General features: G+C 43.5%; 1 protein-coding gene and 1 pseudogene across 1 annotated transcript; both read right to left on the bottom strand.

The window, feature by feature from the left end:
• Window positions 1–148436: 148436 nt before the first annotated feature.
• Window positions 148437–167922, bottom strand: LOC135227728 (heat shock protein HSP 90-alpha-like; annotated as a pseudogene).
• A 675-nt stretch (window positions 167923–168597) lies between these two features.
• TMPRSS5 (transmembrane serine protease 5) lies at window positions 168598–277899 on the bottom strand. Its single transcript, XM_064268334.1, is given in 10 exon segments — window positions 168598–168918; window positions 168921–169106; window positions 169109–169159; window positions 169162–169470; window positions 169473–169617; window positions 260801–260977; window positions 268396–268548; window positions 268845–268983; window positions 269066–269202; window positions 277759–277899. Coding segments are annotated over 10 exon segments (1581 nt in total). The 3' UTR covers window positions 168598–168775.
• Between the last annotated feature and the right edge of the window lie 10459 nt (window positions 277900–288358).

Below are 288358 nucleotides of genomic sequence, written 5' to 3'. Positions count from 1 at the left end.
GTGCTTACACAGAATCTCAAAGCCAGACCTCAGCATTCTCCCACAGCTACAAGATGCCCTATGTAGGAAAGGGGCAACAAATGGTAATTGGGGTTCAGCTAAATAACAGGTCACTAGGGGAAACCCTGGTGGTGTAGCTGTTAGGAGCTATGGATGCTAACCAAAAGGTCAGTAGTTCGAATCCACCAGGCACTCCTTCGAAACTCTATGGGGCAGTTCTACTCTGTCCTATAGGGTCACCGTAAGTCGGAATCCAATTGATGGCAATGGGTTTTTTTTTTTTTCTTCTTTTTAATAGGGAAGGATGCCTTCTGAGATGCTAAACCAAGCTGAGCCCTTCCTGCTGTCTGTGGTTTCCCAGTATCTCCTATATGCAGGATACTCCTCTGCTAAGCAGAGTTCAGGTAGGATGGAGAAGATGTGGTTGCTGAATCCAATCCTAGTGCCCTGGAACTAGAAAGCTGACACTGGCTCCCTAGAACTAAGAAGCTTATATCACTCCTTTTTGGAAGAACATTCATAACAGGAGACTACCATATTTTGGAACTAAGGGAACAGTTGTTCTGTTTGGGGCCAAGGACATCTGAGATGACCACTGAGGTGCCCAGGTAATCCAAAGATCTGAAATTTTATAAATTATGTCCCAGGGGAAATGCAGTTGACTGGGCAGCCAGTCTATTAAGACCTCAGATCTAAGTTGCTGTGGCCTGCTCATATACAACCCGATTCTGAAAATATTGCAAATATGGTTTAGGGTCCTGGCATTGTAAAATGTCAACTTTGATTCTCCTCTCCCTTCCTAGGTGCTGAAGCACCCTCACTACTGGAAATTCATAGGTATTAAGCCACAAGGGAGGAAGAAATGAGGGGTGGCAGTTCAGAAAAATGTGAGTCACTGGAAAGGATAGGGTTGGTTTAAGGAGTTTTCATCATCCAAAAAAAAAACCAAACCCACTGCCACTGAGTTGATTCTGACTCATAGCGACCCTATAGGACAGAGTAGAACTGCCCCATAGAGTTTCCAAGGAGCCCCTGGCAGATTTGAACTAACAACCTCTTGGTTAGCAGCTGTAGCACTTAACCACTGCGCCACCAGGGTTGTTTTTCATCATAGCCTCCCACACACACGTGCGCGTGCAGACACACACACACACACACTGATACCTTCACAGTCACCCTTTTCCTCAACACCAAAATGCAACTTTCACTTGCAGGTGAGATAGAGACAACTCTTCATGCCTAAAGTCCACCTGCCTCTCTCCCTGGTACTTGTTTACCCAGGGAATGGTGACCTCAGACCAGTCCGTCTTCAGCAGGTCAATCCCAGGAGTACATGAAGTCATAGTTCTGATGAGACCTTGATCTCCCCTTTCATTCTCATGGTATAGGGTGAGGAACAGAAGGGTTCATCTCAAGTTCAGGTTCTCCTCCATCATTCTCAACATGGTAATTACATGTTCCAGAAAGAAATAACCCAGCCTTACAGGCGAGGGTAGAAGATTGACTAGCCCACAAGCAATATCACTGGCCTGTTCATCCCTACAAACTTCCTAGCTCATAGAAAGCACAAGAACCAAATCAATACAGTCAATATGTCACTGCTAGCAGGGCACGAGTGGCGATTGGCCTGGGGGAACGTGACTTGCTACCAGGCTGAACTAATCACTCCTTAGCATTTCAGGAGCACTTGGGTTAGCAGATCACAGCACATGCATAATGAAAGACAATAATTCAGAAGGGAAAGGTAGAAGGAACACACTGGGTTGGTGTCCAAAGAGGGGACAATTAGTATTTACACAAGTCAACCTGAAGCCATGTTGGTGATTCTTAAAGAGCCCTCTCCGCCCGCCCCCAAAAAAGTCTGTTTTTGAAAGACGAAAAAATCCAGGAGGATCTTGGGGGAGAGAAAGGATTGGGTTGCATCCTCCATTACACCAAAGGGATTGAATCGGGTGGTGGTCCTTCCGTCAACAGTTCCACACCTGAAGAATCTAACATGTAGAGCTGTGGGAGGCAAGGAGTCCATCAAAGCCCTTAATCATGCTCTCTGTGGGCTAAGAGTCTGAACTTTAAAAAGATTTGATTATTTAGATTCTTTAACCCACTGTACATATGAATCACCCAGAAATCTTGTTGAAATATAAATTCCTGGGTCTCAGCTTGAGATTCACATCCAATGCGTTTGGACAATACCCCAAAATATACATCTTAACAAGCTTCCCAGGTGATTCAGATTCAGAGAGTTCATAGGAAATAAAACAAAAACCCTTAGAGATCTCTTCAATAAATCAGAATGCCCCCATTTTCCAGGCAACTTTAATCCCCAGACTGTGCAAGGAAGGTAGAAAGAACTCAGAATGTTCTTCAAGAGAACAAAGCTGTAGTTACCATGTCCCCGCTTGGCTCTAGGTCTAACCTTCCCAGATCTCTCCCCAGTCAGAAGCCCAAGTTCAGAGAGAGCATGAAAATCTCCTGCAAACCAACATGCCAGGTATGTTGAACGCTAAGCAAAGTCAAAGGCAGGGGGCTGACTGCAAACCAGCTTACTGATTGTCTTGAAATTGGTCACACTCACCACCACCTGTCTATCTGCCCACCCTCATCAAACAGCATTAACAGAGGGCTAGATGAGAAGAATTAATTTTTTCAAGTGGTTCTAGTGCTGCAGGTTGAATCAGGGATAAGTGCTAGTATTTGCATCCAAAGGAGGGGTGGATCACTGAGTATCTAGCTCCTTGGAAAGAACAAGGATTAGTCTGAAACGTTTATAGCCCAGTAAAAATCCAAAAATTATAGAATTTGGAATTGGATCTGGAGAGGGGCCCACAAAGTGCCTTGCACTTCACCCAACCTCAGGAGCCCCCAGAGCTACAAGTAGTGGGGTATCAGGTGGAGTGAGAGTGACTCACTCAGACAGCTTCCCTGATGGTGAGAGCAACGGCCTGTCCCTATGGAGCTGCAGTACTGTGACCTCTGTCCATAGCGAAGCATGTTGTCTAGACACACACGCACCCTCTTACCTCTTGAAGAGGAACTGCTCACAGACTGCCCGCACAGACAGGGTGGGGGACGCACTCTGTCTGGCGCTTAGAGCTGCCGCTTGTCTCCACAGGCCACCCAATTCGGGCTCTTGATATATTTTAAGAGCTGGAAGGTGACCCTCTACTACTGCCCCCATCGTCACCCCCAGCCGCAGGACTAACGGTGCTGAAACTCAGCCTCCCTCTCCGACTGGATCTCATTGGTGAGGCGGGTAACAACAGCAAAATATCAGGACCAAGGACAGCTGACGAGCAAGGGAGCGGGAGCGTGGAGCTAGAACCGGCCGTTCCCCATCCTTGGCTTCTGCCCTTAGAAACTGAGAAGTCTCTGGTCGCACAAAATGCGGAGTTAACAAGAACAATTCTTCCTCCTCCAGGGCGGTCGGAAACTCTGGCCTCGCGCCCTGGGGTCCCGGGCTCGGGTACTGGACGGTAAGTGCCCTCCCTCCTAGATGATTGGGAGCTGAGGCTCGGCGGAGCTCGCGCCCCGTGCTCTGCTGTCCCGGCTGCGCCCGCTGGTTCCCGGGGCGAGGGTTCCCGCCAGGCAGCGTAAAGGACTGCGCGAAGGAGGGAGAGGTGACGGCAGCCGCCGGGGTCAGGCTCCCCCGGGAAGCGGCCCGACGGAGAGTCCGTGGAAAGTCCGTGGAGGGGCGCTTCCGGGCAGACGGCACCGGAGTGACCGGACAAACTTCTGGTCCCGGCCGCGTACCCTCGGAGCTCCATCCTTCTCTCCCTGCCGACCCTGCCCCGGCCCCGGGCCGCCTCTCGCTCCCATCCCGCCGGCCCTTACCTTCAAGCCATAAGGCGCCTGGGGGCAGAGACCGCACCGGCTGCTCGAAGCTTCCAGCTCCCGCCGCATCCACGCGCGGCCGCCCCTCCGGCAGCAGTCCGGGGCCGCCGCTCTCCTCGGCGGGTCGCTGGCTCCGGGCCCCAAGCGCCTGGCCCCGCCGCGCTGCTCAGAGCCCCGGCGGCAGCCGCTCGGCCAGCTCCGGCCCGCGGGGCGCAGTGGACCGGCTGCGGCGGGGCAGGGCGGGGCGGGCTGGGCGCGGGGCTGCGCGGGGCTGCGCGGGGCTGCGCGGGCGGGCGGGCGGGCGGGCGGCGCCGGGCTGGGGCGCGGGGGCGGCGAGGTGCGCGCGGCCGGCGGCTGACTCCCGCACTGAGGCTGGACAGCTCCGCGGCGCCGAGAGTGCGGGGAGCGCCGGGACGGGGCGGAGCCGCCGGGCCAAGAGGTGCCCCCGAGGCCCCACCCCTGGGGCCAGGCCCCGCCCCACCGCGCGCGCGTTTGAGGCTCCCTCTGAGCCCCCGACCAGGAGTGAGCGTCCAGGACCCCGTCATCCCTGAGTTCGGGGCAAGTCGGGGCCGAGCCTGAACTAAGCCCTGGACTGCTCACTCCGCTTCCCCCACACCCCACCCCACACACACTCAAGGAAAAACACTGTATACGCACGGCACCCTTGGTCTAGCGACCTCACTCTCCTGCTTGTCTGTTGTTACCATTGAGGAGTCAGAGGACAAAGGCGGGGGAGGCGCTGTCCATCCAAGGAGTCCACCCAGGTTGTGAGAAGGAGGAGGCGGAATTGAAGGGGAGAGCCGGAGAGGTTCAGGACCGTTTTCCGGCCTGTGACCTTGCAATCGCTGTGGCCAGTTCTGTTGCTTGACTCTTCGAGAAGAAAAACCTGCTTGGAGTTGACCGGGGATGGAGATTCAGACGGCAGCCGCCAGGGTTCCAGCTCACCTCTGACGCCACATAGAGGTGTGTGGGTGAGAGGGGGCGATGAGGGTGGTTCCTCTGCCGTTCTCCACTTGGGGTTCATATGGGCTGCAGAGAAACGATCCTCCCTCTGCCCTTCCCCGCTTCTCTCCCTTGCTTTTTCTTCTGCAACAATTAGTTATGGACTGTCCTGACTGCCCTCCCCTTGTTGGGCTTTATGTCAGATTCAGAGAACATAGCTGGTGCCAGCCACCTTACGGTCCAACTCACAGTGACCTCGTGTGTGTCGCAGTAGGACTCGTTTTTCAACGCCTGAAGTAGATCACCAGGCCTTTCTTTTGAGGCACCTCTGGGTGGACGCAAACTTCCAACCTTTCTGTCAGCAGCCAAGCATGTTAACTCTTTGCACCACCCAGGGATTCCTTGGGGAACACAGAGCTGGCTGCAACCATGCTCCTGTTCTAGGTTCTGCCCATCCAGAGTGGAGATCTGTAGGGAAGAATACCTGTAAGAGATCACAGCACCTGTGCCTTAAATAAGTGTGGAGTGCAAAAACAAAGGAGATGTTTCCCGGTTCACACTATTCCAGGCAGAGAGAACAGCATGAACAAAGGCCTGACCACGCATAGCAAAGAGTCAGTCCAGCCACTCTGGGCCACAGAGATTTAATTTGTCTCTGCATTTCCTCCAGTAACACACACATTTACAGAAAATTAGAGTTGGAAAGACCCTTAGCATTCATCTAAGCACCACCCACCGTCGTTGCTTCAGAGGGGGAAACTGATGCCAGAAGAGGTGGAGTACCCGCCATATCCCACAGAGAGTCAGCCTTGGCTCCTGAGGCAGAGGCAGGCACTTCTGTCAAGTGCAGCCATCTCTGGAGGTGCTCCCAACAGGAGGAGAAGCTGTGAGTGGGCACAGCATGCCTCTTCCCCTGCTCCCTGCCTTTGGCTCTGTCTTACGGATTCTGGCCTGTTACAATAACCAGGAGTCCTAACATTTTGTCATACTTGCTTTTAAAGTAATAAAACATTACAGATGTGGTTGAAAACCCAGTGTTGCCCTCGTATACCCTTCGGCCATTCTTTTCGTGGTTTAATCTGTTAAAAGTGAGACTTGGTGCCTCCCAGCTCGGTGCCCCTGCTTTGGTTCAGGGACAGGGTGGATAGGTTACCCCTTTGCTGACTAATCAGGTGACCTGGTGCCCTGTCTCTGTCACCTACCAGTTCTGTGACCTTTTCTACATTGTTTAATCACTCTGAGCCGCAGTTTCCCCATCTTTAAATTGAGGCTAATAATACCTATTTCTCTGCGTGGCACTGAGTATAATAAATGTGGGATAATAGATGCAGACAAGTTAGACAAACTGTAATATGCGCGACCCCAGGCTGCTCTGAGGTGGGGAGGGTAGTCTTGCTCAGTCAGGAGGCAGAAGGGGAAGCAAGATGACCTCCCTGGGGATGCACCAACTCAAGGACGGTGTAGCTCTGCGCTGCCTCCTTTACCCTGAGCTTGCATGGCTGAGTGGGTTCCATGCTGGCTGTAAGTGAAACGGAGGGATCTTTTAGTTTTCAATTAGCAAACGCCTCGCTCTTTAAACCAGCAGCCCAGCAAACAGATGCACCAAGTGATTGATGACAGGGGACACCTGAGGCCAAGTGGTGGCTGCTCTGGAGGCTTCCAGCTTCCCAGGCTGCCAGGGCCCTCTGGAGGTCGTTCGGTGCCTTCCCAGCCTGCAGGCAGAACTGTACCCAGTCCAAGTAGGCCTGGTGGGAGCAGGGTGTCCCTTTCCTGTATGGCTTCCTGGAAAAGCGGCCACAACAGCCTCCCTGAGTTCCTCATGTGTAAGTTCCAGAGCCTCAGAGTCAGGAAGTTCTTCCTGATATCTTACCTGTATCTTTAATTTGTGCTCACCCTTTACATCCTTAAAGATGGTAAGCAAATGCACAGTAATGGGTACTAGGGGTAGAAGATGGGTTTAGGGGCCACTGGGGGTTTTGTTGAGCCATATAATGAGGAAAGAAAGGACTGAGCGAACAGGGAATGTTTTCGTTAGGTGCCGTCAAGTCGACTCCAACTCACAGTGAGCCCATGCTGACAGAGTAGAACTGCCCCACAGGGTTTTCTTGTCTGCAGTCTTTATGGAAGCAGATCACCAGCTCTTTCTCCCGTGGAGCAGCTGGTGGGTTTGAACCGCCGACCTTTCAGGTAGCAGCTGAGCACTTAATCATTTGTGCCACCAGGGTTCCAAACAGGGAATAAGGAAGGGGAATTACATGTTCTGCCTCTGCTGCAAGGACTGCCATCCAGGTGGACAATGAGGGATGACTGGGGCATGGAAGGGAAGGTCTCCTCTCTGGTCTTCATCAAGCCATCTATAGGGAGACACAGACTGTCACAGCCCCATCTCTGAAAATTATTCCACAGAATACAGGGGAAATGCCCTCATCCGAGGAGTCAGAAGGCAGAGCAGGGTGGTGGAAGCAGCACTGTTGGAATCACACGGGACTTTGCTCAGGTACCTGTTCCATGGCCTTGGGGAGGTTCTGAATGTCTCTGAGCCTCAGTTTTCTCAAGTGTAAAACGAGGATAGAGATCCATGTTGCAGCGCTATCGTAGCAAAGATTAATGGGGAATTACAACTGACACATATTGGTGTTCAATATGTTTTACCTGGTTCCCTTCTTACAGGAAGCTTCACCTAGAGAAGCACTGAAGGAAATGCAGAGCCCTCTATGTGGTGTCTAACTCGGGATTTCCTAACCTACTTTGCGGATCAAAACTGAGCCCCCTATTTTCAAGCTCTGGGTATCTTTCTTTCTCATTCTCCTCTCTGTTTGGTCATTTCTTTCCTTCCCATTTGCAGACGATTCTGGGAACGCCAGGGCGGGGACCCATGGGGATCAGAGGAAGTATAGGACAAAAGGAAAAGAACTTTTCCTTTTATACTATTATGACTTCTTTCAAAGTGCAGAAAACCTTAGCAAGGTGCAGATTTCTTGGTATTGCTGAGAAAGCCACAGTCCCATGCCAGAGTAATCTGGTGAAGGGACCAAAGATAGGCTAGGATGGCAGCCCTGAAGAGGGGGGTGGGGAGGATGCGATCCTTTTCAAAGGACAAAGGTGCAGAGTGCTCTCTCTGACTAACGCATGAGAGCAGAGAGGGTTACCTGAGAGTTTTGACATTTGCATGTATAATTTGCCCTTAGGGAATGATTTTCTCACCAATAGAATGTAGTGGGCTTTCTCACATCAGTGTGAAATGGATATTTGTAATTTGGAAGAACAGAGGCAGGTGTGACCCACTTTAAGAAACTCTATTATTATAATTCTTCGGAGTTACAAAACAGATAAATCAGAGTGGAATTCTTCATATTACAAATTTACATAATTCCTTGATGGGAAGTTGTTGTTAGGTGCCATCCAGTCAGTTCTGGCTCATAGAGACCTTATGTACAACAGAGAGAAGAAACACTACCTGGTCCTGTGCCATCCTCACAATACTTGCCATGCTTGAGCCCATTGTTGCAGCCATTTCGTCAATCCATCTCATTGGGGGCCTTCCTTTTTTTGCTGATCCTCTACTTTACCAAGCATGATGTCCCTCTCCAAGTACTGGTCCTTCCAGATAACATGTCCAAAGTACTTGAGACCAAATCTCACCATCCTTGCTTCTGAGGAGCATTCTGGCTGTACTTATTCCACTGCAGATTTGTTTATTCTTCTGGCAGTCCATGGTATATTCAATATCCTTCGCCAACAGCATTATTCAAAGGTGTCAATTCTTCTTTGGTCTTACTTATTCATTGTCCAGCTTTCACATGCATGTAAGATGACTGAAAATACCATGGCTTGGGTCAGGCACACCTTAGTCCTCAAACTGACATCTTTGCTCTTTAACACTTAAAAGAGGTCTTTTGCAGCAGATTTGCCCAGTGAAATATGTCGTTTCATTTCCTGATTGCTGCTTCCATGGGTGTTGATTGTGGATCCAAGAAAAATGAAATCGTAGACAACTTCAGTCTTTTCTCCGTTTATCATGAAGTTGCTTATTGGTCCTGTTGTGAGGATTTTTGTTTTCTTTATATTGAGCTGTAATCCATACTGAACACTGTAGTCTTTGATCTTCATCAGTGAGCACTTCAAGCCCTCTTCGCTTTCAGTGAGCAAGGTTATATCATCTGAATAACGCATGTTGTTAATGAGTCTTCCTCCAATCCTGATGCTGCATTCTTTTTCATATAGTCCAACTTCTTGGATTATTTGCTCAGCATACAGATTGAATAAGTGTGGTGAAAGGATACAACCTTGACCGACATCTTTCCTTATTTTAAACTATGTGGTATCTCCTTGTTCTGTTTGAACCACTGCCTCCTGGTCTATGTACAGGTTCCTCATAAGCACGATTAAGTGCTCCGGAGTTTCCATTCTTTGCAATGTTATCCATAATTTGTTATGGTCCACACAGTCGAATGCTTTTGCATAGTCAATAAAACACAGGTAGACATCTTTCTGGTATTTTCAGCCAAGATCCATCTGACATCAGCAATGATATCCCTGGTTCCATGCCCTCTTCTGATTCTGGCTTGAATTTCTGGCAGTTCCTTGTTGATGATCTTCAGCAAGCTTTTATTTTTTTGTGATATTAATGATAGCGTTTGATAATTTCCACATTCTGTTGGAGCACCTTTTGTTAGAAGGGGCACAAATATGTATCTCTTCCAATCAGTGGCCAAGTAGCTGCCTTCCAAAGCTCTTGGCATAGACAAGTGAGCGCTTCCAGTGCTGCATGCATTTGTTTAAACATCTCAATTGGTATTCTAGCAATTCCTGGAGCCTTGTTTTTCGCCAATGTCTTCAGTGCAGCTTGGACCTCTTCCTTCAGTACGATTGGTTCTTGATCATATGCTACCTCCTGAAATGACTGAATGTCAACCAATTCTTTTTGGTACAGTGACTCTGTGAATTCCTTCCATCTTCTTTTGATGCTTCCTGGGTCGTTCAATATTTTGCCCATAGAATCCTTCCGTGTTGGAACTCGAGGCTTGTATTTTTTCTTCAGTTCTTTTCTTCCCCCCACGGGAAGTGATCATAGAAATATATACTTTGTGCTTCAGTGGCCACTGCAGTTGCCAATATATATGAAAACAAAACAAAACACCTTGGAAATACCAAGTACGTAGGTGGGAAAGTGATTGAATTTAGAAAGAATCAATTTATGACTTCTTCAGATGTGTTTAGGGAAAGAAAATGAGTGCTGCCATCTATTTCTATAACTAATAGAATCCCTACGTGGTGCAAATGTTTAATGCACTCAGCTGCTAACCAAAGGGTGGAGGTTTGGGTCCACCCAGAGGCACCTCAGAGAAAAGGCCTGGAGTTGTACTCCTGAAAAATCAGCCACTGAAAACCCTACGGAGCATAGTTCTACTCTGACATGTATGAGGTTGCCATGAGTCAGAATCGACTGGTTTGGTTTTTTGTTTCCATAGATAAAAAAGCACTTTCTCTCATCTGCAATCTCATTTACCTTCCAATAGCTGTGTGATGTCAAGAATGTCACTAATTCGGGAGAACGCTGGGAAGGTTACTAAAGGGTTTCCCCTTCCAGAGGCTGGGAATAGGCAATGAAACTAGGATTAAAGTTTTCAAGTTGTCTGCAGATGGTAGGACCATTCGACCACGCTCAGCTCCTAGATGGAGTTGAGCACTTCAGAGAAAGCTCTCAGTTGTGACATTCTCAATCTAAATGTTCTTTATCTAGGATGAGCCAATAAAGAACAGAGGTGATTTTTTTTTTCTGTAAAATCACAAGTAGAATTGGGGATTTTTTTTCCCCTCCCAACCTGCTCCTCTGCACATGTTTCTCATCTCTAAGGACTACACCACTCAGCTGCTCAAGTTTCTACTTTCTCCAACACAATCAGTGTATTAGCAGGGAACACGGATGTAAGAAACAGAAACAACTCTGGGCAGCTGAAACAGAAAGGGTATTCATTGAAAGTAGTGTGGTAGCTCACGGAATCTCATGGAAGATTAGAGAACCGAGCTTGTAAAACAGGCAGAAACAAAAGTACCAGGCGCTATTAGGTTTTCAACTCAAATCAAGCCCAATCATCTGTTCAGTGAGAGCTCAGGTCTTGTGGCTATACACAAGGCATCAGATGGCATCTCCACTACTACTGGCATTAGATGCTGGCATCTGCCTGGCACTCCGTTATGCTGCACCTGGAACTGGAAGTCACTGCTACTCGTGCTGCCTCTAGAATGGATTTTCCACTGTCTCTGAGTCACCAGCTCCTAAGGCAAAATCTGGGGCAACTGCCTCTGATTGGCTGAGCTTGGATCATGAAGTACATCCTTCAGTGGGATGAGGATTCTGGCTGCAACCAAGAACCACACAGTGAAGGGTTCTCCAGCATAGGAGGGAACACAGGAAGCTGGGGAGCCAAACAACAACAACGAATAGCCACTGTTTCCCAGATCCCAAAGAAATCACCTAGTCCTATCCATTCTACGTTCTGAAGGCCACACCTATCCATCCCGTCTCTTCACCCTCACTGCCACCTCTCCCATTCTGGGCATCATCCTTTTTATGTAGATTATTAACAAAGCCTTCTAGCTGGTCTCCACCTCCAGCCCATCTTCCACACTGCTTAAGAATGCTGTCTCTAAAACATAAATCTGATCATGTCACCCCCTGCTTAAAACCCTTCAAAGTCTCTCCACTGCCTTCAGGATAAACTCTAATCTTGTTAAAATGGATTAAAAGTCTGTCACATCTCTTCCCTGCCTCTCTCCAGCCTCATCTCTGGTACTTATCCTGCTGAGTGAATTAATCAATGAATGAATAAATGAGTTTTGAAAAGAGTCCAGAGATGATCTACTCCAGAGTTTCCTAAATGTCAGTCCTTAGATTAGATGCAGTAGAAACACCTGAGAAACTAAGAGTAAAATACAATTTTGGAGGTCCAACCCAGAGCTGTTGTTATTAGCTGCTGTCGAGTCGACTTCAACTCATGGCAGCCCCATGGACAATGACGTCTCCCAGGCCTATGCCATCTTCATGATCATTGTTATGCTCAAGTCTATTTTGATGGCCAGTGTGTATTTTGAGTGACTTCTAACTCAGGGAGCTCATCTTCCAGCACTGTATCAGACATTATTCTGTCATCTGCCATGTGGTTTTCATTAGGTAATTTTTGAGAGTAGATGACTAGACCTTTCTTCCTAGTCTGCCTTAGTCTGGGAGCCCCAGTGAAACCTGTCCACCATGAATGACCCTGATGATATTTGAAATACTGGTGGCGTAGCTTCCAGCATCACAGCAATATGCAAGCCACCACAGTATGACAAACTGATAGATACATGGTGGACCCCAGATCTACTAGATCAGGATTTATGGATCTGGGGTTAGTGCTCTGTATTTCTAAAAGCCAACCAGTGATTCTGAGGACCATCCAGGTGGAGTAAGCACTAATCTAACCCCACTTCTCATTTTATGTATGAGGGGGCTGAGGCCCAGAGAGGGTAAATATTCAATGTAAATGAATTAAATTTGGTGTTGTAATGAAGCAAAAACTTTGGGAGAAGTTAATCTGATACATTTAGTGCCACATGGTAATTAGGTATAAATAGTAGGTAAGCTATTCAGAAGGAGGACTATTATCATAGTTATAGAAACCAAGTTTTTGGAAGGCCAGTCTGAGAGGAGGGAAAAGGGCCATTGGGAAAGATTGGGGTGCTGCTCCAAGGCCTCAGAGAGGGCTCCCAAATCTGTCACCTAGGATGTGACACGTATGACGACAGGTGGGTCTGCCCCCAGATTTGAAGAGTCAGGTAGGAGGCTATTGCAGGGAGGTAGCTCAAGGAAGCCCTCAGAGAAGATTATGGCAACACAAAACAGCATCTGGCCCCTTCTTCCAGTGAAAGAAGTAGGAAAAGAGTTGTAGAGCTCGAGTCTTTATTCTCTGTGAGAATAAACTGACGGACGAGGTTCGAAGAAGTCCCTTTCTCTGCCTACTTTCAGGCAGAAACATCTTTCTGACACATTGGAATTTTTTGTTGTTGTCTGGATACATGTTCCACACTGTCCCATCTCCAGGCCTTTACCCACAGTGTTCTCTTTGTCTGAAATGCCTCACATCCCCTTCCCCCAATATCTATATGTCTGATCCCTACTGGTCCTTCCAGGCCCAACTCAAATAAGTGTGTTCCATAAGGCATTTCCTGATCTCTCACACCCCATCCAGACATAATGCCTCCTCCCCATTCTCAATAAAAACGGATACCTCTTTGTGCCATTTACAGCATTACTTGTGTTCCTGTCTTGCTTCTTGACTAAAGAGTAAGATCCTCTGACTCATCTACATCCCTCATTGTCCCCAGAACAGAACTTGTCACATGGTAGATTCGCAACACATGTTTATTGAAAGAAATTGCCCCGATTAATAATCCATTTGGCTCAACGTACAAACATCTCAGGGTAAGTTATCTGTTAATACACACCTCTGTGTGGATGGGTTTATTTAGATTGCTTTCTGACATCCTAGGTGAGAGTTTTGATGGGGATAGGAATGGGAAGAATTGGAGGCAGGAATGGGGAGACTTAGAAGCAGGGCAGGAGAGATGCTTTTGCTCAGAAGCTGTATGGACAGGATGGATCCAGTTGTGGGGGCATCTGAAAGCAGCTGGATGTTGTCAGATGTCTTGATACTAAGGCCCCAGGAAAAGAAAGAGAGACAGAAGGAGGAAGAGGAGGAGGAGAGAGAGGGAGAGAGAGAGAAAGAGGAAGGAAGAGGAAAGAGAAGGAGGAGAAGAAGAAGGAGAGAGAGAGGGATAGGGAAGAAGAGGAGGGAAGGAAGAGAAGTAGGAAAAGGTGGAAGAGAGAAAGAAAGGGAGAATGAAAAAGACACAAGGAGAAGGAGGAGGTAGTGATGGACCAAAGGCATAACTGGCCCTTGTCATCCATTGACACACTTTTGTTTTGGGCACAGCCCCTTCTCTTTCTCAAAGTGATAGGAGAGAAAGGAGCCCAGCCCTGTCTGAGCTTTCGGTCAGCTTGAATAAAGGAGGAGGAGCAGAAACGCCCTGCCCATGTTTCCGACCTTCCCTCAGAGCTAGGGGACTGGCTTTCCCATTGAATCCATCCTCCCCAAGATCTATAGCATACTTGCTACGGGGACCTGTGCTAGGATGACCAAGCCCATGGACGGCTCTGCCTAGCTTTGTTGATCTTGAACACTTTGCTTAACTAAGTCTCAGTTACCTTGTCTGTAAAAAAATGATAATAGGCTATTTTAAAAAGTTGTTACGAGAATTAAATATGATCCTGTATATGAGAGCACCTTGAGAGAGAATGCTTGGCCCATAGGAAGTACTCTGTAACTAGGGTTGCTATTTTTAGTAATGTGCTTGACCTGCTAGGCAGGCCATTTGGTGGAACTATGGAGTAAGTCCACCTGCTTCCATGGGCCAAGGAGAACTTCCTTCTCTTGCAGGGGAACATGTGAGGCTCCCCAGCTGGGAAGATGGTGTCTTAGTCATCTAGTTCTGCTGTAACAGAAATACCACAAGTGGATGGCTTTAACAAAGAGAAATTTATTCTCTCACAGTCTAGTGGGCTACAAGTCCAAATTCAGGGTGCTGGCTCCAGGGGAAGGCTTTCTCTCTCTGTCAGCTCTGGAGGAAAGTCCTTGTCATCAGTCTTTCCTTGGTCTGGAAGCATCTCAGAGCAGGATCCTCAGGTCCAAAGGATGCACTCTGCTCCTGGCACTGCTTTCTTAGTGGTATGAAGCCCCCATATCTCTCTGTTCGCTTCTCTCTTTCATATCTCAAAAGAGATTGGCTTAAGATACTATCCAATCTTGTAGATCTCATCAATATAAATGTCGCTAATCTATCTTATTACATCATAGTGATAGGATTTGCAACACAGGGAAATCATATCAGATGATAAAATGGTAGACAGTCATACAACACTGGGAATCATGACCTGGCCAAGTTGACAGATTTGGGGGGGGGGGGGACACAATTCAATCCATGACAGACAGCCATCCTTCCTCATCCTTCTCCACCCTGCCCAACTCCCTGCGGTATTCAGTGAGCCCTTCCAGACAGCCCTTGCTTATCTCCTTGCAACTCAGGCTGGAAACCTGAGAACTACCTGGATCTCCTTGAGTTCGTTAGGCAATCTTATAATCACCTATGGGCAATAACATTTGCTTAAAACCATGACAGTTCAGGGTAGGTTACTACTCAGCAGCAATACACTCAGCCTTTTCCAGGGAGGGTTCTCAACATGATGTCAGGGGTGGTGGGAGCAGGGACCAGGAGCTCTGAGCACAGCTGCTCCCCTGTTGGACTCCAGGCCACTGCTGCATTCCTCATCCCCACATCTAGAACCCTAGGCTTTGCCTCAGATTCCACAGGTTATATTGCGGGACCAGTTGTAGCCTTGGACATGGGGCATTAAGGAGCAGGAAGCTAGAATTACTGCCTAGCTTGGATCCTCATGATCTCCCATCTGGACTACTGCAGTTGCATCCTCACTGCTCTCTCTGTTTCCAGCTTTACCCCTTACCTCCAACTTCTGCCCAGCCTCCAGAGAGGGCCATCTAAATGCAGACTGATCTTTTCCTTAGATGCCTCAGGGCGTGCCCACTGGCCACGACACGAAGTGTTCTCCCCTTTGTCTGCTCTTCAGCAAGGGCATCAAAGGTCTGCCATGACCTGTCTCCACCCACATCTCCAGCCCCATTTCTGCCACTGCTCACTTCCCATTTGACTCTGCAGCAATATCTGTCCATGCTGTGAACCTCCTCACACCCATAGGCCTTTGCTTGTGCCATTGCCTCCAACTGGAATGTTCTTCCCTGTTTTCTTGGCCTGACTCTCATTCATCCTGCTGGAGGGGCCCAGGCATCATCCTCTCCAGCAAGCCTTAGATGGGAGCACCCAGAGCACCTTTGGGCACACTTCTATCTATTCACACTCCACATTACATTGGCTGGTTTCTGCTTCCCCAGTGTTCTGAATTGAATTGTGTTCACCCAAAATATGTGCTGAAGTTCTAACCCCTATACCTGTGGATGTAATCTCATTTGGAAATTTGGTCCTCTTTGTTATGTTAACGAAGCCATATCAGTGTAGGATGTGTCCTAAATCTAATCACTTCTGAGTTATAAGGAGCAGCAGACACACAGAGACAAGCAAGCCCAAAGGAGGAAGATAGATGCAGCATGAGGATCACCAAGGAACTAAGGAACAAAAGCTGAAAGAGACAAGGATCTTCTCCCAGCGCCTACAGAGGGAGAGCCTTGAATTTGGACTTCCAGCTTTCTGAACTATGTGAAAATAAGTTCACCTTCTTTAAAGCCACCCACTTGTGGTATTTCTGTTATAGCAGCACTAGCAAACTAAGAGACCAAGGTAGAACGGAAGTTCCTCAGTGGAAAAAGATTGTCTTATCCATCTTTAGTCTCCTAGTGTTTATTAGCACAGTTCCAGAAATAGAGATTACTCAGTGGATGTTGAGCTGAATATATCTGCTGAGGTTTCTGAATCCTGCCTGCTCTGAGTATCCTCCTGGCTGTGCCCAAGCAACTAGCTGACTGTAAATGTTCCTCCACGGTGGCCCTCCCTGTGCCCGGGATTGCACCACTGCCTGCTGTGTGTGCCCAGTCCTCCAGACATCAACTTCTGCCTGCCAGACTAGCCAGCCCTCCTTTTCCCCAACTCTGTGTCCCATAGGGCCTGCTCCCTCAACATCAAGTCATCTCTGCTGTTACTTGGCTTCCAGCTCCTCTTCCTGGCTCTGTACCAGCGTGAGCGTGGATTAGCAAACTTCAAACCAGAGGGTGCAGGTAACAGTAGAATAATGGGATTCGAGACCATTGCCAAGGAGAAAAGGCCCTGTGTTGGAGATCTTGTATTTGTCCCTCTAGATTTACCCTATACCCTTCTCCAGCCTGATGTGTGGCCTGGGAGCTTGACCTATATGGACTGCATTAAGGCCCCCTTGCCCTCTGCCTTCCTGTTGTGTTGGGCCATTGGAAGAAATCAGGAGGAGGGAGGAGAATGAGAGTGAGGCCAGGGTCAACCCACAGAAAACTCCTGGGGCCTGGGTGCACCGTCAATTGTAGGTCACTGCTCTGCTAAGCAGCCTTCTCTCCTCTCCTCCCCTCCTCTTCTCTCCCCCGACCCCCATCTCTCTGTGCCTCTCTTTCTCTCTGTGCCTCCCTCTCTCTCAGTAACAGCACCCTCCTTGGCCCCTTCAGACCCTACAAGAGGTGATGGAACCCCATTGTCGCTATCCTGGAATACAGTATTGTCTATCTGGTTTCCCAACACTCTGTTTACCCACTTGTAAACAGTCTTTTTTACTAAGGTCTTCTTGAATTATCGCATTTGAGGGTGCCATCTGTTTCCTGCTGGGGCCCAGACTGATAGAATGTCCAAAGTAAAATGTCAGGTATCAGGGCCAGGGCTGCTGAGAACACGGTGGAGTAAATGAACCAAGTCATAGTTACGAATAAGAACCAAGGGCAGGACCCCAGAGGACCAAAGGAAGCCACAAGCATTGGAATGCTGAGTAGAATGCAAAGCAGTTCAAGTGAATTCAAGTGAAGAATTTTTAGGTAGTAGTGGAATTTGGCTTTATTTTCAGCTGTCTACCATCCAATCCCCCTTCGTATTTGGCGAGAACCCTCCACTAGGATTACCTTTGGTGGGGCTGACTGTCCTGCCCTCCACTCCATAGGCTGAAGAAGGGGCCTTTCCTTTCTCCATCGCATGGTAGGCAGGGCATGAGCATGTGACTTGGGATCAGACAATTGGATGTTCTCCTCTCAACTTCAGTCTGGATCTGAAGACCCTACGGTGAGAGGTCATGAGGCATCTTTCACCAGGAGGCTGTGATGCCCTGCAGCAGCTGTGGGAATGCCCTGGACAGGCTGTTTCTGCTAAAATATACTTGTGCCTCCTTTCTCTCACTCCCCACAGCTCCCTTGGCAACTGTCCGTCTCTAAGGCAAGGTCTTTGTTCTGTGAGCCCACTATGCCCTTCTGCTAATTTTCCTCACTTGTTTAAGCTAGCTAGGATCCATTCCTGTAGCCTGCAACCGAGAACCCTGACACTGGTACAGAGCTCCCTGAAAGGGCTCAGAGGAGACGTCCTGGGCTGAGCCAAGGGTGATTTCAAAGGGGCTTCTCAGGTTCCAACACCGCCCAAGCTCATCTGCAGCCTAAAGCACTGCACCGTTCGGCTCATGCCTGGTAGGTCCACTCAGATTGCTTTCTTCTGTTGCATTAACCTCCTGAGCCCAATGGTGTCATGATGTAACAATCACCTATCTCACCCTCTCAGAGAACAGGGCCTTTGCGGGAAATGGGTGGACAATCTGGAGGCCTGGGGCCATTCAGGTTTGGACTGAGCACTGTTCAGTGTCCTTACCTTGCTCTTTGGAAGCTTCCAATCTGGACAGAGATAAGACACAGACCAGATGTTCAACTGAAAGGCAACATAATACAATATGGAGGAAAAAATTTTCTGCCTAACTAATACCAGTTACCAGCTGACGTCTGTAAAAATGGCTTGGCAGCAGCTTCATTGTCTGACAGCTTCATCTAACTCCACAAGGGGGAAGAATCAAGAGCATTAGTCCATGCTATGAAGTGGAGGTCAAGCATACCTCCTCTTTCCAAGCTTTTTACCAATTCTGACACTAGCCGTCCCTCTCACTGCACTCTCTACTTCTCTGCGTTGATAATTCTTTGCAATGACTACACAGATTTCACAGACAATATTCATGATTATGGGGTTTACTAGGAAAGTAACAGGTTAAAATTCAGGATCAGGAATGACTCAGGATACAGTCCTTTGGTCAGGATAACTTCTTGGCCCTGCCCACAGGCAGGGCTCTCCCAGGTCCTCAGCCTCTCAACACTGGGCACATCGGCCCCTTGGCCCTTTGGGCCTCTTGGACCTCTTGGGTTCGCCTGGCCTCTTCCCTACTCGGGCAGGTGTTACAGAGTTCTTTAGCTCCACTGATAAGTCTCCAGAGGCACCCAACTCTGTCAATAAGCCTCAGCCTGAAGGCCCTTAGCTCTCTCACTCCGTGGGTTGGCACACCTACTGTAACCACCTTGCTCTGTGGGCTGGGAAGCCTACTGTGCTGTGTTTCACACTCGTCTCCTGGGTCTTCTGGCTTTGCCACTTCTTGCCATTTTGCACCATCTCCAGTACTATAGCTTTCTCTCTCTGTCTCCTGGGTCTAGGAGGTTCTCAGCACAGGGAGCCCAGGGCCAAAGAATGGGCTCTGCTACCATCTCTTCTGCTGGGTGGTAGTGGGGTCCCCCCTCTGCTCTGAGATTGGCTCTCTTTTAAGCCTAGTGGATGGCAAAACTAACCAATCCCTTCCTTAGGGTTCCATACATCTTATTTGCATTGCCCCACCCCCACAAGGGTGCCATGCACATTATTTGCCTTATTAGCAAGCTGTTCAATCCTGTCGGTGGACCACAAGCATCTTATGTGCATAGTCTTACCCAATCATTTGGTCGGAGTTACAAGACCATGGCTAAAAAGGCCATATAAGAGCAATCCATTGTACCACACCGTCAAGTTGACTCCAACTCATGGCAACACAATGCATGTCAGTGAAGAACTGTGCTCCGTAAGGTTTTCAGTGGCTGATTTTTGGAAGTGGATCTCTAGGCCTTTCTTCCAGGCATCTCTGGGTGGACTTGAATCACCAGCGTTTCAGTTGCCAGCCGAGAACATTAATCGTTTGCACTACCCAAGGACTCCACCTAACTAATGGCTCTAAGATATTATTTGGAGCTCTTACACGAGGAAAAGTCCCTCCTACCTCTGTGCAAGATGAAGTTTGTTAAGATGCCATCCCGTGGCACCCCGGCTCTGTACCTAGATACCTAGTGACGGATAAAGACCAGAGTTGACATGGGCTGATTCGTGCTACCTGATTCTACTTGCATCCCAGTCTCTGCTTCTTTCCCTTCCCTCTCCAAACATGGGGCCATTTGACCCCCACCATTAGACTCAGTGGAAACACTAGTGGCATAGTGTTTAAGTGCTATCGCTGCTAACCAAAAGGTCATCAGTTCAAATCCACCAGGCACTCCTTGGAAACCCTATGGAGCAGTTCAACTCTGTCCTATAGGGTCACTATGAGTCTGAATCAACTTGACAGCAACAGGTTTGGTTTTGGTTTATTAAACTCAGCTCCCCCCCGAATCCTTAGGACCATCCCTGACAGACATAGTAAGGAGTAACAGATTCTCAGGCCAGAGCACTGGCCAGTGTCCAGGCCTGGTCCTTTTTGACTTTCAATCTGGACAAGGGTCAGACAGAGCAGGTGCACAGTTAAAAACAATCACATGCTGCCTCTCCCTCAGTTCCTTTAATGGGAAACTGCTCCTCTTATAGTTGGACAGCTCAGGGCAGCCAATCCATGAGGTGGTCTGGTTTGAAAATTTCTTTCTCAGCCATGACCATTACGGTTAGCCAGATCAATTAGATTTTCTCTATTTCAAATTCCTTTTCGAACTATGAGACTCTCAAGAGAGAATTGTTCAGTTGGCACTGGGAGGAGAAATGGTACAGAGAGAGGTCAGGAAGAAGCATAAGGCATGAGCAACCATGAGTAAGTTATATTTACGAGTAATCTGGGACTTTAAGTAAGCCAATGACATGAGCAGGGTAAGGGGGTTGGTCCACTGCCTGAGAAGTAGATACACACAAAGCAGACATAAAGAGTGTAAAATACTTCAGTGAAGATGAAAACTGCTGTGAGTGATGATCTGTCCTAACCCCTAGATCTGCTTTTGAGTTGACACAATCTTCCAGTTCCCATCTCTGTGAAATCCAGCAGGACTCCAGGTCCTGTTCCTTTTTTTTTTGGTAAATATGTTTGTAACATGGATTATACTTCAACACAAAGAAAACAAAAATCCTTACAACTGGGCCAATAAACATCATGATAAACAGATAAAAGACTGAAGTTGTCAAGGATTTCATTTTACTTGGATCTACAATTTACGCCCCTGAAAGCAGCAGTCAAGGAATCATATGATGCGTCACACTGGGCAAATCTGCTGGAAAAAACCTCTTTAAAGTGTTAAAAAGCAAAGATGTCATTTTGAAGACTAAGGTGTGCCGGACCCAAGCCATGGTGTTTTCAATCACTTCATATGCATGTGAAAGCTGGAAAATGAATAAGGAAGACTGAAGAAGAATTGAAGCCTTTGAATAATGGTGTCGGCGAAGAACACTGAATAGACCACGGACTGCCAAAAGAATGAACAAATCATCTCGGAAGAAGTACAACCAAAATGCTCCTTAGAAGCAAGGATGGTGAGACTTGGTCTCACATACTTTGGACATGTTATCAGGACAGATCAGTTCCTGGAGAAGGACATCATGCTTGGTAAAGTGGAGGGTCAGCAAAAAAGAGGAAGACCCTCAACGAGAAGGACTGACACAGTGTCTGCAACAATGGGCTCAAGCATAACAATTGTAAGGATGGTGCGGAACCGGGCAGTGTTTCGTTCTGTTGTACATACAGTCGGAGCCGATTCTATGGCACCTAACAATAACTGCAATGCTTGTAACAGAGCATTTGCCATTTCAACAATCTTCACACGTGCAGTTTGGTGCCATTATATTTATCATGTTGTACAACCATTACCGTTATCTGTTTCCAACTTTTTCTGTCACCAGGAAGAGAAGCTCATTGTCTCCTAAGCAGTGAGTTCCCTTATCCCTCTCCCTCCCGCCCAACTCTGGTAACCACTAGCAACCTTAGGTCTGTATACATTTGTGTGTTCTAGATATTTCATATAAGTGGGATTAAACACTAGTTGTCCTTTTGTTACTGACTTATCTCACTTAGCAACAGTGACATCTCTAGGGTTGGTGTCACCCAGTGTGGTAACTCATGATGTCAACCCACCCCACACACATAGACCTCCTCCTGTAACAGACCATACAGAATCTTTGGTAATGTTTATCATCAATTTTAATCAGAGAATAACATGTGATAAATATAGCTGAACATTGCTTAAATGTAATATTTCTTAGATTATATGAATACTAACAATTGTAAAATCTTTCTACTTTGAATTACAACATTATTAATAACTGAGCAGAAGCCTCTTTTTATTTTTCTCCTTTTTCTTTAATTACTACCTCATTCTCAAAAAAGTTATTGATATATGTTCATAAATACCAATTATCACAATATTGTAGCTAAAACACCAGAAAATTTGAAAAAATCAGTGACTGTAAAAACACGGGCAGCAACGGAAACAACCGTGTGTGCTTGTGCTGAGGATGGAAGAAACCACGTGACTCGACACGGCATTGTAATGGGGTGATAACGACAGCTCTGAGCAGAGTGCGTTAGAAGGTTCCAAAAGGAACATAGCATGGAGGTTTAGCCTTGTATATATATTGATACACGTAAGGAGGGATTATGAAAAATGTTTTTGTTTTTCTAACTAACTAAAGGGATATTTTTATAAAAAATACTACATTTCTGCTGAAACACTGCACAAAAACTTTATAGACATCATTTTGGTGTCACCCTCTCACAGTGTCACCCAGTGTGGTCTGCACCCCCCAGCACCCCTCTGTGATGCCACTGCGCAGCATAAGGTTTTCAAGGTTCATCCGAGCTGTAGCATGTACAACTCCATTTCTCTCTTCGTAGCTGAGCAATATTCCATTGCATATATATCCCACATTTTGTTTATGCATTCATGTGCTGATGGGCATTTAGGTTTCCACCTTTTGGCTGTTCTAGGTAGTGCTGCAGTGAACATTGGTGTACAAGCATCTGTTTGAATCCCTACTTTTGCTTCTTTTGGATATATACCTAGGAAAGGAATTGCTGGATCGTTTGGTAATCCTATGTTTAACGTTTTGAGGACCCACCAGACTGTTTGTCACAGTTCCTGTTCTTATTGCATACTTGGTTGCTAAACCCTTCCTGGGTACCCATGAGGCCCCACCATGTGGCTGAGATTTCAAATTATCTTATTTCCCAAATCTTCCCCACAACACTCCTTCCCTCATCCGAAACATACACTTACCTGAGGTGACTCAGGTAAGCCTCTAGTCCTTCCCACCAACAGAGCCTAACACACCCACCCTAAACTTCCTTCTTCCTAAAACCCAGGACCTACCCTGGTACCCCAGATGTGTTGCTCTGAGCTGAGTTCCCTGACCTCATCTGTTACAGTTGAGGTGTGAAATCTGACCCCTGTACCTGTGAATGTGACCTTGTCTGGGGAAATAGGGTCTTCCCTTTGATATTATCAGTTAAGCCATACCACAGTAGGGTGGGTCCTAGTCCCAATCCCTTCTGAGTGGTGTTTTATAAAAGGGGAAAACAGAGAATCACATAAAGGGGAAAGACATCATGTGAAGATATATCTACAAGGAGCAAAGGAACACCAAGCAGATGGTAGGAGAGAGGCATGCGATAGCTACTCTCTCAGAGCCCTCGGAGGAAACCACCATGACCATACTCTGATTTGGACTTCTAGCTTCAAGAACCTTGCAATAGATTTCTGTTCTTTAAAGCCACCCTCTTTGTGGCATTTTGTTATGGCATCCCCAGGCAGCTAAGACATCATCCACTAGGGGCTCTTTCTAGACCTCCCCTACCTCCATCTACTAAAAGTCAAGACTTTGAAGGGGTAAATGAGATGGCAGGACACTAGGACTCAAGAGGGACATGCAGTGGTCTACATAAATCTGACAGAAGGACACTGAGTCAAAAGCAGGAGAAGACCACTAACTGCTTCCTGGTCTCATCCCCTCCAGGTCCCTGAGGTGTCCTTTCTTTCCTTGTCCAGCTCCACGGCTCCTCCCTATTCTTCCCAGAGATGACCATTGCCCTCAGAACTCTTGGCATCCAGGCCACTCAGAAAAGTCGTCTTCCTTCTTTGGTGTGAAAATTTCCCTTCTCTCCTTCCATGAAGAAAAATTTTGTACTTTTCAAGCTTGGAAAACCAAGCATAGCCCAAATGGAGAAAAATGAAAAGACCCAGACACATCCCATCTGTCTAGTCCACATTCTTGATCCCAGGGTTACTGAAGCTTCACCTGGCTCACCTTGGCTGGTGGAGGTTTCCATTCGTATCAAGGTTAGGTCTGGCCCAGGGATTCTCCATCCCTGCCAATACTAGCTTCCTTGCTTCTCTATTCCTGGGTGCCTCCTTCCAAATCTCATGGGGTTGCTCTTTTGCACATCAGTCACCCTGGTTGTTGCAGGTTCTTGCCCCTGGACCTAAGAATTCTCCGTGCATTCCCTGGGATTCAGGGTATTCTGTCACTGCCTTTCTCTACCAGGGAGGTTTGAGAAACCTACCCTGCCCCTGATCCAACTCTGAATGTGCTGGTCACCATTGGTGAAAGAAGGAAGCAAACATTTTCCTGGGACTTACACTGCAATAACACCTTAGCAGACGTTACTCCATTTAATCCTCATAGTCCTTCTGATTTCACAGATGATGAAACAGGTTCAGGAAATTATTTGAAAACAGGTTTAAAAATTATTTGAAAAGGGAGAACCAGGATTCAAACCTGGTTCCCTCAAATGCCAAGCTCAGTGCTTTTGCCACTAATGTTTTCATGGAGTATCTAAGCCAAGGGTGGCGAAGAGGTTTCATCTCACGTGTCAGCTCTGATTGACTGAGTGACTGCCTGGAGTGCTGTGGTGCAGAAGATTATGAGGTCACATCTGTGCTCAGTGGGAGAGAGCTTCACAGTGAGGGAGAGCTGGCTGGCATGGGGATAGCTGGCGGGAGTGACAGGCAGTACACGTGCCGTGGATTTTCCACCCCGGGTCCCAGCCGTTTTTGTGGCAGCCCCGTGGTCTCAGTGGCAGGCACCGTTACTCCCAGAGCTGCTCTGCTTGCCATGAGCTCTCCGCCCCACGGGGGAGCATGCTTCTGCACAACCAAGGGTCTAGTCCCAGCTTTGCTCCTTACGAGACATAGAGTCTTAGGCCAGTCAGTCAGTCTTTTTGAGCCTCAGTTGGTTCATCAATAAAACACTCCAACTGTCATCGAACTGACTCCAACGCACGGTGACCCCATGTGTGTCAGAGCAAAACTGCTCCATGGGATAGGCGATGGCTGAGTTGTCAGAAGTAGCTCACCACACCTTTCTTCTGAGGCACCTCTGGGTGGGATTCAAACCTCCAACCTTTGCACCACCCAGAGACTCAGTAGAACATGTTGTTGTTGTGTGCTCTTGAGTCAATTTGCATTCAAAGAAACCCTGTAGGACAGAATAGAACTGCCCCACAGCGTTTTCTAGGCTTCACAAGGGCAGATCACCAGGTCTTTTCTTCTGTGGAGTGGCTGGTGAGTTCCGACTGCAATGTTTTGGTTACAAGCTGAGCCCTTAACTGTTGCACTACCAGGGCTCCTCCAATGAAATACAGATAAGTACAATATATCATAAGATTTCAGAATGAATTGACATAATGCTTATTAAGCATCTGATACAATGCCTTACACACTGTAAAAAAATATATTAATTGTTGCTTTTGTTGTTGTTGTTAGCCATTATTCTATCAGAGCCTAAGCCCACACTGATATGTGCACAAGATTACTATGTTTATGACCTGCCAACGTAAAAAGTATTCATCTTCCCAGCTGTCCCATTCTTTTCTTCAAATGCCATTGGATCTGGACTGCCAAGACTGGGTCTGTGTTTACCACGAAGTCCCCTTGCTCATCATTCCACTGATAGACATTCAGATCATCCCTACAGGATTCCCTCTTGTTAATGTAATTACATATCCTGATTGTTTCATTAAGCTCTTTTTCATAGAGTGGTTGCTAAATACCTGATAGAACGTGGAAGCTAATTATCATCCTAATTAGAGAAGATGACCTGGTAAATGATATGTGTAATTTAATTATCAGGGTAAACCTCATAAAGGTTAAAGAAAAAGTAAAACCCACAACCTAAGGTTTTGGAATTCCTGGGCAGGTACTTCCAGAGCATGGGAAGCAATAGGGCTCACGTTACTGCTGCTGACTCTTTCCCTTGCTGCCATCCCATTTTCCAATATAGGAGAAGGTGACCTGTAGGTCCAGTATTTTATTTGGACATTTATTCATTTTATGAAGCATACCTTAAGGGCATTGTACTTTTCAAGTGAGTGAGGGCTACCTCATTCTCCAAAAATTTCCATTGCTTTCTGCACGTGGTGAGAGACTTAGGAATTAACTAAATATATTGACAGTATTCTTCTTTCAATACTGTTGGTTCTTAATCATATGCTACCTGCTGAAATGGCTGAACCTTGACCATCTCTTTTTGGTACAGTGACTCTGTATTCAAAACGTTCACCGAAGAATCCTTCAATATCCCAGCTCGGGGCTTGAATAATTTTTTCTTCAGTCTTTCAGCTTGGGAATTGCCTATAGTGTTCTTCCCTTTTGGTTTTCTAATTCCAGGTCCTTACACATTTCATTATAATGCTTTACTTCATCTTCTCAAGCTGCCCATTGAAATCTTCTGTTCATCTCTTTTACTTTATCATTTCTGCAGTTCGTTTTAGCTACTCTGTGTTCAAGAGCAAGTTTCAGAGTCTCTTCTGACATCCATCTTGGTCTTTTCTTTCTTTCCTGTCTTCTTAATGACCTTTTGCCTTCTTCATGTATGACATCATCCCACAACTCATCTTGTCTTTTGTCATTAACTTTCTGTGTGTTAAATCTATCCTTGAGATGGTCTCTAAATTCAGGTACAATGTACTGAAGGTCATGTTTTGGCTCTTGTAGGCTTGTTTTAATTTTCTTCAGCTTCAACTTGAACTTGCATATGAGCTGCTGATGGTCTGTTCCACAGTCTGCCCCAGCCTTGTTCTGACTGATGACACTGAGCTTCTCCATTGTTTCTTTCCACATATGTAGTCGATTTGATTCCTGTGTATTCCATCCAGTGAGGTCCATGTGTATAAACACCCATTTATGTTGTTGAAAAAAGGTATTGCAGTGAATAAGTTGTTGGTCTTGCAAAATTCTATCACACAATCTCTGGCATCTTTTCTATCACCAAGGCCATATTTTCAACTATTGATCCTTCTTCTTTGTTTCCAATGTTTGCATTCCATTCACCAGTAATTATCAACACATCTTGATTGCATGTTTGATCAATTTCAGACTGCAGAAGTTGGTAAAAATCTTCAATTTCCTCATCTTTGGTATTAGTGGTTGGTGGGTAAATTTCAATAATAGTGGTATTAACTGGTCTTCCTTGTAGGCATATGGATATTATCCTATCACTGACAGTGTTGTGCTGAAGGCATTGGTGAAAAACAAGGCTCCAGGAGTTAATGGAATGCCAATTGAGATGTTTCAACGAACAAATGAAACATTGGAAGTGTTCATTCATCTATGCCAAGAAATTTGGAAGACAGCTACCTGACTGGAAGAGATTCATGTTTGTGCCCATTCCAAAGAAAAGTGATCCAACAGAATGCAGAAATTATCAAATATTAATGTTTATATCACACACAAGTAAAATTTTACCAAAGATAACTCAAAAACAGTTGCAGCAGTACATTGACAGGGAACTGGCAGAAATTCAAGCCAGATACGCAAGAAGACGTGGAATGAGGGATATCGTTCGTGATGTCAGATGGATCTTGGCTGAAAGCAGAGAATACTACAAAGATGTTTATCTATGTTTTATTGATTGTGTAAAGCCATTCAACTCTGTGGATCATAACAAATTATGAATAACATTGTGAAGAATGGGAATTCCAGAACACTTAATTGTGCTCATGAGAAACCTGTACTTAGACCAAGAGGGGATACTGGGTGATTTAAAATCAGCAAAGGTATGCATCTGGGTTGTATCATTTTACCACACTTATTCAATTTGTCGGAAACCCTGGTGGGCTAGTAGTTAACAGCTGCGGCTGCTGACCAAAAGGTCGGCCATTCGAATCCATCAGGTGTTCCTTGGCAACTCTGTGAGGCAGTTATACTCTGTCCTATAGGGTCGCTATGAGTAAGAATCAACTCGACAGAAACGGGTTTGGTTTTTTTGGTTTTGATATTCAATCTGTACACTGAGCAGATAATCCAGAAAACTGGACTATATGAAGAAGAACATGGCATCAGGGTTGGAGAAAGACTCATTAACAACCTGTGATTTGCAGACGACACAACCTGTGATATGCAGACGACACAACCTTGCTTGCTGAAAGTGAAGAGGACTTGAAGCACTCACTGATGAAGATCAAAGACTACAGCCTTCGGTATGGATTACAGCACAATATAAAGAAAACAAAAATCCTCACAACTGGACCAGTAAGGAACATCATGATAAATGGAGAAAAGATTGAAGTTGTCAAGGATTTCATTTTACTTGGATCCACAATCACCGCCCATGGAAGCAGCAGTCAAGAAATCAAAAAACATATTGCACTGGGTAAATCTGCTGCAAAACACTAGAGCGTTAAAAAGCAAAGATGTCACTGGTAGGACTAAAGTGTGCCTGACCTAAGCCATGATATTTTCAATTGCCTCATATGCATGCAAAACTGGCTAATGGATAAGGAAGACTGAAGAAGAATTGATGCCTTTGAGCTATGGTGTTGGTGAAGAATATTGAATATATCATGAATTGCCAGAAGCACGAACAAATCTGTCCTGGAAGAATTACAGCCAGGATGCTCCTTAAAAGTGAGGATGGTAAGACTTTGTCTCACGTACTTTGGACATGTTATCAGGAGGGACTGATACCTGGAGAAGGACATCATGCTTGGTAAAGTACCTTTACTTAAAGGTAAAAGAGATGAAGACCCTCAGCGAGACAGATTAACACAGTGGCTTCAAGGATGAGCTCAAGCATAGCAAGGAATGTGAGGATGGTGCGGGACTGGGCAGTGTTTTGTTCTGTTGTATACAGGGTCCCTATGAGTCAGAACTGACTCAATGGCACCTAGCAACAACAACATTGCCAATATGCAGTCCTGACCTGAGATTCCCTCTTTCCAGAAAGACCTGGGACCCCTTATTTCCAGACTGACCCAGCCACACCTCAATCCATGCTGTCTTTCCCTCTCTGGTCATTTCTCCTCTCCTCCTGCTTTGGGCTTCTCCATTGCAAACTGAGATCCCACAGTTTCCTTTAGAACCATCTTTGTGGTAAAACAACAACAACAACAACAAAAAACAACTTCACATTTCCTCAGACTCTTCAACTGAATGGATTCTTCTTTTCCCAGCTTAACTGAAACTTGGCTCTTTCTCAAGGATGGTTCCTCCGCAGGCTTCTCAAGTAGGAACTGCTCTTTTTCTCACAATCCAAAAACTCTGTTGGGAGTTGGGGACAACATCTTCCACGTTCCCCAGTGCTGCCTTCAGAACATGTTACCTCTACTATCATGTCAGGCATTGCCTCTCTGCGGCTCATGTGCCACCTCGTCCCTGTTTTTTCCACATCCCCCAGCAAAATCCTCTCATTCACTAGGGACTCCGGTCAGGCAATGCAGTCTCCTTTTCCACCCCCAGACCTGATGTTGCCCTTGGTGATTTACTATCTGTGTGGACCACCCATCTAACATCTAGGCCTCTCAGTTCCTTAATCGCCTTAGCTCTTGTTATTTTTGCCTCCTCTCTGCTTCACCTACTCACAGGCACAGCCTGAGTCTGGTCAGAACCATGAACCGCTCCACTTCAGGAGTCTTAAACTCAACTGTTTCACTCTCTGATTTCAACCCCCTTATCAAACCATCCTTTTACTCAGTTACTTCTTCTCCATCTCATCTTCAGCCTCATCAATACCTCCTGTTCCCTGTATTCACTCATATCTTATCTATCAGCCTCCTTTTTCTTTTTATTCTTCTCTATGTAGGTTTATCATTTGAGCTATATTTGAACAATATTTCCCTCTTCTGCCCTCCCCAATCCTCACGTTACCTATCTTATCAATTATTACCCCTCTAGTATTAGCTCACAATTCTTCCTTCTTCCTTATCTGTGCCATGGTTCACTGTGGGCTGAGTATTCTCCCCTTCCCTGTTAATGTTGACATTGAGTTTGCCGTGTGACTTATTTCGGACAGTAGAATGTGAGCAGAAGTGATAACGTGCCAGTTTTAAGCCTGAACCTTAAAGAGATCTTGCATGATTCTGATCCCCCCTTTCTTGCCAGCGCCATAAGAAGAAAATGTTCTGGCTAACTTACCAGTCCAAGGAAGATGGAAGACATGTGGAACAGATGCAGATCCAGAGACCTGCAACATGATGCAGAGATGCCCAGCCAATCTGCAGACACATGAGAGAATAGAATAAATGTTTGTTGTTACTGTAAGCCACTGAGATTTGGAGGTTTATATTATGCAGCATTATTGCAGCAATGCCTGACTAATACAGACTTCTATATCTTAATCCTCTTCCTTTCATTAATATTTAAACATGCGTAAGTCGTTCCCATCTTACAAAACAAAACTCTCCATCTCCCACTTGCCCTCCTTAGCAATTGTTCTTCTCATTCACGCTCTTAGGTAAGATTCTTGAAAGAAGTGTCTGTTCTCACTGTCTCCAGGTCTCACCTCTCATTCTGGCCTCTTCTTTCTACAATCATCCTTTGATCCCATTTCCTTCTTTTTTTTAATTTTTATTGTGTTTTAAGTGAAAGTTTACAAATCAAGTCAGTCTCTCACACAAAAACTTATAAACACCTTGCTAAACCCAAAACCCAGTGCCCTCGTACTCCCAATTGCTCTCCCCCTAATGAGACAGCCCACTCTCTCCCTCCACTCTCTCTTTTTGTGTCCATTTCACCAGCTTCTAACAGGAGATAACAACATAGTCTCAAGTGTCCACCTGATCCAAGAAGCTCAATCCTCACCCACATCCCTCTCCAACCCATTGTCCAGTCTAATCCATGTCTGAAGAGTTGGCTTTGGAAATGGCTCCTGTCCTGGGTCCACAGAAGGTCTGGGGGCCATGACTACTGGGGTCCTTCTAGTCTCAGTCAGACCATTAAGTCTGGTCTTTTTATGAGAATTTGGGGTCTGCATCCCACTGCTCTCCTGTTCCCTGTCAGAGCAGTCATCAGTTGTAGCCGGGAACCATCTAGCTCTTCTGGTCTCAGGCTGATGTAGTCTCTGGTTTATGTGGCCCTTTCTGTCTCTTGGGCTCATAATTACCTTGTGTCCTTGGTGTTCTTCATTCTCCTTTGCTCCAGGTGGATTGAAACCAATTGATGCATCTTAGATGGCCACTTGCTAGCGTTTAAGACCCCAGATGCCTCTCTCCAAGGTGGTAATCCCATTTCTTCTCTTGCCAGGGTCACCTTTTATTCAGCCAATTTTTTTTTTTCCAATTTTACTTTATTTATTTTTTTAAGAACATTTTTTTTTTTTAATTGTGCTTTAAGTGAAAGTTTACAAATCAGGTCAGTCTCTCATATAAAAATTTGTGTACACCTTGCTAGGTACTCCTATCCTAGTTGCTCTCCCCATAATGAGACAGCACTCTCTTTCTCTCCACCTTGTATTCCCTGTGTCCATTCAGCCAGCTTTTGTCCCCCTCTGCCCTCTCATCTTCCCTCCAGACAGGAGCTGCCCACATAGTCTCATGTGTCTACTTAAGCCAAGAAACTCATTCCTCACCAGTATCATTTTCTATCTTATAGTCCAGTCCAATCCCTGTCTGAAGCGTTGGCTTTGAGAATGGTTCCAGTCTTGGGCTAACAGAAGGTCAGGGGATCATGACCTTCGGGATCCCTCCAGTCTCAGTCAGACCATTAAGTCTGGTCTTTTTACAAGAATTTGAGGTCTGTATCCTACTGCTCTCCTGCTCCTACTGCTCTCCTGCTCCTTTCTCTGTTGTGTTCCCTGCCAGGGCAGTCATCAGTTGAAGCTGGGCACCATCTAATTCTTCTGGTTTCAGGCTGATGTAGTCTCTGATTTATGTGTCCCTTTCTGTCTCTTGGGCTCATAATTACCTTGTGTCTTTGGTGGTCTTCGTTCTCCTTTGCTCCAAATGGGTTGAGACCAATTGAAACATCTTAGATGGCCGCTTGCTAGCGGTTTTAAGACCCCAGACACCACTCACCAAAGTGGGGTGAAGAATATTTTCTTAATAGATTTTATTAAGCCAATTGACCTAGATGTCCCTGGAAACCATGGTCCCCTACCCTTGCCCCTGCTACTCTGGCCCTCAAAGCATTTGGTTTATTCAGGAAACTTCTTTGCTTTTGGTTTAGTCCAGTTGTGCTGACCTCGCCTGTATTGTGTACTATCTTTCCCTTCATCTAAAAAAGTTCTTGTCTACTATCTAATTAGTGAATACCTCTCTCCCTCCCTCCCTCCCCACCTTCATAACCATCAAAGAATTTAATTGTACTTTAGATGAAGGTTTATAGAACAAACTAGTTTCTCATTAAACAGTTAGTACACATATTGTTTTATGACATTGCTTAACAACCTCACAGCATGTCAACACTCTCTCTTCTCGACCTTGGATTCTCTATTATCAGCTTTCCTGTCCCCTCCTGCCTTCTAGTCCTTGCCCCAGGGCTGGTGTGCCACATTAGTTTTTTTTTGTTTTATGGGCCTGTCCAATCTTTGGCTGAAGAGTGAACCTCAGGAGTGACCTCATTACTGAGCTAAAAGGGTGTCTGGGGGCAATACTCTCAGGGTTTCTCCTGTCTCTGTCAGGCAAGTAAGTCTGGTCTTTTTTGTGAGTTAGAATTTTGTTCTGCATTTTTCTCCAGTTCTGTCCAGGACACTCTATTGTGATCCCTGTCAAAGCAGTCAGTGGTGGTAGCCAGGCACCATTTCACTGTACTAGATTTCATCTGGTGGAGGCTGTGGTAGATGTGGTCCATTAGTCCAGCGTAGAAGAAGAATTCCTGGTGAGGAGACCAATAGGGACACAGGAATGGGAAATGGGACAACAGTCTTCATTCAAGGGGAAGAGATCTTTGGACTAATCTTTCCCTTGTATCTTCAGTTTTCTTCCTTCTCCCTTGCTTCTGAAGGGGTGAGACCAGTGGAGTATCTTAGATGGTTGCTCACAGGCTTTTAAGACCCTAGACGCCACTCACCAAAGTAGAGCATAGAACACTTTCTTTATAAATTACGTTATGCCAGCTGAGCTAAATGTTCCCCGAGACCACGGTCCCCACAGCCCTCAGCCCAGCAATTTGTATTCACCCAATTTTTACTGAGCTCTGTGCTGTGGTAGACACTGAGGATGCAAATATGAAAAGACATGCATGATCTTTGTCTTCATGGAGCTCATGGTCTAGGGGATATAGACAAGTAACGTTCAGAAGTTTCCTTTTATATCCATGAAGTTACAGGAGAGGAGGTTCTTGTTCACCATCTTATCCTCACTAGGCTCATAATAGGTTTTTTTTTTTTAATAATATTTTATTGTGTTTTCAGTGAAGATTTACATAGCAGTTTAGGTTCCCATTCAACAATTTCTACACAAGTTGTTCATTGACATTAGTTACATTCTTCACAATGCATGAACACTTTCATTATTTCTGTTCTGGTTGTTTCATTTCCATTGATCTGGTTTCCCTGCTCCCTTACATTCTCATCATTATTTTAAAGTAATTGTCTATGGTTTGGTCGGATATAGGTGATTTTTTTTTTTAAAGAACCACCATACTTACAGGTGATACTATTTTTTTTAGCCAATTTGTTATTTAGCTATGAGATGACCTCAGGGGTCAGTTTCAGTTCAAGGTTGGAAGAGCATCTCAGGGCAATAGTCTCGGGGAGTCTCATCCAATCCAATGGGTCTGGTGTTTCTTTGTTTGGAAATGTGAGGTTCATAATAATAATAATAAAAAAACCAAACCCTTTGCCATAAAGTCGATTCCTACTCATAGCTACCCTGTAAGACAGAGTGGAACTGCCCCCTAGGGTTTCCAAGGCTGTAAATATTTATGGAACCACACTGCCACGTCTTTCTCCCACAGAGTGGCTGGTGGATTCAGTCTGCCTACTTTTCGGTTAACCACCGACCTTTTGGTTAGTAGCGGAGCACTATAACCACTGTGCCACCAGGGATTCTGAGATTCATAATTTGAATTTGATAAATATTTGGGAACACAAAGAATTAACATACTAAGTACAAAAGGATTAATAAAACATTCACAGATGAGACATAAAACAATCTTATTTGCCAAATTCCCTGGAAAGCTATTATTACCAAGTGTTATAACAAAACTAATATTTGTATAAAGTGTAGCACAGTGTCTGTTGCATAGTTTGTGCTTAAAAAATGTTTATTGAATACACATAGTATTTGGTAATCTAAAGCACTTAAATTTTACGATGTCCTGTAATCCTCACAACATCTAAGTGAAAAAAAACTTAAGTTCTTAAAGATCAAGGGAATTTGCCAAGATCATCCAGCTAGTAAGCCGTGAAGTGATAACTGAATCTTAGGTCTTCCAGTGGCAGAACTTATGCTCCTGGAGTCCCTCCCCCCAAAACAAACAAATAAATAAGCAAGTTGCTGTGGGGTCGATTCCAACTCACAGTAGCCTCATGTGTGTCAAAGCAGAACTGTGCTCGGTGGGGTTTTCAATGGCTAATTTCTCCAGAGTAGGTCTCCAGGGCTTTCCTCTGATGCACCCCTGGTTAACAGCTGAGCATGTTAACTGTTTGCACCACCCAGGACTCCCATGGAGAGTTGATTCGGACTCACAGCAACCCTATAGGACAGAGTAGAACTGCCCCCATAGGGTTTCCAAGGAGGGGTTTGAACTATCAACCTTTATGGTTAGTAGCTGGGTTCTTCACCAATGCACCACCCAGGCTCTACGTAGAGTCCAGATACCTGTAAATTGTAGCATTGGGAAAGATTTCACACAGTTGAAACTTTAAGTGGGCTATGACGGGTCAATAGTATTCTGATAGACCAAAAGCAGTGCAGAAAAAGAATTCCTGGTGAGAAGACCAGTATTAACACAGGAATGGGAAATGGGACAACAGTCTTCATTCAAGGGGTAGAGATCTCCTGACTGATCTGCTTTAAGCACACAGTCCACATGGCTACAGATGCTTCGTATCCTAGGATCAGATTGAGTTTAAAGTGCTGAATCTCCCACCAGCTGCCCTGGCAGTGATCATAACAGAGGGTCCTGGACAGAACAAGAGAAAAACGTACAACAAGATTCAAACTCACACACACACACGCTTCCTGGTCTGACAGAGACTGGAGAAACCCCAAGAGTATGGGCCCCAGATACCCTTTTAACTCAGTGCTGAAGTCACTTCTGAGGTTCACCCTTCAGCCAAAGATTAGACAGATCTATAGGGCCAACAATAACACACATGAGGGTTGTGCTTTATAGCTCAATCATGTGTACAAGGCTAAAGGGCACACCAGCCCAAAAACAAAGACAGGAAGGCAGGAAGGGACAAGAAAACTGAATGAATGGGAACAGGAAAACAGGGGTGGAGAAGAGGAGAGTGTTGACACATCGCTGGGCTGGCAACCAATGTCACAAAACAATTTGTGTATTAACTGTTTAATGAGAAACTAATTTGCTCTGTAAAATTTCACCTAAAAGACAATAAAAAAATAATAATAAAATAAAGTGCTGAATCTGAATAGTACCTCTTTCACTATAAAAATTGAGAACCAAATTGATTCTGATTACAGGCATCCAAGGCAAAAAGGAAACATGATACGTAACACAAGCGTTGTTATCAGAGAGGAGAAATTACATCATCATCTTCTCTACTTTCCACTGTAGAAGCCTCTGTAGGACAATGGTGTATACTCATAATACTAGATGTGTGTGTCCAAGTCCCAAATAGGCCACACTAGTAAGTCCAGCAGAAGGTGTCTACTTCTTAGAGACAAAGCTGAGCCCACTCTGATTCACTGGAATTCATACGACCTTGAATAGAACTTAATGTAAAGTTATCAGATTACCTACCTGCGATTCCTAATGGGCTAAGAACCACCTGAGATAAAGCCAGAGAATGTAGCTTTATTATACAAAGATCAAGAGGGAGGTGGATGCAGAATTCTCCTGGTACCTGGGGCTCAGCCACTCCTGCATGTGACTTGGAATGGTAACATGTGTGGGGTGGACACGGTCTGAATGAACATGCAGAGTTTGTTGAAGCTCACAAACCTTACAATTGATATTCTGTGTCAGTTGCATTTACATCAACTTCCCCTTCTCAGTTTGAATGATTTCCTCTTGCTCAACAGAGAGACCAAGATTTCCCTGGCAGTAAATTTTTTAAGCTTACATTTCAGTGATTTTATGTCTTTAATTTCCCCTTCTTCTTTATTACCTAAGGAGTAATCGCACACAGATAAGCTATGGGAGAAATTGCAGTTGAGCAAAAAAAAGAGAGAGAATGAAAATCACAATCCCAGCACCCAGAATAACTATTGTTAACTTGATTGGTGTGCATTTTCCCAGAATCTTTGTATAATTTTCTTAAAACGAAATAAGATCATACTGTACATACTGTTTCCTATCCTAATTTTTATTTGACAGTATAGCATTGAACATCTTCTTATATCAATGAATGTTCTTCCACAGCATCATCTTTATAGCTGGTTGTGTTCTCCTGTATAGGCATCACCAGTGACCTGTTGTGGACAGGTTTCCAAGCTTCAGGTATCATAATCATGAATAAGGCTTTGGTAAGTCTTTGTACTCATCCTGAATAATTTTCTAAGGATCTATTGTTTCCCTTTCCAGCCTCCCCAACTGTCATCCCCTCACTCTTGCTCCTCTTTTTAGCTGTCTTAGTCATCTAGTGTTGCTATAACAGAAATACCAAAGAGAAGTTTATTCTCTCACAGTCCAGTAGGCTAGAAGTCCGAATTCAGTGTACAGGCTCCAAGGAAAGGCTTTCTCTTTCTGTCTGCCTCAGAGGAAGGTCCATTTCATCAGTCTTCCCTTGGTCTGGGAGCATCTCAACTCAGGAACCTCAGGTCCAAAGGGCGAGCTCTGCTCCTTGCACTGCTTTCTTGGTGGTATAAAGTCCCCATGTCTCTCTGCTTGCTTCTCTTTTATATCTCAAAAGAGATTGGCTTAAGACACTACCTAATCTTGTAGCTCTCATCAATATAACTGCCACTAACCTATCTCATTACATCACAGTGAGAGGATTTACAACATACAGGGAAATCACATCAGATGACAAAATGGTGGACAATCATACAATACTAGGAATCATGACTTAGCCAAGTTGACAGATATTCTGGGGGACACAATTCAAGCCATGACACTAGCCAAACAAATTCTTCTGATTCCTTAGACATGCCACGCTCCCTCTGCTGCTGTGCTTTTGTACTACTCTTCCCACTGCCTGGAACATTCTTCTTCCACCTACAATCTCTTGCCTAGCTAAGTCCTATCCCCCTTTCAGGTCTCAGCTGAGACATCACTTCCTCAGATCACCTCCTCTGACATACCACCACCACCACAGACTGGTCCAAGTGTCCCTGTTATGTCAGGCGACAGTCACCTGCTCTTCATTCTGTTAGAGCAGGATCAGGCTGTACTGTAACATCCTGCTTACCTGTATCTCCCTCAATAAGTTGTAAGGTTCTTAAGGTTAGGAACTGTCTTAGTTATCCAGTGCTGCTATAACAGAAATACCACAAGTGGATGGCTTTAACAAAACAAAATTTATTCTCTCACGGTCTAGAAGGTTACAAGTCCAAATTCAGGGTGCCAGCTTGCTGGCTCTGGAGGAAGGTCCTTGTCCTCAATCTTCCCCTGGTCTAGGAACTTCTTAGGCGCAGGGACCCTAGGTCCAAAGGACGCACTCTGCTCTGGGTGCAGCTTTTTTGGTGGTATGAGGTTCCCCAACTCTCTGCTTGCTTCTCTTTCCTTTTATCTCTTGAGAGATAAAAGGTGGTGCAAGCCGCACCCTGGGGAAACTCCCTTTACATTGGATCAGGGATGAGTCCTACCCATATCCTCTTTAACATAAAAACTACAATCACAAAATGGAGGACAACCACAGAATACTGGGAATCATGGCCTAACCAAGTTGATACACACATTTTTGGGGGGACATAATTAAATCCACGACAGGGACAATGTCTGTCATGGTGAACACACCTAGCACAATGCCTAGCATGTAACTGGTACAAATTGATATCACAAATAAAAATCTGTTGAACAATAAATACATAAATTCCTAGGAGTAATGGTGCTGGGTCACAGGTATGTACATTCAAAGGCTTATGATACATATTGCCAAACTGCTCCCTACGAAAGGCCCACAAATTTACCTTTACTGTCATAGTGTGTGAGGGTGCTCATCGCCCCATGTCGCTGGATAGTCTTGCAGGAAATTCTGAAGATAATTTCTTTCCATGGGCTTTATTCAGGGAGCATTGACTGGAATGATGTGCAGTGGATTATTCAGGGGTCTCAACTCAGTGGGGTATAAACACGAAAGTTAATTTTTTCCAGTCACTGCTTTCTGCTGTGTTCTGCTGAATCTCCTTTCCCCATCAGTTAATGATATTTTGGGCAGAAAGAGAATGTTCCTGTCACTTTCAGTTATTAAAGACTCAGTCCAGTCAGTTTAAAACTCCACATTTGTATGTGATTCAAATATTTTCCTTTCCTCAGCCCCAGGAAGACGGTGGCTCTAGGGATCTGGAGGCAGAAGGAGCAGTGTGGTCTGTTTTTTTTACTTCTCCTCCTCCTCTCTCTTCTGGGTCTAACTGTTCTAGGCTTAGGGGCAGGAAGGAGGGATGGGGAGGCAGGAGCCATGGTGAGGGGGTGATGGTGGAGGTGTCTCCAGTCTTGTTTGGGTTCAGCCCTTTTCTGTGCAAGGCTAGTGGTCTCTATTGAGGTGGCAGTCACTACATGGTTTTTTGGAGCAATGTTCTACTTAATCCCAGACTCCTTCCATGCAAGGATGCATTCAGAGATGAGCTGGTAATGACTGTCTTCAGCTGAGGTAGCAAACTATGCCCCCAATCCAACTCTGGCTTGAGACATTCTTCATTTGTTCTGGCAACTATCTGGGGAGCCCCACATCTCTGCCCATCCCAATTCTGTGCCCTTTACATAGAGCCACAGGAAAGACTATGGACTTCCTCTGTGTTCTCCAAGGGCTGAAGGGAACTGGAATGGGGTGCCCTCATTCCTTCTTTTGCAGACTCTCTACAGCCCCTTCTCCCTTGGCTGGCATGGGCCACCTCCATTGGTCTCTCACAGAAATCTCTAAACCAAAAGTGCGAGTGGTCTCTGTGATCACTTAGATTTTTCATTGGACGTAAAGGGAACTGCCTCTCACCACAAACAGTGTAAGATGGACAGTTCTGATGCCGTCTTTCCATGCTACTTCCCTGTTCTCTCCTTATATCAATGGGAGTGAGGAAACAGGGGTCAAGGATGGGGTTTGAGTTGAACATGGCAGGTTGGTTCTGCAGCCTGTGGTATACAGACCACCTTGCCACATCACCAGGGTGCACAGGTTGTGAACCTGGACAGTTCTCTTTAGACTGCAGTGTTCCTCATTGCCTCTTGTCCTTTGCTTTGGCTTGGGCCTTAGTCACAAGGAAAATCCCCCTTATCATCTTGTTGTACAGGTACCAGTCATGGTTCTCAACAGTATTTTTATGATTGCAGAAATAGATTGTACTTGGCTATTATAGCAGCACTGGATAAAAGCAGAGGACTAGCTCAGGCATTTTGGAACTAAAGGAAATATAGCAACATAAAACAAAAGAGACAGAGCCAGAGCACAGGCCTTTGCAGTGGAAATGGAGGAAGGTGAAGAGTGGAAGATGAGAATAGGCGCTCTTTTGCCTCCAGGGGACTTTCGGGTCAGGAGACCCATCTGTCCAGTCTCATTGTCAGGGATAACTGGACATTTCATGCATAGCAGAGGGGAAGAAAGGAATCCAGTGAAACCCTCTCACCCTGCCTTAGTCTTCCAAATGCAAATGTCACATCCAATTGGGCTGATGCTCTGACTAAAACCCCACCCTCCACACTGGTGCTGGCCATAACAGTCCATATGGTTGCTTTCCAGAGTGACTGGCCTGATCTATTATAGGCTGATTGGGCAGATGCAGAGGTGGCCATGGGATGGCAAGAGATTGCCAGGAATCTTTCCAGGCCCTAGAATCTGCTACAAAAGGAAGCTCGGGTAGGGTGTCAATGAATAAATCACAGGAGAAGGACCCTCTTCCCTCCCAGCTCTCTGGCATGGTCTTTTGAAATAAAATCCTCACTGTTGAAATTACAGTCAGAGTGTTGGGAGCTGTGGGATTCATTAGCTTTGACTTTAGTGGCATTGATTTCTTGTTTAGTAATTAGCTTACCAGTGCCCCCAATGGCATAATCTCTCCATTTACATAATTAAGTCATAAATCTTGAGCCTGGATAGTAGCCAGGGCACTAGGGACTGGACACTACGGGCAGCAGGTGTTTGACAGCTTGTAACCCAAGTACCACATTCTCACCAGCTGATCCCATTTGCCTGACTGAGAACTTCTAGTTAGAAACATATTTTTGAAGGCTCATGACAGAGATCTATCCACTTAAACTAGGCTTACAGAAAGACCGTGATGGTTTTAAAATGTGCTCACAATTTCTTTGACATTTGTTCCTTCAAAAGGTGGAATCTAATTCCCCTTCAATGTGGGCCATAGTCAGTGACTTACTCTAAAGAATGGAATGTGCTAGAAGTGACAGTGTGTGATTTCCAAAACTAGTTCACAAAGGCATTGCTGCTTCCATTTCTCTCTCCCTCCTCCTCCCCTCTCTGTTTCTCTCTCTCTCTTTCTTTCTTGCTCTGGAGAAGCCAGTTGCCATACTGTGATGATACTCAAGCAGACTGTGGAGAGGCCATGTGGGGGAGAAGCTGAGGCTTCCTAGCAACAACCAACACCAACTAGCTGGCCACACAAGTGAGCCCCATTAAAAGTGGATCCTCCAGTCTCAGTTAAGCTTTCAGATAACTAGTCCAGGTTGATATCTTGGCTATCACCTCATGAGATTTCTGAAGTTGGAACTGCCCGGCTAAGCCACTCCCAAATTTCTGACCCACAGAAACTGTAAGGATAATAAATGTTTATTGTTGTTTTCAACCACTAAGTTTTGAGGTAATTTGTAACACAACAATACATAACTAATATGGAAGGCATTTCTGTTATTCAGGAAAGAAATGATAGGGTATCAAGACCAAGACAACTTCAAAACTATTCATACTTCTTGACCCAGTGTCTTAGTTAGCTAGGACCGCCATGACAGAAATGCCACAAGTGGATGGCTTTAAAGAACAGGAATTTATTTCCTCACAGTTCTGGAGGCTAAAACTCCAAATCAGTGTCCCATTATTGTCAATTCCTTCCTTATCAGTAGCCCCAGGCATCTCTTGGTTCCTTGGCAATCCGCACATAGCATCTGCTTTCCTCTGTGTGTGCTTATATCTGGGTCTAATCTGCTCTTTTTATAACTCAGGAGTGATTAGATTTAGAACCCTCTCTACCTGGTTATGGTCTAATTAATATAACAAAGAAAACCTTATTTCCAAACAGGATTACATCCACAAGTACAAGGGCCAGGAATTCAACAAGTATTTTGGGGGAACACAATTCAATTTGTAACACCCATCAATTCCTCTTGTAAGAATATCTATTAAGACGATATTAAAAAGGTAAACACAACTTTGCAAAGATAGTTATATAAATGTGTTCCTTGCAGCAGCCTTTGTAATCATGAAAACTGAAAGAGCTTTACATTTCCATCAATAGCACTCAATTAAGCATATTATGGAGAAAAGTGGAATAATTCTATGTGACTCATTAAACTTGTTGCCGTTGAGTCGATTCCGACTCATAGCGACCCTAAAGGACAGAGTAGAACTGCCCCATAGAGTTTCCAAGGAGTGCCTGGTGGATTCAAACTGCCGACCTTTTGGTTAGCAGCCGCAGCACTTAACCACTATGCCACCAGGGTTTCCAATTCTGTGTAAGCATTAAAGAAATGGAATTAGTGGTAAAACACACTCCTGTATGTAAAACTGCAGGACAGATGTCTTCACCAGTGAGTGTGCCAGCAATTTATGGAAGAAACATTAAAATCTTTATACAAAAATCACAGGAAACAGAAAATGAGAGAACACTTCATAACTTCAGCTTTAATACCAAAAACCTGACAGAAACATTAAAGAAAAGAAAATTATAAGCAATTCTCGCTCATGAACATAGATGAAAAAATCTTAAATAAGATTTTAGAAACCAAGTCATACACTTTACAAGAAAAAATATACATCATTAATAAACTGGGTTTAATGAAGGAATGTAAGGCTGATTTAACTTTATTAATAAAAAAAAAAGAAAAAAATTTTTTTTTTTCTTTTTAGGGTAAGGAAAAAAATCATATGATTATCACAACAGATGCAGAGAAAATCATTTGATAAAATACACCAAGCATCTATACATTTAAAAAAGAATTGTTTAGCTGAATAGAAAAAGAAGAGTGCTTTCTTAGTGTGGTGGAGTGTTGATAAAATGGTGAACGAGACACGGTTGTCTGATACGACCGCTGCAGTCCAGCACTGGCCTGGAGATGCTCTCCAGTGCATTAAGGCAAGAAAAGTAGATAGCAGGTATAAAAATTGAAAGGAAGAAATGGAACTGCCACTATTCGCTGGTGACATTATTGTGTACGTAGAACATCTGAAAAAATCTACAATTAAGCAATCGTTATTAAGAGAGCTTAGTAAGTTCACTGGGTACAAACTTAACGTCTTTTTTAAAAACAATTGTATTTTTGTGTATTGGCCACTAACAGGAAATGAAATTTATGAAAGTTACCTCTTATAATAGTATCAAAAATTATCAAGCACCTTGGAATGTAGTTGTCTTCTATTAAGCCAGACATTAAAGAGTTTTGCAAAAATGTAAAACAATGTCAGCAATCCCTGTGCATTAAATCTACAAGTCAAATTTGGGAGAATGAACATCTTTAGAATACTGGATCTTCTAATCTATGAACATGGTAGATCTTTCCATTTATTTGCCCTTCTATGAAGTTGAAGAGTTTTCCTTTAAGAAGTCTTATCCTTCTTAGATATTTCCTAGGTACTTGATATTTTTTGATGCTACATAGAATATTAAAAAGACAAGTATTTAAGGGTCAAGGTTTAATAAAATTAATCAGTTTTCCTGCTATTCAGGACATTCTTAAGTGAAACTGAGGTTTTTGTTTTTTTTTTTTTAAGTCTGGTGCACCGTGGTGACTAACACAATGGCCTCAGTGCCGTCTGGGGCCGCTGCCTTCACTCACCCCAAGGTACATAGAATATTAAAAAGACAGGTGTTTAAGCGTCAAGGTTTAGACTCCAGTGCAGTGTGGTGACTAACACAATGACCCTCAGTGCCGTCTGGGGCCGCTGCCTTCACTCACCCCCAGGTACATAGCATATTAAAAAGACAGGTGTTTAAGGGTCAAGGTTTAGACTCTGGTGCACTGTGGCGACTAACACAATGGCCTCAGTGCCGTCTGGGGCCGCTGCCTTCCCTCACCCCAAGGTACCAGCAGTTTTAGCACCGCTGACTTTTATCAACAATGCAATCGATAATTCAGTGAAAAAAAAGGAAATAATGTCTGTGATGTTTATGTCTTAACTTTTTTTTTTTTTTTTTACTATAACAGAAATACCACAAATGGATGGCTTTAACAAATAGAAATGTATTCTCTTAGAGTCTAGGAGGCTAGAAGTCCAAATTCAGGGTGCCAGCTTCAGGGGAAGTACTTCTCTCTTGGCTCTGGGGGAAGGTCCTTGTCATCAATCTTCCCCTGGTCTAGGAGCTTCTCAGCACAGGGACCCCAGGTCCAAAGGATACGCTCCGCTCCTGGTTCTTCATTCTTCTTGGCATGAGGGCCCCCTTCTCTCTGCTCAATTCTCTCTTTTATATCTCAAAAGAGAATTGACTCAAGATTCAATCTAAACCTGTAGATTGAGTTCTGCCTCATTAACATGACTGCCTCTAATCCTGCCTCATTAACATCATATAGGTAGGAGTCACAACATATAGGATAATCACATCAGATCACAGAATGGTGGACAACCGCACAATACTGAGAATCATGGCCTAGCAAGCTGACATACATTTTGGGGGGACATAATTCAATCCACAACAGATAGATGGATGGATAGATTGATTGATAGATATCTCATTGCTTTGGTTTCTCTAAAGAACTCTGAATAATAAATGGTTTATGAAAGATTCTGACCTCATGCACCCCTGAAAGTGTTTTAGGAATCCTTAGAGGTAACAGACTAGATCTAAAGAAGTGCATGTCCCTGGGCACAAGAAACATCTATAAGAACATTTGTAGAGCATTGCTCATAATAGCCCCAAACTGAAAATAACCCAAAATTAAACTGTAAAATGAATAAATTATAGAATATCCATTAATGGAATACTATATAGAAGGAAAATTAAATGGTTTACAGCTTCATGAAACATATGAAATAATACCACACCAGACAGCCAAGCTGGTGGCATCTAGAGGGTACAGCTGAGGCCTCAGATGTTCCACAGGATTGCAAGGAGAAAGAACAAGCTTTATTCTGTTTAGATCCAGGCAAAAGCAAAGAAGACTAGGCTTTCCTCTCCTTGGAACTGGGGAAAAGAGGATTTTTTTTTGTGGTTTTCGGAGAGTGGAGGGCTTAGCTAGCAGAAGACTGTGAACTGCTTGGAGAGGGGCTGTACCTGCTTATTTCACGTGGCTCTAGAAAGGAGGATCTACTTGATCCTGCTGCTCCTGGTCGTCCACTGCGTTGGTCAAATTTCTCAAAGTGCCTTCTATTGGTAGATCTAGGAGCAGGGAGATATCCTCTTCAAATCTCAACAGACGAGTAACGGCTTGCCAGTTCAGTGACTTCTGATCCAAAAAAGCAGAAATCATTGTGTGTTCTACCCCTTGCTGCTGTACAAAAATAATAATAATCATATAAATATGAGAAGAGACAATATTGTCTTTATCTGAAATTGCTGTGCTTTTAACATACAAACATAACAATTATTGTGAGGATGGCATAGGACCAGGCAGTTCTATTGTACATAGGGTTGCTATGAGTTAGTACTGACTTGACAGCTCCTAACAACAACAACAATGCTTTTAATGCTAGAAAGTTCAAGGAACTCAGTTTTTTTAAATATTAAAACCTTCTATAATTGACGAGATAACTTGGTATGATGGCTAGATAAAAGATAAAAATATAAAGCTCATTTTCTTTTCTTTGTACACAACAATAATCAGTTAGAAATGGAAATGGAAACAAAGGTCCCACTCCCAAAAGGGACAAAACTGTAAAATACTAAGGAATACAATTTACAAGAAAAGTACAGAATCATTATAAAGAAAATACTAAAAGCATACTGAAAGGCATATATCAAAATCTAAACAAAACATACATGGAAATGTCATACATTACAAAAATGCCCTAGGAAAAGGATAGTTTGTTTAGGAAATAATTCTACACAAAATTCACTAACTGTCTGGAAAGAAAACAAAGTTAGTTACCTTACTTGTGATTTCAGATTAATTAAAAATTAAAATAGAAAAATAAAGCAATAAATGTTAAACAAAAATGTAAGATTATACCTTCTCTTCACTTATCGACTATCTCGTTATCTGACATTTTGCATTTATGACCATAGTAAAAAATCTACTATCAACTATTTTGCACATTAATGGTGTATATCTGGTAGTAACAAATACTGAGGTGCATGGTGAGAGTAACACTGGCTGGAATGGTCAAGGTTACATGTCAGTGGTTCGGCAGTTATGTTAATGATATAATTTGGCAGTCATGTAATGATGTAGTCATCCTCCGTTTTGTGATCTGACCTGGTCATCCTCCATTTTCACCCAATACTGATTTCACATAATGACCTGGTTTTTGGAACCTAACCATGTCAATATGTGAGGAGAGGGTGTATAAACTTGGAGTAAAGGAAAACTTCCTAAGCAATCAGGAAACCCAGTGGTCATATATGGAAGTAGGAAAAGACAGACATATTTACTTACATAGTTTTTTTTTTAAGTTTATGACCAAAGATACCATTAAAAAAGTGAAAAGAAAAACAATGATACAGGAAAAATATATAGAGCCTATTTGTTAAAGGGAAACCCTGGTGGCGTAGTGGTTAAGTGCTATGGCGGCTAACCAAGAGGTCAGCAGTTCAAATCCGCCAGGTGCTCCTTGGAAACTCTATGGGGCAGTTCTACTCTGTCCATAGGGTCGCTATGAGTCGGAATCGACTCGACGGCAGTGGGTTTGGTTGGTTTTATTTGTTAAAGAGACTATAACCTCAATGTACAAAGATTGATAAGACAGGTCAACAGCTCGATGTGAAAACGGGTAACTGATTGTTGTTATGTGAAATGCCCCATACGATTTTCAAGGCTGTAATTTTTCTGGAAACAGACTGTCACATCCTTCTCCTGCAAAGTAGCTGGTGGGTTGGAATTGTTGCTCTTTTGGTTAGCAGCTAAGCACTTAACTACTGCACCACAGGGCTCCTTGGGCAAATGATGCCCAAAAAACCCAAATGATAAAAAAAAAGAGAAAATTCAAATGAACATTAAACTTTCAATCCCCTTATGTCACGGAAATGTAAATTACAGTAGGTAAGTGATACTATTTCCGAGCATTAGATTGCAGATATGCATGTGTATTTTTTTTAATTTTTGCATCTACTGTATGATACTTATTTCCCCATTTTGTTTCCTTAAGCATCCACAGATAGCCATTTTGAGCTTGTCATATAAATCAAATAGGCAACAACATATAAGATTCAATCATTAAAAATAGCACTTCAAATGTTTTCATAATTTATTTTGAATTAATTCAGTATTTCCTGAAAAGTTGCAGGAGCAGTACAAAGAACTTCCGAATCCACTTAGAGGCCCCAGTTGTTAACATTTTGTCACGTTGTTACCCCTTTATCTCTATAGATATAGGTATACACACCCTGTTATCAACCCATTATCATTATTCTTTCGCTGAGCCATTTGAGAGCAAGTTGCGGCCATAATTTGTGTGTATTTTTCAATAATGTTGATTCTGACACAAACAGCCTGGGTTCAAAGCTCAAGTAATAAGCTGTGTAATCTTGGGCAAGTTACTTAGCCTTTCTGTGTCTAGGTATGCTTGTCTGTAAAATGAGGGTAATGGTCATACCTACTTCACGTAATTGCTGTGAGAAATAAATGACCTAGAACCTTTAAAGTGTGGGGGCACTGGAGGCTCAGGGGTCGAATTCTCCTTCCACGCTGGAGGCCTAGTTTCAATTCCTGGCCAACGCACCTCACTCACAGCCACCATCCATCTCTCAGTGGTGGTTTGTGCGTTCCTATGATGCTGAACAGGTTTCCACGGCGCTTCCAGACTAAGATTTACTAGGAATAAAGGCCTGGTGGTCTAATTCCAAAAATTAGCCAATGAAAACCCTATGATCATAGGATGGTAGCGTTTTGTTCCATTGCGCTGAGCCCCCGTGAGACAAGGGCAAACTCCACGACAACTAACGACACCACTTACGGTGCTGACAGTGAGGGGCACAGAATAAACCAGCTGCCTTCAGGTCAACTCCAACTCATGGCGACCAGCCCCACGTGTGTCAGAGTGAAGCCGTGCTCTGTAGAATTTTTAAGGGCTGATTTTTGTGGAAATAGATCACCAGGCCTTTCTTTCAAGGCTCCACTAGATGAACTCGAACCTCCAATCTGTCAATTAGCAGCCAACCACGTTAAAATTTTGCACCATCCAGGGACTCCTTTGCACAGAATAAAACCAGAAAACCAAACTCGTTGCAGTCAAGTGGGTTCCAACTCACAGTGACCCTATAGGACAGAGTAGAAATGCTCCATAGGGTTTCCGAGGCTGTTGTCTTTATGGAAGTAGACCACCACATCTGTCTCCCACAGGATGATCGGTGGGCTACAACTGCCAAACTTCCCGGTAGCAGCAAGTGCTTAACCACTGAGCCACCAGGGCTCCTTGCACGGAATAAACCAAAACAAACGAACCCGTTGCATTCGAGTCGATTTCAACTCGTAGTGACCCTATAGGACAGAGGGTTTCCAAGGCTGGAAATCTTTACAGAAGCTGACTGCCGTATTTTTCTCCTGTGGAGCCGCGGGTGGGTTGGAACCGCGGACCTTCTGATTAGCAACTGAACATTTAACCACTGTGCCACTAGACCTCCGTTTGCACAGAATAGATAGTAATAAGTGTTAGCTCTCGTTCTTACTAATAATGAGTGGAGAAGTGGAATAATGAGCATTCTCATTCGTTACTGGTGGGCTATAACTTTCTGCCAGCATTTTAGAAAATCAACTGGAAATACCTATTAAAAGTTTAAAATGCATTTACATGGGGAATAAGGGCAGAGATTACCTGGGAAGGGGCATGAGGGAACTTTCTGGAATGATGGTAATGTTCTAAATCTTGATCGAAATTTGCTTTACACCAGTATTTGTATTTGTCAAAATTTCCAACATTTATTTAAAGTTTGAACATATTGTTGTATGTAAATTACATACCAAAGGCAAAAAAAAAAAAAACTGTAAACAAATATGGAACTCTACTTAATGATGTGCTTACTGAAGTATTTACGGTGACATATACTGATGTTGGAGACTCTGGTGGTGTAGTGGTTCAGAGCTACGGCTGCTAACCAAAAGGTCAGCAATTCAAATCCACCAGGTGCTCCCTGGAAACTCTATGGGGCAGTTCTACTCTGTCCTATAGGGTCGCTATGAATCAGAATCGATTCGATGGCAACAGGTTTTGTTTTTTATATATATATACTGATGTCTGAAACTGACTTCGAAATTTATCAAAAAATGAATTGATGAATGGTTGGAGGATTGGATAGATGGACAGATATGTAGTAATGAAGTATAAGCAAAATGTTAATGATTGGTACAATCAAGGAGGTGGGTATGTGCGTGTTCACTGAATAATTCTTTCAACTTCGTTGTATGTTTGAAATTTTTTTAATGCTGGGGGAAAGGAGAGTATTACAAAAATGTTCTCTTAGGACAAAGAAAAGCCAACTCTGGTACAAATAATTTTTCCATTCCTAGAAAAAATTTTTCCATTCCTAGAAATTCCATGACTAGATAATGCCACAGAAAAGGCCAAATTGCTGCAAATGACCAACTACCACAATAACAAACTAATAACAAGGGCATTTAAAACACACACATAGCTAGACATCCTATGCCCGCACGTTGACTCAGAAGTTTCACTTTGGGGGATCTCTCTTATACAAGTAGAAACACCACTATATATGTTTAAAGAAAAACCCTTTGCTGTCAGTTCGGATCCAACTAGAGTAGAACTGTCCTATAGGGTTTCCAAGGAGATGACCTTTTGGTTAGCACCGAGGCCCTAACCGCTACACCACCAGCGCTCCACACTTTCGTATATATTTGCTTATTTCATTACTCCTTGTAGTGATAAGAAAAAAACCTGGAAACTGCCTGACTGTTCATCAGTAGTCAGTTCAGTAATTGATTAAACTGTGATTTGTCTATGGAATACTATGTTGCTGTTAATTAAATGAGTAAAATCTGCGTGATTTGACCTGCACACTTAACCACTGCTCTAGGCTGTGTCGCTACAAAGCCTGTATTTCAAAGAGTATATTTACTTTTATTACAAAGAACTAATAAGGATATAGTTCTAAAAGGTGAAACAAACAAGCAGTCCCTCTGCTCAGACAGTTCCTGTGGACAATTTCACCTGCAACCCCAGCTGTTTAGGGGAGGGAGGGTGGCATCCCAGGCTACCCAGAGCTGGTTGCCCTGAAGTCAGATGGCTGAAGCAAGAAGGGGCCCTGGAGTCAGGCCAGGAGGACAAGCCATGGGGAGGAAATGAGTTTATCAGCTCCTCCTGACAGCTCAACAATGGCTGGAATGGCGACAGGGCTGAGGTTCGGGTCTGGGTAAAGAAACTGGGATTTGTGCATTGAAAATCCAGGACGTAGAGGACCAGCAGAAGAAGGAGCCACAAGTGGTTAGGAACACAGGAAGATGTCTGGAGCCAGAATCACCTGGGTTTGGAGATTCTGACTCTTCTGCTACCTGTGAGGCTGAACAGATGCCTCAACCTATTTTTAAAATGGGAATAATGACATTTACCTTCTTGGTTTGTTGAGGAATAACAGCAGTGATACAGGTAAAATATACACCAGTAACAGTGATAGCTCTCATTTTCGGTAGCTCTGTGTGTGTACCCGTGCGTGTACCCACGGTAACAGGTGCTCAGCAACGGTGGTAACAGGTGCTCAGCAACGGTGACCGTTGTCGTCAGCATCGCAGGGCTTTCCTGGCTTTTCCTGGAGACAAAAAGAGAGAGAAACTTTCTTCTGCGCTCCTTGCTTCCTACTCCCCAATCCAGGAACCCCTGTCTGTCTTCTCTTTTTTATCTCTGGATGCAGCTGAGCAATGTAGCCTTAAACAGCTCAAACGGCAGGCAGCCAAGGGATGAACCCATCACAACAGTGTCCTGGTAATAACTGGCCTTTGTTTACTGATGCACATGAATTGTGTGTGTGCTAAGCCAATGAAGACGTCGGAATTTGGGGACCAGGTTTAGGTATCTGGTCCAGGGCTAGGTTCTGACTGTCTGATTGCTCTCTCTCTCTCTGTGTATGCGTGTTTGTGTGTAAAGGAGAGAGAAAAACAAGAGGAAGGAGGGCTAAAACCTGGCTTGTTTGACATACTAGAGCACAGTGAAGAGGGAGCCAATATCATGGTGTTGGAAGTATTATTTATGAAAATCAGCAAGTGATTACCCTGATGTTCAGAAGATCAGCCCTGGAGGTATTTAAATAGAATATGATCTGCTCTGACAAGCTATATGGATGATAAGTCACCCAACTCTAGTATATAGGCTAAATCTGTTGGATAAGTTCAGCATCCAGGGAGGTAGAAGATCTATAGGCAGATCATAAAAATGTAGAATCCGTGCATTAGAGTGGTTACTTGCCCAAACCCTCACACATAGGGCAAGACACACCTAACCATCTCAGGCAGAAACACCCTTGAAACTCCTTCCATTCTGCTGCCACCATGTCTCTTTTATTTTTTTAAAAAGAAACCACCCAACTTTCTTGCTCACATTTAATAGACCTCAAAATCAAGTAAAATGCTCTACAATGGTTAAGTGTTCAGCTATCAACTGAAATGTCAGTGGTTCAAACCCACCCAGTGGCTTTGTGGGGGAAACACCTGGAGATCTGCTCCCATAAAGGTTCCCAACCAAACCAAACCCACTGCCAATCAAATTGGTTTGGACTCACAGCGATCCCATAGGGTTTCCAAGGCTGTAAATCTCTACGGAAGCAGACTGAAACATCTTTCTCCCGTGGAGCCGCTGGTGGTTTTGAACCGCTGACCTTTTGCTTAGCAGTTGGTCATTTTAACCACTGCACCACCAGGGCTCCTTTCACAAAGATTACTCCTACAAAACTCTGTGGGGCAGTTCTACTCTGTCACATGGGGTCACTATGAGTCGGAATCGACTTGAGGCACCCAATATCAACAACATGTCAGGAAACTTCCCCTGAATTCCACTTGCAATTTTACTGCCAAGGTTAAACCCTCTTTCCTTGAAAACAGGAGATCAACTTCTTTAAATAAAGCACTCCTCATAGAATGTATTTTCTGTCTTCCACAAAAAATATCACAACTCTGCCCTAATCGTGAACAAGCCACTTCATCCTGTACCCCCGTCCTCCACCACCCTGCACTTCGACTAATACCGCAGAGATGATAAAGGACGGTGGAGAACAGGCAGTTTCTGCTGCAGGGTTCGAATTTTGGTTGGCATCTCCTGTTCTCTGATACCACAAGCTCTGGCTCTCCTTCTGATATCCACACAGGTCTTGGCCTTTGAGACTTATGTGTTTCTTTTATCTTAACTGGCTTCAGAACATCCTTTTTGCCTGCCTATCACCCACCTTTCCTTGACAGTTCTGTAATCTTATCACCTATGACGCTCACATCTGTGTTACTAGCCACAATGGTCCTAGCGTGCAGTGGTGATTGAAAACATCTCTCTCCTTGGAGGCTGGCCAGCACTTTAGGCTTAGCCACTTTCTCCCCCTCCCCCCTCCCCGCCCCATTACCTAAGATAGGGTCGCTATGAGTCGGATCGACTCGACAGCACTGGGTTTTGGGTTTGGGAGCAGGAATTAGTTTGGTTTGATCTCCCTTGGCTAAATTGTAGCTCCTGCTCCACAATTCAAGGCTGCTGCCCTGGGTTGGCCCTTCCGGTTACATCTATTGCATAACGAGCGCCTTTGTTTCTGGCTGAGTATCAGTTTTACTTGAATGTAACAATACTCTTTTTATTCTAGTCCTCCCAGCACATCGGCATCAGCCGTTCCACCCCACATCACTGTGAAAACCAAATCATCAGAAGCCCACTGGAAATCGATGCAAGATGGCTGAGAGACTCACTGGCTCTGGATGCTGAAGAGATGCCCATTACTGGCACCTTCTCTCAACTGCCCCCAAATTGCTTGGGGGCCCTACTGCTTTGTCAGTCACAGAGAGTAATGAGCTGAGTGTGGTCATTTCTAGACTCAACTAAGTTTCCCTAGAGGTATAGATGCCAAAGCAAGGCAGTGACCTGAAGAGGTCATTGGGCCCAGCCTCCAGCCTCCGGCAAATCCAACCTCCTACCCACTGCCAGAGGGTTGTCTAACAGTCTCTTCAATCCACATAAGATGCCCAATGAAGGAGGGATTCTATTCCCATTTCACAGATGAGCAAAATGGAGCTTGGAGGTGACACAAGGCTAGTAAGTGGTAGCACTGGCCACCTACACAGTCTTAGGGCTTGCTTTGCTTCTGAAGTCAGTTCATATCACCATCCGCTCCCCTGTTTCTCAGCTTCCCCTGACAAAGAGGAATGAGACTTGGGGAGGGAGCCCTGGTCCCAGAGGTAATTAAGTACCAAGTCTTAACTCTCTGAAGCAGAGTTCTTTGTAGGAAGGGACATCAGAGGGTGGACAGCAGCCAAGCATGACTGAATTGAGTGAGCAGCAAGTCCCCAAGTCTTTGCTGAGAGGACAGCTCCAGTAAGCCAGGGCTTTTCTCTCAATATCCCAGTATGAGGGAAGGAGAATAGACACATGGAAAATGCAAACAAGTCTCCAGCCCAAGCTGCAGCTACTTATTGAGTCTTTCAGACAGAGGCAGCTGAGATGAGAAGGCTGGAATTGCAGGCAGAAGATCAGGGATCCCTCGCTGAAACTAGGTCTTACAGTTAAAGTGCTTGGCTGCTAACTGAAATGTTGGTGGTTTGAATCTACCCAGAGATGCCTTGGAAGAAAGGCCTAGTGATCTGCTTCCGAAAAATCAGCCCCTGAAAACCCTATGGAGCATATTTCTACTCTAACGTACATGGAGTGTTATGGTTTGAATTGTGTCCCCCCAAAATTTGTGCCAACTTGACGGGGCCATGATTCCCAGTACTGTGTACTTGTTCGTCATTTTGTCATCTGATCTGATTTTCCAATGTGTTGTCAATCTGACGTTTATGATGTTAATGAGGCAGAATGAGAGGCAGTTACGTTAATGGGGCAGGACTCAATCCATATTGTATTTTGAGTCAATCTCTTTTGAGATATAAAAGAGGGAAATGAGCAGAGGGTTGGGGGACCTCATGCCACCAAGAATAAAGAACCACGAGCGGAGCTTGTCCTTTGGACCCGGGGTCCCAGCTCTGAGAAGTTCCTCGACTGGAGAAGAATGATGACAAGAACCTTCCCCCAGAACCAACAGAGAGAGAAATCATTCCCCTGGAGCTAGCACCCTGAATTTGGACTTCTAGCCTCTTAGACTGTGAGAGAATACATTTTTGCGTGTTAAAGTCATCCACTTGTGGTAGTTCTGTGACAGCAGCACTAGCTAACTAAGACATGGGGTCACCATGAGTTGAATCGACTCAAAGGCAACTGAGTTTTTTTGTTTTTTACTGAAGTTGCTGGAATCCTGCAAGTGCGGAGCCCTCCCTAACCTACCTCTCCTTGTGAAACGAGGCTCCCTGAGTTTGGGAAGCAGGCTCCACTCCCTGACCTGGAAGGCAGGGGTGTCTCCTCCCCCATTCTGATCCTCAACTCCCAAACGTCACTGCTGATGCCTTTGTGGAGTATTTGGGTTTGGGAACTGGTTTGGCTAGAAGGATTTTGCTTTCCTTTTTCGTTTTCTATTAGCAACAAGAGCTGCTCCTGTAGCCAGGCTCTCTCCCTGTGCATTTGAAGAGGTAACATAGGAAAAGCATGGGAGGCAGTGCCTCCAGCCCCCCCAGCCTCTCCCCCCACTCCCACCTTCACCAAAAAAAAAAAAAGTGCTGACTTATTCCGTGCATTGGGAAGAGCAGAAAACCAAAGGTCTGCCAGGGCTGCCCTGATTCAAGTAAGAGAGGGGATAAACCAAAACAACCAAACCAGTTCCCATTGAGCTGACTCCGACTCATGGTGACCCATGTGTGTTAGAGTAGAGCTGTGCTCTATAGGGTTTCAGGGGCTGATTTTTCTGAGGTATATTGCTAGGCCTTTCTTTCCAGGTACCTCTGGGTGGACTCAAACTGTCAATCTTCTGGTGAGTGGCTGAGTGCTTAACTGTTTGTGCCACCTAGGGACTCCAGAGAGAGGATAGGCAAGAGTGGAAAGGGGAGTGAGTATATAGGAACAGGGCAGTGGGAGAGAGGAAGGACGCAGACAGAGAAGGGGTAAAAGTGGAAAAAGAGCATTAGAGGAAAGAGTGGGAAGGAGGGAAAAAGGGAAAAGAGAGGCGAGGGGATGATCGAGCTAGGAAGAAATAGAAGAGGCAAGAAGGACAGGGCAATAATGAGGCGTGCTGCCTATATGAATCTCATTTGTTTAGGGCCAAATTGTGTGAGCTTCTGGTCCACGGCTCACTCAGGCCTGGCTGAAGCTGACAATGGTTTTCCTGGGGGGTGATTCGGGCTAAGCAGCAGAAAACAGAAGCTGTTCTAATAGTAATGATAATATTAATAAATAAAGCAGCTAGTGTTGAGGGTAATTAGGGTCGAAAGAAAAGCTCATTGCAATGAGAGAGAATCCATTCGACTCCCCATTTGACTTCAATCGGCATCTAGTGGGAGAATTATAAATGCCTCAGAAGCACAATATTTTAAAGCCAGGAGGAACCTTGGTCATCTCAGGGGATGTTTAACCCTCTCGTTTTACAGATAAAGCTCAGAGAAATTAAGCAATTTTTCTCAACACCACTCGGGAGTCTCAACTCCCAAGTCAGGAGGCAACTTTCTATGGCTGAGAGCCTGGGGCTTTGAAGCTAGGCAGCTCTGAGTTTGAATCCCAGCTCTGCCCCTCTGGTCCCGGAAAAGAAGGCTCATTTGTTTAGTCTTCTCTATGGGAAGAATTTTGAGAAGTGTTGAAGTGAATTTTGAGAAGTGTTGAGAAAAATTTTGAGAAGCGGAAAAACAGAATCATTCCTCTTTCTATTTTTGCTATTGTTAGGTGCCGTCGAGTCGGTTCTATCTCATAGCTACCCTATGTACAACAGAACGGAACACTGCCTGATCCTGGGCCATCCTCACAATCATTGCTATGCAGGAGCCCGTTGTTGCAGCCGCTGTGTCATTCCATCTCGTTGAGGGTCCTCCTCTTTTTCACTGACTCTCTACTTTACCAAGCATGATACAATGAGCCTTGGTCAAAAATGTATTCCCCTGACTGCATCAGGATTCAGCCATTGCCTCCCCTCATGGTGTTGGAGGCATAATGAGGATAAGAATTCTCTACATTAGTCCAAGGTCCCAGGAAGTCACAGTTGAAAGGAGCATCCTGGCTCTCACAACAAGGGAATATTTTTTATAAGTGTTCTACTCCACACCACTGGGACTTGAGGTTTTCACCCAAGTTTTATGCAACTGTATCAGTGTTTTCCTTTTCCTACCCTACCCCAGGGTCATCCTCCTTTTTCTCACGACATATACTCCTGCCAGTATAAAGCTGTGCTGTCTAATACGGTAGCTACTAGTTACCTGTAGCAATCGAGTCAGTTCCAACTCATAGCAAACCCATGTGTGTCAGAGTAGAACTGTGCTCCACAGGGTTTTCAATGACTGGTTTTTTGGAAGTAGATCACCAGGCCTTTCTTCCAAGGTGCCTATGGATGAATTCAAACTCTTATCCTTTCAGTTAGTAGCTGAGCACTTAACAGTTTGTACCACCAAGGACTCCCAATTTGGTAGCTAGCCACTAGCTACCATGGGTATTTAAATTTAAATTCATTAAAACTAATGAAATTCAAGATTCAGTTTCCTGTACTAGTCACACTTCAAGTGCTTGGTCGTCACATATGGCTACCATATTGGACAGCACATTATAGAATATTTGCATCATCACAGAAAATAATATTAGAGGTTGCTGGTATAAACCCATTTCTGTAGTTTTGTTGTTTCTTGTAGGTTTATCTTGTTGTTTTCACTAAAATTGCTGTCAGCCCAGCAGTTGGTTGCTTGGCAGATCCCTGGGCTTGGGGATTGCTTCAACTCACGTCTCTGCTTTGTTTCTCCCTAACTGGCTTTTGAGGGTTCAGCCCTCCGAGGACAGGGTGTGCGTCCACCGAGCTAGCCATGTGCCTCCTTCCAGAGTAGCACGTGAATAGGAAGGAATCGCTCCACACTGCCTGCAGCTTGTGGACTTGCTGCTTTCTTCCTTTCTTCATCCTCATCCCTGACTTTTACTGTTACTCCTTACTGTCCCTGGTGCCTAGAGTTTAAATGACTTGAACAGCTCTTCCAGTTCCTGGGTCCTGTGGGTTAAGCTAACTATGGGGAATTAGTCATCAAATTCTGAATTGATTCATGCCTCCTCCCCCTTGTCTTTTTTCCCCGTATTCATCATGACCTCAATTTCCACCCCAATACAGACAGTCCCCCGGTTATAAATATCTGATTTATGTATACCCCGTAGTTATTAACCAACCCCTGTAAAGCCTATTATATTAAAAATTTGAGGTATATACAGTGGTTTGTAACAACAAACGAGCACTACTTTGTGATGTACATCAAAACATTATTATTATTACTGTATTATTATGTTAAAGACATATTAGTATACCTGGAAGTGTTTCCTTGATGTTTTTTATGCCTAGAAAAGTACACTATAAACCACACACTAAGACAGTTTGACTAACTGACATTAGATAGAAACCACACCTAATTGTTCCTACCTACGCACACATTCGACTTAAAGACAGACTTAGGAACAGAACTCATTTGTAATCCAGGGACTGCCTGTGTGTGTGCCAACAGCAACGCAGCAACCACTGCACCCTGCAAACTGGAATCTAAAGCGAAAGGCCAGACTCACATTTCCGGGAATTACTGGCTTCTCCTAAAAAAGAAGGGGAAGGAGGGACAGAGCAGAAGAACTACTTCTTGCTTCTCCAGCAAGCGCTATTTATTTTGCCAACTGAGCTAAAGGAAATAAGACCAGTGGAAGGTCAGGTCCACAAATTTCCTAAAGCACTTAGAATGCTCATCTGTCTTTGCTTCTTCAGTTTCTTGGTCACAACTAAAATGCCTTCTATTAGCTCAGATGTCTCATTCATTCATTCACTCACTCTCATTTTTTTTTTTTGAAGATGCTAATGTTTGTTTATTTTGTTGTTTTGTTTCTTTATTATTGTACTTTAGATGAAGGTTTACAGAACAAACTAGTTTCCCATTAAACAGTGAGTACACATATTGTTTTATGACATTGGTTACCAACCCCAGAACATGTCAACACTCTCCCTTCTTGACCTTGGGTTCCCTATTACCAGTGTTCTTATCCCCTCCAGCCTTCTAGTTCTTGCCCCTGGGCTGGTGTGCCCCTTTAGTCTCATTTTGTTTACGGGCCTGTCCAATCTTTGGCTGAAGGGTGAACCTCAGGAGTGACCTCATTACTGAGCTGAAAGAGTGTCCGGGGGCCATACTCTCAGGGTTTCTCCAGTCTCTGTCAGGCCAGCAAGTCTGGTCTTTCTTTTTGACCCTTAAGTAGATTTGCACATCAGAATCACCTGCAAAGTTTTTTTACAAAGTACACAGAACCAAACTGTAGTCCAGATGTATTGACTAAAAATTAGTGGAGGATGGAAAGGGAGATTGGGGGGGTGTGGAGAATGGAAGGGAAAATGGACTTAAATATTCTGCATAACATTACCTTGTTATTCAGCTGCTTACTCTTGGCTAGGAAGCCTTGTATTCATTCATTCATTCAACATTCATTCATTCAACAAACATTCCTCGAACACCAGGGACTATGTTGGGTGATGGGCAGACAAGGGAGCTTATGATCTAAGGCGGAGGTTCACAGGATTGACTGCACATTAGGAACACCTGGAGAACTTCTGAAAATCCTGACGCCCAGGCCGTGTTCCAGAGCAATTAAATCAGAATCTCTTGAGGAGGGACCCAGGCATCAGAATTTTTTAGTGTACCAAGTGATTTCAATATTGCGACTTGGGGTAAAACAATTCTAGGAAAGCATGTGAGGGTGTGAGTGGGTTCTCTTTTAGCCTTGCTGGGGGATCAACAAAGACTTCCTAGAGATGGACACAATCCCAGTGGCATCCTAGCCAGTTTAATGCCCTGAGTATCCTTCATCAGGCAGTGAATAGGGCAGACAAGAGGGAGGGGACTGGCCCAGTCCCAAGGACATAGGTCTCAGTGCTGCCCCCCAAAGGAAGATGCCTACTCAGCCCCTCGATTTGGTCAGATCACCAAAGGAACTCGAATGGCCTGCCCCATTAACAATGTGAAATCTCTTTTGAGCCATGGTGCTCCTGGCTTATGGAGATGCCATCATTTCTAGGGGGAATGGCCATGAGACAGGGGCAGGGGCAGCCATCTTTCACCACTTTCCACTAGTTTTAGTCATTTTTCCCAGGATTCATTCATCAACACTTTTTGATCAACTACTAGGAGTCAGGCACTGAACCAGACACTGGAAACTTAAGAATGAAAAAGACATAGTCCCAACCCTCAGGGAACTCCTGGTCTTGGGCAAGGAACAGACAGGGAGGCAGAAATGGAGTGCAGTGAAGTAAGAGTGAATTAGCTTCCTAGGGCTGCCACAACAAAGTACCACAAATAGGGTGGCTTATATGAACAGAGGAAACCCTAGTAGCATAGTGGTTAAGAGCTACTGCTGCTAACCAAAAGCTTGGCAGTTCAAATTCACCAGGTGCTCCTTGGAAACTCTATGGGCAGTTCTACTGTGTGCTATAGTGTCTCTGTGAGTCGGAATTGACTTGACGGCAATGGGTTTAACGGGTTTATATGAACAGAAATTTATTGTCTCACAGTTTTGGAGGCTGGGAGTCTGAATTCAGGTTGTCGGCAGAGCCATGCTCTCTAAAGACACTAGAGGAAGACCCTCCCTTGTCTTTTCCAGCTTCTGGTAGCCCCAGGTGTTTCTTGGCACTCCTTGCCTTGTAGATATGTCTTCACAAGGCTGTCTTCCCCCGTGTGTCTCTCTGTCTCTTCTCCTTTCTTATAAGGACACCTCTCAGACTGGATTAGGACTCACCCTATACAGTATGACCTCATGTTAACTTAACAGATAACATCTTCAAAGACTGAATTTCCCCACAAACTCACATTCACAGGTACAATTCAATCCATAACAAAGAGCTACTGTGCAAGTCTATATTAGACACCAAGGGCAGGGTTAGACAAGAAAAGAAAAACAAATATGTTCTTGAGGGAAGGTATAAGGGATTCCCGGAAAACAGGAACCATTCATCAGTTCACCTAAAACTGAGTGTTCGCTGCTTGGGAAGCACTGTGCTGAGTGCTAAGGACACAGAAGTTAAGAGCAGGTTGTTAACTCCAGGCAGAGAGAAGAGCAGAAGCAAATGCACGGAGACAGAAATACTACGTTGCTTTCTCCAGTAATTCTACTTCCTCTGGCCTCCTGCCCTCAAAGGCTATTCCCATCCCACTCCCAACAAACACAGGGCACAAAACAAACCCGTCATGGCCACCAAGCAGCCATGGGTTGTGCCTTTTCCTCTCTCGGGGCCTCAGTTTCTGAGGTTCTAAAACACATGCATCTATGAGATTCAGATGGGGTTAAAAAGGGAAGATGCTCTTTGCCTCCTAAGCTTACTTGTTCAGGTGGCTGGTAAATAATGAACACATTTTTGTGGTGGTGTGAGGCTGACGCACGTGTCCACTTCTGAAAATCAAAGTCAATCCAAATTGCATGTCCACAACCAGGAATCTCTAATGAGAAGTGTGGGTGCCGCCAAGGCCAGGGTAGGTGTGGCTAGACCCCAGCCTCTCCACGTTTACTCTTCAGGGTCTCCCTCTAGTCTGCCCTATCTCAAGGACAACATTATATTAGCACCTATGCTTACCTGGCGATTGCCCCTTGCATTTGTATTTAGGGAATTGTTTGTGTCATTCCTGTTGTTGTTCCAAGCCCCAGATCCAGCCAGTTTGCTTCTGCTTGGCAATGCTTATACACGGTTCCTGCTCAGGAAATTGTCACCAGGTCACAGCATTCTTAGAGCAGGAAAAGGGCCTTCCAAAGATGAAGGAGAAGGAGAGTGGAGTTTATGTTCTATTCGGCATGCCACCAATTCCCTTCCATTTTACCATACGATTTCAAAATGCTGCAAAATGAAGGCTACTGTAGAGTAGGGAAAGCAGTAATTTAGGAATTATGTAAGGGCTGTGTTCAGTCACAAATGGACAAATATATAATCTCACTTTAATGAAATAGGCAAATGTAGAGAGACCAAAGTTTACTAGTGGTTACCAGGAGTAGGAGGAGGGGGAAGAGGGAAGTCTTAGCTTAGGCGGCACTGAGTTTCTGTTAATGGTGATGGAATAATTTAGAAAACTTTAGCAGTTATATGATGATGATGATGTACAATAGGGTGAACATAATCAATGTGTTGGATTGTACCTGTAAAAAATGATGAATTGGCAAATGTTTCGTTATATGTATTTTTACTACAATAAAACAATAAAAAAAGATCGAATTGGTTCAATCCTGACTACTTTACTGGTTGAGCTGTATAAAACTTAGAACGTTTTCCCATTTTTTAATTCACAAAAGTGGCAATTTCATATGATTCAACCCAATATGGCCTTAGATAAATTAATGCCTTCATGTCTCAGTTTCTTCATTTGTAAAATGGGGGTAACGTTACCTATTTGGAACGATTGTTGCGAAGATCAGATGAGATGGGTGTATAGTAATGTGCCTAGACAGCTCCTGGACATAGTCCTTCATGTAAAAACCGAGTATTCAGCCTCTACTCAATGCCAGGCCACTGACTCAAAAAAAGGTAGCCATCCTTATCGTCCTAAGTTACTTGATAACAACCTGGTTACGCCTCCGTGTCATAAGCCCCAGGCCCCTGCAGAGCCCATGCCACATCAAGAGAGGAGTGGGAAGTGATGTGGTGAAGAGTTTGGGCTCAGACAGACTCAGCCCTCAAGTTCAACCTATGCCCTTTCCTTCTTCGGGGCTGGGGCAAATCATGCCTTTCTAAGACCCTCAATTTCCCTTCTGTGAAAAGACCGTGGTCACTCTTACTCGAAAGCTGATTTTGAGAATGAAAGGAGAATTATTTAAAGTGCTTGGCACAGAGTTACCAGTTACCAGTTGCTGTCAAATCAATACCAACTTGTGGCGACCCCATGTGTGAAGAGTAGAATTGCACTCCACAGGTTCTCAAGATTGTGACCTTTTGGAAGCAGATCATCAGACCTTTCTTCTGAGGCACCTATGGGTGGGTCCGAACCACCAACCTTTTAGTTAATAGTCAAGGGCTTAATTGTTTGCTCCACCCGGGGACTCCTGGAACAAAGTAGGCTTTTATAAATGTCCTAAGGCCTCAAGAGGTAATGGGAGGGGTCTCTGAAGGAAGCTTGGGAGGGGTTAGGTAGGACAGGGAAGTGAGGTGGGTTGGAAGCTAGTCTCAGCCCAGAGGTTCCTCCCCCCGCCCCCCCACACACACTGTATGGCATCACCCTAGGCAGAGGTTTCTGGTTTTCTGGAGCCTGGGGGCAGGATCCCCTCCCACTGGAAATTTTACTGGAAAGTGAGAGAGAGAGAAAGAGAAGTGCAATTACCATAGCCATCAGCAACCAGATGCCGGATGCAGCTAAGGCCTTTGCCTTAATTGGGGATTAGAGGCTGAACTTTACCTACGCACTGCCTCGGTGGCCTCATTAAGAGCTGGAAAATTCTCATTGCAGGTGCAGTGACCTTTAGTTAAGTGACCCGGAGGCTGGCTGTGCCCCAGGGAGCATCGTGCCCCAGATGGACACTGGGGGACCTCTCACCTGACCCTTCTCCTGCATAACACGGTGTAAGCTCACCTTTATCCTCACCCTCTTGCAGCACCTTCCTCAAGTGACAGAGAAAGGAGACCCACTGACCAAAGACTTGTGCCTTATAGGTACCATTTGATGGGGACTGGAAGATGCTGGTGTCCCCATACTTCTTTTCTGCCCAGGAACCACACGGTCTAAACTTCCATCTCTAGGTTTAATAAAACCTCTTTAACACTCAAAATCTAAAAATTTTTCCTTAAAATGCAAAAAATAATGACCCTTTGGCTCAGCATCACATGATACAGGTTGTAAAGTACATTCGTGTATTGTCTTATTTGAGTCTCATCATGGTCTTGTAAGCGAGTTCAGTGGTGGAATTCTTGCCTTGCATGTGAGAGATCCAGGTTTAATTCCTTGTCACAGCAGCTCGTCAGCAGCCCCCACCCATCTGTCAGAGGAGGCCTGTAAGTTGCTATGATGCTGAACAGGTTTCAGTGAAGCTTCCAGACTAAAACAGACTAGGAAGAAAAGCCTGGCAATCTACTTCTGAAAAATTAGCCATTGAAAACACTATGGATCAAAATGGTTCAATCCACAACCAATCATGGGGATGGCACAGGACCAGGCAGCACTTTGTTCCAATGCACATGAGGTCGCCATGAGTTGGGGCCAAATCAATGGCAGCTAACAACAACAGCAAAGTAAGGAGAGTCAGGAGATTCTGCTCATTGTTTACCAAGGCAAAGGTTGAGGTTTGGAGATAGCTCCAGAGTGGACACCTGAATCCACATCTTCCAGGTTCAGTGTTTTTCTCACCAGCTTTGTAGGAATATGTTTCTCAGTAAATAGAACCTGGAGAGACTGGAAGTCTTGGGCCCCTGTTAAGTTGTGAGGAGAAGAAAGGCTGTTGAGCCATAGGTGTGGGTGAGGGACTGAGGAGAGAGAACAAAAGGACACTTGCTCACAGACCATCTGTCATTAGAGTCAGAGAATGTTTAGGAGGAAAGACCGGGAAAAGAGAATAAGACCAATAGAAAACTTTTCAATGAACAAGAGTCAGAAACTCAGGCTCTACTGGGAAAAGCAGACCCTTTTACCCTAAAACCCCTCTAGGAAGGGCCCCTGCTGGGTCCAACTGATGGCGGGGGCTGGACCGGCTGGCCTCTGGAAGGCCCTGCTGAGGGTGAATCCAGTGACCTTGACCTCTGACCATGCAGCATTTTCATGATTCTCTTGGTTCCTGGAGACTGACTAATCAGCAAACAAACAAGGATTGAGACGGTTCTGATTCACAGAGCTTACTGCCTAAATGGGCAGCCAAGACAGACAGACATTTAAAGCTAAGTAGTGATAACAACATCACTTTCCATTTATTTAAGACTTCATCTAATTCCAAAGCAGTTTATTACGTATTATTATTATCTCCTCTATATTTATCTGTATTTAAAGCATTTGGCCCAGTGTGCCCTGGACATAGAAATCATAAATCGGAAGCCATTATTATTATTATTATTATTATAACTTTCCACTGGACTACAAGTTACTTGAAGGTGGCACTGTATCTAGTCATCTTTTTGTCCTCTGTACCTAATCCTGTGTGTTTTGAAGTGAATGAACACAAGGATCAAGGTTTGTGGATGTCAAATGAATGAAGGTCATCTAAACTTCCCGAAAATTCTGTCGGGAGATTTTATTTCCTTTAAAGACAAGGACTCTGAGACAGGTAGATTAAGTGACACACAGTTAGTGATAGAGCTGGGGCTGGAAGACACCCTATGCCAAGTGAAAAGGGAGGGTATGTTAATTCTGAACTGGGGGTGATCAAGGAAGTCTTCATGGAGAAGGTGTCACTTTCACAGGCCCTTTCATAACGGGTGAGCTTCAGAGAGGCACAGAAGAAAGAGGGAGCAGTGAGGGGGAACTGCATGAGTGAAGTCCTGCAGGAGGCAGGAATGCACTACCTGGAGGGGGTTGGAGAACAGGGTGTCCAAGCTGGCAGGCTGGGAGCAGACCCTGACGGCCTTGAATGCCAGACTGAAGTCTGAGGCTTTATCTTGAAACCCACTGGGGCTGGGGTCCCAGCTGGACCACCTTCCACACAAGGACACAATTCAGGGTCTATGTCCGTCCTGTGTCGGCTGTTAGTAGCAGACCTGAAACATGGGAGCACCATTTGACCCTTGGACGGGACAGAGCCATATGCTGGCAGCGTGCTTTATTCATTAGCACTAGGAAAAGAAAATGAGCCATCTGCTGCGGCCCCTAATGAGAAAGATTGGAGCCCACAAGGGGCATGTTTATTACTGAAAGTGCCACATTCATTATGGACCTGAAAGGGGAGGTAGAGGCTGTGTGAGCTGGGTGCCCAGGCAAGGAGCAGCGGCTGCCACCCATCTGGAAGATGTGGCAGGATAAGGTGCATATGACTCTGAGCCTGGCTTCCGGTGCCCACTCTAAGCCCTTTGAAGAACGTTCATCCAGCTCTGTATTCATTCATTAATTTAGCAAATCGCTAAATACCAACTGTGCGCATGGCCCCTGTACTAAGCCCTGAGGCCTGTGCCTGGGGGCACCCCGCGGTCTAGTGACTGGGAGACAGATGCATGGACGCTTGGTGTAAAATAATTTTATAAAAAATAGAATTGCTGAGATGATTAAATATTCTAGCTATGAATCTAGCACAATGCCTGATCTTCGGGAAGTGTTAGGGAATTCTTGAGAAAATATGGCCCTAAGAAGTATAAGTTTTTCCAGAAGGATTGCATCCAAAATAAGAAAAGAGACCAGCTTGAGGGGAAAGATCCTTCCTAAATGTATACCTAGTCATTTTTTTTTTTCGCACAGGAAAAAAAAAAAGACAGAATCAAACCAAAACGAAACCCATTCCTGTGGAGTCGATTCCAACTCAAAGCGACCCTATAGAGGAAAGTAGAATTGCCCCACAGAACTTCCAAGGAGCGGCTGGTGGGTTCAAACCGCCAACCTTTTGGTTAGCAGCCTGAGCTCTTAACCACTGCGCCACCAGAGCCCCAAGAAATAAAATTTAATAATGTCTTTGAATATTACATAATCTGTACTTTTAAATAGAATTATTTTTCTGAGCAAGAAACAGTGTATCATCAAATTAGAAAAAATTGTAAACAGATGAATTAGGAAAAAAGAATAAAAAATTACCTCGCTCTCTATGGATGAGTATTTAGTGGTATTTCCCAGCAGCATTTTCTCTCTTTTACCCCCTCTCTTTCTATCCCTCCTTCCTTCTCTACAAGTATAAACAGTTTCAGCAGCACTGTAGAGAAACGCCTGGTTTCTTCCCCCCCCCCCCCACTTAAAATTAGGTCATTAGCATTTTCCATGCCATTAAATGTATTTGTAACCTATACATGCACATACATGGTACATGCAACCTGTACCTGTATCATTCCAATATAAGGATGTACAATAATTGAACAGGTACCTTCCAGTACGGCATTCCCGAGACACTCATTGCCACTGAAATTGAAGTTTAAGGAAGCTTAGTGATTTGACAAAAGCCGTACTCCTGTGTCTCAAACATAGGTCTACTGTCATTCCATCATCCAACCAGTGACACTCAGGATTTATTGTGCCCCACCAGTTGCCAGGTACACCCAGCATTCTCTCCATTACACCCCAGCTGAGCACAGGGCAGAAGTTCTCCAAACACCCATCCTAAAAGAGCATCTTATCCACCCTTCCCATCTCATAAGCAAGGAAAGGGGCACTGTTTGGCGACATGCACAAGGTTATGGGATGAGTAAGTGGTAGAAGTGAGCCTCAGGGACCTGCTTTCTGATTCCTGCTCTGGGCTCCTTCCTTAATACTCCTCCCCCCTCTCTCTAAGACCAGGGGGTTGTTTCCCAAAGATTTGAGAACAGCAGTGATTGCATTGGCCCAGGTGCATGGGTAATAGAAAGAGAACAGCAGGAAAGGAGGGCAGAGGGGGGAAGAGTGACAGGTGGACAGAAGAGAGCTTGCCCCATTGTCCCCAGGCAGGGGAGGTGGTCCAGCAGTGCCCTCCCAGGAACATTCCAGGGGTTCTGGGCAAAGCTGAAGAAACTCCAAGTACAGAATGGGGACCAGAACCACGACTGTGCCTTCATGATCCTGAGCAGCTCAGATGAGTCTCCCGGGGTCAGCCCCAGGGCGTTCTGGCTGCTCTTGGGTTGTCAGGTCTAGGGTGCCTATCTCTATCCCTATCCATCCTTGGGCATCCTAGGAACTTGTGGATTGGTCTGAGGCAGAGGAATGGAAGCAACCTCCAAATCCCATTCTGAAGTGAGTCTCGGGAAAACTCTGTGTGTGTGTCCACGCATGCGTGCATATGTGTATACACGTGTGTGTACGCAAGTGTGCAAGTGTATGCAGTGCTTTGTGGGGAGGTAGAAGGCAGAGTGTCTCCCGCACCCAAGCCAGCTCCCAGCACCAGGAAAGGTCCCTGAATGGAATTTGGTGGCAAGAAAGCAAATCTCACCCAAGAGTCCTCACAACAAGTCTGGGAAGATCCTGCGCAACCCTGTGGGTATGAGCCTGTTTCCATGCCAGTGTGCAGCTGTGTCTCCTTGTAGGGGTGCCTGCGTGCATGAGCCTTGAGGCTGTCACTCTGTGTCCTTGGCATGGATTGAATTGTGTCCCCTAAATATATGTGCTGAATTCCTGGCCCCTGTACCTGTGTATGTGATAGTGTTTGGAAATTGAAGTTTTCTTCTGTTATGTTAGTGAGGTCATACCAATGCAGCGTGGATCCTAAACCCCACCCCTTCTAGTTATAAAAAGAGCAGATTAGACGCAGACTCTCACAGGGCATAGAGGGTGGGGGGAGATAGAGACCAAGGAAAAGAAGGGATTATCAAAGATTGGCGACAGACACCAGAAACCAAGACAGAGGCTCACAGATGGAATCCACATGCCACAACCCTCATTTGGACGTTTAGCCTCCAGGACCCCAAGAAAATAAATTTCTGTTCTCTAAAGCCACTCACTTGTATTTCTGTTACAGCAGCACTAGAGGGACCGTGTCTGGGTGTCAGGGAATGGTGTGCCCAGATCCTGGTCACAGGAAACCTGTGGCTTCCTCTACACTGCCAAGGAACAGAGCAGGTGCTCCTTGCATCCACATTGACTATTACTTTCCCAGAGCTAATGACACGTCACTGTCAAGAATGGTCCCCCTTATCCCGCCATGCAGTGCTGTCTTTGTGAGCTCACACAAGTGCTAAGTGGAAAGTGCCATGTCAAAACACACAGCATCAGGCTGATACAGTGATCAGGGGCCTGGCAGCACTGCCTGCCCCCAAGAAGCAAATGGTGTATGTTTATCAAACCAGGAAACATCACACAGAGCAGAGAGCTGAGCAAACCCTGCCAATCTCAAAACAGGAGCTTCTAATCATCTCATGAGAAATGCCACTGTTTCCCTCAGGTGCCTGATCCAGTACCTGAACCATTTCCTGCCTGCCAGTCCTTGCTTTTAGCTAAACCTCACCCCTCCTGTTGGAATCCAACCCCATTCTCTGGGTTCCACTTTATGTAGAAACAGAGAACAGCTGGTCGCCCTCCACTATCCAAAGCCTTTCCTCTCCTCGTTGACTTGTGATGCCCCGGTGATGGATTAAATTGTGTGCCTACCTCCCCCCAAAATATATGTTGAAGTCCTAACCCCTGCACCAGTGAATGTGACTTGTTTGGGGAGATAGAGTTTTTCTTTGCAGATTTTATCAGTTAACAAAGTGATGTCAGAGTAAGGTGGGTCCTAATCCTAATCCCTTCTGAGTGGCACCTTATAAAAGAGAAGGACTAATGCAGAAACAAAGTCTCACACCCACAGGGGAAGACAAGCCATGCCATGACAGAGGCAGATGCATCTCTAAGCAGCAAAGAAATGCCAAGGGTTGCTTGCAGCCACCAGTAACTAGGAGAGAGCCATGGAACAGTTCTTCTCTCAAAGCCCCAGAAGGTATCCACATGGCCAAGACCCTAATTTGGACTTCTAGCTTCCAAAACTGTGAACCAATAAATTTCTGTTCTTTAAAGCCACCCAACTTTCTGGTACTTTATTACGGCAATCCTAAGAAATTAAGAACCCACCCCTACCACACCCATGTTCCTGTTTCTGGCCTATCTTTCCCATGGTTCTATTTGCCCGTTCCTGGGCAGCACATGCTGGTTTTATTTCTGTAGCTTTGAATTTGTCTTGATATGTGGCCAGGTGAGTTTCCCATCTTTGTTCTTCTTTCTCAAAAAATTTAACTATACCTACACTTATGTGAGTTTGGGAATCATTTGGTCAAATTTCTGAAATACCCCTACTGGGATTCTGATTAAAATTGCATTGAATATAACGATTAATTGGGGAGAAATGGTAGCTTTACAATGCTGAGTCTTCACATTCACAAATATGTTACATCTCTCCTTTTGTTTGTGTTAATAGATTTTCTCCAAAAAAGGACTTGTACTTTTGTGATTATGTTTATTGGTTTGGGTTCCACCAGAACCAGCCTTTGAAACAAGGGTTCAGGTGCAAAGAGATTATTAAGAGGTATAAGAAATACCTTAGAGCAAGGCAGCCAATAAAAGTACTTAATAAATTAGGTACCCAATGGGTGACTGAAGCTTAATTTTACAGGAATGCTCTGGAAAACAGTGCAATACACATGCCTGGGAATTATGCTGGCCAAGAGGCAAGGGACCCAGGATATTTGTACCTTTTTATCTATTAGTCATTGATTAAGGGCTGCCCTTGGGAAGGTATAGAGGTATAAATATCCACGCTCCCTTGCCCGTTGGCTGAGATAATTCCCAGGCACTTCTCTCCAGGGCATGCAGGCAAATGGGTTCCACAGCCTTGCCATAAAAATGCCAGAGCTGGCATTGCAAAGAAATGATGAGGGCATCCAAGGGCAGAGGAGCATAGCACCGACCTACAAAACCTCCAGTAACTGACTGCTCTGACAGGGATCACATAGTGGGAGAAAAATGTAGAACAAAACTCAAATTCACACACACACAAAAAAAGATCAGACTTACTGGTCTGACAGAGACTGGGTAAACCCCTGAGACTATGGCCTCCAGACACCCTGCTAAATCAGAACTGAAGCTATTCCTGAAGTCCACCTTTCAGCCAAAGATTAGACAAGGCTATAAAACAAACAGTGACACACATGAGGAACGTGCTTCTTAGTTCAATCAAGTATACAAGACCAAAAGCAATGACAAGAAGACAGGAAGGGACAGGAAAACTGCATGAATGCACAGGGGGAACCCAGGGTAGAAAGGGAAAGGGGGAGAGTGCTGATACAATGCAAGATTGCAACCAATGTCACAAAACAGTTTGTATATAAATTTGTGTATGAAAAACTAATTTGCACTGTAAGCTTTCACCTAAAACACAATAAAGTGGAAAAAAAAAAAAACTTCCACTGAGCAAAACCATCTGCTTTAGGCAGGTTGTAGGAGAGGTTATTTCTCTAGGAGGCAAAACAAGTGTGATGGGTGGAAAACACAGGCAGCCCTATACGAATAAGAGCTTTCTACATAGTCAAGCAGCTGTCTAAGAGTCCCAACACACTGGCAGTTTTTAAGCAGAGGGAAGATTGACATCTAACAGGGATGTGTACAAGGGAATCCATTATTAACAAGGTGTTTGGACTAAAGCAGCAATTCTCAACCTTTCTTCTACAGAGATACCTATGGCAGATGCTATTAACATGAGACAGTCATACCAGGACAATTCCCATCTCTTTCCCTCTCCCCCAGGAAGGCTATCAGAATTCTGCTGTTGTTATTAGCTGAACTTGAGGCCAACTCCAACCCATGGTAGCCTTATGTACAACAGAGCAAAATGGTGCCCGCTCCTGCATCATTCTCAGGATCACCAGCATGTCCCAGCTCATCACTGGAACTACAGTGCCAATTCATCTCACCAAGGGCCTCCCACATCCTTGCTGGCCCTTTGCTTCACCAAACATGATGTCCTCCTCCAGCAACTGATTCTTTCTGATGAAAGAAATAAATGAGCTGGACAGTGCTCTGTTGTGATCCAAAAGGTTTTCATTGACTGATGTTTGGAAGTAGATCATCAGGCCTTTCTTCCTAGTCTGTCTTGATCTGGAAGCGCCGTTGAAACCTGTCCACCATGGGTGACCCTGCTGGTATTTGAAATATTGGTGGCATAGCTTCAAGTATCATAGCAACATGCAAGCCACCCAGCAGGACAAACTGACAATACCCAGTCTTGCACCATCCTTACAATTGTTGACATGTTTGAGCCCGTTGTTGGAGCTATTGTGTCATTCCATCTTTTTTTTTTTAATGCAATGAATCATTTGTAACTTTTATTACTTGGTATTCAGCCCTCAACAGTGTGTAGCACACACCTTGACTCCTGGCAAAACTCCAGCTGTCCTGACCCCCTGGTTGGAAACTCCAGGGCCAGATGACTTCTGAGAGTTCTGCCCATATCCCCACCAGAGCTGATGGACAGGCCGTGGTGCTCTGTGTGGAACCTGGTTTCCCATCCTCATCCTCTCCCGGCAAATTGCTTGGCATAGTGAGTGGTTTCATACTCATCCATTTGAAGTAAAAGTCACAATTCATTATTTGAGCCTGAACAATTGAGGTTTTGAGCACAGTGGGCTCCTAGAGGGGGTCGCAGCTGGATAGCATCAGATGGAGCCTCCATATAGAAATGCTTTCAGAACGTGGCTTCAAAGTGGTGATTTCTCTTTGGGAAGCTGAAGCTGAGTGAAGGGGCCCTGAAGGAGATCAAACAATTTCCCGTAAAGACTGGAAAAAACAAAGCACTCCTGACCCCAACCAGCCCTTCCATCAGAGCCTCTGTTCTGTCAATGAGCTCCCAGAGCACCGATGACTCCCATCTCCTACACTTACGGTGTGTGTGTGTGTGTGTGTGAGAGAGAGAGAGAGACAGAGACAGAGACAGAGACAGAGACAGAGACAGAGACAGAGACAGAGAGAGAAACTGTAATCAGTCAGAGGACAGGTGGATGGCTGGAGCCAACCCCACCCACTTATAGGTAGAGAGGTAGGTAGAAGCTGGCCTCAGCTCTCCTGGAAACATTTTTTTCCTGATCAAATGGAACCTATTGCTTCTAAAATAATTTTCTATGTCTCAACTGATACTTTTGCAAATAAAGGAAGCCTGAGGGTGGGAGGGAAGAGGTGATAGTGGGTGTCTGAATAGAGAAATTGCCCATTTCCCAGGTTTCTAAGATAAACGTCTTCACTCTGAGATCATTCAGGGACAAAGATGCTTCATTTGATTCAATTTAATAAATATGTATCGAGCCTTTACTATGTGGAGCCAGCCACTGTCTAAGATCCTGGGATATACCACCCTCAAAGACATGACAAGTCTTCAGATGACTAAAATGTAAATGTTAGTTCAGTGTGATGTGTGACGACAGTGACCCTTCCTTCCTTCGTGTGTTATTTATGTAGCGTCTATTAGTCCCAGAGGTGTTGGTGATTCTGTGGAAGAATTACTGCCTTCCGTATGGGAAACCTTGTTGAATTCCCTGCCAGTGCACCTCAGGCGCAGCCACTGCCTATCTGTCAGCAGAGGCTAGCACGTTGCTATGATGCTGAACAAGTTTCAGCAGAACTTCCACACTAAGATGGGCCAGGGAGGAAGGCCTGGAGCATCTACTTCAAAAAATCAGCCAGTGGAAATCCTAGTGATCAAAATGGTCCAACCTGCAACCAATCGTGGGGGTGGCACAGAACTGCGCAGCATTTTGTTCCACTATGCCTGGGGTCACCATGAGTTGGGGACTGACTTGATGGCAGCTAACAACAGTTATGGCCTAGTGGCATAGTGGTTAAGTGCTATGGCTGCTAACCAAAAGGTTTGCAGTTCAAATCCACCAGATGCTCCTTAGAAACTCTATGGGGGCAGTTCTACTCTGTCCTATAGGTCTCTGTGAGTTGGAATCCACTCAACGGCAACTGATTTGTTTGTTTGTTTGTTTTTGTTTTTGGCTTTGCGAGATATAACCAAAAAAAAAAAAAAAACCAAACCCAGTGCCATCGAGTCAATTCTGACTCATAGCGACCCTATAGGGCAGAGTAGAACTCCCCCATAGAGTTTCAAAGAAGCGCCTGGCAGATTTGAGCTGCCGACCCTTTGGTCAGCAGCCGTAGCACTTAACCACTATGCCACAAGGGTTTCCTTGGGAGATTCAGTGGTGTATAAAAGAAATAAAATTCTTGCTCTCGTGAAGCTTGCATTCTAGTGATAAAGGTAGACAATTAACAAATTGACACATCTATAAATAACTTGCTATGAAAGACAGAAATTGGTTAGAGGTTAATTAGAGGTGTCATTTTATATAAGGTGGTGAGGGACAGCCTCTCTGAGCAAATGACTTTCAATTTAAGATCTGAAGGAACGAGCTATTGGAAAATGAGAATAAGGGGAGTTTTAAGCATCGGAAAAATAAGGCCAAAGAAACAAGCATTGAATTTTTCAAAATTAATGAGAAAATAAGAGGTACAAAGAAAGCCTGAAGTAAGGCAATCTAAATTAGACCAGTGTAAGAGAAAGCAAGAAGGGCTTTGCCAAGGGGTGACATCTGATCTGCCTAGCAGTGGCTGGAAGTGGGGGTGGTGAAGAAGCCCACATTCAGAGGACAGCATGTGCAAAGGCCCAGGGGCCTGACAGTGCAGGGAATCTTCAGGGAACTGCAAGTGTTCACTTCCCAAGAGCGGGTGCTTAAGACCAAAGGCTCTTAGGGACCCTGGATGGTTTCGTGTGGCAGAACACTCAAGCAGAGAGAACACATCTCTGACCTTTAGTTTCCCACCCATAAATGGAAGATGAGCACCCTTGCTGCTTTCTGTCCACCTAACTTGTGGAACTTCATGGAATCCCTGCCTCGCACAGAAGGAATTCTGGATTCTCAGGAGGTGGGGCTCCATCTGCTTCTCAGCCCCCACCCCTGTGGGTAGCCCTCAGGAGTTGAGGGACCACTTGTGGGCGGGACCGTTCTCATCCACCACCTGTTCTCCCATCTCTATAAGCCCTAAAACTGAGAACCTCCTTATATTTGTCTATAGGACGGCCCACCATTTACTATGACCGTCTGCCCAGCAATGCAGTTGTAATAATAACAACTTCTAGAACAGTTAACTTCCAGTTTGAATAGAGCAGCATAAAGTTAGCATCTCTTCCTTCTCATCTTGGAAATCACCTCAAAGCAACAAGGAGACTGAGATGTAGGAACACAAACTCCATCTTCACAAAGTAAGAGAAAACTGAAAGTTGGAACAAGTTTATTATTTTGATGGAAAGCACCATCAAAATAATAAAGATCAAGTTAGAAGAGAGGAATTCCCAGCAGCAGAGCTATGAAAGAACTCTCAAAAAGCATTTCTAGAAGGTGGGAAGTCTTCCTGGAGATGTAAAACCTGAATCTCTTGCTTTCCAAAGCAAGAATGAATTATGGAAGATATCTGAGTTGATCTCTAAGGAACACCTAAGAGAATTTTGCCTAGCAGTGGTTAGAAGTCGAGGTGGTAAAAGAAGTCTAGATACAGTGAATAGCCGTGCAAAGGCCCAGGGGCCTGAGAGTGCAGGGAGCGGGAGATTCCCTGGAGCCAATTCCATGAAGAAGAAAAGGTGGGATGAAACATGGTATCACACCATCAAGCCATATTTTCAAGAAAACTTGTGACAGTGGAGAGAAGAGAGGATCTGCCTTGCGACCAGTCCCACAGACACCTGTCCTCACTGGCTGGAGAAAAATAAAACCTAAGGAAAATCATACAGAAAACCTTGAGTCCTACTGAGAAGCTCTCACAGCCTGAAATGCAGCCCAGCCCTGCCCACACACAAGCAGTTGGTTCAGGAAAAAAGAAAAAAAAGTTAACCTTTTTCAAAAATGAGTGTTCAAAAAGGAAACAGCACAGGATTTATACAAATAAAAGAAAAATAATAGACGAAGAAGAGTCATCAGGAGAATGTTTTCAGAGAGAAGATTAAAAATGTGACTAAATATTTCACTATGATTTTTTTCTAAGTAATTAATTCTCTCTGTGAAGCAAAAGCACTGAACAAAGATATAAGAGAAATTAACGTCTATTATCTAAAAAAATAAAGGATTAAATGTGTTATATAGAGAAGTAACAGATACTATCCAAAAAAACCAGGGAATTAAGAGTAATAAATAAACTTATAACTATGAAAGTAACTATCAGAAAAAATTACAAATCTTCCAAATCATCAGAAAAAACACACACATAAGGGAAAATATCATATAGAGAATATCTTTTTAAAATATAAGACCAGAAAGTATAAAATAAACAACGACAAAATTAAGACCAAACATATATACCATATCCGTACATGTTAATGAGCTAAGCTTACTTATTAAAAAGAAAAGACTTCAGATTGTATCACAAAGCAAAACCAACTCTGCTGCACGTAAAAATGGTCACACCTAAAACAAAGGCATTTAGAAAGGTTGAAAATAAAAGGGTGGACGATGGCACAGGAGACGCGCGCACAGAAAAAGAAAACAAGTCAAGGTCTTTATGTCACAAAGGCTGAATCCGGATGAAAAGCATTAACTGAGACAAAGAATGGAATGACGATTTATAATGCTGAGAGGGACAATTCACAACTAAGCAGAAACAGTTATGACCACTGATGCAGAAAATAGCATAGCCAGAAACCCAGTGCCCTCGAGTCAACTCCGACTCATAGGGACCCTATAGGATAGGGTAGAACTGCCCCATAGAGCTTCCAAGGAGCGCCTGGCGGACAGACCCCTTGGTTAGCAGCCCAGCACTCAACCACTACGCCGCCAGGGTTTCCGAAAATAGCATAGCATTAAAATTTACAAAGCTAAAATAACGGCAGGTACAGGGAGAAATAGGAAAAAAAACACATCAGCAGTAAAAGGCTTTAATTCAACCCTTTTTGATCAAAGATCAAATGAATAAAAATTAAGTTCATAGAAGACCGGCGGGGGGGGGAGGAGGGGACCGTTGCCATCACTTTGATTCAAACTCACAGCAACCGCATAGGACAGAGTAGAGCTGCCCTATAGCGTTTCCAAAGAGCTGCCGTAACTCTTTACTACTGCACCACCAGGGCTCCAGTGCTCTCAAAATAGAGAAAACATCTTGATTTAAAATGCACTTAAAATAAAAAATACATAAAATTTATTCCTTGACTTTATTGCACAGAAAATGAGAAATGAATAATAAAACCAAAAATAAAGTCCTCGCCACTTGAATTTTTTAAGTCTTGTAAAATGGCAATTAAGTAAAAAAAAAAAAAAAAAGGCAAATAATTATGGCAGAATAGCTAGAAAATTATAATAATTAAAACAATATATATGAATCCTTTGGGATACAGTCAAGTAATATCAAAAGAAAAATTTATTGCACAAAATACTAATATTGATAACCAAGAGTGCAACAAAATTAATGAGCTAGGCATCCAATTCTAGAATTTCCAAAGATAATGAAACAAACCTGAGGAAAGCAGTAGAAAGGATTTAATAGCTAAGAGTAGATACTGATATACATTAATTTAAAAAGAAGAAAATCGTAGAACTAATAAATCCAAGAGCTGACTCTTGGAAAAAGAAATAAGTGATCTACTTAATAAAGACAGAAAAATCAAAAATCCGTAAAATAAGAAGGATAAGGGGGGTGCAGATATAGAAGAAATTAAAAGACTACTCAACTTTGTATAAATGCATTTGATAATTTCAAGGAAATAAATAAATTACATAAGTGTATAATTTACAAAACTGACTTTAGAAAAGAGAAAATCTAAAGACGCCCGTTACAAAAGAATAAAGAGGAAAAGTTGGCAAGTTTTCTCTCCATAAAACTACCAGGCCAGAAATTTTTACAAGGTGATGTTCTAAACCTATATTTTTCAAAAGAAAAATAACAACTTCTAAAATATATAAAATTTCTAGAGCATAGAAAAAGGAAATCTTCTAAATTCTTTTGAATGAAACAAGCATAAGATTGCTTATAAAACCCAGTGATAGGCCAGCACCCTGATAAATATCACTGCAAAAATCTAAATAAAACGACAGACCAAGACGAAGTCATATTTCCTTCCAGTAGTGCAAGGGAGAGTCAACATTAGAAATCTATTAACATATTCACCATATTAATATATACAAGAAGAAAAAAATGACACGATTATCTCCATAGATGCCAAAACAGTGTATAATAAAAAAAAGTGTATGATAGAACTCAATAATCACTTGTCTTTTTCTACTTTTTATTTAAATGTAAAAAATATGCAGTGAAGAGCCCAAATCTTAAGTGTAGAACTCAAAAGCTTTTTAGGTTTATATATGCATATGCATTTATATAAAGCGAAATCTTCCATGCAATGGAGTGACACAGTGGCTCAAACATGTGAACAATTGTGAGGATGGTGCGGGACACAGCAATGTTTTATTCTCCTACACACAAGGTCAGCACGAGTGGGAGCCAACCTGAAGGCAACTAACAACAACCACCTAGATAAAGGTATGGCATTATTTCCAATACTCCAGAAGATTCCCTCAGATGCCTTCCTAGTCAATAATCCTTCCACCAAAGTAACCACTAGTCTCACTTTTATAACTATGGATGGATTAGCTTTTTGTCTCTTCATGAACTCCATACACATGGAATCATACAGTACACATCTTTTGCCACATTCTTTCATTAAAACCTTTTAGTTAAGTAAGAATAAATGGATATTCTTTTAAAACGATAATACATCTCCAAACCCCAAAGCTTAATGAGTAAATATTAGAAACATTTCCATTAATAGTAGGAATACAAAGATGACCACAGTTTAGAAATACTAACCAAAACAATTAGATACATGAAAAAAATTAGGCTTACAATCACTGGAAAGGAAGAGGTAAAACTATTATTTTCATACAGGAAACCAAAAAATTCAACAACGACAAACAATTACAATAAGAGAATTCAGTAAGCTGTCTGGATAGAAAATTAGTATACAGAACTTAAGAGCCTCCATATAAGTAAACAGTAGTCCATTTGAAGGCATAATTGAAGGACATACTCCACTTACAACAGCAAAAAAGACACACATACAAATAAAGACGAAATACCTATCAATCAAAATTAATGATAAATATGCAGGAGTGATATGAAGAAACTGCAAAAACCCAAAAGATGACTTGAACAACTGAAAAGGCATACCATTGTTTTAGCAAAGCTCAACATCTTAAAGATGTAAATTCTTCCCAATCTATGAATTTAATGTCAATTTTTCAAAGCACTCTCCAGCTGTTTGGAAGTTCATATGGAAAAATGAACAAACAAAAAAGCCAGAATATTATGAAAAAGAATAGTAATGAGGCAGCAGTAGCTTTTCTATATATTCAAACATATTCTAAAACTACAAAAATAAAAGCACTGTGACATATGAATAGACTGACAGATCTATGGAACAGGGTAAAATTATTAAACAATATCATTAATATGACCCACAAGTAAAATTTTGCTGAAGGTCATTCAAAAGCGGTTGCAACAGTATATCAGCAGGGAACTGCCAGAAATTCAAGCCAGATTCATAAAAGGACATGGAATGAGAGATGTCATTGCTGATCTCAGACAGATGCTGGCTGAAAGCAGAGAATATCAGAAAGATATTTACCTGCGTTTTATTGACTATCCAAAGCCGTTCGACTGTGTGGATCATAATAAATTATGGATACCACTGCGAAGAATGGGAATTCCATAACACTTGTGTTTGAAAACCCCAGTGGCATGGTAATTAAGTGCTACGGCTGCTAACCAAAAGGTCGGCAGTTCGAATCCAGCAGGCTCTCCTTGGAAACTCTGTGAGGCAGTTCTACTCTGTCCTGTAGGGTAGCTATGAGTCGGAATTGACTGGATGGCAACGGGTTTGGTTTTTGTTTTTTTTTAATTGTGTTTATGTGGAACCTGTGCATAAACCAAGAGGCAGTAGTTTGAACAGAACAGGGGATTATTGTGAGGTTTAAAATCAGGAAAGGTGTCCTTTCACCATAACTATTCAATCTGTATGCTGAGCAAATAATCTGAGAAGCTGGACTATATGAAGAAGAATGCGGCATCAGGATTGGTGGAAGATTTATTAACAACCTGTGTTATGCAGATGACACAACCTTGCTTTCTGAAAGCAAAAAGGACTTGAAGCACTTACTGGTGAAGATCAAAGACTACAGCCTTCAGTATGGATTATACCTCAACATAAAACAAAATTCCTCACAACTGGACAAATATGCAACATCATGATAAATGGAGAAAATGCTGAAGTTGTCAAGGATTTCATTTTACTTGGATCCACAATCAATGTCCATGGAAGCAGCCGTCAAGAAATCAAACAACGTATTGCACTGGGCAAATCTGCTGCAAAAGACCACTTTAAAGTGTTAAAAAGCAAAGATGCACTTTGAGGACTAAGGTGCACCTGACCCAAGCCATGGCATTTCCAATTTCCTCATATGCATGCAAAAGCTGGACAATGAATAAGGAAAACCGAAGAAGAATTGACGCCTTTGAATTATGGCATTGGCAAAGAATATTGACTATACCATGGACTGCCAGAAGAACGAATATATCTGTCTTGAAAGAAGTACAGCCAGAGTGCTCCCTGAAAGCGAGGATGGCAAGACTGCGTCTCATGTCCTTTGGACATATTATCAGGAATGACCAGTCCCTGGAGAAGGACATCATGCTTGGCTAAGTAGAGGGTCATCAAAAAAGAGGGAGATCATCAAAAAAAAGGGAGATCATCAAAGAGATGGACTGACACAGTGGCTGCAACAATGAGATCAAACACAGCAAAGATTGTGAGGATGGTGCAGGGCCGGGCAGCGCTTTGTTCTGGTGTATAACTAGGGTCGGTATGAGCCAGAACTGACTCAATAGCACCGTAACAACAATGACCACTTACTGAGTGCCTTCTGTGTTCCAGAACTCTTCTGAGACTTTGCAAACATTGTTTTACATAACCCTTACACTAACTCGATGAAGTATGCTTCTTTCCATAGATGGGGAAACCAAGGCCCAGAGAGATTTGGTAACTTATCTCAGGTCGCAGAGTAGGAAGTGCCTGAGCCAGGACTGAATCCCAGCCATCATACTCCAAAGCCCCAGCAGTTTGTCTCTCAGATATGCTACTGTGGACCACACCTATTTGCTGGGCGCCTATACGGTGGACAATGTATTTAACACAGATCAAGATCAGCCCCTTCCTCCATTTGAAAGGCAGTTCCCATAATGGCACCTAGCTTGCCAAGCACTTCCTTTGGTCATTGTCACATGGATGGAGGGCAGAAGGAGATGTCATTATCTGTATCTTCCCCTACTTCCTAAGCCCTCATATTCACTGTGCACCAAATTTCGCATACATAACCTCCTCGGTGTCTCTCATATATCTCCCCTCCTCCTAGTCCACTGCCTTCGATTCCCATCGGGCTGCCATCATATCATAACTACATCTTGGCAACAGCCTCTTCATTCAGTGAGAGGCTGTCAGAATAATGTTTTCCTGCTTATATTAAACTTTATACAAGTAAACACGTTTGTTATAGGAAACAATTTAAATACCATTATGCAAAAAGAAGTTGCCTTTACAATGCTCTCCCTTGGCTTGGGAGGGTTGGGGCACGATAAAGTACAAGACCCTTCATGCTCTAGGCTCTCTTGTCTCGTCTCCCACTCAGTTTCTTCCCTCAGACATGTGGGACGAGGGACTGCATTCAGCTTCCTGGTTGCTCCAAGGCATTTCTCTTTCCTGTGCCTGCACCCATACTACCTCCTGTGCTTGGGATGCCCAGCTGCAAATCTAGCTGGCCAACTCCTAACTTCTTGCTCCAAAACTCAGTTCAAGGATGGGAAGCTGTTATGAATTGAATTGAGTCCCCCCCCAAATATGCATTGTAAACCCTAATCCCTATATCTACAGATGTTGCCCCATCTGGAACAGGGCTTTCTTTGTTATGTTAATGAGGCCATATCAGTGTAGGCTGCGTCTTAAACCAACCACTTCTGAGACATGAAAAGGGCAGATTAAACACAGAAGCAAGCAAGCAGGAATGGGGAAAAGATAGATGCCGTCTTAGTCACCTAGTGCTGCTGTAACAGAAATACCAAAAGTGGATAGCTTTAACAAAAGGAGATTTATTTTCTCACGGTCTAGTAGCCTAGAAGTCCAAACTCAGGGCAGCAGCTCCAGAGGAAGGCTTTTTTCGCTGTCGGCCCTGGAGGAAGGTCTTTATCATCAATCTTCCCCTGAACAGGAGCCCCGAGTCCAAAGGATGCACTTTGCTACTGGTGCTGCTTCCTTGGTGGTATGAGGGCCCCATGTCTCTCTGCTGGCTTCTCTTTTTATGTCTCAAAAGAGATTGGGTTAAGACACAATTTAATCTTGTAGATCTCATCAACATAACTGCCACTTATCCATCTTATTAACATCGTAGTGATTGGATTTAAAACACACAGGAAAATCATATCAGATGACAAAATGGTGGACAATCACACAATACTGGGAATCATAGCCTAGCCAAATTGGTACACATATTTGGGGGGGGTACAATTCAGTCCATGACAGATGCCATGTTAAGATCTCCAGTGAAAGCCAAGAAGAATGCTAGAGAAACTGAGACAGAGATTTTCCCCCAGAGCATGAAGACAGAGCCTGCCCCTGGAGCTCACACCCTTAAGTCAGACTTTAGGCTCCTAACAGCTAAGTGCTCAGCTGATAACTGAAAGGTTAGTGGTTCAAATCCACCCAGTGGCTCTTTAGGAGAAAGATCTGGCAATCTGCTCTATAAAGATTACAGCCTAGAAAATCCTAAGGAGCAGTTCTGCTCTGTCACATGAGGTCGTTATAAGTTAAAAATTGACTGGATGGTAACTAGCAGCAATAGCCTCCTAAACTGTGAGGAAATACATTTATGTTCGTGAAAGCCACCCACATGTGGTATTTCTATTACAGCAGCACTAAGAAACTAAGGCAGAATTCTTCCCTGACACTCAGTCTGACTTAAATCTCTCTTTCCTCTGACTGTATTACCCAATGTAAAACTCGATCCCAGTACAAATTACACACCATAGTACTGTTTATTTTTCTGTCTGTACCCCATGACCCGGGAGCTCCATGACAGCAAGAATGGTGTCTTGGTCATCTTGCTATCCCCAGTGTCTAGTCAGTGCCTCATACTCATTAAAATGACCTAGTTCTAACTGAGTGAGTAACTGAATGAGATATGCCTCCCAGGACTGCCTTTCTACCTTTTAGACTTGCCCCATTAAGCCCTGTACTGCTTTCCTGAGCATCTTCTGGCAGCTCTACTTCCAACAGCCACATGTTACAATGTTGCCTTGGTGTTCTTTAACGAAGCACATCTCCCAGTATTTACACCCTTATGTAGTCCCCTCCCACAGTGATTCAGCCAAGTGACTTTCTTTGGCCCGTGGCACATTAGCAAACATGGTGTAAGTAAAGGCTGGATAAGTGCCAGTATACTGGGACCAGACCTCCTGGAACACTCCCTCTTGGAAGCCAGTTGCCATGTTGTAAAGAAACTAATCAGCAGACCAATTAGTAGACTAATGGATTATACCATGCCCTATAGTGAGGGAACCTGAAGTATGAGGAGTCATTATGGATGTTCCAGCCCCAACTGAGCTTGCAGCCGAGTGCAGCCTCCTGAGTGGGCTCAGCTACGCCTTGTAGAAAGAAGAACTGCCCAGCTGAGCCCAGCCAACCCATAGAATTGTGAGAAATAACAAGTCACTGTTCATTTAAGCCACTAAGTTTAGGGGCAAATTATCAGGCAGCAATAGATAACTGAGACATGACAGTGGGGAAACTCCCATGTCTCTGATTCCTGGTGCATCCACACAGCCTCCCTGGCAAGCCCAGCTGGTCACTGCAGCTGTCCTATGTGTCCAGGTCATTCGATGCCAACAAAATTGGAACCTAAGTGAGAGAATTGGTGCCCCCAAATCAAAGCACAGCCATAAAACAGAAACATCTCAGGAAGAGCCACAGCCGTATATGGGTGTGAATGGCCTTTGTCAGGGAGAAGAAAGAAGGTTCGGGTTGTGTTTTGATGCTGTCTTTCTCTGGAGCCTCCTCACAAGCACGCCTGGCAGTGAAATCACATGAAACTCAGCCTCCCAGGGTTTTGATGTTAGAAGAGAAAAAGTCATGTTCAGCACTACTGCCCTCTTTGCAGACTGAGGTGGTTTGGGCCCAGGTGGAGCTCTGTGCTCTGGCCCCCTTCTCTGGCGGGGTGGGGCCCTTGCTCTTGCTCCCTTCCTGCCACATCCCCATGTGCCTGGCACTGTGAAAAGACCCAGGAGTTTCGCTGTTGAGCAGATGCGAAGTGGCTGTGGGAACTTAGGAACAAGAAGAGATGGAGCACGAACTGAGAGAGCACACAGCAGCGCTGGGAGTGAGGCCACAGAGCAGACCATGGCGGGAAGCCCCTAGGGTTGGGGAGCCCTAAAGAAGGGATGTCTTTCTGTTATGTACGGGATCCTCTCCTCCAGGACTAAGCTAGTGTCGTTCTCATGAGTCTCTTATTCCAATTAGAATTAAATCAGTGTCATTTTTAGTGGAAATCTTGAGAACAGAGGCTATGTGTCTTAGTCCACATTATAACCACCTTGCCTAGCATAAGGCATGGTGGATAGCAGGTCCTCAGTAAGTACCTGTGGAGTGAATGAATAAATAAATGAATGAACACCCAGCCCAGTGCCATGTTCACAGGGCTTCTGAACAATGATGCTGATGATGCCGTTTCACACCTCCGTGTCTTTACACAGATCCTGTCCCTGTGCCTGGAATTCCCTTTCTTTACTTGTCTACCTAGCACACAGCTTTCTCTCTAGCTCTAGAATCATGATGTAGTTCCAGGCCTCTTTGAGCCTCAGTTTGCTCCTCCATATATGGGGGGTAATACTTGCCTTAGAGAGTGTGTTTAAGGATTGAGATCATGTCTATAACATGCCTGGCACATAGTCACAACTCAGTAGATGCTGGCTGGCTCTGTCTGACTTCTTCCAAAGACGCCTATGATCATTGCTCTGCTCCATGTTCTGAGCCCCTGGCTCTGAGCAACCAGAAATAATTCTTACCATTATCTTTGCCATAAAGGAGTTGGTCAGTGAAGGGAGCCCATGGGTGAGCTAGATCCATGCATCTCAGATTCTAATGTGTACAAATCACCTGGGGATCCTGTCAAGATGCAGATTCTGATTCAGTGGGCCTGGGGAGGGGCCGAGATTCTTCATTTCTAACATGTACTCAAAGGATGAAGTGTTCCTGGCCCAGGGAGCGCTCTGCAAGGAGCAAGGGGCTACAGCATCAGCCATGAGATGAACAGGGGTAGAGTCCTGGGGCGGCTGTGGAAGTGGTCACTGGAATCAGGGATGGGCAGTGGGGTGGCCATGGTTCAGGCTGGTTTAGTGAAAGAGTCCCCCTGGCTAGCGGGTAGTGAACCTGACACCACTAGCTCTAGGGCTCCTGCCTAGAGGTCAAACAGCTGAACTGCAGAGAACAACTAACCCAGCCAACCCAGTGCCATCGAGTCGATTCCTAGGACATGTCATTTCCCAGGTGGTGGAGGTAGGAGAGAGCAGGTGAGTTTTCTCCTGAGGAATTTGCTCTAAGAATTAGTACATGAAGGGTACGTTTTCCCAGCTGCAAACCTCTCAGTCTCTTCTGCCCTTCCCCAGTGCTAGATGGCAGTCAGAGAAAAATACTTATCACAGGAGGTCAAATGACAAGGGTTATTCTGATGAACTGGAAGTCCTCCTTGAATAAGTCTCCTAATTTTGAGCTAGGAATGTAGGAAAGAAAGGGGAAACCAAGGCTAGACTTTTCAGGGAGCTCAGTCAAGTTGGCCAGGCCTTGAAGTAGGCTTCTGGGACATTTCTTATGACCTCCTGACTGACATGGAGCAGAACGATCCCATAATCAGAGCCCTACCCAGGCCAAAAAGGTCCTCCTTTTATTCTGGGCTCAGGAGAAGGGGGAGACACGGTTTTACATGTATTACCTCTCAGTTTCCAGACTTCCCAGGAACTCTGAGGTCTCTCATTTCATAGCAAACAAATCTGCAGACCCTCATATGAGAGTGACGGTATTTAGGCCTGTTGATTGAAAAATGTATAACCCCAAAGGCTACTAGGAATTCTGGACACTTTTCACTGAATTTGTGTTTTGTTTATTGTAAGAGCGTTCATGTACATATGAAGCAGGGTTGAACATATATGAGCAGGCAGCATGAATTCAGTGTGCGGATAATGGGCTTGACGTGTTCATGGAGACCTAGATCTTTTGAAATATTTCTTTGCCCACCCTCCACATTATCTCATTTAAGCCTACTATATTGTATTTAGTCTTTATAACAACCCTTCAAGGTAGGTATTGCTATCCACATTTTACACACGAGGAAGCTGAAGCTATGATAGATTAAATGAGTTTCCCATGGCCATATGCCTGTGAGAAACAGAATCAGGTTTTTAACCCAAATCTTGTGACACAAATCTCTACCTCTTTCAACTCCGTTCTATTGGACTGGCTTAACCAAAAAAAAAAAAAAAAAATCCAAACCCCTTGCCATCGAGTCGAATTAGACTCGTAGTGACCCTATAGGACACAGTAGAACCACCCCGTAGAGTTTCCAAGGAGTGCCTGGTGGATTTGAACTGCAGCCCTTAGCAGTCTAGCACTTAACTACCATGCCACCAGGGTTTCCTTGGGTGGCTTAGCAGCTACTTAACATCGAATTGCTCTGGCACCCGCTATTAGGTCTCTCCTCCATCCTACCCACCTCCTTGGTTTCAGTTTCCCATGTACAACAAAATGCCGCCCAGTCCTGCGCCGTACCCATGATCATTTGTGGATCAAATCATTGTGCTCCATAGCGTTTTCACGGAATCCTTTTCAGAAGTAGATCCCAGACCCTTTTTCCTAGTCCGTCTTAGTCCGGAAGCTCCACTGAAACCTCTTCAGCATCATACCAACACTCAAGCCTCCACTGACGGATGGATGGTGGCTGTTCACGAAGTGCATTGGCTCGAATTGAACAAGGTCTCCCACTTGGAAGGTGAGAATTTTACCACAGTACCACCACTGCCCCCTCTTCAGACCAATAACCGAAACCAAGCCCCCTGCCGTTGTCAATTCTGACTCATAGCGACCCCGTGGCACAGATAAAACCGCCCCATAGGGCTTCCCAGGCTGTACATCTTTACAAAAGCAGACTGCCACATCTTTCTCCTGCAGACCTTTTGGTTAGCAACCGAGCATTTTAACCACTGCTCCACCAGGGCTCCTTTCAGACCAATAGTGGTCACTTGATCTTGAATTAATAACGATTTTTCTCCTTCGGGCCTGGCATGGGGCACCCTAAAGTCCACCTGAGTCTTACAAAGATTTTAGAAGCATGGAAACACGTGGAGGACATCTCAGCCCACTCCCACAGCCTGAGGAGAAGGGAAGTTGAAGGAGGAGGTGACAGCCCCCCCACTCCCACCCCCACCCCCACACCAGCCCCACAGCTGTCTGTCTGTGTCAAATGTTCTGAGCAGAGGTTGGGGACTCAGATCCCCACACAGAGTTCAGAGCTGTCAGCACCTTCCTCACAATACACTAGGTGCTGAGGAGCAGGTGATAATTGCAGCCCTGTCACCTGCATCACCTCTGAGCTGGCTGTTTTTTTCTAAAAACAAATGTTGTGCTGCCTGGAAATTGAAGTTTGAGTTTCGGTTGTGGAAATGCACACAGCAGGCTGCTGCTGTGCCCCACGGAACACAGGTTGGAAGTCCAGGTTGGAAGACACCTTGGAGGCCTCTCCTTTGACCTCCTGTCTGAGAAAAGAGGCCGTGTAAGGGCTACCACCCAGCCTCTGTGTGAATACTGCCCGACAGACACACTCTGCCCACGGGATGCGTTCCCTCCCACAGAGAGCCTGGCGTGTTGGCACTCCACCTGTCTTTCACTGAATTAAGAAAACTACCTTCACCTGTGGACCTTAGCGCCTCTCTTTGGAGAAAACACATGAGAGGACTCAGCAGTCTTCCCTGCTGTGGCTTTTCGTGCGTTTGGAGGAAGCTCTTGTATTCTGCCTGCCTGCATCTCTGAAGCCAACTCTATTCTCCAACTTCAATGCTCCCTAGCTCTTTTAACCCAATTCACAAGGGTTCCAGACTGCTCCTTCTCAAGGTCTCCTCATCCTCAGGACTCATTATAATGTGTCTGTGATTGTTTGGGTTAAAAAGTAGCAGCACAAGTTGACTAAAACATTCCAGAAACATCTACTCAGATTTTCATATGCAGATTTGCATACACTGTTACAAACCAAAGCAATTTCCCATAAGAAAAGACATAGTTACACGTAATAATAATAACCACCAAACCAATTATCTTCCAGTTGACTCCCACTCATGGTAACCCGATGTGTGTTAGAGCAGAACTGTGCTCCATAGGGTTTCCAATGGCTGGGGTTTTTTTTTTTTTTCGGAAGTAGATTCCCAGGCTTTTCTTCCGAGGCGCCTCATGTGAACTCGAGCCTTCAACCTTTTGCTTAGCAGCTGAGTGTGTCAACCATTGCACCATCCAGAGAGGTAGGTAGGGCACACTGTAATAATAATAACAACACCACCAACAAAAACCCCATTGCTGTCAATTCCAAATCATAGTGACTCGGTAGGACAAAGTAGAACTGCCCCATAGGATTTCTAAGGAGTGGCTGGTGGATTCGAACTGCCAACCTTTTGGTTAGTAGCCGAGCTCTTAACCACTGTGCCACCAAGGCTCCATAATAATAATAGCTAATGTCAATTGAATATTTTACTAAGTGCCAAGCATTGTGCTGAGTATTTATGTATATTATCTCATTTAATTGTCACATAGCCCTTATAAGATAGATACAGATACAGTATCACTTTATGGATAAGAAAACTAAATCTTTTTTTTTTTTTAACTTTTATTGAGCTTCAGGTGAATGTTTACAAATCAAGTCAAACTGTCACATATAAGTTTATATACACCTTACTCCGTATTCCCACTTGTTCTCCCTCTAATGAGTCAGCCCTTCCAGTCTCTCGTGACAATTTTGCCAGCTTCTAACCCTCTCTATTCTCCTATCTCCCCTCCAGACAGGAGATGCCAACACAGTCTCAAGTGTCCGCCTGATATAATTAGCTCACTCTTCATCAGCATCTCTCTCCTACCCACTGTCCAGTCTCTTTCATGTCTGATGAGTTGTCTTTGGGGATGGTTCCTGTCCTGGGCCAACAGAAGGTCTGGGGAGCATGGCCGCCGGGATTCCTCTAGTCTCAGTCAGACCATTAAGTCTGGTCTTTTTATGAGAATTTGGGGTCTGCATCCCACTGATCTCCTGCTCCCTCAGGGCTTCTCTGTTGTGCTCCCTGTCAGGGCAGTCATCGGTTGTGGCCAGGCAAGGAAAACTAAATCTTAATGAAGTTAGGAATCTACCCGAATCTCAGAGGAAATAGACATGTTGAAGGGGCACTGAAATTCATGTCTGTTTGACTTCAAAATTCATGCTCTTAACTATACGTCTCTACTGTTTGCCCCACACAGAGCCACCGAATGTTGTTCCACATGAAGCGAAAGCTGTACATACACGCCCGTGCAGCTCTGCTTTAGAGTCGCACATGTCCGTGATTACATAGGCATGCACAGACAGAGATCCAAGACCCTAAAAGGTGTCATATGTTGTTACAGCTGTTAGCTGCCGTCTAGTCACCTCTGACTTCTGGCGACCCCACGTGCAACAGAACGAAACGTTGCCCAGTCCGGTGCCGTCCTCCTAACTGGTTGAGGACATGACTGTTGTGATCCACAGGGGTTTTGGAAGTAGATCACCAGGTCTTTCTTCCTGTCTTCATCTGAAAGCTCCACTGAAATTTGTGAAGCATCATGGCAACATATAAGCCCCCAGTGACAGACAGGGGGTGGCTGTGAATGAGGTGTGTTGGCCAGGAGTCAAACCCAGGTCTCCCACATGGAAGGTGAGAGTTCTATCATGGAACCACCTCTGCCCTCTAAGGTGTCATATAATCAAATTGAAATTCCTATTTAAAAAAAAAAAAACAGAAATATCTTCATGGGCCAGTCTAACTCACGTAATCAACTTTATTTACAACTGCTTCGCACTGCAGGAAATAGCATTTAGGTCAAAGCAGTGAGCATCCAGCACATTCCTGGTTTGCCTCAGCGATTCAATCTCTCAGAAAGCAGAGCGAGCAAGCAGGCAAGGGGCGGGGCAGTGATGTGGACGTCTGTTTTGAACCTAATTCTAACCCAACAAGGATGAACAGGGAGAGAAATCCCAAGAAACTATAGCTAGGCCATCTCAAAGCTCATGCTATTCATGGAGAAAAAGGCTAGACACGTACCTTCGTCTTCACAGAGGCAAAACCTTAGGAGAAAAGGCAGGCTGATCCCATGACCTGATACTCTAAAGGAAGGCAGCTCTGAGGGGATGACTGTCAAAAATGAAATTCTGACAATACAATTACAAATGACGCCGATATGGAAGAAGAGTGCTTACACAGGATGAGTACAAAAGAGAGACCCAGACCTTTCAGTATACTGTCAGGAAGGCTGAAGCTCAGAATCAGCCAAGGACAACCACACAAAAGACTCTTTTGGGTATAGTAAGAGCTAGAGCTGTCCTTCCACTTACCAGTTCTATGACCTCAGGCAATTTTCTTGACTTCTCTGAACCTCAGTTTCCTCTTCTGTAAGATGGAAATAATAGTTTTACACTGCAGGTTCATTGGGAAGATTACACCTGACGATGCATTAAAAACAAAAAAACCTAGCACAGAGAAATGCTCTCAAAAAATATCAGTTGTCGGTTCCCTCTTGCCCTTCTAGGACTAATGGTTTAAAGTCAACAAAAAGCAGCACTCTTCAGCTCCTATTTTGCTTCCATCTTTCTGACAAGGACAATGATCCTCAGACTAGAAATTTTAGAATGAACATTGATAAGGCAATTACAATTCCAGATAGCACCCGAATTATTAAATTGAGGCTAAGCTTCTTGCCCCAGATTCCTTATATTCCAGCTTTGGGGACAACTTGCAGAATGCAGCTTTGCTGTTGTCAGTCCTTGAAGAATATCGTAGAATGGGAAAAGGCAAAAAGACATGCCTAGAACATAGCAAGCACTCAGCTAAGATTTGTTGAACGTCATTGAAAAAGGACTTCTTGTTGGTGTAGTTAGGCGCCATCAAATTGATTTCAACTCATAGTGACCCCATGCAACAGAGTACAACTGCCATCACAGAGCTTCCTAGGCTGTGATCTTTATGGGAGCAGCATACCAGGCCCTCCTTCCCTTAGGAGTTTATTGTTGTTGTTGCTGGGTGCCATTGAGTCAATTCTGACTCACAGCAGCCCTAAAGGACAGAGTAGCACTGTCCCATAGGGATGTAATCTTTATAGAAGCAGATTGCCGGGTCTTTCTCCTGTGGAGCCACTGGGTGGGTTCAAACCACCAACCTTTTAGTCAGCAGCCAAATGCTTAACCATTGCACCACCAGGGCTCCTAAGAAAAAGTGCTAGAAATAAGCAAATGCCTTGATTTTCCAAAAGGAGTAGAAGGTATGCCTGAGGTTCATCCCATGTAAAATTCTAGAACTGCTCACTAAACCGGTGGCTTATGAGCCCTTATCCCCCAGAACTGGTGAGGGCCCATCAAGGTTCAGTCATGCCTGACGTACTTCATTTCCTTTTCCCATAGCATTATTAGATGAATAGCTGAAAAGCACAGTATCTTTGGGTTCATGAGCCCAGATGGAGAAATGTGGCTTGGTAATGCAGTTAGGGGCATGGTAACTGACAGAATGACCACATAAAAAAAGAGAGCAGATTAACTGGGTCAATACCAACCTGGCAAAAAAACCCACTGCTGTTGAGTCAATTCCGATTCATAGCGACCCTATAGGACAGAGTAGAACTGCCCCATAGAGTTTCCAAGGAGCACCTGGTGGATTTGAACTGCCAACCTCTTAGTTAGCAGCCGTAGCTCTTAACTACAACGCCACCAGGGTTTCCACCTAGCAAGAGATCCCTGAAATACTAAGGCAGGGCTCTCACCTTGACCTGTCAACATTTTTATAATCGACCAGGTGAGGGTATAGACAGATTGCTGATCAGTTAAAAATAAAACGAAGATAGAGACATCATACGTTGGTGGGCAAAGTCGGGATGTAGCTACATCTATGCCAGCTGAAGTTGAAGTCAAAAAAGCAGTATCTTTTCCATAAAACTTATTCTTTGTCTGGGCTCCAGAGTCGCCTGAGTTAGAGGCTTCTCCCTCTCACTCATTTCCCTAAATCCATGTACTTCCCAAATTCAGTGGTATTATCTCCTAAATATTTCTCAGAGCTTTCTTCTACTTTCAATCCCACTGTTACAGCCAAATTTAGGCCCTCATCACACTAGGTAATAATAGCCAAGGGTTTGGAATCTGTTCAGAGAAAGTTGTTTTCAAATCACAGTTTGTTCGGAGCTCTGTGCAAGTTATCTAACCTGTTGAAATTTCAGGTTCCTCTAATTTAATAGGAGGAGAATAATAATAACTACATTAGGAGTTGTTGCAGGATTTATGACATAATGATTGCAACGTGCTTAGCCCTGTGCCAGGCACGGGAAACATAATCCATAAACGCTAGGTAATATTACCAGTTAAGTTAAGCGCTTGGCTGCTAACTGAAAGTTTGGCAGTTCAAACTTACCTAACGGCTTTGTGGGAGAAAGACCTGGTGATCTGCTTGTGTAAAGGTTACAACCAAGAAAACCCTATGGGGCAGTTTTACTCTGTCACGTTGGGTTGCTATGAGTCAGAATCAGCTTGACAGCACCGAACGAGAACGGGCATATTACTGGACAGTTGTGATAACTTTCCAACTGGTCTATCTACCTGCAGCCTCACCTCTCTCTGCACTGTCTACCTCTCATAAGTGATCAAATCCACAACTCACCAGTGATTCTTCCCAGAGTGAATGACACCATGCATGCACCCGTGCGCACACGTATACACACACACACAAGCATATACTCTTCATCGCTCACAGGGTAAAGCCCCAACTCCTTAGTCTGGTATATAAAGACCTTTCTGCTTTTTCTATACATCAACCATAACTGCCAGCTGCTCCCGTAGCTCAGGAGGTTGTTTCCGACCTCTGAGCTTTTGAGTGAGCTTTTCCTTCTACCTGAAATGCTCTTTCCCCTCTTGTCCTTCCGGTGGGCTCCAACTCACTCAGAACAATCCAGGTCAGGTGCCAACACCTCTATGGAGCCTTCCAGGTCCTCTCAAGGTGCACCACCCCTCCACCCTATTATAGACACCTTGGAACCTCAGTGCCCTCATCTACAAAATGGCACTTAAAATACAAACTCCAGGGGGTGTCATCAATGAGAATTAAGTGAGGTAAGACACATAATATGTCTAGGAGAATGGAATTCAACCAGAATGCCAAGTAGGGCTCAGAACCTTCCATGGGAAGGATGGTAGGCAGAGCTCCTACCATTCAAGAGAAGAGAGTGAGGACTTAGAACGTGAACCCCAGAGGCCAGATGGCAAGTTCCATTCATTTTTGGATTGCCAAGCAAGTAGCACAGTGCTTTGCTCATAAGAGACAATCAATGCTTACTAAAATGAAGGGATGTATGGACTACAAAATACATAAATATCCCAGGCTCCTCTCTCCCCACAACTAATGTAGCCACTGTTTGGCCGGGAGTTCTACCAAGAGTTGCCCATCTTTTCTTCCAAGTGAGGAAGTTACTTTCTCTGTCTCATTGATTTCTCTGCATTCTGGCGATGCAAAGATTACCACACTATTTTTTATCTCTGGCTCACAGAAGGAGGAAGAGGATGGGAAGTGAAGGTTAAATATGTTCCCCAGGGTGTCCCAGCCTGTCGCCAGCAGCACCTGGCTTTGAGTGAGGTTTAACCTACTTGCATTCTTATAAGCAAGGATGTCAAGGCTTCGGCTCACTTACTTTGAACATGTCATGAGAAAAGACCAGTTGCTAGAAAAGGACAGCATGTCTGGCAAAGTAGAGGGTCCGTGAAAACGAGGGAAACCCTCGATGAGATGAAGTGAAACAACAGCCGCAACAACAGACTCACACATGCCAATGATGACGAAGATGGCGCAGGACCGGGCAGTGTTTCACCCTGTGATACCTTCCCTTTACGGTGTCTGTTCAGCACTGTATGGTTGCCTCCCTCACTCCGGAACGTTAGCTCTGTGACGGCAGGACCCTTCCTGCTTCACTCATGGCCTCACGCTAGCACTCTGAACGCACATTCAGCACTCAGGGAGTACTGGCTGGATGTATTAGTCCTGGGTTCAGGAGAACCACCGTGGGGAGCACGTATGGACCTGGACAACTGGAGGAGGTCCATTACGGGACAGTTTCAGGGGAAAGCCACCAGCAATCACTCTTCATTCCATCGTTCCATGAGTTGGAGCTGACTTGATGACAACTAACAACAACCTTCTTGATTACACTCTGCTTCCTCTGGACGTGGGCAGCTGTGTGCAGCAGCCAGAAAAGCTTGCTCAGTGCTGGTGACAGCAAAGAGGGCAGCAGCAGCATCCTGGACCATCCTGGGAAGCCCCAGCTGTCTCTGTACCAGGGCTGATGCTTCTATCACGACCAATGCAAAGAGCCCTCTCCACTTAGGAAGTAGCGTTGAAAGGCAGTGTGGATGGTGCAGTCAACAGAGATTCAGCCTCAGAAATTTTCTTGAAGTAGGTTTCATGGATCAAGTAAACCCCTTATCTGCTCATTGCTAAAATCACATTGAGGTCTGTGTGTGGACTGCCTGCTGCCCTCACGTTCTAAGCAAGGCTGGGCATCTCCTTTCTCACTCCTTCAAAGCAGATCTCCAGCTCCCCATGGTTTTTCAGATTGCACAGACTGGAAAACAGGGCATGACAGGGCTGAAAAGAGAAACAGTAGGTCATACAGGGAAACATGTGGTCCAGACCGCCCAGGATCAGACTCAAACCCGGGCCCCCTGGCTCTCAGTCTATTGTTATCTCCCAGTACCACATCACCTGCCTGGGATGACACCTGGTAGGGCCTCCCCATGAGGACAGGCAGAAACTCAGGTCCATTTTTAAGAGTCCTGAAACACTTAACAGCCAGGTCAGAAGCTCAACAGTTAATGGGGCTGAAGAGCTCAAGGCCTTACCAGTGAGAGTTTACCTCTAATAATATCTTCCTTTCCCTCACTACTTGCCAAGTCCTGTATATTCATCATCTTTTTGGACCTCACAAAATTTGTGAGGCAGGTGTTATCATCTCCATTTAACAGATAAGGAAAGTGAAACTCAGAAAAGTTAAGTAGCATCCCCAACATCACACAGACAGGAAGTGGGCATCGTCTACTTCAGATCCACATGGGCAGAGGTGTGGCTGGGCCAGGTTCCAGCCAGCTAGAGGAAGAAGTCAGACTTCATCCAAAGGAAAAGAAGAAAAAAACATCCGTAAGCCCAGCTAGTGAACATGCTTCAGACAGGGAGGATAGAGGGAACAGAATCAAAAACTCCTCCAGAAGTAACAATGGAGATGTCTCCCTGGTCAGCAGGATGGTTGGGAGCCCAAGGCTTGTTTCTGTAAAGCTACAGCAAAGGCTTGCATCAACCCTAGAGGGCCAGGGCAGCTGTAGAGGAGATGCATATGGCAACCCAGGGCTAGGAAGCAGCCAGTTCCAACAGGGCCTGATAGTCTCTCTGAACCTAGCAGTGAGCCTAACGTCCCACTCAAGCAGGGTCAACCAGGACCATGGTCAACCAAGATGTCCATGGGGATTTAGGTCACCTTTAGGATACACATTCAATTAACCATTAGTTTTTGAAATATACTGAGTTTTCTTTCTTTGTCTCATAATTCTTCTTTCCAAAAATGTCAACTTGTATGGGCCAAGCTAAGGTTAAAACGTTTGTCCCCCTGGATGAGCAGAACTAGGAGATTAGAGTGCCCTAGAGGCCTGGTGGAGCCCTGTTACTAACCAAAATGTCAGCAGTTCCAATCCACCAGCTCCTCCTTGGAAACCCTATGGGGCAATTCTACTCTGTCCTACAGAGTCACTATGAGTTGGAACCAACTCAACGGCAATGGGTTTTTGTTGTTGTTGTTTGTTTTTTTTAGAGGCCAGATGAGGTCATGTTAGCCCAGCTGGAGATTTGTTCAGCCAATATTTCCTGAGCACCAGCTGTGTGCCAAGCACCACTCAGAGTGCTAGCATGAGGCCGTGAGCAAAGCAGAAATGTCCCTGCTGTCGTGGAGTTAACATTCCACAAAGACGGAAGCAATCATACAGTGCTAAACAAATACCATAAAGCAAATTCGGAGTGTAATAAGGGAATCCAAGTGTGGCAGTCAGTGGCCTCTTGATATGATTTTCCTGTGTCACAAATCCTATCTCTATGATGTTAATGAAATGGGATTAGCGGCAGTTATGTCAATGAGCCAGGGCTCAATCTAGAAGATTAGACTGTGTCTTAAATCAATCCCTTTTGAGTTATAAAAGAAGGAAACAAGTAGAGAGACAGGGGAATCTTATACCACCAAGAAAGCAGTGCTGGAAGAAGAGCGTCCTTTGGCCCTGAGGTTCCTGACAGAGAAGCTCCTAGACCAATGGAAGATTGATGACGAAGACCTTCCCCTACAACTGAGAGAGAGGGAAAGCCTTCCCCTGGAGCTGTCACCCTGAATTCGGACTTTTAGCCTCCTAAACTGTGAGAGAAAGCCATCCACTGGTGGTATTTCTGTTAAAAGCAGCCCTAGATAACTAAAACATCTCTCTAAGGAGGTAACGGAGGTAACCTTTGAGCAGCACAATGAGAAGGAGACAGTCTGGGAAGATCTAGGGTGTAGCACTCCAGGAAAGCGCACACGCAGAAGCTCTGAGATAGGACTGTGCTTGGCATGTTGGAGGAATAGCCAAGAGGTGAGTGTGCTTGGCACCTAGTGAACATGGAGGATGGGATGGGCAGAGTGTAATATGAGGGCAGGCAAGCTCAGCTGGCAAAGTGGGCCCCAGGAGGACCTCATCTGTTTGAAGTAGGCCCCAATACATAGCAGAGTTCCTACCACAGGGTATGTGCTTAATAAACATTTGCTGAATAAATAAATAAAAGAGAGAATGCCTGGATTCATGACTGATGAATGGACTGATGGAATGAAAAGTGATTGCATATCGCTTTCCCCTGAAACCGTCCCACAATGGAACTCATCCAGTTCTCCAGGTCCATATATGCTCCCCAAGGTGGTTCTCCTGAATCCAGAACTAAAGCAGAAAGAGACAGAGCAAAATGAGGGTCCCTGAGTTGGGGACCCTAAAGCTGATTTCAGTCCCTCTTCTTTGCAGAAAAGAAAAAAAATGCCTAGGGGATGCCAGCGCCAATACTTACATGGCAAAACAGCGGTTTCCATTTAAGCCACCAGTCGGTTCTCCTTCCCTATAACAATCCCTTTGGCACCCGAGGACCCACAGGCCCTGTCACTCACTGCCTGCAGCTTCCTCTGAGTTTTACCCGCAGAGACCTGGACAGGGCATGCAAGTTACTGGACTACTATAGATGCCGGTGGTGGTTGACTGTGTTGGGCAGGCGGTTCTGTTCTTTAAGTTCTTTAGCCTTGTTTTGACTTGTCTGGCAGCAGGACAAAACTGGAGAGTTCAGCTGAGATTAGTACACCCAAGCAGGCCAGCCTTCTAGGGGCTAGGCACTGGACTAGCTTTGGGGTATGAGGATGAATAAGGTTTTTATTAGTGGAGAAGACAGCCGAAGAAACCTAACATTAAAATTCTTTCGATACAACCAGATTGATAAAAAAAATGCCAGAGCCACAGAGTGGGACATCAAAGAACATTTCACTCCTGTTCTCCCACCCTTGTTTCTTGCTCGTTTGTTTGTTTTTTACACAGACCAGAACACATGGACATTGAGGCTTAGAATTTGAGAAACTTGTGGTTGTCCACAGGAGGATGAATTATTGAAGTGTTGTGCTTTTTAATAGTACGCTCCAAATCCCTAAATTTTCACAAGGTGGAAGGCTGCAGATCACTAGGGAGTCAGCTCATTCAAGCCAAACACTTCTCAGGGACTGACCGGGAATTCATTACGGTTGCTTTTGGAAGAAAAGACATGTCCCATTTCCTCCAAACACTTAGCCGAGGGACAAGGAGAGGCTAGTCCTTGGCTCAGGCTGTTCCCAAAGCACTGTGAGGCCCTAGCAGGTAGGCTCACACAGAGTCAAGCAGACCTACCCAGTTTCAGAGACCCCCATTAGCCTTGCAGGAGTCCCTGGGTGGTATAAATGGTTAACATGCTTTGAAGCTAACCAGAAGGTTGAAGGTTCAAGCCCACCCAGAGGTTCTTTAGAAGAAGGTCCTGGTGATCGACCCCTGAAAAATCAGTCATTGAAAACCCTATAGAGCACAGCTCTACTCTGGAACGCGGAGGGCTGCCGCGAGCTGAAATTACCTCGATGGCGACTGGCTGGTTGTTTGGATTAATCTTGCAGGGTCTGTAGTCATCCATTCCTGTCTCACATGGCCCCTTACAATTTGCGGTCTCAAGATCACACCATTCACCAAATCTCATGGAACCTATAGGCACCGGATGGAAGCCTCAGACACAGGAACCCGGCCTCTTTCTTCCGGGATGGACCTAACAGCGGCAGCCTGGGCTCTTCCTTGAAACTCTCTCCTCCCTTCCCTTCCCTTTCAGACTGCCGTATATGGCGAGCTTATATATGGCTCACAGGGCTCTGCCCCACTCATTTGAACTCACGACTTCCAGATTTAGAAGTAACACATGCACAATTTATTCAATTATTCACTCAAGGGCACTCTTCGGGGCACTTGGAAAACTGATTTTTTAAAAATTGGACAAAACGTAAGCATGTGGAAATTACAGAAACGTACAAAGAAGCAAAAAATAAAATATTATCCATTAGCCTATTGGAGCAGCAAGGCTAACAGTTTAGTGTATTCCTTTCCAGACATTATTCTACACATTTTTACAGAGTCAAGGTCATACTGCAAACCTAGCTTTATATCATGATTTTTAACTTTACATCATAACCATCTCTGCCAGATTTAGCAAATAAAAATGCAGGGCATCCAGTTAAATTTAAATTTCAAAGAAAACAATGAATCAATTTTTAATATAAGTACATCTCAATGGCTGCTGGGTTATCCAACGGGACTTACTTATACCAAAAAATTATTTATTGTTTCTCTGAAATTCAAATTTAACCGGCATCCTCTATTTTATTTAGCAACCTGTTGTAGAGAAAAACTTGAACAGTGTTTCAAGTTAAAACACAGAGGCTTATCAAGGGTTTGAAACAATTGCAATTGGGGAACTGCATATAGCCCGTTGAACCAGGTAGTACAGGGTGGTTTCGTTACACAAGTATTCTTAAGGGGTAAAAACAGGACCAAAGCATAGGGAGGGAAATTACAGGAAAATCAGTGGATGTTGCGGTAATCACACTCTGATTGGTTACTGACTACTAGTAGTATAGTTAGTGATTACAGATGGTTACACGGGATGCTTAGATCAGGTCACAAGATTCTCACACTTTTTTGGGAGGGGTGTCTATCTTGCAAAAATATCTTGTTGGCAACAGCCCTCAGGCTGTATTCTTTCAGAGTTAACGTGTATTTTGAGCGGTCTAGACGGTCACTTGGTTAAGACCCCTCAGGGCATGTTTTTCTCAAAACACACAGCTATTAGTCTAGAAATCCACATTAAAATCAGAGAGCATGGTCAGCATTTTATGGCTCTGTGTCACTGACTGCACTGAACGTTTTCTTTTCCTGAGACAAACCCCCTGGTTAAAAACTCACAGAAGGCCACCCCCTGACCTCATCTCCACCACTAACCCTCTCCCCTCATTTTGCTCCGAACATTTCAACCTTGAACAGGTCACGCCTGCACCGGCCACAGAGCCTCTGCATGTGCTCCTCCTTCTGGCTGGACCCTCCCCCCTTTGACATTTGAGTGACCCTCCTATTCACTTCCTTCAGGGCTCTGTTCAAGCGTCACCTTAGCCAGAGACCTCCTCTGGCTACCCCATATAAAATAACCCTGTCCGCCTCTCCACCCCTCTTATCCGACTGATTTTCTTCATAGCGTTTACTCTCCATGTAACATTATCTATTTAATTGTTTATTGTCTGGCTCTACCTGGTAGGATGCAAGGCTCATGAGAGTGAGAACTTGACCTTTTTTTGCTTTGGTTTTTGCTTAATTTTACTGCCATAGCCCCAGTGTGGAGAAGAGTACCCAACACATAGTAGGCGCTCAACAAGTATTTGTTAAATGAATGTATACACGTGTGTGCATGTGTGTATTTGACTATTGATTCTCTTCTATTGAGCCATTATTCTGTTCTTGAACCATATGGATTTAATTACTGTAGCTTCAGAAGTATTCTTGTAATGTCTGATAGAGCTAGCCCTCTTATTAATCTTTGTATTTTTTTCTCCTTGGTCATTTTCTACTGATTATTCTTGCAGTAAAATTTAGAAGTATAAAAATGGCAAACAAATGTAGAGCATTTCCACATGCTAGGCATGTACTAAACCCTTTCTATGCATTAGCTCACATAATCTTCGTAACAACTCTTTGAAGCAGGTACTTGTATTTATCCTCGTTTTTCAGGATGAGGAAAATGGGGCATAAATGACTTCCTCCAGGTCACACCGCTAGTACATGGCAGAGCTGTTACTTGAACTCAGTCTGGCTTCAGAGTTTAACCTCTGAACCACCATTCTATGCCACCGTATTAGTTTCCTGTTGCCACCATAACAAATTACCACCAACTCAGTAACCACAGAACAACATACATTTTTGAGGTCACAGTTCTGTGACTCAGGACTCTGGGTATATGTCAGCTGAGTCTTCTGTTCAGGTCTCACAGGCTGAAAACAAGGTGTCAGCAGGACATGCACACTCCATGCATACATTTCAAGTTCACTTGTTCCTCGGCATGTGGCTTCTATAGCCCTTCACAGCATAGAAGTTCACTTCTTCTCTGAAACCAAGAGGAGCACACATCTTTCTGATTTCATCTTCTGCCACCAGTCAGAAAAAAACTTCTTTTAAAGGGCTTGACTGATTGGGTCAGTCCCACCAGCATAATCTCTGTAATTTAAGGTTTATTGACTTGGAACTTTAACTACACCCGCGTCTTCATTACATCTATGTCTTTAAATACATCTGTATCTTCAGTTGTATCTTCACAGCAGTACCCAGATTAGTGAATAACCAGGAGCAGGGATCTTTGGGGAGTCATCTTTAGAGTTCAGCCTATCACAGGTGCCTCATTTGGTCACGTTATCCACTTTTTTTCCTCACTACCTCCAAAAAAAAAAAAAAAACTCTGTCATTTTGATGGACGTTTTAAATTTGCACAGTAATTTAGGAAGAACTGACACATTTACGATAGCTTTCCCATCCAGGAACATACTATACCTCTGAAAGTAGGTAAAACTCTGAAAGAAATCTTGTACTTTTCTTTATATAAGTTCACCACATTTTTGTTATGGTTATTTCAGGAATTTTAGGAGTTTTGTTGCTATAATAAATGGGCTTTTTTTACTGTATTTTCTAATTAGTTATTGCTGATACATGGAGACTGTATTAATTTTTCATCTTTATTAAGGTGTAATTGTGATACAATTTATTGCACATATTTAAGGTGAGAATTCAACAAGTTTTGACGCATATATACACCCATCAAACCACCACCACAATTAAGATAGTGAACACATCTATCACACTCAAAATTTCCTCATGCCCCTTTGTAATCCTCCCTCCCAGCCCTCCACATCCCATACCCAGGCAAACACTGATCTGCTTTTTATCACTACAGATTTTTGTATTGTATCTTATTTTCAACTGCTAAATTGTCATTTTATTTTTTATACTTTTTCAGTTTTTTCTTTTGCATTTTCTAGTACACAAACACATTATAAATATATAATGATTTTCTTTCCTCCTTTCCACATTTGTATTACCTAATCCTTGTTCACGCACATTGAATTAGCAAGAATTTTCAAAACATTGTGAAATAACCACAGTGATCCTCCTATCACCCTGATTTTAATTAGAATGACTCTTGTTGTTGGTTAAGTTGTTGGTATTATTTTAATGGAAAATCATCCTGACCCAGGACCCAGCCTTGAAACACAGCTAGTTCTGTGAGCAGGTAGGGTGCTCCTTCCACTCTGGACCCGTCCGCTCACCAGCCCGGACTCCTGTCGTTTCCAGCCTGCTCCAGTCATTCCCTCCTCTGTTTCTGGCACATCTATTTATTGTGACACCTCTCACACTAGAGCTTAACTAGTTTTTACCTGTCTTTCCCCACCATCAGAGTGTGGACTAAAGTAGAAAATGTACTTTTTACATCTTATTGAGCAAAACATCTTGCATACACTTGCCATTGCCACTGAGTCGATTCCAACTCACGGAGACCCAGTGTGTCAGAGTAGAACTGTGCTCCATTAGGTTTGCAAGGGCTGGTTTTTCCGAAGTAGATCACCAGGCCTTTCTTCCAAGGCACCTCTGGGTTAGCTGCCAAAAGCATTGCTATTTGTACTATCCAGGGACGTGTACATACTAGGTACTTCATAAATGCTTATTAAATTGAATTGAAACACACTAATGTTTACCTGAAAGCATGGTTCCTGAACCTGGATACACAATAAACGTACCTTAATAAATTGGTAGCTGGGAAACTTATCGCCGTCTAGCCGATTTAGTAGCAGGGAGGGAAGGTTAAAAATGATTTTTTTCTAAAGATGTTTTTAAATTAGTAAATGAATGAAAAAAATAAGGGTACAGTTTCCCAGGTCCCATTACAGACTGCTCAAATTAGAATCTCTGGTCCCGGAAGCCTGGAATCTGTATTTTTATCAAGCTACCAGATAATCCTTACTCAGCCAGTGTGGCATGGGCAGATAATCAATTTGAAGAATCACTGTCCTAAAGTCAGAAAAAAAAAAAAAAGACAACCTGGGAGCAAAGTCCCTTTATATTATAAAATGCTGATGCTAAAGGAACTCTAAAGATCGATTCCAGAACTATATTTTTCAGCAGGTAATAGCTCTGAAAGGTAAAGTGACTTGTCTAAAGCACTTTAAGTCACCCTAGTTAGTTTTACAGCCCACAGGATCTGTGTCCACCGTACCACCTGGCCTCCCAGGAACTGTACCCCACCTTTGGCAGAAATGAACATCTCAGGACGATAGGGGAAGCAAAGCTATCCCAGCCCCAGGATCTGTAGCAGTGAGTAGCAGGGACATCCAGGAAAGCATGTTGACAATAATTACTTTGGGAAGGAAAGGATGACTATAAACCGAATCAAATTTTTTCAACCAAATGCTTGGATTTGAGTTTTGAAATAACCCAAACTCTTGAGAGAGTGATAAACAAACACCGCACCAGACAGCAAGCAATAATTCCCTGGGCCACCTCTGTCAGGTCCACTATTTATAAGGCAGGAAATATATTTTGTGCATTATTCTTCCTAGATGTCAATAAAAACCACAACGTAAACAAAGCACTTCCTAATGTCACATTCTGACTCCTATCTCTGCGTCCTCCCTCAGGCAGAAGTCTGCCAGGCCTGGCCATCACAGGGAATTCCCAAATACTTCTTGGTGGCATTGACCCTCAGAACAGGAAAGGAAGTTGTGGGTGGTCTGATGTGGCCCTCTTATTTCACAGAGAAGAAGAGTAAAGCCCAGCAATGCAAGGGCTAGCTGAGATAAGAACAGTCTTCGGTTCTGAATAGACTGCTTTGGCCCTTACTGCGTGCTAAACTTTGTGCATTTCTTTGCTAGGGAAAAGGTCTTTGGATTTCATCAGATTTACAAAGGGCCCCTTGCCCTGCAGAGTATTAAGGGTCACTTTTCAGAAGCGTCTAACTCCCCTCCACCACATGACCCCTCTCTTCTGGCACTGCCTTTGCCCGCCCTCCATCACCTCCTGCCTGCATCCAGGCCCTAGGTGGGATCTGTTCTCCATGCTGCTGCCAGAGGCTCTTTCTGACAAGTCTGTTAGTATCTGTACTAACAGATGCGTGTATCACTGTCCTGCCTATAGGACTGAGTGGTTCCCAAAGACCATTAGGGTAAAAATCAAAACTGAATATATCATATAAACAAACAAACAAACAACAAACCTGTTGCGTCAGTTCTGACTCATAGTGACCCTATAGGACAGAGTAGAACTGCTGCACAGGGATTCCAAAGAGCACCTAGTGGATTCAAACCATTGACCTTTTGATTAGCAGCCAAACTCTTAACCACTATACCACCAGGGTTTTCATATCACACAAGGGCCTCCGTAATCTGGTCTTTTCTGCCTCCCAGCCTACAATTCACTCTTTGGCTGCTTTTTCCATCCAGAGTGAAGGCTAGGGCCTGAGTAGGCAGATTTGAGGCTGTATCTGTCTGACATTAAAGCATATGCTCTTTGGATGACAAAACCTTGCTCCATGAAGAAGGCCCTTTCATCTCTGACCCTCCATATATACTCCTTGGGAGCTTTCTTAAACCCACTGAGGGCCTAGCCACTTTGGCCATATTACAAGTTCCCTCTAAAAATGTGAGTCCAGTGTGATGTATTCTAGAACTTAGAATGCAACTGTCATATATTAAGCACCAACTTTGCCCCAGATAATGTGCAAGTGCTCAAATATAAACAGGAATAAAAAAAAAAAAAGCACAGCCTTAATCACTAGCCATTAGACAAACGCAAGTCAAAACCACACTGAGCTACCACTTCACATGCACTAGGATGGCTATAATCAAAACCAAATTATAATGAGTGATGGCAATGAGGTGGAGAAATTGGAATCCTCATACACTGCTGGTGGAAATGTAAACTGGTGCAGCTGCTTTGGAAAACATTCTGGCTGTTCCTCAAAAGTTTAAACAGAGTTATCAGATGACCCAGCAATTCTGCTCTGAGGTAATTCAAAAAACCAAACCCTTTGCCATAGAGTCAATTCTGACTCATAGCAACCCTACAGAATAGAGTAGCACTGACCCACAGGGTTTCCAAGGAGCGCCTGGTGGACTGAATATGTGAAAAACATTGACAAATGTTTTGTTATATATATACCAAAAAGAAAACCCGTAGCTGTTGAGTCGATTCCGACTCGTATCTATCTTATAGGACAGAGTAGAATTGCCCTCGAGGGTTTCCAAGGAGTAGCTAGTGGATTTGAACTGTCAACCTTTTGGTTAGCAGCCGAGCTCTTAACAAGTGCGCCACCAGGAGCCCCTGTTATATATATACTTAAATCAAAAACCAGTTGCCATATAATTGACTCCGACTTATAGCGACCCCATCTGTGTCGGAATAGAACTGTACTGCACACAGCTTCCAGTGGCTGATTTTTTAGAAGTAGGTTGCCAGGCCTTTCTTCTGAGGCCCCTCTGGGTGGCCTTGTACCTCCAGCCTTTTGGTCAGCAGTCAGGGACATTAGCCATTTGTACCACCCAGGGACTCCTACATATATTTACTTTCCACAATTAAAAAAAAAAAAGAGGGGAGAAGAGGTTGGACATGTAGTTCTCTCAGGGAGAAGGGGTGGGGGGGTGATCCCTCCAGACCTGAGCTGAGAGCTGGCCCCTTAAGAGTAGCTTGTGGCCAGAGAGTAAACCCCTTCCATACTTCCCCCTTAAGAGTTGGCTTCCTCTGTGAGCAGCCATCTGGGATACTCCACTGGTCTCACCCCTTCAGGAGGAGGGAAGAGTGAAGAAAACTAAAGATACAAGGGAAAGATTAGTCCAAAGGACTAATGGACCACGTCTACCATGGCCTCCACCAGACTGAGTCCAGTACAACAGATGGTGCCCAGCTCCCACCACTGACTGCTCTGACAGGGATTTCAATAGAGGGCCCCAGACAGAGCTGGAGAAAAATATAGAACAAAATTCTAACTCGAAAAGGAAGACCAGACTTACTGGCCTGACAGAGATTGGAGAAACCTGAGAGTATGGCCCCCAGACACCCTTCAGCTCAGTAATGAAGTCACTCCTGAGGTTCACCCTTCAGCCAAAAATTGGGCAGGCCATAAAACAAAAGGAGACTAAAGGGGCACACCAGCCCTGGGGCAAGGATGAGAAGGCAGGAGGGAACAGGAAAGCTGGTAACCCAAGGTTGAGAATGGAGAGTGCTGACATGTCATGGGCTTGTTAACCAATGTCATAAAGCAATATCTGTACTAACTGTACTAACTGTTTAATGAGAAACTAGTTTGTTCTGTGAACCTTCATCTAAAGTACAATAAAAAGAAGAAGAGCTGGTTTCTTCAGGGTCCGGGGCAACTGGCCCCACACTCTGGTCCTGATTTTTTAATCCCACACAACGGTTTGAATCCCATACCATGTCACCTCCTCCAGCCATGGGCTCGACAACTCCTCTCTCACCTGATCAAAGTGCTGCCAATGCCACTCTGTGACTCCAAGTGGTTCAGCTAAGCTGCCAGAGCAAAGGACTTTCCAGAGGGCAGATCTGGGGGGCTTAACGGTGTTGGTCTTTCTAAAGCACTTGTAATTGTCTCCCGTGTCTGTAATCCAGTTCCCTATGTGGCAGACACAGTGCAGCCCAGCCTGGAGTGCCTCTAATTGCAGCGAAGGCTGACAGAGGAAGACTGGGCAGAATCATTGATTCTGGGAACCAGCACTGGCCATGTTCAAGGTGTCCGTGCCCTGATCCAAGCAGGCCTGACCTGAGAACCAGCCAGAACCTGCTAGGATGGGAATAGCTTTTCCAAGTGGGGTGTACGAGTCTCCAAAAAAAAAAAAAAAAAGGCTACCATAATAAATTGCCACAAACTCTGTGGCTCTAAACAACGGAAATTTATACTTGCACAGTTCTGGAGAGTAGTATTCCGAATTCAGAGTGTCGCCAGGGCTATAAGGGGAGATGCTTTCTTACTTCCTCCTTCTGGTGGTTCCCAGGTATCCCTTGGCTTGTGGCTGCATCACTCCAACCTCTGCCTCGGTCTTCACAAGGTGGTCTTTCTTCTGTATCTGTCCGTGTTTCTTCTACCCTTTTTATAAGGACACCAGTCATACTGCATTAGGGCCCACCTTGTTCCAGCGTGACCTCATGTTGACTAATTACATCTGCGAATATGTTATTTCCAAGAAATAAGATCACATTCACAAGTACCAGAGGTTAGGACTTAAATGTACTTTATTGAGGGATACAATTCAACCCATAACAGGGATATCGCTCTCCTCTCACCCTTCGACAATAAAAGGGTTTTCACAACTAACCTCGGCTTGTCTTGCTTGCTACATCTACAGGCAATTCCCTCTAAACAGGCCCTGGGGTCACAATAAAATAACATTTATTGCGGGTCTGCTATGGGTAAGAAAGTCTTGCTCCAAACCCTGCATTTGCTTCCTGCTGCCTTTTGAAAAGAATCCAAAGTCCTTCCCATGACCCTGCAAGACCCTACATGATCTGAATTCTGGCTGCTCTTCCATTCTTACTTCTTACCATCCTGCCTCCCTCCCTCAGTTCCAGACACCTTGACCTGTGTGCTCTTCTTTGAATTCTTTCCAAACATGCTCATGTTTTAGGACCTTTGCACATGTTGTCTCTTTGACCTGAAAGATTGTTCCCCCGGATATTCCTTTGTCTCTCTCCCTCACTTCCTTCAGGTCTCTACTCAAATGGCATTTTCTTAAAGAGGGCTTCTCTGACCATCCAACTACATAAATTGTCACCTTTCCATTATGCTATCCCTTACCCTGCTTTATTTTTTTCATTGCACTCATCATTACATTAATTTTGGGCAGGGGGGCTAACTTGTCTACCTCCCCCAACTAGGATATAAGCTCCATGAGAACAGGACCATTGTCTGTTTTTTTTAGTGCTGTATTCCTAGAACCTAGGATAATACTTGGTATATCACAGGGAAAGAGCCCTCGTGGCACAGTGGTTAAGTTCTCAGCTGCTAACCAAAAGGTCAGCAGTTGGAACCCACCAGTGCTCCATGGGAAAAAGATGTGGCAGTCTGTTTCCATAAAGATTACAGCCTTGGAAACCCTTTGGGGTAGTTCTACTCTGTCCTATAGTGTTGCTATGGATCAGAATCAACTTGACGGCAACAAGTTTTTATATATCCTAGGTAAGAGTCTCTGGGTGGTACAAACAATTAGCACACTTGGCTGTTAACCAGACTGTCTTAGGCTGGGTTTTCCAGAAAAGCAAAACCAGTGAACCACATATAAACATATAGAGAGAGGTTTATCTCAAGGAAATGGTTCACGTGGTTGTAGAGGCTGGCAAGTCCCAAGTCCAAGGATCAGGTGTCCGGCTGCACACTTCTCTTAACTCATGTAGCTGCAGGAGTTGAAAAATCCAAGACTGGCAGGTCAGACGGCAGGCCACTGGATAACTGGCTGTGGAGGCTGATGAATATAAGACCGACAGGTAAGACGGCAGGCTGCTGGCTCACAGTCTGCAGAGGTTAATGAATCCCAGGATCTGCAGGCAATACAGCAGGCAGCTGTCTCAAATCCCAAGAAGTGGCTCTAGTCTCAAATCTCAAGTCCCAAGAGGTCAGATGATGACAAGCCAGATGTAGGATACTAGAGCAAGCACGCAAACTTTGCCAGAGCATCCATGTATATATTGAATGCAGGCCCAAACCTGAGGAAACTCCCCTTACAATTAATTGATTGACTGATCACATCAGATCACATCATGGAGGATGACTGCATCAATACATAACTGCCAAGTTACGTCATTACATAACTGCCTAACTACATCATTACATAGCTGCCAAACCACTGAGCATCATGGCCCAGCCAAGCTGACACACAACCTTAACCATCACACAGACGGTTGGAGGTTCAAGTCCACTCAGAGGTGCCTGAGAAGAAAGGCCTGGTGATATATTTCCAAAATATCAGCCATAGAAAACCCTATGGAGCACAGTTCTACTGTCACACACATAGAGTCACCACGAGTTGGAACTGACTCAATGGTAACTAGTCTTTTTATATCACAGGTGCTCAAATAATACAGATTAAATGAGCACTGGTGTTCACCATCCTTTATGAGGTGTTAATCAATTTATCTCCACTTTACAGATGAGGAAAGGAAGGCTTAGAAATGTTATGTTACTTGTCCTAACTCCTAGAACTAGTAAGTGGCAGGTACGGAACGTGAACCAAAATCTCTCTAATGCCAAACCCCATGTTCTCTCAATTATACCATGTTGCCTCACTTCTGAAACACAGTCCTTTGTGGAACTGCGTGGGTAGGGAGCTTAAAAAGGGAATAGACTCCTTGGAGAAAAAAGGAACCTGCCGCCCTCCTTCTCCACCCCCAGTTCTCAGCTGCTGTTTTGTGACATTAAAGCTGGGGCAACAGCAGTTAGAAACATTTATTGATTCCAAAGCCAAGTGCAGTAATTAAGGCGTTACCATCCTAGAACTGAAGTTGCTAGTGGCAAGAAAAAGTTACAGTAAATCTCAAGGTGACAGCTATTATACCATTTAGGGCTTAAATACTTTTTGGAAGAAGTCTGGAAAGTAAATTCCACACACAAAATCAATTCATGGCCTAATCCAAAACTTCAAAGAGGTTCCAGAAAACCAACTAACTATTTGTTACTATACAAGGCAGGAAACATTGTATGAGTATTTCACAGAAGATTAAGAGTATCAGGAGTATAAAGATCTGAGTCTATCCAGACCAGGAGTTGACAAACTTTTCCATAAAAGGCCAGAAAGTAAGTATTTTATGCTCATGGCCTACTCAGCTACTCAACTCTGTTGTTGTAGGGTGAAGGCAGCCATCAACAGTATATAAACAAATGAGTGGGGGCTGTGTTCCAATAATGCTTTATTTACAAAAACAGGCAGTGGACCAGTTTGCCAATCACTAATCTAGACCAATGTGCTCATGAAGCAAATGAAGAAACTAAGACATAGAGAGATGAAATGACTGTCACAAGCAGTTATAAAAATAGACAGAAAATTATTCAACAAGTATTCATTGTGCATCTGTCATATACCAGGCTATTCTAAGAGCAGGAGAGACAATTGCGGAGGAAACGGAAGAGGTCCCTGGTCTCCCAAACCTAACGTTCCAATAAGGGTAGCGGTCAGTAAAACAAATAAATGAAGGCGATAAGGCCTGACAGTGATATGCATACAATGAAAACAGGATAATGCGGCAGGAGGCAGCATGGGGTCTGTGAGTGGGTGACTGAGGGCAATTAAGTTGGTTGTCAAGAAAGGTCTCCCTATATGGGTTTTGTATTAGATAATAGTAATATAAGACTATTAAATTTGAATCTGATCATCCTACCGTGGTTATGAATGAGATTGTCTTTTCCTTAGGAAATACATACTGAAGTATTTAGAGGTAAAGGGGTATGATGTCTGCAACTCTCAGAAAGTCAGAAAAAATACACATACACATATGAAATAACAAAAAAAAACCAGAAAAATGTTAACAGTACATATGGATGAAGGGTGTATGGGTCTTCTTTGTTCCATTCTTGCAACTCTTCTGTAAGTTTGAAATTATTTCCAAATAAAAAAGTTTAAAGAAAAAAAAAAAGGAAGATCTCCCTGTGTTGGTGACAGTTGAGTCAAAACCTGAACGACAAAAAATTGCCATCCATGAGAAAAAAATCACATCTACTAAACATCCACTTTACATATACACTCACCAATCAACAGCATCCTGATAAATGAAGAAAAAATTGAAGTTGTCAACAATTTCATTCTACTTGAATCAACAATCAATGTTCAAGCAGCAGTCAAGAAATCAAATAGCATATTGCATTAGTCAACTCTGCTGCAAAAGACCTCCTTAAAGTTTTAAAAAGCAAAGAGGTCACTTTGATAACTAAAATGTGCCTGACCCAAGCCATGGTCTTTTCAATTTCCTCATGTGGATGTGAAAGCCGGACAACGAAAAAGGAAGACAGGAGAACTGATGCATTCGAATTGCGATGTTGGCGAAGAATATTAAATATAACGCGGACTGCCAAAAGAATGAACAAAGCAGTGTTAGAAAACATAGAACCAGACTGCTCCTTAGAAGTGAGAATGGTAAGACCTCCTCCTGATTACTTTGGACACATCCTCAGGGAAGACCAATTGCTAGAAAAGGATATGATGTTTGGTAATGCAGAGGGTCAGTGGAACTGTGGGAAACCCTCAGTGTGATGAATTGACATAGTAGCCAGAAAAATGGATTCAAACATACCAATGATCATGAAGATGGTACAGAACCATCTTCTGCCATCTTTGGGCAATGATTTGTTCTGTTGAACACAGGGTCGCCATGACTGAGAGCTGACTCAAGGGCAACTAACAACAACAATCTTCATAGTCCTTGTTACAGACGGGAAAGTTGTGGCTGAAGGAGTTGAGGAGCTTGCTCACAGTCACACAGCCAGTGAGAGACCCAGAAGGATTCCAAGGCAGACCCGCTTGGCTCTGAAGCTCGGACTCTTTCACAGCAGTGTTTTCCAGCCATTTCACATTACGAAGGCTTAGGAATCCTTTCAGGGATGTAAAACACCATTTCAGTTTGGTTTGGGGCCTGAATGTTATTAAAATGCAGATTAAATTTTAACTTGGTATTACAGGATCAAAAACTGCTTTCATGACCCAATGCTTGAAATTATTACATTTTATGCTCTAAAAAATAAACTGGTTTATCTTTTAAATAATTCATATTTCGTACCTAAACAAGATAGGAGAGAAGATCTCAGGCTGCTACATTTTAGCCCCTCTCAGCTAACAAAACCTTCATGAATAATATTTATTCTCAACAAATGAAAACTCCAAATGAAATGTATATTTTTAACATTCATTTTTGGAGTAGTAGAGACACCTCAGAAACTAATGTTAAAAATATACATTTCATTTGGACTTTTCATCTGTTGGGAATAAGTATTATTCATGAAGGTTTTGTTTTGGTTTCTGAAGTACTAGAAACACCTCAGACACCTCAGAAACCATGGTGGAATAGTGGTTAAGAGCTACAGCTGCTAACCAAAAGGTCAGCAGTTCAAATCCACCAGACACTCTTTGGAAAAACTATGGGGCAGTTCTACTCTGTCCTATGGGGTCACTATGAGTTAGAATGGACTCGACTGCAGTGGGTTTTTGTTTTTTTTGTTTTTTGGTTTGGAGACACCTCAATGTGGTATCTCAGAATTTTGATTAGCTAACACCTCTAGCCATCTGGCACCAGGACGTCAGAGCTTCAAAGGGAAAAATAATCAAGCTAGCTCACTCAAGGAACCCAAATGGGCATATCAAAACAACATAGCAAGAACCTAGGATACAGTAAGCAAACATAAAATAAACTAATACAATAACTTATAGATGGCTTAGAGACAACAGTCAATATCAAGTCATACAAAGAAACAGACCATGATCACCTCAACAAACTCAGAAAACAAAGAATCAACAGATCTTCTTGATGAAGGTGCCTTCCTGGAGTTACCAGATGCAGAATTCAAAAGATTAATATACAGAACTCTTCAAGACATCAGGAATGAAATTAGGAAGGAGATCAGGCAATATGAAGAACAAGCCAAGAAACACAGAGATAAAGTAGTTTAAGAAATTAAAAAGGTTATTCAAGAACATAATGAAAAATTCAATAAGCTGCAAGAATCCATACAGAGACAACAATCAGAAATTCAGAAGATTAACAATAAAATTACAGAATTAGACAACTCAATAGAAAGCCAGAGGAGCAGAATTTAGGAAGTTGAAGCCAGAATTGGTGAGACTGAAGATAAAGCACTTGGCACCAATATATTTGAAGAAAAATCAGATAAAAGAATTTTAAAAAATGAAGAAACCTTAAGAATCATCTGGGTCTCTATCAAAAGAAATAACCAATGAGTACCAGAACAGGGAGGGATAGCAGAAAATACAGAGAGAATTGTAAAGATTTGTTGGCAGAAAACTTCCCTGATATAATGAAAGATGAGAAGATATCTATCCAAGATGCTCATCGAACTCCACATAAGGCAGATTTTAAAATAAAGCCACCATGACATATTGTAATCAAACTTGCCAAAACCAAAGAAAAAGAGAGAATTTTAAGAGTAGCTAGGGATGAAAGAAAAGTCACCTACAAATGAGAGTCAATGAGATTAAGCTCAGACTACTCGCAAAAACCATGCAGGCAAGGAGGCAATGCGATGACTTATATAAAGCATTGAAGGAAAAAAATTGCCAGCCAAGAACCATATAGCCATCAAAACTGTCTCTCAAATATGAAGGTGAAATTAGGACCTTTCCAGATAAACAGAAGTCTAGGGAATTCATAAAAACCACACCAAAACTACAAGAAATACTAAAGAGAGTTCCTTCGTTAGAAAATCAATAGTATCAGGTATCAACCCAAGACTAGAACACTGGACAGAGCAATCAGAGGTCAACCCAGACAGGGAAATCACAAAAATAAGTCAAGATTAAAAAAACGCTCACAGCAGGGAAACAACGATGTTATTATGTAAAAGAAGACAACATTAAAACAATAAAGACAGACTAAGAAATGTAATCGTAAATCTTTCATATGGAGAAGACGACAAAGCAATATAAAGAAATAAAAGTTAGGTTTAAACTTAGAAAAACATGGGCAAATATTAAGGTAACCACAAAGGAGACTAACTAGCCTTATAAAATAAAATACAAGAAAAAAATAGAGACTCAGCAGAAACAAAATCAACAACAACAAACAAAAGAAAAAGAAAATACATAAAGATAAACCATGCAGCACAAAAAATAAATTGGGAAGAGAAAAAAGTGTCAACAATGCACAAAAAAAGACAGCAAAGTGACTGCACTAAACTCATAAAACCTACCCGTAATTACACTGAATGTAAATGGACTAAATGCACCAATAAGGAGACAGAGGGTGGCGCAATGGATAAAAAAAACACAATCTGTTTATATGCTGCCTACAAGAGACACACCTTAGACTCAGAAACACAAACAAACTAAAACTCGAAGGATGGGAAAAAATATATCAAGCAAACAACAATCAAAAAAGAGCAGGAGTGGCAATATTAATTTCTGACAAAATAGACTTAAAAGTTAAATCCACCACAAAAGATAAGGAAGGATACTACATAATGATCAAAGGCACAATATATCAGGAGGATATAACCATATTAAATATTTATGCACCCAATGACAGGGCTATAAGATATATAAAACTCAAAAAGCATTGAAAAGTGAGATAGACAGCACCACAGTTACTGTAGGGGACTTCAACACACCACTTTCTGTGAAGGACAAGGCATCCAGAAAGAAGCTCAATGAAGACATGGAAGATCTAAATGCCGCAATAAACCAACGTGACCTCACGGACATCTACAGAACACTCCACCCAACAGCAGCCAAGTATACTTTCTTTCCTAGTGCACATGGAACATTCTTTAGAGCAGACCACATATTAGGTAATAAAGTAAGCCTTAGCAGAATCCAAAATATTGAAATATTACAAAGCATCTTCTCTGACCATAAGGCCATAAAGGTGGAAATCAATAACAGGAAAAGCAGGGAAAAGAAATCAAACACTTGGAAATTGAACAATACCCTGCTCAAAAAAGACTGAGTTATAGAAGACATTAAGGATGGAATAAAGAAATTCATAGAATCCAATGAGAATGAAAACTCTTCCTATCAGAACCTTTGGGATACAACAAAAGCGGTGCTCAGAGGTCAATTTATATCAATAAATGTACACATATAAAAAGAAGAAAGGTCCAAAATAAAAAAATTATCCCTACAACTTGAATAGAAAGAGAACAACAAAAGAAACCCTCAGGCACCAGAAGAAAACAAATAATAAAAATTAGAGCAGAACTAAATAAAATAGAAAACAGAAAAACAAGTGAAAGAATTAACAAGACCAAAAGCTGCTTTTTTGAAAAAATCAACAAAATTGATAAACCATTGGCCAAACTGACAAAAGAAAAACAGGAGAGGAAGCAAATAACCCAAATAGAAATGAGATGGGCTATATTACAACAGACACAACCGAAATTAAAAGAATCATATCAGATTACTATGAAAAATTGTACTCTAACAAATTTGAAAACCTAGAAGAAATGGATGAGTTTCTAGAAACACATTACCTACCTAAACTAACACAGAGGTAGAACAACTAGACTCATAACAAAAGAAGAGATTGAAAAGTAATAAAAAAAAAAAAAAAAAACTCTCAACAAAAAAAAAGCCCTGGCCTGGACGGCTTCACTGCAGAGTTCTATCAAACTTTCGGAGAAGAGTTAACACCACTACTACTAAAGGTATTTCAGGGCACAGAAAAGGACGGAATAATCCCAAACTCATTCTATGAAGCCACCATACCCCTGATAACGAAACCAGGTAAAAAAGGTAAAGACACCACAAAAAAAGAAAATTACAGACCTATACCCATCATGAACACAGATGCAAAAATCCTCAACAAAATTCTACCCAATAGAATTCAACAACATATTAAAAAAAAATTCACCATGACCAAGTGGGATTTATTCCAGGTATACAGGGATGGCTCAACATTAGAAAAACAATCACATAAATAAAACAAAAGACAAGAATAATATGATTTTATCAATTGATGCAGAAAAGGCATTTGATAAAGTTCAACACCCATTCATGATGAAAACTGTCAGCAAAACAGGAATAGAAGGAAAATTCCTGAACATAATAACGGGCAATTGTACAAAGCCAACAGCCAACATCATCCTAAATGGAGACAGTCTGAGAGCATTCCCCTTGAGACTGGGAACCAGACGATGCCCTTTATCACCGCTTTTATTCAACATTGTGCTGGAGGTCCTAGCCAGAGCAATTAGGCTAGATAAGGAAATAAAGGGCATCCAGATTGGTAAGGAAGAAGTAAAAGTATCTCTATTTGCAGATGACATGATCTTATGCACAGAAAACCCTAAAGAATCCTCAAGAAAACTGCTGAAAATAATAGAAGAGTTCAGCAGAGTATCAGGATAAACCTACAAAAATCAGTTGGATTCCTCTAAACCAATAAAAAAAAAAGCATCAAGGAGGAAATGACCAAATCAATACCATTTAGATTAGCCCCCAAGAAGATAAAATACGTAGGAAGAAATCTTACCAGAGTTGTAAAAGGCCTATACAAAGAAAACTACAAGAAACTACTGCAAGAAACCAAGAGTCCTACATAAGTGGAAAAACATACCTTGCTCATGGATAGGAAGACTTAACATTGTAAAAATGTCTATGCTACCAAAAGCCACCTATAGATACAATGCAATTCCAATCCAAATTCCAATGACATTTTTCAATGAGATGGAGAAAAAAATCGCCAACTTCATATGGAAGGGAAAGAGGCCCCAGATAAGTAAAGCATTACTGAAAAAGAAGAACAAAGTGGGAGGCCTCACTCTACCTGATTCTAGAACCTATTATACCGCCACAGTAGTCAAAACAGCCTGATACTGGTACAACAACAGACACACAGACCAGTGGAACAGAATTGAGGATCCAGACATAAATCCATCCACATATGTGCAGCTGATATTTGACAAGGGCCCAAAGTCAGTTAAATTTTTTAACAAATGGTGCTGACATAACTGGATATCCACCTGCAAAAAAATGAAATAAGACCCATACCTCACACCATGCACAAAAACGAACTCAAAATGGATCAAAGACCTAAATATAAAATCTAAAATGATATAGATCATGGAAGAAAAAATAGGGACAACACTAGGAGCCCTAATATATGGCATAAACAGTATAGAAAACATTACTAACAATGCAGAAGAAAAAGTAGATAACTGGGAGCTCCTAAAAATCAAACACCTATGCTCATCCAAAGACTTCACCAAAAGAGTAAAAAGATTACCTATAGACTGGGAAAAAGTTTTTAGCTATGACATTTCCGATCAGCATCTGATCTCTAAAATCTACATGATACTGCAATAACTCAACTACAGAAAACCCACCCAACAACAACAACAACCCAGTTAATTGGGTTGTCAACTACAGAAAGACAACCCAATTTAAAAATGGGCAAAAGATATGAACAGACACTTCACTAGAGAAGACATTCAGGTAGCTAACAGGTACATGAGGAAGTGCTCACGATCATTGGCCATTAGAGAAATGCAAATCAAAACTACAATGAGATTCCATCTCACTCCAACAAGGCTGGCATTAATCCAAAAAACACAAAATAATAAATGTTAGAGAGGTTATGGAGAGACTTGAACACTTATACACTGCTGGTGGGAATGTAAAATGGTACAAACACTTTGGAAATCAATTTGGTGCTCCCTTAAAAAACTAGAAATAGAACTACCATAGGATCCAGCAATCCCACTCCTTGGAATATATCCTAGAGAAATAAGAGCCTTTACACGAACAGATATAGGCACACCCAGGTTCACTGCAGCACTATTTACAATAGCAAAAAGATGGAAGCAACCAAGGTGCCCATCAATGGATGAATGGATAAATAAATTATGGTATATTCACACAATGGCATACTATGCATCAATAAAGAACAGTGATGAATCCGTGAAATATTTCATAACACGGAGGAATCTGGAAGGCATTATGCTGAGTGACATTAGTCAGTTGCAAAAGGACAAGTATTGCATAAGACCACTACTATAAGAACTGGAGAAACAGTTTAAATAGAGAAGAAAATACTCTGATGGTTTCGAGGGTTGGGGAGGGAGGGAGGGAGAACTATTTTAGGTGAAGAGCAAGACAACAGACAATACAGGAGAGGTCAGCACAACTGCACTATACCAAAAGCAAAGAAGTTTCCTGAATAATCTGAATGCTTCGAAGGCCAGCGTAAGAGCGGTGGGGGTCTGGGGACCATGGTTTCAGGGAACATCTATATCAACTGGCATAATAAAATCTATTAAGAAAGCATTCTGTATACCACTTTGGAGAGTGGCGTCTGGGGTCCTAAACGCTAGCAAGCAGCCATCTAAGACGCATCAATGGGTCTCAACTCACCTGGAGCAAAGGAGAATGAAGAAAACCAAAGACACGAGGTAATTAGGAGCCCAAGAAACAGAAAGAACCACAAAAACCCGAGACTACATCATCCTGAGACCAGAAGAACTAGATGGTGCCAGGCTAAAACCGATAACCGCCCTGACAGGGAACACAACAGAGAGCCCCTAAGGGAGCAGGAGAGCAGTGGGATGCAGACCCCCAAACTCTCGTAAAAAGGCCAGACTTCATGGTCTGACTGAGATTAGAAGGACCCCAGAGGTCATGGGCCCCAGACCTTCTGTTAGTCCAAGACAGGAACCATTCCCAAAGTCAACTCTTCAGACAGCGATTGGACCGGGCTATGGCATAGAAAATGATACTGGTGAAGAATGAGCTTTTTGGATCAAGTAGATACGAGACTAGTCTGGCATCTCCTGCCTGGAAGGGAGATGAGAGGGCAGAGGGGGTCAGAAGCTGGCCGCATGGACACGAAAATAGACAGTAGAGGGAAGGAGCAGGCTGTCTCATTAGGGGAGGAGCAACCAGGAGTACAGAGCAAAGTGTATATAAATTTTTGTTTGACAGACTGACTTGATTTGTAAACTTTCACTTAAAGCACAATAAAAATTTTTTAAAAAAGAAGGAAAAGGTCTTCAGGAGGAAAACACAAAACAACAGATGTTCCTGATTACTAAAACTTCTCAGTGACTGCAACCAGTTTTTAAATTTTGGAGCTCTCCAGCCAGAAGGGATTCACAGAGGTTTTCTGGTCCAGCCTCCTGCCTCCAGCCAATCAGAGCTGAACAATTTCATCGTCAGGCTGAGCAGCAGGAAGCTGTGCAGACCAAGTTGGGAGGCCAAGCTCAGATAACCTAGCGCTGCTGCTATCTCATTATAGAATATTGGCGAATCTGCATGACTTCAAAATGGACAAATAATATCTACCCCGTTTAATTTTCAGAGTGTTAGGAAATTCATTTATATGACAGTATTTTTTTAAAGCACTGAGCAGTATAAAAGTGAAAGAAATTGTGTCAAAATCTCTATATCTCACCATATAGCCAACCACGTGGCAGAATTTTTTTGTTTAAACTTCTAATTAAGTTCTTCTACTGTCCATCTTGGGCACAGTGGGTAGAATTCTCGCTTTCCACGCAGGAGACCCGGGTTTGATTCCCAGCCAAGGCACCTCATGTGCAGCTACCACCCATCTGTCACGGAGGCTGGAGGCTTGTGTGTTGCTATGATGCTGAAGAAGTCTCAGCAGAGCCTCCAGACTAAGACAGGCTAGAAAGAAAGGCCTGGGGGTCTACTTTTGAAAATCAGGTGATGAAGCTCCTATGAATCACAATGGTCCAGTCTGCCACCAACCTCAGGGAAGGCACAGGATCTGGCAGCATTTTGTCCTGTTGCACACGGGGTTGCCGTAATCCCGGGCCAAGTAGGGGACGTCTCGACGGCAGCCAACAACTACGGCACCACTGTCCATTTCATCTGTGCTCTGAAAGTAAATGGAACCGTGTTCAACTCCTGCTGCCACCTTCACCAGCTGTGTGTCCTTAGATGATTTATCTAACCTCTCTGAGCACCTATTTTCTCATCTGTAAAATGAGAATGCTACATCTATCCCCAAAGGGCTGTTATAAGACTTAAATGAAATAATGCGTGTAAAGTGCATGACACATTGTAAGTCTCAAGAAACGGTGTTGTGAACAGTTTTATCACAAAAACAAAACTTCAGAGTCACTGAAGATCCATTTCGTCGTCTTTGTCTTCTCCACAATCAACACTTCTACTCTCAATTCTTTAATTGCTGTCTTCTAAATTACTGATTCCCTAGCTTTTTTGGGGGCGGGGGTTCTCTTCCTTATTGGGAATCTGATGAAAATTTCAGATCCTCTCCACAGAAAAGTTCACAGGTGAAACTTTGCACACAATTTCAAGCGGTTCTGGAACCTTCTGAAGCCCATCCACAAGCCCTGAAGCGAGTTCACGGACCCAAGTTGAGAACCTCAGTTCTGAGAACGCGCCTTCTGTTCCCTACTATTGCCTGGCAGCACCCCACGGACAGTCCTTCTGGCATTTTATTTGGTTTCTGAGGAGGGCAGCCTGCCCTGAGATGACTTCAGATGCAAATTATTGCCTGGCTGGCTGGCAGGCCCAGGGATCTTGGAGGAACTTGGAGTTTGGACAGCAATAATCAAGCTGAGAAAAAAAATGCACCTCGGCACAGCCTGAGTCTGGCAGAACGAAGGTCCAGTTACCAACCTCAGACTTTCAAAATATCAGGCCCAGTTTATTGGAAATCTTTCTCAGCTAACAGCACCAAAGGGAGAAAACTGAGTCAGAGGCAGAAAATATGGGGGCTGGCGGGGAAGGCATCCAGGGCCTTGTGATTACAGGCCCCCCTGACGATATTGCAAAGACCCCAGTGAAGAGGTCTAAGAAGCCTTCCCACTCGCCAAGGCTCCCTCTGCCGGCAGAACTTTAGTGGTACAATCCATATCCCTTACGCCCACAAAGAGGTGGTTGGAAGTCTCGTGTTACTATCTCCAGCCAGGGCCACAGTGCAGCTCACCGATTTGGGGGCCTCCAGATTAGCCATACTATGAGAGTTCTGGTGGGGGTTCTGCTGATGAGTCCCCTAGCACCACCTAGGAGTGGTGATTGACGTGAGACAGACACCCTGATTGGCATCCCAGTTCCTCCATTGCTGCCTTTTACAGATCAGAGTGGCGGGGTCACTTAACCTTTCTGAGCCTGAGTTTCCTCATCTATAAAAGGTGGATAAGTCCTATTTCCTATAGTTGGGCTGAGCATTAAATGAGGCAATACATGTAAAGAGCCTGGAGAGTCCTCAGTAAGCGGCAGTTGGCATTATTACCCTTATTTGTTTTACCCACGGGAAAACGGGATTGCACAAAAATTCCCGTTTCGCTAAACAGGCATTAGAAGTCTTCTATGTGCAGTTGTAATAGGCTGTCTTAGGATTCTCTAGAGAAACGGAACCATATATATATATATATATATGTTTTATATATAAGGAGCCCTGGTGGAGCAATGATTAAAGCGCTCAGCTGCTTTTCAAAAGGTTGGCAGTTGAAACTCACCTGATGAATTGCTCTCCTAAAGATTTCAGCCTAGGAAACCCTATGGGGCAATTTTCCTCTGTCCTATAGGGTCACCATGAGTTGGAATCAACTCGATGGCACACAACACCAACAGCATGCATATATACATATGTATGAATATATTGTTGTTGTTAGGTGCCATTGAGTCTGTTCCAACTCAGAGAGATGGTATGTACAACAGAACGAAACACTGCCAGTACTGCACCATCCTCACAATCATTGTTATGCTTGAGCCCACTGTGGCAGCCACTGGGTTAATCCATCCACTGCATCAATCCATCCATGTTCCTGTTATTAATGGGTGTTTGCGGCTGTTTCTTCTCATTTTAAGTCATACCATATCAGCAACTGAAGGTCCTGAAAGCTTGACTCCATCCACATCATTAAGGTCAACTCTATTTTGAGAAAGCAGCTCTTCCCCGTTTGTATTTTGAGCACCTTCCAACCTGAGGGACTCATCTTCTGGCACTATATCAGACAATGTTCCGCTGCTATACATAAGGTTTTCACTAGCCAGTTTTTCAGAAGTAGACCGCCAGGTCCTTCTTCCTAGTCGGTCTTAGTCTGGAAGCAACTTCAACCTCCAAAGCACCAGTAACAGCTGGAGCGAGCCTGGGCCAGCTCAGAGCACTTGTGTGAGACGTTTGAACAGGGTCCAGTGGGGCAGATTGCAAGAACGGCCACAATTCTCCACTTTTCCCTGTATCCATGCACCCTGACTTTGCAATTTCTCCCATTAAGGGCTGCAGCCTATTTCCTCACCCCCTGAATCTGGGCAGGCCTTATGACTTACTTCAGCCAATAGAAAATGGTAGAAGCAACATTGTGCCAGGTATGAGTTTAGACCTCCAGAAGGCCTGCTTTTCTCTCTGTCTTGAAACCCTGCCAAGTTGCCTTATAAAAAACTCTAGGCTAGCATTATGGAAAGGTATTGATGGTTCATTGGTGGAATTCTTGCCTCCCATACGGAAGGCCCAGGTTCAATTCCCCACCGATGCACCTTACGCACAGCTACCACCTGTCTGTCAGTGGAGGCTTGCATGTTGTTAAGATGATGGACGGGCTTCAGCCAAGCTTCCAGACTAAGAGAGACTAAGAAGAAAGGCCTGGTGATCTATTTCAAAAATCAGCCATCCAAACATTGTTCAGTCAGTAACATGGAGATGGCGCAGGACCCAGCAGTGTTCCGTTCCATTCTGCCGTACCCGAGGTGGCCATGGGGCCAACCCAACAGTAACTAACCACAACAGCATTAGGGATGGTGAAGAACACGTGGCCCAACCCATGCAACCCGCTTGTCCCAGAAACATCCTCTAAAACAGAGCCACACTGCTGACTAGCTGGTTATAGATACATGAGTGAGTCGAGCAGATACTAGAGGATCTGCCTAGCAGATCCCCACTCAAACTGCTAACCTGTAGAATTGTGACCTAAATAAATGGTTATTGTTCTAAGTTATGAAGTTTTGGGGCTGTTGATTAGGAGGTAATAGATAACTGATACATTCTCAAACTTGTCCACAGACAGCAGCTAAACACTGCATCTGTGTGCCAGGGAACATTCTGGAGTATTTGGCAGGTGAGAGGTTCTGAAGTAGACTGCAGCCTGGCACAAATTGGATAAGGAAAGGGAAATGTGAGAAGTTTTCCTGTGAGGCTCAAATTCGGTCACTGTAATGTTCTTTGAGAGATGTCCATAAAGATGGTGATTCCTATTTAATTACTTATGGCTGCTAAAGTTTGCTTCTTAAAATAGAAGTCATTGCAGAAACTGGCGAACATGAGGCCCTGGGTTTTACATGGGTGATTACATATATACATATACATAACAACAACAACAACAAAAAAAAAACCCACTGCCATGAAGTCAATTCTGACTCACAGTGATCCTGTAGGACAGAGTAGAACTGCCCCATAGGATTTCCAAGGCTGTAAATCTTTACTGAATCATACTGCCACATCTTTCTCCTGCAGAGCACCTGGTGGGTTCAAATCACCGACCTTTTTGTTAGCAGCTGAGTGCTTTAACCACTGCACCACGAGGGCTCAAAAAACCACTGCCCTTAATTTGATTCAATTCTAACTCATAGCGACCCCGTAGGATAGAGTAGAACTGCCCCGTAGTGTTTCCAAAGCTGTAAATCTTTACGGCCACATCTTTCTCCCTCGGAGCAGCTGGTGGGTTGGAATGGCCAAACTTTCACAGCCAAGCATTTAACTGCTATGCCACCAGGGCTCCTAACATATACATACATACACATGGCTACATTTGGCGTTATTAGCTGCCGTTGAATTGGCCCCCAATTCATAGTTACCCCGTGCTCAACAGAACCAAACACCGTCGGACCCAGCGCCATCCCTATGATCAGTTGCAGATAGGACTATTGTGATCTGTAGGGTTTTCATTGGCTGATTTTCAGAAGTAGATCACCAAGCCCTTCTTCCTAGTCCTTCTTAGTCTGGAAGCTTCTCTAAAACCTGTTCAGCATCATAGCAACATACAAGCCTCCACTGGTTACCCATAGGATGCATTGGTTGGTAATCAAACCCAGCTCTCCCTGATGGAAGGTTAGAATTCTACCATTGAATGAATATATGTAATCTTTTTGCATAGTTTCTTACCACTTATTAGCTACTTAATAAACGGCAGCTTATTGTTATTATTGTTAGCCACCTGCCTTATGCTCTGGGGCCAAGATCCACAGCCTTCTGAGAAATGACTTAATGTTTTGAAAGTTTCACCTCCTCCATCTCTCTAGTTCCCCTCTTCCTAGTTCTACCTCCTTCAAGGCTCACATACAGGAAGTTTGTTTCAAGACGACTGAAGGAAGGACCGTCTTGGCTGATTACCACCTGTCTCACCCCCTGAAGTGAACAGACAGCAGCTTCTATTCCAGGGACTATAACTCCAAGCCAAAATATCTCCCTACCCGAGTAGCTCTAAATCATAAACTCGGGGACAGTAGAGTTGTTGAAATGCACATAAACCCAAAGGCCCTCCAAGCATTGCCTGTGGGTTAAAAAATAGTATGTTATCATGTATATATTTTCAAAATTTATGTACTGCTACATATTCATAATACTTTGTCATTTTCTATCATCTCAACTAGTTCCACACAATTGCAATTATGTAAAGAGAAGGCCCTAAAACCTTTCTGAGATAAAAAGGATTCTTCATAAACAAGAAAAGTTGACAATCTCTGAATAGATTCCCTTCGGGCAAGAGCTGCGCCTTCTCTAGGTTCTGGAACTGTCCAACCCTCACCTGGCAAATAGCATTTGAGTTTTGTTCTGAGTTGTTTAATATCAAACATGTCTCAAGAGGCGCACTGTACTTCGAGGCCAGGTGACATGGTGTGACAGTGACGGCCCGAGGAAAGGAAAAGTCCCTGACTGACTGCTACCTCCGACAGTCTCTGGGCGCTGCTGCAGGGCTGGCTTGATTCCAGGCCCACCTCAGCTGCTGACATCAGCGAAGCCTTGGACAACTCCTCTCTCCTCTCAGGGTCTCAGTGTTCCCAGCTGAACAATGGGGAGTGTCATTAGGTGGTCTCCAAAGTCTTTCCTGGTGTTGAGACCCTAGGCTACTAAGCAGGGTAGGATGCATTGGTGGCTCAGTGGGGCTGCTCGCCTTCCACGCAGGAGGCCCTGGTTTGATTCCTGTCTGTCCCTAAAGGCTTGAGTGCTGCTGAGATGCTGGACAGGTTTCAGCGGAGCTTCCAGTCTACGATGGGCTTAGAAGAAAGGTCTGGCCATCCAGTCTCAAACATCAGCCGGTGAAACCCTGTGGGTCACGACAGTCTGATCTGCGACCGATCATGAGGATTGCACAGGCCTGGCAGGCAGCATTTTGTTCTGCTGTGCGTGCAGTCACCAGGAGTCACGGTCCAGCCTGAGGCAGCTAACGATAGCAAAACCTGGGTAGGAGTGGGGAGGACGGCAGCGACTTGCGGGCCTCGTGTTTACAGGGAAGCACTCTCTAAGCATAGATGGGTGCCAAACAGTGCCCTAGCTCTGACATGTACAGAAGTACTCAAGGGCAGGAGTAAGGGGGCAGATAATATAGGGTGATATTGAACAAGGAAGACTTCCTGGAAGAAGTGCCCTGAATCTTAGAGCAATTGTTTGCTGAGCAGCATAATATAGTGCGTGTTGTACCTGACTCCCAGACAGGCTTGGATTATATATGACGCACATTAGGTTTTTAAGCTTTCACACCAAAAGCTGCATTACAAAGAACTTTTTATTTCCATTATGCAAATCTTCTTGGTATCTATTGATTGCATTTGCATGTGAAGAGGGACACTGCGTTCATAACTACTGTATTTGCAAGTGCATTTTAATTAATCTGCTTACAGGGGGTGATGATTAGAGAGGCAGGTGGGGAAAAACTGCTTTCTCCAGCTAATAGAATTTGGCACTTCTGGAAGCGGAAAGCAGTCTGACAGGTAGGCTTGTCACAGGCAGGTGGGAGCAGCAGCAGCCGCAGCCCCTTCTCACCTGTCCTTCAAAAATTTATGCTGGCTGCCGCCTGAGGCCACCGTACAGTCCCCGGCCCAGTCTGAGCCAAGTGAGCACAGCTGAAGGTAAGTTCTTGGGTAGCTCCCAGTTGTCCTGCCCTAGGTCTGCATGGAGACGGCGCCTTTCTCTTTACACCATTGTATTTTTACTTCCATGTGACCTGGCAGAACCATCAAAAAGAGACCACATTATGTCCACATGTTGGCAATGGAACTCCCAGGCTTGCTGAGTCAGAAGAAAGCCTCACAGCTACGTAACTATCTCTTTTGTTCTCTGCTTTGTAAAGCCAGAGTTCACATTATGCCTAATTTGCACCCAACATTTAAATTTCCTCATTAAACCCAAAAAGCCACAGGACCTCTTGACAGCCCAGTCTCTGATAAAGTCTTTTTGGAGGAGCATGTCCCTCCTCACAGAGCATAACTTTGTAAAACACATTTCATCCAGACACAAAGGGATCAGCAGACTTCTCTCCTGGCTGTATCCCAGGGACACATAGCAAGAGGAAAAAGAGGAAGAGATGGTGAAAGAAGCCTTGAAGGCTGGGGTGGGATCCCATACCTCTGGCTGCCCTCACTCACTGCTGTGGAAATAAGAGCCCAGACTCGCAATCTTGAAATGTGCTTTTTATCACTTACTCAAGATACACCTGCAGAAAGAAATGAGGATTGCTCACCAGCCTGGAGCCAGGGACTAAACCTAAATTCTTAATGCATCAATTGTGTGAGTTTACTTTCATCCATGAGGACAATTTAAGGCGCGCGCACACACACACACACACACACACACACACACTTTTCCACGAATTATTTTGGGCTCAACACGGGAGCTACGCCTTGTGTTCCAAGCAAACAAGCTCCAAAAGGACTGCTAATATACGTTTGATACATCTGGTGCAATAGTGAACAAGGTAAAATGTATACTTAAAAAGAAATTCAAGTCTATATTTTTTAAACAAGGGGAGTCTTAAAAAAAAAAAAGTTAAGAACAAAACTGAAAGTAGGTCTAGATAGATAAGCAGGTAGGTAGGCAGGTAGATAGATTGATGGATGGATAGAAAATAGATTTGAAAACAAAGAGGGTCACAGTATTCATTCAGAAAAACGAAGGGGGAGTCTGACACCCAGGGAGTAAAACCTTAGGATATTTGTTACTTGAGCTTTTAACTTTTAGAATATGTGACATAAAGTTCTGGTGATTGAGAGGCAAACGGTATTATTACCCAAAGTAGAGCTTTCATCATGACTAAGCTTGTTGGACACCCTATCAGCTTGTTCCACTTGTCCCTAATTCATTACCTGTTGGGGGGAGGTGACAAGCTTCTGTGTCTAGGGCTCTAATGTGTCCAGGATCAGAAGATGCCCTCCAGGCAGGGGCAAATTATCCAATAGACAAGGTAAACACGGTGCTTACCTTGCTTATCAGATCATCTGTAGTGAACAATTTCACACTTCTAGGCTGTAATCTACTGGAGAAGATCATCAGATCTTTCTTCCTTGGAATCGCTAGACGGGCTCAAACTTCCAACTTCTGGGTTAACAGCTGAGTGCATAACCATTGCATCACCAGGGTTCCTTAACACGTTTTGAAATCCATTGCCCTTGAGTCGACTCTAACTCATAGTGACCCGTATAGGACAGAGTAGACTGCTTCATAGAGTTTCCAAGGCTGTAATCTTTGTAGTAGGGACCAGTCCCTGGAGAAGGACATCATGCTTGGTAAAGTAGAAAAAAAAATTAGAGGATCAGCAAAAAAGAGGAAGACCCTCAACGAGATGGATTGACACAGTGGCTGCAACAATGGGCTCAAACATAGCAACGATGATGAGGATTGTGCAGGACCAGGCCGTGTTTCATTCTGTTGTACACAGGGTCGCTACGAGTCAGAACCGACTTGGCAGCACCTGACAACAACAACAATCTTTACAGAAGCAGACTGTCACATCTTTCTCCTACAAAGTGGCTGGTGGGTTCGAAGTGCCAACCTTTCGGTTAGCAGCTGAGCTCTTTAACCACTTTGCCACACATATTTAAAAAAAAAAAAAAAGGGCACACAATTCAATTCATAGCAGTTGATATGACTAAAACAATGGAATTAAGGTTTATTCCAGAGAGAAGAGTCACCCATCTTGGCAGGTCCTAAAACAACTCTCATTATTCGTGGTAATTGTGTTCTATAAAGTCACTGTGAACACTGAATTAGGGAACGCTGAATCATTTCTCCCAGGGGAAATACAGGGTTAGGTTCCTGCAAGCCTCTTGATTAATGCATAAACTTGTTTTATGTGTGTTTCTGTTTAAAGACACGTTATTTAATACATATTGTTGATTCACTGAGATTGAAGTCATGGCCAACAGCACTGTAACCCGTGCCTGAACCAAGCTTATCTAAGACACATCAGTAAGGCACATCATAGCCTTCTTGCACTTAGGAACACTAGATAGCACTCTGCCTGGGGGCTCTTTCAAATAGTGAAATCAACAACAAGAAGCACAAAACTGCAAAAAACGTGGCGTTAAGTAGGCCACAAAAAGAACTTCTCATTTACAGCACGAAAGCTGAAGCAAGAAGATAGAGCATTGTCGTGTTCAGCCTCAGCTGGGAACGTGAGCATAAAGCAGTTCAATTTTTTTGCAGCTCCAGGCGTGTCTGCAAATGACCACGAAAGCTCAGTGAGTATTGATCTGGGGGTTACAAATAAATTTTAGAAGTAGGCAAATTCACAAATAGAGAATCTACAAATAATGAGGACTAACTGTACTAGGTTTCCAGCCAGTTACATTATCAAGTTTATCTCATTTAACCTTCACAACAAACCTGAAAGGGAGTCTTATTGTCTCTATGAAAACAGAGTTGCAGAAAGGTTAAATAACATACCTAAGAATAGATATCTAATAGATGGTAGAACTGAGATTCAAACCCAGCCACGTGTCTCAGAACATGAAGGCCATGCTCTTCCCACCATTCCACATCGTACATCTGACTCTACCTTTCGTCTCAGGCAGTTAAGGGGAAAAGACGTAAATGTGTCAGCAATGGGCACATAGGCCGTCCTGCAGCTCAGGGAAGCAAGATCAATCCAAAAGCCCACTCAAAAGGATGGGGAATGAGGCTCAGGAAAAGCAGGGGTGGATTACCCAATAAGCAAGGTAAGCACATGCTTACAGCATCAACAAAACAGGGGCACCAGTTGACCAAAGCAAAGACCCATAGATGCCAAGCAGACAGGACACAAGGAAAAGGGAGTGCCGCAGTAGAAGGGAGCTGGCAGGGCATTAAATGAAACTGATACCAGCTCCAGCATATGAAAATGTGCCAGCCAGAAATAAAGTTCATACAGGATCACCAGGGCACGCATGTACAAGTTTGTTTAAGCGATGAGGCCCCTACCACTTCAACACCTTCATTGATACCTGTCTCCTACGGTCCACTCCTGTGTAATTGAAACTCCTTATCTCGGTGGGTCTCCTGGGAGTATGCTATTTCTTTTTAACAAACAAGAGATGGGGGTGGGTTGTTACGTCTAACTTTTGCTACATTCACCCAATAAACAACTGAATCCAACATAAGCGATGACTGGGCAAGGATGAATTATATTAACAGGTAACTGCTCTCTGATTCATTTTGAGAGGCTGGTCTTGTACATCCGTGTCTGCTGATCTAGCAACCCCAGCCAGAACGGCCAGTAATGCTCTTTCCAACAATAGGAACACAAGGGTATGCTTTTGTGCACATCCTGGTAAACAACCAGTGGGAACTCCAGTCTCAGATGATGCACAAAATTGAGGGAACTTGAATAAGTCGACCATTGTGATGAATTCAATCAAGTTACTTTTTTTTTTTTTTAACTGTATAGCATTTATGTACAGAGCTATGTCTTAAGTTTTGTAAACAATAATATTTATAACTTTAAAATATGTTGGGCATACACGTGGATGAAATCTAGCATACATTTAATATAGTGTGAATGTGGGTAACAATTTAATATAGCACTAACATAGCAAAAGTCCTAAAAATACTGGAAATAATTGTATTTTTCAAACACTAAATGTTTTAATTCATCTATCAAGTGAGTTTCAATTTTTAATTGTCTGTTGCTTGGGACACAGTGCTTGATATTACTCTATATATGCTAATAAATGAGATATTACATGTTAAACTTAGTATTTATCATGCAAAATATGTTTCTGTTTTGCAACAATGAGTGTGTTTCTAAATTTGTCTTCCAAGAAAACAACCAAAGGCATTTATCAGAATGTTACATTTATATTTTATCATAATATTTATGTATCTCTGTGTAAGGAAATTGAACGATTCCTCAAGAAAATACAATAAATATTTAGATAATAAAAATGATATAAATGTATTTTATTTTCCATTTCCCTTCAGAACGATTTCCTTTTAAGAATTGATTGATATTGTTATGATTTGCAAAACAAACTTGCTCGTTGAGAAGTGGTGCTATTGTTATATTAATTATGTACGCATCTCTGAATATTGGGGTTGAACAATTCCACAAAGAAATAAAATGCATATTTTATAAATTTTGCATACAATAACAATTTTGTTTTCCTTTCATTTGGGGCTGATTGGGTATAACTTCACATTCAGTTCTCTCTTGTCGACCACATAGGAATGCACTAGTGGCCCTATAAGCACGTGACTCCTGATGTATCTAGTCCTGTCCTGTGCAAAATGAACCAAAACCCATCTTTAGACTGAGCATACTCTGTGTTCGTATCACGCTCTTTGCAACTGCTTTCGTCCCCACCGAGTATCAGATGTAGTCCAGTGAACTGTGGAGACACAGCATCAAGGGATGGAAAGTGAGTGCTAAAGTTTTTAAGTATTATTTCAAGATGAAAAACACTCGCAGAGATCTGTGAGGGGGCTGCCAACAAACATCGTACAACAAATGGACGCAATTATTTCAGACTACCTTGCAAGTACTATTTCTTTTGACTGTCTCAGACCTGATGAACAAAACTACATGTTCCAAAGCAACTTTTTTACTTACTAATTTTCAAATATAAATTTCGGTGTTAACGTTCAAATTTAAATGTATGTTTTATTTTATAAATTGTACTTATTTTGTAAATTTTATTTATTTTTAATTATTCACATTTATTTGCTATGATAGAGCCAAATTTAAAAAGTGACATAATTTTATATCTGGGTAAAATAAAATAACAACAACTAAGTGGAGCACAAAAACAAAAGCCCACCAAAGACAAAATGAAAAGGATTTGTGAATCCCTAAAGACAATTCCAATATTAACTTCCTTTTTAAAATATAATGAATCAGGAGAGACTTCTTCCACTGAACCCTGAATTTAATGGGTGCAAATTATTGTACTAACACCGCTGCTGCTGACATTACTATAGCAATATAAATATAACAGAATTTGTTCCTAATTCTGCATCCATTCCTTGCTGTAGTAAAAAAATTAGTAATAGTGTAGAAAGTGAAATTATTTTAGAATCTGAAATTGTTGCATCTGCAGACCCCATAAATAACAGAAATACAGCTCCTACTTTGTGGAATAATTTTTCTTCTAATGATGTAAATTATTAGATAGAAACAGGGCCAAGTGATTGTCAACATCACAGTGGACCTTTTGAAAATTCGTGTACAAAATTTCTGGAGTAAACAAACAAAGTTCTATAGCCAGAATATATTTTTAGGGTGCAAAGCTGATGGTGAAAATTATAAGAGAGAGTGGCTACAGTATTCTCTCTCCATCAGTCAGCCCCCTGTATATTGTTTTGTTTGCAAACTATTCAGTCATAAATCATTTAATTCTCAATTTGATATGAATAGATTTAGTGATTGGCGCAACTTGAGTATGGTTGATAAACATGAAAACAGTTTGATTCACAGAGATTGTATATTGTCGTATTTAAATTGAAGGCATGGTTTTGGCTTAACTCATGAACTGGAAACACAGATTAATAAAGAACCTCAATATTGGAGCGCCATTTTGCAATGCACTGTTGCTGTCATTACAACAATCGCTGAACATGGACTGTCTTTCTGGAGAAGAAATGAAGTGTTTGGGTCCCACAAAATGGAAATTTGGGAGTTTACTTGAACTTGTCGCTCAGTTTGATCCATTTTCAGCAGGTCACATCTCAAAATACGGTACACAGGAAAGGGCAGCCCATCATCTATGTCTAAAGCAATGTGTGAAGAATTAAACTCAATAAGTGATAAAGTCTGATCAACTATTTTCAGTGAAATAAGCATAGCTCGATATTTCAGTTTGTCTGTAGATTCCACTCCTGATCTTTCTTATACAGATCAGCTAAGTATTGTTTTAAGATATGTATCTCCAACAGATGGGAAAACCTGTTGACTGGTTTATCACATTTACTAGCTTAAAAAGTCATACTGGTGAAAAAATTGCAATCAAGCACTTCACTATTGATGTGAAGTTTGCAGAAACGATTTTTCTCAGTGCAGAGGCCAGCCTAGGACAGTGCTGTCAGTGTGTCAGGCTGTTATAACGGCGTGCAGCAGAAAGTTTCAGAACGTAATGCATATGTGCCATTTTCATACCGTGCAGGGCACGTTCACTTAATCTTGCAGGATGTGGTGTAGTAGATCGTTGTCCGGAAGCAGCTCATTTTTTTTGTGCTGTTCAGTTACTGTACACATTTTTTGCCGCCTCTACTCACTGAGAGGCAGTTCTTAAAGCATATTTAGGCAAAGATCAAGTATTAAAATGTCTTTCTAATACACATAGGGAACCTCATGCTGTAGTAAGGAGTGCAATGCTGGAATCATACCCTCAGATTCTAGATGCTTTATAAAATATTGTTGAAGACCAGGCACAAAAAGGAGACACCAAAAGGGAAGCTGAAAACCTCACCCACAGAATGCAAGCACCAGGGCACGTCTTTATGTGGGTTATGTGGAATAATGGAACATTTTCACTGGATGGATCAAGCTTTCCAAGATTCAGGAATAAATTTAAAGACATGCACAGATCTCTAACAATCATTAACAGGCATTTACATCATTTAAGAGAAGGTTTTGAAAACACAACAAAACAAATACTGCCAAATATTGATTATCAAGCAGTTCTCCATCCAGAAACCTGTAAATGACAGAAGTGCTCCAGAAGTGTTGAGTGTCAGATACCAATTTCACATAACCACACAGCACACCACCACTGAAACCCTTGAATCTTGCATGAAAAGAAGGGTGAAAGTGTATGAAGTTCTTTCAAATAGATTTTCTTTTTTAAACAATGTAGAAATACCTGATGAAGAACTTCTGAGGGAATCCAAGAAATAAGTGCAGGCTTATCCCAATGACTTAAAGGCAAACTTTTATGGAGAAGTGAGACAATTTCATACTTACATGAGAACTAAGTTTACAGATTCAGGAAAGACAAATTTTACTCATGTAGGCATGTATGATTCCATAATAGAAGATAAAATACAATGCTTATTTTTGGGTGTTAAAATTGCTTTATACATATTCCTAACTTTAATGATCACAAACTGTGCAATAGAACGCTCATTTTCACCCCTAAAAAGACTCAAAAACCCTCAGAGTACAACAATGATTCAAGAAAGACTATGAAAGCGGATGTTGTTTGGCAGCTTAACTGTGACAGAATCATTGAAGAATTTGTAAGAAAGAATAGAAAGAACTGTTTTTAATTATAACATGTTAGAGATGAAAGATCTAAAAATATTGTAATTTGCTGTGATATTTGTTTTCTGATCATTAAATTTTCTTTTACAACATCTTTTCATTTGTTCATTTATAATTATCTATTACAAAACCAGCATCGAAATTGAAGTATGAGCCGTTTAAAGCAAAATTGGTGAAAGTCAATTTTTCGTTGTGGGAGATCAACAGAAATTTTATATAGACTGTTGAAACGACTAAGTTCACTGACTCATTTTCTTTGTTGTAGAATATGTGGAATATTACTTGTAGAAAATGTGGTATATGATAAAAATCTTAGTACCCGCATCCACTAAAAATTTTATAATCCAGTTCATCTCATTCTGCTAAAATGGCATAAGCCACTTTTGTGTTCAATCACAAATAATATAGACCCACTTAAAAAGGAGTCACATCATGGATAGCTAAGACATATACACATATATATACTTGGGTATACACAACTCACATCCCAAAACCAGTGCCGTCGAGTCGATTCCGACTCGTAGTGACCCCATAGGACGGAGTAGAACTGCCCCATAGAGTTTCCAATTCACATATCCTGTTCAAATGTGAGTAAGCAGAGGAGGGGGCACTACAGGTTATCGGCGTTTAGGGCCCTACATGCCCCGATGATGGGGCAGGATGAAGGTCTTAAGTACTTGTGCGAGTGAGGCTAGCCCTCTCAGACTTCCCGGAGGCGGCCTGCCCTGTGACTCCGCTAGATCCCCCAGCCTCCAATCCCTGCCGTGCTTGGTTTAGAGCCTATCATCTACGGCACATTGGTTATGACGACTGCACGACGGCTGATGCCCTGTGTGGGTGCATGTGACAGGGGAGGGCTCGTGTCAAAGGACTGCAGACGAGCAACATTTGGAAAAATCCCGAAGTATGGGTAGGATATCTACAGACCTGCGTGAAAAAGCAAGAGGCCAGTTTAAGGCAAGAGCACAGTTGTCAGGGCAGGAAAGCACAGGTTGGCTGTGCAGGAGGGTTGAGTGGCCTGGTGTGGCTAAACTGAGGCCTAGAGTAGGAAAATAGCAGGAATTAGGCCAACAAGTGGGCCACTGGGAGACACGGAGCAAAAAAATGAACCCACGGCTGTGGAGCTGATTTTGACTCATAGCAACCCTAGAGAACAGGGTAGAACTGCCCCACTGGGTTTCCAAGGAGCAGCTGGTGGATTCGAACTGCTGAGCTTTCGGTTAGCAGCCAAGTTCTTAACCACTGGGCCACAAATAAGTTAGTATGATGATCAAAGCAGGGGCACGGGTGGTTCAGTGGTAGAATTCTCACCTTCCATGCGGGAGACCTGAGTTCAATTCCCAGTCAATGCACCCCGTGCATGGCCATCGCCATCTGTCAGTGGAAGCTTGTCTGTTTCTATGAAGCTGAACAGGTTTCAGAGGAGCTTCCAGGCTAAGATGGAGTAGGAAGAAAGGCCTGGTTTGACGGGATTGAGGAAAAGGGCCAGCAGGCTAGACAGGAGGCTAACCGCCAGACCTGAAGCAGGATTGTGGCAGCAGGGTAGAGAAAGAGGGGTGAGCGTGAGGAACACGGCTGGATTTTCTGGAGGCTCCCAGCTCCCTCCTGCATTAGCATACACAGTTGTCTCTGCCTGGAACCTTCCACCTATGACTCACCCTGCCGTATTCCTACCCACACTCATGGTCTTGACCTACCAGTCACTCCCTGGCCTCCCCAGACACTTTCCTTCATATCACTTGTTGTTTTTAGCTGACACTGAGTCGGCTCTGACTCAGTGGCAACCCCACGTACGACAGAATGAAATGACGTCTGCTCCTGCACCATCCCTATGTTTGGTTATGGGTCAGAGTTGCGTTGTGATCCACAGGGTCTTCACTGGCTGGTTTTCAGAAGTAGATCACCAGACCTTTCGTTCTAGTCCATCTTAGACTGGAAGCTCTGCTGAAACCTGTTCAGCAGCATAGCATATTCCAGCCTCCATCATGACAGCATATTAACTGCACTGGCTGGGAACTGAGCCTGGGCCTTCCCCACGGAAGGCGAGAAATCTACCACTGAACCACCAACGCCCTGATTCAAAGCACTTCCCGTGCATTGACTATTAGGAGTGAGACTGTTTGCGGGTGGCCATCCCCCGGCCACACCCACACCCACATTCCCCATTCCACCTCTGCTCCTAGCAGCTCCCAGGGCTGAGACTGTTTGCGGATGGCCATCTCCCGGCCACACCCACACCCACATTGACTGTTTGCGGGTGGCCATCTCCCGGCCACACCCACACCCACATTCTGCATTCCACCGCTGCTCCCAGCAGCTCCCAGGGCTGAGACTGTTTGCGGGTGGCCATCCCCCGGCCACACCCACACCCACACTCTCCATTCCACCGCTGCTCCCAGCAGCTCCCAGGGCTGAGACTGTTTGCGGGTGGCCATCCCCCGGCCACACCCACACCCACACTCTCCATTCCACCGCTGCTCCCAGCAGCTCCCAGGGCTGAGACTGTTTGCGGGTGGCCATCCCCCGGCTACACCCACACCCACACTCCCCATTCCACCGCTGCTCCCAGCAGCTCCCAGGGCAGCCCAGGCAGGCAGCATTTGGGCTCAGGCTATGACACCCACAGCCGCACTGGGTTCTCTCCTTGCTTTTCACAGAAGCAAATGGTCCAGGGGCTCGTTACATGCCTGTACCTACGGGTGACCTGTTTAGCGTTAGGAGGGCGGTAGGCAGATCAAAAGCTGGGAGCTTCTGCAAGGCCTCTGCCCTCACCCTGGTCTCCTAATCATCTTTTGGGGGAGCTCGTCACTTCCCAATCTGAGGCAGACTTGCAGAAGTATTTATCATGCTTCCAAAGTGATTGACTTCTGATGAGAGGTTCCGGAGCTCGGGAAAATGCTCCTAGCTTTCACTGTATTGTGAGTAAAAGAAAAGAAATAACAGGTACTCTTCAAGTGTGGGAGCTGAAAAAGATGCTAATAAAATGTCAGGACTGGAGTTTAACCCACTTGAAGTTGATGTTTCTATTCTGGAGTCCTTGAGTTTGTCTTTCACAAGCTGGGGCTCTGAAGCACCCACCCTGGTTTAAGAGTACAACAGGAGCCCAGGTGGCAGGGGAGGGCTAGCACAGGGGACTGGACTGGTTGACCTCTCTGGTCTTCCTTCTCACCCACAATTTAAAAATTCTGAAAATTTGAGGGGGCACCTGGGGTCTGTGAAACGGAGGACAGCCTGACTTCCAAAGACCTTGGGTCACAGATCATCAGAGTCTCCTCGGTCACGTCCAGAGGAGAGAAAAGAAGGGCCGGAGGGGAAGAGCCCTTGGGGGAGGAGGGGGTCTGTCTTGAAATTCCCTCTGAGGGAGGATGTTTGGAGGCTTTGAAGTGCCGGCCCAGCAAGGCTTGAGGCAGAGGCAGGCAACAGGATCTGACCCCGGCATCAGATGGCAGGCCTGAGAGCCCAGACCCAGCTCCTCATACTGCCCATTTGCATTCCAGTCCCAGAGACAAAGCCTAATCAAGGACCTGCAGAGAGAGCCGTCATGCAGAGGTTTTATTAATGCGCTCTGGCTGCAGGAGCCTTCAGACAGGCGGCATGGGCTTTGCCGCCACTTCTGCAGGGTGCAGGCCCGGGGGTCCTGCTTTCTTCCTGTTAGTCCGCAGGGCCCTCCATTACCTCACCGCCACGCGGAAAAGAGGAGCGTGTCCCCCCCGCGTGCCCTCACCCTCGCCGGTAAGACCCGGACTGGCAGCAAACCTGCTGTCATCCACAGAGGAGCGAGACTGCAATACTAACGTTCATCCGCGTCCCCAACGCCGGTTCCCTGCTTAGCAGTTTTGAAAGCACTTGCCCAGCCCTTATCTCTTTAATTTTCGTTGCTGCCCTATGAACACAGGTCCACGCCCCTGTTTTGCCTCTAAGAAAATGGAGGCCCAGAGGCTACATGTGGCTTGGTTTCGTTCAAAAGGCAAAAAACGGGCACAGCGGGGACTCCTTGTGCAGTGCTCTCTTTGGTATCAGGACCTCTAGAGCTGTCTGAGCCTATCTTGTATGTGGAGGGATTTGCACTCCCGGCACTCTGCACCCTGCCTGCTGTCAGACCAGCCAAGGCACATGAGCCCACACAGAGAACTGCTCGATAGACCTGCAAATCCCTCCTCTTCCCAGGGAAGTCAAGGCAGGCTGGGGCTTGGAAGTCACGTTGAGGGTCATAAAGAAAGACACCCGAGACATTGAGCCCTTCAAAAAAAAAAAAAAAAACTTTCTCTTAACCATCCATTTTAACGTGTTTTAACCATCTTTCTATTTCCTCCTCCTGCCATCCTCAGACGCAGGAGGAGGGGGTATGCGGCGGGAGGGGGGAAGAGATGAGGGTGAGGAATGAATGAAAGGCGAGCAAATCCTCCCACTCGAGGCAGCAGCATAAACCACTTATTATTAACAGAGGCCCCGAGAGATTGTTTTTAATATGGTTTGGATTAAGCAGAGAGAAGGAACACGGGCTCCCACACACACCTTAAAAAAAAAAAAAAAAAACACACACAAACACCTTAGTATGATTAAATCAACCACAAAAGCTGCGAGCCCCCCCCCCCCACCCCACCGCCAGGATCCCAAGCTCTGAGGCAGTCAACGGGGCTGAAGGTGGGTCCAGCGGAACAGCAGCCTGCAGAGCAGCCAGCAAAGTCAATGGTGATGCCCGGCCCAGCCCTGTCTTCTCACCACCCAGGAGTTCTCTCTCAAAAGCGGTTTTCTGTGTTCTCTGAAGACAGTGAGCAGCACTTAGACAGGCATTAGAGGGCTTGCAATCAGAGCTGTAGCAAGGATAACGAGCACCCAGGGACAATCTTTAAGTTTGCGTCCCCCTCCCCCAAGCTGGCCTCATCGATTGGGAGAGGGACAGGGAGGTAAAGGAGACAGGGGGTTATTTGCTGACTGGCCTCCTCTGATGCCCCCCTTGGGTTTGTGCCCAGGGCCAAATGCCCTCCTTGCTATGCCTCAGCTTGCAATCTAGTCCCAGCTCTGCCACCGCAGTAAATGAGTGACATAGACATTCTCTGTCAGAAAAGATTTGGTCCACAGGCCCTAAGGTCCCATCTGAATCTAACATTCCACGACATAGAAAGCATGCTTCTCGCAGACCCTGCTATTGGTTGTGCAAAGTTATACTCTCCCCTACCCAGGTACCCATAGAGTACCCACCATTTAAAGGCATCTAAAAAAAGGTTCTTTAACCCTCTGAATCTCAGAGTGGTGGAATCCACCTCAAAGGATTGTTGCTAGCATTACGTATAAAAACTGTGTGTGTGTGTGTGTGTGCGTGCGTGTGTGTGTGCGCGCACGCACTTGGGGGAACTTCTCCTTCCCTTATGTCTTTGAGACTCAATATCTTCAGCTGTAACAAGTAGCATATTGAACCAGGTGATCTTACAACTAATCTCCCCATGTTCTAGCCCTCTATGAATTCGAGTCCGTTTTCATTCATTCGTTCATTCATTCACTCAACAGCTATACTTAGAGGAGTCTTTCTGTGCTACCCCCATGCTAGAGACCCTGGGGACACAGCACTGAAGAAGACAGACATGCTCTGTGGCTTCACAGAATCCAGCTTTCTCTCCACCTTTGAGCTAAACTCGCTACTGAAGCTAAGAGCTTACACATTAGTGGAGGACACAGACATCAAGCATTTAAATGTCCATATTGACAGCTACTGAAGCACAGAATGGGGAGCCTGACCAGGTCTAGAGTCAGGAGAGGCTTCCTTGAAGAAGGAACATTTGGGATGAGCGATAAAAGGATAGCAGAGATTAACCACTGATGGCAGGCAGAGGAGAACTGCATGTTCAAAACTCAGTGTGGCACGACCCAGCAATCCCAATCCTAGGTATATACTCAGAAGAAATGAAGGTTGGAACACAAACATAAACCTGTGCACCAAGGTTCATGGCAGCACTTTTCACAATAGCCAAAAGGTGGGAACAACTGAAATGTCCTTCAATAGATGAATGGATAAACAAAATGTGGTACTTACACACAATGGAATATTACTCAGCCATAAAGAGAAATGAAGTTCTGATACACATCACAACATGGATGAACCTTGACAGCATCACGCTGAGCAAAATCAGTCACTCACAAAAGGACAAATGCTGTATGATCTCACTTACATGAAATAAATATCTGGAAACTAAAGGTTATTAATGGTTACCAGGTGTGGAGCCCTGCTGGCACAATGGTTAAGAGTTTCAGAAAGACAGAATAGAAAGAAAAAAGGAAAGAACTTCTCCCTGAAAATTAATACTATGTAAGAGAATTTTCTAGATCTTAAAGACATGAGAACTTCCAGATTGAAAGGTTCTATCATCAAGAGTCCAACACAATAAATGAAAACGACCCTCACCCACGCACATTATCATAAAACCTCAGAATGCTAGTTGTAAAGAGAAGACTGTAAACACCACCAGAGAGGTGTGTGAGTATGAGGCAAGGGAAGTGGGGGTATTACATTTGAAATACCTGGAAACAGAATGACTTCTCAGTGGTCCTAGAAATTGAGGTCTTCAAATTCTGAGGGAAAATTATTTCAAACCAAAGAATTCCATATCTAGTCAAACTATCAATCAGCTATGGAGGCAGAACAAAACCATTTTGGAGATGAAGATTCTCAAAACGTTGATCCTCCATGCATCCTTTCTCAGAAAGCTACTGGGAGAGGGTACCACCAAAATGAGAGGAAACAGAAAGAAAGCTATGAGACACAGAAGACAGGGACCCAACACAGGACAGAGCCTAGGTCATTGCCGGAGGTTGTAAAGGGAACTTCCAGTGCAACCTTCTGAGCCGCAGGCTGAGAAGGTGGCCAATCTGGATTGGACTAGATCAGAGGTTTCCAGAAGGATAGCTTACTGGAGTTTTTGAACAAACTGAGAGAAAAAATTGACTTCTACCAGAGAGTTGGAGGTAAATTAACAGTAAATACACAGAAAACTAGGCGAATGGAAATAATAATAATAATCAAAATAAATAGTAACCTTGGAAAAAAAAAAAACAAAACAGAAAGTTGTACCAGAAAGGAAACACAGCTATGATTCACCACATGACTCAACTCTAAACGATACTCATAGAATCATTATGAAGTAAACACTAAATATTTATTTAATCCAAGAAATTGTGATATAACTGTATTAGGAGAATTGAAAGGGGAAGAGGGAACAACACAGTGAAAGAGCTAAATCCATAGTTCCTATTGTAGGAAGTCCGCACATAACATCTGAAACTTTAAGACATTAAAAAATAGCATGTGAGTTACAAAAAATGAGTGTGTTATTTAGAAATGTAGAAAAAAAGGGCAGAAAGCAAAAATAGTTCAAAGTTATTGCCGTGTGTGAGTGGAGAATTTGAGGAGAGAGAGGACTGGGGAAGGGGAGCCTACTTTTAAATATAAGCCTCATAAAACGCTTGACATTTATATCTATGTCATTGTTAGTTGCTGTCGAGTCAGTCCCAACTTATGGCACCTCCGTGTACAACGTTGCCCAGTCCTGCACCATCCTCGCATTTGTTGGTATGCTTGGGTCCATTGTTGTGGCCGCTATGTATTTAAAAATAGAATTTTTTTTTTCCAACCTAGCAGGCTCATTTTTCAGCACTATATCAAATAATATTTTGTTGTGATCTGTAAGGTTTTTATTGGCTAATTTTTGGAAGTAGATCTCCAGGCCTGTCTTCCTAGTCACTTCTTCCTATATGGATACCAAAAACCAAACCCATTGCCATTGAGTTGATTGTGACTCGTAGCAAGCCTACAGGACAGAATAGAACTGCCCCATAGGGTCTCCAAGGAGCAGCTGTTAGATTCAAACCGCCAATCTTTTGGTTAGTAGCCGAGCTCTTAACCACTGCGCCACCAGGGCTCCTCCTATGTGTATAAACCAAAAGTCAAACCCACTGCCATCGAGTCATGTTTTTCGTACAAGTATAAACCAAGCCAAAACCAAACCCACCACCGTCAAGCCTATACTTACTCGTAGCAACCCCATAGGACAGAGTAGGACTGCCTCATATGGCTTCCCAGGCTGGGAATCTTTACAGAAGCAGACGGCCCCATCTTTTTCCGGCGGAGTGGCTGGTGGCTTCGAACTGCCAATCTTCTGGTTAGCAGCCAAGTGCTTTACCCACTGCAGCACCAGGGCTCTTTCATACAAGGATAAATTAAGTCAGAAGAAAAGAAGCAACATAGCAGGTAGCTATGTTAAGTAGCTAAATATGCTTATCATAAATAGACACCTACAAGACAAATTATTAAAACAACTGAATGTTAAAAGAACTTGTGACTTGAGATAAGTTTTGCACTGACCTCATTACACATGGACACAAAAATTGCAGTATCTCAACTTTTAAAAAGGAAATGAGGATGATGCACTCTTGAAAATCGGAATAAATGACTCAGAAAATTATCTCTAATGATGGAGAAGAAAATGGTAGTGTTGAAAATGTACGTGAAGAGTTTGAGCCAAATGGTTTCATGTAATATGAGTGTGGAGAAAAAAAGCTGCATTTTTAATTAGCATGTGATTTTATAAATCACATTAAATGTGTTTATGTAGCTAAACTAATCGGTTAGCTTGAGAAATATAAAACACAAAGGAAAACATGGGCAGAAGCATACCAGCCAAATGCATATTTAAAGTTAGAATGCAGGGCAGAAAGTATTAAACATGACCAAAAAAGGTATTTTGTATACAGGCTACAATCTAGGAGGAAGGTGTATCAGTCCTGAGTATCAGTGTACCAATAATATAACATCCAAATTCATAAAATAAAACAATATTAAGGAGAAACGGAAACACGTTTGTTTAACGATACTCCCTTTTAGCAAGGGCGTGGGGGCAGCAGGCGCCTATATACGCAGCTGAGGCAATGGACTTTCCATGACTGACAATTTGCAATATCAGTTAAATTTACCAGGGTAAATCTTTGGCCCAGAAGTTCTACTGCTGTAAATTTTTTCTATGGATAGACTTACTCATATGTGAAAGACATGTGCAAAAAGATTTATTGCAACACTATTTATAATGGCAAAATACTGAGAATAGTCTGAATCCTCTCGACTCAAAGGATGGTCAAAGGACAGAAGCGTCAGCATCACCTGGGAGCTTGCTGAAATGCAGAATCTCAACCCCACCTTGGACCTACCGGGGCAGAATCCGCACTTCAGCGAGATCACCAGATGGTTCTTATGTGCTTTATATTTGAGAAGCACTTGACTACGTATCCATCAACAGGAAGCTGATTAAATAAATTATCCCATCCCATTGAGTCTATTCCAACTCATACCAATCCTATAGGACAGAATAGAACTGCCCCATAGAGTTTCCAGTGCTGTAATCTTTATGGCAGCAGACTGTCACATCTTTCTCCTGCAGAGTTGCTGGTGGATTCCAACTGCCAACCTCTCAGTTAGCAGCCGAGCACTTTAACCACTGTGCCACCAGGGCTCCTTAAATAAAGTACATCCAAAAAATGAAATTTTACATGTACCTGTTAAAAAATAAGGAAACTGTATGGACTAGTACAGAAGTCTCTAAGGTTTACCGCAAAGTGAAAAAGGAAAAAAAAAAGAATGGGCTAGAACAGCATCATGATATCCTACCACTTATAGGGAAAAAAATTTTTTTTAATGAACTATGTATCATAACATAATTGGTAATCTAATTGGTTGCCCAGGTTCGACTCTTGCCCCAATTAGGTCAGAGTTTTTTCTCCTTTTCACTCACTGGTGATCTTGGTCAGCACTGACCATTCATCTTCATCTCACTCAGCTCCTAGGGGGGAAAAAAAGATCTGTTGCCATTGAGTCCATTTTGACTCAAAGTGACCCTATAGGACAGAATAGAACTGCCCCATAGAGTTTCCAAGGAGCACCTAGGTGGATTAGAACTGCCAACCTTTTGGTTAGCAGCCACAGCACTTAACCACTACGTCACCAGGGTTTCCAGCTCCTAGGGAGGTGGTTAAAGAAAGGAATCTGGAAGGAAGTAGCTTGATCTTCCTCATTGTTAGCTGCTGTTGAGTCAGCTCCCACTCATGGCAACCTCATGTACAACAAACAAAATGTTGCCTAGTTCTGCGCCATGTTCCTGATCGTTAGCATCCTTGAGTCCATTGTTGCGGTCATTGTATAGGGCCTTCTAACCTAGGAGACTCATCTTCCAGCACTATCTTCCTTAGGCTCTGTGATGGGTTGAATTGTGTCCCCCTGAAATATCTGTCAACTTGGCTAGGTCATGATTCCCAGTCCTGTATGATTGTCTACCATTTTGCCATCTGATGTGATTTCCCTGTGTGTTGTATATCCTCTCACTATGATGTAATAAAATGGATTAGCGGCAGTTATATCGATGAGATCTACAAGATTAGATAGTATCTTAAGCCAATCTCTTTTGAGATATAAAAGAGAGAAGCGAGCAGAGAGAGATGGGGACCTCATAGCACCAAGAAAGCAGTGCGAGAGCAGGATGCACCCTTCGGGCTTGAGGCTCCTGCACTGAGGTGCTCCCAGACCAAGGGAAGACTGACGCATCACAAGGACCTTCCTCCAGAGCCAACAGAGAGACAAAGCCTTGCCCTGGAACCAGTGCCCTGAATTCTAGCCTAGTGGACTGTGAGAGAATAAACTCCTCTTTGTTAAAGCCATCCACTTGTGGCATTTCTGTTATAGCAGCACCAGATGACCAAGACAGGTGCCATGAAAAATGCCAAATTAAAAAGAAGCAACAGTAGCAGCAACCCAAAGCAGCCCAACCCTGTCCTTGAATGAGGCCATGCAAGACTGAGAGACAGGACAGTCTAATAGGTCTCATACACACACACACATAGGCACACTTTCACAACCTTCTTTTGGTGCCCCCAGTCCAGCTCCACTGTTGTGCACCAAGCCCCCCACCCCTCACACACACTCAAGCACCCACACACACAGGATGCTCTGCTGCCCTGCCAGCGCCCAGAGGGAGCAAGGTGTCAAAGTGGGCATTTGTCGCTTGCATTTATCTTCTCCTGTGGTCAATAGTCATTTCCCAAATGATGCACTAAGAGCCCCTAAGAGCTGGCTCAGAGGCAGGTATTGATTAGGCCCCAGGGACCAGGGTCCCCCCCAAGCTAGCTCATAGCTGAACTCTGAGACCCATGACCAGCCCCCTTCAGACAGAAGGAGGGAGTTGGGAGAGTGAAGGGTTTGATTAAATAGCACAATTTACTTCCCATTTTAGCCAAGCATTTGGCAGGAAGGCTAGGCAAAGTGGCCCGGCTGTCACATCCAGGCCTGGCAATTGATCCCGGGGCCACTCTGTACCTACTCCCCCGCAGCCCACACCTTGCCTGCAAATGATTAGAAACTTAATATTGGGAGTCTGAAAAGGTGAATTTCCATAAGGTTTTGGTCTGGCATGATGTTCCGGTTATCTGTTGCTATGTAACAAGCCACTCCAAACTAAGTGGCTTGAAGCCGACATCATTTTATTCTGTTCACAGGTTTTATAGGTCAGGAATTTGAACCCATATTCCTGAACAGCAGGAATGGCTTCTCTCTGCTGTTTGATGTCTGGGGTCTCATCTGAGAAAAGTCAAGAATTCAGGGGTAACTTGAACAGTGGGGGTTTGGAATTATCTGGAGGTTTTTTCACTCACATGTCTGGTACCTGGGCTGGGATGACTTGAAGGATGGGCTCAGCTGGGACTACCAACCAGCTGCCTATATGTGGCTTCTCCACCTGGCTTTGGCTTCACACAGCAAGGTGGCTGGATTCCAAGAGGGAATGTCCCAAGAGGGGGCCTCCAGAGCGTGGGTGTTTCAAGAAAGCTGGGTGGAAGCTACTTGCCCTTTTATGACCTGGTCTCAGAAGGCTCACGGTGGTAAAAATTCTACTGGTCAGAGCAGTTAAACCCTTCAAGGGGAGGCAACGTAGATGCCATCTCTTGACAGGGGACACATCCAGGAATTTTAAGCCATTCTTTAAAAAACCCCTCTATAGCAGCTTTATGTAAATCAGCAGAGACCCTAAAGAAATAAGGTTGGGAATTGAAAGCTAAACAGCAGTTTTTAAAAAGTCAGATCAGCCTAACCTTCTCTTGAAGCAATTAGATCTGGTCTGAAGCTCCAGCTTGACTTCTAAGTCTATGACTTCAAGGAGCCTCAGTTTTCTCATCTGTAAGAGGGAATAATAGCAGTAAGACCAGGCTAACAACTAGAATTTAGGCAAGTGTGGCTAGGTCAACTTGGCCGCCCAGTCTGCCCTTGCAGTATTGAAGCTGAGGAAGACCAAGCTCCTGGAAGCATTCCATCTGGTTTGGGGGTGGGGCCTGGGCTAATCAGCCCTGAAGCTCCTCTGGTTTTCACCACATCTACCACCCATCCCTATCAACAATATCTTGGCTCCTCCACTGTGCTGAGAGTCATGGTTGTACAGAGTTGGAAGGGATCGGCCACTGGGTTACCTGCTATTCTTTCAGGTTGGTCTTTCCCTTTGGGTTAGCTCTATTGTTGTTGTTAGGTGTCGTTGGGTTGGTTCTGACTCATAGAGGCCCTTTGTACCACAGAATGAAACACTGCCGGGTCCTGTGCCATGCTCACAATCATTGTTATGCTTCAGCCCATTGTTGCAGCCACTGTGTCAATCCATCTCGTCGAGGGTCTTCCTGTTTTCTGCCGACCCTGTACTTTACCAAGCATGGTGCCCTTCTCCAGGGACTGATCTCTCCTGACAACATGTCCAAAAGTATGTGAGATGCAGTGGCGCCATCCTTGCTTCTAAGGAGCATTCTGGCTGTTCTTCTTCTAAGACAGATTTGTTCATACTTTTGGCACTCCATGGTATACTCAATATTCTTTGCCAACATCACAATTCAAAGACACCAATTCTTTTTCGGTCTTCCTTATTCATTGTCCAGCTTTCACATGCATATGATTGCAAATACCATGGCTTGGGTCAGGTGCACCTTAGTCTTCAAGGTGACATCTTTGCATTTGAACACTTTAAAGAGGTCTTTTGCAGATTTGGCAGTGTAATGCTTTTTTGATTTCTTGACTGCTGCATCCGTGGATGTTGATTGTGGATCCAAGTAAAATGAAATCCTTGACAGCTTCAAAGTGTTCTCCATTTATCATGATATTCCTTATTGGTTCAGTTGTGAGGATTTAGGGTTAGCTCTACTTAAATTCTCCATTCCATCCTTCACTTGGCCTAAGGCAGAGTCCAATAGGGCCCTCGTCTGTGCTTTCATACCCCACAAGAATATAACATTGGGGCATTTCTCAGACTGTGTTGCCTGTGACTTAACTAGACCAAGTGCTTCTTAATAGCAGGGACTTGTTACCATTGTGCACACAGCCCAGTGCCTTGTAAGTATCTGTGGGATTTAGTGAACTAAACACATTCGCCCAAGTTGTGCTTTCTGAGATTATCTGGCACAAGCTTGATTCTTCTCCCACCCAATGGTCCTACAGAGAATGTACTTTCCTTCAAGCTAACCAGTCCTTGTTTCTTCAACTCTGGCGTCAAGTCCTTCTCCCCTCTTGATTTACCCCTTTATAAAACCACACAACCATCCATGCACATGTCTCCACCTAGTGTACTTGGAATATTGTTCATATCTTATTGCAGCTCAGGCTCCCTCCGTACACAGCATTTCCATGGCCGCCCCACCTAGGGACCTCAGCCTTCAAGTGAAGCTGAGCCAGGAAGCTGACACTGTAGCAAGAAGGCTCAATGGGAGACAAAAGACACTGTGACCTTACCTCTGTGACCTTAGGTAAGTCACTTGGCTCTCAAGACTCAATTTCCTCATCATCCCTCATCAATTTCCTCATCATTAAGATCCCTTCTAGCTCTAAGGTTTTATGAAGCCAATAAATGTAAGACCTTTCCCTACTTGACAAGCTGTTATTGATCATACGCAACATGCCAGGCTCTGGGCTAGGTGCTGGGATTTGATGGAAAGCCAAAGATAGTTCATGTAGGGAGATATACTCTTTACCTCTCCCCACACTCTTACCACCCATAGACTGGGAACTTATGCCAGTTTATAAGCATTGGATAGAAACCACTGCTTCGTCTCCAACTCCTCTCATTGATTCTGCACTCAGAAGAAGCAGTGACCATCTGATCATTGAAATTGGTGGAAAGGTTCAAGCAGGTATGTGACTGCCCACCTTGGTTTGGTTTTTTGGAGTTGCCTGCTGCAGTTCATACACACCATTCCTTCCTTCCCCCATTTAGTAAGATCTCAAATCTGAAACCTCCAGGCATCCAATGGTGCTGCCTGCACCTGGAAGGTTAAATTCAATACAGGAGGGAAGGACCAGGGAGTTCATTTTGTCCATGAGCCTAGTCAATCTCTCCAATCCACCTTTACCAACAGTAAAACTGGAACGATGATCCTATCTGACTCCTGTGCTTATTTCCAAATTGGTTCAAAACGCAAAGTGAGAGGGCATGACTTGTTATAATCATCTCTCCCCACCCCTCCCATTCCAAAAGTCTCCCTTCTTCTTGAGTAGCCACAGGCGGTTGTGATCCGATGTTAGGAGTCAGCCCACACTGCTATGGGGACACAGAAGGCTCCCCAGCCCAGTCCTGAAGGTCAGAGCAGCCTTCCCAGAGGGAAGGATGTCCAAGAGACTGAATGAAGGAGGAATAGGACAAGCTGGCAACAAAGAGGCCAGGGATGGGCTCCCAGAAGAAGAAGCGTGTGCTGCATCTGGCCATAGGATAAGAAAGGTTTTGAGGAGGGCAGGCCTGGAGGCAAGGGGGCCAGTAAGGCTGACATAGTCACCTAGGCGGGAGCCAATGGTGGAGTGAACTAGGGTGGCAGCCACAGGGAGGGGAAAGTTGTGGAAGGATAGGGGCATATTTAGGAGGTAAGTGGATGTGATTCAGTGACTGCTTGGATAGTGGGGTAAGGGAGTGAATGAAGGTGGGACAACTGGCTGGTTTCCAATCTGGTACACACTGAGGTGGCAGGACACATTTCTCCTAGAGGATTTGGCTCTAGCCCAGGGAGCTGATGGCTGGGCACCTCTGGAGGGCTGCCCCTTGGGAACCTGGGCAGGGTCCCAGTGATGCTGTGTCCCTCAGACATCCCTGTCCTTGGCTTGAGTCTGCCCTTTCAGGTCCCGTTGGAGGTGAGGAGTGGAAGAATGGGAGAGCTAAATGGGGAGGGGGAAGGTGGGAAAGCAAACCCCTAACGCTGAAGGTGTGTTTTTATCACTTCGTTAATGCTGCCCTAATTAATACATGGGAGGCTGTGCCTGCCACTTCACTATTTTCATTCTGCTGATTTGCCTCTTGGGACAAAAGGAAATTGGAATTAAGAGGAGACAATGGAATTGCCAGCAGGATTATTAGCTTCAATGAAGCTAATGAAGGGAGTGGGAGGGGGGAGGAGAGGAGAGCCTCAGGGGACTGTGACTCAGGCTGGGAGCTGCCAGCAGGAAGGAGAGGGGAACCATGGCAGGAAGGGCTCTCTCCCTGTCTTTTGAGCTCTGGAGTTCCTGGGGGCACACCAAGGTCAGGGCCTCCCCGGAAGGCAGGATCCAGTGGGAAGTGGCCAGAAGTTAGGGTGGAGGTGGAAAAAGTGTGGCAGGCTTCCCCAGGCAAAGGGAGCATGGCAGAGTGGCAGACGGGATACAGAGATGGGTGTGAAAGAGGTACCTCATCCCTGAGTCCCACGAGAGGAGGTCTAGGTGTGGGACAGTCCCAGGTGTCCTCCAGGTAGAGTCAAGGTCCAGTTGTCAGCCCCTTTAGGGGCTGGTAAAGGGGTTGCATTTCTCGAAAAAGGACCCAGCTGAAACTTTGACTCCTCTTCAGCAGCAAGCCCCACCACTCAAGGTACCTATCCAGAAACCCAGACCTAAGGATTCAGCTCAGGGTCCAGAAAGCTCAAAAGATACAAAGCAGATGGAAAAAGTAAAAATACTTAGATAACAAGCTAAGGGAAGAGAAGCAACATTTGGTTCAGGGCACATCCACACTCACACACACATACATGCACACATGTTCTCTCACATGCTCACTACAAGCCCACTCAGTCCAGACGTTCATCCCAGCTTCCATGTCCACTTACATCCAACTTGTATGCACACATGCACACATGCACACATGCACATTCACCCAGACCTACCTTGGAGGCCCTGCCGTTAATTTGCTAATGACTGTCTCCTTTGCAAACCCACTCACATGCCAGCTCCCTTTCTCAGTGACCTGGGGCCAACAGGGTTTGCTGCCCCAGCCGTCCGGTGTGCATCCCTTTCTGCTTTCTGGATCACTGGCCTACATGGAGGGGGTTAGGGGCATATGATCACTCCAACAGGGTTGCCAGGAAGATGGGGCTCTGCTTCGTATATCTAAACCCCAGTTGTCCTCCCCACTGAATAAGGAGATAAGGCACTTAGAAAATACGATGCAATTTCATTTCCAGGGTGGATTTTTTCTTATATGAAGCTCATGAGTCACTAGATTAGCACCTTTCCAATTACTGGGAGGCAAAAAGCCTATTATCATATAAACCCTCCTGCAGAATGACGGCTCTATTCTTGACAGCAGCAGCCAGTCCCACAAAGAAGTGCAGGGCTCAGCAAGCCGAGAGCCCAAAGTTTCTTGTAACTTCGTGTCCTTGCTTTAAAAGTGAGCTTTAAAGAACTTGCATCACAGCCTCAGCAGCCACCTCACACCCTCAGTGGGAGGTGCCAGGACAGCTCAAATAGGGAGACTGAGGAAGACTAAGGGGGAACCCCCCAGGAGGCTGCACACAGGGATCAGGGATGTCTCATACTCCCCTGTAGGGATCCATAGCATGGAACATTCTGTCAAAGTTAAGGGGGACCTGCAGGCCACACAGCGGGTCAGGTTCTAAAATATGCCGGAAAGAGTCACTGGAGGCCCCTTCTCTGGAGGCCTTTGGCAGGCAGGCAGCTCTGTCCAAATTGGATCCGAAGAACACCTGGAGATGCCAGACCTCAGTCAGGTTCAAGGGACGCCGTACATCTTAATGAGCAACACCATGGGCAACGGGCTAAGCAGGAACCCGGGTCTGAGATTGCCATTTTTTTTGCTCTGAGACATTGAACCACTGGGGGCCCCTCTCTGAGCCTTCATGTTCTCATTGGTAAACTGAGGAGGATGCTGATAAACTCCCTTCCATCTGTACCATTCTCTTTTCTCTGGATCCGTGGAGACAGCCAGCTCCATCCCACAGCTTTAGAAAGGGATGGGCCTCTCAGTCCAGTTCCATAAAGGAATCATAAATGGTGGCAGCGCTTACCACGTTAATTGTTTTTTGGTGGTTTTATATGTATATTTTTTTGCAAGCTACACCTGTAACTCAGTGGATGTCACCTGCATAATTAGAATTAATTGCATTATTTAATTAGTTAGAACAGTTCATATTCTCCCCCAACTCTTCCTTTGAAGTCATTTGAGATTAAATATGACTACCGAGGAATAAAAGAGCACCATGAATATTGCAGTAAAAAATGTAATTACCCTACAATCGCTCCGTGGATGTATTTACATTTGTTGGGAAGTCTTCCTGTCATGGAATGCCTAGCTCAGCTTCTCAGCTCTTTCTTTGCCCATTAATTAGGCAAATAACCAAGTGCTACTTGTCAGGCTTTGGATTCTAATTTCCCGGAGACCTGCAATATACAGGGAGACAGGCCAGCCCTGAAAGGGAGCATTCCCCGGTCCTTCCTGGCTGACTTGGACTGTCTGCTCTTCCCATCAGATCTGATGCCCACCAGTAATAATAATATTATCAAATAGCCATGTAATGAGGATTTATAACTTACCAGGAACTATGCCAAGTACTTTAGATGCATTATTTAATTTATTTCTTACATCAACCCTGAGAGGAATATATTATTATCCAAATTTTACTGGGGAGGAATCTGAGCACAAAAAAAGATTATGTAATTTGCCCAATAATACATAGATAGTAAAGGGCAGAGCTGGTTTTCAAACTCAGGTTTGTCTCGCTCCGAAGTTCATTTACATAATCAGTGACCATCTTGCCTTTCCAACTGTTCCACTTAAATTGGCCTATAAGGGATAGTGCCTTGGGTCAGACGCAGTCCTTCCCCAATAGCTTCATGTCTCTGATGATCTCCAAAGGCTGTTCTCTGAAGGAGGTGCTCTCCCTGGTTATTGTTGTTAACTGTTGTCCTGTCAGCCCCCAACTCATGGCAACCCCACGCACAATGGAGCAAAATGCTGCCCAGCCCTGAGACATCCCCATGATCAGTTGCAATGTTCTTTACATGTGTTTTCATTTAATCCTTAAAAGGACCCTCTGGTGTATATTTTTGTTGTTACCTGCTGTTGAATCGCCCCAGCTTATGGCCACCCAATGCACAATGGAAGGAAACGTGGTCCAGTCCATGATCAGGTGCGGATTGGACAACGTTCCAGTGTTATCCATGGGGCCCTCGTTGGATGATTTTTGAAAGTAGATCGCCAGGCCTTTCTTCCCAGTCCATCTTAGTCTGGAAGCTCCGCTGGAATCTGCTCAGCATCATAGGGACACTCAAGCCTCCCCTGACAGATGGGTGGTGGCTGTACATGAGGTGCACTGGCCAGGAATCAAACCCACGTCTCCCAAATTGAAGACCAAAATCCTACCTCTGAGCCACCACTGCCCTTCTCTCCTTGGTAGGTAGGTACTCTCTAAGAGAAATACATGGAGCCTGCTTCTGGCACCAGCCACCTCCCTCATCAACAACCTTCATCACTCTGCCCTCCTTTCCCTGCCCAAGGACCATGGAATCTTAGAGTGTTAAGAGTTGGGAAGAGCCTTAAACAATATTTAGCCTAACATCCCCATTTTACACAGAAGGAAACAGAGGCCTAGAGAAGTTTAAGCTACTTGCTTGAGATCACACACCTAGTTAAGATCAAAGCAGGATCTCGTATTTAGATCTGATTATTTTTGTTGAATAAACTGGGCCCCTCCCCTATTACTGCATTCAGAGCACTTCGACCTCAACAGCATTACCCTCCCATCAGGTCCATAAGGCCCATTCCAAATCTAAGATGCTGTGGCTTTGACTATATTTTCAGCCTGCACAATCCTCAAAGTGACAAGTTCCACTTGTTTGGAGCTTCTACGTAAAATAGCATTTCTTCTTGCTGTCTCTCCATCAAGTTTTCAAAGAGCTCCTCCCAGGTCTGTGATCAAATCACTCCACTGTCAGGAAATGGAATGCATGGGTAATCACCGCCATGAGCAAATGCCTCCTTTGCCACGAGACCAGAAGAACAGAATGGTGCCCAGTTACCATTACTGAACATTTCAATCGAAGAGTATATGGAAGAATCTTGATCATAAGGGGAGAGGGGAATGCAATACGGAATTTCAAATTCTCCTAGAATCCAGACTTTCTGGATCCATTGAGGCTGGATGAATCCTTAAAACTATTGCACTGAGATAATCTTTAAACCTTAAGCCTTAGTCCAAAAATATCCCCCCAAATCTTATTTAAACTAAACAGTAGGTTAACTTAATTGGTAAAGAATGTCTGCCTTGAGCATCGTGCTTTTTTAAAATCAAATTGACGACAGCAACTCAAAAGGTTAGATAAGAAGCATAGGGGGCAGTGAGTTTGTGTTAATGGGGGAGGAACAATTTGGAAAAGGAGGGTGAGAATGATCGCACAACTTGAAGAATGTGATCAATGCCACTGAATTACACGTGCAGAAATTGTTGAATTGGTGCATGTTTCGTTGTGTATGTCTTGGTTATTTAGTGCTATTATAACAGAAATACCACAATGGGTGACTTTAACAAACAGAAATTTATTTTCTCACCATTTAGGAGGTTAGAAGTCTGCATTCAGGGTGCCAGCTCTAGTGGAAGGCTTCTCTCTGTTGGCTCTACAGGAAAGTCCCTGTCTCATTTAAACTTCTGCTACTGGGCTTTTTTACTGGGCAGTCTTCACGTGGCTTGGCATTTCTCTTCCCCATCTGTGCTCTGCTCACTTGTTTAATCTCTTTTATATCTCATACAAGATCGACTCAGGATACATCCTACATTAATCCTACCTCATTAATGTAACGCAGAAAACGTATGCCCAAATGGGATTAAAACCACAGGCACAAAGGTTAGAATTTACAACACATATTTGGGGGGGGGCGCATAATTCAATCCATAACAATATATTTTCAACAACAACAAAAATCTCTCCACCATGTCAAGCTTTCTGGACAGACTCTGTTCTGAAATGGGAACCACCTCTTCTCTGAAACATCTCAGAGGTCTACCTCTTTCCATCTACGATGCCTTTTTAGGGTGTAGTTGCCCAAATTCCACTTAGTCTCCCTGACTGGAAGAGAGTTTGCCATTGGTCTCACTCATTCTCCTGGCCCCAGAGCTACCAGCCCCGGAATTAGCCCCTCTCTGGCTAAGGTCACATAACACATTATAAAACCACAGAGATCTGCAGAGTCAATTCTTGTGGGAAACTCAGAACTCTTAAAGCTCCAACCTCCTCTAGAGTCCCCTCCATACTCACCTGCCTCTGTGAGCATCCAGGCCCCCTTTGTCTAAGATAGAGTCTGGCTCTTTCTGCACAGACCCTTTGCAGCTCCTGAGTCCTCATCTCTAGTGTGGAGAATGTGATTGTCAAGGTCCCTATGTGGCTGTGTGGCCTTGGAAAGTGACTCTCCAAGTCTCAGTTTCCTCATCTGTATAATAGAGATAATAATATATGTAAACATAAGGTCTAGCACATAGTAAAAACCCGTACCCGTTTCAGTCAAGTCAATTCTGACTCATAATGACCCTGTAGGACAGAGTAGAACTGCCTCATAGAGTGTCCGAGGAGCGCCTGGTAGATACGAACAGCAGACCTTTTGGTTAGGAGCCATAGCCCTTAACCACTATGCCACCAGGGTTTCCGGCACATAGTAAACTTCAACAAAAGTTAGTTGGTATTATTATTTTATTATTATATGAGGGCATGTTTTCAATAAGAGAGAGAAAAGGGTAATAGGTGAGAACTGGAACCTGTGTGCTACACTGAGTCAGAATCCCCCTAGGCAAGGCCTCAGGAAAGCCTGGGCAGGGGTCCCCTATGGGCCAGGAGGCTTACACTCACTGATCAGTCCTAGCTGTCACTCTGAGGGCAGAGCCAGTGTCTGGAGGTCTGCTCTCACTAAGGGCACATGCCCAGGATGTCCAGTGCAGAAAGCAGATCCCCATTCACCCAACCGGGACTTTGCTGTCTTCTGAGGAGAGGGATCTACTGAGGGCCTCATGTGGGTGACAGACCAGCTAGGACTTACATACACAGGCAGATACAGCTGCTGCTGTGACTTCTCCCTCCCCTCTTAATTTATGTTGCCTTGCCCTTTATTCAAGGAGCTCTGGAGGTACAGTGGTTAATGCTCATACCAAAAGGTTGGCAGTTTGAACCCACCAGCTGCTCTGCAGGAGAAAGATGTGACAGTCTGTTCCCTAAAGATTTACAGCCTTGGAAACCCTATAGGGGCAGTTCTACTCTGTCTCCTAGGGTTACTATAAGTCAGAATTAACTCAGCTGCAGTGGTTGGGTTTGTTTTTTTTTTTTTTTTTTGGTAGTAGCGGGTGAGTGGTGGCCTTTATCCATTATCCAGGAAGGGCAGAGGGAGGTCTATGCAAAAAGAACACAGAATATCAGGATCCCCGTTTAAGAGGTGGAAGAAGGCAGGTTTGGCTCCTGGAAGCTGAAGTGGTATTTGAAGCAGATATGTTGTGTGGCTCAAGGCACCAGTCATTGGACTAGGCTGATCAAAGGAGCATGGACTTCAGCCTCTTATCTTGGCTCAGATCCACTTGGGTCAGAAGCAAGGGCCTCATTACTGCCAGCTCCCTGCCCTTTCCCGTTGTCCATGCACAGCAAAAGCCAATAGTCAAGAGGAGGATGCCCCAACATGGGAGACAAATGACCTGAACTCTTCATCTTGTCTCTTTTGCAGAATATTGACCAAGTCTCTCACCCCACTGATTTCAATGGCTTCATTGGCTAAATAAGTTACTGTGATGGTTAAAGTTGTGTGTCAACTTGGCTGGGCCATGATTCTCAGTGGTTTGGCAGTTATGATGTAGTTTGGCAGTCATGTGATGTTGTGATCACTTCCACGATGAGATTTAATATAATGTGATCACCTCCAAGATGGGATCTACTGTGAGTAGCCAATGAGTTGAAAGGGAGTTTCCTCGGGCATGTGGCCTGCATCAGATATAAGTGGACATTCTGGCAAGGTCATGGGCTTTTGCTTGCTCTGAATCCTGCTGGCTCCTGTTCATCTGACCTCCAGTTCTTGGGGCTTGAGCTAGCAACTTACCTGTAGTCTTGCCTGCCGATCTTGGGACTCATCAATCTTTGACGCCTGTGAGCGAGAGCCTTGCTCTCTGACCTGGCGATCTTGAGTTTGCCAGCCCCCATGGGGCTATATGAATCTGGAGAAGCCTCTATTCTGACCCACAGACTTGGGACATTCCAGTCTCTACAACTGCATGAGCCGTTTCCATGATATAAATCTCCCTCTATAAATATATTTATACATTTTACTGGCTTTTCTTCTCTAGAGAACCCAGCCTGAGACAGGTACCCATTCCTGTTTTCTTCGTTTGGTGTAAGGATTGTTATTGTGAGCTGCCATCAAGTCAGCCCCCAATTCATGGTGACCCCATTCCCAATAGAACAAAATGCTGCTGGGCCCTGTGCCATCCCCATGAATAGTTACAGATAGGACTATTGTGATCCACAGGGTTTTCATTGGCTGATTTTCAGAAGTAGGTAGCCAGATCTTTCTTCCTAGTCCATCTTAGTCTGAAAGCTCCACTGAAACCTGTTCAACATCATAACAACATGCACACCACCACTGGTAGATGGGCAGTGAGTACATGTGAGGTACTTTAGAGGAGAATTGAACTGCGCCTTCCTCATAGAAGGCAAGAATTCTACCACTGAACCATCGTTACCCCCTGGTCTGAGGGTAAGCATGATCTTATCTCTGCAAGTGCATTTGGAAGGCTCCCAAGGCCTCTGTATTGTTGGGGATTGTTGAAGCGGTTGTGTTATTTTTTTCTGCAGGAGAACGTGGCTGGAAACCAAGAAGGATGCTAGCAAAACCAAGCAACAAACTGAGAAAGAACTTGGGAACTTGAGGGCTATAGGAACTCAGCAGGCCTTAAATGAGGTTTGACTTTGTTGTTAGGGCCTAGAAACTGATTCTAGGTAGTTTCCTCATTGACAAGGTACTAAAGGCTGTGAAGATCGATGAATCCCAAGATCAGCAGGCAAGACCAAAAGTAAGCTGCTAGTTCAAATCTCAAGAACCAGAGTGCAGACGAATAGGAGCCAGCTGCAGGATTCAGAATGAACAAAAGTCCCTGAGCCTTGCCAGAACATCTGCTTATATTCAGATGCAGGCTTATATTCAGATGCAGGCCATACACCCAAGGAAACTCCCTTTCCACAGATTGGCTACACACGGCAGATCCCATTAGGGAGATGATCACACTTCCTGAGTTATTTTATGGACATAATTGCTAAACCCCTTCACAGATCAAAGCTCTGGTTTAAGAGGGATCCCTCTCTTGCCATATTCACCATACTGTAGTGGGTCTTGCAGGTGGCAAGTCAGGAGAGACTTCCAGATGACTGGGTCTTGTCTCCCAGATGCCATGGACAGGCAGAATGAGGAATAGAAAGGAGATACAGATGAGGAAGCAGTCACAAGCCCTGCCCTTGGGGAACTCACAACATGGTGGGAATACAAGACCCCCACACATGAATCAGTACTTCATTCCTGTTTATGGCTGAATAATATTCCATTGTGTGGATATGCCACACTTTGTGTATCCCTTCATCAGCTGATGGACACTTGGGTTGTTTTAAATTTTGGACTATTATAAATAATACTGCTAGGAACATTCATATACAAGTATTGGTGTGCACAGGAGTGCATATGACAGAACATAGAGCCTCATATTACAGCCCTGCAAGAGACATACATGCTGACAAGCAGCTGGGGTGACTGGAGAGTTTGGTAGGCTCAGTCTAGGAAGATGACCTGGAGGAGGCAACTTTTGAGCTGCTTTTAAAAGCCTTATTTTGATACACAGAGAAGAAAAGACTGGGTGAGGTGGACTGATGGGGAGACACAAGAGGTAAGGAGAAGGTCTTCCAACTGAGAAAGATCAGATTTCCTTTGTAGAAGCTTGGATATAAATTGGAGTCCCTGGATGGCATAAATGGGTAAGTGTTCAGCTGCTAACTGAAAGGTTGGTGATTTGAGTCCACCCAGAAATGCCTCAGAAGAAAGGCCTGGTGATCTACTTCCAAAAAATCAGCCATTGAAAACCCTGTGGAGCACAGTTTTACTCTGACACACATAGGGTTGCCATGAGTCAGAACCAACTCTACAGCTACTAGTCTGGTATTTTGAGGGGAGAGGAGGCACGTGTATATTGAACTATCAGAGAGATCAAGGAAGAAGCAGGGAACCAATCTTTGAGGAGCAGTCTTTTTGCTCCAGGCATGATTCCCACAAGAACCTCACAAGCTCACTCACCCTATTAAAAGGTGAGGCTTTCTGTGCAAAGAGCTCGGGATCTAAAGTCAAACAGTCCTAGCTTCTCACTTAGGGCCCACATGATTTTAACTTTTCTGAGCTTCAGTTTCCTCACAGAAAATAGGGAATATAATATTGACCAACCCAGGAGTTGTTCCCTTGTACACTGAATGTCTGTCTGCATGTAAGATGCCATGGCATGTGGTGCTAAATACATATTTGAAAAATAAACGCATGGCCACAAAAAAAGACATCCCAGCCCCCTGTTCAGGACAGCCTCCTGCACTCTGTGCTTCTCCAGCTCTGCCCAGCCCTTTCTGGGGGTGAAAAGAGCCCCTCCTAGGGGAAGTTGGCAGGCCCTAAAGACACACAGCCTGCCAAAGGGAAATAGACTGATTCCGTTTAGCAGCCAAGCTGTTTAACAAAACCACAGGAAAAGTCTTGGTCCCAGATCGTCCAGAGGCTTGGGCAGAGGAAAGTGGCCCCATTTTCAGAGTTTGGGCCCTTGAGTGGTACAAATGGTTAAGCACTTGGCTGCTAACAAAAAGGTTGGAGGTTTGAGTTCACGCTGAGGTAAAAAAAAAGGCCTGGCGACCCACTTCCGAAAAACCAGCCATTGAAAACCCTATGGAGTGTAGTTCTACTCTGACACACGTGGGATCGCCACGCGTCAAAGTCAACTCAATGGCAACTGTTTTGTTTCCCAGGGTGGAAAGGCAACCCGTAGCATTGCTGCCATGACACAGGGACTTCAGCCGCTGCAGCTGCAACATCACTTGGCAGGAGCTGTCTGGGGGGCTCCTGCCCACACCAGGCACTCCAGACACTGCCTTGGGACCCGAACGTGCAGCGAGTGGAAGGGCCTGAGGGCACAGCACTTCCAGTCTCTGGCTGTAATCACAGCTAATTGGATCTCTGCTGCTGCCAAAATTGATTCTCGACTGAATTCAGAACTTTTGTTTAATTAATTATCATTCACCTGAAAACTGCCGCTTTCCTCAGACTAAGTGGTTAACTGTTTCCTCCCTTCTGAGACTCTTGGCTTCCCCTGAGCTCTGAACCTTATACTAAAGGATGAAGCTGCTCCCAGGGAGACTCCTAGCTCAAGCCTCAAAGAGGCTAAGGCAAGGCGGAGCCAAGATCGCGGAATAGGCAGACACTTCCTTCGAGCCCTCTTTACAACAAAGACCCAAAAAAACAAGTGAAACAAGTGTATTTATGACAAGCTAGCCAGGGCTCCTAAAAAAAAAAAAGATTTTTTTTTTTTAGGAGCCCTGGTGGCATAGTGGTTAAGTGCTACAGCTGCTAACCAAAAGGCTGGCAGTTGAAATCTGCCAGGCACTCCTTGGAAACTCTATGCGGCAGTTCTACTCTGTCCTGTCGGGTTGCTATGAGTGGGAATTGACTCGACGGCAGTGGATATGGTATGGGTAGGAGCCCCAGACATCAAAGGCAAGCTTAGAAAACTAACTGAGAGGCAGGTGGAGGAAGAGACGGTTCAAAAGCAGAGAGGGGTTACTGGACCTGAATTGCGGGGAGCCCTCCGGTGCCATTTTGGAGAGGCGGTAGGCTAGTACTAGCATTAAGCCGCAGTTTCCTGAGGGAGAAGCAGCCAGCTACACAGCCTACTCACACCTCCGGAACCAGAGAGTAACGGTGCTCTCAGCAAAAGCTAAGTACTTGCATATATTTTATCGCGGCTGTCCCCCTACCCCCAGCTCCCAAGTCGGCTTCAGCAGCTGACTTCCCTGGGCCTGAGATAGGCTCTGTTGGAGCACCTAGAGCCACCCTCCCGGCCTTGGAAAAGGAATAAATTTGCAATTGGAGGAAAAGATAATTCACCAGCTCCATTAACCGGGAGAGCTCAGGACAGAAGGAGCTCCTGTCCAGGCATAAATGGTCCGTGAACTTTGAGTACCTTGCCCTCTGCATGGACCTGTGTGGGCCAATTTCAGGAGAATAGGCCCTTGTTGGCAGACTCCAGCCATTTCAGCTGTGCAGTACAGAGGTGGGTGTTTGATGTTTGACATTGCTTTGCCTATTAAACAGGGTCTTCACCTACCCACACCAGGGGCCTAAGGACTGGTGGCTCCACTCAGGTCACCCAGCCAGCTGTGACAGGGGTCCAAGGATAACTGGTACCTCCCAGTCCTTACAACCAAAAGCAGTGGGTGCCCATGGTCCGTCTGCAGAACATACCCACTTGTACTCTCTGACGAACAGGGACAAGCTTTCCTCAGAGACATGTGGGGGACAATTCTCAGCCCCCTGCCTTGTTCAGAGTGTGACCCCCTGCTGCAACCAGATACCGGTACCTACACCAATCACCCCTGCCCCTCTAAGACAGTAGGACACAGCCTGTACCACACACTTGATGCTCAGCTACCTGGGCACCTGAGTTGAATTCCTACAAGATAAGTGAATGGACTCCTAGACTGATATGCCTGATAACAGCTCTAGCCATCTGGGGACAGGACGTCAGAGCTCCAAAGGTGAAAATAATCAAGCTAGCTCACTCAAGCAACCCATGTGGGCATATTAAAACAAAACAAACAAGCTACGACACAGTAAGCAAACATAAAATAAACTAATACAATAACTTAGAGTTGGCTCAGAGACAACAGTCAGTATCAAGTCACATAAAGAAACAGACCATGATCGCCTCAACAGGCTCTCAAAACAAAGAATCCAGGGATCTTCTAAATGAAAGTGCCTTCCTGGAATTACCAGAGGCAGAGTACAAAAGATTAAAATACAGAACCCTTCAAGACATGAGGAAGGAAATGAGGCAATATGCAGAACAAGCCAAGGAACACACAGATAAAGCAATTGAAGAAATTAAAAAGATTATTCAGGAACAATGAAAAATTTAATAAGCTGGAAAAATCCATACACAGACAGCAATCAGAAATTCAGAAGATTAATAATAAAATTACAGGAGTAGACAACCCAAGAGAAAGTCAGAGAAGCAGAATTGAGCAAGTGGAAGGCAGAATTTCTGAACTTGAAGATAAAGCACTTGGCACCAATATGTATATAAATCAGATAAAAGAATTTTAAAAAATGAAGAAACCTTAAGAATTATGTGGGACTCTATCAAGAGAAATAACCTACAAGTGATTGGAGTACCAGAACAGGGAGGGATAACAGAAAATACGGAGAGAATTGTTGAAGATTTGTTGGCAGAAAAGTTCCCTGATATCGTGAAAGATGAGAAGATATCTATCCAAGATGCTCATCGAACTCCACATGAGGTAGATGTTAAAAGAAAGTCTCCAAGACATATTGTAATCAAACCTGCCAAAACCAAAGATAAAGAGAGAATTTTAAGAGTAGCTAGGGATAAATGAAAAGACACCTACAAAAGAGAGCCAATAAGAATAAACTCAGACTACTCGGCAGAAACCATGCAAGCAAGAAGGCAATTTAAAAAACTGAAGGAAAAAAATTGCCAACCAAGAATCATATATCCAGCAAAACTGTCTCTCAAAAATGAAGGTGAAATTAGGACACTTCCAGATAAACAGAAGTTTAATGAATTCATAAAAACCAAACCAAAACCACAAGAAATATTAAAGGTAGTTCTTTGGTTAGACATTCAATAATATTAGGTATCAACCCAAGACTGGAACACTGGGCAGAGCAATCAGATGTCAACCCAGACAGGGAAATCACAAAAATAAATCAAGATTAAAAAAACACTCAAAACAGGGTAACAGCAATGTTATCATGTAAAAGAAGGCAACATTAAAACCGTAAAGAGGGACTAACAAATGTAGTCATAGATCTTCCATGTGGAGAGGAAGACAAGGTGATACAAAGAAATAAAAGTTAGGTTTAAATTTAGAAAAATAGAGGTAAATAATAAGGTAACCACAAAGGAGACAAACTATCCTACACATCAAAATAAAATACAAGAAAAAAATAGAGACTCAGCAGAAACAAAATCAACAACAACAAATATGAGGAAAGGACAATATATAAAGATAATCTACTCAACACATAAAGTTAAGTGGGAAAAAGAAACTATCAACAACACACAAAAAAAGACATCAAAATGATAGCACTAAATTCATACCTATCCATAATTATGCTGAATGTAAGTGGACTAAATGCACCAATAAAGAGAGACAGAGTGGCAGAATGGATTAAAAAACACGATCCGTCTATATGCCGCCTACAAGAGACACATCTTAGACTTAGAGACACAAACAAACTAAAATTCAAAGGATGGAAAAAAGTATATCAAGCAAACAACAATCAAAAAAGAGCAGGAGTGGCAATATTAATTTCTGACAAAATAGACTTTAAAGTTAAATCCACCACAAAGGATAAGGAAGGACACTACATAATGATTAAAGGGACAATATACCAGGAGGATATAACCATATTAAATATTTATGCACCCAATGACAGGGCTGTAAGATACATAAAACAAACTCTATGAGCATTGAAAAGTGAGATAGACAGCTCCACAATAATAGTAGGAGATTTCAACACACCACTTTCGGTGAAGGACAGGACATCCAAAAAGAAGCTCAATCGAAATGTCACAATCAACCAACTTGACCTCACAGACATATACAGAACACTCCACTCAACAGCAACCAAGGATACTTTCTTTTCTAGTGCACCTGGAACATTCTCTAGAATAGACCACATATTGGGCCATAAAGCAAGCCTTAGCAGAATCCAAAACATTGAAATACTACAAAGCATCTTCTCTGACCATAAGGCCATAAAGGTGGAAATCAATAAAAGAAAAAGCAGGGAAAAGAAATCAAACACTTGGAAACTGAATAGTACCCTGCTCAAAAAAGACTGAGTTATAGAAGACATAAGGATGGAATAAAGAAATTCAGAGAATCCAATGAGAATGAAAACACTTCCTATCAGAACCTTTGGGACACAGCAAAAGCGGTGCTCAGAGGTCAATTTATATCAGTAAATGCACAGATACAAAAAGAACAAAGGGCCCAAATCTAAGAATTATCCCTACAATTTGAACAAATAGAAAGAGAACAACAAAAGAAACCCTCAGGCACCAGAAGAAAACAAATAATAAAAATTAGAGCAGAACTAAATAAAATAGAAAAACAAGTAAAAGAATTAATAAGACCAAAAGCTGCTTCTTTGAAAAAATCAACAAAATTCACAAGCCATTGGCCAAACTGACAAAAGAAAAACAGGAAAGGAAGCAAATAACCTGAATAAGACATGAGGTGGGTGATATTACAACAGACCCAACTGGAATTAAAAGAATCATATCAGATTACTATGAAAAACTGTACTCTAACAAATTTGAAAACCTAGAAGAAATGGATGAATTCCTAGAAACACACTACCTACCTAAACTAACACAAACAGAGGTAGAACAACTAAATAGACCCAAAACAAAAGAAGAGGTTGAAAAGGTAATCAAAAAACTCCCAACAACAACAAAAAAAAGAGGATAAGGCAAAATGTCAAAAGAAAGAAAAAGACAACACATAGAATGGGAGAAAATATTTGCAAATTATTTATCTGATAAAAGTCCAGTACCCAGAAGATAAAAAGAACTTTCACAACTCAACAATAAAAAGACGAATGATCTAATTTATAAATGGGCAAAGAATATGACTAGCCATTTCTCCAAACAAGATACACAAATGGCCATTAAGTACACGAAAAGACACTCGACATCATTAGTCATTAGGGAAATGAGAATCAAAACCACCGTGAGATAACACTTCATACACACTAGGATAGCTATAATCAAAAAGTTATACAATAACATGTTAGTGAGGATGCAGAGAAATTAGAATCTTCATATATTGCTGGTACAGGCACTTTGGAAAACAGTCTGGCAGTTCCTCAAAAGGCTAAAAAATATGGTTATCATAAGACCAAGCAATTTCACTCCTAGGTATATATGCAAGAAAATTGAAAATATATGTCCACACCATAACTTGTACATGAATGTGCATACTAGCATTGTGTATAATAGCCCCAAACTGGAAACAACCCAAATGTTCATCAGCTGATGAACCGATAAACAAAATATGGCATATCTGTATGATGGAGTATTACTTAGCCATAAAAAGGAAGGAAGCGTGATACATGCTACAACGTGGATGAACCCTGAAAACATGCTAAGTGAAAAACTTTAGACACAAAAGGCCACATATTATCTGATTTCAATTATATGAAATGTACAGAATAAGCAAATCCATAGAGACAGAAAGTACCAGGGGCTGGCGGTTGGGTGAGTTGGAGAATGACTGCTCATAAGTACAAGTTTTCTTTATAGAATAATGAAAATGTTCTGGAATTACTGGTGATGGTTACATGACTCTGTAAGTATACTAAAAACCAGTTAACTGTAAAATTTAAAAGGATGAATTTTATATGTTATGTGAATTATATCTCAATTCTTTCAAATGTCGAGAGTCCCTAAGTTTTCCACACCCACCAATCCTGAATGAAACATGAGCCCCAAACTGATTTTAGTGCCTTAATTGAGCTGTGAAATGACCCAAAATTGTTTGTTTTTTAAAAAAATGTTTATAATCGTCGTATACTTTTCCCTTTCTCCTGTTCTTGGCTAGAGAAGGTGGGGTCCAGCCCAATGGAGGGGACACTATGTATCAAGCACTTAACCTCTCTCTAAATCTTTTAGCCAAGTAAACTCCTCACAGAGGAGGAGAAAAAAACAATAAGAGGGCTGGACCACATCACAGCTCCACAACTTCCTCTCCGCCTTCTCAGACAGCCACCCTGCTTGAATACCATGAACCTCAGACTGAGCTCCTCTCTCCACTGCATCTTCTTCCACGTACAGCATCTCTGCTGTCAGCTGACCTGGCTCCCAAAGTCCTCGTTTCCTATACCTGGGTACCACCTCATGTGGAGCCACGTCTGGGGCTGAGTCAAGCTAACATGGTGCAGTTTCACCATCCTGACAGCTCAATATTTCTTTGTCCCCCAAAACGCTACCACCTATGCCTCCTCAAAATTTTTTTCTTTCTGCTACACCCACCTCTGGAAAAGAGTTTGTGGTCTTCTGACATAACAAAACTTTATACTGTTGCTCATGATTGGGCAAATGTAAGGATTTATCTGCAGTGCCAAACTCAATGTAACCCAAATATAAATGCACTCAAGTGGTCCGGTCTCAAATCTATGTAGTGGTCCAAGAGGCAGCCTCCAGCAAGCAAAATATTAAGAAATAAACTAAATCCTTCTCTTGTATTTCTAGGAGAAACACAAATATGTTCCAATTCATCATATGTAGTAAAAATATCCTTTCCCCACTCCCTTAGTTCATATCATACAACTAGTCCCAAATGTTTCTTTTTTTCTTTTGACTCTCAAATCCTTTTTCTCTTTGAACTTCAAGTGTGCAGAGCCGGATTAATCATAATGTTTGGCTTATGAGGAACTTTCGTCTTCGATCCATGCAGGGTCCATTTTTACTTATTAATTTATTTAGATACGTGCTCGGCTACTAGCCAAAAGATTGGTGGTTCAAACCCACCCTGAGATGCCCCAGAAGAAAGCCCTGGTGACCGGCTTCTGTAAGGTCACAGCCTTGAAAACCCTACAGAGCACAATTCCACCCTGCACATATGGGGTCACTATGAGTCAGAATCAACTCACCATCGACTAACAATATAGAAACCAGTTATTTTTAATAATGTAAGGAGCACCCCGAAACTAAAACTAAAACTCACCACTAATACCAGAATTAAAATTAACACTTTGACAATAACTTATCTGTAACTACACGGTAAACACCATTCCATTCCCTTGCCTTCTCTTACTTGCAACCATCATTTTGAATCCTGTGTTCATCGTGCCATGCTTTTTTTTAAATACCGTTTTATTGCCTCAGTAAGTGTTCTTTTAAAAGTGTTTTTTTTTATTTATATTTGTTTTAATTTTATAAAAAGACTATCATTATGTAAATAATCTTTTGGGATTTCATTTATATTATTGCGGTGGTGAGTTTTATGATTTAATCCATAGGCATTAATGTGCTGGCAAGTTGTTAGCAACCAGCTTTCCAGAAAACAAAATGCCTGAATTTCTAAGTTTATTATAAATTTTCCTGATAAAAAGAATGTGTTGCACACAATTTACAAATACCCAGAAAGCCAGTGCTGTAGCACTTAACCACTACACCACCAGAGTTTCCAATTAACAAATAGCAACAAAAATATCAAATCATCTTTATTATAAATTATGTATAGCCAGTTAATTCTCACAGAGTGCTTTTGTTGATTTTTGCCCAACTCTTATATCCATATCCAACCTCTGGTTACATTTGATAACGTTCCAACATAAATGTTTGATGTTTCTGTTATGTTAACCAATAAGATGGAAGGAAAGCAACAAAGACGTATGCCAGGGCTTCGCTTGTTTATCAGTGGCATAAAAAAGCCATTGCTGAGTCAGATACTGGAAGAATATTTCCTTGATTTTTGTGCTATTCATGATGTAACAGCTATAGACATGATACATTTTTTAAGTTAATTACCATTATTAACGTTTCCTCTGTCACTTTCTCTAAGTCTAAACAACCACTCTCGCTACCCCCGCAAAAAAAGCCTTGACTTGTAGTGTTTGCCCATTTCTGTGGTGTAAATAGCCCCACTGTGACCAAGTTCAAACTACTAACATTGCATCACCAAAAGCAGAGTAAAGATGTTCAGTAGAAAAACCATTATGTAATACTTCCGCCATTCAGGTGGGTGTCCTGGGTGGTGCAAACGGTTAAACACTTGAACACTGGCTGAAAGGCTGGCAGTTTGAACCCACCAGAAGCACCTCAGAGGACAGGCCTGGTGATCTTCTTCCGAAAAGTCGCAGACTTGAAAACCCTATGGAGCAGGTCTACTCTGTACACACGCACTGGCCATGAGTCAGAATCAACTCAATAGAAACTGAGAACAACAAAAACACCACCACTCTGTTACAATATATAGAAATATCCTCAAGACGGAAATAGATGTAAATAACCTCAAAAACATAGATAACAGTAAATACAGTAAAATAATTAGGAAGTTATAAGTTTTGAGTATTTACTACTTTTGTTTTTAATATAACTTATTTAATTGTAACCTCATATAATTTAATTTTTAGTAATGGCTGTGTTGAATATAATAGCTCCTGATACAAGTTGGCTCCAGCATGCCACTGTAGTTTGTATAATAGAGAGATGAAATAGTGAGAATTAGAGGCTGAACAAACGTGGCCCAGAGAACCTGGATCAAGATCTGGGTAACATAACCGATAGACCCTGGGCTGTCTCCCTTTAGGGAGAAGGCTAATGCTTTGGGTTTGAATGTGGGACAGTTGCATTATGGTAGCCAGATATTTTTTGGCAGTGAGAGGGTTAGTGAAAATGTGTGAAGAAGGATATATATAAATCTTGGGTAGCCGCAACGGTGGAACCATTTATAGGTATTTGTCTGCTTTGGCTGCTCTTTATAAAAATACTCATCCTATTTGGGGTGTAAATCTATACGGGTGGCAGGTACCACCTCCATGTTAAAAATTGAAAGAAGCCATCTATGCTCTCTCTCTCTGCCCCCGATACCAAGGTTTGGCCAATCAGCAGTCACTCAGGTGTTTGAATCTGTAGAGTTGAGGCAAAGGCTCACGGACAGCTACCAATAGTTGGTGGTATCAACAATGATGACAGATGGTGTAGTGGTGGCCCCAAGTCCCAGTGGTGACAGAGCCAGGGGCAGCATTCAATCAGACTGCCCTGGGATATGAGCTTCACTGGGTCTTCAGCTGCCCAGCCTCATTGGCTCCTGCCAGGTTGTTGAACTTGAGCACCAAGCTTTCCAACAACTCATGAACCACCAGCTATTTTCCCAATAAACTTATTTTTTACTCAAGTTAACCAGAATCTGTTTCTGTTTTTTTTGCAATCCTAAACCCTGACTAATACAGAAAAACCTAGTGCAGGGGTTGCTGGATTAAAGGGAATGTACACTTTTTATTTTTATAGACCCTGTGATGTTAAGTACCAAAAAGCCAAGTTATACCTACCAATAGTGTAGGTGGGTATTCCCTCCATAAAACTGAGCATTATCAACCATGTTACTCTTTGCCAAATTAAAAAGCAAAAGTGACAGGTCGTTTTCATTTGCATTTCCTGGATTATTAGTGAGGTTAAACATCTTTTAAGATCTCTGGGTGGTGCAAACAGTTTGCACTGGTCTACTAACCAAGAGGTTAACAGGTCAAACCAACCCAGCAGTGCTACAGAAGCAAGGCCTGGCGATCTGCTTCTGTAAAGATTACAGCCAAGAACACCTTTTTTCTTCTTTTTAATTTAACCGTATCTGTTGCAACCTTTTGACACAGCAGGTGACCCAGGCACTACACTTCCATTCACAAACTCAGCAGAGTTACCTCTCAAACTGCCTGTACAATAGCCTAGGTAGGCATATAATTTTGCTACTCTAATCAATACTTTTTTCTTTGGAGAACAAGCCCTGTGGATACGTAAGCCTGATCGAGTTGGTTCAGTTTAACATACTAACTTCTAAAGGCCTAGTACCTGCAGTGTTGGTGACTACAGGGGGTGAAAGGCTTAGGAAGAAGATACTGGAAGATGAAACTCAAGTTATTTTAATGAGGATTTTTCTTATAAACATCAAGGTATATCTCAACACTTCAGTGACAAAAAAAAATTTGGCTTTGTAAGGAATCCACTTAATAGCTAAACACTTTAGACCGCTGAGTTAACCTTAGATCACGCACACTTCACAACAAACATTACCACCATCTGTTAAATAAGCCAGTGTGAAACTGGAGAAAAATTACTAGCTCTGCTTTAGGGCCTTAAAATACCACAGTATCACACTTAGAAGTAGAAAGAAATCTTATCTTCCCCTTAGTTACTGTCATGCCATACAGACGTTTAAAATGTTAACAAAAATAAAGAAAAAATCCTTGAAAATATATTATCAGAGGGAATGAGGATAAAGTATTGAACACATGTACAAGTGATCCCTCAGGCAGAGCTCTGTAGACTTCCTCTGTGCACGATGTGTCATCATCTCCTTCGAGCAGAATTTTTTCAGTGACAGTAGCACTGGTATCATCAACAGTAGGGTCATCTTCATCGATACCCAGGCCAAGTTTGATCATCCTGTAGATCCTGTTAGCATGTGTCTAGGAGTCTTCTAGACTAAAGCCAGAAGACAGGAGTGCAGTTTCTTAGAGTAAGATGACCAGATCCTTCACAGGCATCATTCTTATCATCCTTGGCCTTTTGCCATAAGGTCTCAACAATGGAATGGCCCGGGTTTATCTCCAGGTGTTTCTTTGCTGCCATGTAGCCCATTGTTGAGTTGTCTCTTAGGGCTGGAGCATTCATGATTCTATACATGTTTGCCATCTAGCCATATGTGCTTGTGACAGTGCAGTATGGGGCCGTGACCAATTGGTTTCATACCACCACAATTTCAACCTTTTTCTCCAAGATGTATTTCATGATTTTGCAGAGGTTTTAAACTTTTTCTCTTCTTGTTTCTTTTTCCTTTTTTAATTTTTTTGAATTTTAGATGAAGGTTTACAGAACAAACTAGTTTCTCATCAAACAGTACACACATTGTTGTCTGACATTGGTTAACAACCCCTTGTTTTTCTTTTCTTCATCTTCTAGAAGTTCCAAGCCCTCTTTGGTGACTGACACCAAAGTCTTCCCTCAAATTCCTTCAGCTGTCAGACACAGTACTCATCGATGGGTTCGATAACATAGATTACTTCTAAGCCATGCTTCCGGAGATGTTCCACAAAGACTCAGTTAGCAACTTGGTCCTTGGTCTACTACCAGTGATGCAGTAGATGTGTTTCTGGTTTTCCTTCATTCTGGTGCAGTAGTGGAAACCCTGGTGGCGCAGTGGTTAAGTGCTACAGCTGCTAACCAAGAGGCTGGCAGTTCAAATCTGCCAGGCGCTCCTTGGAAACACTATGGGGCAGTTCTGCTCTGTCCTATAGGGTCGCTATGAGTTGGAATCGACTCGACAGCAGTGGGTTTGGTTTTGTTTTTTGGTGCAGTAGTCCTTGAGAGAAACTTTCTCATCACCCAAAGCAGATTATAATATCTTAACAGCTCTGAAAGCTTCTTCCAATTTTGAAAGTCTTCATGTATTTCAGCCTTAATGTTTTTAGAGAACTGCTCATAAAAATTTTTGTAGTTCTCTTTATCTTCCACCAGTTCTGTGAAGAGTTCTAAGCACTTTCTGACCAAATTCTTCCTGATAACTTTCAAAATTTTGCATTGTTGCAATATCTCACAGGAAATATCTAGAGGGAGTTCCTTAGAGTCCACCACACCTCTAATGAAATTCAGATATTCAGAAATTAGCGCCTCACAGTTATCCATGATGAAAACTATGTGTATGTATAATTTAGTGTTGTTCTTTTTCTTTCTGTTTTCAAACAGGTCAAAGGGAGCATGTCTTGGGACAAAAAGAAGGGCTCTGAATTCTAACAGTCCTTCAACTGAGAAATGCTTCATCATACCCAGGTTGTCTTCCCAGTCACTGGTCAAGGCCTTATATAGAACTCTCCATATTCTTCACTGATAACATTGTCAGGATTTCTGGTCCAAATGGGTTTTGTTTTGTTGAGTACATCTTGGTGGAGGTACTTTTCCTTGATCTTTTTCTTCTTGTCACCATCCTTCTTTTTTCTCCTTCTTCATCAAAACCAACATCTTCGATTTCGGGCTTGTCATCAGACTCCTTTTCTTCTTTCTCTTTCTCTTCTTTAGCCTCATCTTCACTCACTTCTTTATCTCATTCTTTTTTCACGAAAAGAGTAACTGGATAGCCAGTGAATTGAGGATGTTTCGTCACTATTTCCTTCATTCTTCTTCCTCAAAATACTCAGTTCGATCTTCTTTCAAATGCAGGATGACCTTTGTTCCACACCCATACGTTTGTCTGTGTTCGTCCTAACTCTGGACAACCTTCCTGCTGAAGACTTCCACGTAGACTGAGCATTATCCTTATGTTTGGTGATCATGGTCACTTTCTCAGCAACGAAATACGCAGAATAAAACCCCACGCTAAACTGGCCAATCATGGCGATTTCTGCACCAACCTGCAAAGCTTCCAAGAATGCTTTGGTCCCCGACTGGGAGATGGAACCAAGGTTATTGATCAAGTCAGCCTTGGTCATCCCAATTCCAGTGTCCACAATCATGAGGTTTCGATCCCGCTTGTTTGTTATGAGGTTATGTGCAGCTCTTTCCCAGAGGCTAGCATACTGGGATCTGGCAAGCTTTCATATCTGATTTTGTCCAGAGCATCTGGTGAATTTGAAGTCAGCTTCCTCAGAAATATCTCTTTGTTCATGAAGAAAGTATTGATGATCAAGGATATCAACTGTACAGCCAAGAACACTTTATGGAATATTTCTACTCTGTAATATGTGGGGTCGCCATGAGTCAGAATTGACTTGATGGCATCTGGTTTGGTTTTGTTTTAAAACGTCTTTTATGTTTTTTGTTTTGACCACTTGTACTTTTATTCTCTTTATTATCTATTTATGTCCTTTGTCATTGCTTATTAGGTTATTTTATTTTCTCTTCTTTGATTTATAATGGCTCTTTCTTTTGTCTACTAGATATATTGAAAACATTTTCTCCTAGTCTCTTGTCTTAAACTCTGTTTATGATGCCCTTAGTCATACTGAATTGTTGAATGTTCATGTTTGTTAAGCTGTCAATTTTTCTTCCTTTTGGCTTTTGGTTTTCTATATTTCTTAGCAGAGCTGTCACCTTCCCCCCCCCCAGTTTTTTTTTTTTTTCACCTATAGACTACAGATTCAGGCTTTGTGGGCTCAAATCTTGACTCTGCTTCTTGCTGGCTACATGCCTGTTTGCTTCTCTGCAAAACAGAAACAATAACAATACGTGCCATGTAAAGCAATTAGAACCATGCTTGGCATTTAGTAAATGATCAACATTTTTAGTTATTCTTATTGTTATTCAAATAATGTTATCTTTTTTTTTTATGTATCTGTTTAATCCATCTGGAATGCCCATTAGATAAGGAGTCCATATTAATTTTTTTTAAGCAGGTAGCTAGTTGCCCTAACATTAAATGCTGAATAGTTCATTCTTTTGATACCAATTTGAAATGTTTATTTATATTTATGTGTTAAATTATGCACACACACACATAATCTGCTTCTCATACCTGTATTCTATTCTAATAATCTATTTTTTCTTTTCTCATGCCAATACATACTGTTTTATTTCTTATACTTCTAATGTATGTTGTAATAGAGCGAGTCACTTCTCTTTTTCAAAATTTTCTTGACTCTTCTTCCATATTTCTTCCTCCAGATGTACTCGAGAATCAGTTTGCTTAGTTCTCTCAAGATTTCCTGTTGGAAGACTTTTATTTAAACATGGCCAATTGACCAAATACGTCTATTACTCTACTTCCTGAAACTCTACAGATACGGAAGCGAAGCAAAAGAAATGCAAGTATAAACGCAGTTGGACAATATGAATTGGAGAGGGGTCAATAGTAGATGAAAGGTTTTAGAAAAAATTTGAAGAGGAAAGCAGATGAATAAGCAGAGAACTCAGCAGAACAGGGCAGCCTTGTTGCCTGAAGAGGCAACTGTGAGAAGTAAACATTTCCTGGGCGGTGGGATAGGAGCGGGGGACAGAAAACTCTGAAGTGAAAGATAGCACAGTAGGTAGTAGTGTGGGGCTGACAACTGGCTGCCTATTTCTGCCTCTGTTCCAACCTTAGGGAAACTTCAGAAGTAAAGGGAAGAATACAGATCTGAAGAACCAAAGTGAAGACTGTGCAGCCTCAGGGAGACGGTGGTTAGGACCTGAAGTGGGGAGGAAAGAGCAGCTCAGAGTTGATTTAAAAGGCCAGGTGCCACTGTGGGATCAGGGCCTCCAAGCCGTGACCCATGCTTCCACCACACAGCCCTCGGTGGATCGTAGTCCCCTGTAGCAGCTCCAGAGGGTGAATAGGAGAAATGCCAAGGAAGCACCGCACTTGACTGAAGTGAAGAGAAGGAAATAGCAGGTGCAGGAGACTAGCAAACTGTCTTAATTTCTTAGTGCTGCTATAACAGAAATGTAGCTCAATTAGGGTCTACGCCCTGGAGTAGTCAAGCCAATGAAATGCACACCAAGTCAGAAAGAGCGAGAAAGTTTATTTAGGAGATGTATACACCACCGGGAACCCAACAGTAACCCAGACAGTCTCTATGGAGTCACAGAGCAGTTTTACATTAGAGCTTATATAGAATTTTTACAAGGGTTAGAAGTGCCTTTGTAGCCTGCAGATGGCATGGCTGGACGAGTTATTCATTACAAGATAGTGACAAGAGACTATCAGACTAAGAGATACATGCAGGACCTCTCCTTATCAAGCTAAAGATATACATGTCAGACATCTGGGTTATGATTTCCCTGTGAGGGCCTGTAAGTCACAGGTGGTAAGACAGAACAAAACAAAGTTATTTGCATCAGATCAAACAAAGAACAAAGTCATAAGTAGTACGTCAAAACAAAGTCATTAACAGAGGTATGCAAAGGAGGAGGCAGGCAGAGGAAGGAGAAAAACTTATACCTTCATCATGGCATTAGTTATGTCAAGCTCTTGGTTGCCCTTTTTGAAAAGGAGAAAACATGCTGGGGAGTATTAGGGTCACAGAAATATCACAAGAGGGTAGCTTTAACCGAAATTTATTTCCTCGCAGTTTAGGGCACCGGGTCTAGGGGAAGTTTCTCTGCTGCTCTGGGAGAAAAACTTTGTCTCAGCTTCTCTAGCGTTCTTCCCAGAGATCTCCAAGTGGCATTTATTTCCCCCCATTTGTGCTGGCTTGCTTGCTTGCTTCTGTATCTAATCTACTCTTTTTAAATCTCGAAAGTGAGATATCCCTACACAGATATGGCCTCATTAACATAACAAAAACTCTATTCCCAAATGGGTTTATATCCACAAGTATAAACTCCAGCCATTTCTAACTCATAGCAACCCTACAGGCCAGAGTAGGACTGCCCCATAGGGTTTCCAAGGAGCAGCTGGTAGATGTGAACTGCCAACCTTTCTTTTGGTTAGCAGCTGAGCTCTTAACACTGTGCCACCAGGGCTCCTGGGCATAGGTATAGGAGTTAGGATTTATGACAATTTTTTTTTTGGGGGGGGAACGATTTAATCCATAACACAAGCCCTTGAGAGCTCTCTCCTCCCCTAACCCCATCCTCACTCAGAAAGCTTGCCAATTACTAATAAGGAAGACACATTGTCAGAAAACAGGAATGTTCAGGAAGCCCCCTTGCCCTCTGCAGGCAGGGTCCCTGGTAAGAGGTTTGCAAATGGGAGGAGTCAAGCCCAGGCTGTGAGTACCTCCCATTGCCCCATACCCTTCATAAACCCAACAGGTGCAGCACAGGCTGAGGCTTGAATTTTGGCCCCTTCCCCTGTAAGAATTTAACCCTTTAGTGACTTGTGGAACACACAGTATCCCAACCACTTTTTATGCCTCTGGATTCCTTTGCAAAGGCAGTAGTTCAATTTTAATGCATTTAGCCTCAAGGTGGAAACCTTTTGAAATGCATGAAACTCAAGAACCCTGAGTTGGAGCCTCATTATTGTGTAGAATGTGCATTATGTTAGGGGATGTCTCCTGGGTGTGTGAATTTTGTAAACTTTTGACAGGTTTACCTTTACTTCTATGCGATAAGCCTCCTTACTAGGTTTCCCAGTTACGTGTTCTCTTGAGAATGTACTTATCATAAGAATGGCCCAGTGGTTAAGAGCTCGGCTGCTAACCAAAAGATTGGCAGTTTGAATCCACCAGCCACTCCTTGAAAACTCTACGGGCAGTTCTACTCTGTCCTACAGGGTCGCTATGAGTTGGAATCGACTCAATGGCAATGGGTTTGGGTTGTTTTTTTGTTTGTTTGTTTGTTTGTTTTAAGTCTCCATTCACAGCCCTGATGGTGTAGTGGTTAAGAACTTGGCAGCTCAAAGGTTGGCAGCTCGAATCCACCAGAAACTTCTTGGAAACCCTATGGGGCAGTTCTACTCTGTCTTAGAGGGCCGCTATGAGTCAGAATTCACTTTTCAACAGGTTAGTCTTCATTCAATCATAGTGGCCGTTTTCTCCCTGACACCATTCACTGTTTCCAGGTATTACTGGCTCCCTGCTCTGCTTTGAGTCTTTGCTCTGCAGTCTTTCAAGGCTGCTTTTCTAGCTTCTGAACAGTAAGTAATTCCTTTGCAATAAAGAATAATCCATTGCAGTGGTACTTTTCCAGAGGCTCGAACTCCTATGTTATTCTTACCCCACATTCAATCTTGGGGTTCAGTCATTGCTTCCATGCATAGCAGGTGGGATACCCCACTGTAAGCAGGTCTGCAGTGTTCCAGGCCAGCTGCTTCTGCTTCTTAGCTGTTAGTACTGCTTTTGTCATAATGAAGACTATGTAATAGTGATAATTTTTCTGAGATTTAAATTTCTTTTATTTATTTGGGCTGTAAGTACTGCTTTTGCATTAATGAAGAATGCATTGTAGTGGTAATTTTCCTGAGATAAAAAAATTCCTTGGCTTTATTTATTTAGTTTCTAAGTACTGCTTTTGCAGTAAGGAAGAATGCATTGGACCATGTTTTGAAAAGTTTCATGAAAAATAATAAAAAGACTAAGTAGAAGGAGGCCAGAATAAAATGTAAGTGCAGTCATTGCCAGGTGAGTTCATGTTTTACAAATTGAAAAAAAATTTTTTTAAGATTTTATCATTGATTCATATTAGTAGGATTTACTATGTCCAGTGTCCACTGGGACATATTTTAGTAGGATTTACTATGTCCAGTGTCCACTGGGACATATGTGATCCCAGATACTGGGTATCAAATCTATAAATCATAACAAAAATTCTGAATTGGTCCTTTAGTCAGCATGCCTTCCATTAGTGAAAACACATGGTATCAACCAAAAATTAAAGGAGAAAATAACTGGGTCACCAAAGGGTTTTTAAGTCAAGACAGCTAATATCCCCAAGGGAAAATGAACTCACAGGCAAAAATCACCAGACATCTGAGATGCACCACCACTGTAAAAGAAAGACAACAAACTGTACAATCTATACAAGATAAATGATAACTAATGGAACAAACAGATTAATAATTTATAATAAACATATCTTCAAAAAGAAAAGGAAAGATAATGGTAAGATGAAGCAAGAAAACACAGTTATAAAAGAGAACCAAATAGAAAAACTGGACATGAAAAATTTAAACACTGAAATCAATATTTCAATAGGTGAGATAAATAATAACAATAGATTTCATTGGAAGAGGGATAAGTGAGCTGAATGATAGGTTCATGAACATATACCCAAAACCCAGAACCCAGTGCTGTCGATCTGACTCATAGCAACCCTATAGGACAGAGTAGAACTGCCCCATAGAGTTTCCAAGGAGCGCCTGGCAGATTTGAACTGCTGACCCTTTGGTTAGCAGCTGTAGCACTTAACCACTATGCAACCAGGGTTTCCAGTGAACATATAGGGAAATTTAAAAACACAAAGACGAAGGCAAAATTCTAAAAGCTGTTAGAGAAAAAGAGATGATTATCCACAAAGGAATAAAAATCTAATTGACATCCAGCTTCTGTTCAACAGTGACAATAGAGGCAAAAAGATAGGTGCACATATTTTCAAAGTGTTAAAGAACTTCAAACCTAGAATCTACATTCAGCCAAAAAAAATTTAAGTTAAGAGGATGCTATAAAAATAATTTCAGGCATAAAAGAAAGTTAACACAAAAAGCTGTCTTGGAAAACACTCTTAGACGATGTACTCCAGTTAGAAGAGAAATAAATCCATGAGACTGGTATGAGATAAAAAGGAAGTAAGTTTGGGTAAATAACTTAGAAAAGTTAATTTCAATATTAAAAGGGGGATATCCAAAGCATTCATAAATACCTGGAACTAAAACTTTGGACAACACCAACATGACTAGTGGGCAATGAATTGAAAACGGTTGCTGCAAAAAGGGATCAGAGGAAGGTGAGTGTATATTTACTTCATTACAGAAAAAATTATAAATATTGATAAGGAATTGATGAGAAAAAATAAACATGGATACTATTTTTTTATATAAGAATAACTAGCAGGAGCATAAAATAAAATTCAGAATTTTCAAACTTGAAAATCCTATCTAATAGAATTTTGTACAGGATAGAAGAAAATGCTACCCAATTAAAGATAAGAAAGAGAAAAGTAAAATATGGTGACTAGAAACTAGAAATAAGATGGTTGAAATAAGTCCTAATATAACATTAATTACATAATTTGTAAATGGATTAAACTCACCAAAGGACAGAGGATCACAGATTGGATTTTTTTTTTAAAAGGAATATTCAATAATATGTTTTCTAAAAGAAATATTCATGAAAGAAAGGTCATAAATAAAAGGACGAGAAATGGTATATGAAGCAACTGTGAACCAAATAAAGCTGGAGAGAAAAGTTAATATCAAAGTAAATTCAAAAAACTCATAAATGATAAAGCAAAAAACTCATAAATGATAAAGAGTGATTTTTTTAAGTAAAGATCAGAAAGATATAACAATTACAAACATATATGCACTAAAAATATAAATACAAAATTCAACAATACAAAAATACAGAGAGAAACATATAACAACATGGTTAGAAACTTTTTGCACCCTTCTTACAAACTGATAGAACAAGCAGACAAACAATAAGCAATGATGGGGAAGATTCAAGAAGTATGATTCATAAACCTGAAATAATATAATAATTATATGAAAAGAACTTTATAACCATGAACCACCAAGCAAAGAAAACACATTTTTTGAGCAAGCTTAGAACATTCAAAATAATCACCACTTACCAGATCACGAAGGATCAATAAAGTTCAAAAAAAATCAACATCATACAAATTATTATCTTAACGAAATGGATTATAATTATAAATTATCAATAAACAATAGCTTGAAAACCTTGCATATCTGGAAAGTAAATAGAATACTAAATAATCCTTGGATTAGTAAGAAAATATAGAGGAAATTATAAAACACCTAGAATGAAATGAGAATGAGAAAAGTACATGCCAGAACTTGAAAGATACAGCTAGAGCAGCCCTAAGCAGGAAAATTATAGGAAATGTATTGCTCTGAATACCTTCGTCAGAAAAAAAATACAATTGAAAACAAATGAGCTAAGTTTTTAATCTCAAAGTTTAGGGAAAGAGCAATAGACCAAACGCAAAGAAACAATAAGAAAGAAAATACTAAAGATAAGGGCAGAATTCAACAAAAGTGAACAACAGCAGCATCAGCTACAAAATAGACCAAGGTTGTTGTTAGGTACCTTTGAGTCGGTTCCGACTCATGGTGACCCTGTGTACAACAGAACGAAACACTGCCTGGTCCTGCACCATCCTTACAAAGGTAGCCCAACCAAAAGCTGGTCCTTTGAAAAGATTGCTAAGATGCATCTACCTCCAGCAAAAAGCTGATCAGAGAGAGAGAAAAAAAAAAACCATAAACACGTAAGATTCAGAAATATATATATATATATAGACACCAAAGAGATTAAAATAATCATAAAAGAATATTTTTAATAACTGCATTCTTAAAAAGAAAATCAAAACAAAATAGATACGCTTATAGAAAAATATAAAATTAACCCAAGAAAAAATACGAAATTTGAACAAAGCAACAACAAAGAAATTGTAATAGTTAACACAACAACAGAAAAAGACATCTTCCCCCCCGTCCCTAAGAAGACGAAAAAGGCCCTAGGTCAGGCGGCTTTACAGATGACCTTTCAGAATAACAAAGTACTCATATCTGGAACAATTTGTTCCAGAAAACAGAAAATGGGTAAAAGCTACCCAGCTCATTCTATTAGATTGATTCCAAAGCCTAATAAGAATAGGAGAGAAAAAGAACAGTCCTTCACTTATAAACATTAATCCCAAAACCTTAAATAAAATATGAGCCAATCAAATTCAACAGCATTTCAAAAAGTAATATTTCATGATTAAGTATGGTTTACCCAAGTAACGTAAAGATCATTTGGCAACAGAAATCTAATTCATACACTAGATCAAAGAAGAAAAATCAAGTGATTTCTCCATAGATCCAGGAAAAAAAATTTAATAGAAATTCCACATCTATTTATGATTTTTAAGAAGCCCTAAAAAAATAGGAACAGAAGGAGATCCCTTAAATTAATAAAGGAGCAAAATCCAAAACACACAGCAAACATCTACTCAATGGAGAAATCAGATACAATCACCATTTCCGGATATGCTGGCTCGTGCTAAAAGAGATGAAGACAAAGATCGAGGAGGAAGAAAAGGAGTTGTTTTAAGAACTGAATGGAAAGTGGTAAAACAGCTACTGTTTGCAAATTACGTGTTCACGCACATGCAACCCCAACAGATTACAGACAAACTGTGCAGATCTAACAAGAGTTCAGGAAGGAGCTAGGTACAACATCAACTTGCAAAATTAGTAGCATTTCTGAAGACCCGCAATAACTATCCACAAAATAAAATACTATTCACGGTAGCAACCCAAATCAATAATGCGTCTAGGAAATAAAATAGTAAAAAATGCACATGCTTCTACAGAGGGAAGTTTGAAACTCTATTAAATTTTTGAAAGCTTATTAAAAGAAGATGAGTAAATGGAGAGTCTAATTTTGCTCAAATCTATAAAATCAATGCAATTCCACTGAGGAAAAAATCTGCGATTTATTTGGAAAAATAAGGATGCCAATCACCAAAAATTAATTTAAAAAATTAAGGGTAATAGAAAAATTTGGGAATGGATAAGGGTCATGGTGGAACAACATGACGCATATAATTACTGTCACTGAGCTGTACATGTGAAGATTGTTGAAATGGCAAATATTTTGTTACATATATATTTACCACAATAAAAAAGGAAATTAAAAATAAGTAGAAGTATAGTAGAAAAAAATAACCAATTGTCATAGGTAAATTGAGAGATTTACCGAAAGTAAGAGACAGCTCAAGCCTGAGATAGGCTGAATTTCATGTGGTAGAACCCAGTAATCCAATATGGCAACTCAGCACCGATGTTTTATAAACAGGCAATAAAGAATATGAAGCACATTACTTGATCGGTACTTACAAACTTAGATCATCGAAAGACATTACTTGATTGGTAATTACAGGCTTAGATCATCGAAAGACATCATTTGATTGGTAGTAGGCCATTATAAGGCAGGACTTCCTGTTACGGAATCTTGTAAGGCAATTGACTTAAAAGGGTATACGGAGCTTTCTTAGATTGATTACAGTGTGGTAATTGCACGGGTATGTGAAGGAGGGTTGCAGTGTAGTTACATCATCATTACTGGACATTTGTTGTTTTTAGGATATGTCTGCACAGCAAATGGCTATTGCTAGGATGGAACCGGAACTAGCCTGAACCGCAGAGGAGTCCTACTCAAAACTCCAGCAGACCATTTCAGATATTCTCAGGTACTTCAAATTTTTTTTAATTCCCTTGTACACAATACACAACAGTAAAACAAAATACAAAATTCCTAGGATTAAACAAATAAAAACTCAACTGACCTATATATGATGACAACTGTAAAATATGACTGAAATACAGTAAACATCTGAATGAATGGAGAGACATAGCAACGTACTGTTTTCCTGAATGTGGACACTTAATATTGCAAAGATGTCAATTCTCAACACATAAATCTGTGAATTCTGTGCACTTCTCATTCAGTTGGTACTGTTCATGAAGACACCCTTACACACATGAATACATGTATTTTCAAATTATAAATACTTATGTTTCTAGATACGTTGAGAGACAAAAGGGGAAAAGATACTCTTGCTCAGTCTGTCATCTCCACCTAATCTGTGCGTATCACTTTTAGTTTTGGGGGAGGGTCAAAAAACAAACAAGCAAAAACTTGCCCAAAGCTGACTTCTTATCGTTAGTTGTGGCCAAGTCCGCATGGACTCATGGCAACCTTATACATAACTGAATAAAACATCTTCAGTCACCTTCATGATTGTTGCTATGCTTGAGGCCATTGTTGTGGCTGTGTTCTCAGTCTGTCTCAGGGAGGGTTTCCTTGTTTTCACTGACCCTCTACCAAACATGGTGTCCTTTTCTAGGGATTAGTCTTTCCTGATGAAGTTTCATCATCCTGGCTTCTAAGGAGCATTCCAATTTTATTTCTTCTAAGACTGATTTGTTCGTTCTTCTGGCAGTCTACGGTATTGTAGAACCTATTTTACCATGTAACTCTCCTTAAAAAGGTGTCTCCTTCAATTGTCTACAGAAGTGTCCTGAACTTGCCAAAGGGGGCTGAGCCTCCTTTGGCCCCAGAAACACCTGCATCTCTGTTTGTGGGTCAATAAATCTCTGTTCCTCCCTGGGAGGCTTCTCTAAGAACAGAGTGACGATGCCAAGAAATGGAAGGGCAACATTGCTTGGCTTACCCAGAAAGGCAGGAAGGGACCAGCCCTCTTTCCAGATGACTAGTTTGTACAGGGCTTGTTCTCTAACCTGAGGCATCTGGACCTCCCTGCAGTCCTGGTCAAAAAAAATCTCAAAGCAAGAGAAGTCTGCAATGGGTGGAACTGCACTCACCTGAATGGTTGCTTCCTAAAAGAGAACAAATCTTTCTTGCCACCAGGCAGCCCTGGGCAAACTAGGAAGAGGAGGGATCTTACCTTCACTCTATATCCTTTCTTCTTCTTGCTCCTCTAGGTCTTTCCCTTCTGTGTCTTTTCTAAACTCATTCACTCATTCAACAAGTATTTACTGAGCACTTACCATGTGCCAGAGACTATGTTAGGCGTCCAAGGTTCTGAGGAACACAGCCTGATTTAGGTAGTACCCCAAACGACTGGAGATGTAAAATGCTTCTTCTCCCAATTTCTTTCAGGATAATTTGTATTTTAAGAGGCCTCAGAGAGAAGGCAATGGTGTGTGTGTGCACTTAAGGTGAAAGTTTACGGGGCAAATTAGTTTATCATTCAAAAAGTTATTCACAAATTCTTTCGTAACATTGGTTGCAGTCCCTGCAATGTGTTAGCATTCTCTCCCTTTTCCCTTTACATCTCAGGTTCTCTGAGTCCATTTGTCCAGTTTTCCTGTCCCTTCCTGAACAGAAGGCAATTTTTAACTCAAAGGCTATCAGTTCTCTAATAGGGAAATTTTCAAGTTTTTTTTTTTTTTTTAATTGGAGAGGAAAAAATATTTAACCATTATTTTATTAACAATCTTTCCATTAATTCCAAAATTAACCAAAGCTAGCATTGCAGCTCAAAAAAAAAAAGTTTGCCGTTTTCTCATTTAACTATGTAGATCAGTGATGTCTACACAGGGAGGTGCAAGAAGATCTATGAGGTACAAGAAGAGAATATTAGGACTTCTAACCCTTTAGAACGATCTCAACCTTTAAATTTTCCATTTTCTGTATAAGCTTTATAACCTATATTAGGGCAAATGTGCATGTATAGAATTAATGAATAAATATATAAACAAACACTGGAGTGTATGCTCAAAAATATTTGGAGACTCCCTCATGTAAAAAGTCACCCAGTTTGTTATGCCTAAGACCACTTTTGGTGGCCACAGTCTCAGCAGGTACATGAGACGTGAGAGTCTGCGTCCCCAGACCAAGTTCCTGCTTAGTTAACTCTGGGTCATTTCATCCCATTCCTACAGACAGAGGGACATTCTGGTAGAATAATGAAGGGAAACGAGGGAGTCAGAAACAAAGACTGGGAGGGAGAATTGTCTCTTCCAGGTCACTGGCTCATTCATGGGCAACATCCCAGGATCTAAAAATAGAAGAACCATCTGCAGTTTGCCTCCTGGAGGTGGAGCTTAGAAAAGCCCCAGGACAGGCCCTCACAAACTGGTGGCCTTGATGACAGCACTAGATTAACGGCCAGGAGCCAAAGCAGAGATGTTTCCAAAGCCACGTCCTCATGGTAAAGCCAAGGGGACCTGGGGTAAGCTGGGGTCTTAGCTCTTTAACTCAAGAGCTGCCTCTTGTTGGGGGGTTCTGAGACAGGCAGCACCCCGGGAAAAAGAAAGGAGAAGACCAGAGAAGGAGTTCTGAAGTCAGAGGGAGTCTCCTTTATCAAGAATGGCTTCAATGACTGCCCAAAGTCATTGTTCATTTCCTGTCTATGGATTTTCCTTTGCTGTCTGGCACATCATAGGTATTCAAAATTATGCAAGAAAGAGAGTGACAGTTTATCAGTGCAAGCATTTGAACTGGGTTCTGAGAAGAATTTGATTTCTGATCAGCTTCCCAAACTGGAGATTGAAATTCAGGAACCAAGAAAAGGGCCTGGCTGAGTCCTTGGAGCATCTTTATGCCTCTTCTTTGTATGAAGTCGGGAGGGATGGAGGGATAAGAAACCACAATCTCCTTCTACCTTCCTTTCTTGGAGAGAAGGAAGAAGTGGTGAGGGGGCAGGACAGGGGACAAGCTCATGCCCACCCTGATGAAAAGGGACAGAATTTCAAAAACAGGAGCAGGAGCTCTGGAGCAGGGCTTCCTCCTCCTCCGTTCCTTGCCTGTTTACCTGTCTCCCAAGCTCCCAAGTCTCCCACTCCCTCATTCCTTCTGGGTCTGCCCTTTACTTCCATCCTTCCCATTTCCCAATGGAATTTTTAAAATGGATGTCCACATAAACTGTTAATCAGTGACCATTTAGATCAATAGTGTACCTTTTCTCATCCTCTCCGTCCTTCTATTTCTCAGAGAAAAAGAATGAAGTAGCTCTGTTCGTGATGAGGCAGTGAGTCCATGCTTGATGACCCCCTTTACTCCAAACACATAGCAATGAAGTATAAAGCAAAAACAAGATACATAGCCAGGCTCAAATATGAGATAAGCATTTCTGTTGATAAGAAACAGAGAGAGAAAATAAAAGGTGAGGATGACTGGAGCTGTGAGCTTGTTGGACTTGTTTGGTCTCTGGAGCAGAGAATAGCTCTGGGAGTTGAGCTCCTAGGGAGCAAAGGAACTTAAAATAGTTTACACAAAATAGGCATTTGGAGTCTAGAGTTTTTCCCACCCCACTTCCCAACCCTACTCCTCTCCCAGGTGGAAAAAGGAGGAGAGAAAATGTTACTGACGAATGCCACCCAAAGGCACACCTCTTTGGAAGCTGCACCTGGAGAGCTGAAAGGCCGGAGACAGGTCTCATATCAGGTCTTGTGGTCTTTGACAGCCCACCATTACCCAGGGTCAGAACTCTGAGTATTATAACACCTGGTTCTGAAATAAAGAATGTAGTGGATGAACACCAACAAAAAACAAACCCGTTGCTTTTGAGTCAATTGAGACTTACAGTGACCCCATGTGTTACAGAGTAGAACTACTCCATAGGGTTTTCTTGACTGTAATCTTTACAGAAGTAGATCACCAGGTCCTTCTTCCATGGTGCTGCTGGGTAAGTTGGAACCACCAACCTTTCAGGGAACTAGTAGCTGAATAATACAAAACCAGATTCATTGCCATCGAGTTGATTCCGACTCATAATGACCTTTTAGGACAGAGTAGAACTGCCCCATAGGGTTTCCAAGGCTGTAATCTTTATGGAAGCAGACTGTCACATCTTCCTCCATGGAGTAGGCGAATAAGCAACCCAAAAAAATTCATGTCCATCTGGCACCTCAGAGTGTGACCTTCTTTGGAAGTAGGGTCTTTGCAGATGGAATTAATTAAGGGTCTCAAGGTGAAATCATCCTGATTTAGGCCCATGCTCAGGTTTCAGGGGTAAGTGAACTGAAGCTTCTTGGACAGCTGACTCAGCCACAAAAGTGGTGGAGCTGTAACTGTCCAGGACATCCAAATTTACTATTTGTTTTATATTTCGGGTGACATTGTGGGTCAAATGGTGACCCCAAAAAAGATATGTTGAAGTCTTAACCCCCAGTATCTCTGAATATGACTGTATTTGTAAATAAAGTCTTCACAGGGGCAACCAAGACAAGGTCATACTGAACTAGGCTGGGCCCTAAACCCAATGCTTGGTGTCCTTAAAAGGAGAGAGATTTAGAGACATAGACACACACAGAGGGAAGATGGTCATGTGAAGATGCAGGCAGAAATTAGAGTGATGCAGCTACAAGACAAGGAACACCAAGGGCTGCCAGCAACACCAGAAGCTCTGAAGAAGTGAAGAAGAATTCTTCCCTAGAACTTTCAGAGGAAGCATGGCCCTGTTGACACCTTGATTTCAGCCTTCTAGCTTCTAGAACTGGGAGAGAATAAATTTCTGTTGTTTTAAGCCACCTGGTTTGTGGGACCTTGTTATGCCAGCCCTAGGCGACTAATACAGGTTGATCACTTTCAATACGGAAAAACTAAAGCTATGTCACTCTCGGAAATAAAGTATCCGCAACCCTCTTGAGTAGTCTTTCCTGTAGAAGGTCTATGTACTGGCAAATAATACCCTCAGATCCCAACCCCTGCCCCTTAGCCCCCAGCTCAACTAGGTATACCAGACATTTCAGGTATTAAGTTTCCTCTTTTTAAAAGGAAAACAGCAGCTCACATGTATTGTGAGACGTCTATAGAAATGAATTACCTCAGAGGTACTGAATTTCCAATTCATTTTGGCCTACTTGTATGAGAAACCACTCCCACTAGGAGAAATGAGTCTTAGGTTTTGTACAACCAGGGAAATTGAATTGACTTCGCTGGTCTGAAAACAGGTTGTAGAATAGTATCACTTCATCCCATTGGTAGAATTCGAGTAATATTTCAAAAACAAGAGAGAGCTATTCTTTAGGTTTTCTCCCTAAATCATAAGTCCCATTTTACTTCACACATCCCAACAGTGAAGCCACTCAGTTCCAACTCTATGGACCCTGTATTAATTCTTTCAGAGAAGACATGGATATTGATATTTTTTTCAATTTTATGAACTCTTTGTTACTGATGATATAGCTCTGAGTTCTGAAAGTATCTAACTTTATAATCTTTGGAAATTTTCCTCATTGTTCTGGGGCTTCAGTTTCCTTATCTTTCAAGTAAAGAGTTCAGACTACATCTCTAAGTGACCTTCTGGCCCAGAGCCTATGGGTGTGGGTGTCAAGCCTTTAAGCAGTGTCCATGAGAAAAGATGAAAAGGGAGCACACACTGTCCTTGAGCTGTGAGTGAATGTGTTCCCCCCAGATTTATCTCCGAGGGGCATTTTTTTGTCCCACAGAGTGGCAAGACGTGTTTAATTCTGCCTGTCATGGATTGAATTGTGTCCCCCCCAAAATATTTGTCAACTTGGTTAGGCCATGATTCCCAATGTGGTGTGGTTGTCCTCCATTCTGTGATTGTAATTTTATGTTAAAAGGATTAGGGTGGGATTGTAACACCACCCTTACTCAGGTTACCTCCCTGATCCAGTGTAAAGGGAGTTTCCCTGGGGTGTGGTTTGCACCATCTTTTATCTCTCAAGAGGTAAAAGGGAAGGGAAGCAAGCAGAGATTCGGGGACCTCATACCACCAAGAAAGCAGCACTGGGGGCAGAGCGCGTCCTCTGGACCCGGGGTCCCTGTGCCTGAGAAGTTCCTCAACCAGGGGAAGATTGAGGACAAGGACCTTCCTCCAGAGCCAATGGAGAGAGAAAATCTTCCCCTGGAGCTGACGCCTTGAATTTGGATTTTCAGCCTACTTTACTGTGAGGAAATAAATTTCCCTTTGTTAAAGCCATCCACTTGTGGTATTTCTGTTATGGCAGCACTAGATGACTAAGACACTGCCCTTTTCACATGAGTTTATGGTCTGATTATCTGTACCTCAAGGAGTCCTGGTGGTACAGTGGTTAAGCACTTGGCTGCTAACCAAAAAGTCAGAGCTATGAGTCGGTGTCAACCAGCGTCTTTGGTAACAGGATCTTGGCCTCTTTGCTCTTTTCTAGAGTAGCAATAAATGAATAAATTTAAAAACACTGGTAGATATAGGCTGAACTGGAAATTGGAAACTTGTAGCATATTGCTATGTACAAAATAAAACACTAAAATTCACAAAATTTCCAGAGTTCACTCATTGAAACATTGTCACATATTCTGCTTCTTGATGTATACTGGGTGGGTCAAAGCTAAATTAGAATGAAATGGCAAACATTGTTGGTGGAAATATTCTTTGGATTTGTTGAAATGATTTGGTGTCTACATAGAAATTAATTCTAGATTTCTTTCATTTAGGTCTCCAAACTTGTTATTGCTGTTATTAGGTGCCATTGAGTCAGTTTCAACTCATAGAGAGAGACCCCATGTGACAGAGGAGTGTTTTCTTGGCTATAATCTTATGGAAGCAGATCGCCAGGTCTTTCTCCCATGAAGCCACTAGGTGGGTTCAAGCTGCCAACCTTTGGATTAGCAGCCAAACACTTAACCCTAAGAACACAAAATTCACTGGGTTTTTTAGAGGCCTAAATGTTTTGGTGGCGTAGTGGTTAAGTAGTGCTAACCAAAGGGTCGGCTGTTTGAATCCACCAAATGCTCCTTGGAAACTCTGTGGGGGTAGTTCTACTCTGTCCTATAGGGCCGCTATAAGTCAGAATAGACTCAATGGCAATGGGTTTGGTTTTTGGTCTAAATGTTTTAGCTAGAATATCAACCATTGAAACTGCTTCACAATGAAAAAAAGTATGCAAATAAATCACTTTAGTTAAACTACTCTCATTCTTCAGGTATAGGAATCTACGCCAATGATATAGTTATTCCTTAGAGACTAGGTTAATATATATTTTCATATGTTTCTACAGACATATGCATATAGTTCCCTCTGTCACACACACATGCGTGCGTGCGGGCACACACACACACACACACACACACACCCCACTTAAGTAAACATCCATAACAACTTTCTTGGATACTATGAAAAATTAAAGATCTGTTAGTAAACTGGTCTAAATTTTACATATTCTTTTTATCTTAATGGTTATCTGACTCAAATGACAAAAGTAATTTGGGAACACTCTTGACAATTTATTTTGTAAGCTACAGCCTTCCAAGGAATTTATACTTCAAATGTTTTCATGTTATATCCCAAAGATAACAAAAAATAAATCTTCAACTTACATTAAACTAATTTTACCTTAAAGGCAAAATCTGAAGCTCACAAAAAAAAAAAAAAGCTTACCTCTAAAATCCATTAAAACTCCTAGTTTCTTATTTTCTTTTTAAATTTAATTTAAAACACAAGCTAGAATATACCCACGGACAAGAATATACCCTAAGGGCAAAAAGAACTGCAAAAAATAAATATAACATTTTCAATAATCTTATTGTTTGTAGAAGTGTTGGCGCTGTTATTCTGAGACTGTTGCGGAAGAAAGCAAATGAATGATATTGTGGATGTCATTGGGAACTAGGATTTTCATTGCAGAAAAAGGAGATAGAGCTGTAATGTCAACACACTGAAGGTAAAACTTTGTACTCCTGAATTTGAATTGAAAGTATCAGTATGAACTAATGATATATTTTTTTAATGTTTACTAGCTCTGGCCACTGAAAAGGCCTAAAAACAATGATGGAGCCATTAGAGATGAGCACCAGCAAATTGTGGTCTTTAAATATCATTTGCCACTAAAATGAACCAGGGCTTCAGGGAGAAATGGCTAATTCCAGGTCTTAGGCAGAAGATTGACAAGATAAGTGTAGACTATCTTATTTTACCAGAAATCTATTGAAGACGACTGGGGCCATGTCAAGAGGACACAGGAGCCAACTTAAAGATGCTCCCATTGACAAAAGATGGGGTAATTTGAACATCAATAAGAATAATAACTACAGTGAATTTAAACACATCGAATATGCTTAAATCCATGAATTCATAATGTTACTCTAAAAATAAAATAACTCTTGGGTCATCTTTGGAGCATGCTAAGAAAGAAACGCATCCTTTGAAAACTGGCAAGTAAGGAAAAGAATCAAGATCTATCTCGCTTTTCCTGTATGAGCTGTCTCAAGACAAAGGAAATTTCTTGTTATAGATGGATGTCAGCTAATAAATTAAGAAGGAAGGATAGAATCAGAATACCACCATTTTGCAGCCCCCCAAGACAGAACAGATCTGGATCTGCTCTGTCCAATATGGTAACCACTAGCCACGTGTGGCTACTGAGCACTTGAAATGTGGCAAGTTCAAATTGAGATATGCTACAGGTGTAAAATGCACATTGAATTTTGAAGAAATAGTATTTAAAAAAAAAAGAATGCAAAAGATCTCACTCATAATGTTTATATTGATTACATGTTGAAATGATAATAGGTGGAATACAGGTAGTCCCCTACTTACGACTGGCTTCTGTTCTGATGATGCCATCATAAGTCAGTTCGGACTTAAGTCTAATACCTCATTTTTTTTTATGTTTTCATTATTATTGCCTTTTATTATCAATATGAATGGACACAAGAAACACAGGGTGGAGAGGAGTGTATTGTCACATTGTAGGGAGAGCAACTAGGGTCATATAACAATGTGTGTATAAGTTTTTGTATGAGAAACTGAATTAAAGCACAATTAAAAACATAAGAAAAAAATCACACCTGAGGTTAAAAAATTATCAGTGTAAACCAACAAGTAATTATTTGCAGAGGGGTGAAGGAGTAAATATATATTTAATATCTAGATACTTCCTGAAACAGCCAAAGATTCTTTTTTATATGAATTCCAATCATAGATTTGTTGTTAGAATTAATGGTCTTATTTTATATACTTACCAGGTACGATTATACTAGGTTAGAAATCTTATCTCAAGTGGACTATAAAGTGAAAAGCAACTATTTCTTAAAACACCATAGAGCACATATAAAAGATACTTTCGAAAGCTAGATATTGAACAATAGAAAAATCGTAATTGCATAGAAAGAGATAGACTTCGAAGAAGGAAACTGAATAAAGCTTAGAAATGTTGTGTTATATGAAATTAGAGCAAGTGTTTTTGTCCAAATTCATTCTCTGATTTTTATCAACATAGACATTATGTTCAAGGCAATCCCTTACTGCTTCACTAAGAGTCCAAATACTGGGTGGAATATCAGAGTCACTTAACTCTTTGTTTTCACAGTGATCTTTAAATAAATAAGAATTTATTATCATTCAATTTGTTATTTTTTAATAAATCAGTAGACTAGGTGGGGTTCCATTCCAGTAGTTGCAATACCAACTCACGGCAACCTCACTTGTGTCAGAGTAGAACTGTGCTCCATGGGGTTTTCAACAGCTGATTTTTCAGAAGTAAATCACCAAGCCTTCCCTCCAAAGCACCTCAAGATGGACTCGAGAACCTCCAGCCTTTCCGTTAGCAGTCGATTGTGTTAACCATTGTCACCACCCAGAGACTCCAGGGGCTCCACTGGGGAGGGTCTTGGATGAGCAGTGTGGGCTTCGTAGGGTTTTGAAGTCAAGAGTGACAGTAAAATTATTTTTGGAGGATTAAGCTTTTATTATGCTCAGGGTAGATGGCATGGGGAAGAAACTAGAAGTGTCAATGAGGCCAGTTAGGGTTTTACAAAGATTCACAGAACATGAAGACCTGGAGCGATAGCAGTGGAATTGGAGAAAGACAGAAGAAGAAATAAATTGGAAAAAAGGTAGACCGGAAGTGATCCTGGATAGATGAAAAGAAGGAGAAAGAATGTTGAAAACTTAAACCTGGGTACCAGGGAGAATGACGGAGGCCTGACGGGAGCGCTGGGAGAAGCTGCTGGGAACAGAATGAAGGGGATGATGAGATGCCATGCACAAAAGGCTAGGACAGCAGAGAGCTCAGTCTTGGTGGTGAAGCCGTGTTTCCATGGCCGTAGATACAAAAAGGAGCCCTGGTTAAGAGCTCGGCTGCTAACCAAAAGGTCGGCAGTTCAAATCCACCAGCCGCTCCCTGGAAACCCTATGGGGCAGTTCTACTCTGTCCTATATGGTTGCTATGAGCTGGAACCGACTCAATGGCATCTAACAACAACAGATAAAAAAACATAAACGATCTGTCTGCAAAACAAAGAACCGCCTAGGCCAGCCTGAGAGAGGCTTCCTGCAGGCAACCATGGTGTTCAGAAGGAGCACAGCAAGTAGGACCAGGTAGATCTGCTTTTGAATCCTGGTTCCATTCCTTATGAGCTGTGTCACCTTGAGCCATTTACTTAACCTCTCTGGGCTTCAATGTCCTCATCTATAAAACAGGATAAATAATAGATTAGGTTAGGTGTTCACTAAGCAGTAGAAGTAATTACGTTTTCTCAATTCTTGGACATTATTTCCTCAAGCTCATCCTGGGAATAGCCATTCTTGGAATCATGAAAAATCATTCTTTAACCCTCACTCCCTGGGCCCATCTGTAAAACAGGAATAATATTGTTTACATCTGGGATTCTTGAAGGCTGCCTATGCATCAAGATCACCTACGGGATCATTTTGAAATTCAGATTCCTGAGTCCTCAATCTGAGAATTTCTGATTCAGTGCTTCTGGGCTGGGTTCCAGGCGTCAATATCTTTCTAGATGAGAACCACTAGTCCGCATCATAAAGCCGCAGTGAAGATGGAATAAAACTGAGTTGCAAATACACACAGCACAGTCTCTGACACACACTACAGTGGTAATGGTTGTGAGTGAAGGGATGGTTGTGGGGTGGGCAAAGTGAGGATGGAGGTGGATAACAGGGGTGGGGCAGGGTGGGGTGGGTGATGGTGAATGCTGGTCGGTAGTGCTGGTGGAAGTGCTGAGTGGTGAGAGTCGGTGGGGGTAGTGCAGGCCAGCTCCTCCGAGTTCCCTGATTCGGCAAGGGAAGTTAGGCTTTTTCTGATGGAACATGAGAAGGCTGCAAATGTAATGCTCCCAATGGGAACAGGTGTTCTTCCTTTCTTGCTTCCATTAGGGATTTTTTCCTGGACTTGATCAGAGGAGAGGTAGCTCTTTGGAGGTCAAAATCTCCTATCCTCTTGGGTAAGAAATAAAATTGAAACTACAAATCCATGACTTGCTAAACAGATAAATTGTTTATAAATAAATACCATAAACCATGAGTTGCAACACACACTAAGATCCAATCATTTGACCCTCTGCTCATTCAGATGCGTGTGCTCCATGGTAAGATCATGGGCAAAATTATTTCACTGTGACTCCATATGAACTCAGGTTCCAGAGACAAGACCACTGACTATCCCAGCAACACCCTTACAAAACCCAACCAACCCCTGCCCAGACCTCGCCTACTAACTTCTGCCCTAGGACCACCCTATGACTAACTCCAGCCTCTGAAGCTCACTAACAACCACCCCCCACCCCCAAATTTGGGCTCCTTTTGAGACTCTGTCAGGGTGATGCTCCCCTTGCTCATTAAGTTCAATAAACCCAGTTCTGCATAACCAGTAGGTTTCCCAGTAGTCTGTGTATGGGGCCTCTGACAAGGACTGCAGGGGCCCATGGCCCTTTGCTCTTAGAATGTCAGCTTGGTTTATTGAAACAGCTTGTCCAGCATCTGGACTCACTGAACATGGAAGATGGCTCATTGGGGACCAAGTACTTCAATGAGGTCAGTGAGTCATTCCCTGTTTCAGAATCAAAATTCTGATATTTAGACAAATCCTTAGAGTAAAATGTCAGTCCTTTTGCATTCATTTTGAAAGGGGACCTGGGCCCTGGAGGAAACATCAACTGGGCACTTGCTTTCCAACACCCTGAGCTCTCTGGGCACTTCTGGCTGAGAAAGGCTGGAAAGGCAGGGGGCAGCATGTTTCTTGCCTGCCTGGCCCAGGGCAGGAGGACAGACCGTGCCCTGAAGATTGCCTGTGTCCTTCCTGTGGCTTAGACTTCCTGTACGGAGGCATGAGGGAGGGGGGGTGGTGGTGGTGTCTGAAGACGACCTCCTCTCACATACACTCAGACAGCTCCGAGCAGTCACCTCCTTCCTCTCCTAGGTTAGCAGTGGTTCAAGAATGTTCCTGGCCCTTTCCCTCCCCCAAACCTTTGCCCATGCTGTTTATTAATGGGCATCAGGGTTATAGGGGTTAAATATTCAACCAGAAAGGAGTAAACTCTGCAGGCAAATGGGAACTTCCTCACTCAATTTTGGAGAGCTTTTTTTATCTACCATTATCTTAGGGCAGAATGGCTCAGATGGCCAGCTATATGCATGTGTATTTTCCTTTCATTTATTTTTCCCTCCAGGCAGCTGTTTTTAAATACCATAGTAAGTCATCCACATTTTCTTGCTTTGAGTCTTTTATGGCTATCTGATGGGATCGGAACCTAATGCTGTCAACCATACCCCACCACGTACAACATGGATTCTCTCACAGGGTGACCACAGCTCCATTTTCCTAGGTTGCCTGTTCCCAGGATAATTACTAACAGCTTTTCTTTCACTCCCAATAGTGTCGTGTTTCAGTTTGGATGATAAATTTTTGGTGATCTTAGTAATCTGGAATCTTCAAAGAGGAAATAATGGTATAGAACATTGATTTAGTGCTTACTATATGCTGAGCACCATTCTAAATACACATACGAAACACACACACATGCATATTTCTTCAATCCTCATCAACACTCTAGGAAGTTAAGCAAAATCATTATTCCCATTTTACATATGAGAAAATCAAGCCATCGGAATAAATAATTTATCCAAGATTACACACACAGCCTGACTTCAGAGGCTGCACTCTTTATTATTCATTGCTGCCTCCCGAGATACTGGATCTTTACCCAGAAAACCTGGATGGTCACAGATGACCTGTCAGAGACTTGGGCTGAAGCCCACAAATAACAGAAAGAAGTTAAAGCTGAAGAAAAGCCAGAGAAATCAGGAGGTCTCTCCTGACATATATATGATCATATAAACCTAGGTCTAAATGCTTTGTTTTGAGCCTATCTTGAGAAATCATATTACCCTTTCTTACAAAGTTCCTTAATCTTACATTAAGAAAACTTCCCAAGTTGTTGTTGCTGCATGCTGTCAAGTTAATTCCGACTCGTAGTGACCCTACAGAAACCCTGGTTGCCTAGTGGTTAGGTGCTATGGCTGCTAACCAAAGGGTCAGCAGTTCGAATCTGCCAGGCATTCCTTGGAAACTCTATGGGGCAGTTCTACTCTGTCCTATAGGGTCACTAGGAGTTGGAATCGACTCGACGGCAGCGGTTTTTTTTTTTTTTTTTTTCTTTTTTTGGTTTAGTGACCCTATAGGACAAAGTAGAGCTGCTCCATAGGGTTTCCTAGGCTGTAATCTTTACTGAAGCAGATCACCAGTTCTTTTCTCCTGCAGAGCCACTGGTGGGTTTGAACCACAGATCTTCCAGTGAACAACCAAGCACTTAACCATTGTGCCACTAGGGGTTCCTTCTTCTTCTTACCACCAGCAAAAAATGTCTTCACCATTTCTAGAAAACCTCCAGAACTTAAAGGAGGCCAGGGTGTTGAAAGGAAGCAACACCATTCCTCGTCCTAAAAACCATATTCCCCCTTCTGCCTCTCTGAACCTAAATGTCACTCTGAGGCTTTCCTTAAACCATTCCCTCTCCCACCCCAACTTGCAACCCCACTTGAACTACAGTAAGCTTTCTATTAACCACCGTTAGCTTGTCAGCTTCAGGCTGCTCCCTTCAACTCTCTGGGCCTGTTTCCTCCTTGGTTAAAAGAGAAAAGAAGAGAAAGGAAGCGGCGGGGGGGGGGGGGGAGGGGGTAGGGAAGCAGACATTTTGACGGTGGATTCCCTAATATTCTAGCCATAAAGTTGGAGTCGGTCAGCCTGGGACCACCATTTCTTTTGCAAGACCCCCATCCAGTCCTCATTTGCCTGCTCAGGGAATATTTCATTTTCTCCATCTCTCAGTCCAAGCCTAGTTCATCCTACTCTCCAGCCTCACAAGGGCTTTCTCCAAGGCTGATCTCACTCATCTTCTAAAACAGAAGTCTTCATTACCCTTACAGATCTCTGCCTCCAGGGAGGACTCCTTGGTTCTTCTTATGCCCAACCCCAGAGTGCTTTCATCTCCCTTGAAGGTGACAAAGCAGATCATTTACTCATCTCCTGTGTCCTCACTGATAATTAACCTTATTATTATTCAATGAAAATGCATCAGATATTTTCCAGCATTCTTAGCAAAGCACCACAAAGATTTGGCTCCAACTATCAAGATTTGGAATTCATCACATTCCATTTCCAGTCAGAAAGTGAAAATGAGGAGAAAGAACTTGCTGGAGAGTTTCTGTGCCTCCTCCATTAAACTTGACAGATGGTCCCCAACAAAAAACACCAGGCATGCTTGAAAAAAATGTGCACACCAAACCAAAGAGACAGCTGTGAAGAGCGAATTGACAGCCATTATTACCACAGTTTACATTTTGTATTCAAAGGCATCGTTTGTGTGCCTAGAAGCCACCACATGTCGTAATAAAATTACTTAAGTTGAAAAGAGAGGCAGAAAAACCTTTATATGTTCAGGATTTTTTTCCAGCAGACTGTTCCATTCAAAAGAAGCATTGTGCCTGTGGGGGTCTGGGGTGAAAACACAGCCAGGTTTTGACACTCTGAAGAGCAAGTCAGGGAGTGAGGTCATCACCATGGGTTTTGGGGGTCATTTGCTTCAAATAGCTCCCACCTTATGATTATTTTCTCAACCTCTCACGGGCTGGCTTTGAAACTTCCTCACTGGCCTCTCAGTTTTCCCCTGAATGAATGTCAGCAGTGTTTTCTTTTCTGTGCATGCTCACGGGAGCAGCTGCCTTCACCCCACCCCTGCCCCACCACTACCCCAGCAGCGGGCTGTGAGCTGCAGAGCCAGCCTGGAGCGTCTGCCCTGCTCAGCAGCTCAGCCGGCAAGGTACTTGGTGGAGCTGCGGGCCACTCTCCCCTAAGAGCTGGCTGTGGAACTTGGAAGGTTTCATCAACTGCTGGGAAGCAGAAAAATATCAAATGGGGGGAAAAATCGAGTTGTTCTGTTTCAAGCCTGCCCTAGGGACGCTCTGCAAGCCATTATTCTAAAGCCTAGAAGAAATGGCCTCCCCAGGGTTGCCTTGCCTTCACAAACACAGGGAGATCAAACAAAAACATTCAATTCCAGAGCTTCCAAGAACTCCTGAAGAGGCTGGAGTTCCTTCAGCTGTGCAATGGCTCTGCAGGAGCGGTGATTGTAGGAGGCCCATGGCTGAGGATGTGGTTGTTGTTAGTGGCTTGTGGGGTTGGCTCTGGGTCATGGCAACCCCGTGTACATCAGGAGAAACGTTGCCCGGCCCTGTGCCATCCCATGATCATTGGTATGTTTGAGTCCATCGCTGCGGCTATTGTGTCAATCCATCTCATGGAGAGTTTCCCTCGCCTTCACTGACCCTCCGCTTTACCAGATATGATGTCTTTCTGCAGCGATCAGTCCCTCCTGATGACATGTTCAAAGCAAGCCAGTCAAAATCTTGGATGATATTGTTTAATCTGTATGGTTTTTATTGGCTAATTTTCAGGAGAAGATAACCATTCTTCCTTCCTAGTCTCTCATAGTCTAGAAACTCCACTGAAACCTGCCCACCATGGGAGGCCCTGCTGGTATTTGAAATACCCGTAGCATAGCTTTCAATTTCACAGCAACATACAAGCCACAACAGTGTGACAAACTGACAGGCAGATGGTAATGGCAGAGGAAAGGAAGGTGAAGTCTAAGAACTGGGAAATACGGGATGTTAGCAGTTACCACCTCTTGGATCTCCCAAAGGTCCAGATAGCTCCAAACTGGACAGGTTTTCATTCATTCATTCAGCACTAATAAGTGCCAGGGCTACAACTGCAGACAAGAGACAGCCCCTGTCCTATTAGAATTATTTTAGTGTGAAGATGAACAAGCAAATTGTTCATCATAAAATACCTGGTAAGTTGTCTCTGAAATAATGCAAGTTGAGAGGAAGAAGAGGGAGGAAGATTTAATGCCCAAGACAGGAAGGTTTCCTGGAGGAAGTCATGTCTAAACTGAGAACTGAAGGAAGAGAAGGAAGTGGCCTGAAGCAGGAGAATAGGTGTTCCAGGCAGCTTGCCCAAAGGCCTGGGAGTGAAAAAGAGAGTTGCCATATTCTACGGCACTAAAAGAAGCATGGTAGGAAACATTATGCTGAGTGAAATAAGTTAGACACAGAAGGAGAAATATTGTATGGTCTCATTTATGTAAAATGTCCAGAATAGACAAATAGGTAGAGACCAAAGTTTATTAGGTTATCAGGGACAGATGAGAGGGGGAAATGAGGCAATATTGCTTAAGGGGTAGGGAGCATCTGTTAAAGGCGGTGAAGAAAATTGAAAATGGATAGTGGCGATGGCTGTACAACATGGAAACATAAATAATGTCACCAAATCGTACACATAAAAAAGGTTGAAATGGCAGATGTTTTATTATATATATTTCATCACAATAACATTTTTAAAAAGTTCAGTTTAGTTGGAACAGAGGGTGAGAGGGAGGGCTGGTGAGCCATGAGACTGAGGAAGCAGGCACCAGCTGGTGGTGGATTCTAAGCGCGTTAAGTTTTGACATTCTCCTAAAGGTGTCTGAAGTCTTCAGTGGAAGAAGAGGAACAAAATGGAGGTGGAAAGTAAATGATATGATCTGATCTGCAATTTACAGTGATTTCTCTTACAAGCAGCACCTTGACCTTCAGATCTTCGTTATCTTTGACACACTCAGAACTAGTGTTACGCAAGTGGTAAAAAGTAAAATGCTAAAAAAAGAGAGAAAAACAAGGTAGTAGATGGAAGATGGGCAGACCCTCTTGGTGTTCCCGAGTGTCATATAAGAAGTCAGTCTAAGGACCGTGGGGTCCAGGGCTCTCTGGAATCCACAGCTGAGTGGTATCCACTCCCCCCCCCGCCACAACGACAGAGAAAGACACCCAGAGCAGCTCCCTCTCCAGTGCCCGCAGGTTGAGCCTGTGTTAAACTTTCAATTCTTTACCAGCCAACTGAGCCCCATCAGAAAAGGCTGAGTCCTTGCGTACAAAAGATGAGAACTCATAGCACCAAGGAAGCAGCACCAGGGGCAGAGCACGTCTTGGACCTGGGGTTCCTGTGCTTAGAAGCTTCTAGACAAGGTGAAGATTGATGACAAGGACCTTCCTTCAGAGCCAACAGAAGGAAAAAGCCTTCCGCTGGAGCTGGCACCCTGAATTCCGACTTCTAGCCTACTAGACTGTGAGAGAATAAATGTCTGTTTGTTAAAGCCATCCACTCATGGTATCTCTGTTAGAGCAGCACTAGACTCTCTCCATCTTGCAGTCCCCCATCCCAAGAGAGGCGAGCCAGCCCCTCCTAGTCCTCAGTCAGTTTGTAGCCCGAATGGGGCTGCTCAGTTGCTCTAGGAGCCTCCCCAGGGAGCAGCTGTGCTTACATGCAGTCGTATGTCTTTCCCTCAAGGCCAGGACCCTACAGGTCTGCCTGCTACCTTGCTCTGCCCACCTGGAAAGGTAGGGTCCTGATCTCTGAACCTAGAGCAGTTTCCACCCTGGGGCTTACGGTGTGAATGGAAGTCATGAGGAGCCAGCTCCGGGTCAGGCCCTGGTAAGCACATTCTGGGTAACCTCCAGCAGGTCTAGGCTTCTCCTGTCTTCCTGCTGTTATGGAAAGAACTGAGAATTAGGGATTTGGGATCATTTAGCCTGAAGGAGAGATGGAAAGTTTTAGGGGTACATATGGAGGACAACCTGGTGGCATAGTAGTAAGAGCTACTGCTGCTTACCAAAAGATCGGCAGTTCGAATCCATCAGGTGCTCCCTGGAAACCCTATGGAGCAGCAGCTTTACTCTGTCCTATAGGGTTGCTATAAGTTGAAATTGATTCAACGGCAACAGGTTTGGCTTCTGACTTTTTATAGTGGTGAGAGAAGAGTAAAGGAGAGACTACATGAAGGCAGGCCCAAACGAGCCACTTAATTATAAATGATCTATGCCTCAGGTATGAGCCATTGGTGGTTCAACGGCAAAAGTCTCGCTTCCCATGTGGGAGACCCAGGTTCGATTCCCAGCCAATACACCTCATGTGCAGCCACCACCCATCTGTCAGTGAAGGCATTGCTATGATGTTGAGCAGGTTTTAGTGGAGCTTCCAGGCTAAGATGGACTAGGAAGAAATGTCTGATGATCTACTTCTGAAAATCAGGCAATGAAAACCATATGGATCACGATGGAACATTGTCAGATCCACAACTGAAAACATGGGGATGGTGCAAAACTGGACAGTGTTTCATTCCGTTGCGCATGGGGTTGCCAGGAGTCAGCTAACAACAATAGCATTGTTTTAAGCTGGTTTGAGTTTGGTATCTTTATACTTGTAGTCAAAAGCATCCTAAGCTGGAACCCTTGCTGAGCTTGGAAGCATAGTAAGAGGAGGAAATAAATGAGTCCCAATAGGGACAAACCTGCCCAGAGACCAGGGCACTCAAGTCAGAGGGACAGGGCATGCTCCCCCATACTTACCGCTTGGACAAGGTCTGGCTCTTTGCCTTTCTGTTCTCAGAGCTCTCAAATCATCAGTGACCCTCAGTTCACACAATTTTCTATGACTCTCTTAAGGGTAAAGAAACATCTTTCTAAGCAGACCTCCCTAAGTAAATTTGCCCTTATATCTTATTGAGCCGAATTGGGTCACAAACATTTCTGAGCTGATGATATGTCTGATTCACCGTGGCTTGGATTTCTGGGCCCAAAGGAAGGGGATTATTCTTAGGCCCATTAGGCCCAACCTTGGACCTGAAAATGGGGATAGCTTTGCCTTAAGCACACGGGCTATGTGGACAAGGGGTTGGTACCAGAACAAAATGAGGCAATTACCCCAGTAAAACAGAAATGAATGTCAGGGAGGCACCTATATTGTTCACTAGATTAATCAACTTTATCAACTTGTAAATATAATTTGTCTTCCCCTTTAGACCTACACAGATAAGAGCATAAAAATTTTTGCCAACATGAATAATGTCCAATTATATTTCTGTCTGACCTCTGCCTCATAGGAATTAGCCTTGGGCTGTTGATCTTGATTCTCCTCGCTCTTTGGGAAGTTAGAGTAGGTCAGACACCACCCCCATACTGTTTTTCACCATTAGCATCAGAAGCAGGATTCTTCACAATGGCTCCAGATTCATAAAAGCATGGGACTTTGTAAGAGAAAGAAGAGGGGCTTGGGCTATTGATCTTGATTCTCCTTCCCCCTTGGGAAGTTAGAGGAGGTCTGACACAGTCCCCACACCGTATTTACAATTTTATATTTGTAAAGCTTCTTTAGTTTTTAGACAGCTGCTATAACAGATAAACCAAGAAATCTCAGAGGCTTAACACCAAAGTTTCTTGCTCACACAAACTCTAAATAGTGACAAAGGGAGGGTAGCGGTGATTTTTCTGCTCTAGAGTTGAGCGGGGGTTGGGGTGGGGTTCCCTGTCTTCTTCAACAGTGGCCTCAAAAGTTATTCTGGACATCAGCATACAGCCAGAAGATGGAGGGTGAGAAAGTGGAGGGAAGTTTTATGGGTCAGCCCTGGAAGCTGGGTACCTTAGTTCTGCCCAGTTACATGCCACACGTAACTGCAGAGAAGTCTGGAAAAGGCACTGTAACTATATGTCCTGAAGAAAAGAAAAATGGGCATATAAACAGTGGTCGGCCTCTGCTCACAGTGGCTTCTTGGCACCATCTGGCAACCTTCCCTGCTGCCACCCCAACCTCATGCTACCTGCCCTCCTTAACCTCCATGTGAATTGCCAAAGAGAGAAAAGAATATAAGAGAACATGGAACTCTCGAGAATAAAATTTAATCCATGAGCCAAGGAGAAAATGAAGCATGGAAGAAGACTGAAAAATGAAATAGAAAATCAAAGACAAAAACCAAGAGAGTGGAGCCATAGAGACCAAAGGAAGAGAAAGAAAGGGAAAAGGAACAAGAACACTTAACCCAGCTTCCTGCCTCATCAGATTGTGCTGAGGATTGAATGAGCTGGGAAGTGTGAAAGTGTTTTCAAAGTGGTAAACTGCTGAACCGGTGTACATGACCTCTGATAATCTGACTGCCTCTTGCCCCAGTCAGGAGCCGGGCCTGCAACATTCGGCGTCTGGAATTGCTAGGTCCTACCCTTTTTTTACCCTTTTTTTACCCTTTTTTTACCCTACTTCCTCTACTCACAGCAGACGGAGTTGCAACTAAGGTTGGGCAACCACCACCTAGGGCCTGCAAAAATGCCCCATGATTCCAGGCCCTCAGGCAAAGTTTCCAAAGCCAAGAGATGCTTCTAAACCCCCAACAGGTCATAAGGAACAAATTGCTCACCGAAATGTAAATGTAATTCCCCTGGGCCTTGTTCAGGCTGCACTGGATCGGGCTGCACTTGCACTTAAAAACGAAAGAGGAGAGGGAATAAATATGAGAAATCATTTGTACGGGGGGGTGGGGTGGGAGGGTAGGAGGAGAGTTTCAAAAGCTTTTCTAAATTTAATTATATGTCATTTTCTAATTGTATTTCATAATTGTGTAATTATCCCCAAGCATTTTTTCTTTAAGTTCTAGAACTCGTAATTACATATTAATTGAAATGTGTAATCTCATCATTATGATATGTAAATATATAATAGTGTGAAGGATAAGTTAATTAAAATTCCAAGCATTACTCTGCCTTAAAACCTGTGACATGTTCCTGCTTCTGTTGCGGGATTCTCTTCTACAGTAGGCTTGGAAATCCCACCTGGGCAGGAAGATAAACTCCAAGCCTGGGAAACATGTAATGAGGCAGCACATTTTCCAACAAACACGGGCCATCAGGCAACAGGATAGCCTGCAAACACAGCTACCCCCTCCCTCTCCACAGTCCTACCAAGAATATCTCACTGGGGTTTCCCACTTTCACACTCCTCCCCATCAGGAAGGAAGCCGAGAGTTGCAGAATGGCTGAAGGTAGGCTGTCTGATAACTTGCCCCATCCCATCTGAGAGGGCTAGGTTGGTCCTGACTCCAGGCCCAATCAACACACATGAACAAAAAGAGATACCACCTCCCAGCCTCGAAGCAGCTGTGTGACCCAGAGTCAACCACAGATCAGTATCTATGGTTTCCTTCACGGCCAGAGGCCACATCCTTTAGGGAGACTCATGATCAAGATCACCGTGAGTGAGATTTCAGCCACCTACACAGCTCCAAAATGGAGGTAGAAGACCAGCTTATAGCTACCCACTTCCTTCCCTGAGCTAAAACCCAGGGACGTGGACCATGAGCAGACTTGTTCTATCTGAGATGACACTCCTGGGCTGCCTTATAGAGTGATAGGTGTCCTAATGGGATGAATTCAAGATGCTAAGGAAGCACAGATGAGGAGGGACATTTACCTAAACATAAGCAATGGGGATAGGCACATGTCAGGAGAGGCTTCCTGGGGGAAATAACATCCCAACTCAAGCTTGGAGGATGAGTGAAAGATGGCCATGGTAGAGAAGTCAAAGTAGAATAGAATGTGAGACAGAGGAGACAACAAGTGCCACCACTGGGAGATGAAATCATGACCTGTCCAACAGGGTATAGACCATGAAGCAGAGAGTCATAAGAAACAAGACTGGACAGTGGATAGAGGACATATAACCTTCATCAGGACTCTTCTGAGGATGATGTCTTTGTCTAATTTAGAAAAAGTAAATGATGGGCAGGTGGGAAAATGAACAAATTAATGGATTGTGTGGGTTGGTGATAGGTGGGAAGGTCCTGGATGTCACAGCTGGACCAGAGGCAACGCTGTAACTTGGGCTCCTCCATGACTATGGTATTTAGTTGGCTCCAATTTCCTAGTCCCAGAAGATTAGGGCTGGCAAGGTAGAGGGTAGAACCCACAACCCAGTGTTCTCTCCACTCTTCCCCCTTGTCCGTCCAATACTTCTTACCTGTTCTAGTTGCTGCACACGGACATACACACTGCAAATGCCTCACATCACACAGCAACAATACAGGCCCTTTACCTCCAAGTGCCTGAGGAGGGTCCACTCCAAGATGACACATTCGAAGAGAGAGTTTCCTAAGACTGGGTACACAGGTTGATTCCCCCACCCTCCATCATATTAAAAATAAGGATTTCAAGCAGGCTGCTTTGAGATTCAGCTTGCAGCCCTAGAAATCTCAGAGGTGCACAGGGCTATAACCCAGATGTGGCAAGACAGACACTTTCCTGGGAAATGGATCACACACTTCGTTGAACTCTGCCTCTGGAGCAGGAATATTGAAAAGTGGTTTGAGTGACAGAGAGGAGGAGGGAGAGTGGCTCCCTGCAGGGAACCCAGTGGAACCCCTCTGTTACAGCTTTGGGGTGGGAAGAGATGGGAGGGGAGAGTCATGTCAGAAATTGAAAGGAACATAAGTGGAGCCCCTACCTGGCTATATTTTAAGCATTTTCTTCTGTATACCATCAGATGAGGTTTGAGTTATGACTTGACCCAGCGTCCCCAGATGCCAGCAATCTGTTACAAGATCCCCTCCAATCACTTACCCAGAAAATTACTGATTGCAAGTTGTTTTTTCTGAGATGTGTTTTTATTAATGTGAAAAATTCAGCCGACATGTTGTTGTTGTTGTTAGGTGCCCTCAAGTCGGTTCCGACTCACAGCAACCCTATGCACAACAGAACAAAACACTGCCCGGTCCTGTACCATCCTTACAATCATTGTGATGCTTGAGCTCATTGTTGCAGCCACTGTGTCAATCCACCTCGTTGAGGGTCTTCCTCTTTTCGCTGACCCTGTACTCTGCCAAGCATGATGTCCTTCTCCAGGGACTGATCCCTCCTGACAACACGCCCAAAGTATGTAAGACACAGCCTCGCCATCCTTGCCTCTAAGGAGCATTCTGGCCACACTTCTTCCTAGACAGGTTTGTTCGTTCTTTTGGCAGTCCATGGTATATTCAATATTCTTTGCCAACACCACAATTCAAAGGCATCAAATCTCTTCAGTCTTGCGTATTCATTGTCCAGCTTTCACATGCATATGATATGATTGAAAATACCATGGCTTGGGTCAGGCGCACCTTAGTCTTCAGGGTGACATCTTTGCTCTTCAACACTTTGAACAGGTCATTTGCAGCAGATTTGCCCAGTGCAATGCGTCTTTTGATTTCTTGACTGCTGCTTCCATGGCTGTTGATTGTGGATCCAAGTAATATGAAATCCTTGACAACTTCAATCTTTTCTCCGTTTATCATGATGTTGCTCATTGGTCCAGTTATGAGGATTTTTGTTTTCTTTATGTTGAGGTGCAATCTGTACTGAAGGCTGTGGTCTTTGATCTTCATTAGTAAGTGCTTCAAGTCCTCTTCACTTTCAGCAAGCAAGGTTGTGTCATCTGCATAACACAGGTTGTTAATGAGTCTTCCTCCAATCCTGATGCCCCGTTCTTCTTCATATAGTCCACATTCTCAGATTATTTGTTCAGCATACAGATTAAATAGGTATGGTGAAAGAATACAACCCTGACGTACACCTTTCCTGACTTTAAACCAATCAGTATCCCCTTGTTCTGTCCGAACAACTGCCTCTTGATCTATGAAAAGGTTCCTCATGAGCACAAATAAGTATTCTGGAATTCCCATTCTTTGCAGTGTTATCCATAGTTTGTTATGATCCACACAGTCGAATGCCTTTGCAGAGTCAATCAAACACAGGTAAACATCCTTCTGGTATTCTCTGCTTTCAGCCAGGATCCATCTGACATCAGCAATGATATCCCTGGTTCCATGTCCTCTTCTGAAACCGGCCTGAATTTCTGGCAGTTCCCTGTCGATATACTGCTGCAGCCATTTTTGAATGATCTTCAGCAAAATTTTGTTTGCCTGTGATGTTAATGATATTGTTCTATAATTTCCACATTCAGTTGGATCACCTTTCTTGGGAATAGGCATAAATATGGATCTCCTCCAGTGAGATGGCCAGGAAGCTGTCTTCCATATTTCTTGGCATAGACGACTGAGCACCTCCAGCACTGCATCTGTTTGTTGAAACATCTCTAAATTGATATTGCATCAATTCCTGGAGCCTTGTTTTTCGCCAGTGCCTTCAGAGCAGCTTGGACTTCTTCCTTCAGTACCTTCGGTTACTGATCATATGCTACCTCTTGAAATGGTTGAACATCGACTAATTCTTTTTGGCATAATGACTCTGTGTATTCCTTCCATCTTCTTTTGATGCTTCCTGCATCGTTTAATATTTTCCCCATGGAATCCTTCACTACCGCAACTTGAGGCTTGAATTTTTTCTTCAGTTCTTTCAGCTTGAGAAATGCCGAGCGTGTTCTTCCCTTTTGGTTTTCCATATCTAGCTCTTTGCACATGTCATTATAATACTTTACTTTGTCTTCTCAAGAGGCCCTTTGAAATCTTCAGTTCTTATACTTCATCAATTCTCCCTTTTGCTTTAGCTGCTCGACGCTCAAGAGCAAGTTTCAGAGTCTCCTCTGACATCCTTCTTGGTCTTTTCTTTCTTTCCTGTCTTTTCAGTGACCTCTTGCTTTCTTCACGGATGATGTCCTTGATGTCATTCCATAACTCTTCTGGTCTTCGGTCACCAGTGTTCAATGCATCAAATCTATACTTGAGATGGCCTCTAAATTCAGATGGGATGTACTCAAGGTCATATTTTGGCTCTCGTGGACTTGCTCTGATTTTCTTCAGTTTCAGCTTGAACTTGCATACGAGCAATTGATAGTCTGTTCCACAGTCGGCCCCTGGGCCTTGTTCTGACTGATGATATTGAGCTTTTCCATCGTGTCTTTCCACAGATATAGTCAATTTGATTTCTGTGTGTTCCATCTGGTGAGGTCCATGTGTATAAAAAAAAAAAAAATATATAGTCACCGTTTATGTTGGTGAAAGAAGGTATTTGCAATGAAGAAGTCGTTGGTCCTGCAAAATTCTATCATTCGATCTCCGGCATTGTTTCTATCACCAAGGCCATAGTTTCCAACTACTGGTCCTTCTTTGTTTTCAACTTTTGCATTCTAATCGCCAGTAATTATCAATGCATCTTGATCACATGTTCGATCAATTTCAGACTGCAGCAGCTGATAAAAATCTTCTATTTCTTCATCTTTGGCCCTAGTGGTTGGTGTGTAGATTTGAATAATACTCGTATTAACCGGTCTTGCTTGTAGGCATATGGATATTATCCTATCACTGACAGCGTTGTACTTCAGGATGGATCTTGAAACATTCTTTTTGATGATGAATGCAACACCATTCCTCTTCGAGTTGTCATTCCCAGCATAGTAGACTACATGATTGTCCGATTCAAAATGGCCAATACCAGTCCATTTCAACTCACTAATGCCTAGGATATCGATGCTTATATATTCCATTTCATTTTTGATGATTTCCAATTTTCCTAGATTCATACTTTGTACATTCCAGTTTCCGATTAATGGATGTTTGCAGCTGTTTCTTCTCATTTTGAGTCGTGTCACATCAGCAAATGAAGGTCCCGGAAGCTTTATTCCATCCGCATCATTAAGGTCGACTCTACTTTGAGGAGGTAGCTCTTCCCCAGTCATCTTTTGAGTGCCTTCCAACCTGGGGGCTCATCTTCCAGCACTATATCAGACAATGTCCTGCTGCTATTCATAAGGTTTTCACTGGCTAATGCTTTTCAGAAGTAGACTGCCGGGTTCTTCTTCCTAGTCTGTCTTAGTCTGGAAGCTCAGCTGAAACTTGTCCTGCATGGGTGACCCTGCTGGTGTGTGAATACTGGTGGCATAGCTGCCAGCATCACAGCAACACACAAGCCCCCACAGTACAACAAACTGACAGACACGTGGGGACCAGCCAACATGCACACATAAATTCCCATGCAGATGTTGGCAGCCTTGTTCCACTATGATGAAACTGCGGGGTAGGGGGAAGAATGGAAACAGAAGGTCTTCTGGGCCACTCCTAAAAGGATAATGGGATTTTCTTACTGACATTTTCTTGGAAAATGGAAGCTCTACAGTTGCCGAGACATCAAATGCCAGTCCCTGGCCAGAAAGTTCAAATCCCATCCCATTTGTTCAGAAAAGTAATAGTCACCTCAGTTTAAACATTTTCTTTATGAGAGTTTCTATAATGGGCTGCCTTAGACACACACAATGGGGCTTACATTAGTAACAATTCAGCAGTGCATTAAGTTAAATTACATAGTGAAAACCATTATCTACCTTAGAAGTCTCTCCCACTATATATGGAAGATGGAGCTGGACAGAACCCAGTGGAGTCATTATCCAGGGCCTCTTTGTAGAAATCAGTGGATGGGCAGGAGCAGAATATGGGAGAGGGAGTCGCAAGGAACCTGGAAAGTGGATCTGAGGTCTTTGGGCGTAGTTTGAGAGCTGAGGTCCCTTTGTGCCCATGTGGTCTCTGTGACTTGGGTTCTTCCTTCTTAACACTGCTGTGCCAGAGGCCACCAGGTGTGGTATATAGAGCATGGGTTCCCAAGCACACAGTTGTGAGTTCAGGTCTTAGCTTTACCATCACGAGTTGAGGGACCTAGAGAAATTTACTTTACCTCTCTGAACTTTAGTTTATTTCAGTAAAGTAAAAATAAAAATACCAGTGTACAGGGCTCTTGTGAAGATTAAATCAGATAGTGTCATTAAGTGTCTGGCACTGAATAGGGATGTTTAGTAATGGTCTTTCCTGGCCTCTACTTGATATAAAATATAATGAGCCCTACCCTCAAGGTTCTTTCTTCCCCCTAGGAATTATCTCTTTCTACTTGGCATCCTCATCTTCCTCTTACCCTAATTAAAAAAATAGCTAGTGTTTAAAAAACCTGGTCCCATTCGGTCAATTCCAAATCATAACAACCCTACAGGGCTGCCCCATAGGATTTCCTCATAGCAACACTATAGAACAGAGTAGACCTACCCCATAGGATTTCCAAGACATGGCTGGTGGATTTGAACTGCCAACCTTTTGGATAGCAGCCAAGCTCTTAACCCTTATGCCACCGGTCTGCAACTAGAGTTTAAGGTGATAACATTTGGAAATGGATAGTGGCAATGGTTGCACAGGAGTCCCCAGGCAGTACAAACAGTTAATGTGTCCAGCTGCAAAGGGGAAGGTTGGAGGTTTGAGTCCACTCAGAAGCATGTCAGAAGAAAGTCCTGGCAATCTACTTCTGAAAAATCAGCTATTGAAAACCCTGTAGACCACAGTTCTACTCTGACACACATGGGGTCTCCATGAGTCGAAATCAACTCATGGGCAACTGGGGTTTTTTTGTTTCTGTTGTTGTTCTTCTTCTTGAGTATATGCATAGCAAAACATACACCAATTCAACGGTTTCTACATGTACAATTCAGTGACATTGATTACATTCTTCGAGTTATGCAACTATTCTCACCCTCCTTTTCTGAGTTGCTCCTCCCACACTAACATGAACTCACTGCCCCCAGAAACGGTGCTATCAAATCTTTCAAGTTGCTGCTGTCAATTTGATTCCATATAGATATACCTTCAAAGAGCATAATGCTCAGGGCAGACATTCTTTATTTTCTACTTAAGCTAAGCTACTGTTTGGTTTCGAGAAGGCTTCAGGGGATATTTTTGGTTTAATGTTTAAAGATTATCTCAGGGCAATAGCTTCAGGGGTTCATCAGTCCCCATGGCTCCAGAAAGTCTGCAGTCCATGAAAATTTGAAATTTCATTCTGCATTTTCCCCCTTTGATCAGGACTCTTCTTTAGAATCTTTAATCAAAATGTTCAGGCACCACTCAGTTCTTCAGGTCTCATGGCAAAAGAGGCAGTTGTTCACAGAGGCAATGAGCCGTACGTTCCATATCTGCCTCCTATTCCTGACTCTCATTCCTCTGTTATTCCAGGTGATAGAGACCAATTGTTGTGCCTTGGATGGCTGCTTGCAAGCTTTTAAGACCCCTGTACTATGCAATGAACTAGGAGGTAGAACAGAAGCACTAAGCACATTATTAGACCAATTAACTGGGATGTTCCATGAAACCATGAACCTAAACCTCCAAACCAACAAACTAAGTTCTATGAGATTTTTGATCTTACACAAGCAGCCTCAGCAGCTACTTTTTTTTTTTTTTTTTTTTTTGGTCACTGTTATACTTGTCATACAACTTTTTGTCAATTTAACTTTTTACAAGCCTATAACTTATTTCTACCACCTGTCTATTAGCTTGTCATACTGTGGTGGCTTGCATGTTGCTGTGATGTGAGAAGCTATGCCACCGGTATTTCAAATACGAGCAGGGCAAGAACTGTGTTTCCCTAGTTTTTTAGTGTCTACACAATGCCTGGTATGAAGTAGGTATTAATATATGTTTATTGATTGCATGAGTAAATATTAGTAGGCATTAGTATTCAGTGAATATTGGTTTGTTTGTTGGTTGGTTGGCTGGCTGGTTGGTTGGTTGGTGGTTGGTCAGTTGATGGGATGGGTGGATAGATGGATGGGTTGTCAAATAGTGTTGTTGTTAGGTGCCATCTTATTGGTTTCAACTCATAGTGACCCTATGTACAACAGTAGGAAACACTGCCCGGTCCTGTGCCATCGTCATAATTATTGCTATGCTGGAGCCCATTGTTGCAGCTACTGTGTCAATCCATCTCCTTGGCGGTCTTCCTTTTTTTTCGCTGACCCTCTACTCTACTAAGCATGATGTCCTTCTCCTGGAACTGATCCCTCCTGATAACACGTCCAAAGTAAGTGAGACTAAGTCTCACCATCCTCGCTTCTAAGGAGCATTCTGGCTGTACTTCTTCCAAGAGAGATTTTTGGTTTTTTGACAGTAAATGGTATATTCGATATTCTTTGTCAGCATCATAATTCAAAGGCATCAATTCTTCTTGGTCTTCCTTATTTATTGTCCAGCTTTCACATGCATATAAGGCGTGTGAAAATATAATGGCTTGTGTCAGGCTCCCCTTAGTCCTCAAAGTGACATCTTTGCTTTTGAACACTTTAAAGAGGTCTCTTGCAGTAGATTTGCCCAATGCAATGTGTCATTTTATTTTTTGACTGCTGCTTCCATGGGCATTGATTGTGGATCCAAGTAAAATGAAATCCTTGACAGCTTCAATCTTCTCTCCCTTTATCATGATGTTGCTTATTGGTCCAGTTGTGCAGATTTTTGTTTTCTTTATGTTGAGGTGCAATCCATACTGAAGGCTGTGGTCTTTGATCTTCATCAGTAAGTGCTTCTAGTCCTCTTCACTTTCAGCAAGCAAGGTTGTGTCATCTACATATCACAGGTTGTTAACGAGCCTTCCTCCCATCCTGATGCCAACTTCTTCTTATGGTCCAACTTCTTGGATTATTTGCTCAGCATACAGATTGAATAAGTATGGTGAAAGTATCCAACACTGATGCACATCTTTCCTGATTTTAAACCATGCAGTATCCTCTTGTTCCGTTCGAAAGACTGCCTCTTGGTCTATGTACAGCTTCTGCATGAGCACAATTAAAATCAAATAGTCGGTACTCTAAATGCTGATTGGTTTCATAAATGAGTAGGTATATGTTGGCTGGTTATTTCATTGCTTAAAATGAATGAGTGGATGAGGAAATAAATGAATAGTAGGTATTTAATAAGAAGGTTGGTTGGTTACATGTTTGAATTAGCAAGCAAATTTCCCACAAATAACAGATGCTCCATAAATGCTGGCTGGTTGAGTGAATGAACAAATATCCCCAAAATGCCGCAATAACCTGGAGCCGAAGCCTGAGAAGACCCAGCTAGGGCATTGGTGGGAAGGGCGGGTGACAGAGCCTGCCCCCAATAACTGCCTCAGAGACTCTCCTTTTGTCCTTGCAATCTCTGAAGTTCTCCCCCACCATGGCCTGGTGCTGCATGGGTACTGCAGGAACCTGGCGGTGGGGTGGGGGACGAGATGGAGGTAGGCTAGCTCTCAGCCTCCCTCCTGCACCCCCATTCAGCCAAGGACCAGCCTGGCCAAGCCCCTGGAGCCCCAGTGCAGGCTCAAGCCCACTGCCCCCTGGAGAAAGGAGGTCTTCACCCCAGAGCACATTCTGTATTGCCTCTGTATTAACAAGGGACAGGGAAGTCTGTGAATTGGCTCATACATCCTCAGCCCCATTCGCTGGCCCTGCTTTTCCCCCGAGGCAGCCCCAGCAAATCACATCTCTAGTTAATGAATTATTTTGCACTATATCTGGAGATGCATGAACTGGAAATCTTACACATGTTGAAGGATTTTGCCATTTCCTTTAAATATGCCATTCATTTGGCAGATAATTAAATGTGCAATAATGGGCTCTAATTTCCGTCTTAAATGACTTCCTAGGAGCAGCAGAAAGGGAGATGCAAGGTGTAATTTTCTGGAAGAGCCTTTTTTTTTTTTTTTTTTTTTAACCTAAACCTTTTTAGCAAGTAGAAGAAGTGGGAATTGAGTAAAATAAAATTGGTTTTGATACTGCTCCCCGTGTGAGTCAGCCTGCAATTACCCCCCGAGGGGACAAGGAAGAGCACCTGCAACATCACAGCCAGCCCACCAATGCCCAGGGTAGCCAGGGAAGGTTGTCCAGAGCCTGAACCTGGGGACCTGAGAAGAAGCTGGGCAGGAGCAAGTGGTGCGATGGGAAGGAGTCCTTCTGCAGCCCCTGTCATCGATCTGAGGATGACAAGCCTTCCTCCTCCTCTCCCTCTCAGATCCCTACCCTGTTCATGCATGCTGTGTGTGAGCACACACCACATGTACACACACACACACACACAAACAAGCACCAGCTTCACTTTCTCACTCCAGAAGCATCTGTCTGAGCCAGCTGCAGGGAGGCAGCCAGGCAGCAGGAGGAAAGACAAGGTCTCTGTGCCATGCAAGCAATGAAAGGGGCCAGGCATGAAATAACCCACTCCCATAGAGGCAGCACGGGCTTTTTGAAGGCAGATACACTTGGGTTCAAATTCAAGTTCTACCTCCTACCATGAGAATGTAGTGGAATTACTTAGGCTTTCTCAGCCTCGGTTTCCTCATCTGTATAATGGAAATGGTCAAGCCCACCTCAAAAGTTAGTTGTAACAAACGAAGAATGAATAAACAAAACCAGTTGCTACCAAGTCTATTCCAACTCATGGTGACCGCATGTGTGTCACAGTAGAACTATGCTCCGTGGCGTTTTCAGTGACTATGACCTTTTGGAAGTAGATCACCAGGCCTTTCTTCTGAGGCAGCTCTGGGTGGTTTTGAACTGCCATCTCTTGGTTAGTAGCTGAGCACTTAACCATTTGTACCACCCAGGGGCTCCAAGTAAACCACAAACATAGGTGAAGGCCCTGGTACAGCCCTGGCTCACAGTAAGCTTTCAATGAGTAGGATTCCCTCTTGCCTTCTCCCTCCATTTGCACTGAGGGCCTCCCTTGCCTGGGTCAATGTGGAATTCCAGGGCCACAGGAGGAGCCACTCACCCTTTGAGGGATGCTCCCAATTCCTCCCCCTGCTACAGACGGGGTGGACTAGATGGCACACTCCCTTCCACCTTCCCCTTCTTCTACCCCGTCTCCAGGATGGCAGCAGTCATTCCCGCATCCGTGGAAATGAGTCTTTCAGCCTTTCTCGAGGCACGGCTATAATTTGCAGGAGCCCTGGTGGCCCAGTGGTTAAAAAGCTCAGCTGCTAACCAGAAGGTCAGCAGTTCGAATCCACCAGCCACTCCTTGGAAACGTTATGGAGCAGTTCTACTCTGTCCTATGAGTCGGAATCAACTCGACGGCAACAGGTTTGCTTTTTTTTTTTTTTTTTGGAAGGGGTCATACGGAAACTGGGCTCCTGACACAAGCACAAAGGTAGCATCACCAGTGAGAGGTGGGAGAAAAAAAACACCTGCCACATCTGTGGCATGGTCTGAGCTCATGAGACTGCCTGGTTTGGACTCGGAGGCATTCTCCCCTCAGAATATTCAGGGGCCTGACACCAGGGAGTCCCAAACAGGACTTTCCTCTCTATTGCCAAGGATTTGGAGGGCACAGTGGAAAGCCTGCCATGGGGTCCAGTGCCCCCAGCTCCCGGGGCCTCTCCCAAGGGAGTCACTGGCTCACACAGTTTAGCAGAGCCTCTGAGTGTGACTATGGGTGCTGAGAGGAAGCTGAGAGCAGCAATCAACCAGCTTGTCTTCCTGTTCCTCTGGCTGCTCTCCATTCTGGGCATCTGGAAGGGAGATAAGTAAATAACTCTGAGGACATATCGCCAGCTATCTCGAGATCTCAGGCCAGGAAATGGACTGTATAATGGCTAAGCTGGAAGTAGGCCTAGGGTGGAGGTGCTGTGAAGACAAATGGAAAAGAAATTATCTGGTTGACTCAAAGCAGAGGCTCCACTTAAATCAGAAGTAGATACGGGTATGTATATGCTGGGAGTGGGGGCAGGGATTCCTTTAGGAGCAAGATCAGACTAGGACCGGACGGAACCCAAGGAACACTTCCCAGCTGCAGGGCCTGGGCTTGATTCAGTGGAGTAAATAAGGGAGGCAGCATGTAGCTCCCTCAAACCACTCCAGATCTCTCCAAAGATCTTCACTGATCTGCTCTTTCAAGCACTCACTTCTCACCTACTCACTTACCATACCAACATTTATGGATTGTAAACTTTACACAAAGCAGACTGTTCCTATGCTAAACGTTATGGGTTTTAGTGGCAAACAGACCTGGTATGAGTCTCTTTTTTTGTCATTATTGGTTAGATGACTTTGGCAACTTATTGAAGGACCCTGGGCCTCAGTTTCCACATTTCTAAAATAGGATTGTTGTGAAGACAACATGAGAAAATACCTACGATGTGCTTTTCGTCTTGGCTAGCACACAGTTTTGCATTAACCAAAAAATTAGTCATTGCTGTTAATATTAAGGCAATGTGCTAAGGTCTTAAGTTGCTCAAAACATACGATTATCGCCTTGGATAATCAGCGTGTAAAATACACTTTATACAAAAGTATGTTCCCAAAGGACAGAGTGTTCCATCCTTTTTTTTTTTTCCTGCAGCATTCATCATAGAGTTTGTACATAATAGGAGCTCAGTAGCTATTTGATAAATGGAGTTAAATTCCTTAATGACTAAAGATAACCCATTTCAGTGACAATTGGCATTGGAGGCTATTGCCTTACCAAATATGACTTTGGTTTTGCCACAACTAAAATTGGCATTGGACTGGAGAGGTGGCAATTTAGACATGGGTGTTACATAGACACAAATTTAACCTAGCCCTGAAATCTAGGATTGTATATTCTCCAGGAGGGGCCCTGGTGGTGCAGTGGTTAATCTCTGAGTGGCTAACCAAGAGGTCAGCAGTTCAAATCCAACAGCCACTCCTTGGAAACCCTATGGGGCAGTTCTACCCTGTCCTATAGGGTCACTATGAGTTGGAATCGACGAGACAGCAAAAGATATAGTCCCTGGAGGTTGCCTTTATAGCATTTCATATGAATTTTCCTTCAAGATACAGGACCTAGAGCATTACACATAGGCTGCAAGGTGTTAGTATTACAAAGTTCATCTCATATTTTTTATGTATTACTGAATCCTCTCTGGAGGATGCGATGTGCAAAGAAATCCCAGCATGTGAGGAGGAAAAGGAGAGGTATTGAGGAGGAGTCAGGCAGAATTCATAAAAATCATAGGGCATGAAACAAGTGTGGAGGCTCTTCCAATAATCCCAGAGTGTGAGAGCAGGAAGGGACTTCAAGGATCACCCTCGTCCTTCCCACTCATCTGACAGATGAGGACACAAGGTCCAAGGAGGCTATGTGACTTAGCCAGACTACCAGCTAGTTAGTGGCAGGGTTGGAACACAATGTGGTCTCCTGACTCCTCTTCAATGATCTTTCTATTACACCTTGTCCTCTGCTCTGAACATCAACTCAGCAGCAGCGAACAGATGACTGGCTCCGCTTCCTAAGCAGGCCAGAGGGACTGGAAGAGCATCTTTTAGAAAGAGAAGGCCAAATATAACCCCTTATTAGCAGCTAACCACGCGGACTTACCCTCCCTCAAATGGTTCCCTGCCAAAAGGCAACTCCTTTTCATCCCCTGACACAGAACTCTAAGTTGGATTTTTAGGTTCAAATGAAGTGATGTTGTTAACCATGTTTAATGTCTGCAGTTAAGCTGGTCTACAGGGAAATTAGTTCTAGAGACAACTAGAACTGACGCCTGCTTTTAATAATGAAAACAATTTGAGGATTATTTAAGTGAGTCATGGTTCAGCTGCCGTGAAACAAAAGTGGCTGCTGGGTTTTGGGGAGAATGTTAGGGGAGGGAAAGTCTGGAGGCATAGTAGCCGCTAGGGTAGCTGGAGAGGTGACAGCTTAAGCTTGGGCCCGTCTCCAAGAGGCCTCTTTCAAACGAAACCAAAGGCACAGTCTAAGACAGGGTCCCCCAAATCTGCAACAAGTGACAAGAAATGGGCCAGGGCACGGAAACCAAGCCATTCCCCAGAACAACGGGGCAGGGTACCAGAAAATAGCCTGAAAACTTCTTTAAAGTTGTCTTTAAGAAGCAGCTGGAGAAAACCAGCCCCAGGGACATGCGCGGAACATCCACCTGTGACCGCTGTGTGACCCTCCACCGGGGCAGTGAGGGGCTACAGCAGCAGCCTGGAGACTGCATAGGCGCGACACCCCATAATAAGTCCTGCTACGAATCCCAGAGGCCTCCAGGACAGGAGCCATCTTAGAAAGCTGCTGCGCTAGCACCTTAGTTAACATATCCCCACCTGTGCCTATGAATAAACATGAATCTTTCCCCTCCCAAAAACTTTTAAAAGTTCTGTGTGTGGTGGGGGTCGGGGCGGGGGCAGTTATGCATTGCTTAGGCCCTTCTCACCTCCGCTTGTAAGCCTCTTCAATTAAGCTTTGCTCATGTGGAAAACTCTACATGCCTTACCTGCTCATTCTTGACCAGCGAGAGGCAAGAACCTTATTCGGGTAACAGGTGCACAGAGACCTCATGTTGCCTCTCATCCCCACCCCAGCTCAGGAAGACACGAGCATGCAACACGCTGCAGCAAAAGTGAGGACCATGCTGGGGTCCTTGGAAGGTGAACAGAAAGAAGTTGACAGAGTTAGGAAACTACCTATGGGTTGACACTATTGAATTTGGCCTTACTCCCCACACTCATGCCTCCTCCGTGTCCTAAACCTCCTTTCAACTTCCCACACACAGCCCCTGCTCCCTTCTTCAAAGACTTCTGCCTAGCTGTGCCTTGTCCTCCCTGATGATCCTTGCAAAGTCTCAAGTGATAATTAAGTGACCTCTTCCTCCATTTTGTACCCAGGGCCTGCTACTGTTAAGTGTTAAATAACCAACAATCTCAAGAATTAGTGTTCATTTCCATGGCAATTTTATAGTTCAATTCCATCATATCCATTCTTTACTTAGGTATTTCTGACTTTTCAGATGTGGGCAGATATGATTCCTGTCTCACAGATGAGAGAACTGAAATTCAAATCGAAGAGAAAGAGTTGCCCAGAATTCGGTAGCTAGAAAACCAGGAGCCCAGACAAGGTCTTTTGCCCCGGAGTCTTGCACTCTTTCAGCTACCTGAGGTGCCTACAGAGTGTGAATGCCTTACAGGTAGCAGCACTTAGAAGGGAATGTGCTCCCCAAACTCCAGGACCTGCCTTAAGGCTGTGCGTGTTGCAAAGGCTCATCACCTAAGACCAACCGACTTAGAAGCTGTTCTCTCACAGGGCTCTGGGCTGGAGGAGTGGTGGCTTAGTCTAACGGTGGAGACAGGGCTACAGCAGAGGCAGCAGTGATAGGGAGAGGGATTGGAACAGCGTCACTTAAAAAGAGAGGGCCAAATAAAACCCCCTATTAGAAGGAGTTATAACATAATACAATAAGCAAGGCTATTTCGGATACTGATAAAAGCTGCAAAGATTTCAAAAAATCTTAGAGAAAAATACAGGACAAAATGCATAAGTGGACTCATGGGCGAAGTTGTGTGAGTCAAGGCAGGGAGAGATTCAGTGCAAGGAGGGAGCAGGGTAAATAGGAAATCTGAGATGCTTTGTAAGAGTGGGTCCTGCATTGGCCCTAGAAGAAAGATTAGAATTTGGTTAGCTGGGAGCTGGGTCTTCCAAATGTGAGATCCAGAACAAAGGAAATGGAAGGGAGGAAGCAGTTACTGAACAACTATTATGTGTCAGGCTACACGCCATATGCTGTCACATCCCTCAGTAGCTCATTCCCCCAGAAGAGGAAACGAGCACAACACGGGGGTCAGATCAGGCCCAGGCAGGAGAAGAAAAGGCTGGGTCTGAGGAGCTCACGTTAGGCAGACCTTAAAGGTCAGGTTACAAAAATCTTCCTTGACCTCTCCCCACGTGCCTCCTACAGCACTGTTTCATGGTTGTTTAGTAAGTTAAGCTACTCCTTGAGCGACTGGAAAGCTGGGACTGTTTTCTTACATCGCTGCAATAATTCTCAGCCTTTTTTTTAGCATCAGAATAACCTGGAGGGCCTGTTAAGACATTAATGGTGGAACCTCACTCCCAAAAGGAGCCCTGGTGGCACAACAGTTAAGCGCTTGGCTGCTAACCAAAACGTTCTAACTCACCAGCAGCTCCACATGAAAAAAGACCTGATAATCTGCTCCCATAAAAATTACAGCCTTGGAATCCTATGGGGCAGTTCCACTCTGCTCTATAGGGTCACTATGAGTTAGAATCAACTTGACAGCACACAGCAACAACAACACCCCTGAAATCTCTGATTCAGCAGGTCTTGAGTTGAGACCTGAGAATTTGTATTTGTAATAAGTTCCCAGGAGTGGTAATCAGTCCCACAGATGGCCCTGGTGATTCTCGCTTCCTGGTATCCATACCCTTGTGGGATTTTCCTCCTACATTAAATCAGGTTAACTTGTGTGACAAATAAGGTATTGTGGAAGTGACAATGTGTAACTTCTGATATTACGTTACAAAAGCAATTACAGTTTGTGGCTGGTTCTGCTGGATTATTCACTTGGGGGGACACCAGCTACCATGCTGTGAGGACACTCAAGCAGCCTTGTGGAGAGGCACATACAGAGAAGAACTGAAGCCTACCACCAACAACCAACAGCAACTTGCAGCCATGAGAATGAGAAAGCTTTGGAGCAGACCCTCCAGCCCCAGACAAGCCTTCAAATATAGCCCCAGGCAATATTTCGACTGCTACCCTGAGCCAGAACCACCCAGCTAAGCAATTCCCAGAATCACGACCTATAGAAACTATGAGAGATAATAAATCGTTATTTTAAGCCACTAAGTTTTTGGATGATTTGTCGTACACCAATAGATAACAAACACACCAGATAATGCCGATGGGCTGGTCCAGAAACAGCACTTGGAAGACAACTGGGCTCTTTTCTGTACTTAGCATGTGCCTGGTATGCAAGAGGCACTCTATAAGTGTTTTTTAAATTAGTGAGCAAATAGATGAGTGAATGAAGTTTAGACTAAAGCTAAGGGTATTGGAGATACACTGAGTTGAGGTATGACATGATGTCAGAAGTATTTGGGAACACTTAATAAGAAAGTTCTCTAGAACAAAGGTTTGCTGAGTGGACCCCACTGGCAAAATTTCCACCTGAGGGCACATTGTCCACTCTAGTGTTCAACACCTCTATCCAAGGACTTGGCAACTGGAGGAGCCTAGGCCTGGTAACTGTCATCTCTGTTTCTCCTTTAGGTCTGATGAAGCCAGAGCATCCCTCTGCTCTTGCATTTTTAACCCCACCCCCATTCCCACTCAGGGACCTTCTATTCCACTCTCTGCTCTCTTTCATCAGCCCTTGTTCTCCTATCCCTCTCTCCTTTTTCTTTCTCTAATAGCCTCAGCATCTTCAACAAGTCCTCTGGGGGACTTCCCAGCCTCCTCTGCTGCAAGCCCATGAAGATCCCTCCTGCACCCAGCCTGGAATGTTTTATTCCCTCTGCATGATTCTCATAAAGCAGTTCACAGTACAACACAAATATTTACCAAGTATGTACAGCTGTCTACACCAGACAGCACTAGGCTGAATATATAGAGACAAATAAGACCCATTTACAAGCAAAAGATTGCCATAAAAGACTTCAAAGTACCCTCAACCAGCATTCCCATTTCAGCTGAGTCCTTCCATACACATTCCGTGCCCCCTCCCCATTGCCTTCTCTTTTGGGGCTGCTGTGGGGATGGGGGTTGTATGCTCAGCGCCACCTCACCCAGTGGCAGTAACACAGAGAAAAGGGTAAACAAGAGCACCTCTATCAAAGGTGACCTTCTCATCACAACCCCAGACAAGTACAAATCCTCCGCTCCCCCAGATATTTGATTACTGCATTTGGAACTAGCCTGGAGTCTCAGATGAAAAGTGGCTTTACTTTGATGTTTTGCCAAATCTCTCTCTCCGGTTCTGTTTGTCTCAGCTACTTACCAGAACGGCAGACTTATTTGTCTTCCCTTGCATTTGTGCTTAGGGTGTTTGTGCAGCAATATCCAGGATTTGGTTGGGATTTCTGAAGAAACCAGTATCTGAAATGCTGCAGAAGATTGGGGGTCTCTACCTGACTTCTAAGCATGGCACGGGATGCCCAGCTGTCTGCAGTCTGTTTATTTTTAGCCTCATTGCGCTATGTCTATCTAGGCTCCCTTCTCCCACTTTGGGTCCCAAAGGTCATCTTTCAGGATGCCCAGAGCCTCCAAGAGGAATGTGGTCAGCCTAGGGGTGTAGTTGAGGCTAGCCCCAGCTGCCAGCCACTCCCCATCCTTCCCCCATTGTCTCTGGAGTTGCTAGAGGACACAAATAAACTAGAGAAACTCTCTCAATCCACATGAGGAAACAGCCCATGAAGTACTGCAAAGGGTACAGAACACAAGCATGTCCTTAGTCAGTGCCCACCTGTCACCAGGGACATCTCAGCATGACCTATTCAGGCTCTAACTTTACTTCTAACAAATGCAAAACAGAAGCCTTGACCTTCCTTCTGGATCTGCTCTTCCTACAACCTTCCCATCTTAAGAATGGTGCTCCCATTTTTCAGGTGCTCAAGAGAGAAACCCAGGATACATCTTTGGCATTTTCCTCTCCTCACATCCCCCACCCCACATGCATTCTTTCACCAAGCCCAGAATGCTCTATCTCCAAAATACATCTCGATCCATCCATTTCTCTCCTCTGCTACCACAGCCCATGCCAAGGCCACTATCATCTCTCAGTGGGACCCCTTGCTGGCCTCTCAGCTCCCACACTGGTTGCCTTTCAGCCTATTTTCCATGCAAGAGCCAGAATGAACCATCCCAAACCAAATCTGATCACATCACTATCCTTAAATTGCACTGGGGAAAAATCTCAAATCCTTTAGCATGGCCCATAAGACTTTCCATAACCTGACCTCCAGCCACCTCGTGAACTTCATCCCAGGCCATGCTACCTTTTTATCCCTCTTCGCCAATCACAGACCTCACACATTCCAAGTCCTTTGGCACATGAGGTCCCTTGTCCTAGAACAGAACACTGACACAGGTATCCCAGCAATTATTCCTTGCCCACCTAACGCTAGTCATCCGTTAAGCCTTAGCTTAAAGATCACCTCATCAGAGGCCTTCCCTGCCCACCTTAATCTAAATCAGATTTCTCTGGTTCATGCTTTCGTGATACCCGGTACTTTTCCTTCACAGTTTCTAATTATATAATTTTCTGTGTAGTTCTGTTTCCTCACCAGAGTACAGGCTCAACAAGAGCAGGGGCCATGTCTGTTTCTTTACTCCTATATTTCTAACTTAGGGGCAGAAACACAAATAAGTCCTCACCCTCAAGGAACTCACACTCTCGTGAGGAAGACACCTACGTGAACAGGATATTCTATCTGGACATCTAAGGCATCAACGCTTTGAGGTTTGACAAAGTGCTATGAAATGGCCAAGTTAGCCCAAAAGAGTTCAGGGCAGCTATCTAGTCAACTTTGACTCATGGTGACCCTCTGTGTGTCAGAGTAGAACTGTGCCTCAGAGGGTTTTCAATGGCTGGTTTTTCAGCAGTAGAGCACCAGGCCTTTCTTCCAAGATGTCTACGGGTGGACTTAAACATCTAACCTTTCATTTAATAACCAAGTGCAATAACCATTTGCACCCTGTTGTTGTCATCTAGTGCTGCTATAACAAAAATACCACAAGTGGATGGCTTCAACAAACTGAAGTTCTTCTCCGACAGTCTAATAGGCTAGAAGCCCAAATTCAGGATGTCAGCTCCAGGGGAAGGCTTTCTCTGTCGGCTCTGGAGGAAGGTCCTTGACATCAACCTTCCTGTGGGCTTGGAGATTCTCTGCACAGGAACCCTGGGTCCAAAGGAAACACCCTGCTCCTGATGCTTCTTTGTTGGCTGTATGAGGTCCCCAACTCTCTGCTCACTTCCTTTTCCTCTTATCTCCTGTAAGTTAAAGGTGGTGCAGTCCACACCCCAGGGAAATTCCCTTTACATTGGATCAAGGATGTGACCTGAGCAAGGGTGTCACATCCCACCCTAATCTTCTTCAACATAATCCAATCTTGCCTCATTAACCAGAGGCAGAGATTAGGATTTACAACATATAGGAAAATTATATCAATCACAAAATGGAGGACAACTACACAATACTGGGAATCATGGCCTAATCAAGTTGGCACATATTTTGGGGGGACACAATTCAATCCATGACCTATCTCTCAGGGACTCCTTCACACAACTAGATAGAGTCTAAGCTGAGGCTTAAAGGATGAGCTGGAGTTGCTCTCTATGTTGGTCATGTGGAGAAGCTGCCCTTCTCTGTCCCACAGGTGTCCTCCATCTTTCCTCCCTGCAGGTGGCAGTGTGTGGAAGACTGATGAATGCAACATTGAAAGAAATCACATTCTATAGTGGCTAAATGAGTCAAAAGAACGTTTTGTAAGACGTGTGGTTCAAGGCTTACACTATAAAATTCCAAAGGATGAATTTAATGTGATCATAATACAAAGTATTGTTCACATTTTTTTGTATACTCTGGGTAAGACTTTGTGGCTATCACCAACACGGAAGCGTGGTGACAACCTTCAAGAGAGTCACTAGGAGGCAGTGCTCACGGGTGGTGTGATGGATGACACAGGTCTGAGTAATCACGTAACCAGCATTAACTACGTGGTATTAGGGAACTGCGGAGACAAAAAGTTTATTTCAATAAAAACACATTCCTAAGAGCAATGGCATTGTGAGTAATAACATCCTTGCTACGGATATTACGTCTGCCAAAAGTAATAACATCCTTTTTCTCAGTGAGAGACTTAAAATTAGCTAGTAATGACAAACTCAACAACAAAGAACATGAAGAAATGATTCCTGGGCCAGAATAAAAAGATTTCGTGCTTGAATCATCACACGCCCAGATTGGATGATCAACAAATACATAAGTACCTCTTCGTACCCATTATTCATCAATTAATTACTATACCTCATTAGTTTGATAATATATTTTATGATAGTTTTATTGAGATATAATTCACATGCCATAAAACTCATTTTTAAAGTGCACATACATATGATTCCCTTTTAAAGTATGCAATTCAGTAGTTTTTAGTATATTCACAAATTGGGCAACCACCACCACTATCTCATTTTAAATATTTTCATCTTACCAAAAATAAACCCCATACCCACTGGCAGTGGCTCCCCATTTCTCTACTCCGCGCCTCACCCCCCAGGGCCTAACCCAGTGCCTTCAAGTCGATTCTGACTCATAGCAACCATATAGGACAGAGTGGAACTGCTGGTAGAGTTTCCAAGGAGCGCCTGGTGGATCTGAACTGTCGACCTTTTGATTAGCATGTATAGCTCTTAACCACTGCACCACCAGGGTTTCCCCCAGTTCCTAGCAACCACTAATCTACTGTCTACCAATATAGCTTTGCCTATTCAAAATACTTCATATTTTGACACAATATGTGGCCTTTTGTTTCTGGCTTTTTTTTACTTAGCAGAATGTTTTCTAATTTCATCTAAGTTGTAGCATGTATTAATATTTCATTCCTTTTTATTGTCAGGTAATATTCAATGGAATATGACCAAACCACATTTTCTTTATCCAGTCTTCAGATGTTAGACCTTTGGGTTGTTTCCACTTTTTAACTATTATGAGTTATACTACTATGAATATTCACGTGTAACTGTTCACGTAGAGATGTTTTTAATTCTCTCGGGTATATACTTGTGAGTGAAAATGCTGAATCATACGGTGACTCTATGCTTAGCCTTTTGGGAAATTGCCAAACTGATTTCCAAATTGTCTGTACCATTTTACAATACCACCAGCAATGTCTGAAGATTCCAATTTCATGAGATTCTCACCAAAAGCTGTTATTGTCTGTCTTTTTGACAACTTGGTTTTTTGTTGTTGTCGACAATATACACAGAAGAATGTACACCAATCCAGTAACTTGTTTTATGGCTTAACATATAGTCTAACCTGGAGAATGCTCCACGTGCCCTTGAGAAGAATGTGTTTCTGCTGTTGTTGGGTACAGTGTTCTATGGATATCTGTTATGTCTCGTTGGTTTAGTGTTCTTATTACCTTGTTGCTGTTCTACCTATTATTGAACATGAGATATTGAAGTCTCCAACTATTATTGTTGAACTGTCTCTTCCTTTAATTCTGTCAGTTTTTGCTTCACCTATTTTCAGGCTCTCTTGTTAAGTGCTTCTATGCTTATAATTGTTTTATCTTCTTGGTGGATTGACTCTTTGATCATTATAAAATGTCCATTGTCTCTAGTAACAATCTGTGTCTTGAAGACTATTTTTTCTGATAGTAGTGTAGCCACTCCAGCATCTTTATGGTTTATGTTTACATGGTATATCTTTTTCCATCCTTTTATCTTCAACCTATTTGTTTCTTTAAATCTGAAGTGTGTCTATTATGGACAGCACATAAATGGATCAGGTTTGTGTATCCATTCCGCCAATTTCTGACTTTTAATTGGTGTGTTTAGTCTACTTAACATAATTACTGATAAAGTAGGATTTACGTCTGCCATTTTGCCGTTTGTTTTCTACACGTCTTATGCCTTTTGTGTTCCTTTATTCCTGCATTACTGCCATCTTTTGTACGAAAAAAATTTTTCTAGTAGATTATTTTATTTCTCTTGTTTTTATTACTGTATTTTTGAGTTACTTTCTCACTGGTTACCCAGAGGGTTAAAATTAAAATCTTAACTTCAAACAATCTAGTCTGAATTAAAACCAATTTAATTATGATAGTAATTACTGTAATTAAAAACCAAAAATTTTTCTTTAATATAGCCCTGTTGCCTTCCCCATTCTTTATGTTATAATTGCTGTAGCAATTTGTACAGCATAAGCCTATCTTCACAGTTTTATCATTACTGCTTTATGCAGTTGCCTTTTAAATAAAAGAGGAGGAAAAAAAGAGTTACAAACATAAAATATCTTTGTACTGTCTATTATATTTACCTATATAGTTGCCTTTACCGGTGCTTTTTATTTCTTCATGTGGGTTCAAGTCACTCTCTATTGTCCTTTCATGTGAGCCTGAAGGACTCCTTTTTGTATTTTCTGTAGGGTGGGTTGGCTTGCAAGGTATTCTCTCAGTTTTTGTTTTTGTTTTTTTTTTTTTTAAGGATAGTTTTGATAGAATTTTTGGTTGATCTTTTGCTTTTAGGACTTTGAATACATCATCCCACTGCTTTGTGGCCTCCATGGTTTCTGACTAAAAAGTAGTTGTTAATCTCACTGAGGATCCCTTGTAGGTGACGAATTGATTCTCCCTTGCTGCTTTCAAGATTTTTCTTTGTCTTTGCTTTTGTCAGTTTGACTATGATGTGTCTAGTTGTAGATCTCCTTGAGCTTATTCTGCTTGGATTTTGTTGAGCTTCTTGAATGTTTACATTAATGTTATTCATCCAGTTTTGGATGTTTTTCATTGTTATTCCTTCAAATATTTTTTCTTCCCCTTTCTCTCTGCTTTCACTTCTGGTACTCCCATTATGCATAAATTGGTACACTTGATGGTGTCCCAAAGGTCTGAGCTCTAAATCAGGTCAAACAAAGACAAGCCTTGAGAATAGAGCTTTTACAAGGAGCTCCCAGAGAAGTCAAATTGTGGAAAGTTTCTGAAGATGAGCTTTTTGGAGAGCTTCAAACCCATTCTGGCCCCGCCGTAGAGTCATCTCCAACTCATGGTGACCTCATGTGTGTCAGAGTAGAGCTGTGCTCATAGGGTTTTCAATGGCTGGTTTTTCTAAAGTAGATTTTCAGGCTTTCTTCCAAAAGGAAGTAAGCAGACTTAAACCTCCAACCTTACAGTTAGCAGCCAAGTGTGTTAACCATTTGCACAACCCAGGGACTTTAGCGGCTATTAGGCTGCTGGTTTTCACAGCAACCATGATTTCAATGCTTCTGCAGCGGAAGGGGGGAGTCTTGGTAGTGAAGTGGTTAAGCATCTGACTGCTAACCAAAATATCGGCAATTTGAATCCACCAGCTGCTCCTTGGAAACCCTAGAGGAGAGTTCTACTCTGTCCTACAGGGTTGCTGGGAGTTGGAATCAACTTGACGGCAATGGGTCTGGCTTGGTTTGGGGTAGAGTGGGGGAGTGGAAGGATGAGAGTAGGGCAAATTAAAATGTTACAGAAGTTGCTTTTGCTATTCTTGGTGAAATTCAGGCAGTTTTCTTGAAAAAGCATTTCTCAAATTGTCACAAGACTTTAGCTAATTTATAGAGTCTAAAAAGTATATTTAAAGATTTTTGCCAGTGTTCTCATTGCTTTTATAAAGGAACATATTTTCCACCATTCTGAAAAAGCAAAGAAAAAATTCAAGCCTCGAGTGGCAATATTGAAGGATTCTACAGGGAAAATATTGAACAAAGCAGGAAGCATCAAAAGAAGATAGAAGGAATACACAGAATCACTGTACCAAAAAGAACTGGTTAATGTTCAACCATTTCAGGAGGCAGCATATGATCAAGAGCCAATGGTACTGAAGGAAGAAGTCCAAGCTGAACTGAAGGCACTGGCAAAAAACAAGGTTCCAGGAATTGATAGAACACCAATTGCGATGTTTCAACAAATGTGTGCGGTACACATTTGTCTATGTCAAGGAATTTGGAGGACAGCTACCTAGCCAACGGACTAGAAGATATCCATAATCATGGCCATTCCAAAGAAAGATGACACAACAGAATGTCATTAATATCACACACAAGTAAAATTTTGTTAAAGATCATTCAAAAGTGGTTTGTAGCAGTACATCAACAGGGAACTACCAGAAATTTAAGCCAGATACAGAAGAGGATGTAGAACTGGAGATACCATTGATGATGTCAGATGAATCTTGGCTGAAAGCAGAGAATACCAGGAAGATGTTTACCTGTGTTTTATTGACTAAGCAAAGGCATTCAATTGTGTGGATCATAACAAATTATGGATACCATTGCAAAGAATGGAAATTCCAGAACATTTAACTGTGCTCATGTAAAATGTGTACATAGACCAGTTGGCAGCCGTTCAAACAGAACAAGGGGATACTGCATGGTTTAAGGTCAGGAAAGGTATGCGTCAAGGTTGTATTCTTCCTACTTATTCAATCTGGATGCTGAGCAAATAATCCAAGAAACTAGGCTATTTGAAGAAGAATGAGGCATCAGGATTGGAGGAAGACTCATTAACAACCTGTGATATGCAGATGACCCAACTTTGCTTGCTGAAAGTGAAAAGGATTTGAAGCACTTACAGATGAAGAACAAAGACTACAGCCTTCAGTGTGGATTACATCTCAACATAAAGAAAACAAAAATCCTCATAACTCGACCAATAAGCAACATCATGGTAAACAGAGAAAAGATTGACATTGTCAAGGATTTCATTTTGCTTGAACACATAATCAACATCCATGGGAGCAGCAGTCAAGAAATCAAAGAACATATTGCATTGGGTAAATCCGCTGCAAAAGACCTCTTTAAAGTGTTAAAAAGCAAACATGTCAGTTTGAGGACTAAGGTGCGCCTGACCCAAGCCATGCTATTTTTAATTGCCTCATATTCATGTGAAAGCTAGGCAAGGAATAGGGAAGATAGAAGAAGAATTAACACCTTTGAATTATGTTGTTCATGAAGAATATTGAATATACCATGGACTGCCAGAAGAATGAACAAATCTGTCTTGGAAGAAGAACAGCCAGAATGTTCCTTAGAAGCAAGGATGGTGAGACTACATCTCACATATTTTGGACATGTTTTCAGGAGCGACTATCCCTGCAGAAGGACATCAGGATAAGTAGAGGGTCAGCAAAAAAAAGGAAGACACTCAAGAGATGGATTGACACAGTGGCTGCAACAACGGGCTCAAGCATAACAATGATTGTGAGGATGGCACAGGACTGGACAGTATGAGTCGGAAGCAATATGTTCAGGGTCTCTGAACACCCTAGTCATATCCCTATCTGAAAGAATGCCAGTGAGATAGAACTTGAACCATGGCAAGGCAAAGTTACAAAGAACAAAACTGTGACTAATACAAGGAAGAGTTAGCAGAAGTTATACAGTAGACAAAAAATAGATACAGTATCGGCGAAGTACAAGTCAGTCCTTAGAGAGTGGAGAAAGAAGCAGAAACACAGAGCTACTGAATCACTTTAGTGGCCAAGCTCTCAAGAAAAAAACATACAAATTCTTCTGCTGATGTCTCTTCAGCCAACTTGAAATCAGAAGCACCCACCTGTTTCTGCTCTTCCTGGGATCTGTCCAGCTTCCCTTGGGATCTTTAAAATAAACTCCCTATTCAATGAAGTGATCTGAGAGAGTGTCTTGTCTATTCCTTATAACCAAAAGAGGTAAATACAACAGCCAAACAGAGAAGAGGGAAGGCATTCCAGGCACATAAAAGAGCCTGAAATGTTTGAAAAGATGACAAATGAGAATGAGGAGAGAGGCTAGAAGATGAAATGTATTTGGTAGAGGCACAAGGAGACGCTGGGAGGAGCCTAAAAAGAGGTGGCTTGAGCAGGTCTCTGTGAAGAGTGATCAAAATGCACAGCTTTATGTCCTGAGTTGAAAGGAGTGTGCCGGGATTTGATTCTCCCAAAATTGGGTTAACATCCAGAGAATACAGACTGAAAGGACCCTGTTTCTTTACAGCTGAGATTCTCAGCTTTTTAGAAATGCAAATCCTCAGGTCCCACTCCAGACCTACGGCATCAGAAACTCTGGTGGTGGGATTCTCCAGTCTGTGTTTACCAAGCCCTCCAGATGACTCTGCTGCACGCTGAGGTTTAAGAACCACTACTCTGGAAGTAGGAAGCCCTGGTGGCATAGTGGTTAAGTGCTACGGTGCTAACCAAAAGGTTGGCAGTTCGAACCCACCAAGCTCTCCTTGAAACTCTATGGGGCAGTTCTACTCTGTCCTACAGGGTCACTACGAGTCAGAGTTGACTGACGGCAATGGGTTTGGTTTGGTTTACTCTGGAAGTAGCATCTTCATCACTGGCTAAGTGTGGAAGGGTAGAGAAAGCGATAGAAGAGGAGAACATTGGTATGTGGTAAAAGCAGTGACCTCAGGCCACTTCAGTGAGCAGAGGGATCCAGAGTGTGCTAGATCCAGACTCATATCCACATTGTTCACTCATATTCACAATAATGGACCTTAGCTGTACTGATTTCAACCTAAACTAAAAATTTACAGGTGTAGGAGAGTGAGTTCTCCTCCCCCAGGCTTGGCCCCTACCCTCTTAACTTGGGGACTAGAATGTTCAATCCTCTCTTAGTTAAAGGCTGAGAGAGCTTCATCAATCCTGAGACTATTCTGCATCTTCTCTTTCTTCAATTGTGCTGGATCAGCTCATTCTTCAGCCTCCAGCAGCTTGGCCAAATAGTTCCTTGAGCCTCAACTTTACAATCAGCAGGGGAGCTTGTAGAGAAGTTTCAAGGTTGAGCCCCATCCCAGACCAATTAAATCAGAACGTCTGGGAGTGGGAACATCAGAGATGTTTTTAGAACACTACCCAGGTGATTCTAACATACAGCCAGGGTAGAGAAACAATGATCGTTCAAGTTTCTGTGCAAATCCAATCTTTTTTCACTGTCTCCGGTGCTTAAGGGAAGCAGGGTCCCCTCAGGTTCTCCAGTCCACCTGTACTCATTCAACAAATATTTACCAAGGACTGATTTGCTCCTTCCCAATGCTAGGCACTGGGAAGATAATGTCCAACAAGGCAAAGTCCCTGTGCTCTGGGAGCTTTCAATATGGGAGGGAAGACCAACAACCTCACGCAGTTGTTGCTATTGCTAGTTGCTGTTCAGTCAATTCTGACTCATGGCAACTCAATGTGTGCAAAGTAGAATTGCTCCACAGGGTTTTCTTGGCTGTAATCTTTATGGAAGCAGATCACCAGGACTTCTTTCATGGTGCCTCTGGGTGTGTTCAAATTTCCAACATTTAGGTTGGCAGTTGAGCACAAACCATTTGTGCCACCAGGGACCTTAATCAGAGGTGACAAATGATGATGACACCCATGCTGGGTCAGAGGAATGCATGCTGAGGGGCTATGACATCTAGGTGAAGCACCAGGTGAGAGAGGGGAGGGAGTCCAGGAAAGCTTTGTGGAAGAGGCAACGCTTGAATGTGTTCTGAAGGATCTGTAGGAGTAAGTCTGGCAAACTAGAGGGGCATGACAGCTATCAGGGCAGAAGAAGCACCATGCAGGAGGCTTGGAGCAGCAGCTGTGAGAGAATAATTGAAAGGCTGCAGGTAGTTCAGTATCTCATGGAGTTCCACAGAGGGAACGGGGGAAATGGGACTAGAGAGATAGGTAGGACCCCAACTTTAAAAAAATTTGTGTATTCACCTCAGGAGCTCTAACATCAGGAGCTGTAGGAAGACTTGAGACAGAGGACTGATATGATCCCATTTATATTTTAGAAAGATCAACTCATAGTGATGGACAATGGGGGCAAAGTAGAGACAGGGAGACCCGGCAGGACACTGAAACCCAGGCCTGGTGAGAGAGGATGCAGGTTTGAACTAGGGCCCATGAGAAAGATGAGTGACTCAAGAATTCGAAGAGATGGGATTTGTAGGACTTTGTGATGATTGGATGAGCAGGTGAGGGAAAAGCCAGGTGAGGGATAACCCCATAGTGATTCCATTCACTAAGTTGGGGAATACATCCTAGACTTCTGAAAACAAGCTACAAAGGCTGGATCCTACCTCAACAGGCTGAAGTTAGGACTTTTGGGCTTCCTGCCATATGCTGCTCCTTACAGGCTGATGTTCCTTTGCCTTTTTCCCTTTTCTTTCCTCAAGAGACCCCTAAGTGATCTCATTCCCACTCATGGATTCAGTGCCATCCATAACCAGATGATACCCAAACATTTATCTCCAATCCCCACTTCCCTTCCCTTGCATCTATCTCCTTCTGTTACCTAAAACTCAGCCTGTTCCAAACTGAACTACAACAGAGCTTCCATTTACCACACTTGAACTTTTCAGAAATCAGAATATCTTTTACAATAGATGTGTACATTTAATGTGATAGTATTTTCTATGTCCCCAAAAGTTATTATTTAAATACATGATGCCTTTTACCATTGCTGGCATGTTAGAAGCAAAGATAGTAAATATAGTAATTATCTTCTCCTTTCTCACCCAAAACTTGCTTCAATTAGTCTTAACAAGCACCCCCACCATCCATCATCCATCCATCAACAAAGCTAGAATCTCCTCGTTCATTTATTCAACCAATAAATGAACGAGATGCCCCTGTATGCTGACTCTAAGTGCACTGTTATTTTCTCTCCTTTCTTTCCATTTTACCATCTCCAGTAATTACCACATCAGTTGATTCTATCTATGAAAAGTATCTCCAGGCTGCCCCTCCTCTTAAGAGGGCCCTGGTTCAAACCTCTGAATCCCTGAAGCAAGGCAGGCGTCTGCACCTGGGCTTGCTGCCTCCAGTCAGTACTTACCCATGTATCCAGCTCACGGTGGTCAGAGTTTGAGAGCCTTTGAGTCCTGTGTGTCCTGAGTGGCCCTGCCCAGGGCGCATGTAGGACATTCATAGGCAGATTTGGCTGGTCCATACAAGTCTCCAACAGAAGCCAAAGAAATTCTCTTTCCAAATATTCTGGTCATGCCACTCTCTTGCTACAAACCTTTCAATGGCTCCCTATTGTCCTCAAGATACAATGTCACCTTCTGGTGCTCACTGATCCAATGCCTCCTTCCAGCCTTATCTCCCAACAGCTACTTTTTTCACACCTCTCCTATTCCAGCTCTTCTCTGTTTCCATCCCATGAACTTTTATGATCTGAGCCTTTGTGCACTTTCTTCCCTCTTTGTAAAATGCCCTTTTTATCGGCCTGGTAAAATCTCTGCCTCGTGAAATCCTTCAAGTCCCAGATAAATATCGCTTCTACAACCAACTCTCCTAGACTCTGCCCTTTCCCCATCTCAGGCAGAGTAAATCAGTTTTTCCCCTGTGGTCCCAGAGCCAATAGAAACAACTTAAATACAAACGTTAAAACCATAAAATTCTTAGAAGAAAGCAGAGGAATAAATATTCAAGACCTTGGATTTGGCAATGAATTATTAAGTATGGCACCAAAAACACAAGCAACAAAAGAAAAAATAAGCTTCATCAAAATTGCAAGCTTCTGTGTATCAAAGGACATTACTAAGAAAGTGAAAAAACAACTTGCAGAATAGGAGAAAATATTTGCAAATCATATATCTGATAAGGGTCTAGTATCCAGAATACATATACAGGTAGTCCCTGACAAGGCTCCTTTCTGACAAATAAGTCAGTTCTGATGTAAGCTGATTTTTTTTTTTTTTTTTACATTTTCCTTATTTTTTACTTTTATTATCAGTATCTTTACAAATATGATCTTTGTTTCTGGGAGTTGGAAACATTACATGTAAACTTACAGATATATTTTAATACATACATACATACAATATTCATAGATCATAAAAACTTACTCTAACGATGAAGAAGAATTAGATGATGTTGGCATTTTGTCAGTTGTGGTAATAACTCCACTTGTGGAAGGATCTGGATCATTTGGATTACCCCTGGGAAAGGAGACGGCATTTCTAGTTAGAAAATTAGTGAAAGTTGTCTGTATGGTTCTTCTATTTTACTTTATATAGTTCAGAGTAACGTCTCACTGCTTCCCAAATCTGGCTATTGACTTTAGCAAAACAATCAGGGTTTAGGTCCATGTTTTCAAGTAATTGAAGGCCCTGATTTAGTTTAGAAAAAACTTCAGCTAATCCTTTCACTATAAAATTTTTTGACAATTTCTCTCCTTCTTCCTCATTATTTCTTTCTTCTTCAATGTTTCTTTCCTCTTGAAAATCCATTAAGTCTTGATCAATCAATTTCCCTTCTTCATGATCTATGAGCTGTTCCACATCAGTGATACCAAGTTCTAAATTCCACATTCTTGCCATACGGGCAATTTTTCCACTGATCTCTTCTATCATATTATCCCGATCAAATGCTCAGAGTGTGTTCATGTAACTCAGCAATTTTTTCCACATCCCCTGCATGTATTTTCCCATAACTTCCTCCCAAGAAGATGCAATGTTCTAAATACACTGAAGAATATTATAATTCTTCCAGAAATCATGTAATGTTACCTTACCTCTGTCAGTTGCTGCTATTGCTTGAGCAAATGTAGTCCATTGGCAATGTGTGTCGAAGGTGGTGATTGCACCTGGATCCACAGGCTGAATCGCAGCTGTCGTATTGGGAGGTAGATACATCACTTTCACATCCTGATTAAGATCATCTGTATGAGGAGGGTGTCTTGGGGCAGCATCAAGTAGCAGCAGTATCTTGACAGGAATGCTCCTTTCAAGGTAGTAGACGTGCACTTCTGGGATAAAACAATTTAAAATCCAGTCTTCAAGTAACAGAATTGTCATTCAAATGGGCATGAGTGCAGTTCATTATAACTTGAATACATTGTAAGTTGGGGACTACCTGTAGATAACTCTTTAAGTCAACAACAAAAAGACAACCCAATTAAAAATGGGCAAAGGACCTGAATAGGCATTTCTTCAAAGAAGATATACAAATGGTCAAGAAACACATAGAAAGATGCACAAGTCATTAACCAGTAAACCACTTGCTGTGGAGTTGATCTCAACTCGTGGCAACCCATGTGTGTCCGAGTAGAACCATGCTCCATAGGATTTTCAATGGCTGGGTTTTTGGAAGTAGATCTCCAGGCCTTTTTTCCAAGTTGCCTCTGGGTGGACTAGAACAGTCAACCTAAGTTAGCAGCCGAGCTCATTATCTGTTTGCACCACCCAAGGACTCACATTAGTCATTAGAAAAATGCAAATCAAAACCACAACGAGATACCACTTCACACCCACTAGTTTATTATCAAAAAAATGGAAAATGACAAGTGTTAGCGCTGACTTGGAAAAATTGGAACCCTCATACACTTCTAGTGGGAAAATAAAATTGTGCAGGTACCATGGAAAAGGATTTGGCAGTTCATCAAAAATGTAAACATGCAACTACTATATGACCCAGCAATTCTACTCCTAGGTATATACCCAAAAGAATTGAAAACAGGTACTCAAACAAATACATGTATATGCATGTTCATAGCAGCATTATTCTCAATGGCCAAAAGGTGGAAGCAACTTAAATGTCCATCAACAGATGAATAGCTAAACAAAGTGTGGTCCATACATACAATGAAATATTAAGGAATGAAATACTGACATATGCTACAACATGAATGAAACTTGGAAACATGATGTAAGCGAAAGAAGTCAGAAATAAAAGGTCACATATCATATGATTCCACTAATTTGAAATATCTAGAGTAGGTAAATCCATAGAAACAGAGCAGATTGGCAGTTGCCAGAGACTGAGAGCAGGGAGGGAGGGATTGGAAGCAATTGTTTAATTGGGTTCAAGTTTTCCTTTTGCAGTAATGACAATATTTTGGAACTAGATAGATGCAGTGGTTGCACAACACTGTGAATGTACTAAATGCCACAAAATTGTTTACTTTGAAATGATTAATTTTATGTTATGTGAATTTCAACTCAATTAAAAACAAAGAACCAATAGAACCCAAGTTGTTTATGCATCTGTCTCCCTGCTGGAGTGTGGGCTCAGTGCCCATTCACTTATGCATCTCCTACTGCCTTCGAAGCTAAACTACAAGCCAAAAAGTTGGCTGTTCAAACCCACCCAGAGACACCTCTGAAGATAGACCTGGCTATCTGCTTCTGAAAGGTCACAGTCTTGAAAACCCTATAAACAAACAAACAAATCCATTGCCATCAAGTCGATTCTGACTCATAGTGACCCTATAAGACAGAGTAGAACTGCCCCATAGGGTTTCTAAGGAGCAGCTGGTGAATTTGAATTGCTGACCTTTTGATTAGCAGCCTGAGCTCTTAACTACTGTACCACCAGGGCTCCTGAAAACCCTATAGAGCAGTTCTACTCTGCACACACAGGATCACTATGAGTCAGAATTGTCTTGAAGACAACTAACAGCAACAACTGCCTGCAGCTGGGTGCCTAACCGAGATGGGGGCGGTGTGTTCAGTGGGTGCTCACAGAAAAGGCAAAGAGGAGCGGCCCAGAAAGAGCAGTGGGCACAGTCTCAGAGGGACACAGGCTGGCAGTGGGCAGTGAGGAGCAGATTGTTATCCATCCCTCCTAGGCAGCTGAGAACAAGACCTGGGGGACTGGTAGCAAGAAGGGGAGTTCTGATGAGGAATGGGGGTTCTTCAGAGCAAGGAGTGCTTTAAGAGAGGGGCAATTTCAGTGGGGGCCTCCAATAAAAGAAAAGGGAGATGGCTGTGGAAGCAGGACAGTATAAGGTACCATAGGAGGGCTCCGAAGTCATGGGGCCTCCTTCACTGCAGTGCTGAGCCCCAAAGGTCCTTCCTTCCCAGGGGTCTGCCAGGATTTTGCCATCACTCCCCTCCCCCATCTGACTCTTAAAAGATGAAATACCTCAGATTCTGGCTGGTGCTGCCACCCTCCCAGGTAACTGACTGGACACCTGCCCTCCCTCCAGCCTGAGCAGCTTCCATTATTCCTTGTGGCTTGGCCAGCTGCCCAGGCCTTGAATCAAAAAATTTCTTCCTTTCATGTGCTGGCACAAAAGAAAGTTTTGCCTCTTAGATGGACTTTTTTCCCATTCTTCCCCACAACGACCAGACTCTGAAAGAAATTATAAACTGCTTTGCTTTTGGCTGAATAGGAGATCTTCGTCAGTTCAAACCCAGAATGTTTGGGGCTCAACATTCTCCCAGGGAGCCCTGGGGGGGCATGATGGGAAGAGGACAGCCAACTCATCGAGGATTTGATAGTTGGTTATTCTACCTTGAAAGTCCCCAGGTGGTACCAACTATTAACATGTACAGCTGCTAAATAAATGGTTGGCTGTTTAAGCACACCCAGCGGTACCTCAGAAGAAAGGCTTGGCAATCTACTTCTGAAAAAACAAGCCATTGAAAACCCTACAGAGCACAGTTCTACTCTGACACACGTGGGGCCACCTGGTTTATTCAACTACCAAATAGGCACTTGACAATTGCAAAGTGCTTCTACACATTTCCTTCCATTTTATATTCACAACCTACAAAGGGGACCTGACCTGCTGCTTTCTAGTTGACTCTGACTCATAGTGACCCTATGTCCCACAGGGTTTCCAAGGAGCAGCTGGTAGATTCAAACTGCCAACATTTTCGGTTAGCAGCCAAGCCCTTAACCACTGCGCCACCAGAGCTCCTGCAACGGGGAAGGGGAGTGTTTTATTTCCTTTTTTTCCACTTTGGAGATGGAGATTTAAAAAGATTTCCTCCCTGCTCTTCTGTGTTGGGAGTAATGGTTTAGCCACACAGAAAGCAGCCACATGCTCAGTTTCAGAGCCGTGGTCAAGAGGCTCATGGAGAGGCCTGTGCTGGCCAGGATCCCTGGAAGCTGATGTCTTAAGGCTTTGTGGAATATGAGTAAGGGGTACAAATTTTCTGGACATGATGCTCAGACTAAACTCAGATGTGGGGTGGGTATACCATGCTGGAACCTGATTAGAAGACCTCCAGGTTCACTTGGAAATCATGACTTAAAAACTCTTGGGTGGCTCCAGGGGCTGGGGGGAGGGGGCTTGGGGAAAGGCAGACTGTGTGTCACAATGATGATCCCAGAGGTCAGGCCACTTCCCCAACCTCCCTGACTTCCCTTAAGAGCCCTTTCCCCCACCACTCTATAAGAACTCATCAAATCCTTTCCTGATGCCATTTTCATTCTGTGGTTTACACAACAGAGGTAACAAGTTCCATAAAATTGTTCCCAGCAGGAGATTCCTTTTGTTAATCCTGAAATAAACTCTTTCCAACTTCAAGGGGTAGGGCGGCTACTCTGAAACCTGGCAAATAAGCAAACTTCCATGGGGACGGTGACCTGATTCTCCAAAGTGTTTATCTTGCCAATCAGTGCAGCCCTGACTGATGAGTCTTCATTTACCCAATCTGCTCAGCTTAGTGTTCATTCTTGAGAAAATCCAGCCTGTCCTCCTGGGACCTTTTGTTAATAGACTGATTTTTCAATAGCTGCCCCAACCTTACTTGTTCCTATCAATTGAGCTGCTTTGCCTGTTTCTTTCATTCCATTCTATTCCTAGCTCTTCAGCCTCCTGCCTTCAGTGGAGTCTTAATGGCTGATTTTCTCACTTAGAAAGAAGGACCGGTGCCAGGAAACAGGAGATTTCAGGAGGACTCAGGATCTAGGGCCACACCTCATCCAGAGCCCCTGCATCCCACCACCCTTATTGCTCCATATACCCTCCTTGCACCTCAGATCCTGCCATTTTAAGGGAAAACAGAGACCTCCTGGGTCATAGACTCTTAGGAGAGTTTATTGACTTCAGGACACTTGATAGCATCAGGAAACTTGGCCTAGGATGTCTCAAACCCAGCTCCAAAGTTTATATATGTTAAATCCTTCCCGTCTGTGCTGAATATGGAACAATTTCCAATGAAACCCCCGTCCTGAACATCAGCACAAAATCCCAAATCCTATGACTAGCACTGGGACATTATTGGGGAAAAAAAATTGAAGGAAAAACAAAATGCTCATTCCCAATTAAAAGATACTCTTACCCAGAGAGGCACGGTAGAACACAATGGTTAGGCAAGCAGGTGCTGGAGCTGGACGACTGGATTCGAATCCCAGCTCTGCCACTTGTTAGCTGTGTGACTTTGGGCAAGATGTTTAACCTCTTTGTGTCTGAATTTCCTCATCTCTAAAATGGGGATAATAACACCAACTATCTCATAGGACTGTTGTGATGATTAAAAGGGTTGCTGCACATAAAATACATAAAACAACGCCCAGCTCGTAGTAAGTACTCAGTAAAAAGTATTTGTTGCCCATCTCCTCTTGGTGGGCTTTTGTTCTTTGTGGGAGACCCAGGAAAGTACATAGGTAGGGGTTCTGAGGTTCCAGATGGATATGGGTTCTCTTAGTATCTTGACATTAGAACCTTTGCTTGGGTTCTCCCCAAGTCCACAATCATAGATCAGACAAGTACCAAGATTATACAAATGCCACACATTGTCTATAAGAAAGTGAGCCTAATGTAGCCACCCCACTCCCTACTCTTGCCAGTCTGTAGAGAAGCACCTCTCAACACCCATACTGCAGAACTCTGTATTAAGGCAGCCTAATTGTCCAACTTGGGCCACGGTGAGGGCCAATTTCTGTCCTTCAGTGAACAGCTAATACAAATAAGTCTCGTGATACCCTTGGAGGAATAATCCTGTACATCCCCAGTTTGAATACGTGGCTTGGGGATTCTAAAGTATTTTGTTTAAATTTCATTTGCAATGTATTTTAACCATCTAAACCATCATGAAAATGTGTTATATTTCAAATTTTGACACAGAGAGACCAACAACTCATTGACTTAGGATGCCAGATTAATTCATTTGGATGTACACCTCTCAGTGAAGTTTTCCCTTTGTTAGTTAGTGTCCCATGACTAAAAGTCAAGCTCTGGAAAACCCATTGCTATTTGCAACTACTTAACTGTATAAATCAGGATTTCTTGGTGCTATGCAACCAAAAACAAAATCTAGAAATAAACTGAGAACTGAGAACAATGTAGCTCTGCAATTTCACACATGACCCAATTTCAGCTTCCTCTGCTCATTAAAACAACATCATTATTCACACTGATTGGTTTTATACTTAGTAGGTATTGCCAATTTGGAATTATAAAATAAAGGCACACTAATAAAATATTGCTTTTATCTCTTTTATATTGAAGAGTTCCAAATAAAGACTTGATTTTTTTTTTAAGGTTTAAATGTTAGTTGTCATTGAGTCGGCTCTGACTCACGGTGAGCCTATGTACAATGGAGCAAAGCACTGCCCAGTTCTGTGTCATTTTCACAATCAGTGGTATGCTTGAGTCCAGCGTTAAAACCTCAGGCGGTGTACTTTGAGAGCCTTCCAATCTAGATGGGGCTTGTCTTCCAACACTCTATTAAACGATATTCTATCATGATCCATAGGGCTTTCATTGGCTAATTTTCAGAAACACCACTCATCTGTTTGTTGTACTGTGGTGACTTGCGTGTTGCCATGATACTGAAAGCTATGCCACCAGTATGTCAAATATTAGCTGAAGGAACTTCCGGCCAACAGGGCAGCATAGACATAAGCACCACGCCATCCCTCCACAGCAAAGACCCAAAAAACAAAGTAAAACATAAACGTCATTCCTGGAACCCAGAGGGCTAAACGAAGAGATAAAGAACTCAGCCGAACACCAAATGGAGTAAGAAACTGACAGAGGACTGAGATTGAGGAGAGATGCTAGCCGAGGTTCTAAGGTTCCCTTTCAGCTAACCCAGCACAGATTTGCCATCTTGGACTCCTGTCGGAGATAGGCTGACAGGGAGCACGGGACAGCAGCACCCAGTAACCGGCCATACACACTTTCCCACCCCCATCCTCTTCCTGCTCCTTTACCTCCGAGCTTCTTGGCTGGCTGAGGTGACTTGGCCGGCCAGGAAGAGCAATGTCTCTGCCACTTGGATTCGCCCCACCCACATTGCTGATCGGCAGACAAGGAGTAGGGGAAAGCAGGTTCGCCAAGTTCCCAGCAGGCGACAGAGCACCCTGTATGGGGCCATATATCCTTTCCTAACTCCCGTCTTTCTTCCCCTCCCCCTTAGGCCTCTTCTGCTTCCCACCAGCCCCAGTCTTCTTGGCCAGGAGGCAACTGCTTCCGCCCGGGCAGCTTGGATTCGCCCCATGCACGCTGGCCGGGTCCCTGAACTGGTGTAGCTTTTTTCCATCTCTTTTGGTTGCTTCAGTGCCTCCCACCACCTCCCCCTCCTTTCTCTCTCCGTGTGCCATCTTTGCTGCTTCTTGAAAGGCTGTGAAGCCCCGCTCGACTGGGGACTTCCCCCGGCCGCCAACACCATGCTGGTGAGATCCCAGGGGCTTTTTTTTTTTTAATAACTTTTATTAAGCTTCAAGTGAACGTTTACAAATCCAGTCTGTCACATATAAGTTTACATACATCTCACTCCCTACTCCCACTTGCTCTCCCCCTCTTGAGTCAGCCCTTTCAGCCTCTCCTTTCTTGACAATTTTGCCGGCTTCCCTCTCTCTCTATCCTCCCATCCCCCCTCCAGACAAGAGCTGCCAACACAATCTCAAGTGTCCACCTGATATAATTAGCTCACTCTTCATCAGCGTCTCTCTCCCACCTGCTGACCAGTCCCTTTCATTTCTGATGAGTTGTCTTCGGGGATGGTTCCTGTCCTGTGCCAACAGAAGGTCTGGGGAGCATGGCCGCCAGGATTCCTCCAGTCTCAGTCAGACCATTAAGTTTGGTCTTTTTATGAGAATTTCCCAGGGGCTTTTTGTTGTTGTTGTTGTTGTTTTATTTTGTTTTGCCTTGTTCTGTTTTGTTTGGGTTGGTTGGCTGTTTTCTTTCTTTTTTTGCACTTGGGAGCCTCTTCTAGCTGGGCTGAACTGCACAGCCTAGGAGCCACTCCCCCAATCTGCGCGGCCCCATAGGTGGGATCCCTGGGGGCATTTCTTTTTTTTTCTTTTTTCCTTCTCTCTTTTTCCTTTTCTGTCTTTCTTCATTTCTCAGTCCTCGACTGTCTATACTTGCCTTCTTTTCCAGTCTCCTGAATACCTGGTGCTGTGTGACATCTACACCCCCTATAGCCAGGCTATACTGCACAACTTAGGAGACTTCCCCATCTTCATGCAGCACTGGTGGGACACCTGGGGGCTTTTCTTCCCCCCCCCAAATTTTTATCTATTTTTTTTTTCCTTTTCTTTCTTTCTTTCTTTTTTTTCTTTTATCCCCCTCTCCATTTCTCTGGTTCTCATCTCTCTACTCCAATGGGAAGCTCCCTTTGCAGTCTTCTTTTTTTCTGGGTGTGGTTTTTCTTTTCCTTTGTTTGTTTTTGGCTTCTGTTTCTCTCTCCTCTCTCCCATACCCTTTCCATCTCCATACATCACAACCTCCCCCCCCATGACTACCTGCACCATGTGCTGAACATCACATCTCCGAGCAGCACAGGCACAGCCTACCAGAACCTGCCCAGCACTGATTCCTGGCCCACCCTGTCAGCCCTAGTACTTGCCACAATCCACCCTAGCCCCTCCCCTTCAGCTGGACCTGCTCTGCTGCAGCATAGCTGAGTGACTGGCCCTGCCCATTGGACAAGGAGGTGAAATTATCGCAACTACAGAGGAGCAAACAACAAAGAACGCCCAGCCTGCCTGCTCAGACATAAACAAATAAAACAAAAACCAGCATGAAACAAACAAATCTACAATCAATAAATTAAGAAAATAACTACTGAATGTCTCAAAGACAGGAGAAAATATCAAACATAAAAAAAAAAAAAAAAAAAAAAACAGGAGAGGATGGTTCCAGTAGGCACCCAAAATAAAACACCAGATGACTTAGAACTACCTGACAGGGAATTCAAATCTCTAATATTCAGAGCTATCCAAGCGTTGAAGAAAAAAGCAGACAAAAATGAGAAAAAAATAGACAATTTTATGGAAAAAGCAGACAAATTCATGGAAAATACAGACACAAAAAATGGAAGAATTTAGGAAACTAATACAGGAACAAAATGCAAAAATAAATTCACAGCTAGAAATCATACAAAAACAATTAGAAATCCAAAAAATAAACAATAAGATTTCAGAAATGGACAGGGTCATAGAAGCACTGAGGAGCAAGTTTGAAATGATGGAAGACAGGATCAGTGAATTGAAGACAAACACTTGGCTACAACTCTGAGGAAAAATCAGAAAAAAAGAATTAAGAAAAATGAGGAAACCCTGAGAATTTTTGGGATACAATCAAATATCAGCAGGAATCACCCAAGGTAGACAGGTTTAAGTGGAGCTTCCAGACTTAGACAGACTAGGAAAAAGGACCTGGTGATCTACTTCCAAAAATTGGCCAATGAAAACTATGAATTGCAGTGGAACATTGTCTGATATAGTGCTGGAAAATGAGCCCCTCAGGTTGGAAGTCACTCAAAATATGACTGGAGGGAGCTGCCTCCCCAAAGTAGAGTCAGTCCTAATGATGTGGATGAAGTCAAGCTTTCAGGACCTTCATTTGCTATCTAGCACTACTCAAAATGAGAAGAAACAACTATCTGCAAAAATCCATTAAAAATTGGAACATGGAATGTATGACATATGAACCTAGAAATACTGGAGGTTGTCAAAAATGAAATGGAACACTTGAAAATTGATATCCTAGGGATTAGTGAGCTGAAATGGACTGATATTGGCCATTTTGAATCAGACAATCATATGATCTACGATGCCAGGAAAGACAAACTGAAAAGGAACAATGTCACATTCATTGTCCAAAGAACAATTCGAGGTGTATCCTGAAGTACAAAACTGTCAGTGTTAGGATAATATCCAAACACCTACAGGGAAGACCAGTTAACATGATGACTATTCAAATTTACGAATTAACCGCTGAAGCCAAAGAAGATTTTTAACAGCTTCAGCAGCCTGAAATTGATTAAACATGCGATCAAGATGCATTGATAATTACTGATGATTGGAATGCAAAAGTTGAAAGCAAGGATGAAGGATCAGTAATTGGAAAATATGGTCTTAGTGATAGAAACAACACCAGAGATCATATGACAGAATTTTGTAACACCAATGACCTACTATTTGGAAGTGTCTTTTTACAACAATATAAACAGTGACTGTATACATGCACCTCGCCAGATGGAATACACAGGAATCAAATCACCTGCATCTGTGGAAAGAGATGATGAGAAGCTCAATATCATCAGTCAGAACAAGGCCCGGGGCCAACTGCAGAACAGACCATCAATTGCTCCTTTGCAAGTTCAAGTGGAAGCTGAAGAAATTTAAAACAAGTCCATGAGAGCCAAAATACGACTTTAGTATAACCCACCTGAATTAGAGACCATCTCAATAATTGACATGACTCATCGAACACTATTAACTGAAGACCAGACAAGTTGTGGGTTAACATCAAGGACATCATCCATGAATAAAGCAAAAGGTCATTTAAAAACAGGAAAGAAAGAAAACACCAAAATGAATACCAGAAGACACTCTCAAACATGCTCTTGAACATACAGTGGCTAAAGCAAATGGAGGAAATGATGAAGTAAATGGCTAAACAGAAGATTTCAAAAGACAGCTCAAGAAGACAAGTATTATAATAAATGTGCAGAGACCTAGGGTTAGAAAATGAAAAGGGAAGAACACACTGAGCACTTCTTAAGCTGAAGGAACTGAAGAAAAAATTCAAGCCTCAAGGTGCAACACTGAAGGATTTTACAGGCAAAAGTTCGGGACCCTGGTGGTGCAGTGGTTAGGCGTTTGGCAGCTAACCAAAAGGTTGGCAATTCTAATCCAACAGCCTCTCCTTGGAAACCCTATGGGGCAGTTCTACTCTGTCCTATAGGGTCGCTATGAGTCAGAATCAACTCCACAGCAATGGATTTGGGTTTGTTTGTTTTGGCATGGGCAAAATATTGAACGACACAGGAAACATCAAGAGAAGATGGAAGGAATACAGAGTCACTTTACCGAAAAGAATTGGTTGACGTTCAACTATTTCAGAAGGGATCATGTGATCAAAAACTGACAGTATTGAAGAAACAAGTCCAAGCTGCACTGAAGGCATTGGTGAAAAACAAGGCTCCAGGAAATGACAGAATACCAATTGAGATGTTTCAACAAATGGATGCAAGGCTAGAATTACTCACTTATCTATGCCAAGAAATTTGGTCAGCTACCTGACCGACCAACAGGAAGATATTCATATTTGTGCCCATTCCAAAGAAAGATGATCCAACAGAATGTGGAAATTATCAAACAATATCATTAATGTTACATGTAAGTAAAATTTTACTGCAGATCTTTCAAAAGCGCCTGCAGCAGTACATTGACGGGGAACTGCCAGAAATTCAAGCTGGATTCAGTAGAGGATGTGGAATGAGGGATATCATTGCTGATGCCAGATAGATCTTAGCTAAAAGCAGAGAAATACCAGAAAGATGTTTACCTGTGTTTTAATGACTGTGCAAAGGCATTCAACTGTGTGGATCATAACAAATTATGGATAACATTGCAAAGAATGGGAATTCCAGGAGGTATTTTTTAATTCTGCTCATGTAGAAACTGTATACAGACCAAGAGACACTCTTTTGAACAGAACAAGAGGATACTGCATGGTTTAAAATCGGGAAAGGTGTTCATCAGGGTTGTATTCTTTCCCATAGTTATTCAGTCTGGATGGTGAGCAAATAATCCAAGAAGCTGGACTATATGAAGAAGAACTCGGCTTCAGAATTGGAGGAAGACTCACTAAGGAACTGCGATATGCATATGACACAACCTTGCTTGCTGAAAGCAAAGAGGATTTGAAGCACTTACTGATGAAGATCAAAGACTACAGCCTTCAGCATGGATTACACATTAACATATACAAAACAAGAATTCTCACAACTGCCAAAGATTAAACAGACTCATAAAACAAACAGTAATACACTTAGCTCAACCGTGAATATGAGACTAAATATGCACACCAGCCCAGGGGCAAGGACAAGAAGGCAGGAAGGGACGGAAAGCTGGACAAATGGAAATGGGAAACCCAAGGTCAAAAAGGGGAGAGTGTTGACATGTCACAGGGTTGGCAACCAGTGTCACAAAACAATACATGTATTAATTTAATGAGAAACTAATTTGCTCTGTGAACCTTCATCTAAAGCACAATAATAATAAATAAATAAGAAATAGAAAACAAAAATCCTCACAACTGGACCAATAAGCAACATCATGATAAACGGAGAAAGGATTGAGGTTGTCAAGGATTTCATTTGACTTGGATCCACAGTCAACACCCATGGAAGCAGCAGTCAAGAAATCAAATGACACATTGCATTGGGCAAATCTGCTCCGGTTGGGGCGGGGGGGGAACCTCTTTAAAGTATTAAAAAGGAAAGATGGCGATTTGAGGACTAAGGTGCACATGATCCAAGCCATTGTATTTTCAGTTGCCTCATGTGCATGTGAAAGGTGGACAATGAATTAGGAAGACTGAAGAAGAATTGATGCATTTGAATTATGGTGTTGGCAAAGAATATCGAATCTACCATGGACTGCAGGAAGAATGACCAAATCTGTCATGGAAGAAGTACAGCTAGAATGCTCCTTGGAAGTGAGGATGGAGAGACTTTGTCTTACTTTGGACATGTTATCGAGGGGGATCTCTCCCTGGAAAAGAACATCATGCTTGGTAAAGTAAAGGGTCAGTGAAGAAGAGGAAGATCCTCAATAAGATGGATTAACAGGGTGGCTACAAGAATGTGCCCAAACAGCAATGATTGCGAGGATGGCACAGGACTGGGCAGTGTTTCGTTCTGTAGTGCACAGGGTCGCTATGAGTCAGAACCAACATGATGACACCCAATGACAACAATATCCAGAAGTAGATAGCTAGCTTTTCTTCCTAGTCTGTCTTAGTTAGAAAGTTCCACTGAAACCTATTCACCATGGATGACCTTACTAGTGTTTGAAATACTGGTGGCATAGCTTCCAGCATCATAGCAACAAGAAGCTACCGTAGTATGACAAACTGACAGATGAGTGGTGGAAAAGTTTGGAACTCCACTGTAATTGTTATGATAGCACATCAGTGACCCTCTGTGAAACCCTCAGTGAGATGGACTGTCATAGTGGCCAAAACAGTGGACTCTTGAATATGGCACAGGACCGAGCAACATTTCCTTCTCTTATACGTAAAGTTGCCAAGAGCTGGAGCTGCCTCAGTGGCAACTAACAACAACCACCCTTGGCCCAGAATGCCCTCTTTCTTTATACCCCTCCCAGCCACACCCCCATTCAGCTCTGACATTCATGAGTTAAGGCCCAACTCCAGCAGAATCTCCCTAACCAGCCCATGCCTCATTGGTGCTCCTGTAGATCTTATACCTGGCCTTGTATTGAAATTATTGGGGTACATTCCCAGGTTCTCACCTGACTGAGAGATTCTACTGAAATAGTGAGTTATTTATGTTCTATCCTGGCACACAGCAGATGTTGAATAACATGGAAGTTGGGGAAGGAGAATGGGAAAGGGGAGGAAAGGATGGTCAGAGGATGGAAGGTTTGGAAGGATGGAGGGAGGGAAGTTAGAGGCTGGGAGGAGAAATGTGGCAGGACTGGGGTCCCCTCATGACTGCCCCAACAAGGCAGACACAAAGCTAAATGCAGCTTCTCATGCCAGATCTGCCAGCTTCCTAAAAGCATGCAAGTAGCCCTTCCAGATTAAGCTGTCTTCCTGGACCACTTTGTGACTACCCCATCCCTTTCCTTCTCAAGATAATAATGCCTCTTATCTCATTTCAGTTTCACGATGATAAGACTTATAAGGCAGTGTTAGTCCTATTCTGCAGATGAGGAAACTGACACCAGTGACTTAAAGAGACAGCCAGGTTTAAAACCCAGGGTTCCAGGGAGAGCCAAATCTGACCCCTCAGGGCTCCAGTCTACCTATAGTTGTGTTTGCGTGTGCTCACCTGCACACTTTGGCAGGACACGGGGTGGGGGCAGCAGGCTTTGTCATTTCTACAAAAAATTATTCAACCGAGGCCATTCTATTGTGAATCGGAGGCGCATTTTGACTCAGCTTTTTATTCTGTGCAAATACGTTGGTATGGAAACCACACTTGTGACCTGCGATGAAAACATCATTTGCCACTATTGGTTTTCTTAAAACCGTACCTGCTGATAAAACCAAAAACCCGCTGCCATCGAGTCGATTCTGACTCATAGCGACCTGCTGATAGTAGGTGGGAAATTTCTGCATTTATCACATCAATTCTTCCTTGTCAACAAGCATCTGCAAATGGTTGTAAAGTAGTTGTAGCAAACGCTTTCAAAATATTGCATATTTGTGCTCGTAAAGCAGATTTTATTTTTTAAAGCAGATAATAAATCTAGCTGGTTTTCAGTGTCTGTTTCCCAGGTGGATCAGGAGCCCCTGGAAGGCAGTGCTGTTTCCTTCAGCTCTGTACACACAGGGCTTAGGCAGGGCCCAGCACCAAGGAGACACTAAATATATGCGATTTGTCTAGATAAATGTGACAAATGGCAATTTTGCCAATACAGGTAAAAAAAGAATAACATTTACATTTGCCTAGCTGGGTTACTGGGTATGTAGGAAACCCTGGTGGTGTAGTGGTTAAGAACTACAGCTGCTAACCAAAAGGTCCACAGCTCAAATCTACCAGGCGCTCCTTGGAAACCATATGGGGCAGTTCCACTCTGTCCTATAGGGTCGCTATGAATCAGAATAACTTGACTGCAACAGGTGTGGTTTTTTGGGAGGGTTAGCTCTCCATAACCCCAGAAGCCCTGTTGGTGCTGTGATTAAGAGCTAGGGCCACAAACCAAAAGGTTGACAGTTCGAATCTACCAGCTGTTTCTTGGAAACCCTATGGGACAGTTCTACTCAGTCCTAGGAGTTGCTATGGGTCAGAATCCACTTGACAGCAATGGGTTTTTTGGTATGCAATTTTACTTGATCTTCCCCGTACTCTGGAAGTTAAACAGGGTATATATCATTAATCTCATTATATAGAGGAGAAAGGAACTCTGTTGGTGCAATGGTTAAGCGCTTGGCTGCTAACCTAAAAGTTGAAGGCTCTAACCCACGCAGGGCTGGCTTAAGGCATGTGAATGCCCTAAACACTGATAATCTGTGGTTCCCCCTCTTCTGCTTACTCGCACATTTCAACAGGATATGCGAGTTACATATGTACTCGTATGCGTGTGTATTAGCTATCCATGATGTAACTTCTTTTTAAATGTGACTGTAATGTTAGAGATTGAACACAAAAGTGGCTTATGCCAGTTTAAGAGAATGAGATGAAGAGCAGTATGAAATTTCCAGTGGGTGTGAAGTACTAAGATTCTTACTCTATACCACATTTTCTGCAAAAAGAATATTCCACATATTCTACAGCAAAGAAAATGAGTCAGTGAACTTAGTTGTTTCAACATTCAATGTAAAATTCTGTTGATCGCCCACAAAGAAAAATTGACTTTCACCGATTTTGCTTTAAACGGGTCATACCTCATTTCTGACACTTGTTTCATAATAAGTGCTATAATTATAAATGAACCAATGAAAAGATGCCATAAAATAAAATTTAATTATCAGGGAAAAAAATATTACAACAGATTCCTATATTTTATTTTTAGATAGATCTTTCATCTTTAACGTGTTATAATTTAAAACATTTCTTTCTATTCTTTGCTCTTATAAATTCTACAATGATGTCATACATAATAAGGATAATGAATCAAGTCTTTCTTGAATCATTGTTATATGCTGAAGGCTTTTGAGTCTCTAATTTAGGGCTGACAATGAGTGTTCTGTTGTGCAGTTTGTGGTCATTAAAATTATGAATATGCATAAAGCAATTGCAACATTGGGAAATGCGAATTGTATTTTATCTTCTATCATGGAATCATACATGCTTACATGAGTAAAATTTGTCTTCCTGAATCTGTAAACTTAGTTCGCATGTAAGAATGAAATTGTCACAGTTCTCCATAAAGGTTTGTATTTAAGTCATTGGGATAAGCCTGCATTAATTTCCTGGATGCCTTCATGCATTCTTCATCAGGTACAGCCACATGTTTAAGAAGGAAAATCTATTTGAAAGAACTTCACACGCTTTTGCCCTTCTTTTCACGCAAGATTCCAGTGTGTCAGTGATGGTGTACTGTGTGGTTACGTGAAATTGATCTCCGGCACTCAATCCTTGTGGAGCACTTCCGTCGTTTACATGTCTCTTTCTAGTGCTTCTGCGATGGTGAGCTGCTCAATAATCAGTATTTGGCAGTATTTGTTTTGTCGTGCTTTCAAATTTTTCCCAAAATCTTAAATTATGTGAATACTCTGTTAATGACTGGTAGACATCTGTACATGTCTTAAAATTTACGTCTGAATCTTGAAGAGCTTAACTCATCCAATGAAAATGCCGCGTTATTCCACACACCCCGAAAGGAAAATAAAATCACCATCAAGTTGGTTCCAACTCATAGGGAGCCTTTAGGTCAGAGTAGAACTGCCCCATAGGGTTTCCAAGGGGTAACTAACTGTCGACCTTGTGGTTAGCAGCTGTGCTCTTAACCACTGCGTCACCGGGGCTCCTATTTTTCCACGTTATGAACATAAATACATACTCTTGTTGTTTGCTTTTTGTTGGTGATATTTCAGCTTTCCCTTTGCTATCTCTTTTTTGTGACTGGTCTTCAGCAATATTTTCTAAGGTATCTAAAATCTGAGGGTGTGAGTGCACAACTGCACTCCTTGCTTACAGCATGCGCTTCCCGACGTGTATTAGAGAGACATTTTAATACCCGATCATTGCCTAAACAGGCTTTAAAAACTTCCTGTGGGTTAGTACAGGGGGCAAAAAACGCCTAGAGTAACTGAACAGTACTGAAAAAAAAAAATCAACTGCTTCCAGACAACAATCTACTGTGTTACGTCCTACAAGACTAAGTGAATGTACAGCACATGGTATGAAAACGGCATAGTCACTGTACTCTAACTCTGTCGCGTGCCCTTATAATGTCCTGACATGTTGGCGGCGTTGTCACAGGACTGGCCTCTGCACTTAGGAAAATCCTTTTTGCAAACTTCACATCAATAGTGAAGTGCTTGATTTGCAATTTCTTCACCAGTAGGACTTTTTAAGCTAGTGATGTGCTAGAACAGGACTGAGCTGATCTGTACAAGAAAGGTCAGAAGTGGAATCTACAGGCAAGCTGAAATATCGAGCTGCGCTTATTTCACTGAAAATAGCTGACCAAACTTTATCACTTATTAAGTTTATTAATTCTTCACGCATTGTTTTAGACATATATGGTGGGTTATCATATTTTGCGATGTGACCTGCTAAAACTGGATCAAACTGAGCAACAAGTTAAAGTAAACCCCAAAATTTCCACTTTGTGGGGACCCAGACATTTCATTTCTTTCTCTGAAAGATAGTTCATGTTCAGCAATTGTTACAATGACAGCAACAACAAATTACAAATGGCTTTCCAATGCTGAGGTTCTTCCTTAATTTGTGTTTCCAGTCCATGAGTTAAACCAAAGCCATGTCTTCAGTTTAAATATGACAACATATTCAAGTTATGCCATCCGTAGCAAATCAGGAATTAAATAATTCAGGACTGAATAGTTTGCAAACAAAACAATATACAGAGCTGCCTGATGGAGAATACAACCATTTTCACCATTAGGTTTGCACCTTAGAAATACACTGTGGCCATAGAACCCTGTTTATCATCCAGAAATTTTCAACATGAATTTTCAAACTGTCTACTGTGATGTTGACAATCATTTGGCCCTCTTTCAATCCAATAATTTACATCACTAGAAGAAAAATTATTCCACAAAGCAGAATCTGTATTTCTGTTATTCATGGGGCCTGCAGATGCAACAATTTTAGATTCTAAAATAGCTTCACTTTCTATATCATTACTAATTTTTTTACTATAGCAAGGAACGGCTTTGGAATTGGGAACCAATACTGTCGTATCCGTGTTGCTATTAATAATGTCAACACTAGCGGTACTAGAACAATGATTTGCATCCTTTAAAACCGAGCATTCAATGGAAGAACTCTCTTCTGATTCATTACATTTTAAAATGGAAGTTAATTTTGGAATTGCCTTTAAAAACAAGGAAACCAAACTTGTTGCTGTCGAGTCAATTCCAACTTACAGCGACTGTATGGGAGAGAGTAGAACTGCCCCATAGGGCTTCCAAGGAGCGGCTGATGGACTCAAACTGCCGGCCTTCTGGTTAACAGCCCTAGCTCTTAACCACTGCACCACCAGGGCTTCCCCGTAAAGATTACAGCACTAGTGGTATTAGCACAACAATCTACATCCATTAAACGAGCTTTCAGTGGAAGAAGTCTCTTCTGATTCATCATGTTTTAAAAAGGACGCTAATTTTGAAATTGTCTTTAGGGATTCACAAATCCTTTTCTTTATCTTCTGTGAACTTTCGTTTTTGTGCTCCACTTAGTTGTTGCTGTTTCACTTTACCTGTATATAAAATTGTCATTTTTTAAATTTGGTTCTATCATAGCAAATAAATTTGAATAATTGAAAATAAATAAAATTCATATTTGAATTCGGATGTTAACACAAAATTTTATAATTGAAAATTAGTAAGTAAAAAAATTGATTTGGAACATGTAATTGTGTTTTTCAGGTCTGAGATAGTCAAAAGAAGTAGTGCTTACAAGGCAGTTTGAAATAATTTCATTTGTTTGTCACATGATGTTTGTTGGCAGGCCCTTTGCAGATCTCAACAAGTGTTTTTTGTCTTCAAATAATACTTAAAAACTTTCTCATTCACATTCTGTCCTTTGATGCTGCATCTTCCCAGTTCAATGAACTATTTATTGCTGCTGCCTGACAGGAGCGAGAGTAAGCGCAGAGACTACGATCCAGATACAACAGTATTTTCCATCTAAAGAAGTGTTTTGGTTCGATTTGTGCAGGACAGGGCCAGACACGTCACAGGGCATGTGATTATAGTGCAGCTGGCACGTTCTTATGTGGTCGACAAGAGAGAAAATGTGAGATTATACCATTTGGGTCCGAAAAATGAAAAGGAAAATATAATTGCTATTGAATACAAAATTTATAAAACATAATTTTATTTCTTTGTGAAATTGTTCAACTCCAGTATTCAGAGATATGCACATAATTAATGTAACAATAACATCACTTCTCAACAGTATCGATCAATTTCTCAAAAGACAGTCTGAAGGGAAAAGGAAAATAAAATACATTTATATAGTTTTTATTACATATTCATTTAATTTTTTCCTTGAAAACTGTTTAATTTCCTTATGCAGAGGTATGTAAGTATCCTGATAAAATATAAATGTAATGTTCTGATAAATGCCCTTTGTTGCTTTCTTGGAAGACCAATATAGAAATACACTCATTGTTGCAAAACAAATATATTTTGCATAATAAGTAAATATTGAATTTTGTGTCCTCAATGTGCCTAATGCCTTGGTTTTTAGTATATATAGAGTAATATCAAGCACTGTGTCTTGTACAACAAACAATGAAAAAATGAAACTCACTTGACACATAAAGCTTTTTGTGTTAGTTAAATATTAATATTTCCAGTATTTTTGGACTTCGCTGTTAGTATTATACTAAATTTTCACCCACATTAGTATTATATTAAATGTATGCTGGATTGTTTTACTGACTATGCAGAGACATTCAACTGTGTGGATCATAACAAATTATGGATAACATTGCAAAGAGTGGGAATTCCAGAAAACTTAATTGTGCTCATGAGGAACCTGAACATAGACCAAGAGGCAGTCATTCCAACAGAACAAGGGGACACTGCATGGCTTAAAATCAGGAAAAGTGTGTGTCAGGGTTGTATCCTTTCATCATGCTTATTCAATCTGTATACTGAGCATATAATCTGAGAAACTGGACTATATGAAGAAGAACGAGGCATCAGGATTGGAGGAAGATTAATTAACAACCTGCAATATGCGGATGACACAACCTTGCTTGCTGAAAGCGAAGAGGACTTGAAGCGTTTACTGATAGGATCAAAAACCACAGCCTTCAGTCGGGATTATACCTCAACATAAAGAAGACAAAAATCCTCACCTGGAGCAAAGGAAGATGAAGAACACGAAGGACACGAGGAAAATATTAGCCCAAGAGACAATAGGGGCCACAAAAAGCAGAGATTCCATCAGCCTGAGACCAGAAGAACTAGATGGTGCCCTGCTACCACCAGTGACCACCCTGACAGGGAACACGACATAGAGTCTCTGACAGAGCAGGAGGGAAATTGGGTGCAGAACTCAAATTCTAGTAAAAAAGACCAGACTCAGTGGTCTGACTGAGACTGGAGGAACCCCAGAAGACATAGCCCCCGGACTCTATGTTAACCCAGAACTAAAACCATCCCGGAAGCCAACTCTTCAGCCGAAGAATAGATTGGACTATAAGACATAAAATAATACTCGTGAAGAGTGTGCTTCTTAGTTCAAGTAGATACATAGGACTAAGCAGGCAGCTTTTGTCCAGACGCAAGCTGAGAAGTCAGAAAGGGATAGGAGTTGGTTGAATGGACACAAGTAATCCAGTGTGGAAAGGAGGAATGTGCAGTCACGTTACAGGGATAGCAACTAGGGTCACATAACAACGTGTGTATAAATTTTTGTATGAGGAACTAGAGCTGTAAACACTTACCTAAAGCACAATAAAAAGAAAAAAATCCTCACAACTGGACCAATAAACAATGTCATGATAAACAGAAAATCCTGAAGTTGTCAATGATTTCATTTTACTTGGATCCACAGTCAACGCTCATGGAAAAAGCAGTCAAGAAAATGCATTGGGCAAATCTGCTGCAAAAGACCTCTTTGAAGTGTTAAAAAGCAGAGATATCACTTTGAGGACTAAGGTGCGCCTGACCCACACCGTGATATTTTCAGTCACCTCATATGTATGCAAAAGCTGGGCGATGAATAAGGAAGACTGAAGAATTGAAGCCTTTAAATTATGGTGTTGGTGAAGAATATTGACTATACCATGGACTGACAGAAGAACAAACAAGTCTGTCTTGGAAGAAGTACATCCAGAGTGCTCCTTGGAAACGAGAATGGCAAGACTTCATCTGACTTACTTTGGACATGTAGGGACCAGTCCCTGGAAAAAGACATCATGCTTGGTAAGGTAAAAAGGGTCAGCGAAAAAGAGAAAAACCCTCGATGAGATGGATTGACACAGTAGCAGTAACAATGGGCCCAAACATAACAAAGATTGTGAGGATGGTGTGGGACTGATGGTGTGTTTTGTTCTGTTGTACACAGCGTCGCTATGAGCTGTAACTGACTCAAGGACACCTAACGACAATAATGTGCTGGATTGCATCAGTGTGTATACTAAACATATTTTAAAAAAGCTCTATATCCTATTGTTTTTCAAAGCTTAGGACATAACTCTGTAAGTAAAGGCTATACAGTTACAAACTAACTTCATCACGGTGGTCGACTTATTCTGGCTCCCTTGATTTTGCGTGCCTTCTGGGACTGGAATTCCCATTGGTTGTTTACCAGGATGTGCGCAAAAGCATGCCCTTGTGTTTGTTTCATGGCAAAGAGCATTGTTGGCCCTCCTGGTTGAAGTTGCTGGATCAGCGGGCATGGATGGACAAGACAGTTCTCTCAAAATAGATCGGAGAACTGTTATCTATTAATATAATCTGTCCTTGCCCAATAACCACTCATGTTGGATCCAACTGCAAATTGGGTGAATGTAGCAAGAGTCAGACTTGAGAGCCCACTCGCACCTCTTGTATATTAGAAACAAATAGTATACTCCCAAGGGACCCACCCAGATAAGGAGTTTCATTTATATGGGAAGGGACCATAGAAGACCGATGTCAACAAAGGTGTTGAAGGGGTAGAGGCCCCATAGATTTAACAATCTTTCAAGTTGGCACCCTTGTGACCCTGCGTGAAATGGTATTTCATTGAGTGCACTGCCAGTTCCCTTCCACTGAGGTGCTCGTTTTTCTTGTGTCATGTCTGCTTGACATGTATGGGTCTTTGCTTTGGGTAACTGGTGCCCCTGTTCTGTTGATGCCTTAAGCACGTGCTTATCTTGCTTATTGGATAATCCATCCCTGAACCCACCAGCAGCTCCAAGGGAGAAAGGACTTGGCAATCTGTTCCCATAAAGATTACAGCCTAGGAAACCCTATGGTAAAGTTCTACTCTGTCATATAGCATCACTATGAGTCGGAATCGACTCAACAGCATGCTACAACAATGGAGGAGAAAATAGAAACTCAGCCGAGTCCAGTGACCTAGCTGAGCTGGTTCACAAGCAGTGGAGACCAGATTAGAACACAGTCGTCTGACTCCTGGACCAATGTTCCTCTCTCCCCCGACCCAACCTCTCCTAAAGCTTCCTACATGTGGTGCACGTAGTACCTGAGTAAACAGATTCCACTTTTGACCTGAACACCTGGGCTTGTCCTTGTATTTATTCCACTGTTTAGTAAGTGTCCTCAGTTGTGACTGAGTCCAATCCAGATTTCTCCAAATGGCACATGAGTTTGTATCCCAGCTCCTCTCCTACAACCTTTCCTTAAGCCTATGCACCCGTTTTTTCTAATTAGCTTTGACTCATCTTCATTTTTATTGAAGCCTACTGTGGGGAGAGTTCTGGGCAACAATCTCATTGCATGCTAGAGTTTATCTCAATTAATTTCTGGGAGACGATGTTAGTGGGGATGAAAATGAACCACTCTGGCTATTTTTCTACTAAGAACAAGCCCAGGGGCTTCCCAGGAAGGCTGGCCTGATGTGGAGAGGGAATTCCCTGAAATGTGACCAGGGAGGTATTACAGTACTCTAGGGGTGTGGAAGTTCACAGGAGAGAGGGTATATTTCTGTTGTCTTTCCTTCCTGTCTCCCTTTCATGGGCAGGAGAAATTTCAACCCCTCGTGGAGATCAGACAAGACAAGCCTGCTCTGGGCACTCATTCAGAGGACCCTGTCCTGCAGGCCCAAGACTAGGGTAAGGTGACCCTGCCCTTCTGTGACCCTGAGGGTGATGCCTCCTTAAATTGTGCACCCCGGATACCTCACTTGCCTCATCCTAGTCCTGGCCCTCCTTTGTTCAGCTGTCCTCTCTAAGGGGAGGGAAGTTCTCAGGGCCAAGGTAATATACCCACTTAGAGCCTAAGGCCCCCCTTCTAGGCCCTGGAATTCCAATGGCCTGCAGCCTTTTCTAGAGGCTGCACAGTCTTCTTCCCCTGAGGGCACACCCCACTTGGGATACACCCCTGAGCAGGAGGAGTGTCCACATGCTCATACACAAGGCCCTTTGAAGTAAAAGACAAATCTAGGGTTGGGAAGAAAAGGTGACCACGATCTAACTCTGTTTATCTTGCCATGCTCCGGGACAGAAATCCAACGGTTTGAGGATTCTAAATTTGAATCTGGCCATCTACATCCTTGTTGTTTGTTGCTAGTTGGCGTTGAGTCAATTCCACTCAGATACCCAAGGTGTGCAGAGTAAAACTGTGCTCCATAGGGTTTTCAAGGCTGCGACTTTTCGGAAGTAGATGACCAGGTCTGTCCTCCAAGGTACCTCTGGGTGGGTTCATACCAACAACATTTCTGCCAGCACTTGAGTGCTTAACTGTTTGTGCCACCCAGCAGCTCCACATCCTTAAGGAGGTGTATTTGTCAGGATAAAAGGACAGAACATCTCTTATTTGACAATGCGTTAGTTTGATTATAACTTTTAACAATTTAAACACACAGTGTGTGGGCCTCCATTCGCACTCTTGACCCAGGCCCCACAAATGTTAAATGTGTGCTGGGGGAAACAGTCTCAGGAGATGATGACTTAAAATTCAGAAGCCCCGTGGGGAAGTGACGCCCCCACCCTTTGCTACAGGTATGTGCTTCTTGTGTATGACCCGTGAAATGAAGACTTTCTAGTAATTTGTGACTGTGCCTGTTGGGGTAGAGTGTTGAGGTGGTATGTGATTGAATGTGTAGTGTGTGTGTGTGTGTGTGTGTGTGTGTGTGTGTGGAGGATTAGTTAGCACAGTCAGTCCTGAAGACAAGGACATTTTGGGTATGGAAGAAGTATGGCACTCTGCATGAGAATGTTCTTGACGTTGTCCATGTAGGGAGCAGCTAAAGGAGGTGGGGGCCCTACAACACAGAAACTGGCTGGAATCAAATCTGCCTCTTCAGGGTTTGGGGGGAAATACTATAGAGCCCTACCCCAAAGACTCCTTAAATTTCTCCACCTCTTTCCTCTTCCCTCAGGGCCTTCAAGTTTCCTACAGAATACACACACACAGAGAGATACACAGACATACAGAGACATACAGACACACAAGTACAGGTAGAAACACAGACACAGACACACAAGTGCACCCAGAGACACAAACACACACAGACAGAAAGACACACACACACACGTATACAAGATGGGCCATATCACCTCCCAAGGGTTTTCCCTTCCTTGCTCCTTCAGCTTTTTACTCTTCTGCCACTTCCCACCACCCATTTTGACCTAATAGGTTTGACTTTGTACAAAAAGCAGCCCACCTCTTGGTGGCCCCTGGAGAAGTACAATGTTACCCAGGCATAGGCTATATGTATAGCCTTGGACACACAGGAGGAAATAACACTAGACCCTCTCCTAGGTCACTTTCAGATGAAAGGTTCCAAGTCCCTATGGACTCCCAGCCCCAGAACAGAATAGGCCATGACAAAAGTCATTTCTGGATTGTGTCCATGGTCAGGACCATGAAAGACAGACATACCCAGACTGGTGCCCCTTCTTTTGGGGTGCCCACTGGCAGCACACCCTTTCAGGTCTACCACATGCACCTGGGTTTAGAGATTCTCAGACCCAAGCTCCCTGCTAATGGCTCTGCTAGCCCAAACTTCCCCTCACAATTCCACACCACACATGGGATGCGGCTGGAGAGTAGAGGGGCCCTCTCAGGAAAGGATCTTCCCCCGCTGAGCCTGGACATGGCTAGCTCAGAAAGCAGCTTGGACATGAGCTGCCTGCTAGGTTGAAGCAAAAAAAGAAAAAAAAAGTTGGCCTGAAAAAAACCCTCCCAGCTTCACCTTCTGCTTTATCCAGGGCCCCTGATGAAAAGACAGTGCCAAGGCCTGATCATCCCATCTGATCTAGCCCCTCCTCTCCCTGATTTGCTGTACAAATATGGGGTCACTGTGAAGTTGGGGGAACAGTAAATCTTCCCTCATTCTTTTACTCATGCCCTCACCGCTGCAGATGCTGCTAAGGAAAAATGGAATCCCTGTGGGCTCTAGCAGTCCAGCAGTCTCTTCTTTGCTCTTCTCTGATCACTTCCAGAATGCAGAGGCCAGAAGAAGAGGCCCACGCCGCTCCCCTAGAGTGACAGCCCCCTCTTTCTCCTCCTGAGCTGGGTTCCACCACTCTCAGCAAGCACCTGTCACATCCTGAGCCCTGGACCAGGCTCTGGGGATCAGAAACCAGTGAGACCTGGGGAACCTGGGAAATCATTGTTCATAGCTTCCTTCCAGGAGGAAGCTTTGAATATATCTGCCTCCCCTTCCCATTAGTTGCTATTGAGTCTACTCCAACTCACGGTGACCCCATGTGTGTCCGAGCAGAACTGTGCTCCACAGGATTTTCGGTGGCTGATTTTTCAGAAGTAGATCAACAGGCCTTTCCTCTGAGGTGCCTCTGGGTGAACTTCAACTTAGAACCTTTCGGTTAGCAGTCATGGACATTAACTCTTTGTACGACCCAGGAGCCTCACCTTCCTCAAACCAAAAAAAAGGCAAACCCATTGCCGCCAAGTCAATTCCAACTCATAGCGTTCCTATACACCTTCCTAAACCTATTGCCATCAAGTCAAGACCCTATAGGACAGAGTAGAGCTGCCCCATAGGGTTTCCAAGGAGCACCTGGTGGATTTGAACTGCCAACCTTTGGGTTAACAGCCAAAGGTTGCTCTTAACCACTACACCACCAAGGTTTCCATACACCTTCCTAGTCTCCTCCAAATTGCTAGGGAGTTTCTGGGTCTGGGAGAGGTAGGCTGTTTGTTTCCTCAAAACATAAGGCACGGTGATATAGGGCCGGCCTGGCTTCTGTCTGAGGAGCCACTGTGGGAAAGAAGGGGCTGGGCTTGCTGAAGGAGGGACCTCCCCGTGAGGGCCTCAGGACCAACGCAGCACCTGCTGTGTGGCAGCCTTTGCAAGAGTACAGACTTTGAGAACTCCTGGAAACCTACTCCTCCAACTCTGGGTCACCAAGGAAGGCTTCTATTAAGCTCAGACTGAAGGAGGCTGAGAGGCAGTAGACTGGGCACAACTCCTTTTATACAGAAGAGAGGCACCAGGACTTAGGGTGACCCATTGCCTGTTTACCTGAGATTGAGGAGTTCCCTGGGACATGGGAATTTCAGTGCTAAAACCAAAACAACCCTGGGTAAACTGGGACAGCAGGTCACCTTAACTGAGGCTCTCTGGAAAAGGATCTTCCCTCCCTAAGCCTGAACATAGCTAGCTCAGAGAGGGGCTTGGACACAAGCTGCCTGCTAGTGGTTCTGTCTGGCTCTGCTAGCCCAAAACTTCCCTCACTATTCCACCTCAGGCAAGAGGAGAGGCTGGAGAGTGGAAGGGGCTGTGGGCAGCTTAGTTGCTGTCACCGAAAGACAGGAAGAAGGCAGGTGTTTATAATCTTCATTTGGTGGGGTGGAGATTCCCTCAGCTGTCTGCGGAAGGCCATGAGGCTGCACACAGAGCCTGGATGTCAGGGAAGAGTGCTGGGGAGGACAAAGGGTGCTGACATGTCCTTGAAGCCTGGGGCATCGGGCGGCAGCTGCTCCCATGGTATAAATGTTGGCAAACATGGGGAATGAATTTTAATTCCCCGGTGTCTACTCCTCCCAGGGACCCAGAGGGCAGGCCTCAGGGAAAACAGACTTCCAGGGCTGTCCAGGTGCTAAGCCTCAGACGCCAGATGCAAATTTGTTTTTTTAGACCTGTCCCAGGGAAATGGCTCCTTTCCAGGGGTCCAAATTGGAAGTTGTAGGGAGATGTGCCAAGAAGAAAAGGACTGTTGAATTAACGCTGGTCTGACTTGGCAGATTCCATAGAGGCCACCTTGTCCAGGCCCCTTATCTGGCAAGCAAGAACCCAAAATCCAGATAGGCTGAGTCACTAGGTCAGGATGGTACAGTCCCAGGTAAATGGTCCACCATGGTTAGAACGCAGCAGCTGGAACATTGCTTTCTACTATCAGATGCCCCAGTCAGAGGTTCCTTGGAAGGGAGGTAGGGGGCACAAGTCTGCAGTTCAGAAGGTAAAGCCTGCCCTGTGGAAGCCTCTGCCTTCTTGGAGCCCACTTGCTGTTGCAGGGGACACGCACGAATGGGGGAACTGTGCCTTCCTGGGCCAGAACTGCTTTCTCTGTTCTGTTTGATCCCCCCAGCTTGGTCCACTCCAGCACCAGTTGTTGCTGGAGAAACTTCTCCAACAGATTCCCCTGGACCTGGAGTGCTCTGCCCTGGGGCCTCGGGGACACCAGAAATCTGCAGAGGATGCCTGCCTGCTCCACCCCTCCCTTTCCAGCCTTGGAATGTAGAAGAAAGACCAGCCTCACCTCTCAGGAGTAGGATGATACTCCCTACATGTTGTTGTTAGTTGCCTTCAAGTTGGCCTGACTCATGGCAAAACCATGCACGATGGGATTGAACCGTCATGATCCACAGGGTTTTCATTGGCTGATTTTCAGAAGGAGATCACCAGGCCTTTCTTCCTATTCTGTTTTAGTCTGGAAGCTCTGCTAAAACCTGTTCAGCACCACAGCAACACAAAAGCCTCCACTGACAGACAGGCGGTGGCCACACACGCGATACATAGGCTGAAATGGGACTCAGGCCTCCCACACGGAAGGTGAGAATTCTACACTGAACCACCACTGCCTCCACTCCCCACCAACGTCCCACAAACCCTCCTAGGGGCGGAGGTATTCCAAACACGCTTTAAAGACGGTTCTGCATTAGCGACACTGGGCTCCGGTCATTGTAACAGGAAGCAGTGACTGAGGTGAAGCAAACCCAAAGAGTACATTTTGGTCTGTCAGAGTAGGGGGTGGGGAAGAACCCAGAGCCAGGGTGCTGAGGGAGGTGGGAGAGTAGGGCAGGGGAAACTGGCTTATTGTGACCCTAATACTCTCCAGCATGTTTTCTCCTTTTCAACCCGGGCAACTGAGAGCTTGACTTTAACTAATGCCATGATGAACCTATAAGTTTCTCCCCTTCCTCTGCCTGCCTTCTCCTTCCCACATACCTCTGCTGATAACTTTGTTTTGATCTGATGCAAATAACTTTGTTTTGTTCTGTCCCACCACCTATGACTTACAGCCCCCCTACCTCCTGGAAATTAGAGCCCAGGTGTCTGATATAAATATCTTTAGCCTGCTAAGGAGATGTCCAGCATGTGTCTCTTTAGTCTAGTAGTCTCTTGTTGAAACAGGCTGCTCAGCCGTATCTTGAACAGTACCTGAGCCAATTTTTTTTCCTTCTTCTTTCTGTCCTTTCCCTCCCCTAGCCCATCCCTGCCTCCAAGTAAGATCCTGATGTTAGCTCCCCGAATGGTTAAGTGTTGACCAATGTTTCCTCCAAGACTGTGGAAAACAAGTGATATTGATCTAAGCCTATCAAATAAGGCGAAGGATGGCACCAGCTACCCCCTGAGCTGATGGGATAATGGCAGGACAAGATCAACATGTTTGAGATACGACCACCAAAACCAAACAGAAGAAAGAGAGTGCACATTCCACAAGTCCCTAAAACTTATGGCCCCTTTTCCCTTAAAAACCCAAGCTGATCGGTAGTCTAGTGAGACAGGAGACTTTAGGAGATCATTCCCCTCTGTCTCCATATACCGGTAGATCTAATAAAGCTCTTGCTACCCACCTCACCCCTGTCTCAAGAATTGGCTATTTGCAGCAGGCGGCTCTATCTCGCAAAATTGCAGTAACATTGTCACTATCTTGTAATGAATAACTCCTCGGGCCATGCCATCTACGGGCTACAAAGACACTTCGAACCTCTGTAAAAATTAAATATTAGCTGTAATATAAAAATGCCTTTTGGGACTCCATAGAGACAGCCTCCCTTACTGTCAGATCCCCGGTGGTGGACACCTCCTAAATAAACTTTCTCACTCTTTCTAACTTGAAGTATATTTCACCGGCTCGACTGGTCCAGGGCATGGACCTTAACCACCCAAACCAAACCCAAACCCACTGCCGTCAAGTTGATTCCAGCTCATAGCGAACCTATAGGACAGAGTAGAACTGCGTCATAGAGTTTCCAAGGAGCACCTGGCAGATTCAAACTGCTGACCTGTTGGTTAGCAGCCGTAGCACTTAACCACTACGCCACCAGGGTTTCCAGACCCTAACCAGGCAAGAGTTATTCTTTCATGAGGGTCCTTATGGGTTGAATTGTGTCCCCCAAGGATATGGGCTGTAAATTCTAATCTCTATACCTGTGATTGGAGCCCTGGTGGTGCAGTGGTAAAGAGCTCGGCTGCTAACCAAAAGCTCAGCAGTTCAAATCCACCAGTCACTCCTTGGAAACACTATGGAGCAGTTCTACTCTGTCCTAAAGGATTGCTATGAGTTGGAATTGACTGGAAGGTAACAGGTTTGGTTTGGTTTGATTTATAACTGTGGTTATAATCCCATTTAGGAATAGGTTCTCTTTGTTATGTTAATGAGGAAGCATTAGTTAGTGTAGGGTGTGTCTTAAATCAATCTCTTTTGGGTTATAAAAGAGCAGATTAAGCAAGCAAGCAAGTACAGAGCAGAAGGCCCATGCCACATGATTGCCGAGAAGCCTTGGTATAGAAGCTGAAAAAGAGACAAAGATCTTCCCCCAGAGCAGATACAGAGAGAGAGAGCCTTCCCCTAGAGCTGGCATCCTGATTTTGGACTTCAAGCCTCCTAAACTGTGAGAAAATAAATTAGTTTGTTAAAGCCACCTAGTTGTGGTATTTCTGTTACAGAGGACTAGATAACTAAAGGTCTTATGTATATGTATGTATGGCCAGGAGAAGGCAGAGGAGAGAGAATAACAACAGAGGGACCTGGAAACAACCATCTCTGACAGCGACTGTGCCAGCTTTTAGTATTTGTACCATTTCAGTACTGTGGTTTGAGCCCAGCACCTCCAAAAACAAAATGCAGGAAAAAGCCTGAGGAATGTTTCCCAAGGAATGGCAGGGCTGCCTCCTTGTTTCCTGCAGGAAATGCAGGACTCCAGGGAAGCTGCCACAAGGAGAAAGAGCCTGCCTACCACGGGGCCCTGGGGCTCCACAAGCTCACAGAAGGAGCAGATGGGAACGAGCTTCACCCTGGGCATGGCTGTGTGCATGGCAGCCAGGAGCAATCTTCTTGGGAAGCCTCGGAAGGCTTGACAGCTCTGCCCAGGCAGGTGGGAAGCTGAATCCTCCGGGGGCAGGGCACAGGTTTCCTGCAGGTGGAAGTGCCCGGACTGATTCAACACTAGCCTCTTGGAGCTCCCGTAGTAATTACTGCCTCACCACCCAGCTTCCTGCCGGATGGCTACTAATGATTTATTGCAAATAAGTCTCATTGCCCCCAATAAAACAGTTGGCTTCTCTACCTCTGAATTCCCTACAAAGCTTAACACAGCTGGGCACCCAGCTAGTCCTCATTAAAATCCTTCTGGGACCTGAATCTTCTCTCCCTTCCTTGCCCCTAACTCCACCCCTGCATTCCAGCAGCTGGCCCAGGGGAATGGAGCTGGCCTCGTCCACTTGCTTCTCTTTGCTTGGCTAAGGCCTGCTCTCGCAGATGCTAACGAAGACAGGGCAGGTGCAAGCTCCTGAGTCTGTAGGTGTGATTGCTAGCCTGGCAGAAAACGCAGGAGCTTCTATAGGTAAACAGGGACCAGCTCTTAGCAAGTTCTCTAATTAGGATACTCTTCAAAGTTCTTCTGCGGAGGGCATTCATTTGTAACGTTTGAGTCAGGCCGTGAATCTCAGTGAGAAGTGGAAATCTGTAAGACTGTTGCCTGAGAAGGGTTTCGGACAGGATTTACGAAACTCCCCTGGGTTTCAGTTATTTCACCTACAGAAAGCAGGAATGACAATGCATTACTGTAGACAGGTGACTAGATCAAATGACCTTATAAAGGTACCTTCCAGTTCTACACTTCCGTGAATACTGGACCACCTAGTTCATCCATGCACAAGGCAATGACATGGATTTGGAGTAAAAAGACCAGAGGTCACACCCTGGCTCTGGCACTGACTAGCTGGTTGGTCTTGGGGAAGTCAGTTAATCTCTCTCAACTAATTCTCATGTCTGTAAAGCAGAGATAGGAAGGTCTGGGTGGTGCAAACAGTTGACACACTCAGCTGCTAACCAAAAGGTTGGAGGTTATTTCACCCAGATGTGGCTTGGAAGAAAGGTCTGGCAATCTACTTCTGAAAAATCAGCCATTGAAAACTACAGACCACAGTTAAACTCCGACACGTACGCTGTCTCCGCAAGTTGGAACTGACGCACCAGTAATTGGCTCTAAAGTGGACATACTACTTTCACCACATAAATGTCATGAGATTTAAATGAGATAGTACATGTGAGCAGATTTTCTAAACTGTAGAGTGTTATTCAAATATTACTAATTATTCTTAACAAGTCATAAGGACTGTAATGAATAAAAAAAAATTTTTTTTTTAAACCTTCCTTTTTTTTTTTTTTTTTAAATAAGAAAATGCACAAGGTTGACCCCAGAGGACCCCTGATGGTGCAGTGGTTAAGAGCTCGGCTGCTAACTGAAAGGTCAGTGATTTCAAATCCACCAGCCACTCCTTGGAAACTTTATGGGGTGATTCTACTCTCTCCTCTAGGGTTGCTATGAGTGAGAACTTACTCGACGGTGAGCTTGTCTTTTTTGACATCAGAAACATAACAACGGTCATAGTTGTTGGAGGTACTGTTAGCTCTTCCCTCCCCAGGTGGACGAGCTCTTCCAACGCTGCCTCCTGAGATAGGTGCTGATCTTGGGGTCAAGGCACAGGGTCTGAGCTCTAAGGACACAGGAGGAGACTATTTGCCACCCTTCAAGGCCTCCCACGTTGCTTCTGCAATTTGACTGCACATTCCCAGCAACCTTTTCCCCAATAAACTGACAGTAAATTGGGGCACTTTGTTTTTAGTGCACTTCCTGCGAAGGGAGCAGACCCTCCAGGAATGAGTGGTCGTTTGCATTACCCCTCAAAAAAAAAAAACAAAATGCTGATAAAATCACAAAGTTGTGTTATTGCCAAACGCTAATTGTAAGCACCATAAAAAATTCATTGCCATTTTTAGAAACAAGATGCCAATTGCATTCTAATTGCTAGAGAGGAGAGAGTCGGGTAGCAGCTTAACCGGGAAAACGCTAACTGGGCATAAACAAGAAAAAAAGCTCCCCAAGCCAAAAGGCCCAATTCTGAAACAAGAGCTAAGATGAAATGGGTCTTATGGGGAAGCCAGACCTTTCCTAAGAGATCATTATCTTCTGTGGTTCTCACACTCGAAGCATCCAAGTACCTGGATGGCTAAGGCTTTTTGTTCCATATCACGACGTGTAGATTTAAGAAATTCAGATAATTTAAATAAATAAACAAATGCATATGCCAAAATTCTAGAGCTCAAAAGTTTTTAAACACCAAACAAAAACAAAAACCCACTGCCGTCAAGTCGATTCCGACTCATAGCGACACTATGTGACAGAGTAAAAATCTACCCAGTTAGAGTTTCCAAGGAGTGCCTGGTGAATTCAAACTGCCAACTTTTTAGTTTGCAGCTGTACCACTTAACCACTATGCCACCCGGGGTTTCCAAAGCTTTAAGAAATATAAATAGGAGAAAAATTGTAACTTTATCCTTTAACATGTGTGTGAAAACTGAACCAAGACTATATACATCGTTTCAATTTTAATAACAGAACTCTTTGGATCAGTTCACAGGAGTGTAATTTTAAAACAAATGCCCTATTTCTATTCCAATTTCCTGTTTTAAAATTCTCCCACCCCAGGCAGGGCCAACCAGAACTGAGGTAGAAACAGGAAGTGGATCTTGAAGTATGAGCAGGAAGTGTGTCTTCAGGTGAGTACAGGAAGTGGGTGAGACCAACAGGAGAGCGAGAAGGAACATGGCTCCCATAAGCTTGGTCTGGATAGGCCCAGCCTTGACCCATCAGCCCAGGAGACTCTCTGCCAGGGGCTCCACTAGGGAGGCACTGAGCCCTCCTGAGGACACAGGGAAAAGGCAGGACTGGGGGTCATCTCTGAGCATTCTTCCAAAAGATGTGCACAGCCACTTCCTGCCATCTGTTTCTCTCCACCTCCTGCCTCTCTCCTTCTGCCCACATCCTTCGGCATCTCCACCCTCCCAACCCAGCCTCAGTATCTCTTCTGTCAGAGAGCTTCTCTGGTGAGACAGAGGTACTGAAAACAGGGCCTGAGGGCGAAGGTGTCCAGCCTGTGAGTGGTGACTGTCTGCAGTAGAGTGGTAGCTAATCCACACCTTCTGCATCCAGGTGCTGCTGCTTCTTCTCCATCTAGTGGACTTGCTGGAAACCCCAGGAAACATGAGGCTAGTACGCGGTGAGATTGGATGAAACAAGGGGATGTAAATATAAAGGAGCTGGATTCACTGCCTGGGTCTACCATGTACTAGCCGAGCAACTTTTACTTCAAGGAAATCACTTAACCATTCAGAAATTTGATTTCCACATCTATCATGTGGGGCTAAAATATCTGCTTCTCTGTAAGTTTTGAAGGAGAAGATTTATGCGTGCCTCCCCTATAAACTCTAAGATTTACTATCTAGTACCCCCTCGCCCCTACGTGTCTGTCACTTTGTCGTACTGTGGGAGCTTGCATGTTGCTGTGATGCTGGAAACCATGCCAACAGTATTCAGATACCAGCAGGATCACCCATGGAGGATAGGTTTCAGCTGAGCTTCCAGACTAAGACAGACCAGGAAGAAGGACCCGGCAGTCTACTTCTGAAAAGAATTAGCCAGTGAAAAACTTATGAATAGCAGCAGAACATTGTCTGATACAGTGCTGGAAAATGAGCCCCCCAGGTTGGAAGGCACTCGAAAGATGACTGGGGAAGAGCTGCCTCCTCAAAGTAGAGTCGACCTTAATGACGTGGATGGAGTAAAGCTTAGGGAACCTTCACTTGCTGATGTGGCCCAACTCAAAATGAGAAGAAACAGCTGCAAACATCCATTAATAATTGGAACCTGGAATGTATGAAGTATGAATCCAGGAAAACTGGAAATCGTCAAAAATTAAATGGAACGCATAAACTTCGATATCCTAGGCACTAGTCAGCTGAAATGGACTGGTATTAGCCATTTTGAATCGGACAATCAGATAGTCTACTACGCTAGGAATGACAGCTTGAAGAGGAATGGTGTTGCATTCATCATCAAAAAGAACGTTTCAAGATCCATCCTGAAGTACAACGCTGTCAGTGATAGGATAATATCCATACGCCTACAAGGAAGACCAGTTAATACTATTATTCAAATTTACGCACAAACCACTAGGGCCAAAGATGAAGAAATAGAAGATTTTTATCAGCTGCTGCAGTCTGATGTTGATCGAACATGCAATCAAGATGTATTGATAATTACTGGTGATTGGAACATGAAAGTTGGAAACAAAGAAGGATTAGTAGTTGGAAACTATGGCCTTGGTGATAGAAACAATGCCGGAGATCGAATGATAGAATTTTGCAAGACCAACGACTTCTTCACTGCAAATACCTTCTTTCAACAACATAAATGGCGACTATACACATGGACCTTGCCAGATGGAACACACAGAAATAAAATTGACTACATCTGTGGAAAGAGACAATGGAAAAGCTCGATATCATCAGTCAGAACAAGGCCAGGGGCCAACCGTGGAACAAACCATCAATGGGTCATATGGAAATTCAAGCTGAAACTGAAGAAAATCAGAGCAAGTCCACGAGAGCCAAAATATGACCTAGAGTATATCCCACCTGAATTTAGAGACCATCTGAAGAATAGATTTGATGCATTGAACACTAGTGACCGAAGACCAGACGAGTTGTGGAATGACATGACACACGAAGAAAGCAAGAGGTCATTGAAAAGACAGGAAAGAAAAAAAAGACCAAGATGGATGTCAGAGGAGGCTCTGAAATTTGCTCATGAATGTTGAGCAGCTAAAGCAAAAGGAAGAATTGATGAAGTAAAAGAACTGAACAGAAGATTTCAAAGGGCCTCTCAAGAAGACAAAGTAAAGTATTATAATGACATGTGCAAAGAGCTGGATATGGAAAACCAAAAGCGAAGAACACGCTCGGCATTTCTCAAGCTCAAAGAACTGAAGAAAAAATTCAAGCCTCAAGTTGCAATAGTGAAGGATTCCATGGGGAAAATATTAAACGACGCAGGAAGCATCAAAAGAACATGGAAGGAATACACAGTGTCATTGTACCAAAAAGAATTAGTCGATATTCAACCATTTCAAGAGGTAGCATATGATCAGTAACCGAAGGTACTGAAGGAAGAAGTCCAAGCTGCTCTGAAGGCACTGGCAAAAAACAAAGCTCCAGGAATTGATGGAATATCAGTTGAGATGTTTCAACAAGCCGATGCAGCGCCGGAGGTGCTCACTTGTCTATGCCAAGAAGTATGGAAGAGAGCTTCCTGGCCAACTGACTGGAAGAGATCCATATTTATGCCAAGAAAGGTGATCCAACCGAATGTGGAAATTATAGAACAATATCATTAATATCACACGCAAGCAAAATTTTGCTGAAAAGATCATTCAAAAATGGCTGCAGCAGTATATTGACAGGGAACTGCCAGAAATTCAGGCCGGTTTCAGAAGAGGACACATGTCAGATGGATCCTGGCTGAAAGCAGAGAATACCAGAAGAACGTTTACCTGTGTTTTATTGACTATGCAAAGGCATTCGACTGTGTGGATCATAACAAATTATGGATAACATTGCAAAGAATGGGAATTCCAGAATACTTAATTGTGCTCATGAGGAACCTTTACATAGATCAAGAGGCAGTTGTTCGGACAGAACAAGGGGATACTGATTGGTTTAAAGTCAGGAAAGGTGTACGTCAGGGTTGTATTCTTTCACCATACCTATTCAATCTGTATGCTGAGCAAATAATCCGAGAAGGTGGACTATATGAAGAAGAATGGGGCAACAGGATCGGAGGAAGACTCATTAGCAACCTGCGTTACACAGATGACACAACCTGGATTGCTGAAAGTGAAAAGGACTTGAAGAGCTTACTAATGAAGATCAAAGACCACAGCCTTCAGTACGGATTGCACCTCAACATAAAGAAAACAAAAATCCTCACAGCTGGACCAGTGAGCAACATCATGATAAACAGAGAAAAGATTGAAGTTGTCAAGGATTTCATATTACTTGGATCCACAATCAACAGCCATGGAAGCAGCAGTCAAGAAATCAAAAGACACATTGCTTTGGGTAAATCTGCTGCAAAGGACCTCTTCAAAGTGTTGAAGAGCAAAGATGGCACCCTGAAGACTAAGGTGCACCTGACCCAAGCCATGGTATTTTCAATCGCATCATATGCATGTAAAAGCTGGACAATAAATTAGGAAGACCGAAGAAGAATTGATGCCTTTAAATTGTGGTGTTAGCGAAGAATATTGAATATACCATGGACTGCCAAAAGAACAAACAAACCTGTCTTAGAAGAAGTACAACCAGGATGCTCCTTGGAAGCAAGAATGGCGAGACTGCATCTTACTTACTTTGGACATGTTGTCAGGAGAGATCAGTTCCTGGAGAAGGACATCATGCTTGGCAAAGTACAGGGTCAGTGGAAAAGAGGAAGATCCTCAACAAGGTGGATTGACACAGTGGCTGCAACAATGAGCTCAAGCATAAAAACGATTGTAAGGATGGCTCAGGACTGGGCAGTGTTTCGTTCTGTTGTGTATAGGGTCGCTATGTGTCAAAACCAATTTGACAGCACCTAACAGCAACAACCCTCTTGCTGCCCCCATGCCCACCCTTGGAGAAAGGTGCTTTTCATTCTGGACCCTGCATTTGTAACTTACTTAATACCAGTAAAGTGTGTTGATACACGTTATCTCATTTGGCCCTCCCATTGAACAGATGACGGTGAATGGCTTGCTCAATGTCACGCTAGATTTAATTCATTGCAGAGCCCAAACTGCTATATGCTGAGCTCTTTCCATCGTGCAGGGCATGTGGGCTCAGGTAACTGCCTTAGCACCCAGGAATGAATGACGGCAATAAATAAATACGTAAACAACACTTAGTGATCACTCACTGTAAGCCTCAAACTGTGCTAAGCAGTTTACAGGTCTTAACTCATTTAATGGTTGCAACAGCACATAAGGTAGGCATGACGTTATTCCTGGGGGAAATGAGGGTTAAGAAGGTCAGGAACTTGCCAAAGGTCACACAGGAAGTGGTGAACCTGGGCTATAAACTGAGGTGTACTCTTTCCCAGTTAATGCTTCCAAAAAAAAAAGCAAACCTGTTGCCGTCCAGTCAATTTGGACTCATAGCAACCCTACAGGACAAAGTAGAACTGCCCCATAGAGTTTCCAAGGACCACCTGTTGGACTTGACTGATGATTTCTTGATCAGCAACTGTAGTGCTTAACCTCTACACCATCAGTTAATGCTTAAATTGATAGAAATCCAATAGTTCTACTTTGTAAGCTACTCCACCCATTCTGCGGAGCATTCCCTAGTCCCCTCCCCAGTTCCCAGTAGGCACCAGGCCATGGGTGCAGTTCTCAGTTTCCAAGGAGCAGCTCCTTTGAACCACCCCCCTCCAACCCCTGTCTCTAAACTCACCTGTGCTATGTCATGGATCCAGTCCAGGAAGGCGGCTACTTTGGTGTAGATTCCTGGGTAGTTGAGCTCTGCACAGCCATGGCCCCAGCTGACCACCCCCACCAGGTGCCACGTGCCCCCATCTGGGCACACCAGGGGGCCCCCGCTATCCCCCTGAGGGATCCAGGTACAGAGACATGACAGACAGCCAGTTAGCCCTGCCTCATGAAGGAGCATCAGGCCCCCATGGGAAGGGAACTGGACTGTCCTTCCCAGCCTTGCCTGGCTCCTGCATGGATACCTGCTTGCCTCGCCCCTATGTAAACCCTCAGTGGGCACTGCTAGGCTGCCCAGGGACCCCTCCTCCTTGAGAGGCTTTCTCATGCTGACATGATCAGACCAAGGTACCTGGCCACAGCAGGCCCTTCTGCCCTCCATCCACCACAGAGTCCCTGGCAGGGGAGCCACACCTGGCACGCATCTGCCCTCCCATCCAGGTAGCCGGCACACAGCATGTGGGAAGTGAGGGCCCCGCTGTACATGCAAGAGCTGCTGCAGAGCTGGGTGCTGAGCAGGGTCCTGGGTCCTGGAGCGTGTCGGAACTGTGTGCTGCCATGACACCAGCAGGGAGGGATGCAGAGAGCAAGGCCCAGAGAGGGAGAGCAACAAGACGGGAGGTAGTTAGAGGCACCAAAGACACAGAGACCCAAAGGGGAGCCCAGAGTGGGAGCCATGGACCCTGGGCAAGGAGGCAGGGTCTGGGGGCCAGGACTGGAAAGAGGAGGAGCCAGCCTCACACACGCCCCAAATGCTGAGGGCAGGGCAAGCCTGGGAAGAGGCAAGGGAGAGTCAAAGGGCCTGGAGTTAGAGAAACTAGGGGTTGTTCTCTCCAGAAAGACCCAGGCAGAGGAGACTGCAGGCTCTAGTCCTGGCCAAAGGTGATGCCAGGGAAAGCGGGCTGGCACTACCATGGGGCTAGGGGAGGTGGAGGTGCCTCACCCAGGGGAAGGATGCCTCTCCTCACCCCCCACACTGAACCCCTTTTGCACCTAAGGCCCTGAAAGCTGACTCACTATGGCTAGGGTCAGTGTGGCCCCAGCCAGACACCCAGCAGTGCGAGCCTCTTGGGAAATGTTGCTCCTTGGCTGGCAGGCACACCGCACTCACAATGTCTGTAGAGAGGCACGAGGTCCTCATCCCACTCAGGCTCAGCTTCTCTTCCCCAGAGCCTAAGTAGGAGGACACAGGGCTTGCAGACCGCCCTCCCCACCCCCCTCGCTTTTCAGACAGTCCTGGCTTCCTGCCACCATGAGCCAGGGACCTCATACTACTGTGCAAGTTGCGCACTGTACCATCTTAAACCCAAACCGAACGCGTTGCGGTCAAGTCGATTCCGACTCATAGCAACCCTACGCAATTCACCTAGAAGACAGTTTGTAGACTACAATGTGAAAGGTGCCCCCTAGGGGTGGGCAGTGCACCTCCCCCTCCGCCTGCCTAACATGGCCCCGCAGGGAGGGAGGGGAGGGATGGAAATTCCTTCTGGGCACAGGTGTTGTTGTCAGGTACCATTCAGTCAGTTCCACCTGAGAGCGACTGTATGTGCAACAGGACTAACACTCTCCCCGGTCCTACGCTATTCTCACAATAGTTGCTATGTTTGAGCCCAGTGTTGCAGCCACTGTGTCAATCCATCTCCTTGGATTCCTCTTTTTCGCCTACCCTCATCATTACCAAGCATGATGTCCTTCTCCAGGGACTGGTCCCTCCTGATATGAATAAGGAAGACCAAAGAAGAAGAATTGATGGGCACAGGAACCCAACGTCTAATGAAGACCAGTTTGAGATTTCCCCAGGGTGTTGGATTTTTCTGGGCAGTTTTCCAAGTGTATGACTTGTCCCACCAGTGGAGCCCAAACATAATTTTAGGTAGTACGTGGACATGCCATGAAATAAACATTGATGCACATAGGGAGAAAATTATTTCCTTTTCAACTCATTTTCACTCCCTCTTACCGCATCAAGGAGAAAGATTCTGTTTGGTGCCACTCTGCATGTCCCTGATACCCTCAGCCTCTCTTTAACCAGGGAAAGTAGGTCTAGGCCCAGCTCCTTATGCAGAGGACTGTGTCCAGCTAGAACTTAAACATTGTTTTGTTTTCTACTCTATATATGTCTGTGGTTACTATCAATTTACTCTAAGTAATAGAGTTTCTTCAGCTAGGTAGTAAAATAAAACTTCCCTTTTGTTATGGACTGAATTGTGTCCCCCAAAAATGTGTCAGCTTGGTTAGACCATGATTCCCCGTATTGTGTGGTTGTCCTCCATTTTGTGATTGATGTGATTTTCCTACGGGCTGTAAACCGTAATCTCTGCCTATGGTTAACGAGGCAAGGTTAGATTATGTTTAAGAGATTAGGGTGGAATGTAACACCTTTACTCGGGTTATATCCCTAATGCAATGTAAAGGGAGTTTCCCTAGGGTGTGGCCTGCACCACCTTTTTACCTTACAAGAGGTGAGATGAAAGGGAAGCAAGCAGAGAGCTGGGGACCTCATACCACCAAGAAACCAGAGCCAGGAGAATAGCGTGTGCTTTGGACCCAGGGTCCCATGCCAGTTCAGCTCACCAATGGGTCAGCTATGGAGCAAGATAACACCCCTTCTTCGCCGATCCCTGTACCAATCACAGTCCAGGATTTGTAGAACTGGATTTCCCACCACAGTACTTGCTTCTTCAGGAGAAACAGGGATAATAGCTTTCATATTACCAAACACACTCCTTCTAGTGCCTAGAGGTGAGGCTCACAGAGCAAGACCAGCGAGGGCTAAAGAACGTAGGTTTGGGAGAGCCAGTCAAGTACCAGGAACAAAGCAGAGAAGTGGGAACAGAGGCTAAGATTTAGGTTTCTCCTCTGGGGACACGGTTTCCCTTGAGCTGATATCATTCTGTGCAGAGTGGCAGGGCTGGTCTAGAGAGAATCCTGAGCATGCCCAGCCCTTCCTCCTGTCTCAGAAAGAGCTGAGAGCTTGGCTTTAAGCTCAGTCTCTGGACAAACTGGCCTCACTTCAGACACTGCCCCGCCATCAAAACCCACCTGCCTAAGCTCATGTAGTAGCCTAAAACAGTGGTCTTTATGGTACAGGACCTCTTGGTCTTCCTTTTGAGCGGGAATTGAATGAAATAATGATTTGCTGTATGTGCAAAGAACTTGGCTAGCCATAAAGACAGGAGAATAAAAGGCAGTTCCTGGGGAGAAAACAGGGAGTTGCCACACAGTGCCCCCTCTAGGATCCAGCCCCTGGATTACAGATGCCTGAGGAGAGAGACTCTTTTTACCAGCCTAGAATTCCAAGAGCAGAAGAGGGAGAGGAGAGAGAGACCAGAGCAGGGATGTAGCCTTACCATGTGGGTCAGTGACAACGGATGTAAAGCCTCAAGGTCTGTTAAGCAGAGTTCTGTTCGTGTTCTCAGGGTCAGCATTGATTAAATAGCCCAGCCAGCCTGGTTGGAGGATGAGGTCTCCCTGGTTCACACATGACGCCTCCTTTTGTCCCCTCTCCACACACGCGCTTGCGCGCGCACACACACACACGCACCAGAGAGACAATGAAATCTGCTCAGGACCCATGAATAGGCCTCTTGTTGCAGGGAAGGGGGCTTAGGGCTGGGCTGTGCGGGGGCAGCACCAGCCCCTCCCATGTGCTAACTGGAAGCTTAGAAACAGAGAAAAAGTCACTGGGAGGAGGGTAGGCCAGCTGCTATTGCCTAGCAATCAACTCCCTTGTGCCAAAAAGTGTGCCCCATGCACACTTCCAGCTGACAAGGCGGTGTTGGAAAGACTGATAAGAGCATTTGTGGAAACGTTTTTGAGCCCTCTGGATTATGTCTCTCTTTTGTGTGGGTTGCCTTTCCCAGAAGTCTTAGGTCTGTCTGCAATCATATTGGAGTTGTTAGGGTGATGGTGAGGGGTCATTGTCACCTCTCTCCTCAGGACTGCACCTGTCACCGCAATGCCAAGGACATAGGGCCCTGTCTGCCGTGGGGCCAGTTACTACAGGAATCCTCAGTTCTATCTTACTTCAAAGCGTCAGGTGACCCACCTGAGCCCAGGCTGGGCTGAGCACACCCAGGGGCCACATCTCTTCAGTCAACGGAACAGAACAGGCCCCAGACAAAGAAAAAGTTTGTGTGGCTTCTCCTCCTCCAATCATAGGTCCCTCAGATGGGAGAGTTATGAGTATGGCTTTGGAGTCAGAAAGGCCTGCATTCAACTCGAGTTCTACCACTTACCTGATTAGCCTCACCTGTAAAATGAGGTTAATAGTACCTACCTGTCTCACTTTCCTCTGGTTGCCATAACAAAAACACTGCAAAGTGGTGGCTTTAAAGAACAGAAATTTATTTTCTCACGGTTCTGGAGGCTAGAAGTCCAAGTCAGGGTATCGGCCATGTCGATTCCTTCTGAAGGATCTGAGAGAGGGACTGTTCCGTGTCTCTCTCCTAGTTTTTAGTGGCTGCTGGCAATACTTGATATTCTTTTGCTGCTTGTAGATGCAGCTGCCTCCATCATCACATGGCATCTGTCATCCCCGTGTGGTGTATGACTCTGTTTCTGTGCCTGTTCTCCCCTTTTATAAGACAATGCTCAGAAGGGATTAGGACTAGGACCCACCCTACTCCAGTATGATATTGTTTGACTTAACTGATAACCAAAGAAAAACACTATTTCCAAACAAGGTCACATTCACAGATACAGAGATTGGGAATTCAGCATATCTTTTGGGGGGACATAATTCAATCTATAATACTATCTGTTAGAATAAATTGAGATATTGAATATAAAGTGCTTAGCCTGGTGTTTAGCACAGACTGTGTTCAGTAAGTAGCAGCTGCTATTATTATTATCATCGTCATTGTTACCATTGAATCTCACCCACACAAGTTTTGTTTTTACTTTTTGCTCCCTATTTTCCCTATACACTCAGTGTGTTGTCTCAGAGCTTATGGTCATCACACAGAGCTCTCCACAAACAATACAATGAAGAGACATGGATCAGCTATAACTTAGAGAGGCAGGAGGAGAGAAATGCCAGCTGGAGCTACGAATTCCTGTCTAGGCTGTGATGTCTCCTGGAACAATACTCTGCAGGCTATAAACATGAATACCTACTGTTATGGATTGAATTGTGTCCCCAAAATATATGTGTTGTAAATCCTAACCCCTATGCCTGTGGTTATAATCCAGTTTAGGAATGGGTTGTCTTTGTTGTGTTAACAAGGCAAGATTAGTGTAGAGTGTACCCTGAGTCAATCTCTTTTGAGATAAAAAGAGGTTAAATGAAAGCTAGCAAGCAGAGCTGAGGGATAGGATGACAAGCCACATGAAGATAGGCCAGGAGCAGAAGCTCAAAAGAGACAACCACCATCCTCCAGAACTGACAGATAGAAAGCCTTCCCACCTAGAGCCAGCACCCTGAATTTGGACTTCCAGCCTCCTAAACTGTGAGAAAACACATTTCTGTTTGTAAAAGCACCCATTCGTGGGATTTCTCTTTTAACAGCACTAGATACCTAAGAGATCTACTGTGTGTCAAAAACTAGCCTGGAGTGGTGTTGTGTGTCATCAAGTCAGTTTCAACTAATGGCAACACTATGTACAACAGAAACACTGCCCAGTCCTGCACCATCCTCACAACAGTTGCTGTGTTCGAGCCCATTGTTGCAGCCACTGTATCAATTCATCTCCTTCAGGGCCTCCATTTTACCAAGCATGATGTCCTTCTCCAGGGATTGGTCCCTCCTGATAACATGTCCAAAACACGTGAGATGAAATCTCACCGTCCTCACTTCCATTGGCTGTACATCTTCCAAGACAGATTCGTTCATTCTTTTGGCAGTCCGTGGTATATTCAATATTCTTTGCCAACACCATGATTCAAAGGCATCAATTCTCCTTCAGGGTTCCCTATTCATTGTCCAGCTTTCGAATGCATGTGAAAATAACATGGTTTGGGTCAAAGTGACGTCTTTATTTTTCAACACTTTAAGGAGGTCTTCTGCGGTAGGTTTGCCCAATACAACACGTTGTTTGACTTCTCGACTGCTGCTTCCATGGGCATTGGTTGTGGATACAAGTAAAATGACACCATTGATAACTTTAATATTTTCTCCATTTATCTTTTTGTTGCTTATTGGTCCAGTTGTGAGCATTTTTTATTTCTTTATGTTAAGGTGTAATCCAAACTGAATGCTATAGTCTTTGTTCTTCATCAGTAAGTGTTTCAAGCCCTCTTCACTTTCAGCAAGCAAGGTAGTGCCATCTGCATATCCGCAGGTTGTTAATGAGTCTTCCTCCAATCCTGAGGCCTCACTCTTCTTCATATAGTCCAACTTCTCAGATTATTTGATCAACAGACAGAATGAATAAGTTTGGTGGAAGGATACAACCCTGACACACCTTTTCTGATTTTAAACCACACACTGTCCCCTTGTTCTCGTCAAACAATTGCCTCTTGGTCTATGTATAGGTTCTGCATGAGCATAATTAATTATTCTAGAATTCCCATTCTTCGAAATATTATTTACAATTTGTTATTATCCACGTAGTGGAATGCCTTTGCATAGCCAATAAAACGCAGGTAAACATCTTTCTGGTATTCTCTGCTTTAAGCCAAGATCCATCTGACATTAGCAATGATATTCCTCATTCCACATCCTCTTCTGAATCTAGTTTGAATTTCTAGCAGTTCCCTGTGATGTACTGCTGCAAACATTTCTGAATTATCTTCAGCAAAATTTTACTTACGTGCGATATTAATGATATCATTTGATAATTTCTACATTCTATTGGAGCGCCTTTCTTTGGAATAGGCACAAATATGAATCTCTTCCAGTCGGTTGGCCAGGTAGCTGTCTTCCAAATTTCTCAGCGTAGACAACTGAGCACCTCCAGCACTGCATCAGTTTGTTGAAACATCTCATTTGGTATTCTGTCAATTCCTGGAGCCTTGTTTTTCACCAAAGCCTTCAGCACAGCTTGGGCTTCTTTCAGTACCGTCAGTTCTTGATCATATGCTTCCTCCTGAAATGGTTGAATGCTGACCAACTCTTTTTGGTACAGTGATTGTGTATTCCTTCCATCTTCTTTTGATGCTTCTTGCATTGTTCAATATTTTGTCCATAGAATCCTTCAAAATCGCAACTCAAGACTTGAGTTTTTTCTTCAGTTCTTTCAGCTTGAGAAAAGCCAAGTATGTTCTTCCCTTTTGCTTTCTAACCCCAGGTATTTGCACATTTCATACTTTACGTTGTCTTCTCAAGTCACACTTTGAAATCTTCTGTTCAGCTCTTTTACTTTGTCATTTATTTCATTCACTTTAGCTGTTCTACATTCAAAAGCAAGTTTCGGAGTCCTTTCTGACATTCATTTTGGTCTTTTTCCTTCATTCCTTTTTAATGACCTCTTGCTTTCTTCATGCATGATGTCCTCGATGTCATTCCACAACTCATCTGGTCTTCGATCATTAGGGTTCAATGAGTCAAATCTGTTCTTGAGATGGTCTCCAGATTCGACTGGGCTATACTCAAGGTCATAGTTTGGTTCTCATGGGCTTGTTTCAGTCTTCTTCAGCTTCGGCTTGAACTTGTATGTGAGAAATTGATGAACTGTTCTGCAGTCAGCCCTTGGTCTTATTCTGACTGATGATATTAAGCTTTTCCATCGTCTCTTTCCACAGATGTAGCCAATTTGATTCTGTGTTTTCCATTCAGTGAAGTCACATGTATAGTCACTGTTTATGCTGATGAAAAATGGTATTTGCAATGAGTAGGTCATTGGTTTTGCAAAATTCCATCACACAATCATGTTTCTATTGCCAAGGCCATATTTTCCAACTACAGATCTTTCTTCTTTGCTTTCAACTTTTGCATTTCAATCACCAGTAATTATCAATGCATCTAGATTGCATGTTTCATCAATTTCAGACTACAGAAGTTGGCAAAAAAATTTAATTTCCTCATTTTTGGCATTAGTGGTTGGTGTGTCAATTTGAATAGTATTATGGTAATTAACCGGTCTTCCTTGTAAGTGTATGGATATTATCTTACAACTGATAGCATTGACTTCAGGATAGAGCTTGAAATGTTCTTTTTGACAACGAATGTAATGCCATTCCTCTTCGATTTGCCATTCCCAGCGTGGTAGACCATATGATTGTCTGATTCAGAATGGCCAATACCAGTCCATTGCCTAGTATATTGATGTTTATGCTTTCAATTTCATTTTTTATGACTTTCAATTTTCCTAGATTCACACTTCATACATTCCATGTTCCGATTATTAATGGATGTTTACCACTGTTTCTTTTTATCTTGAGTCTTGCCACATCAGCAAATGAAGGTCCCAAAAGCTTGCCTCCATCCATATCATTAATGTTGACTCTACTTTTAGGAGGCAGCTCTTCCTCGGTCATATTTTGAGTGCCTTCAAATCTAAGGGGCTCATCTTCCATCACTATATCAGACAATGTTCTGCTGCTATTCACAAGACTTTCATTGCCCTATTTGTTCAGAAGTAGACCACCAGGTCCTTCTTCCTAGTCTGTCTTAGTCTGGAAGTTCCGCTGAAACCTGTCCACCATTGGTGACCCTGCTGGCATTTGAAATATCGGTGGCATAGCTTCCAGCATCACAGCAACATGCAAGCCACCACGGTACCACAAACTGACAGAAGTCTGGGCAAAGGGTATGAATAAGTCCCAGAGATATTTTGTATAGAAAATAAATAGCAAACCAGCAGGAGTAAATTCCACCTGGTCAGTAATTACACTAAAGGTAAATTGTCAGACGCTTTAATTAAAACGCAAAGATTGGAAGGATAGGTTAAATAAATAGATAAACATAATCCAACTATATGCTGTCTACAGGAGGCATAATTTAGATTCAAATACACAAATAGGTTAAAAATATAATAGAAAAAGATATACTAAGACACCCAGTAAAAAAAAAACTAGGCAAACATAAACCAAAACAGTGTTTTGACTATACTAATACCAGACAAAATAGTTAAACAATGTCATGCTGGGGTCATGGTGTGCAGTGATCCCACTGAAATCCTGCCCCTGGAAGCATTTCATAATAGAATTCTTTATATCCGAATCACCACCACTCACTTGTCATTTTTTCATACTGTGGTGGCTTGCGTGTTGCTATGATGCTGGGAGTTTTGCCACCAGTATTTCAAATACCAGTAGGATCACTCGTGGTAGACAGGTTTCAACAGAGCTTCTAGACTAAGACTAGGAAGAAACGCCTGGCAATCTACTTCCAAAAAATAGCCAATGAAAACCTTATGGATCACAACAGAACATTGTCTGACTCACTTGCTTTGCTTTGGACACTTCATCAGCAGGGATCAATAGCTGGAGGAAGACATCATGTTTTGTGAAGTAGAGGCCAAGAAGGGTGAGGGAGACCTTCAGTGAGATATATTGGACAGTGGCCACAATGACAGACTCAAACATGATGGTGATTGTGAGGATGACACAAGACAGGGTGGCATTTTGTTCTGTTGGACATGGAATCGCCATGAGTTGGAGTCAACTGAACAGAAGTATACCTGAATCTGAGGGCTGGCACCAACTTAAATGCAGGGTTGAGAATCTGACAGCTCTGTGTATCCCCCTCAGACCCAGCGCATTCCCCTGTTTGGCTTGTCTCTATCAACAATGTGTCCCTCTCTATCATCTAGTCTCTGTAACACAGTCCACCTGCATCTACAATATCCCCTTTTCTCCTCAAACAAGCCTCCATCCCCTCCAAATTTGGTTTGGGTGTCTCACTGGGGTTAGTTCAAGCTGCCAGACCCGCTAGTGCTCCAGGTCGTCCCACAGCCTAATAAGTCCCAGCCACACACCTCTCCATCCGGTCCTCTGGAGAGTGGTTTTCTCGATGAAGAAATGAATGGTTCTTAAGAAGAACAAGACAGAAGCTTTAATGGGTAAAAATCGGGAAAACGTTAGATCCAGTTAACTTATTCCAGACCATTCCTGCATATCAACAGACAGTGAAAAAATCCCAAGTGACTGTTGCCATCTCGCTTCTCTGAATGCAAAGAAAAGAATAAAAGTGTGTTTAGAAGGAAGAGGAAAGTCGTGTGGTCCCATATGGTGATCAGCTGCGTAGCCATCAGCACGTTGCATCCGTGCATTCACCTCTGCCTTGTTATTCTGACTAAAGCCCAGAACAGGGGACACCCAAGCAAGCATGGAGGGCAGCCACCCCAGAAGGGGTCTTGATGGGCCTGGGAGGGGCTCTCACTTAGTCTTCTCCTTTCACTCCCTCTCCTTCTCCCTCTCCCCAACAAGGCCCTATTGGCAAGAACTTTAACCTTTCTTTGGCAAATAGAAATCATTAGTATCTTAGGATCAACTTTTATCTGCTCCCAATCCTCCATCTCACTCAAACTGGATATTTTTCAAACCTACTCCCTCTCTTCCAGCCATAGGGCCACCACGCTAGCCATCCATCAGCATCTTCTCCAGAATTACTGCAACAACTGCCTGACTGATCTCCTGCCTCCATTCTATTCCATTCCGATCAGGCTATAACTACACTCCCTTTTTAGGTGGATCCAGTTTAGCTGTCGATACAGAAGGATAAAGTAAATGAAAATGAACTCTTATCTTTTCCACCCAGCTGCCAAAGAAACATTTCCAAGAGCAAATCCAAACATATTAAAAACCATTCATGGTTTTCTATAGCCTCCACAATAAACACATTCACTCACTTGTTCATTCATTCATTCAGCAAGTGTTTGTTCGTTCCTATCAAGTGCTAGGCACTATTCTAGATCAGGAGTTATAGTAATGAGCCAGACAGGCCTGAGCCCGTCTTCAAAGAGCTTACCGTCTACTTCAGTCAAGCCAACAATTGGAGTGCAGTTTCCGACAGGGAAAGAACATAGTATGATGGGAGCAGCTACCTTGGACTCAGGGAGTCCTTAGCATGGCACAGAAGGTTCTTTCCAAGTTTACCTAACATACCTCTTTAGCTTCATTTTTTTACCTCTCCATAAGCCAGCCACTTGTTCCTAAAATATCCCCCAGAACAAACCACTACACCCTTGCTCATGTTTTCCCTGTTCCTGAAATGTTCTTTACCTTTAAATAGTTATTTTAGTCCATCTGTCAGTCAACATGTATTTATTAAGGATGTACTATATGCTAGACACTGTGCAAAAACTGAAGACACAATGGTGAGCAAAATCAGACCACACTCTGCCCTAAAGAACTTACCGTCTAGTAGGAGGAATCATATATGAATCAAATGATCATATAAAAAATGCAAATGTGTAACTCTGATTAAGTGCTATGAGAGAGAGATACAAGGTGCTAATGAAGGCATGTAACAGAGAAAGATGACTGGGTCTAAAGACACAGGAAAGACTTCCCCAAGGAAGGGACAATTTGGCTGGGATCTGAGACAGGCAGGAGTAGTCCAGGCAGAGGCTACAGGAAATGCCCTGCAGAAGAAGAGAGCCTAGTGCCTCCTAGGGACCAGAAGAAGCCAGGGAGCTAGAGCAGGAGAGCCAAAAGAGGTGGCATGAGCAGAGGCTGGAGCAGTGGGTGGACCAGATAGAGCAGAGGCTTTACATTAAAGATTGATGCTTATCCCCAAAGCAATAGCAAGCATTTTTAAATGGCACAGGGACAGGATGCCCTTGCCACCATCTTTTAAGACCAGGATAAATGTCCCGCTACCTTCCTTAATGCCCCGGGCAGCCCCAGCACTGTAGAGCCCCTTCCTCATACAGCATGCACCACGTCATGGTACATGGAGAGGTTTAGTCTATGTCTGGCCCCTCAGCCAGTGTGCTCTTCATCTTTGTACCCTCAGGGTTGCACGTAGGATCTGGCGTGACGTAAGTGCTCTGTAAAGGGTTGCTGAACCGATGAATTAGTTGAGCAATCAATTAACATGTGCTGATGCCAATCTGTTTTATTTCCTGCCCTTCCACTGATCCCCTCCACCATTCCCTCCACCATCCCGGTGACAAAATGGTTAAAGGCTCAGCTGCTAACTGAAAGGTTGGCAGTTCAAACCCACCCAGTGGCTCCACAGAAGAAAAACCTGGTGATCTGCTTCCATAAAGACTACAGCCAAGAAAACCTTATAGGACAGTTCTACTCTGTCACATGGCGTCCCTATGAGTTGGAATCAACTTGATTGCACACAACAACCACCTTTCCAGTCAGGAAAATTTCGCTCCACATCTTTGATGTGGTGAAATAGTGTACTGCAGGTTAGTAACCAAAACAAAGTAAACCCATTGCCATTGAGCGGACTCTGACTCATAGCAACGCTACAGGACAGAGTAGAACTGCCTCAGTGTTTTCAAGGAGCAACTGGTGGATATGAACTGCCAACCTTTCGGTCAGCAGCCAAGACCTTAACCACTCCGCCACCAGGGCTCCACAGGTTAATGAGTAAGCACAATTAAGTCTACACATACATTGTTTATTGGCTAATCCATCCCTGTTGCAGCCTGTCTTCCCTGTAGCCTATATTCCAACTACACTGGAAGCCCTAGAATAGTCCTCAAACAGACCATCCACCCCCACCTCCATGCCTTTGCTTAGACTGTGCTTGCAGACTAGAATGTCCTCCCCTCGTGTTTTCTTAATTAGATAACCACTGGTGCTTCAAGATATAGCTCAACTTACAAGCCATCTCAAAACCTCTCCCCTGATCTCCTAAATCCAGAATTAGTAGCTTCTTTTCATGTAGATATATTTATTCCCAGCACCTTGCCCAGTAACTGGCATATAACAGTCCTGAATCAAAGACTCAGCCGCATTCTATCCTTGCGCTGTACTCTCCCTGCACCCACCGGCCACCACAACAGCAACGAAGACTGGGGGGATGGGAAAAGCATCTCCCTCCTCCACGGGCAGGGGGCATGCAGTCCCAGGAGGAAAAGGAAGACAAGGCCTTCCTTGTTCAGTCAGACTAAAAATGACCCAAGCTGTATTCTAGGAAATTATTTCTAAACCTACAAAGAACCATCCATTGTTTCTGGACTTCTACTCAAGCTCAGAAATAAAACATAAATTTACACTTTACGTATTGTAAATAAAAGTGCCCAGTGAAATTCCTCATTTTCTTAAGCAGTGTTTTTACTTTGCTTTAAAACCATTTGCTTTTGGAGTCCTTCTAATTTGTATCTAAAGACTTAAATACTCAGCTGAATATGGACTGTGAGAACAATACCCCACATGGTGAGTCAGCGGTGTCAATACTGGATATAAAGAGCATAGTTCATCTTTAATTAAGACACAAAGGAGTAACAAAAAAACACCAATCATGTGGTAAATTAAAAATGACTTCCTAAAAATTAATAATAATAATTCCCTAAACATCTATTCTAGGTAACAGCTGAATAATACTTTAAATCCATTTTTAATGACTGATACCAGTGTAAAACCTTTGTGATTCAGAGAAAATAAGTCACTGTGCCCATGTGCAACCTTCTCTGATACCGACTTTTTCAGCCACCAGTCTTCTGTTTATTCTCCAAGACTGGCTTTCATAATCATCCAAAGCCTTATTAAATGCCTCGTTGCATACGGTGCAGGGCTGGGTGTTGTATAGCGCAAAGTATGTAAACCACTCTTTGCTCACTTGGAATTCACAGTCTAATTCAGACACACACATGGAGAACACAGAGACAACAAAGCAATCCCAGTAATACGTTACATGGTTAAATACAGCACAAATAAAATCATAATTTTCATTTTTATAGCCAGCTTTTGTGGGTACAGTTCCTTTGAAACTTACTGTCTTCACAATCATCCTGAGAGTGAAGCAAGGCAGGGATTTCTATCTCCATTTCATATGACTGCACTGAGACTGGAGGGGCTAGATGACTTGATCAAGTTCATGCTGGTCAATGAATGACGGGGAAAATTAAAATCCAGGTCTTCTGACTTCAAGTCTAAAGCTCTCTCTTCCTCTCCATGGCTGACTCCCACAGACCTGGGAAAAACAGTGAGAAGTGTATCAGATCAGTGCTCCTTGTAGTAAGAGGCAGGTTTATAACTGGGTAAAAGACCTCTTCAAAGTTTTAAAAAGCAAAGATGTCGCGTTTATGACTAAGGTGCACCTGACTCAAGCCGTTGTCTTTCCAATCACCTCACATGCATGCAAAATCTGGACAAAGAAAAAGGAAGACAGAAGAATTGATGCCTTCGAACAGTGATGCTGGTGAAGAATATTGAATATACCATGGGCTTCTAGAAGAATAAACAAATTAGCCTTAGAAGAAATACAACCAGAATGCTCCTTAGAAGCAAGGATGGCAAGACTTCGGCTTTCTTACTTTGAGCACATCATTAGGAAAGACCAGTTACTAGAAAAGAACATCATGGTTGATAAAGCAGAAGGTCAGCGAAAACAATGGAAACCTTCAATGAAATGGATTGACACACTAGCTGAAATGATGGACTCAAAGATAGCAGCGATCAAGAAGATGGCACAGGACACGGTAACGTTTCGTTCTGTCATACATAAGGTTGCCATGAATTGGAGATGACTCCATGTCATCTAACAACAACAAAAGGTGGGGGAAACAGAGAGGTTTGAGGAATTGGCCAGCTTAGATGGGTGGGGTGGAACCACTCAACAAAGCCCGTGATCAGATCGTGATGGTTTTATAGCGAAGGAACTTTTCAAGAACCATTTAAATTATGGGAGAATGCTGATATGATCTGTGGCCAGATGAGGAAAGAGGGGAATGAAGTGGCAGGGCTTGGCTTTTTACTCTAGTTACCATTTAATTTCAAAAGACACACCCAGGGTAGAAAATCCCAAATGCTCCTTCCGCCTCCTTCTCTTTCCTTGCCAGAATAGGAGCAAGGTTCCTAGGACCTGGGGTTGCATAAGGGTTGCCCAGAATTACAACAGGCTCTTCCAGTCTCTTCTTTTCCCTGACACAGTGTATGAAACTGAGTCACTAAGCAGCTGTCGCAGTAACTTGGCTAATTAAATTAGAGCCCACTGAATGCCTTATTGACCTGAAGCTCATTCCAGTGAGCAGGCCCACTTTGAAGGTGACTGTGCTCACAGCTGTTAGTTAGCATACTAAATAAAAAAGGAGGTAATAAGGCGCAACAGGAAGTCTCATCGATGCAAATCAAGTGTCTACAGCACAGCTGCTATGGTGTGTGAACTGCAGACTTGTCTGGAGAGGCATCCCATCGGAGAGGCATAAGAGGCAGAAAAACTCTCGGGTGAGTAGGACTTCTCCTGAGAACAACAAAAAGAGCACCAGCTCTGGAATCAAACAAACCTCAGTTGGGACCCTGACTTTGCTATTCCTTGCTGTGTGTCCTTGGGAAAGACACATAACCTCTCTGCACCTTAATTCCTCATCTGCAAAATAGAGACGATGAAGTCTCCCTCATTGAGCTGTTGTTCTTGGGATTAAATGTGAAAACACGTTCTCTTTGCCTTACACAGATTCAGGTGCCAGACACAGCGATCAGGCACTCGGCCTCCAACATAATCTCAGACCACCCACCAAACGCTGCTGAGGGTGAGCATGAGTCACTTTTGCAAAATAACGACAAAATGCACGATTGCCACGAGACTGCCACACTGGGTACAGGATTCCTCGAATGTTATAATGAATGCTTCCGTCTTAAGTTCTTTCTGCCCCATTGAATTTGTCACGCACTTGCTCTTTCTCTCTCACTGCAGACCTCAGCTTTATGCTTGGAAGTTTCTCTCCTTCATTTCCCCCTGCAGACTTAGGATGGGAGGGAAGGGTCCATCCAGCAGACCCCAGGGCCTGCATCTCACTTGCCACCTCACTCTCATGCTCACTCCTGTAGCCAGGAACATGATCTTTGAGGAAAAAATTGCACCTTTATTTGTCTTTTGTTGCCTGGTAAAAAAAAATGTATGTTACTTAAACTCTCCCACTTCTGCCCCAAAATAATCGCCACCATATTAAAACCAAATGGAAAACCACTTCCAGTGATAATAATAATAATAAAGTTATATAATAAAGCCCCATCTGTGCAAGACTGCTGTAAAGTTGACTGTTAGCTTAACTGCCTATTATATAAAATTTACCCTACGGATACCAAAGACCAATACCAGAGAATTAGAACGCAAGTCAAACGTGCCAAGCCGCAAGTGCACTGGGGTGATTTGATGGTGACTGGTTCAGAAGCCCTGCAGAATTTGGCAGCGTTTCAGGGACGCCGTCTAGGCTTCCGTTATTGCTGAAGAGTCCTGATGACAAAAGCTGGAGGTGCATTGTGTCTCCAGGTGGTAAGAATTCTAATTAAGCGGGCATATATATATATATATATACACACACACCCACACACACCCACACACAAATAGCCACACACATCCAAAAGGAGAAGCTCTCCTGGGACCCAAAATGAAAACCTTGCTATGTTGGAGGTCTCATGGGTTACTTAAAAGAATATTCCAGCTCCCGCCCCAGTGGTGCTCCCTCTTCTGTCTTTATTTGAGCCACGTTTTTACACAGCCCACAGTATTTATTAAGCTTACTGTGCCCAGCTCCACAACAAGAGAAGCATTAGACACCATTCCTGCATTCAAAGGTGTACCAATTTAGTTGGAGAGCTGCCTATGTAATTAAACTCCAAATTGTGTACATTGAGCTCGAAGTGCTGAACACTAAGGGTTAACATGTCTATGATCACTTCTGTGTGACAGGCCCTGTGCTGTATATTTTATGTAGGTTACCTCACTTCGTCTTCTCAGCATGAGGTTGTTCATATTATTATCCCCATTTTACAAACGAAGATCCTAAGCCACAGAGAGAATAACTTGCCCAAGGTCACAGAGCTAACTAAGTAAACAGACTTGGTTAGAAAGCCTTGATTCCAGAGCCCATGCTGCCATTTTGCTCCTCCAACCCTGCCTTCTACACCCTTCCTCTTACCCAAGTCCCTGGAGAGCAGCTGGTCACAGCAAGGATTCTGAAAAGGATCAGAACCAGCTTCTTCCTTCCTTTTTTTCCTTTCCCTTTTCATTCTCACATATTCCACCCCACCTCCTACCAATCTTTCCCAAGACGAAGTAACAAAACAGAGAACTGAGATTAGGGGCTTCTCAGGAGCCCTCTTCTTCTATTCTGAAGCAAATTATACTTCTGTGAAAATTTAAAAATTAGCTGTTTACTGCTTTGCTTCATGGAAAAATAATATTACCCTCTCAATGAGATGGTGACTTTGTCTTTATTTTAAAAAAGAAAAAAAGAGAGAGAGCTGTCATACAGGACTGCTTCTCCTCTGACAGAACTACTCTTTCTTCCTTACAGCTTTTCTGACAGAAGCTGGTAAAAGACTAACAAAAACCAGAAAGTTAAGATTCCACTGAGTTAAATCCTCGTAGGTTGATACAAAAGCGAGTGTTAAACAAATGGGCACCTGGGGTAAGGTGAAGCAGAAAAACAATTAAGAATACTGCAGCCATGTGTATGCAGAACTGCCCGAGCAGGCCCAAGAAGTGGCTGATATTTTTCTAAAGTAAACAGGTTGACCCAGGGCTGCAGGAAATTCCAGCTCTCCATAAGTGTGCTGAGGGTCTCACTCTGCTATGTTCAATGGGGGTTATTGTTTGTTTGTTTGTTTTACTAATTCTTTGTGGTAAAATATATATAACCAAAAATTTGCCATTTTAACATGTACAATTTAGTGACATTAATTACAATCACTATACTGCACAACTATCTCCACTCTCTACTCCCAAAAGTCTTTTATCACCGTATGTCTGCTGTGTTTTGTTTTGTTTTGCTTTGAGGGGGGAATTTGGCTTTTGGGCTTTTTGTTTTCGCTTTCTTTTTTTAATTTGGCGAAAATGTACATAACAAAGCATGTCATCTCAACAATTTCTACGTGTACAATTCAGTGACATGGATTTTATTCTTCAAGTTGTGCAACCGTTCTTGCTATCCTTTTCCAAATCACTGTACCACCATAAACATAAACTCAGTGCCCCCGAAGCAGAAAGCCCCTCTTTCTTCCTCCCTCCCACCCCCTGGTAACCACAATAATCTTGGTGTCTATATATTTGCTTATTTCATGTAAGTGAGATCGTACAACATTTGTTCTTTTGCAACTGACTTATTTTGCTCAGCATGATGTTTTCAAGGTTCATCCGTGTTGCAGCATGCATCAGAACTTCATTTCTCTTTACAGCTTTATTTCATCGTATTCCACATTTTGTTTATCCATTCATCTGTTGGCGAACGTTTTGATTGTTTCTATCCTTTGCCCATTGTGAATGCTGCTGCAATGAACGTTGGTGTACAGGTTTCTGTTTGCGCTCCTACGTTCAATCATTTTGGGTGTATACCTAGGGTTGGAATTGTTGGCCCATATGATAGTTCTGTGTTCAGCATTTTGAGGAACCACCAAACTGTTCTCCACAGTGGCAAAACTGTTCTCACTTGCGACGGATGAGTTACCAGTTTCTCCACACCCATGCCAACACCTGTTGTTTTCCATTTTTTTGTTTTGTTTTGTTGATCACTGCTATTCTAATAGGGGTAAGGTGGTATTCCCCATGGCTTTTTTCTTTTTTTTTTCCCCCCTAAATCTACTTCATTTTGTTCTTGTTGAGTTCAGTGTGTTTTTTAATTGCCTTGCTAATAATCACTCTTCAGAAAGTCAAGGAAGCAAAGAGAGTAAATTTTTATCCAAAGCATCTATTAGAGAACAATTCCAAAATTCACAATAGGCAAAGAAGAAATGGTTGGGCTTAGTTAGGCACAGACCCTGGCTTTAAGAAACCATATTTCAAAGGGCACAGAAACATGTCAGAAATGAGCTCACAGCCATAGACCGTTTAAAGAAAGACACCAAACCAGGCATGAAAGTGTGGGAATAGAGGACAGAGGTTTCAAAACTAAAAATCTGGCCATACAATAAAATATGAAGATACAATAAAAAACAGGAGCATAACTGTAAATGGGAACTAGCAATAAGTTCTATAAAACAACAACAAAAGACAGAAGGGAGTAAATAGCGTTTTATAACCAAAAATAGAAAAATGGCCTAGACCTGGAAAAATAGCATCAGGAAGATCAAAGCCAAGAATACTATACTGAAGTTCGCGAAAAATATTATTGAAAGGGCTTGAGGAGGGGGAGGTGGGGCAGGATGGGTGACATTCAGTGAAAAAAAAGGAAGAAGAAAGACTCAGGCTATGCTTGGAGTTGATGCCATTATATTTTTAAAATGGCAGACAGAAAGCTCAACAGCTCAAACACTGTTTGCTTCCATTCTCCCTATCGAGGGGAATTATCTTCAACCTGGAAATGACAGAACACACACGGTTGAGAGGGAAATGAAGTCTAAAACAGGTGAAAAGAAAACCTGGGTTTCAAATGAGTTCACCACTCAAGACCCAGGTGAATTCTATCACCTGGGTCTTGCAAATAAAAGAAGCCACAGATGTAATTACAAAAACATGGTCCTTGAGATGATCAGTGTTCAAAAAAGAGGCAAAAAATCTACTGCCACTGCAGACCAATGTGATCGATACCAATTTCACAAAAATTCTAGAACAGACTACTAAATACATGTCGGTGAGCAACAAGTTCTAATTTTTTAGTGGGAAGAAATAATAACGGAGCTACAGAAATGGCCAACTATTTAAACTATGGATTTAGGAACAGGGCTTAGTAGTGAAATGCAATTTATAACAAAGTTAATGTGATGTATTTAATGTTATGCATAATTTTTTTCATACTGCAAGGTGATCAAGCATAAATGGAGCCCTTCACGCAAACGAAAGCCATTAACATTCTTTTAAAGTCGCATTTCTGAAGTTGGGGATGGCAGCGAGAGAGAAAAGCCAGCCAATGGCTGCTCCACTCCTCACACCACTCCACCCAGTCAGATCTTAGGGAAAAGGGGTTGCCCTGCTTTAAACCGA

Source organism: Loxodonta africana, chromosome 15 (genome assembly GCF_030014295.1).
Source record: "Loxodonta africana isolate mLoxAfr1 chromosome 15, mLoxAfr1.hap2, whole genome shotgun sequence".
Classification (NCBI taxonomy): domain Eukaryota; kingdom Metazoa; phylum Chordata; class Mammalia; order Proboscidea; family Elephantidae; genus Loxodonta; species Loxodonta africana.
The sequence above is the reverse complement of the archived record's forward strand: the minus strand, read 5'-3'. Positions and strand labels throughout refer to the sequence as shown.